A 278,382-nucleotide genomic window follows, 5' to 3' on the forward strand; every position below is an offset into this window, starting at 1 on the left:
ACTCTTGCATGATTAATACTGTTCACACTGGACCAGTTGCGGTAAACGTAGCTTGTTGATAGTTATAAGGATGAGAGTATTTTTGTACGTAATTTATCATCTCCGAAGATATTTGTGTGTTATTTTTGCAATGAGTCGGAGAAGTGCAAAATCCCCCCCCCCAAAAAAAAAAAGGTCCAGGATGCGGCAAATTGTTTCACGTTTACACTGACATGAGGTAATATTTAGGACCCAGCTTCACGATAATAACAGCAGGGATGAAACATGTTAATAAGAACATACCCACGTGTAGTGTTTTGTAATGACATTAGTGCTACATGTATAACCGATGCAAATCGTGACCTAGAGTGAATGTATCTGTATCAAGTTTTGCGACATAAAGGGTTACTCCCATTCCTTTCAGAATTCCTGCTCAAAATATATATTTTCCTTCATTCATGTACATTACCTATGTATACCACTAGTACATTTGCAAGACCTATCTTCGCGTAATTAAATGCAATGTGTACTCCAAGACAGTGGGGGACCAAGGATGTGTACCGTATGTAAAGCCTGATAGTTTTGTATGCAAGATCATGATATCATATTTATATGTGTAAACCTGTGCAGATGTGTGATGTGTATTAACTACGAGCATTCATGTCGAGATGAAGATTTGTCGCGCGGGTTTCCCGCCGTCGAATCGACGCGAGGAAGAGTTGCGAGTTTGCGACACGATGGGCAGTATTAGCGACGATTCTTGCAGGCTCTCCGCCAAGGCTGTTTACATGTATGGGGGGAAAACAGCCAATCAGCAGGCATACATTAGTGACGTTTGACAGCTCACGCAGTCATGATTGATTGTCCGTTGGCAGATTGGAGAATAACTCTCGTGAATTTATTATCTTATTTCCTTATTCATTGACATTCCTGTAAAATTACAGCACACTGTTTTCTTTTTTACTCAGTATGTTTTAGCGAGGTTTCTTTTTTCTTTTTTTTTTGTCTGAAGAAAAAACTGTCGCAAGATAAGAACATAAATAAAGCTGCATCCGATTACGACTGTCCTTAATACACGGGAAGATTGAATATATCATGCCTCGTGGTGATTTCTTTTTTTCTTTGCTGCTCCTTGAAGTCTTTTTATAATCACTATACATCAATCAAACATAGCTACTTCTCTCGTCTCTCTCTCTCTCTCTTATACTCACAAAATATTGAGGAAGACTTTTCTATTGCAGAGAGAATGAGGATTGAGATATGATTCGCTTTGATAGGATGAAGGATCATGCTTCATAAAATGGTGTAATTGTTTGGAAGTTTTCCTAGCGCCGGCAATATGTACTTAAAAACTTTTTGTGTTGGCAAAATACCAAAGCAAAGAAATTACAATACCTACCTGTGAAAGACATTCATAAAGACTTTGTTTGCATTTGAGTAGAGCCATGGTGGTTGTTAAACTGTAATTAAACACTGACATATCAACTGTACTTGTAGCGTCCTCGCCAGTAAGGTAGAATTATTTTCCAGAAGTAGATTTCTGACGTAGGTATTGTTGTGAAATATTCCACCGTAGAAAGGAAACCGTCTAATGCACTGTTCGCTCTTTCTTTTTCTTTTTCTTTTTATATTAATTTTTAACGTTTTGTGAGGACCGTCAGGGATTACTACGGATGGGGGGATTTGCCTTTTAAACTTTAACCTTTGACCTCTGTGACATCTTTTTTGAGAAATGCCGCGCCTGGACTGGGGCTGAGTTGAGACTCACTGTTTGGGTCCAGCTAGCTCACCACTTAACCTGGATTTCTTCAGTGTAGTTTAAAGTGACCAGCCGTTTTGTGGATTATTTGGTTTGATGTCAGTGCCTTACTTAACTTTAATGAGTTCAAGCTGGATGAGTAGTTCAGTCAGACACGGTACCATTTGGGTTACTTTCATTTTGTTAAAGATTTGCGAGTATCCCAAATTGGTGGAAATCATGCATTTTTTAATACAAGAAGGTGTCAGTATGACAAGTATTGTGTACAGATGGGCAGTACAAAGTGGTAAAGTTTAAGAGCCGAATGAATTGATAAAACTCTGCACTATGGCAGGCTCGCAATAGTGGACGACCCAAGTGTCTGCTTTATGTGGAAGCGTTAATTCGGCGAGGAGGGGTATTTAGTTGTCCTTATGCTAGAGTGATTTACATTCGCAGCAAGAGCTTTCGGACCAAAGGAACACAAGTCATACAAGAATGTGATGTAGTATGTACATACACCATACGCAGTTCATGTACCACAGTGTTGAAAAAAACACATCGTATTAAAGAGTGTTGAGCGAAGTCAGTTCTTTAGTAATAACTGACAGAAATGCTATATAACTTGGGGAAAAACTCATATTCCTCAATATGAAGCATTTAAGAAAAGACAATGTTTAAGCACATTGAGTGTCTTAATAATGATCACACTTTAGTAGGGGATAGATCACAGAGTCCCAGCCCTCATTGATATAATGTCAGGAAAATTCTCAGAATGTGAAAATAATTACAATATTTGCTGTTGACACAGTTCTACTTACTGTGAAATTTTCCTGATGAAAGTAGCTATTGCATATCCAGGTGACCATCAAAAGATATTACAAGGATTGAAAAAAAGAAAATTCATAGTGCTTCTCAAAGACTAGAACTGTTTGGTCTGAAAAACCTGAAAATTAGAAGGGTTCATGGCGACAAGTCATCAGGGCGTGAATTCATGAAGTGACCAAGGTGTTGTTTTGTTCAAGTTCTGCTGGCACTGTTGCATTAATTCCCTTGGCATACGTTTCAGTGGATGCTATATTTCTCTCTCTCTTTTCTAGTTGGCATACGCAGCACAGAATACTTTTCCATTACAGTTCAGCTTTTTGTTGTTGTTGTTGCTCTGTTGCTCCTTATCCTTATGTTCACTTCAAGGTATATGGTCTATAACTCGTGTTTGATTGCATTAAAAATGCATGCGTACAGAATGATGGAGATGCGTGCAAGAAGTTCTAGAACTCACAAAGTATATTATAGAATGTCACAATCTTGCCAATATAGTCAAAACTCCATGAAGTCGGAACAGATTCGGCATGCATCAACAGAGGAGCCACATTTACCCTAGTTTTCAGATGATGTATATCCAGTGCAAATATATTCTGTGTGAGGTGTGCACTATAAACCTGTGTTTAAAACACCACACGTTGTGAAACTTCCTCTTGAAATAAAGAAAGGCTAAATTTCTAATACAGAGGCATTTGACAGAGTGCTACATCCTTGAAAACAAACCTTTTATACTAAAAGTGATAACAGAATTTTAGTGGTTTTGTTGGTATTTTGACCTCCACCAGCACACATAATTGACTAGGTGACTTTTAAAGGGGAGTTATCTTCATGTTGTTGGGCTGTCTTTTTATTTGATTAAAATGAGTGGATTATCTTGAGTTACACAAATCTTTTCTTCGTTGTCTGTGAGCAGAAATTGTATATCAACTCTCACATCAATTCTTGATTTTTTTTTTTAATTTATTTATTTTTTTTTGGTGGTGGTCATAGAACATACTAGTATCTATATCAGGTGGCCCTTTCTTGAATTTATCGCAGGGCTTGACACTCACTTTTTTCTCCGATGGCACGTTTGGGTCACTAGACTCTGTATATCTGAAATCTTGGTGGCCTAGAATGAAAGCAAGCGAAAAAAATGTAACAAGTGTGACGGTCCATTTTGAATCTTAGTTGCCCAATCGGGCCACCAACAGATAACTGTTTTCAGAATGTGGTGGCCTGACATCCATTTTTAAGTGACCCTGGGCCACCAGGCCACTGCTAATGTCGAACCCTGTTTATCGGATGTGTTTTGAAAAGTGACTGTTTTAGGACACATGTAATGCAAAAGCAGAAGATGAAAGTTGGGCATTAGTTAGCATAGCGGCAGGCTAGCCATGGATATGGTACTTCATATTATTATTATTATTATTATTATCAGTGATTTCTTTACTGACCTGGTTAAGTTGGCAGAGAAATTGTCACAACAGTGGATTTGCTACTACGTTTGATTTTCTTTTCCAAGAACAAGAGTGAGCATGAATTCAGGTGCATGTACAAAAAAAGTATAATAATACCGGTTCTGTAGAGGGAAACCCTGTTAAAATGAGATCGCTGGTACAGCTGATTTTTACCTCTTTATAAATGGTACCTTGTTGTAAAGGTACTTAAACAGCAACCAGCTGAATACGGTAATTGAAAATCAGGACCGCCAAATTCACCTCGATAAAAGCGGAGCAGAATTGTAAGTGAGCTCGATAAAACTGGGTTTCCCTGGACAAAATGTATTTTCAACCCATGGTTGTGCAAGGGTCTGATTAGATTTGAAAAATATTGCCGTGCCTCCAGGAGTGAAGATGGACCATTGTGACAGTGCAATGCGCTGTACTGTATAACAAATTTGTTCAAAGCTATTTTTTTATTTGGTGATCACTTGAATTACTAGTAGATTTTGTATTTTTGTTATGAAAGTGCTTTAGTACAAAGCCTTGATATTTTATATCAGCTCTAGAATCTGCCTCTATCTTTTTCTACATTTTTTTGCAAATACAGCGATACTTTAATTTGATATGAATTACTTTGCTTGTTTTTTTTTTTTGTTGTTGTACATGTGATTATTACCATATAGAGCTCTGCTTTGAATTTCTTTTATTTTGTATACTTAAAGAAATTGTGTAAATGTATACCTTGATTCAAAACTCTAGCCAGTTCATGATAGCACATATGATATGCAGTATATTTCTGGACGGCATGACAATGCCTCTAGCTCTCATCATGGACGAAATTTGCCGAGGAATCCACAAATATGTGCCGACAATTTCACTTCAGCACATGTTCAGCAAAAGAAAACAGACAAATCTGTAAAATTTCGAATCAGGTTTAAGATGTCCTCAGTTTTATGATATCACAAGAAGATGATGGCCTCCAAGTTTGTGCTGAAGCTTGTGAACTCAAGTAAACAAGATATTTTTGTGAATTATCTTGTTTGCGGAATGAGATACAGTGGAACCTTGTGATACAGAGGTTGGATGTAACAAAGCCCTCTTGTAACAAGGTGGCTTTCGCAGGTCCAAACTCTTTATATTGCTTTATTTTTGTACCCTGTTAGAGTGAGAAACCTGTTGATTTCAATCAGTGAGACAGATCCGGATTTATTTCTCAGTTTATGTAGACTACGGTAGTCGGGATTTGTGTGGGTGCCTTACTTTAGTTTTTATTGGTATTGTGTATCCCGTTTATATGTATCTGTGTACCACCTGACGCATTTCCAATAGGCTGTCATTATCAGTCAGAAATGTGTAGTAAATGCAAGTGACCATCCTTTGTTATCAATCTTGTGTAAGATTTTGAAGATGGAGAAATTCAAAGACTTTTGAAGTTGTGTGCTCCTCTTTTTTCTGTTCTTGTTACAATGTTTCTGTCTTCTGTGCTTGAAATTGTACAACTCAACCAAAGTCATGTTCTTTATTCTTTATTTTTTAATAACAAAAACTTACTAGAGGAGAAAAAGGGTTAAAAAAACAACAACAAACAAACAAGAATTTGTAGTGCAAAGACTAGAGAAATATATTCGATTTTCATACGCGTCGTATTTGTGATAGTGGTGGCATTATTTACTCAGTGCTTGGATCAAAGTTTGTGTATTATCGTTTCATCTGATTTTCTTGAAATAATCATAATTTTTACTGGAGAAAAGTGATTAGTGTGGCAGACAGAGATGACACTATAAGCCCTGGCGGGTAGAATGTGTGTAGGGCGAGGCTTCGGAATCGGCTTCAAAAAAGCCATGCGAGAGGCGATTCAACTTGGATAATCGGACTCGAGCTGTGCATTTTCGCAGTCTAGAGGGTGACTCGACTGTCGTACAGTGGAATTACCTTCCTTTATAAATCTTTCCTCTGTATCTTGTCTTCTAATGACTTCCTTTTTTTAGTCACATGGATGGTGTCATATCAAGTGTTGCTTTGTATTTAGGGAAGAAAAAAAAAACAAACATATCATACACGTGTATAATCCAAAGATACTTAAATTTCTTTTCATCATTTTTTCTTGTTGGCATTTGCCAAATGAAGTGCGTTGAATGGACATAAACAAAATTATGGAACGATGAAGAATGACTAGTAGCTTTATTCATTCTCATAGTTTTCTCATCTTATTCTGTGTGACAGTAAACATTCTTGTAAAGAGTTATGTTGCTGTATTTACTCAACATATGACAAGTGATACCATGTAAACGTGATTGTGGGAAATGAAACGTATGAGAAATAAAAATGATCTTGCGCTACAGCAGTCAAAACGTTGTGTGTAGTGATTTTTTTTCTTCAGTGTGTCACTTGAAACATCACAAACAAATCCAAGGTACATGTATGTAGTTTTTGTGCACATCATTTAAACTACAGTCAACCTCACCATAGTCAAATCTATTGGGACTGACAAAAACACTTTTGACGTGTGCAAAATTCGACATCTGCAGATGTTGATTTTTAACTTAAATTTCCTGACGAATTTTTATTATGCAATGTCTTTTCTTTTTTCCAAACCCCGCTGCACCGCCCACACGTAGCTCGCCTCTACCCTGGTGGTACATGTAATTTATGTTCTGCTCTGCTGGACATCAAGCATAGAGGAGAAATTAGTATTTTTTTCTTCATCTATTTATGAAAGAATGTAAGAATGCTTTACTTCCATATTTGAAGGGAGTACAGGGAAAATAACATGTATTCAAAAAATCTGCATTTGAAATTATCTTTGACATAGCCGATATTCAAATTGTAAATTTTGACTTACTGTAAAAGTGTAAACTTTCGCAGTGTTGACATTTTTGCACGTTTTGCTCCAACCAGAAACTTGGCACGAAAAATTAAAGCATGTGAATATTTTTGCATGCCAAATGTTTCTGTAGTTGACGGCTTGATTCTGTGGAATTAAAAACATGTGAAATTCATCTTGCCCAGCCATGCATGAAAAATTACTCTCACAAAAATATCCACTTTTACAATAGCTTAAGATTATTTGAAGAAATATGAAAGTACATGTACAGAGCAAATTGGGACTTTTCTGGAACTGCGACTTGGCCGAGTTTTTGACTTGGGCAAAGGTTGACTTAGGCAAGGTTGACTGTACCTCTTTTCTATCATTTCCTTGAAAATAAAGATTTTCTTCCAGTACTGTTCAGTACCAGTCCTTCATTGTTCAATTCTTCCTATCGCATATAGCTCTCTGAATCTGAACGTGTGTGGCGCTCTTAATTTTTTTACCTTTAATTCTTGGGATATAAACTTCCCGTTATGAACGCATGATGTGTAAATGTACGCTTTCATGTACATTGAACACCAAAGTACACTTGTACTAGTATTCACAGATCATAATCAAATTCTGTCATATAATCTGTCGAGTTTTTTTCTAATCTGTAACTTTACATTTGATGAATGGGATTCTTCTGTGAAGCAGCCCAATGCTGGGCCGATGATGCAAAACAATGAATTTATGGAAAATATCCATAGATGAAAGACGTGAGGTGGGTAAACCGCAAAACCGGAAGTGTACGTCCCAAGAGCGATCGATCAGATATCGGTATCGCAAGGTGATTATCGCTTGATATCAGCTAAATGCGACAGGGAGAATTGTATACTTATAAGATTTTGTCTACTGTGATGGTCTCTGGTCGTCAGTTTTTATGTCCTCTCAGTAAATTGAAAAAGAAAAAAAGATGTACACCATATAGAGAAACATAGGGGTCTTTATCTTCATTATGGAAAATGTTAGATGTCTTTCAGTGTTCCGCTTCATTTTCTGCTTGTTTTCCAGTGAGATTGAGTACAGACTGAACTGACTCTGTAAATGTTTTGGGTTTTTTTACCATGGGAATTATACCATCTACAGTCAGACTGATTCAATGCACAGACCAAAGGACACTATCTGCATGTAGTGTATAGAACAAATTTATTTTCTTACGGAACAATATCAATAATTTCCAAAACGTCTGCTGATACAAAAACTTGCAGCTATGATCAAGTGTGAACAACTTTTCCATCATTATCCAACAAACACATAAAAATACCAGTAACGCAAAGTCAAGAACAAATGCACGCACCTTTACTAATATCTTGGCAAGATAATTTGCAAGGCACAGAAAGATTTACAGTATCAGATACTACCCGAGGGAAAGGAGATGGTAGCAGTACATCTCCCCCCTGAGTACAAGGTATTGTTCTCTCTTCAGAACAAGGTTAAATATGTGACTGCCCAGCTCAAAACCTACAAAAAAAGAAGCAGGTTAAGATTCTCTAGAATGGACCAAAACATGTCCTTTGGGTTGACAGCTGAAATGTATAGTCTTACCTGATAGATTAATCTTTTTTTCTACCAGCTATCAAACTTTGGCAGCTTAAAACAAAGCTGAAATAGAGAAAACAGCATATTTTTTTTTTTCTGGACCACTTTCTTTTTCATTGATATTTTTGCGCACCATGCCAGAGTGACCCCAAACTTTAAATCCTCTTTTCTCCCTTTTCTATGAAACTGAACTTTATCAATCTGTTTGTGAATGGGTTATAATGGTACAATTTTAACGGGTTTTGTATGATTGTAAAGTGTAGAGCTTACTTGTTTTTAAACTACATGTATCTAGAAAAACAGAAATTCATTTCAGCCTACTTTTTGTAGGTTCTGAGCTGGGCGGTCACATATGGTGTTCTGGAGGCCATTGAAAGACAACTGTCTCACTACAGAAACAATGAATGATTTTTCTTCTTTGATTTGAATAGATTCTTTTTAACACATGATAAACTCAATCCTCTCCACAATCTGTCTTCATAACTTACGTACTCTTTTGGCACAAGGAATGCCGAGGTGTACCTCAACGATCCCTGTGAAAAGTTTATATTGAAACAACTACACTGCATTTGTATTCAGTGTGGTTGGGGATAAAATAGATACATATCATAAGAGGGCTACCCAAGGGTCATACTATCTTCATAGTGGCAGGGTATTCATCATATTATTGCCACTGTTAACAGATTCACTGAATGAGGACAGTATTACTACAAGGCCTCTGGAGATTGTGAAAGTTGGCAAGACGATTGTATTTGAGCCATGAGTTGTCAGCTATAACGTCTTGAGTACTCTGAGTTGACTTGGCTCTAATGACAGAGTTGATGATAAATGGGTCACAGGAACAAGTCAGTGACAGCTTGCACGAGAGGGGGAAAGTTGCAGCAGATTGAAAGTCAGAAAGTCATTTGATTGGACAGCCAGTAGTAAGTTTTAAAAACAAACAAACAAACACACTTTAATACTGTCGTGGTCTCATAATCATTGCATTGTTTGCAGGAATATAGTCTTGGGTTTGAATGCAAGAATACTACAATTATTGTGGTTGCTAAATTCACCTACTTGGTCTTATATTCATAACATTGCTTGCAGGTAAATGTCTCGGGGTTTGAATGCAAGAATAACACAATTACAGTTGCTAAAATTTATCTACCTGGTCTTGGTCTCAGAATCATAACATTGCTTGCAGGTATATCATCTCAGGTCTGAATGCAAGAATACTACAATTATGGTTGCAACTGACTTACAGCACAAATGTGTGTCGTAAGAGGATGTGTGAGAATATATCATTCCTGATATTCTTATGAAGAGCTTTCCTTGCGTAGCAGAGTCATCCAAAAACAAAAAACAAACAAACAAACAAACAAAAAACCTGTTGGACCTAGTGCTCACAGGAACAGGCTTTTTTTTTTTCATATTACGGATACAAAGCAACGCACAAGTACTGTACTTAACATATTTTTGTTTTCCACAAGTATACACTTTCCTGTCAGATGACGTGCTACGTCAGGATACAAGTCAGGTACGCATCTAGGCAGTAGTAGGCAAGAAGTCCAGAAAAAAAAAAAAAAACCATTTACCTGAGCGGCTAATGTTTATGTAAGTTTACGAAATTTTAGCAAATATTAGGTGTCGTCAGGGTTCGGTAATTACAGTGGCAATCAAACTTGAAAACAGTTTTCATTGTTTCAACCAGTTTTTCTTATTTCAAAAAAATATTGAACATGTTAAAAATTTCTGACAATTTGCTACATTTGCAAAAAAATTGATGCTGTCGGCCCTCAGAAAGAGACGTAAGGAACTTCCAGCGCGTGCTCCTTAATTGCGTTGTTTGGCTCTGGCAGTGGTTTGTACCTGCCTGCATGCAACAATAATTTCAGACAATTACATGGAGAACTAACCTTTTCTGGTTTTAAAACATTGCATGATTTTGCCCGCCATATCCGCACGAATTCACCTTCGTTTTTCTTTGTTTTTAGGCCCGAAAACTATCCCGCAATGAACGAAACTTCGAATTCCCATAGGTTAACACACAAATTTAGTTGGGACCGGACAATTTATCTCGTTATAAGTGGATTCTCTTCGTATACGATCTCGTTAGAACGGGATTCCCCTGTACATCTCTGCATGTTCTTCTCTGACAGGTAGACATTTGAAGCTGTACCACATCTAGTACCTGAGTGCTGGTGGGTTGGGGTTGTAGGCAGGCCTATCCCCTTGCCAGACACGGCTATTTCCAAACAGTGAGGCCAGTCTGGGTGACCGTCTCAGATGGGTTAGGGGCCAGGGCTGTAGACAGCTTGACCGTTGTCCTGGAAAGGGTTCTGTCGGACCCTTTGGACTGGTCATCTCAGACCAAGCACTGTCTCGAAAATGTGGAGGATGAGGAAAACGGTCATTACTAGACACAGGCCGGTTTCTAGGCTCACCCCCTTGCCAGACACGGCTGTTTCCGAACAGCCTGGCCAGTCTGGGTGACCGTCTCAGATGGGTAAGGGGCCAGGATTGGAGACATCTTGACCGATGGGCTGGAAGGGGTTCCGTCGGACCCTTTGGACTGGTCATTTGAGACCAGGCACTGTTCCTGATATATGGAGGATGAGGAAAACGGTCATTATTATATGCCTACAGTCATCCCGTCACTGCATTACAACAAACATTCTGTTCTAATTTCTTGATTACAGAATACACATCCCGAATGAAACATTTATTCTATTTTCATGTTGCCGACTATTGACATTTACGAGCCATGTAATTATTTACGTCGGGAAACCTTGTATAGAAAATCTCAGCATGCTTACATATAAGCACTGGCATTACATCACATAATATTGTTGGGTGAGAATAAGAAGGGTGTTTTAAAGTTGCCATTAAACCCATAGAGTCCGAGATGACTTAACAACCTTCTCATTCTCAACCGACGATACTTGCACGGTCTGTGTGCGATGAATTACTGCACCTTTATGGAAACTCTGATTGTATGGTAGCACCATATTGCTCGCAGGAATGCAAAAAAAAAGAAAAGAAAAAAGAAAGAAACACACAACATAAACAGCAAGGGGATACTCGACAAATTTCAGTCTTTGTGAATGAGTTTTGATGTCGCACACAGCCACAGTCACTCTCTTACCGTCTCAAGACATCGTCCAGCCGGGGACCATAGCGACCGTGAGGATCCTCGGGAACCATAAAATTGTCCCGAGCGAACACGTACATTAGCAACCTGACACAGAATGAACAAAATACATGTATTTATTAATCATTTATACATGTGGGACAAAGCAATGGTGGGGGGAGGGGACATTTCATGAAGTATTTTGTCCAGCAAATTTATTGACAAATGTGCTCTCAACCAATCAGATGTAAGGATTTCAGTAGCTTAAAGGGTGTGTACAGTTCTGGTCGAGGTGAGGAATTAGCTTTTAACGTTTTGCGAGATATTCAGAAACCACTCAATGAGATGTCAAAGAGCATGCGATTCTAAGGGCTATCAAAAGTTTACGGTATTTGATGAAAATCCGTTTTGAAATGGCTGAGATAACCAAAAACAAGGTTAAACAAAGAGATCCTAATAAAAGATGTGGCCTGTCGCCTTTTATTATTATCACTTTTTTGGATATCTCAGCCATTTGAAAACCAATTTTCATCAAATAAACAATGGATCCTTCTTAAAATTACATGCTCTTTCATATTTCATAAGAGGTTCTCATTATCTCACCTAGGAATGTTCAAAACATGAATCCCCACCTCAACCAGTACTGTACAGTCCCTTTAAAGCAGTTTATCAGAAAAAATATCAGACATGACAATTCATGAAATGCCCCCTAGATGTGATATATAATTATTCTACTTTTCTGACTGTAACCTGAAAAACTTTGAAAACTACCCCACATCTCAAATCTAACACATCAAAGATAAATCATGTTGACAGCATTAAAAATTATCATGTGGGTAGAAAAGAGACTAGCATCACGGTGCCACATAAGCACTCGCCCTATTGCCCGGGGCAAGTGCAAATCAAAGTCAGGCAAGTGTTTTGGAACAATGAGAAGAAATGCTTGTCTAAATTGGGCAAGCAAAGAGTTTTGAAGCCGTCTTTTTTTATGCCTCTGCCCGGAGGGTGCTGGAGGCATTATGTTTTGGGTTGTTCCTCCGTCCGTCCGTACGTCCGTCCCCATTTGTTTACACGATGACTTACATATCATTGAGTGGAATTTTACCAAACTTGGTCCAAGTATAAAGTATGATAGGGCAATTACTTGATTAGATTTTGGGTGAAATCGGCCAGAGGTCAAAGGCCAAAGTTCAAGGTCAGATCTAAAACTGTATGTGTTTACGCGATAACTAATTCTGTGAAGAAACCTCAATGCAATGAAGCACCAACACTTGATCAAACCAAGTTTGTTATTCCAATGTACAAATGTACTGTGAATCAATGTGTGCTGTATATTCAAATGGTTGCATTTAATTATGGCCTTGCATCACTAAAAGGTGATTTTTCATACAATTTTCCTCTATCTTTTTACTTTTTTTTTGGGGGGGGGGGCAAGAAAATTCATATTCAGGTAAGTGTTCAGCAACAATATGAAAATCTGCTTGCCTGAGCTTGCAAGTGGTAAAAAAGAAAAGTTAGCAGCACCCTGTTAGCATACTGGCTATCTCAATGCTATGTGTACATACCTGTTCTCTATGACTCGCTTGAATTGTGGGGATTCCCCCATGAGGTCTCGGTAGTTGTCATTGGAGACAATAACACCACCGTTGTCACACGCAAGCTGGATGATGAACCTGCATGGTGTCCGTAGGACAAAATGCAACATAGAGGTGATTATAAGACTATAGAAAAGCTGCAAACTCTTGAGATATTGAAATACAGATACAGCTAGTTAACACAGTGCAACTTCTGTATGAGAAACTTGCTGAAATATTTGGAAATTGTATCAGGCATTCACTATATATAATTTCATTGTATATGGGTATGGACTATGGTCTCAGTGTCAAAGTATTCTTTCAATATCCCTTCACATCTTTTTTTTTTTCCTTGAGACAGCTTCCAACTGTTCTGGAAAAAAAAAGAACAAGAACAGGCTACTGGCCATCTAGATGTTACACTTATAAGGAGATGAAAGAATGCCTGAAATGTCCAATATTTGGGTTTTCACGTTACATCATGACACAACTCATCTTGTCCAAGATCTTCTGAGATATTTCCTCACCAATGGAGGTCTCTACTGAAGAGAATCTAGGAAGAAGAATATATATTGCTTTGGAACAACAAGGGCACTATGTCCACAGACTTTGTACAATATAAAAGGCCTTGTGGTTCTGAGCTAAAACAGATTGTTCCCTAGCCCTTTAAGGACAATCATCATTTTTGTCTTTTTCATTTATATTGACATACAGAGAAATACCCTGGTAGCTTCATCCAAGAACCAGTTAGTCTGCCAGTGTGATGTTGTTTGTACTCACACCATCCCACTAAACCAACCGGAAAATACTCTGCCCCTTGGAATTCGTAAAAGACATGACATACAAAAAAAAACAACAACAACAACCCAGAGTTCCAGAGTGTAAGAAAGTCCCAACTCATGCTACATAAGAGATTCAAACTTCTTAAAATGACGTAGGGTGCTCACCCAATGAAGCGGACCATCACACAGACACACACTAGACTAGCGAGAGATGCCCTACCCTCCCCCCCCCCCCCCCCCCCCACCAATGATTCGTCGCAGGTGGCTAGCAACAGTCAGCAACCAGTATACTGGTATCCGACCAGTGCACAGTGCTTTCCAGAAGGATGCTTCCCAGTGGCTATACGAACCTGTCATCGTAGGGCGTGACCCTCCGCCCCCTCAGTTCCCTGGATGGGGTGAATGAGAGGAGCCCCTTGGACTCCAAGTCATCCAGGATGTGTCGGTCCTTGATGGGGCAGCTCCTGGCCGCCTCGCTGGTCTTCCTGTGCAGGGGCACCAGCACCGTGATGTTCTTGTGGCCTCGCTTCTGGAAGAACTGCACGCACAGGGCGATGCCCTTGCAGGAAAATACCTTGTGGTTGCCGTGACTGCAAAGGGATATGCCACAAATAATGACTATGAGATACATATTTCTAATACATTTTTATTCTTTTGATTATGAAATCTGAAGATCAATCCTGAGGAAGGCATTAGTTCCATTCCTCATCCAAACTCAGAAGGGATAAACAAATTCTGAAACCCATTCTCCCTTTAAAAATAAAATATATCTAAAAGATGATGATACTAAACTAAATACATAGAATAAAAGTGGAAAGGTGAATGACACCATGATTTTAAATATTAATATGGGTTGAGCAGTTTGGGGAGCAGCCACACCAAAAATTGCAGTCATATTTAAATTCAACATTTGCCACATGACACGAAACACGTACAATCAATCCATGTCAAGTTACTGCATGAGACAATATCCGACAGTCCAGTCTAGCACCGCATTCAAACTGTGAATTTTCCCCCATGGACTATAAACACAGGATATATCTTGGCCTTCTGAAACTACAATGTAAACCAGTTTGCCAATGTGTTCTTCATAAAGTCTTGGACGCCTATTTCCCGGACACAGTGTTTGGCCATTTATTAGAAGTGCTTCTTTACACTCTTTTCTTGCTGTTCGAATTGATTTTTCATATATACATTGTATATACGGCAATTGATGCTGGATAGGAAAAGCTAAGGCGGTAAATAACCAGCATGCTGGGCATTCAAATTGAGAACACGTTACTACGCTTGTCTGAAGTCCTGAACCTAGTAATGACCTTTCGGCTTTATAGTCCACCGGGTCCACTCTCATCTAACATGGAACCACATTATAATGATTTCAGATATATAGCTAGATACTTAATATACAGCTAGGCTATTTTGCAGGTCCTATCCCTTTTGTATTCTCTTGCTTTCATCTCTGACATAACGAGATGCCAGATATATTGAGGAAATTTCAGTGGTTCTATGCAGCATGGTTCCCGACCACTGAACATCAGTTTTTAGCACAATGCCGCATGAAATATCATATAGGAGCTGATCTTTTGAGCGAGGCTTGCGGTCTCACCTCATGGCGACATTACTGCCATCGATGACCACAGGCCGGAGGATGCCGTCCTCCTTGGTCTTGACATCGACCAGGACGGAGGAGGTAGCCTCTTCTTCCTTCTTCTTACTGAACTCCTGCCTGAACTTGGCAAGTTCCTCCTGTAACTCCTGTTTAAAGTAAACAAAATAACAAACAGCATCACTTCACACAAGTGCTGTTATCACCAACTTGCAGACCATGTGTGGTTATTACCTCTGCCAAGGGAGGTTATGTTTCCATTACCGTTTTTACTGTTACTGTGGAAGAAAGAGAACATTAGTGAAAATCAGCTGCTTGGTGGAGGTCTGCACTCTCAGAGTGCTTCTCTAGTTTTGAGTACTTCACAGTTTGATAAACTACAGAAGTATAAAGCATCACCACCATCTTCAAAAATAATCTTTACTTTCAAAGAATAATGAAAGATTCTAAACAGACACAAACTCATTGCAAATCATGCTGCTGAAGTATGTAAGGTGGATAAGGTTGGACATAATGTCAAAATAAAATGAAAATTATTTTGATCAGAACCATTCAACATTAAAGGTCCTGTTTACCTTTGGGAACAGTGATTTTTAACAATTTCAAGATTTGACATTTAATGCATATGTGTAGGTCTGTTGTACCACAAAACATCCTATCATATAAAATTTTCGCGTTAAAGCCTAAAATATAACGAGGTATCTGTATTTTCCTTAATAAACCGTAACTGTAGACGGTTTAGTCTGGAAACATTTTTATTATACAGTTCGACCTCGATTATCCGGCCATGTCGGGACCGGCGCTCATTCGGATAAGCGAATTGGCCGGATATGGGAGACACAATGTTAATGTATAGCTGCCGTCCAAGTGCACTGGCAGCTAGGCAGGTAGTGTATCCCGCAACAGTGGTGTAATCTATGCCAGCCTGCGCAAAATTGTAGTCCCTTCTTCACAAAAATAAAGTAGAACTCTATAATTATTATCTTTATGTGAAAATCATACATGTTTTACCTCATTAGATATTGAGAAACCTATCATGCACATCTTGTGTAATTAGTGAAATAGATCCATGAAAAGATATTAAAGTCACTGTTTTTTCTCAATTTTTAGATGAAAAAAAAAAAGTCCTTCACTTCGTGAACGCGTCCGGATAATAGAGATTTCCGGATAAAAGGAGGACGGATAATCGAGGTCCAACTGTAACTATTGTTTACATTTTGTATATTTAACAATAAATTAACACCAAATTTACCTTTTCAAATTTTTACAGTGGTTGCTTCTACCCCTAACACACATTTTACAACTATTTTTAAAGCACTAATGCTGGGTTTTTGTTTCATCTGCAAATGGTCAATTATGCCTTTACACAGGAGGAAGTAGAGGGATTGCTGTCAAGGTAATAATTCTGTGTTACTTTTAATAATCCTATATGGAAGGATACTTTGGCCTCAGTTTCAATCTATCATGAAAAGAAAAGTACAGACAGATATGCTTATGAAACAATTCGCCTCATCATAGCAGCGATGAGGCATTTGCGACACACACACAGGCAGTTCAACGGAAGCTCACCACTGTTTCTTTTGATGTACATTGTATATGTAGGCCTGTACGGTCATTTAATGGCAACTAATCAACTCGGCATCATCCAGATAATCATACATGTCTTTGCAGACAAGTTAGCGTGGCCTTATCAGTCGTCATCTTCCTCGGCTTTCACTTAACTGACTCTCTTTCTATTCAAATTGAGTTTACATCATTGTGAATTGTTTTTGCATCTCGCTAGAAACGCAATATTTTGCGCAACATCACAAGTCATGTTAAAGGGATTGTATAGTTTTGGTTGAGACCTAATTTCAGGTTTCAAACATTTTTTGATGAGATAATGAGAAACCTCTTATGAAATATGAAAGAGCATGTGATTCCATGAGGAATTCAACATTTATTTGATGAAAATTGGTTTTGAAATGGCTGAGATAGCCAAAACAGAGCGATTCTAATAAAGTGTGGGACCCACACTTTTTTACGATCGCTTTGTTTTACTTTGTTTTTGGATGTTTCAGTCATACCAAACCCGATTTTCATCAAATAAACTTTGAATTTCTCTTAGAATAGTATGTTCTGTACTATTTCATAAGTGTTTTCTTGGTATCTCGCAAAAAGTTAAAAGCCCAATTCTCATCTTCACCAATACTGTATCATCCCTTTAATGTTAGCACTGAACAGTACAAACTAGGCGCTTCTACATCACAATTCGACATACTTCCCACCTCCCCGCTCCTACATGATAAAAGTAGTAGGCCTATAGACAATTTTCATGTGAAACATCTATGTTCATGGCATAATGATAAAAAAGCAGTTTGTTCATTTCTGTTATATAATACGACAACTTCTGCAATTTGGAAAAAGACATTGCAATAAATGTGCATGCATACACACGCATTTCTTTGAGACATGGACACTTGGATGTTTTTATGTAGAAAACAAATACTGTAGGCCTATACGCCGAATATTTCACGAGGTTTTTATTTTTGCGAATTTCGTCAGTCAGGTGCTATTTGCAAATTTAAAGACATGCGAAAATCATCAAGAGGTCCCTATTAGCGAAACAGAAATAGACTCATAGTGCACTGCATTCAGCTTGCACAGTTACAGCAGGGAGATGGAGTCTCCCTTCCACCTCCCTGACTACAGTATGCAAAGAAATTCTGCAAGGTTACCTTAACCCATTGAAGATAGGTTCCCCCTCCAAGGGGGGAGGGGGGAAGGGGGGGAGGGGGAGGGGGAGGGGGGAGGGGGGGGAGGGGGGGCAAATGCGAGTTATGGCAGAAATCAGTCCATCCTTGACGGGATAATCAATTCAGGCTGGGGGGGGGGGGGGGGGAGGAGGGATTGGAATGTTGTAACACAAGCAGGGACAAATAAGAACCCTCTTTTTTTTTTTTTTACTGGAGCCAGTGGAGGAGGGAGAGATGAGGGCTTTGAGAGCAAGGACAGGACCAGAAGTGGAACTTTTAGTCTTGAGATTCAGACCCAAATATCGGTAAGTAGCAGAAGGATGAGCATCTAACACAATACAAATCCAAAGTGAAAGATATCTAGGCTTACCTCTTGCACCGAGAGTAATTTCTGCTGCTGCTTCTTCGTTGCGCTGAGTTCGCAGCGAATGCGGTCGTAGCGCACAGCGATGGGAGTGACAGTAGGCATGTCGGGAGCGTTGGCACTGCCTGAAATGGGTGTGCTACACATGGAGGGAGGCTCTGGGAGATCGAGAGATGAAGATAAATGGAGGTGTTTTGGTGTCAAGTTTTGCAAAGGGAATATACACTGTAACACATGCTACACTTCGGTCAAATGGATTACAAGCACGGCAAATTATGAAGCATGACTACCGACAGTATTTTCCTGTTTCTGTGAAATATTCACGAGAAGGATAATAATAATTATAAAGTTTTATTCTGCAGTTTCTGTAAGAATATACTCAACTTCGCATAGCAATATAATTAAATCGGACAATGGGAGAGACAAATTACAGATAATAAAAACCATTCTGCAAATATTATATGTCATGGTGTTCTTTTCTACTTGCATGTTATCCTATCAATTCGCTGGCAGAGAAAATACAATAATATCTACTGCAATAGTATTATTGTCTGGCTTTAATTATTAATGTATTTGCCTTGATTTGCCTCAACTCCAGTAGCTCCCACTTGTTCTTAGACTGTGTGTCTGTGTGTGTGTGTTTTTTTTTTTTCATTTCCTTTAAATATTTTCATGAAAAGTGCTGACTAAAGAGAAAGTAGAGGAAGCACAGAAGTGTCCATTAGACAAAATGTTTTTTGAAAAAAAAGAGTGGAGAACAAGGGCTTTTTGCAAGTGATTGACAGAACAGAAACTCTTTTTTTTTCTTTAATAATGAAGGCCATCAAGCACTTCTTTTCAGAGACTGATGGTACTGTTTTTTTTTTTCATTTTGCATGCAAATACAGATACAGGTATGGAGGACTGAACATTTTCTTTCTTTCAAAAACAATCAAACAACATAGCCATAATTAGCAATCTAAAACATGTTGATCCTGATTAATTCATTGGAGTTATATCCTTTCTGAAAAGACAGTCCTAGTCCTGAGTACCAACTACCATATTGATTTAACCACACTTTTCTGAAAATCTAATAATGTACTTCTGTAAAAACTCATCTGCTGTACGAGCTACATGTGTTATTACCGTTCACTTTTTGTCGCTTTCTGCATGCTTGGATGGGTGTCGTGGTGGCACAGGCTGGTCTCTTCAGGGACAATTTCAGCTGGTTCTCTGTCTTCTTTTCTGGGGAAGGGGTGCTGACATCATTTTTCCCATCCTTACATTTCTCTGTGCTCTCCTTGACATGTGCTCTACTCCTCAGTGTCATTTTGGTAGTGTTCCTAGACTCTGACTCAGAGGTTTTCGTGTTTCTGGCTTCAGAAGCCTCCCCTTGACAAGTGGCATCTTCGCTCTTCTGTTCATTACTATCACTTCTCGGAGCAGTGCAGCTTTCTTCTGATGATGAATCTAGGATAACGATGGGAGAGTTCACACAAGTTGGCAACTCGGTAGGGACAGTGGTATCTCCTGTTACCTCTTTCTTGGGCTGGTTCTTGCTCGGGTGAGGAGGTGGGTTGGGATGGTCCGACTCCTTGTCCAGACAAACCACGGAGGACGACAGGTCACTGCCACTGGTGGTTGAGTCTATCACAATGTATGACCCATCCATCACTACTATTAAACAACAAGAGATAGAATTGTTTAAACACGCTTGTAGGCCACATTTGGTTTTGAAAAGAAAAAAAAAAGACACTCCCTTAGTGGAACTCCACTTTTTATCAACATGCCATGCAGTGCACCAGGACATGAAGAAGGAAAAAACATTTGTTGACTTTAGTGTTCACAGTCTGTTTCGATCTCAAACCAGACTGAAAGCTAGATTGTTGTGTTAGAACATTATAGAGATTTCTATAGTGGTCAATTCTTCTGATCTGAGGAAGAGCACATGTAATTGTTGTATAGTGGACACAATATGTCACACTGAACTATAAAATACCTTGATTCAAGTCAAATTTAACAGGTCTGAATACAGAACTAGGTCTGGTTTAGACTGTCAATAATTCTGCCTCTTGTTTGGTGGCCTCTTGCTAACTGCATGGTCTGTCATACAAAGTATATGGTCCTACCCTCACAACAGACAGATATATCTTCCATTCACTCTGCTGTGAGGACTTATTATTACAATATTGTACACACCCAATGACAGAAAGTACAAAACTTGGTAGAACAAGGAAAAGTAGAAATTACGCGGTGCGTAATATATGTCCCCGCCGGAAGTAGCATTTTGTAACAAAATGTACAATACAGGTCAAAAAATCAAGGTCAAAGGTCAAAGAAGTCAAAGGTCAAAATTCTGTGTAGAAGTGTTGAAGCCCTCACCTAGTGCCATCACATAAAGCAAACGGAATCGAAATCGGGTTAGAAATGGCGAAGGAGTAGCATTTTGTAGCAAAATGTACAATACAGGTCAAAAAATCAAGGTCAAAGGTCAAAGAAGTCAAAGGTCAAAATTCTGTGTAGAAGTGTTGAAGCCCTCACCTAGTGCCATCACATAAAGCAAACGGAATCGAAATCGGGTTAGAAATGGCGAAGGAGTAGCATTTTGTAGCAAAATGTACAATATAGGTCAAAAAATCAAGGTCAAAGGTCAAAGTCAAAGGTCAAAATTCTGTGAAGAAGTTTTGAAGCCCTCACCTAGTGCCATCACATAAAGCAAACGGAATCGAAATTGGGTTAGAAATGGCGAAGGAGTAGCATTTTGTAGCCAAATGTACAATACAGGTCAAAAATCAAGGTCAAAGGTCAAAGAAGTCAAAGGTCACAATTCTGTGTAGAAGTTTTGAAGCCCTCACCTAGTGCCATCACATAAAGCAAACGGAATCGAAATCGGGTTAGAAATGGCGAAGGAGTAGCATTTTGTAGCAAAATGTACAATATAGGTCAAAGGTCAAGGTCAAAGGTCACGACTGAAATTCTGTGTAGAAGTTTCAAAGCTCCCATGTAGTGCTATCATATAAAGCAAACAGAATCAAAATTGGCTCATAAATGACAGAGAAGTAGCAAATTGAAGATTTTGATCACACACGGACGCACTCACGGACGCACACACGGACACACGGACGGACGGACGGACACACGGACACACACACGTACGGAGCCCGTTTCATAGTCCCCTGCTCAAACTCGTTCGGCGGGGACAATTACCCTTTTTCCATTATAAGAGATCACAAAACTTGGCATATAGATGCAGGCAACATACCTTTATTTACAGGTACTCAAGGAACGAGTCAAGCTCTTTAATTTAATGATTCATTCCTCTCGAATTCTGCTCGCAGCAGCCTGGTTCAGTTCAAACCACTGATCTCGCATGTGCGTAAATAGATCCAAGTCTGCACAGCAGAGTGAATGGTATGCCAAACAGAAGTTGTCTCTTTTCAGTTTTAACTAAATTATATGCTAAAAATCCGCTTAGTATCAAAATCCCCCCCTCCCCCCAGGTGGTTATCTGTAGGCCTACCACATGAGCAAATCACAACCGTGAACTCGTGTACACCGTATAGCAGACGATGCTTATATAGGAGCTTCGGCACATACTTCAATAAGGGGGTAATTTTGTTAACTTCCCTTCCAAAAACATGTGAAAGGGGCTGGGCAATTCCACAGCTTCCCTTCCAAAACCTTGAAATAGGGGGGTAATATTGATTGCTCCCCTTCCAAAAGCCTGTGAGAGGGGGTCAAAATCCTAACCCATTCCCCTCCGTAAAGGAGTCACAATCTCTAGGAATTTGGAACAAGCATTATTTTTATGTGTATGGTTGACAATCTGAGTGGGGGGGGGGGGGGGGGGGGGGGGAGAGCAAAAAAAATTACAGATATTGTGTTTATACAGTTTGTTACACGTCCTTCGCTAGATCTCATTCATCTCTCAGCTGCTATGTAGTTAGCCTTGTGCTGTCACTTCAGGGCCATTCAGAAATCCATGCCTATATACATACTAGCAGACCATGTACCCCTCCCCCCACACCGGGCAATATTTCACTCCACATCAGCATTTTAGATGTCCTCCCTTGTCACCTCATGAATGATCGAACCCCATTGTTAAGAAACAGTCCCATCTGTGAATGGATGTCTAATATCACTTGCCATCAAGACAGAGTGAGAACAAGTGAAGTTGTGCATTTTGTACATGCAATGAATGATAAAAACAGAAAAAAAAGTCTTTTTATCAATTTCATTTTTTTTTTCAATTAATGCCTAGGTACAAAAGAGTCTCTAAAATACACTGTATTCATTCTAGTTTTTATATGAAAGTTAGAATCCATATCATTAAGACACACATCGCCTACCATCAAGTAAGTATACATTGTATGAAAGTTTGGTTAGCCCAACCAGACGCTGTATTAAGCAGCTTAAGCTTAAGCATGGCATCCCTGAACAGCGACAGGGCTGTGTATTGTTAATGAAAGTTAGAATATCATTGAAGACACACATGGTATATCACCTGCAATAACTTAGTTTACATTGATCTATCAGTATCGTATCTAGAGACTGTGCTTTCGCACCTTTGCATTCTGACAATAATATAATTCTAGTATTTTCTATAACTCTACTTTAGTAACATTCAGTGACCAGAGTTTCTCAGCCAATTTAATACCAAGGTCAAAGAATTTCACTGAAATTGTCCGACCGACTCAGTCAGAGATACTACAGAAAGATCCGTCTGTTCGGGGCCGGAGGAGTCTTCTATTTTGTTGACGCTATCGCGCTCTCCTCCGGAGACCGGGACCCATGAAGCCAGACACAGTCTCCGCGGAACCATCCCCGACAACCAGATGCAGACCGATCTTTACAGTCAAAGTCAGAGACTGACAACTTGTCAGGGCAGGCAACCTAGCTTCGGCAAGCACAGTTGTCCAACCTTCTGTTCTGTGTACAAGAAGGAGTGCCCCCCCCCCCCCCCTCCCCCGTTAGCAACCTTCATGAAATGGTGCCTGTGACAGTGTTGTAAAACTTGTATGAATATTAAATGAATTAAATTGTTGCATGGTTTGCAGTTTATGATATGACATAGCAACAGAACTATAACGTAGAAACCCTAGACTTTGCTACGACATATGCCATCGTCATGACAATCGTACATCAAGAGACATTAAATCCCGACCAACATGCAGACGTCGTGTTGGCGCTACTTCTGTAGACCCTACAATCAAAACTAAAGTAGATTCTACATACTAGTACCGCACCGGTATGGTAAAGGCTGTGACTTGACTGCGATGTGTAATTTACATTGACTGATTGACATTGTCTACCATATGCACGACCAACATTACGAGTGAATAAAAGCTAGTGTCATGTGATCAACGTTCAGACAGACAGAAACAATACCAAATTTACCTTGTCTTCTTCCTTTCAGATACTCTATACTTCTTCTTGTGAGTTTGAGCTGCTGTGGCTAGGGTTGCTTGGGCGATCATCAGCGAGCTCGCAAATGGGGTACCGCACCGAGTCTCCTGGTAGACCATGTACAGTATAGTACCACCGCGCACCCGACACTCTGGATCGCACGCACGCCCTCCTTGCTTACCTCCGATCCGATGTACCGCAGTTCGAGGTCTGCATTGTGATGATGTGTACAAATTTAAATTGCCGCCGCTGATTTTTCAGTATGACGTCACATATAAACACCTGTTACGGCAAAGCGGTTCATCGAGCTGGGGGCAACAACTACAAGTTTGTGAGAAATTCGAAGCTTGTTGACGATTGATGAGCTCTTTTATTGAGCTGGCAGCCTTTGGTGTTTGCATGTTGAAGGGTGAAAAGAAAAACAACAACGACAGCAGCAACAACACAAAACAAAAGCTAACAAAGTTTTCAATTCAATTCAATTCAATTTGTTTATTCATCTCATTTTCTGATAAAACAATACATTATTGATTTTTTCAATACAGAACAAAAAAGATAATCAATCATTTATATATATCTGTGAAAATGGAAAAAGAGAACTTGAATAAAGCCAAAAAAAAGGCCTTGTGAAGTAACTTCCTTTATGTACGAGTATGCACAAAATAATTGATTTTTGAAGTACAAAGTGTAGATATTGACAGAAAACCAACAAATACAACAAAACATAACAAAACAAAACAAAACTTAAGACTAATGATATGATAGATTGACTATGTGTGATTTGCTAGAAGGTATATTTTCAAAAAATGTCTTAGATGAGGACAGGCTATTGCGTGAACAAATATCTCTAGGAATCGAATACCATATCAATGGAAATTGGTGACGTACGGAGTTTGAAACTAGATTTGTTTTTACTACCCACATCAGGGGCGGCGCAGCCGTGGGGGCCGTGGGGGCTCGGGCCCCCACACTTTTTGTGCACCATACAAAGGAATACATAAGGTGTCATCACTTTGGGCCCCCACACTTTTTTCAACCCGGAAGTATGTAAGAGGCACTACAATGGGAGGGGAGAGAATGAGCTCAGGACCTTTTTTTTTGTTTGTTTGTCAGCTGAAGAAACCCGGAAGTGGACGGGTAGAGATGAGCTGAGGACCCTTTTTTTTTTTTTTTTGCTTGTTAGCTCATGAAACCCGGAAGTGGGCCCCCACACTTTTGAAAACAGTGCGCCGGTCCTGCACATATGAAATCTATTGCAATTTCGTGTGTTATATTTAAGAATTTCATTATTGGTGTAAAACATACGTGAAATATTAAGAGGTAACATATCTTGGAAATAATAAAATCCCAAAATAACGGTATTATAAGTATATACAAATCAAATTTTGCTTTGCAAAAAAAAAAAAATTGCTTTGCTTTGTTTGGGTTTGGGTTTTTATTTTTCGTAGGTTAGGCAAAATTTGACTCGTACACGTAATTTTAAGTGGCAGAGTTTTATGCAGTGTTGTTTGTTTTTAAGGAAAAATATTTAAAAGCAATTGAAAAAAAAAGGCCCGATAGGGGATAGGAACGATAGGGGGATCGAGGGGTTGCAGGCCCGTTTATGGGGTCAAGGGTCATTGGTATAGCCCCCATCCCCCGTTCTGCGCGGCCTTTGGAGAGTGAGTAAAAGTAATATGGTGTGTGGGGGGGGGGGGGGTTACGTGGTGAGAGAGATGTATGTGAAACCGGCAATCATCAACAATAATTACAAATCACCCCCTCCCCACTTCGAGGTTGGAGGGACCGCATACTCGTTCCTTGATCTCCCAAGTAAAGTGAAATCCAATTGCAAAAAACAATATGAGACGCATTTACTTTTCAACCTGAGGTTCCAAAAGGAGATGATTACTTTATTCTCTTTCGTTTTTGACTCCAGAGAAATTCAAAAGGGGGTTATGTAATCTTGAAAATGAGAAAGATTGATAAAAATCCAGGAATCAAGTTTTTTTACCATAACATTGTGTTTTTATTTGAGTTCTTATGAGCTCTGCATGTAGTATCCCACATTGGACACAAACAAACACAAAAAACCACACACACACACACACACACAAATGATATTTTCCTATATATGAACATGTATTGTGAGGACAGTTTAACACCAGAGATGAGGAGAGGGCTAGGTACGTGTCTATATTGAGACAAGCCCCTGGGAGCCGGGGGTGCTGGGGGTGCTGCAGCACCCCTGACTTTTTTTGGCACATGGGGGCATACATAGCACCCCTGCGAAAAATACAAGTTGGGGTTGGCTTTTCGCACCCCAAAGTCTTATCTACAGGGAAAATTGCTTGTTTTTCGATAGAAATTTGTCCAAATATCCCACCCAAAGTGTGCATCAGATTGCTGAATTTCACTTCTGAAAATGCGAAATCTCCATATAGCGTGAGAGGGGTGTCCCCCTCCCACACATAACAAGCTTATAAGTGCAGACAGCACTATTAAAGCATTCCCATTGTCCCTGGATGTTTTACTTTGTCTACTTTTCTATTATTTTTTGAAACATGCTGCCTGAAGAGCTCACTAGATTGCTGAATTTCAATTCTAAAACTGAAGAAGTTCCCTCATTTAGGGTTTGGGTACCCCTCCAGGGGAATGTCGATTGAGTTGGGGGGGGGGGGGGGGGGCAGCATATCATTTGCCCCCCCCCCCCCCCATTAGCAATTTCCAGGAAGTGGATGATTTTTTATTCGAAACTGTCCCGATCTTTCACTCAAAGTGTGCACCAGTCAATTCCTGACAATGTTCCCCCACAACATTTGGCAGGATTATGCTTCTTTGTTTGACGGTTTTTTTTTTTTCAAATATTCCGTCATAAATGATTATAATTGTGTAGAGACAATATGTTTTCATTCTCTCGAATGGGAGGGGTTAGGGGACACTCCCTTCTAAACCCTCCCCATGCCCTTGCTATATTAGCCTGCCTCCATCCCATGCATTGATTATGGCTAAATTATGTTACATATTATTAAATCAAAAGTGTGCGCCAAAAATTCCACATCACTGAATTGCAATCATAAAGATGAAAAAGCTCTCTCATGGAGGAGGGGATACATCCTCCCACATCTTTCCCCCGCTTGGTCTCCCCTATAGATGACTTGCTACACTCGTCTTGTCTGATACAAATTCCAGGATATTCCACCAAAAGTGTGCATCAGATTGTTGTACATTGTATTAAAAGCAAAAGCTCTGTCGTGTGGGAGGGGCTACCACTCCCATCCCCGCCTCATCAACTTCCATACAGCATGGCTCGACACTAACTTTTTTGTTTCAAAAATTTCAAATTTTTGGTGGCCCGAGAGAAAAATTTGGTGTCCCGAAGAAAAAACAATAAAAAATGTTAAAAGTCCTTTTTTTTTAATGAGTCAAATACTTAAGTTTTATGATAGTGAGAATTAGAATTTGGACATATCTACTCATAAATAAACTTCAACAAACTTGCAACACTCACTCTCGGGCACTCATTCAGTCCTTTTCATCCATCCTTTAAACAAACTGTTAATTTCCGGCGCAAAAAGTTACGAATTTATTGACATACTTTTCAAAAAAATTTGGTGGCCCGAGGCGGGCCACCAAATTTGTCCTTTTTTGAAATTTGGTGGCCCGACTTTCACTTTTGGTGGCCCCGGGCCACCGGGCCACCGTTAGTGTCGAGCCCTGCATACAGTTATTACACAGTGATGATGCACACTATAGAACAAGAGCTGATTATACCACGATTTAATAGTCATTCACATTTCTGTGAACATTTATTTTTCATACTTTTTTTTAAATTTCACCCAAAGTGTGTACCAAATCGCTGAATTTCAGGTCTGAAATTTCAAAACTCACTCGTGTGGGAGGGGGATACCCCCTCTCATTCCCTCCCCCTTTAGGTCCCCTTTTATGAGCTTACACAAAGTGAAGACCCACACACACGAACTCTGCAAAAAAAAAAAAATCCATGATATTCCACCAAAGGTGTGCACCAGATCGCTGAATTTCAGGTCTGAAATTTCAAAATCTCCCTTGTGTGTGTGTGTGTGTGGGGGTGAATACCCCCTCCCACACCCTCCCCCTTTAGGTCCCCTTTCATGGACTTCAAAGTGGAAGACCCACACACATTTCTCTGATACAAATATGGCCATATTCCACCAAGAGTATACATCAAATCGTAATTAAATTCTCAAAATGCAAAAGCTCCGTCGTATGGAAGCCCCCTCCCAGGCTCCCATCCCCGCCTCATCAACTTCCATACAGTTATTACACAGTGATGATGCACACTAAGAACAAGAGCTGATTATACCCCGATTTAATGGTCATTCACCGTTCTGTGAATATTTTTTAATACTTTTTTTTTTAAATTTCACCCAAAGTGTGCACCAGACCGCTGAATTTCAGGACTGAAAACTCAAAATCTCCCTCGTGAGGGAGGGGGACCCCCTCCCACACCCTCCCCCTGTATGTCCCCTTCCATGGACTTATACAAAGTGAAAAGATCCAAACACAGATCAAGAGAGAGAGCAGATACCACGTTCAACAACATTTCATCCATGAACATAGTCCATGAGTATTCACTTTTCTTTCTGTTTTGATTGAAGAAATTCCAAATTTACCACATGAAGTGTGTTGAATTTCACCAAAAATTCAAAAGTTTCCTTGTGTGTTAGAGGACTGTCTCACCCTCGTTTCAATGTCCCCATCCCCTCCCTTCACCTCCCCCTGCCCCCCCCCCCCCGAAATTGTCGACAGTGCTTGTAGGGCCGATGCATCCCCCACCCCCCAAATACTGAAACGCTGCTATGGTCTGGCAACCGAACGGGTGGGTCAGGGGTTCGGCACCCCTGTGAAAAAAGTTGCTCCCAGGGGCCCGCGATACAGGTGTTCAAAGAGAGCTCCTTAATTGAGATGGAGGGGCGGGGTGTATTGAGGATCGATGTTCATTTCGGATTTATGGGGTCTCCAAGGTAGGAAAAGCCTGCGAAAAGCCCGGGGGAGGGGTTCAGAAATGTCGGCAGCCCGCCGTGCATTCCATGAAAGGGAAAGAACAATGTGCCTTTTCTGAATAGGGTCTATGGGGGGGGGGGGGTGTATTAATATTTATTTCAGAAGCCATAATACCTATTACAGGCACACTGCGATTGATTGAGACGTCTGGGTGGAACTATGGGCGGGATGGGGATGCATCAGCCTCCACCCCCCCCCCCCCCCGCTCTTGGAGGAGGGGCCACGGGTGGCGATGGCCTGTACATACATCCCCCGTATATATTTCTTTGAATATAGGCCTAAATATTTTTCTTACTTTCTTGATAGAAAAAAAAAAGAAAAAATGAAGAATCGAATATCTGAAAGAAAGGGGTGCACCAGATAACTCTAAATTTCAAGTCTGCAAATGCAAAAATCGCCTTCGTGTGGGAGGGAGGGTAGTAGGGCCTATACCCTGATCTCTCCACCCGTTTTTCTGAATACTACTTTATACGTTTCCTTACTCTTTTGGCAGAAACAAATACCTAATATTTCTCAAAAAGAGTGCACCAGATCTCTGAATTTTATAGGTCTGTATGTAAAAAATTACCTTCGTGTCTGAGGAGGGGGCGCGCCTCCCCCGCCCCCGATCCTCCCCCCCCCCGCACATTTCCCTGAATATGAATGTTTCTTACAGTTTTGACGGAAATTAAAATCAAATACTTCACCCAAATTGTACTCTAGATCTCTGAATTTCAAGTCTGAAAATGCGAAAATCTCCCTCGTCTGCCCATACCCTCCCCGCACATTTCCCTGAATCTATATCTGTCTTACTTTCTTGACAGAAACAAATTTCGAATATTTTACAAAAAGTGTGTCAGATCTCTGAATTTCAGGTCTGAGTATGTAAAATCTCCCTCGTATAGGAGGGGCCTAGCCCCGGCCTTCCATATACTCTCCCCCACACTCTCAAGTTCCCTGAATGTTTTTTACATTTTGTTTCATAGGTTACTTTTTTTTTTGGCGGAAACAAAAATCGAATCTTTCACTAAAATTGTACATGCGCTAGATCGCTGAATTAAAGGTCTGAAAATGCAAAATCTCCCTCGTGTGAAAGGGGCAGCCTATTCCTCCAACATCCTCCCCCGCTCGGTCGCTCTGCTCACTCGCAACGTACACCTTATAAGTTTAATGCTCCCTCCCTATCATAATTCGACGCCCCTTGGGACGATTAATTTAATTGTCTGAATTCAAGAAAACCAATTCAATTCAATTCAAATCAAATGATTTTATTTCCATATAAAGTAATTCAAAGTAATATACATAACAGATACTTACGCCCGTGTCTGCAGTAACAATGCTTGTTCAAATGCAAACATTTAGAGGAGTAAAGTGAAGAACCAATCTTGATTTTCCTCCCACTTTTTCTCTACTCCTGTTATACTTTTAACCTACTAGATGGAGCAGTCAAATCAGTTATATACATGTCTGTAATTTTCTGTAATTATTCACATTGGAATATGCTATCCTGAACTATAGACTAAGTGTGATTAATACAATGTATTCTAAAGAGAATGGAAAACACCACTAAACACAAAACAACAACATGTCTTTTTGACTGGTTCCCTACACCCCCCCCCCCCCCCCCCACCATCGTCTTACGAAGTCGGTGGCAGATCCAAGGGGAGCGCAACGGGAGCCCCACCCCCACCTTTATTTCTTATTAAAACAAAAGAAATACAAAGAAAAAGGGGGAGTGCGCCCCTTTTCATTTTATAAAGGCATCCTCCCCTCCCCTCCCCCTTCCCTTTACGGAATTCCTGGATCGCCCCCTGGTACTAGTATTGTTTTTGCTGAACCCATATCTCCGCGCTAGTATACACAAGTGCAGTGTGTAGACCTCACTTCGATCTTTATGCATTTATTATGTTTTTAAAGCCACCGTACTCCCTACATTCCTCATAGCACGGAGCATGCATAGCATCGCTCGCGCGCTGATGCTAGTTTGCAGGCACAAACCCTTGTTGGTCGTATAGGAGTCTGCATGTGCCAAGACTAATACACGCAACACTGCACTGCTACAACACAGGGCCTATGGGACAGTGCCGAAGTGGTGCATATAGTAGTCTTGGTGCAGACTCCTTTACGACCAACAAGGGTTTGTGCCTGCAAACTACGCTGATGCCTACGCTCTCGACTAACCTCAACTCAAGCTCCAGCCCCACTACCTGCTAGCTTCAGTGCATATACGACAAAACGGTTCCTTTCTACCCGACTATGGCAGAGTGAGTTCCTCTACTTCTGATTTTAGTATTGGCAAAGTAAACAGTGAACGATAAAACGTTAGTTCTAATTCATCGGTTTCCTCAGTCTGTATGAACTAAGTCCAAGAAAGAGACGCGACATCCGAAAGGGTCACGGGTACATGCATTGTGACCTGTGTCTGTGGCACAGTTTGTGTGAAACTGCTCTGGCGCCGAACATACCCGTACTTGTGCGGCCGTAACCCTGGGGCGCTAGTACCTAAACGTGTCGTGTTGGGGTCGCCGTAACTGTGCGACCAGCCCCAACGCTACGCGTTTGTGTACAAGGGGCGCTCCGGGGTTTAATAGGATCGCCGGTGTTGCCACTTGTCATTTAATCATCATCTTCTTCTTCTTCTGATTAAGTCTACCTGGTCTACCTCCTTCAACAGGCTGTTGTCTACAGATTCTAACTAGTGCAGTGGTCATTTTGGCTACACTTTCTACACTTTTTACTGTACATTCGATCTTGTCTAGACTAGACCTAGTATTAAATTTACAGACCATGCAGACAGGGATTGTACAGTTTCAGTTGAAATGGGGCATCAGGTTTCCAACGTTTTTGATGACGATCTTAGGTCTGCCTATAAATAATCATGATAAACATTTTATAAGATATGAAAGGGCATAAAAAGTAATTCAAAGTTGATTTGGCCTGGGTGGAATTGGGGCATACTTGTGAAATAGGCCCCACCACCATGACCACTGGCACTGCTGCCTGTCCGTTTGTGGCGGCTTGCCTGTTTAACTCATGAATTCAGCCCCACCATCCATGTGGCATTCAGCGGTACAGTGAAACCCCGTTATAACGAGGTCCGTGGGACCGGCGATATTACCTCGTTATAACCGATACCTCGTTATAACCGTATGCATCAAAAACAAAGAAAAACATAAGCTTGACGTCATATGCCCATCAATCAAACATAAGAACGTCCTTCGCGTTGTGGAATACACAATTATGGATCGTTATTATTAAGAGAATTTAAGGGAAATTATTGAATTGATACACACACAAAAAAAGACGAACAAAGTAGGGGTTGAAATGCGTTAATTCTTTATTTTTCTTCCAAATGTCTCATCGCATAATAGTTGTTCATACGTTCTTGAGAAGTAGGCCTACTCGACAGGATCATATTCGTGATTCTTTCTACACCTATCTCTTCCTCTTGTATTGAACCATTCTGAAAGAATGATGTTTTTTTGTTTGTGAAATGCAGTATAAAATGACAATGAACAAAAAATCAGATTGTATAAAATGCACTTGTTAAGTTTTTTCAAGCGCAAAAAGAGTAGAAACTCACATACGTTGTCTACGGTAACTTGCGACGTATTTTACGCTGTTGGTGCCCAACGGGAATGCGATGATTTCATGAATCATTTCGGCTGTAATAATATACAATGTATGATCGTTGCGCCCGAAGGGATCAAAAATGTGTTCTTTATTTTCTTCCGAAAATCTTTTCGCGTTTTGTACTTCCGTTCATGAAAAATATGCGGAGCGATTGAATTTGGAATTGATTCTTTTTTTAACGCAAAGCTGTACCTGTTGGTGCCCAGCGGAAATGCGATTATTTCATGCATTATTTTGGCTGTAACTATGTGATCGTTGCGCCCGAAGGGATTAAAATACGTTCTTTATTTTCTTCCGAAAATCTTTTCGCGTTTTGTACTTCTGTTCTTGAAAAATATGCGGCGGGATTGAATTTGGAATTGATCCTTCGTTCTACGCAAAGCTGTACCTGTTGGTGCCCAGCGGGAATGCGATGATTTAATGAATCATTTTGGCTGTATGATCGTTGCGCCCGAAGGGATTAAAAAATATGCGTTCTTTGTTTTCTTCCGAAAATCTCTTCGCGTTTTGTACATCCGTTCTTGAAAAATGTGGGCCAGGATTAAATGTGGAAGGTTGTGATCCTTTCTACGCAAATCTGTACCAGTTGGTGCCCAGCAGGAATGCGATGATTTCATGAATCATTTCGGCTGTAAACCTAAGGTAGTATGATCGTTGCGCCCGAACCTTTTTTACTTCCTTCCGAGAATCTGTTCGCGTTTTGTACATCCATTTTGGAAAATATTTGACAGGATTGAATTTGAAAGGTTTTGTGATCCTTTTTACACAAATCTGTACCTGTTGGTGCCCAGCGGGAATGCGATGATTTCATGAATCATTTCGGCCGTCATGGCTGTAGTCTTATACAATATAATAATGATCGTTGCGCCCGAAGGGATTTAAAATGCGTTCTTTATTTTCTTCCGAATATCTCTTCGCGTTTTGTACATCCGTTCTTGAAAAATATGCAACAGGATTGAATTTGGAAGGTCGTGATCTTTTTTACACAAATCTGTACCTCATAGACCATTCTGAAAGAAAGAAAAATCTTCATAGTGAATTGCAGTGTTACTAGAGTTATCGATAATGAACAAACCCAGAGCTATTCAAACTGTTAAATGCGTTTTTTCTTTTCTGAGCACCGACGCAATTGAAAGTAACAAGCGTTATCCAACTATTTTACGCTACTGCCACCGGACGCATATCTCGCGAAAAAGGAAATCGAATGATTTTATTCAATAACTTAGTATGATAGGAACATCGGAAGGTATTTCTGTGTTTTATTGCGTGGTTTAGAAGAAAACACGGACGGAACGGTACTCTGCAAAACGGGAAAGAGACTTTGATAGCGTGAATTTGGTTTTCAATGTTTCGTTTGTCGTGTGTTTGAAAGTGGCAAGTCAAGAAAATGGAACCTCGTTATATCCGATCAAATTGCTTATGTTTTTCTTTATCATGATGCACCGAAATTGTCCTCGTTATAACCGGAATCTCGTTATAACCGAACTCGTTATAACCGATTAGTTCCGCCATAGGTTTACACGCGAAGGAAAACTGGACCAATGCCGTCACCTCGTTATAAGCGGTTCCTCGTTATAACCGAACTCGTTATAACGGGGTTTCACTGTACCTGTAACTGCGACAAGTCCCGCCGCAAAGCGGCGGGTCTCTGGGGCTACGGTACCTGTAGTGCTGTACGTGACTTGAGCATGGCGGTGGGGCTTTCTTCCACAGTATACTTGTGAATGCGGCACCACTAAACGGTGATTAATGCGCGAGATTGATGGGGTGGGGCCGATTTCGACAACATTACATAGCATCTTTCGTCCTTCCTTTCTCCTTTTTTTTCCTTTGTTCTTTCTTTTCTTTCTCCCTTTTATTCTTGGAAAGACTTCCTAGACTAATTTAACCAGAAATACAACCCTAACCTATCCCTAAACCTAAACCTAAACCTAAACCTAAACCTAAACCTAACCCTAACCCTCAATGGCCTAAACCTAACCTAACCTTGCTTGCTATTAAACGCATGGATGCACGCGCACTGTGGTGGGGCCGATTACACAATTTTGACAAAATTTGTTTTGAAATGGCTGAGATATTCAAAACAAAGCAATCCTAATATATCAGTAATAAAAGGTGGGACCCACCTTTTATTAGTTATTGCTGGCTTTGTTTTACTTTTTAGATATCTCGTCCATTTCATAACCAATTTTCCTCAAATAAACTATGGTAGTATTAATTCCTATTCCATAGTATTCAAATGGTAAGCTCTATAATAAACATTTCATCCAGTGGTTTCTAAGTATCTCACAAACACTTAAAAGCAGAATTCTAATCTCAACCAATATGATCCCTTTAAAACTTATCGTTCATTAGTAGAAATCTATTAGTATCGTGGCGCCTTGTAAATTTACTTTCGTATCCATGCAATACTATCTTGAATTCTACTCAACCAAATTGCACCAAAATCAGAAAAAAAAAACTTAACTTATTGCAATTACTCCCTTAAATTTGAACCAAATCAGTTCCCAGGAAGTGCTGATCTTGACGTCAGCTTTCATGTTGACATAAATTTTTCTCACTCATAAAGATGACCAAACTCTTCAGGAGCAATCGTCTGCATGGACAATTCGCAGCTGAGGTAAAATGTAGAAATATTTCATGTTTTGTAACTCACCTGCTGTTTCAGTTTATGAGGAGCATCACTATGAAAGTAAAAGGAGTCCATCGTACATTACTTCTCAGGGCAAAGCACAGCATCTGGCTATGACGACCATTACCAGAAGGTTATGTGCCCAAGCATGGCCAAAAATCAAAAATCATTAAACAAAGTTAAAGGGGCAATTAAATTTCACATTTGATGACATTTTATTCCTTTATTTTCCGTAGCTATGGTGACCGGAAGCTCAAAGATGCTCAGATGAGAGCCAACATCAACCAGAAACTCGTTGAGTCAGGAGAGAAAGAAAGGTAAAAAGATATTTGCTAACAGACTGGCAGTCATGGAGATAATCCATTTTCAGGTACATGTGCTGTCATATTTATAAACGTGCTATGATTGATCATGATGATGATCGACAGCATTTGTATGGCGCCATATATCTGTTAAAGAAACATTCAAAGGCACCCAAAAATGTTAGCTGGGAAACCTTGTGAAGGCTAGGTATTGAATGTTAATACATTTCGAAGGTTGTCCCAATTCCAGAGAGCGTCCTTGGTGGAGAAATACAATGTATGTAGTGGTGGGCCCTAGATTGAGCTAAAGCTTGCCATTTAAAAAAAAAAGAAAAAAAAAAGTATATATATATATATATATATATATATATACACATACTTTATGAAATGCCTATGAATGGAAGCTCTCATCCATGTTCACGTAGGCTGATACTTAGTAGAACATGAAATGGAATGAACTGAAATAAAACTAATGTAAAAATATTAAGATGAAAAAATTGCGTAATGAGTGTATGTTGTGCGCCATCTCTTGTCAGTTGACCTTTTCAGTATTATGGCATGTTCGGTAAAGCTTCTTTCCCATGGTTCTTGAATATCTTGCAGGTTAAAGGAGCTGCTAAGAAACAAACTGATTGAATGTGGCTGGAGAGATGAGCTCAAAGCACATTGTAAAGGTGGGTGATATGTCATAGTATCCCAACACTTGTCAGGAGCCAGTTACCCTGTAATAGGTAACTTTAATTTAACTTGCGCTTGCCAAGCTTCTATTCATTGGCAGTACTTTTCTAGACATCCGCGCCAACTGGCTAAGAAAGCATTCCAGTGCCTCTACCTATCGCTGAAGAAAGCAAAGTACCACCAAAGGGTAAACTGTAACTGAATTGGTTGTACATAACATTACAAATTGATACCTCTAGTGCATACAGCACTTATCAGGGGTAGATCCAAGAATTCTGTAAAGGGGGAGAGGGCGCCAAAGATGGCTTCTTTAAAAGATTAAAAAAGGGCTGCCCGCGCCCCTTTCATTTTTTTCTATTTACAACTTTTGTTTTAACAAAAAAATAAGGGGGGCATACGCTCCCCCCCCCCCCCCAGATCCGCCACTACTTATTGGTGTAGATCTTGTTACTCGGTATTCACAATGTCGTGCAGGTTTCATCATTTGAAGTACCCTTGAGTGTGCTGCATCTCCACTTATGATCTCTTCCTTTGTATTTGTATACTAATCTCTCCTCCTCTCCTGTTCACAGAGGTTGTGAGGAGGAAAGGCTTAGAGCATGTAACAGTTGACGACTTGGTTGCAGAGATCACTCCAAAAGGGAGAGGTAAGCCGACTCGCAGTGTAGACATCACATACGGCAGCCATATATGTTTTGGCATTGGGCACTTTTCCGACAATTTCTACACATAATCTCACCATTTCTGTATTTCCTGGAAGTCATTGAAGTCTGGTACTCATTTTAGGCGTACGATGTGTTAATAATACAGCTCAAATGTTTTCATGTAAAATTGTACAATTTTGATAATTTCCATATGTGGAAATCAGCTTTCTGAAAAATATATTTCTAACAAGCTTCCTGTGGAAAAAAAAAAAATTATTTGACTTTAGATTTACACTACACATCAAATCTCGTTACATCCTTTGAAATGTTATCATGTGAACAGCAGCAATGCTGGATGGTAGATACGGGCAATAATATGTTGTTGTATTTACTTAGTATAGTGGATTCCCGTTATGGCGAAGACCTACGGATCTGCAGTTTGTTTGTTTTTTGTTACATCGAAATATCGTTATTACTGAACAAATAAACAGTTAAAAACAAAAAGCTGATGATGTTGCGACCTGAAGTTTTATTTCGTTGTAGCCAAATTATCATTATAACCATGTTCGTTATAACAGGAGTGCACTGTATCATGAAAACCGAGATTTCCCTCCTTTTCTGCCCATATCTCACCTCAGAGCTGGTGCCAGATGAGGTCAAGCGGGAGCTGCTCCATCGCATCCGCGCATTCCTCACCCAGCAGGCAAACATTTGATGCCGGTATGCGGTGCTGGCCACTAATCAAAGGACTCTGGACTAGCCCCCATGGGCTTAGCAGGAAGATGCGCTCGTCTATCTCGGATATGACTGACAAGCTTGATATGAACCATGGGGACCACAGGATACCAGAGTGAAGTTTAAAAGTGAATTGAATTCACAACCTACACTAGTTTTGAATTCATGGTCCTTTCATCCCTTTTAATTTGTCGTGTGCAAATATTGCTCTTCATTGGGAGACAAAATCAGAAGATTAAAATGGAATGCTCCAATTTGGTGTAGAAGCTATCCATAGACATAGCTCACAATGAATAAAGAAATGTCTTTGTGTGGAGTGACAAAAATGCCATTTGAATGCTGTAACTGTGCATTTTCTATGGTGCTTTCTATGTTTAATACGGACACAGAGGATTGGACTGTATGGTTGAGCACATCATTATTCAAGAGCCAAAGGCTTTTCAGATTACCATTGGAGATCGCACTCCACCTGTTTATGTTTGGAGCAAACAATCGCTGCTTGGAGCCCCCGACTGTCCACAGAATGATTTTAAATACTCTGTGTACAGTGGATTCCCGTTATAACGAAGTCCTTGGGACCAGCAGTTTTCTTTTGTTATAGCGAAATTTTGTTATAACCGAACAAATAAACAAAAGTACATAGAGCCGATAATGTTGTGGCTTGAATTTTTATTTTGTTGTAACCGGAATTTTGTTATAACTGTTTTCGCTATAACGGGAGTGCACTGTGCTGGGTACTTCCTTTTATATTCCCTGGAAATAGTTTATGCTTCTAAAACTCCAGGCAGATAATGGCTCAATTTCACAGAAAGCTGCTATGATAGCAACTCTTTCTGCACTGGCAAGTGTCCTGGTAATGATACAGAATCCCGCTTCCTCTGGTGGCTGTTGCTACAAGCAGTTGTCATTCTAGCCAGAGTTGCTGTCATGTCATCTTGGAGATTTTGTGTATGGATAGGGGGCTAGAATTTGTGCAGAAATATATTGATAGCAACTCTGGCATAAGTGAGCATTCGTATCACCTTGATGTGAAGGACATTCAAGCGAAGAGGTACTCTGGAGAGATAAGTAAAAGTGAACAGATTTCAGGTATAAGTATAATGGTAGATAAATCATGTTCCTTGCTAACTCACAAGATTGATACATGTATCATAATTATAGCTTTTAATAGAGATTGAGTCCGATTCCATCTGTAGTTTATGTAAATTAGAGACAAGCCCTGTTAAAACAAACACCGAGCTGATGCAATCAGATTTCATTATGGCGAGAAGATTTTTTTTTTTTTTCTGGTAGAGATTCACAAGTTTATCTATGGCACAACTCACGTTATATATTGAGGTAATGTAGGTAACACATAAGATTATTATAGTATAAGAAGATTTCATAACTACAATTTAATAATTATGATGGTTGTCATTTCCCTCATTTGCATTGTGTTTTGCAAGAATGAAGGAAAGGGGGTGGGGGAGATCTACATTCCAAATCATTCTACGAAACAACAAGGATCCAAAACCAAGTGCACGTCATGTACACATTACACACAGCAATCATCTAGCAAATGCCACATGCTTATCACTCATGAATCTAGAGAGGTATTTTTATAATACTTGTGGTCTGGAGAAAAAACAAAAACATTGTGTGCTAAAATTCTTTGACTTTGCTCACTTTTGTTCAATTTTCCCTCAATTTTGAATGTGTGCATAGAGTACATTTTTTTTTTTTCTTCTTCACTGCGTCTGAAGAGGCTATACTCTGTGTATTGAGCTTTCTTGCTGGTTGAGATGGCCTCGTATCAACTGTCTATGGAGTTCATTCCATTTTACGAATTAAGCTTGACCATACTTTCATATGACTCAAGAATTGCCTATGCAGTGGTAAGTGAAGACAAATATATTGCAATCCATCATAGACATCAATTTGGAAACACAAATTTGGTTTGTTAATTTGTCTACCATTGGGACCAGTAATTAAAAAAGAAAATGTTAGAGTTGTCACATTTGATGCAAATGTATAGCTCAGTTGTATCATAAAACTTCCTACCATTTTAAAATTTTGCAATAAATCCAGATATCACTGTTGTTGTTTTTTAAAATAAACCTTAACTGTAGATCCAGTAGTTTATTCTAGAAATAATTTTTGTAAAACTATTGTTCACATTTTGTATATTAATAATACTTAATATTGATTAAACTGATTAACATTTCTAAATTGGTTGTTTCTAACTCTTACACGCATTTTAGAACTATTTTGAAGCACAACCTTAATAGTGGCTTGAAGTCATTTAATGCAAATTTTGACACCCAGAAACCCAGCTGTAATTGAAATGTCATGACTTCATTAAATTCTGCATGCAGGAGTTCATGGAACAAAACCAAAAATGATATTTCTTCGTTTTTAAGAAATTCCTGATAAATAACCGAGCTGGCGTGGCACTTGCTGTGTGGAAGTTCAGAAGGTGGTAGATTTCTTTTGTATCCAAGTCCGGGGATTTCACTCTCGGCATAGCAGATTGGATTACCTCATGATAGCAACCCTGTGTATTGATTATAGTTCATACGTGATTAAGAGGAAGAGAATGATTCAATAGAAAGGTTGAAGTAGGAGGTATGTGCTAACACTTGATTATCGTACTTGACAAAAGATCTTTGTAAGAGCTGTAGTTAAGCATTGGTGAAACTGTGAGCTAAAAAGGATGAAAATTAGATATGTAAAATGACCTTTGTGTGGATTTATGCCACTTAATATCTGTTTCCGTTTTAATGGCATGATATTCTTTCATTACCCGATACCTGTGGTTGAATACCGTGCAAGTGTTGACTTTGACTTGATGCGAGACTCCTTCATGGAATCTGATTCTTAGCCTTTTGACAAGGCCTCTTGGCTGAAGATTGAGACTAACTCACCACAACGAGCACTGCGAGAAACGGGTGAACGCGAGACCGAGTGGCACAGCCGCGAGGCCTTTTGAAACCTAGGTTTTTTTCCTTAACGCCTCCCGACGAAGGCGAATACATTCATGAGTCGAATCACAGTTGGTATGCTAATAAGGACGTGTCAACGCTGCGCTGGCAATGCAGGCAGCTACGAATGAGCGAGCCGCCAACATGCATACTTATGCGTATTCATTAGATGCGACGGCGTGGTGAGCAATGCGGTCGCTGACTGGCTGCTACCCTTTTTGGTAGGAGAATCGGCGAGAAACAAAGGTCAAGTTAAGAAATTCATGTCAGGTTTCAAAAGGCCTCACGGCTGTGCCACTCTGTCTCGCATTCACCCGTTCTCTCGCAGTTAGTCTCTTTTTCAGCCACGAGGCCTCGCCAAAAGGCTATCTGATTCTCAGCTCAATGTGTTTTTGGCTTCCTTTCTTTTTCTCATGTCAATATAATCAAGTGATTTTTTTTCTCCATCGTTCATTACTTTTGGCCAATTTGATATCAGTGGTGAATGTAAATGTGATCTGCATGTTTCTGTCAGTGCAATTACCCTTCATTGACTTGACAAACTTTCTTACCAAGTTTGACCTTCAACAGAGGCATTACAGACTAAGTAAGGACTTCACTGATGAAATACTTTTGTTATTGTATGCTGTTTTCCCACTACCTGTTTTGTTGATAATGTACATTTGTAAATTTTGTGTTAATAAATTGGTCTTGATATGACAATTCATTTTTGCATGAAAACATTTTTTTTTCAAAATATTTTACTTGTGCATGTATACTGTCTGCAAATCTTTGAGTCTCAGCCTCATGTTTTGTCATGATTCAGTCTACATCATTGATAAACTCACAGACATCAGGACTAAAAAAACAAACAAACAAACTTTTAACTCACAAGGAAAAATGAGAGGACAAAATGACCCCTGAAATCAACCAAGAGCACTTAAATTGGATTGTTATGGAGTTTCATTTAGCTGAGCACTTCACTTTGTTGAAGGGTGAAGTTTGCCTGTAGCTGAGAAGTGCCCAAGCCTGCGCTTCACTCCCTGCAATATATTGTATACACTAGTTTGGCATACAGTAACATGTACACACAAACAAATGCACACACACACATACATGTACATACATACACATACATATATACAACATACATACATACAACATACATACATACATACATACATACTGAACTGAAAATTGAATCTCATGTACATGTACAAGTTGTAGGTGGTGGTGATGGTCAAAATGGAATGTACAAAAACAACTGTAGATGACTATGAAAAGATGGCATTGTTGCCAGCATTCGTATCATGTTGCACCTCTGGTACACACAAAAGGAGCTGTTGTAGCTCATAATCAGTAGGTAAGACCTTGGATTATCAATCACAAGGTCCCTGGTGCAAGTCGCCTGGCAGCAGCAGTTGTCTGCCCCAAGGCAAGGCTTTTTATGCTCATTGAAAAGTCATTTGGCGAAAACTCCAAGCCATCATTACCATGGTTGCTCACTTGTATGGCATTCAATGCTTCCTTGGCAGTCATGTATAAAGCATTTTAAAAATCAATTCTTATGTAGTTGAAATATCAAATATATTATTGTTTCTTTGACAGCTGCATAACAACTATAACCCCTCCCTCTTGCAATTACCAGAAGTATGCACTTACAATACATGTACAATGTACCAAAATAATTTGAGAAATGATGTTGTCAAAGCCTGCAAGAAAACCTGCAGACCTGCAACTGAAATCCCCAAAATACAATACGTATGTTGATTTTGAGGTACAATATCACGTATCAAAATGACACAGAGTCTCTAACACTTGAGATCCAAACCCCGAGGGACACACCAAATTGCACAAGAGCGGCACACACTCAAAATCAAGCATCATTACAAACATGTTAAGTGTTAGAAGAGGAATAATATATTTGCTTATAGCATCTATTCATGTGACCCTCATACTCATTAATGGAATGCCATCTAAACCATTTATAATTCTGCAAAGTAAAAACTGATACATTAAATTGGAATTTAACAAACAAACAGCATTAAGTAAATCTCAATTTTACAATGAAGAACACTAAAAACCGTTGGTGAAAAGAAATTATACACGTACAATGTAGCACAATCACAAGCATATGGGAGATGTTGCTGTAACCATTTACACAATGTGTACATTACTGTATCTTCTCATTGAGAATCAACCACTCATTGCACATTCTGAAATCTTTCACCCACTGTGACCAAAAGCAAAAAAGAAAGAAAAAAAAAAAGAAAAGAAAACAGAAAACGGGAAGTCGAATCATATTTGCGTAGTAGACAAGTACACAAATTTGCATAGGTAATTTATAGAGTAGAATTTCATAGCAGGGACATGGTCAACCAAGCATAACATAAGTGTGCCATTGGTCCCTTGAGAGTACACGTTGTACAATTTGTACAAATACGGTGTATGCTGATTTCGCATCTAACACTTTCACGTGCACTTGTTTTGCCTCCAGGCTGACAATTCTGATAATTGTTTGTCCTTTATTTTTTTTTTTTAATTTATTATTATTATTATTATTTTTTTTTTTTTGGGGGGGGGTTCACCATTTTGGTGTAGTGGCATAGTGCAAACAAAACATGTAAAATAAACTGTATTACTGGCACTCTGTACATGACCATGTACCTCTGTACAGAACCATTCCCCTATGCAATCAGGATTTGTTGTGATTGTCTTTCACTATATCAGCTGCTCTGAGAATTAAACACTTAAGAAGGGGGCGTCTTTGCCTCTTGTTCGTCCTGCACATCATTTGTAAGAATATTCTGCAGAGAGGACTGGGAAAGTATGACTGCGAGGTGCAAACTACAGTACGGCTATCAATACCAATGATGAGTTGTTTCTCACATAACTGTGTGTCTACAATCTTCCCATATATGTAATCATCTACTGTACGAGCTGAAATTTTCGTGGTGGTTTTATTTTCGCAAATTTTGCAAATCGCCTTTGAACCGCGAAAATAACAACATGCGAAAATAACAACGCACAAATAGCTAAGTTCAGTTAGACCCTCACAACTGCGAAATTAACAACACGCGAAAATGTCCTCCATGTAGCAATTCGCGAAAATATCTGTACGCGAAAATTTCAGCTCGTACAGTATGACAAATGGTTATCTTAACTCCGCATGAATCTACAAATTTGCATTTCAGCTACATCAAGGTGAACATTATTCTTGGTTTCCTCTATGTTTTCTCTGCTTTGGCATGTCAGAACTAGGGAAAGGTGAAGGGTATGAAGTATTTTCCCCCAGCACCCCTCATACTTGGAGAGTTGGTCATTCTCTGCTAAAAGCTCATTGATTAGTTGATATATCACCAACTCTCATGCAAAACATGCCTGCACATTTTTCCCCCACTACATTTGTTCAAGTTTGCTTCTTTGGAGCAAACCATTGATCAACATGGCTAGAAAAAAAAAAAAGATCAAGGTATTTTCAACATAATTCAAATCAATAGTGGCACACTGTGGATGGATTAGTCATAAATGAAATACCACATGGGTAGTCTCCTCAACTTCTTCTAGATTTAAGCTACGTGTTATATAGGGTAAAGTGATACATTACACCACCACGTATGCATCTTTAATGTTATTTGACATTGTCATAATCTTTACCAGCAAATGACTTTGGCTGTCTTTTGATTAATTTCTGTTTCCCTGAATAATATACATCTACATGACAAACCAGAGCACCATAAATGATTCTTGAAAGTTGTATACAGTTATATGCACAAGTATATGCCAAGTTTTCAAAAATATAAAGGAAAACTAAAAAAGAACATAACAGAGATATATTGGACAAACAGTCAAAAGAAAGAAACTTAAACATTTACAGAATTACTGCAACTTGATAAACATAATTAATCCATAATACACAAACACATACAGATGTGATACAATAATCACACTAAGAAAGGGGGAAAACAGCTTCTGCACTATTGCACTGTGTTTGTACCTAGATTAGGTCCCCAAATGCTACTTGATATTGCCCCCATCTAGGAGCTTGTTTTCTACAAACATAAAAGTGTATCCAAAGATATTTTCAAATGATTTAAAGCTCCCCCCCCCCAAAAAAAAAAAAAATGCAACCAAACATCCAAGAATATGGGAACCTAATGTGAGAATGGTGAGTTCTACCATGCTTCTATTTACTGTAAAACATGAAATATTCGCGGCATGTATTTTTCGCGAATTGGAGCCGACAGCCTTTTACGTGGCATGAAATTTTCGCGAAGTACCACTGGCGTTCAATGCATATAATGTAAACATGGACTTTCGCGTGCATTTTAATTTCGCGAATCTTGGCGCTCGCGAAATTCGCGAAATTAAAGTGCACGCGAAAATTCCTTGTTTTACAGTATCCATTTTGAAAGCGTATTATACAATCTTGTTAGGAACACACATAACTCAATCTTTAATAAATAATCCATACATGCTACCTAGATCTGCAAAATAAACAACCACCAAAGAAAAAAAATCCCAAAAGCACCAGGGAGTTCTGCCCCATATGCCCATGTAAATCATTGGATACCACCATTAAAAATATTGCAGTAATTCAAATATATACATACAATCATCAAACTCCGCATGAGTGAAAGTGGGATATGCTCAATTTTATCAAAGTCAAACCACACTGTGCAAAATGTGACATTTCCTACTAAAATTTAGAAATAAAAGTCAAACTCTATTTTTTATTGGTCCACACAGATTCAACTTAAGAAGAGTTACCTGTATAATCTAGTAAGCACAAGAGTGGCAGTAATTCCATTGGAAGTGGAACAGCAGAATCTGGCTAAGAAAAAAATGCAAGAAATTTGTAATGCATCATCCAAAAGGCAAGGGAAAAAATGATAAAGAGATCACTTCATCAAGACATGCTGGTAAGCCTGGCTGACGTTGACATTGGTAAGAAGTATTTCTGACAAGATTTAAGGCGCAACACCTACACATATGTATCTCTGAAGGCTTTTGGCAAGTATGACCTCTTAGTTTATATGAAAAATGTGTGAGATGCATCCATGAGATTTGTTTTTCTTGTGTCCACTTCAGTCAAGATATATATGAGAATATAATTATTAGGCAGAGAGAGTGAGAGAGGAATAAATAGTGAGATACAAATTAAAACTAATTAGATAATATGTTTGTAAAGAAAGAATCACATACATTTGTATACTTCATTATGTAGGAGTAGCATGATGAACAAACCAACACCTAAACCCTTGTATCACAATACCTTCCTTCACCTATTCAAATTTTTGACACCTTGATGTGAATACCACACAAACATGCAGATAAACAGTCAAAGAGATCCAGCAACCTGTTATGATATTGATTGTTCACAGCATTTGGAACTTTGTAGTAATGATTTATGATAACAACACGTTTGTTGACCTTGTGTCTCATTTAAAAAAAAAAAAATTAAGAGTTAAAAAATCCAGCCTTAACATTTTCTATGCAGCTTACAAATAAGATCTTTGTAATATAAAGTAATATGACAGTTAACATGAATAATAACTTGAAAGGGTTAAATGTGCTACCACTGCAGCAGGATTTTGGCTACAAAACTTGTTACCCATCCATGCAATATAACACCCATCCCTGCAATATATAGTAATCAACTGTGGACCTTGCAATTCCTTGTCCATGCATCCGATGTCTAGGATCGCACTACTCCATGACACAGCCCACTGATCAGTACGACGGTCATTAACCCATTCGGACTGTACACAGGCATGCTTGACTTAAGCCTGACCAAGACGCTGTGTGCCACGCAACACTTGTGTACAGCGACAGAGTAGTGTATAGTTAGCTTGACTTGCACACTCAAACCACAAAATGTACAATTACACACCATATGTTTAACAAATAGAGTGAAATCAGACAAACAGACTGATGAAGATGTCATCAAAATCAGACCCACAAACAAAGCTGCAGAATTTGTACAAAGCTGCACAAATATCAGTGATATTAGTCACACCTGCATGTCCATACTCAAGTCAGCAAAAGTGATGATGTAATCTTCTCACAGGTCCCACACTGAAACTGTACCCAAACCTTCACTAAATTTCTCCCTCTGATCGACATGAAAAACCAACACATATAACATGTATCCTCTGCACCAAACTATGGGCTGCAGTCGCTAAATCCCTGACCAAAATAATGATTCCAAAGATATCTTTGCATGCAAACTAATTGAAAAGTTACAAGGTGATCAGTGAAAATATGTGACATCCTGTAACATTCTCACTTTAAGTTCAAATTTAATGAAACTTCAATTACTGTGTTCATCTGACTTTACTCTATTCATACAGTTAACTTGAGCATGGAGTGAAATTGCATATTAAAAGAAATTGACAAAATGAACTCTATCATAGTGCTTCTGCTTTGTCTACGATGCAACAGTGTTGGCCACTAACTCTTTACTACACAAGCAACTAAGAAGCTTTTGTAACAAAATCATTACTCATTTCAGAGTTGTCTGCCACACTTGTTGAAAACATCCCTGAGTTGATTCGAGCTCTCTTTAAAGATGTTTGGCATCACTGTCAACGAGCAGTCAACAGACCTTGACACATGTGGACCTTGTACGGCTATACACCTGCTGGAATACGTCACTTCTAATCATCACAAGAGAGCAAGAAGGGCATTACTGAGACTGTGTAATATCTATGGAACTGATGCCCTCTTGCTTGTCAAATGACAATATGCAAATGTCTAAGTGTGACCATCAATTCTGCCACTGTGGTCTCATTTCATGGCTTGAGATGAGACAGGCGCAATCAACTAAATAAACATACAACCTATACAATATACAATATATAACATATCTTGATAAAAAACTTCACCAAACCAGCAATAAAGAAGTCAATTGGAGAACAAAATGCAAATGAGTGTCACAGGAGAAATGTTTTTGGTTTTTTGTTTCTATTTTATTAGAATCTATACCAGTGAATAGAGTAGGAACAGTTGCCATTGCTGGTGTAGTATAAGTGCGTTGAAATGTGATGAAGCGCGATTTGTGTTGTAACAAAATAACGAGTGTGTTTTCTATAACCCACTGCAGAAAGCTGTGTGGGGAATGCGATGAGACAAAAGCGATGCGACAAAAGGGTGGAATTTCCACAGGTGCCAGATTCCGCGGGCGAGCCGTCCAGGGTTTCTATGTAGTACATTGTGTAGTTTTGTACATGATAGGGTAAGAATATTTTAAGTGTGTGACAGACTGAGCAGGGATGTGGTCGAAGGAGGAGTCGTAGCAGAACCTCGCCAGTTATTAATCCTTTTAAGCCAGTCTGGACCACTTGAAGCCAGGGTTCTTTTTCCTCTCCACGGAGAAGAATACTATCCATACAACCAGCAATGGCAACTGGGTTTCGGGACTTCGCCCCAAAGTCGGCAATGCCATTCAAGATGCGGTGAAGGCTGCTGTCAACTACGATACCGGCCAGTGGAAAACCAGTTCACTGGATGTGCTGAACGTTGGCAAAACTACGCTCTTCAATCCGCCTGTCGACACTTCTGTATGCTTTTTCGCGTCCAGCAACATTGGTGATGTACACTGACAATTGAACACTGGATATTTCATGTACGGTACTAGGAACAGTGGCCAAACAAGTTAACTGGCGATGTTATACGCCCGATTATATTTGAGTTGGCTCATCACTTTGCAATTTGGAGAGGAGTGAGATGTTCATTAGTGCCTATGATACACGTCAACAATATTTTTTTTTTCATCATATATGGTGCGACCGTGAGGTGTTCTTTTTTTGTGGGTGTGCATGACTGACAAGATAAAGGGATAAGAAGCCCGAATGATTATTAGCTCAGCAAGAGCTTGTTGAGTTTATGTCCCTTTCATGTACACGCCTTCCTATGGCGAATTGTGAGTGATGTACCTGGAAGTTTGTTTGAGGAACCGTGTATAGTGAGCTCGAGCATTTGATGCTCCATTGTGATGCTCTTTTCGTAGCATTTGGAGAAGGTTGAGTGAATATATATATTTTTTGTTGTTCGATAACATAGATAACTTAGAAGTTAAACACTTAATGATATATCAGTAGGAGGATATTTAGTCGCTTCATGTGTACCTCTAGGACCATATAAGTGGGGGTGGTATATAGATGTTAATGGAGTAACGATTACCCGCGTGTATAGTTACAATTATAATTTCTACACCCCCCTTTTTTTGAGGAAGTGTTACAAGTGTTATCGAATATGAGTATACTAGCCCATGTTACTTAGCTAGGTCCCATACTCGCCCTAAGTGAAAGGTGAGTTGCAGAAGTGGTGTAACAACGTACTGCAACAGTTGTAACAGTAGTAAGGGCGACGGAGTGGTTATTGATGTAAAGATATCACGGCAGGTTCATATCAGGAACCTGAGATATCCCATAAGGTACTTGTGTATGGATTTGAGAATCAAAATTCGTGTACACGAATGTGCAACTCAGTTGATGAGATATAAGTTAACGATATTTTGAAGTTGTGAAGTCCTGAGGGTTGTTGTGTTCGAATAAACACTACAGATTGGTTGAGATACTAGATCAGTAAGTGGCATGTGTGATTATATCCGACTCTGGTTTAACCCATGCAAATGTCTAAGTGTGACCATCAATTCTGCCACTGTGGTCTCATTTCATGGCTTGAGATGAGACAGGCGCAATCAACTAAATAAACATACAACCTATACAATATACAATATACAATATATAACATATCTTGATAAAAAACTTCACCAAACCAGCAATAAAGAAGTCAATTGGAGAACAAAATGCAAATGAGCCATGCCCATTATAAGGCTACACATGGTTACAATAGCATAAATTGTCTTGTCGAACTTAACCAAAATGCACCACCACAGAAATTTCACTTTCTTCGCATTATTTGAGTCTGTAAATCAACTCATTTATATGCACCTATCTTTCTCTCTTTTGCCTCCTATTGATCTGTTCATTCTTCTCATGACACGAACACATCATCACATCACAAAAACTACTACTAAAGCAAAGACAAGCACACAGTGCTTGCTGGCTGCATGTGACCCTCCGTTGTCAAGGTGACTTCTCTGTTGCCATGGTGAGGCAATGGGGAGAGCATGGCTCAGGGCAGCATCCGGGCGTCGTTAATCATCGCGGGGGAGCGGTCATCATGAACTCTTCCAGACGATGATTTTGGCATCCTCCCCGGCAGTGATCACAAGGGAGCCATCAGACGATGCCTGGATGCAGTTCACGGCACCTGAGATAGAACAGGTTGAATTTTAATATGTCACTTGTTCCCCTGTCTCTGCACTGCCAAAAATTCTTGGTGTCGCCAACACCTAGGTGCCATGCGCAGAGCAGCGTTTTAGATGTATTATGGGATAGCTCAGGGGACAAACTTGCCCCAGTTTGGGCTGCATATGCACTCCGGTCACTTTCTGTCTTTATCCAGGGGTATTTTTTGTTGAAGATTTCTTTGCTTTCCATCATGTGACCAGCACATTGAAGCCTTGCAGTTGTGAACCATGACTCTTGTGACCGCAAATCAGTAAAATTTAGAAACTTTCAACTCTTTAAAGGCTGAATTATAGCCAAGGAAAAAGGAGTGACAACAGAAAAACAGACAAATAAGTCCATTGAATGGTATGGAAACTGTGACACGCGAGACAACCGGAAGCAACAATGGCACCGAGGAATCCCATAGTGCATCTGTGACAGGGATCTTCAGCATGCGCAGAAGTTTTCTGCACATTGGTGATACCGAGAATTGTTACATTTTCATGCTTCGTAGGTAATGGACCTCCATTCGAATTTCTCCCACCATGTTGACCACAGTTCACCCACAGAGGACATGTCTTCTAATTCTTAAGGAGAGGCAACATTTGTTCGCTGCACTTTTCTCTGTATCATTGAGTGCTTCAATGACAAATTAAGCAGTGTAACCTTCCATCCTTAACTCTAAGAACTAAATGGCATGTGCTAATAAATAAGATGCATAATGATGTTTCTCATTAAAAGCCATGCTAACACTTTGAGAAGTTAAGGTTATTACCTCAAGAACATCAGTTATCAAACTACTGTAAAACGAGGAATTTTCACGTGCACTTTAATTTCGCGAATTTCGCGAGCGCCAAGATTCGCGAAATTAAAATGCACGCGAAAGTCCTTGTTTACACTATATGCATTGAACGCCAGTGGCACTTCACGAAAATTTCATGCCACGAAAAAGGCTGTCGGTTCCAATTCGCGAAAAATTCATGCCGTGAATATATCATGTTTTACAGTATGTCAATCTATAGCCAAACACACTCCTGATTCTCTTCAAATCATTAAAACCACACACCAGCCTCTCATTACAGGCCATTAGTGTCTGTTCATACCTTATCTTGCTTTATCTACTATACAAAAGATTACAAAACTTTTTGCCTGTGATCCAGCGAAGGCAGATTATAGAATTAGAAAGGGAAATATGCAAATTTCACAAACCCTTTTACAGTATTGGTATATTATGTAATCTTTGGAAAAAGAGAAATGAGAATATCAAGATGAACAATTTATACTCTGTCAACTGCAGTGTAAGTGTTTGCTACTGAAGGTAGCACACATCCGCACACATAGCGATACTGACAATGATCACGAAAAATTTTGTACAACGCTGTCAGCGACTGCCAGAGAGTTTGCTTAGCTCTTGACTGAATCCCAACAAGGATATTTTCCAACAGGTAAAGTAACACTGATGTAGCCCAAAAACAGGATACAACAAATACGTGGCTTGTTTGATCGAGTCCCAACAAATATCACACACTGAATTAACACACAACATAACTGCAAGGAGAAAGAAACTGCAGACACAGATTATTATGAGAAAAGAATTTCTCTTGTCTTATTAAAAACAACAACAACAACAAAAATAACAATCCATCCCTCGCTCTCCCCATGTATTGAAATTGTGACAAAAGACTATCCCCTCAACTCTCTAAACTAATCCAACCCCCCAAAGGGAGAGATTTCCCATGTTGGCAGACAACAATTATATCATATTGGATGGCTATATGAATGGGATACCAGGGAATATTGCATGGGTCAGGGCCAATATTGCACGAAATATTGCACGAATAGAAGATGAGCGCAGTATTGGCCCTTACAAGTGCAATATTCCCTGGTATTCCATGAATTAATGCCATCCAATATAATTATCATCATCCATACTCATCATGTAGAGAAAGCATAAACTGCACAAAAGTATCATACTTCTACTCATCGTTGAAGTCGACTCAGCACTGAAAAAGAAATAGCCCCTAAGCAAGTAACTACATATGTAACAAGTGACTAGCAAGATGTTTGTGCGCTTGTGAATTGTGACAAGATTTTGCACACTCAGCAAGCGCTTGCACAACAGACGAGACAAAATACGGTGTATTATTGAACAGCCAGTAACTATGGTAGCCTATGGGCAATTAATACATTGGTCTATGCATTTCCAATATGCTCTCATATTGAACGGTAAAAAGTGAGCAGACAACATCACGTGTTTTAATGCGCTGCTAAAACGTCCTATATAGATGATGAACATGAATGTTACCTGAGTGATGGTTGAAGGACGCCACCAGCTGCGCCTTGGCCATGTCCCACGCCAGGAGGTGACCCGACGAGTCTCCAGCCAGCAGTATGTTGTCATGCCAACACAGGCATCTGTGATTGATCCAATCAAAAAGGACGCATAAACTGTGTTAAGAGTATGACTCCACTTCATGACACAACAGAATTCTATTATCAACCCTTTCTCCATCAGGGACTTTGGACGTTATGTACAAGGCTATGGGGTTTCCTGTGCCAATCAGCGCTCAGTGCACACATAGGGTTAAGATATACTGTATGTGTCATAACAGCATAATGTCATTCTTGTTGCTATCATTACATACTGGTACAGTGTAAGTCACTCCAGTGCCTTATATCCCCATTTTTTTAAAATATATATAGCGGGTATATATATTTCTATCTCTTCCTTGTTCTTCAACTTTCATGTGTACAACTACACAATACAGTTAAACTCGCATAAGTCGATCTTCTCGGGACTGAGCAAAACACATCGACTTAGGCGATTTTCGACTTGTGCGTAAGTCGAAAAAAATCGACTTAATGACAGTTACACCACACGTACATTATGTATAAATGTACATGTATGTTGTCTACTCTGGAGCCGAGAGCTGGAGAGGCGTGCCGCAGCACAGGTCGCCCGGCAGGGCCGCGGCTAACTTTGCATGGACAGTGTATTATTAGTATTGGCACAGGTCCGATTACTTTACACCCTTGTTAAACCTTGGGGAAGTGAATATGAACGATATTTGAGCAGTGATTGATTCCAGTTTACCATACCGTGGCTTGAAATGCGTGTAGAGATGTAATTCTGATTTACCTGTGCCCGTTACTTTCCCCCTTCTTTCCGCTTTGAAAACTCAGCAGCTTCATCCATCCACTGCACAGCGCAGACTGCAAACATACACAGACTATACAGCCCAGTCACTGTACGTACGTAGCGCGACAGGGCTGTACCAGCGGACCTCCAAACACGAAGAGAGTTCAACAATCGCATGTGATCGCTTTGAATTTTGATAGTTTAGATCATTTTTTGTCGCCTGTCTGGTCGGGCTAGGTCTTATGTAAACAAAAACTGGTGTCTCGTGATTTTGACAGTGATTTATTGCACAATAAAATCTTATTCGACTTAGGCACAGTGAATTTAATGGTTTTTCCGTGAAAGTGTTCTTGGAATTTCATCGACTTAGGCGAGTATTCGACTTACAAAATTTGACTTGTGAGTGAATTAATACATGTAAGTCAATGGGGAAAAATCGGGACTTTTTAAAATCATCGACTTGCGCGATTATTCGACATATGCGATGTCGACTTAGGCGAGTTTAACTGTATATGTTATTCTCTTTATATGTCCCTCTTCACCTCAGAATAGGCTACTAGATCGATGACGCATTACAAACGCTGTACTTATTATTATCTTATTATTTTTTACATTCTACCATTCCCCTTGCTGTTTTGGGTAATCTTCTCCACATTCCTATAACCTATATCTTTTCACTTCACATCAGCCTTGTCACTGTCTGTCTGTCTGTCTATTTGTCTGTTTAGTACTTCCCCAAAACACTTTGGCAGTTTTCCATAGAGACAGACTGTGAGCACCATTTTTATGAAGTTAACACAGCAGGAGTGTGTCATCTATGATTGTCATATAATACTCTTAATGACTAATGGTGGTCTTCCCTCCTCTCCCATCTCAAACAAAATCGAAACAATCAACGAAAATGAAACTTGCAGTATTCTTGCTCTAAGTTGTTGCAATAAAGGAAATTGAGCCCTCGGACAGACAACTCTGAACTTAAGATCTAAAAGAAACAACAGACAAACAAAAACAAAATAAAAACTATGCCCTTCACACGTATGTCCGATAACTGTCAATAAAATTTATTGACAGTTAGTAACCTAATTCCCCTAAGCCCTGTTTTATCACCATACCTTCCTATTGGACTGAGATACAATCCTACGTCTGGGTGTGCTTTCTAACTTTACAACTAGGTCAGGTTTGGATGGATTACAAAATGGTGATGAAAAAAAAAAAAAAAAAAAATTGCCAGTCAAGCTAAGTTAAGGTACACATAGATGGTAAAATCATTTCTATTTACATGTTTCATTTTGTGTTAATCATGGAAGTTATCATTATTTCTTCTTTTTCTTTTTCTTGTTTTTGGTGGCGGTGGCAGTTAGGGGTAGGGGAGGTGAGAGGAGGAACATATTTTTATACATTATCCCATTAGTTGGTCCTAACCTGACATCGTGCTCCCCATCCTTGGCGAAGACTTCCGTCCCTGTGTTGACGTCAACCACCCTGATGTAGCAGTCCTGGCCGGCCGAAGCCATCTGCTGCCCGTCTGTCGTACCAAGAAAAGAATCAAAAGCTCATGATGTTACGGATAAGGGCTGTTTTGTGTATATTTGAACAGTTGGTGCGGTTATGGTGTACTGACAGCTGAATTATAAGGATGACAAGTAAAATGGGAGTAGGCAATATCATATTCATCAAAGTGCATATCAACATTGGTTAACTTTAATACCTAGAATGTAAAACCATTATCCTACAATGTACACATTTTGTTAGTGTAATGATGACATGGATATCAGAATTTCACATTAAATTGAAAAAGAAAATATTTCATTCAACAGCCATGTTTTATGAGATAATGGTAGACATTTCAAACATTTTGCTCTGTTTCTTTCCGTAAGAAATCTCCAGATAATGTAAGTAATTAGAATATCATGATGTCAACTCTGCCTTATTAATGAACAATCCCCTGAGTATGCTATTTCACGACATTATCCTCATTCACACGGGTATGAATAAATTCTAAATGAAGGCAACTCCTCTTCAAATCAATCATTCTACCTGAAAATAACATAAATGCTTTTCTGATTTACTCCAACTAGTATTAGATTCTGAGAGAGAGAGAGAGAGATACAAAATGTATCAAGTAATGCTTAAAGGTATGGAATCCCATTTGCTCGCCTTAAATGAAGAGTTGTATAAATACAGTGGTATGTTGAAGAGAATATCATTTTAGAAACTCCCATAAAGTATTGAAAGTGGAAGGTAAAATTTAGTACATTTTTTTGACGGTTAGATTTTGAATTGAATTGTTTTCGGGGCTCACCGTAAATTCCAGTACATTACTAGGCTACCTTTGCAGACCCATGTACTGCATGTGTGTCCATCATGTATATTTTGTGAAGAAAGTTCATCAACACTTACAAACATTTCTATATACATTCTTACCACACACTCTATATGTTATTACATCAGCTCTTGTACTTTTAGATTTGTGTTTATAGATCACAAATACAGAAGAATGCAACAAAAAGGCTTAAGTGTGGCTGACACACAGAACTACTGAGTAGTTGAGTTTTGTGCATTATTCAAATTTTAGATAACTGTTGACTTCCAAGTTTCTAAGCAGTGGCCTAAGCAAGTCCCCTGAGGTTCATATTTAATGTTTTGCTGCATTTTGGGAGGTCTGTAAAAGGTATCCCCTACCTTTAACAGATAGCGCTCGCTTCTAACATGCTCGGTATAATTTATTACACACACATGGATGCCAACCCTGTAAACAGCATTGCAATATTCTGACGGCTGAAGAGACACATATTTGGTGGGGAAAAAACAGTATTTTTCATGAAACCTGCATTACTTTGGGGAAAAAAAAACTGTAAAAAAATGCTGCAAAAGACTAACAGTGGCATCTAGGCACACACCTTCAGCTCCAATGGCAAACGATTCCTTGCGAGACTTATTTACTACAAGATTTCACATTAGTTCCTACTCTAAGTTCCAGAAAACATAGGAAGGTAGCACTTCTGTTGAGGTCTCCCCCACCCCCCCCCCCCAAAAAAAAAAAAAAAACTCTCAAAAGGCCTTGAGGAAGACTACACACCAGGGCTAAAGGTTACAGCGTTGACGGCCCCCGAGTGACTCTGAATGTGCCTCATCACCATCTGGTGCTCCACGCTCCACAGGTTAACGTCGCCCTCTTTAGTCCCCGACAGGAGCAGGGTGCCATCCTGACTCAAGACTGCGCATGTCACCTGTCAGAGAACCATCAACATATTGGAGGAGAAAAAAAAAGAAAAATGGATTTGACATAACGTGTTTGCAACAGAAATGACTATTTACATGTAGATCACACAAGATCTCCCTGTGATACCTATGGATTCAAGATTGGAAGCACAATCAACAACCAAAGTCAGGGAAGTTCTGGGAAGGAAAAAAAAAGGACTTTAAAGGATTTTACAATATCAAGTAAGAATCATCATCTACAATTTGTATTTGAAGCATGCATGCTACTTTACTCTCAACACCTCCAATCTATCTCTCTCCAACTCCAAAAATTCTTTCAAACCAAAACCTCGAAATACGTCAACAAAATATCACAATTCCAGTAATAGTGACAAAACATGGGGAAGGGATCATAGGCACTCAGACAATTCAAAGATGCCAGCAGGTCGTCGTGGGTAACTGGACTGCTTACACCAGTATCATGGTCCAGTTCCGCCAGGAGCTCCGCCTCGATCCTCTGGCCCCCGTTGGCCAGACCCTGGCAGGACCACATCTTGACCGTCGAGTCCCAGGAGGCGGAGGCGATGATTGGCGTGTTGTGTTGCCAGCAGAGGGCGGAGACTGCGTCGTCGTGGGCGGGAATGACCTCCAGGACACGCCCATAATCCACAGAGTACACATAGCTAACAGGAAATGAAGACAGTGTAACATTGAAATAAGTGAGAGGATTTTGACCTATCCTATATTGCATATTAAATTTTGAAACACTCTTTACAGAGAGGAAACGTTAGTAATGAATACCTTAAAGCTTTTGCAAGGTCATGAGAAATGGCTTAATGCAATATTATTAAATTTTTCACTAACACCATTAGAAACCTTGTACAAAATCTTGATATCTGAACTTGATTAATTGTATAGAAAATATAGAATTGTATATTCAAAATCATTTTGAATTTAAATTGAATTGAATTGAGTACCGATTGTATCTTTACTGTACGAGTGCGGCCATGGTGAATGAGTGGGTAACATTCGTTGAAAAAGACAAAGCCCTCAGTCACACAAGACTTGTATCTTAAATTTGACAGTTGTCTTTGCATGTTATTCATTTTCATCATTGTTTGGGAAGTACCAGTGCGAAGTTAAAACTCTGCATTTTCATCATATTCCAGTGTCACATGAAACCATCACCACTGAAATCTACAGACAATGCTACAGAGCAAGAATGACAGAATGTCCTTTGGCCTAACCGTTACACTTGTCACTGAACATTTCTTCCCTCCTTCTACCTCAACACCAGTCAATGAAACATTCAGGGATAACTTAGCAGGGATATCCATAGTTTGTTTTAAGTCTACAGACTATACACACACACACCAAACAACAACAACAAAAATAGTCCCTCTTGCTCTACGAGTTGAACATTTCAAGCATACATAATCGCACACTATAATTCCCGCATGAAGTGATAATTACATTGAGTTATCCCAGGAAGCGATTACTGCATTCTTGTCGTCGGGGGTAACCAGTACGGCGGACAAGGACATATTTGACAGGCTGACACTGCGCAGCTGCCGCTGGTCTTCCAAGGAGTACATTTTCAGCTGCGTGTCTGAACAGGTCGGAGAAAAGAGAACAAGATTTGGATTGAAACGAAATGTGAGATACGAGAAACTTGTACCCAAGGAGAGAACACAACATGCTGGTACTAAAAATAAAAAGAAAGGGAAAAAATTGTGATTTCATAGGGATATTCCCTATTATATTCCACATACTAAGAATGTTGCAATAGGATTGGTCCAGAGCTGATCACGTGATGAAGCGTAGTTTTGCCCATCACATCACCTGAGAAGAAAAGTTCGTTACACTCTATGTTGATAGTCCCTTATGTTTCGCTGCTCTCCACACAGTCCACACAGTCCTAACGGAAGTCTGAGTACGCGCGAAATAAAAGTGCGTTGCACTGTGGACTATCATGTGACCTAGGTCACTTGATAGTACACAGTGCAACGCACTTTCACTTCGGTGCTGCGCGGTGCATGCAGCAAATACATTGTTTTGTCATCTACGCGCACACGTAGCCTAAGCTCTAAGGATACCTAAAGACAGCTAAAACGGTTTCAGATGTGGAATAAAATGGGACTTTCTAGGACCCTAAATGTGGAATATAAAGCAAATAATCAACTTTTAGTTTCAGGCAATGAGACAAACTATCACTTCCTCGGCGATCTGAATGTGTACGCTATCTTTCCTCAGCTGCGCTTCGGAAAGATAGCTACATCCAGATCGCCTCGGAAGTGATAGTTTGTCCCATCACCTTCACCAACGTTGATTATTTGCTTAACGGCTCCTGTGCATGATAAGTTTTCTTTCACTCTCTTTAATTTTCTGTCAGTTCTTCTCCTCTGTTCCAATGGAGATTATGTATAAACCATATACTCTTGAGACCTCTCCTGTCATAATGGGATGCCAGATATCACCAATGCTGAAAACTCGTACCACTGCTACTTCCGAATGCACCATAGTTTGGATGACTTCATCCTAATTTGGGCAGAAATTTTCCTTGCAAAAATATCTAAATTGTATTTTATTAATCATTTGCATCACATTGTATTACACTTCTTTCCTGCAGGGCTGCACGACCTTCAAGAAATGTCTCCTTTTGGTGACTAGAGAAGATGCATGACTGAAAAGAGCTTCTTTCTTTGTGAAACACGTTTTACTTCCCAGTTCTGTCACAGCTGAAATTACACGGTTTGATTTCAATCCCTATAAAAGTTGCTCAGCGACCTAGATCATGCATCCATATCTAATACATTTCCAAAGATAACACAAATGAGACTGACTTGAATGTAATAATGATAATGATAATAATAATAATAATAATAATAATAATAATAATAATAATAATAATAATGATAATAATAATGATGATAATAATAATAATAATAATAATAATAATAATAATAATAATAATAATAATAATAATAATAACAATAACAATAATAAAAGTACATTCATAATGCACCACATCTATCATAACTGACATTCTCGGCGCATGAGATCCTGTAAGATTCAACACATGACATATATTTATACATGTATGACAATATTTATAGGTGTATGAATACCTTTTGACACAGAGAAGACTGTTTTATTGTCACTGGAGAGTTTCAAGTCACATACTGAACTGTAAAGAAAAACAGAGAAACAGGGAAGAAAAGGGTCAAAATATAAACACTTGTACAACACATTTCTTTTATGCTTTGCTTTTATGCACCTCTACACACACTCACACACACGCACAGACACACAAACACACACACACACACACACACATACAGGTGTACAAACACACACACCATTAGTTATCCCAATATGATCAACTTCTGGAAAATGAGAGCTACAGGTTGTAGCTTGATCATTGCTTTAATACCTGGTATATTTCCCAAGCATGGATGTCACAAATCTACCAACAGTACACCTGTTTTTATCATATAGAGCATACCACTGTATGTAATTCTTAAAGATATAGAGACAGCAACATACAAGTGTACGAACACATGATTTTTTTTTCATCAAAACATACTTATGGTTAATGAAAATATCCAGTTATGCCTGTTTAATCTATACATGTATCACATGTGCTTTGACACTTTCACTTTTCTATATCTTTTTCTTTTTTTATATTGGTCAAATGTCTTTATATCATGCAAAAATTCTTGTCTCGTTATAAAAAGACAAACATTACTAAGTAGATTGATTCTGCCTTGGCAAAACTCACTCTTTGTGAAGCTTGTAGTGAAAGCTGGGCTGTAGATGTGTTATCCGTTCCCATGGAGACCGGGGACTCTTCTTTCCTATTTGATTGGAAGACGATTCAGGATCCTGAAGTTGGTCTACAACAGGGTGTAAATCAGTTTCAAAGAATATGAAATATGTTGTATACCTTTAACAGAAGAAAAAAAAAGAGTTATGCAATTTCCTTTTATACCTCCAGTGGGGGTGAGAGGGGAGTGAAGGGGAGTTATCAAACAGTTCATGCATGCTCATGTAATTTAATAGCTGCAATATGTAACTACATACCAGAAAGTTTTGTCAAAATTTCCTGGCTTACAGATATACCAGCAAATACAATGTACGTCACTTATAATTGAGCTCAGTCTAGCATCTTTCTTCGTATAAATCATGTCCTCTTGAATTTAACGACCCATCAAAACAAAACAAAACAAAACAAAACAAAAACCCCAACACCAACAAAGAAATGGGCGCCTTTTGCCTGCCATCAGATTTTCATGATCGAATTGATGTGACATCGTACTTGGTTTTTTTTTTTTTGTTTTTGTTTTTAAATTGATACTGTCATAATTATACTGAAATACTACCTAGATACTGAATTCATCATGGTATCCTCATGACTTTGCATTGGCCAACATTCATTTGGAGCATGACTAGGCAGTTTGTGAATATTATTAGAACTGCTGGCATCTCTATAGTGGCAGTCACACCTCGATGGATAGCGTTACCAGCCACCCGATGGACGGAAAGCAGAATATTAAATCTGACCATCTCCTTTCTCGTCAGTTTGGTGACCTTTGGTGAATGTGTTCCTTGGTCAGGGAAGCTCAATTCAGTTGGGTAGAAAAATTGCATGCAGCCATAAAACTTGAAACGGATTCTGTACTATAGACAAATGCCTCTTTTGGCTGTAATGGTTGTTGTATTCCACGCATGAGAGCACTGGTTAGGAGTGCAGACAACTTTCACCGGCACACAATTTTCTTTCACAAAGTCATTACTAGACGGATGTCCGCTAACGCTATCTGGCAACGCCTGAATACTACTTTAACTTATTAATGCCCTCGCAATCATGAAATAGATGAGAGATGGAGTAATACATATGTAAGTCAGAAACATAACTCTTTTCTGTCTCATCAAAGTGACGGAGCTGATTGTGAGCTTTGGAGTTAATAAATGATAATAGAAGACATAAACAATGCTGTTCACACTATGACACCAATACGTACATTAAAGGGTATTCATATTCATATATACTGGTAGGCCCCACACAGTGATATCAATGGAAGAACCAAATGCACTTTGTAAACGCTCTTTGGCCCCACAGTGATATCAATCGAAGAACCAAATGCACTTTGTAAACGCTCTTTGGCCCCACAGTGATATCAATGGAAGAACCAAATGCACTTTGTAAACAAGCGTGTGCATAACTATGCATACTATTGCTTCAGAGTAAGTAATATTATCTGTATTTTATTCTGTATTTCATTCTGTATCTTATTTAGCAACATTTGATTTGATCTTGTTCGTTTTAATCGGATCCCCCAGTTATAGTATGGTCTAAAAATATCTGTACTTATGCTTCCCCTAATATGATTTTACCACGGGACCTGCGGCTCTATACAAGCTTGCTTTTACGCAGGCCCCATCATATTTTTCGCATCATGATCTCAGTTTAACTCGCATGTATACAGACCTTGTGTATACCAAGTCAAACTTTTGAACATTCCGGTGAAGTTCTATTTTGAATTATGTTCTGTATAGATTTCGTATCAATTTACTTTATATTGTGATATATGTGAGAAATATGAAAATAAATTGAAATTGAAATTGAAATTAAGAAAAAAAAAAGAAGGCAGGCAAGCAAGTAGTAATGATTTGTATCAGAGTGAATATTCTGGTTTACAAATGCAAGCATTTTCTTTGACCCTTCATGTTTCATTGTGAGAAGCAAAGTATAGCGAAACTAAAATAAATGCTTAAGTTCTTGTCTACACTATATGCATTGAATGCCAGTAGCAATTTGCGAAAATTTCATGCCACCAAAATATCTTGCTGTACAGTACATGTATGTCTTGAACTTGCCATGCTTTTTAATTGGTGTTCATTTCACTTCCCACACTTCATCAAGACAAAGGTTTAATAGAAATACACGCTCAGCAGGAAACAATTTGACAATACAGCAGGAAGTCCATTGTGATGTCATAAAGGATGATCAGGATTGCATAATCCCTCTACAATCTTGGTTGTTTTCCAGACATCCATGTCAAAAAGGTAGAGAAAGCACACTACTACTACACATACAAATCAGCAAACAACGAGCACTGATACATTATAAGCATGACACATGAATGACTGGGCACGGTATGTACAATGTATTGCCTACCGTCCGCTGGATGGGACTCAAATGACATTCCTTGACTATCATTTGTCCTGCTCTCGCTCGACCCTTCCAACGGTGACCTCGATGACTCCGTGCAAGCGTCCAGACTGGACAGAGGGGGGCCTGCTGATGGGTGACCGCTAGCAGCTTGTGGCTCCTCCTCCTGGGCACCCCTGTGGCCGCCGTCGCCGCCGTCCCGGTGCTGGACGCTGGGGTGGAAAACCTGGCTGGATGGGGTTTAGTGAACAGCTGCTTGGGTGTCTGACCAAATTCCATGATCTGGGCCTGAAGCGAAGCTTTCTCATTCGGATCTGATATACTGGACATACAAAAGTCAGGACAACCCATCAACAGAAATGAATTTTACCACCTCAACACAGCATGAACTGCTATCTGGCATGAATAAAGGTGCCTTATTTTAAAAACTACTGACTCCTTTCATCAAAGACATACTTGAATTTAGATTAAAACAAAACAAAACAAAACAAACAAGAAAGAAAAAAACCTCTATGTCATCCATGACACACATAAATTGTATATTACAAAACGCATTTTGGAATATCATATGCACAAAAGCACACATGCACACACACTCAAACTCACATATACAATATTTTGGTGATATGGATTTAACACCATTGGTCAAACAATCAGGAAAATTTTGTGAGTTTTCCCGAAAGAATAACGAAGTTAGTTTCACAGCTCTCAATTTATACTGAACACAAGGATTTGATGGACTAAATTGTAGCTCTCCTCAAAGAATTGGGACAAGAATACCAATCAAAATGGCCCTTACCTGTCAAGATCAATTGCTCCTTCATACGTCAAGTAGTAGAACACTGAAACAAAGTACAGAGAGGAAATTAAACTTGGTTAATATCTAAAAAGAACAAATGGACAGTCATAATTGCAGACAAGATAAGACTTTACCTGTTCAATCCCCACAACTGAATAACATTACTAATTAGTGTATGATTATCAAACTATATTATCAAATGTACTATGCCTTGCACTGTACTGTAGGAGTTGAAAGAAAGACACATGGTACATCTGGGCAGGAAGCAATCAGAATTTTTTGGGGTCATGTAGCCAATACACATCCTCTACAATAATGCATCAATGTTACTTCAATTCAAGAAAAAAAAAATAGAGAAAAATATGGTGAAACACTTTTCTTCACAATGATATATAAAGTGCATGACACGATGAATACATGTAAAGTACACTTATTGTGCATAATATGTTTAAGTGCTACTCATCCCATAACTTTTTTTTTTTAAAATTCTGTTGTCACAAAAGTTCCTTGCATCAAAGCAATGCCATACCTCTGAAACTTAAACCACTGAATTACTTTGCACATTTGAATTCAACAATTACATACTATTCTTTTCACATTAACTGATGTAGGGAAGATGGCATAAAGTGCTCAACATGTTGATGGATTTGTTTTGTCAGGAACAGTGGTCACACATTCAATATCATTTCCTTTCACTTTTCGCGATCTTGTGATTCCTTTCTGATTTTGTTTCACTTTTTTTTGGGGGGGGGGGTGTGCTGGTGTTTCTGGAGCAAGTTAACTTTCACTACACTTAAAGGACAAGTTCACCTTCATTTACACGTGGATTGAGTGAAATAATGCAGTAATACTAAGTAGAACACATCAGTGAAAGTTTGGAGAATATCAGACAATCCATTCAAAAGTTAAGAATTTTTGAAGTTTCAGTGCTGCCATCACTAGATGAGAAGACTACTAATCTCTATAGTTTGTGATGTCACTTGTGTAGAATGATTCAAGAAAATATAAAGAGAATTCCTCCAAATTTCCTATTCTTAAAAAAAAAAAGCACACATCCCCTTGACTTATTACTGACTTATGGTAAGGGTAATATTGTTCCCCCTGCCTCATGAAAGGGGCAAGTCAAGAGCACTTTTATCATGCAAGAAAAGTGAAAAATATGCTAAATTTTCTTCATATGTTCTTTATAATGCTGATACTGCATAAGGATGATTTGGTTAACTGAACAGACCACCCCCTCATAGAGTTAATGACTAACTGAGTAATCAACGACAGCCAAGTAAATTTCCTGGAAACTCTTCATTCTAGAAGACTAAATGTACATTCTGGGAACAAAAACACTTGTTTCAGAAAATGGCTGTAATATTCACATGCTGGTATGTCCTCTCAGGCTTACAGTAAAAGTTTACATCAGTAATAAACATAATGACTTTTTAATGCACTTGTGCTGTCTGGCATGCAATGGCTTAGGAGAGTTTCATTTCATTTCATTCTGTTTGTACACAGCATGTATGATTTTGGCCCAGCTTCATCATCCATGCGTGGCCTCGAAGGGAGGCGTGCTGTGTGATTAGTCACTTCCAGGAAGGTCACCATGGCGACACTACTGAATGTGCAACATTTTGTGAGAAGCGCTCTCCAACACACAGACTGGGCAGCTTTGACGCAACATGCGCTGAATCAAAAGAACAAACAGGTGTGGATGAAACCTACATGACTTGTGGTTAACTGAATGGAGCTCTGCAAATGAGTCTATATGAGACACGAATCAATTATTTTTTTGAAATATGCATACTTCCTGGTTAGTTCAAAATGAAAAGAGAAAGACAGATTTGAAATAGCCAAATGATGACAGCCCTTGGACAGCAAGCAAGAGGAAATGGAGAATTAAATTACCTAATTCTCATGGCTTTTGTCCCCCAATGTACAGAGTGAGGGATGTGTATGAGAGGGGAGAAATTGGCTGTAACCTGTGTCTTTGGAGTTCTCACTCGCCTCAAATTAGAAAGAGGAAGTGAAACTTGAGGAGAGTAACGAAGGATAAGAGACTACGCTGTGAGCCAATGGGGACTAATCTAATGTAATATTCCTGTTGAGAGTCGGCTTAGCGAGCTGCGGCATGCTCTGCCTTCACTGCACTTGCTCACTCAGAGTTCACGCACGATACCGAGAGCCGACATTCTGCTGGTGGGAAGGGGCTGGGCAGGAGGATCGCTTGCAGGATTGCTCGTGGCTTAATGCTTGCTGAAACAGAAAACGGACTGGCCTGCTGCGGCAAGTTTGCGACTCTCGACTCGTCTGTCACTCAAGACTGCCAGTCAGGGCACGGTGCTCATGAAAGAGGGATATGCCTGCGAAGGACAGCTCTCAGCCCTTCTTCCGCTAAATCCCCCCCGGCACATGTACGGAGCATTGCACATGCCTGTACCTGCAGATTTTTCAGTGCTTGCTGGATAGACGCCTGCACAGGGAGTGGCAGGCAGGCAGGCAGGCAGCAGAGAGGGTTGCTAAGCACACGTGTGATCGGTGAAGCTGTGGGACTGTGGGAGAGACTTACTCCAAGCCTTCTCTCTCTCAAGGAAATAGTACTAATATGGAAGCGTTCACTTTCTTCTTGGCCATTTGTAGCATTTACGCAAATATTGGACATGCTGCCGGTGCCAAAATACTCATGAACGCCATTTTGGGGAAGGGGAGCCACTACTACATCACCACTGCTATAGGCGAGCAGCTTGTGCACAGGGGTCACAATGTCACCCACTTTGTGAGCGATGCGTACTACGAGCAGGCACGAAGCGGGCCGAATGCTGACCTGTTCAGCTTTGAAGTGTTCAACACGGCCATGCCCAAGAAGGTGGTTTACCAGCTCTACGCCAACTTGAGCAAGGTTGCCTTCCTGTCCTCCCTCAACAGCCAGAACATGGATATCGAGAGCAAGCCTCCGCGGCACCGCTTCATGGATTGTCAGGCTATTCTCGCAGACAAAGAGCTCCTGGAGAGGATACGCAGCGCAAACTATTCGCTCATCATCTATGATATGCTGTGGCCTTGCCTGCCGATCGTCGCTCAAATGCTGGACATTCCACTCGTGGGTATCATATCATTTCCAAATCCCTGCATGGAGACAGAGATAGCGGGATCCAATTTCAATCCATCCTACTTGCCCTGCACGGGTATAGGATTTACGAACAAGATGAATTTTATGCAGCGTTTTTTCAACACCTTCCTCTACGCATTCGTCCCCTGGCTGACGACAGACAAGTACGTATGGTATAATGAGCTTCTGCACACACACAACAGCTCTGTTGAACTGATAGACATTGTGAAAAAAACCCAGCTCTACCTCGCTAACAGTGACTTTGTGGCTGACTATCCATGTGCTCTGACACCGAATGTGGTTCTGGTTGGAGGGCTAACCACCAAGCCTCCAAAGAAACTCTCGCCATCTCTGGAAGACTTCGTGGAGAGTTCTGGGGAGCATGGCGTCATCATCTGCACCTTTGGTTCCTTCCTGTCTTCAGAAGAACTCTTTGCTGCAAACAGTAAGCTCAGCATATTCATCTCCGCTTTCGCAAGGCTTCCTCAAAATGTGATCCTCCAGCTAAGCCACACCCCTCCGTTCCCGTTGCCCGGAAACGTGAAAGTCCTCCCTTGGCTGCCGCAGAACGACCTGCTGGGCCACCCGAAGACCAAGGCCTTTGTGTTCCCCGGAGGAAATAATGGATTCTACGAGGCCATCTACCACGGGGTACCGACCGTGGTCATGCCCCTCCGCGGAGACCAGTTCGACGTCGCCGCCAGGGTCACCTCATCCGGCATTGGAGTTGTGGTCAACAAGCTGACCGTGACGGAGGAGAGCCTGCATCAGGCCATCCGCCAGGTCACCACCACCTCCAGCTTTGCAAACAAGGCCAAGAAGCTCTCTTCAATCTTCAGGGATCGGCCCATGCCCCCTGCCCAGCGGGCCGCCTTCTGGGTGGAGCATGTCATCAAGCACGGGGGCCAGTACCTGCAGTCGACAGCAACCGAACTGAGTCGTATGCAACATATACTCTTGGATGTCATTGCTGTCATGTTTGTCATTTTCATTGTGCTCGGACTTTCACTCTACAAGTGCAGCTCCAAACTCCTGTGGTTCATCTACCGGGTAGTTACCAGAAAACATCTCAAGAACAGCTGATGAGGAAACACTGCTAGGAGTCTTGGTTCACCCACCCAAAAGTATTATTATCCCATTTTTCAGAGCATGGCACTCGCCGATATCTTTGAATCTAGTAACGGAGATTTGGCTGACAAATGTTAAACCATGATTCACTCTTGACAGGTGATGAGCTATCTATGATGCAAAGATAACAAATGCCCAAAAAAATAAACAAAAAACTACACGTAACCGTAAATTAATGTATTGTACTCTTGCCAGTTTTTGATCGTAACTGTCGGGAACCTTTCTTCAAACTTTCACTCACTAAATTTTGCAGCTCTCTGTATTAATGAAACTAGTTTGGAACTATCATGCAGTCGACAAGAAATTGTTGGGCAATGTTTTGCATACAATCCAAACTTAAACTCAGGCATGAAAAACTGCAACCAGAAAAGGAATCATTTCTGCCAAACAAGTGCCTTTAGCATCATTAGTGTGCAAGTAGGGGAAAGAAAAGCCTTGAACTATTTCATTTGAAGATGACACGTAGAATGATGGTATAAGTATCATTATGCTGTAATGTTTCCATCTTATGTTGTTTGGGGCTTTATGACTTCTTACCATATCTACTAACTGTGTCGCTGTGGTAAGTGACAAATGAAGAAATTTACCATCTTGTTAAATGTTGTGGAGTATAACAATGAAGCATTTTGGCGACCAGAATTCTGTGGCTCAACACTTTCTGCAAGATATAGATATTATTGACAAAAGTGTGTGCTAAATGTGCAGACTTCAATACATGCCTTGATTCATGTGTATGTGGATTCCATGTGGAAACAATTTTGCAATTATTTGTATATTTATGTTCGGTATTCATTTCCATTCACATGGATTCAGGGCGATGAAAAGAATAATGAGCATGCTCTCTACCAAGCATTCTTGAATAGGAATGATGTAACACTACACACTGTAAGATGATAATGTAAGGTTGGTGAACAAAGAGACATCCAAATTTGCTATGGTATGCGTACATCCTTCACTGCTTAATCTGCACTGATATCTGAGATTGTCAACTCAAAGATGAGAAAATCTTTCCACTCAGTTTATACCAAATAAGCTCCTGTATTCAGGGCATGTCTGAAATACTGCTCCTGGCCCTTTACTGTGGCAAACTGAAATCATAACGAGTTTTATCCCGTAACAAATTTAACTTATTGTTCTCAAGATGGTATACAATAGTCATTCTTGCAGATCAGTAACATGTGGCATGTCCCATTACTGTTATCAAGTGGGAACCCTTCAAAGTTTAAGGACCCATTGTCAATTTCAGGGGCCTTGGAGTGCAATATTTGTAAGAGTATGTGAGGTATTATTATAGCCATACCCGTGCAACCTCATTCCAATCAGGAACAGCCATTTTGTGTTAACCCGATGAGGACTAGTCCCGTATATACTCGGGTAGGTGTCTATGGGAAACGTGTAATAACAAAAGCAGCTAATCTTCGACGGGTTAATAATACATTGCACTACACTACTACTGGTATACCTGACCTAGAAGTTGATATCATGTCATTTAAATGCAGGTGTTTTATGCAGTGTTCACAGGATTCATACAATCTGATTTTAAAAAACAAACAAACATAATTTACTTTTCAACAGACTGTAACAAATTGTTCCAGTGATCTGGAGGTGAACACACTTATAGATGGGATGTGTATGCACCTTTCATGAACATGGGCCAAAGTGTGTATTGCACTCCATATATATGCAATATTTTGACTTGCGCTACATACCTTTGTAATGATAAACAAACTGATCGATCTATAGATTCATATTTCCAGGATGCTCGTTCCTTTTATTGTTATTACAAGAAGGAATAAGATACATTCTTCTGGGCTCATGTCCTTTATATGAGAAATATCTGGCAAAAATTTGAGATGAATAATTGCTTGTTCTTTTTTAACATTTACTTCAACTCTAATTTCAACAGATCTATTACTTTTCATTGCACTGATTTTATTCAAGGGGATTTTTCTCTTCACTACAAAACGCTTTATTCATATGAAATCTGTAGTTACCTGGCACTCTGCACAGAGCCAAAAACCTTTGACACAAAGCAAAATATACCTTCTTTATACAGGTTCATTGTGCTTTCTACACATAAACTCTGTTCATACTGTACGTTCATAGTGAGGGAAATGAAGGTAGTTCCTCAAGTGCATAACTTTAGCTGCATGACTCATCCAGACGCTAATGACGCACAGCTGTAGAGCGACAGATAGTTAACCAAGATCCCATCATAGCAGCCTACATGACGAGTGAAGTGTATTGCTAGCCATAGTGGCAATCAGGGGCATAGGAGTACAGATCGTCTGAACTAATCAATCCTTCTTTGCTATTCATACTGGGGCATCAATATTTCACATTAGCATTTATATCACATATTGAAGTTCAAACACAATCATGATGCTATATTCACTGTTCTAGCAACATCATCTTTCCTTGCAGAACAATGTACTGAATTGGCATCTTATATCAAGAACACATTGTCCGCCATCTCAAGTGTGCCTGGCGGAAGAGTGATCGACATTGATATTGACATGTCGGGATGACCTGTTTTTTAGGCTGCTGTGACCACAAAACTGTGCAATAATGCCTCGAATCCCATGGAGGTACATGTAAACTGTGTAGATTTGCGGCATGGTCTGAGCAATAATGCTAGTCAATTTGCACACAGTACAGTGTGTACATACAGTAGATACCTGGGTATACAAAATACTACATGTACATACTGTATGATGGCTGATTTGAATTGCTCAGAGGTGAATAAATGGCTTATCTTCTCACAGAGGCACAATTTATTACATTTTTAAATACAAATAGCTGTATTGGATGGACTTATTCAATGGAATACTGGAAGATATTATCCTTGGGTCTAAATATTATCTGGTGCTCCCTTCACTACCACCCACTACAAGAAAAATGCTTTGAAACTAGAAAATTCCACCAGATTTAGGTGGCTTTGTGTAAAAACAAGAAAAAGCATTACCGGTACTGCATACATGTATATTGAATTCAGGTCCTATATAGTTTACTGTTTGATAGTCTTTGTGCACTAATCTTTATAGCTGATGAGAAAGATAACCACTGTATTGTGCATATTGTGGTTGCTTCTTTGTATGTCTATTCTTTTAACAATAAGTATGAGCCCATTTATGAAACTTTTTGAAACAATTTGTAACAAGTTTCTATGGCCTGCAATCAGGTATCATATTTAATCAAGACTGTGACATTATCATGGCACAACGTGACTCCGGATGATCCAGAATGGGATCACGAAGGGAGTTGCGAGGCATTGTTCCCTGATAAATTTGATATAAATAATGGTGAATGTTGAGAAATATTTGTGTGTGCAAGACATAAAATGCTTATAGACTGCTTATGTGCCAATGACAGTTGCTTACATTTGTAGTTCACATGAATTCATGACAAAAATTGTTGTTCTTCTTCAATGATTCAGTAGAAGCTTTTGTGATATGGAATTTTGACGTTTGCTCCTGGTAGCTTTGATATAGAAACATGCGATTCTAATGACAGAGGTTTATTTTTTATGTGTACCCATACATCTGTGTCTTGATGCTGGCAAAGTTGAACACAGAAGTATGAGTCCAAAATGTGAGTAAACTTCTTGAATGGATGACTATGATGGCTATGGACCAGGAATAAAACTTAAAGTTGTCTGACACAAAGGATCAGTAGCGTCAACGTAAATGTATCTTTGACAGTCGCTAAAAGGGTGTTCCTCAGCACATATTTATCTCCCGAGTACAGACAACTTTAAACTGCAGACTGTACCGCATAGGCAAGGTGTAATGTCTGGAGAATTAGTGAAGATAAAAACTATCTTTGTACAAAAATGCCAGCAACTGATTTTTATGTGGAGATTCTGTTCATTACGAGGTATATTTCGCTGTGTTTTTATTTTCACAAATATTGCGAGTCAGCCGATGTTCATGACATCAGCAACTTGCACAGTACATCGGGATATTACCTCCAGTAACAAAAACGTGTTGTACACATTGTCACCAAGGTGGAAAATTAACTCTCCTTTTGAAATGAAAAAAAAAAAACTTTTTCATTATTCCATGACATTGACAGATCCCAAATTGCAAAATATCAAACTCGCAGAATACATGGCATCCACAGTTGTAATAGTTTGGGCAATGATTATGTAGTCAGATAATGTATGCTGCAAAAGCATCATCGGGGAAATTCAGGGGTGGTATTCTGAGGTCGTAATTAAGTCTGTAATTAACTTCGTGATTAAGTCGTGAAGTTAATAGGCCCTTAATCATAGCCAAAATCGGTATTCCGAGGACGTAATTAAGGTATGATTAAGTCCCCTGTAATTATCTTAGGTCCCTCCCATCTAATTGTTATTCCATCCAATCAGACGCGTTGTTAGAAGCCAAAATGATGATTACACGCGCAAATATGCCCTCAATGTGCGCTCCTCCATGCCCCCTGTAATTACAACCCAAGAGCTCCGTGCGCACACTCCGGTATTGACTACAACCCCTCACCTACGCACGCGAAGATCTCAACCTCTTTGCTCACATAAAAGACAAAATTACTCAAAGATCGGCTATATATCTTTTTTTCTCTGAATTCTACGGATACTATGATAACAAAATTCAACCGCTCCTCGGTTACCGAAGACGGTAAGCATTGTTTTGGCAGAGAAAACACGATGTAATGCGTGATATCGGAGTAGTTAATGACACTCTTAGGTATCATTAAGTTTTCCATTAACTTTCATACTTAATTACACCCTCAGAATACCGATTCGTAATTAACTCTGTGATTAAGTCCTCTCAGAGGTGCACGCGCATTGATACGCGCAAACGCGTAGGTCCTTCCCGCCAAAACGCTTGTTGCTATGGTAGTTAATATACCCCCTACTTAATCATGCTCTCAGAATACCAATTCGGTAATTAAGTGCTAATCAGACACTTAATAAGCTCTCAGAATACGGCCCCAGTATTTTGTAGGCCCCTCTCTCTCCCACGTTTCTTTTAAGCATGAGAAAGTGCTTATCTCTCTTACCCACACAATATGCATAAACCTACCACAGAGACCTTTCCAAAGTGTTAGAAGAGAGGTCAACAAACTTTCCCTGTGGGTAGATCTCTACATAATTATCCCAAGAAACTGTCCCAAGACCATCCGGCCCCATGGCAACAAGACGTGCTTGGCACTTGGCTCGGGGTGCGAGGCAGCAGATCCGAAGGTCATACATAGACCTATCCACTGTGAAGTGATTACATGTGACGATGTGTTGCCTGTACGTGTGCGTGGAGACGATTCTGTGTACAAATGTAGTTATGTGGGAATCGCAGCTTGTCTGTTCTTAAGAATTCATGTACGGCTTTCTTGAATACTAGTAGTGAACATCGCTGTGTGGAGTCCAGAGGGGCATTTCATGAAGCGTTTTGGTCGGATATTTTTCTGACAAACTGTTACAAGCTTCTGAAATCCTTTGTCCAACAACTTTGTCAGACAAAATGCTTCATGAAATGCCTCTCAGGGCTGACCATGGTGTTTTTATGTCGGTCATTGTCCTTCCACAGAAAGCTGAGTACTGGCACATGACAAAACATGAGCCTATGTTAATAATGATATAGATTCATAAGTCATTCGATGATGATGATGATGATGATGGTAGGTACATATGAGTAATGATCTGTGTTACATATGAGCTGTTTGTTTCATCTGACATTGTTTGTGTTTATCAAAGCATATCTCCGTAGAAATTGTGCTTGAAAATTTCATGCCAATTGTTATAAACAAAAATCCAAATACTATAAAACCAGAAATCTTTGCATGCATGAAACCATCACAAATTTTCACGACAGTAAAATGCACATGACAGTTTTTGGGTGTTTTTTTTTAATGCCAGTGGCAATATGGAACAGTTTTGTACCACGAAAATGGCCGTCAGCTCCAATTTTTAAAAGTTTAATACTGCAAATATTTCTGGTTTTACAGTATTCAATAAGGCTGAAAACCGATTTGATCTAAATAAAGATTGCGGAGTGGTACTATCCGTGAAAAACGAATAACATCGCTCCTGTGTTTAGTTCACTTTTTATGCTGTCTGTCATATTGTTTGATGAGGGTGTTAAATACTGAATTCATTGCAAGTTGCCTTAAAGATAATAAAAAGTTTTGGTACCTCAAAAGCTTCCCTGAATTTCCTTGTCTTGGTTTGTGTTTCAGGTTAAAGTACGTTGTCTGTGAAAATTACTCGCCCCAAAGTGCTCTCATGTCTTAGTAATCATGCAATAATGGTTTCGTACCAGAGCCAACGCTGTACAGCATCGATAAATATTGTACGAAACCACTGACTGCGACCAGCAGCGTGCAGCCCATTGTACGCATAGCTAACTGCGACCAGCAGTCCATACGCATAGCGTAATGGGGCTTCGCATTGTAGCATTCAGGATCATGACAGAATTAGTATCGCGGGTAAATGTCAACTTAAAATCCAAAAATTTCTTCGATTTGAAGACTTACCAATTAAGTTGAAGTATTGAAAACAGGCTTCGAATAACGTTTGGTTCTGCCAATAGCCCCTTTCTGTTCGAATTGATGACTGAATGTGACTCGGTCGAGAGTACCTTGGGAGAGCTACTAGTACATACACTGGATACCATGGCCAGCGCATGCGCACACAAACATCTTATCCGTTCATGGATTTGAAATTTGTGTGCATGTGATGTGTTCGCATGCACTGGCTGTAGTATTCAGTGTACTGTATGTAGCTCTCCTAAGGTCCTGTCGACCGAGTCACATTCAGTCATCAATTCGAACAGAAAGGGACTATAGGCAGAACCAAACGTTGCCCGGAGCCTGTTTTCAATACTTCAGCTTAATTGGTAAGTCTTCATATTGAAGAATTTATGGGATTTTAAGTTGACATTTACCCTGCGATACTAAATCTGTCATGATCCTGAATGCTACAATGCGAAGCCCGATTACGCTATGCGTATGGGACTGCTGGTCGCTATGCGTATGGGGCTGCTGGTCGCAGTTAATTGCATGATTACTAAGACATGAGAGCACTTTGGGGCGAGTAAGTCTCACAGTGTTAGTTATATGAAAGGTACTTTAACCTGAAACACAAACTAAGACAAGGAAATTCAAGGACACTTTTGAGGTACCAAAACTTTTTATTATCTTTAACTTTTGTAAGTTGTACTTTAATATGCCTATCTTACAATTTACTCATAACAAAGAAATTCAAGGACAATCACACAAGGGTTGAATGCCAGAGGATATTCTCAAAATGTAGGTGTGATCTCTCTTGTTGGTCAATATACTCTGGTTGCTGACTGATTGCTATTGAACTGCATGCTGTTTGAAATGTTCCACAGAAGAACTGTGGTGCTATTACAATGAAGGCAGTACCATATGAATGAGATGAACATGAATGAGCAGAAAACTATATTTCTTGAGATTTCCCATTGGAACCAATTATTCTATCGTATTGAGTCTGAAGTCCCCTGAAAATGAAAGTGGCTAGGAAATGTTCCTAACACACAACAGAAATGAGAAATCACAAGTACATACAAGTAACCTCATGGATCAGTAATTGTTGGCAATTAAATGTCATGTGATTTCCTCAAGCATGCGGGATACGTCATGGGTCATTAACATCAGGCATGACAGCGACAAGTACCATAAAAACAAAACAAAAAATCCCACAGGTATTCATTAATTTCTGCAACGACAAAAAACAACAACAACCCAAGAACAGCAGTGTATATTTGGTGGTTTAGTATGCCTAGTGCATGCAACAGATGACATATCACAGTGATAGCTTAGTATAGTCGGTTTTTCGATTGGGTTCCTTTCTACAACATCGCGCTCAATAATACCAGCGCCAGGTACAATTTATATCAGTACATTATTGCGGTCACTAGGAAACTATCCATAATTACACACTTCATCATGCGGTGCAATCACTCAATCCCCTAGGATAGGGTAGCATTACAGCCAGGTTGACATTTTGGAGCTTACATGCTAAATAATCGATGACGCTAATGCTGGACATCCTATAAAGGGGGTACCCATTTCAGTATGTGGGCAGACGAGAACTTTGTACACAAAATGATGTGCTATTACACAAGATACTGTAAACGTCAATATCTTTGCACAATTATTATTATTTTTTTTGTGTGTGCTGAGCGCCTCAAAAACATATTTGTGGGTTCTTGAATTTGTGCTGTGTAATTGTCAACCCATTCATGATGTGCAGAGAAAATTGTGAAGATATTTTTTTTTTGGTTTTAGAATTTGCACTAGCCAAAAGTAGCGCGAAACATGCAAAAATTAATGTACCATGAAAACTTCCCCATTACAGTATATCAAGAAACTAATGTCATTGAGGAGCAGATATGCATCTGTACCAAAAAATTAAAAAACAACAAAGCATGTGACAATTGAATTGAGAAGTAACCTGGGTATTCCCTCACAGTTAATATTTCTATAACCCTTTTTACACTTGTGTTTCTTAACCCCGTACTTTCTCTGACCCAGGACTATCATTAATCCCAAACCAATTTCTTCAGCTTTGCACACTCGCTAATAAATCCCGTACTAAGCTCTTGTCCCAGGCCAAAGAGAAAACCAACCTTTTTACACTCGTATTTCTTAGTCCCGTACTTTCTGATTGGTAATTGGGGTTCGGGCTTCGTCTCCGTCGCTAAACCCCAGATTATTTCTTTGTTCTGTTTACACTCGCTTGCTTGGCACCACAATTGCGGTGCTAACCCTGCTTTTTTGCAGGGCCAGATACACTGTAGTATGGGATTATCAGTGGGGCTAGCCCACTTTGGCAAAAACAAGCGTAAACAGAAAATGGGCTAAGGAAAGTCCAGTACCAACGGTGGGGCTAAGGCCCCCCCCCCCCCTTAGCCCCACCATTGGTATGGGATTAAGCAAAAATTTACAAGTGTAAAAAACGCTTATTATCACTTTTGTAGTTGTGTGCCTCTGATATTTTATACATAAATCATGTGCATGTGCATGATACTGTGTGTATGTGTACGTGTGCATGTGTACGTCCATGAACATCTCGTGCATGTGCAAAACACCATATATCCAAATTGAATCACTAAATGGGACACATGAAAATCAAGCTTGTGTCAATAACTCATTTCCCTCACCACCATGCCCAGTACCAGGGATGCCAAGTTCAAAAATATTTATGAGTGAGATTTTCATGACTCGGCATCTCGGCATGCGAATGTGCAGGCGAGCGAGGGTGTGGGAGGGGTTTTTCCCCCCTGTGGCCTCCCACAGGAGGGAGCTTTTTCAATTTTTAGCTCTTAATGGTGCAATCAGGTGCATTTTTAAGTGACTACTTCTTACTTATTTTGAAAGACAAAAGAGAAATATACCTTCAATTGCAACTATCACTTTAATCTTTTGAGCTATGCTCATTATTATAGGCCCAAGTTGCAGACTTCGCCCGATGCGTGAGAAAAATGGGTGTCATGCGTGAGACTTGGTAGCTCTGCAGTACAATAATGTATAGTTGAAGCTGCAGCAGCAGTTCTCTCAGGGTTCTATACAGTTTGCTGCATGGTACAAATACAAGATACACGTAGAAACAATTTCGCATGTATTTTAAAACAGGAAATAGGTACATGTGTAGAGTTCGCTGATGATGATTAAAGCCTGTGCAATGTAGTTCTGAACCCACCCCATTCCCCCTCACAAAACAGCATGAGTTAATGCATTGATTGTTTTAAAAAAAAAAAAGTGAAAGAAGCTCTTTTCATTGTATCAGCAACACCTTTCACTCACAAGCTCTTAAAAACTACAATGCGCTATAAGACCAAAAGTTGTTACTAAAACCTCACATTTCTATTCAAATCAACTATGCCATGCATTTGTGACAGCCTGCACAAAATTCAGACTGCATGATATAGAATACAATTTCACTGCAATATCTGTGAAAAGTGATCACACATAAAACTATGAACTTAGAATTACTACCAGTAATATTCACCTTTGGTCGAGGATCGAAGTAATTAAAAGACTTTCAGACGTGTCTTTGGTGGAATCAATGCTGGTACCTTTAACTTCTAGTATATTACACTGGAGTGGATAAATTTGTTTAAAAGTTTCCATGCATGCACCGATGACAGTGGAGTTGATGTGACAGATTACTTGGCTGCACACAAATAAACTCAACAAAGACAGAAAAAAGAAGAAGAAGAAGAAGAAGAAATGCATACAGGATAGAGAGTATTAAAGACAGAAAGATAGCTACATTTGAGTTAACACGCTCTCTTACATACAAAATTCTCCAGAACTATTTTTTTGCCATGCACTCTCTGCTATTAGTAATCAGGATGTGAAGCTAAAGGCTCTCCTTGAGTTTGAATTTGTGGGAGCTGAAACATGCACTGAGGCATTACAAAGCTGAATTCAGATTATGCAAAAATGTGGAGCCCCCTGTAATATTTTGCTCCCGAGTTAACATTTATCCCAAGAAAAGGAAAAAATAGAGATATGTGCTGTGACTGTGAAGGCAAGTGCTGACTTGAAGTTTGGCATTGAACTAAAGTTTCAAAGAGTAAGGGCTCATAAAAACATTCATTCACTAAATATCCACCAATTTATGATCTTACTCCTATATATGGCAGGGGAGAAAAATGCTTACTGTAAAACGAGGAATGTTCATGTGCATTTTGATTTCACAAATTTTGCAAGCGACCACGATCCGCGATATTAGAATGCACGTAAAAGTTCTTGTCTACACTATATGCATTGAATGCCAGTGGCAATTCACGAAAATTTCATGCCGCGAAAAAGGCTGTTGGCTCCAATTTGCGAAAATTTCATGCCGCAAATATGTCATGTTTTATAGTATCTTGCATAAAGATAATTGTCATAGAGTAATAGGGTGTTGTTGCTGTGTGCATGTGCAGTGTTTGTGTTCTTGTGACCTTGCTTGCAGTCTTGTCTGCTCTTTCAAGATGCAGACACTCTAGAGAATAAAGCAAAGCTAGCGACGTCACTAGGGGGCTTGCCCCCCCTCCCCCTCACTTTTTGTGCACCATATAAAGGAATACATAAGGTATGCGTCATCACTTTGGGCCCCACCACCCCCCCCCCCCCCCCCCACTTTTTTTAACCAGGAAGTATGTAAGTGGCACTAAAAAAAAAAATAGATCTTGAGGTGTGAGCCGGCCCTGTAGATGCCAGGAAAAGCTCACCATTACTTCTGGAGATAAAGAAAAACAAGTTGCAAATGATGTCTGTTTGAATTCTGCAGACAAAAAAAAAAAAATAATAATAATAATAATTGCATAGGAAATCAGATGAGACAGACTTAGTATCATCACGGCCAAGTCAGACTTGTGCAAGATTGATTCTCAGAGGAAATCAACATCTAGCATTCTAATTGATCTACTTGTAGTTTCAGTCATATTCTTTACAAATATTGTTAAATATCTGTCTGCACAGAACAGAAGTTTACATGTATCTGCTCCCACCAGGGAAACTATATAGGGGAATTGCAACTCAATCCCACAAAGTGTGTTATACTAGTTGTCCTTTGCTGCGGTAATCATTAAGACAGCTATTACATGCCAACTTAATATGGTATTAAAGAAGTAGCAAACTGCAGTTTGGACAAGCAAATAGAAACTGCATAGTATTAACTTGCTAATACGGAAGAGGATCCCAGCCTTATGCATATACAGTGTAAAGCAAGCACAAGCACACGCATGAGCTTGTTGAGAAAAACATCAAGCTCAAGCAATATTGCTTAAAAGTGCATATATGCATTAAGGAACCTTTTGCTCATACTTATAAACCTTTCGCTTGCCCTGCACAAGCAAAAGACCATTTCTGTAATCTATCACAGTTTATGAATATTTCTTTTCCAACAGCCTAGTGTGGAACATTTCATTCATCTGCGCCCGCCCATTTAGTTCGATAGGCATGCAGGTATTCATTTATTGTTGCTAGGTAGGGCAAGCCTCCGGCAAGCTTTGTGGTTGTTGAGGGCAACTTTTGTGAACAAAGCATGCATAGAATAGTGAGTACATTACAGAACCGGTTGATTGCTTACAGTTTCAACAAAAGGGACATCACGCCTGTGTGAACACAAGAAGAAAGGTGGGTTTTATGTATTTGAAAGGACATGTGCATGCAGACACATTTACTGACACAGCAAAAAAAAAAAACAACAACAACTATAAAATGACACTCATAAATGCACACAGGCAGACAGACAGACAGACACACACACACACATGCACATACACTGGCTGATTCCCATCTCTTCCCCAACTGATGCTTACGCTGTAGTAGCCCGGATCTACCAGGTTGTGCGTGGAGAGAGGTTTCTATGCTCTCTATAGATGTCAGACATCCTACCTGTTTCTCATCACATTTTGTGTGCTATTACCACTGGACATTCCCCTTGTTGAAACAAAAAAGTTTTTGATACGTCTCCGGAGAAATTTCTTGCTGATTTATACCACTCCTGCACAACTTTAGCCTTTCTTATTTAATTTTCCTACCATAATGAAAGAGCAATTGACTTACCTATTTCAGAAAGCAGAGGAATAATATCACCCTTAATAAAATACAACAACAGGTTAAAGGACTGTGTACTTCTCATTTTTTTTTTAAATATCAAATTTTGTGAAAAACTCTTTACATCTTCTTTATATCGTTGTTCTGGTGCAATTTCACAAGCTATAGTAGTCTTCTCATCCAGCCATAGCAGCACTAAAACCTTTGCAAATCCTAACTTTTGAAAAAATTATATGATTTTCATCAAACATTCACTGACAGATGTGGTTTATTAATATTGCTGCATTCACTCAATCCACATGTGCATACTTGGGTGAGTTTCCCCTTTAAACCATGATTCAGAGGCATTCATACATGTACAGTGTACGTACCACAGAGATGCCTCTTTTTTTTCTTTCTTTCTTTTGAGGACAGCTTTCATTTACTCACTGACACGACCACTGTCAAGAACAAGTGTCCATCCAAAGTCACTGTTTGGAAGCTAGCCAGATTTGTGTTTATGTGCTCTACGCATGAAAAGTGAGTGCCCTTTAGCGTAAGTACGTATGGGGCACCCAGCGCTATTAAATGCCACTCACAACAAGAAGGCAAGGGAAAGTCTGCCCTGGAGCAAAGCTTGGCACTGTCTAAATGTCACATCCCTCACTAACTAGCAGTTCCTGTATTCTTTTTTCTCTCCTACAGCAAGTGGAAATAGGGTTGGTTTTCAAGGAAAGCTCGAGGAAGGAAAATAGAGCGAGAGACAGACAGACAGACCGACAGACAGACAGACAGAGACAGACAGAAGGTGGTTGTGTGTGTGTGTGTGTGTGTGTGTGTGTGAAGACCGAGAGGTATTATAAAGTGTTTGCGCATGGAAAAAGTATTCAAAAGTATGAGTGCATGTTTGACTGTGTGTGTATATTTTGATCAAGGAAGAGAGATAGAGAGAGAAAAAGAGGGACAGGAAAAAAAAGGAGAGAGAGAGAGAGGGAGGGAGAGGGAAAGGGAGAGGGGAAAAAGAGGGAAGGAGAAAATAGCAAAAAGTTTGGGGTTTGAGGAAATGGGCCAATTGAGTACATGCAATTTATGTTTTATGAAGTGCCTGATTACAGTTAAGTGTTCTATATTGTTGGAAATGAAAAATTAGGAGTATATGAAGTGGCCTATACTGAGCACTCAAATAATTGTGAAACCAACCACATACAGGCTATATTTATGCTAAAATCTACCAATTGAATTTGGTTATATGTTTCCTCATCAACAAAATGACATGGTATTAAAACAGAAGACCACTTTGCTGAATTAGATTCAGCTATTCCTCCTTGGAGAAGACAACACAGACAAGTCTCAATTCTAACAGACTACGTAATTCTCGCTATCGCCAATGACGTAAAAAGTACCCGGATGTGGCTTTTTCGTCAAGATTTAGTGCACTTGGTAGCAAGGGCACTTCCGGCGCGGGGCATAATTTGCACAACGCTAGCGTGCGCGTACGTGTACCTTACCTATAGCGCAGCGCCGACCACGGATACTAGTACAGTAAGCCAATAGGCCGCTGTACCGCCCGAGCTACGAGCCAGCGAGTGTGGCCAGGCCTGTCATACTCGTACACTGTAGTCCCCGCCGGCGGCCGGCCTTGCATTAGCATTCACCATAGACAGATAGACAGAAAGATCCGTCTGTCCGGAGGACTCTTTTATATTTTGCCATTAACGCTGTCCTCCGTAGACGGAGGGGATCGGTGAAGCCAGACTCAGTCTCCGCGGAACATTCCCCGACGGACAGATACAGACCGATCTTTCGGTCAACATGCACCACTGCACGCAGCGCATAAGCTAATTACATAACACATACCGGTACTGCTTGATTATGCGATCGATGAGCACATCACAGATCAGTCATCTCTGCATACGCTGAAAATATGCTGGAAAATATTCACCCACCTGGATATACAGTATATCGTCATGGAATATGCCCATCTTTTCTTTTATTTGTTCTCTGTCCAAATGTCACGAACACAATCGGGAACGAACAGTGATCTCGAACTTATCCTGTCTCCGAAGCAATTTCTTCCAAGTAAGTACGTACAATGTACGTAGGCACGCACTAGGCCTACTACCTAGTGCTACTATCAGTACTACCACTACTAGTAAGTCGCGCGTGCACGTACTGCGCTGTGGAGTCACCCGCAAACTTCACCCACGCGGCCACGTCACGTCTCGCATGCCAGTAAGGGTCCTATTTCTGCAGATTTTTTTCATTTATTGTCGTGCGAACAACACATGGCAGCTTCGCAGCAACAACCAATAGTCGTATTAACAGCAATTTCTTAAGAATGGAGAAATTTCAAATCATATTAAAGCTGTAATTCAAGTCGAGAAAACCGGAAGTACACGTAGAATACAGTCGGTTGTGTGTGTAAATAGCATTAGTCACGTATCACGCGCGTACGAACGGAAGTGACTTTGCTACCGGACTATCCCATAATGCACCGTAAATGACGCTTAAATCAACATCCGGGTACTTTTTACGTCATTGGCGATAGCGAGAATTGCAATGCGGAATTACAATTACGATTAGGATTATCATCCGTACACACGACCGAGGAAGGCTTCGTGGATTCTGCGGTTTTGAATTTCAGAGCGAGGAGAGGACGTGTGGCTTGTTTCTAAGTTCCCATGAAACACTCTCTTGAAAAGCACGTAGCATCACTTTGACAACAGTTTGAGCATTTGAGTGCCGTTTTTCTGCAGAAGTGGTAGGCAGGTCACCATAAGCTCCGCCCCCCTGAACGCAATGTGGAGGTCGATCCATACACAGGACTGTTTTGTTTCGTAATTCTGGAGAATTGTGATTGGAAAACACCTCCATAGTGTCATTTGAATCATGATTGGAATTAAGATTTAAATCACCCTCCGCGATTCCATTTCGCATATACACTCGGGCAAAAAACATCATTTCAATCATGATTTTAATGATGCGTCATTAGAATCGTGATTCAGATTACGCACTCTCAGTACATGTAAAAACAGCCTATGATGGATCAGTACTTTGTAAAAATGTTTTCTCTGAGCAATTTCCTTCTTGGTTATAAACCATACAAATAATGACACTTCCTTCTATTATCATGATAATGTGTCATGACACCTCCCTTTATTTGACCATCACAGGAAAAAAAAAAACTGAAGCTTTACATTCAAAGCATTTTCTCAAAGCTTCTTGAAACCATAATTTGGCTTTCAACTTAAGTATTAAGGCCACTTCTGGGTTATCAAAATAAATCTTGTGATAATATGATGTTGCAAGACACCTGCTTTATTCTATCATGAAAGAAAAAAAAAGCAAGTTTCACTTTCGATATTTTTGTTTTCACAGCTTCTTGAAACTATGTATACTCTGTCTTCCATTGTATGTATCAAGACAATTTCTTGATCATTTAAATAAAACCTAATAATCTATGCTGTTGCAAGACACATGCTTAGATAATTTGGTCTTTAAAGAAGATCAAAGTTTCACTTGCAATATCTTTTTTTCTCACGGATTCTTGAAATCACATTCTGCTTTTCGACCATGAATTAAACGCATGTTGACAGGCTGTTTTATGGCAAATACAATGTAAGCCTACCCTCTCATTTCCTCGTATGAGCTAAGAAAAGATCTGCAACTGATAGTGACAGACGGACTATTCGTTTGTTACATTAATCACAGGACCCCGAAGCTCTGCATTTAAACCAGTCAAGGACGACCTAATCTTTGCTTTAACACACATTTCCCACAAACACCTACCAGAGTGTACTCTGGGCTAGTCTTAAACGGGTAACAGTTCTTGGGGCCTGTTTCACAAAGAGTCACGATTGATCTTATGCTTGATTTATTGAGCATAACTCGTTGAATTGAGCATAAGTACACTATCGAGCATAAGTCCTGTTTCATAAAAACACTTACGCTTGATTTCAAGAAAAATCAAGCATAACTTTCAGTAAATTGAGCGTAACTTGCGATCAAACGCAAAGTTGTTTATGAAATGCAATTTGCGATTGATTGCAACTTAGGCTCAATCTTTATGAAACAGATTCCAGCTGAAGATGATAATAAACATTTATACATCACGAGAGCATTCTAGATGACTGAACTGCAGAAAAACTTGATGAATTTGATTGATTTCATTTAAATTTTTTTTTTTTTGGGGGGGGGGGGGGGGTTGTATCATCTTTCACAGAAGGGGTTAGAAAGCCTGTGGTGGCATGTATGCTCACAGAACCCCAGAGGTGAGAGTGGCTAGGCGTTGAGTCAGACTGAGTCAAACAGACTAGCACTGGTTGTGGGCAGGACCAGCAGGAACAATCCGAGTTTGATTGACGTCGGGATTACTGAGATTATTTACGCATTAAAGCGAACAATCGACAGACGGTTCAAAATCAAGAAAGTTATGATATTTATATCTTGCTTTGAGAACAAAGAGACCCAAAATATTTACGAATACAATATTTGTGAGCCCTATCTTCCTTGGATAATTAGATTTATTTTCAAGAAAAACTATCCACGACTTTGGAAGGCATTAGAAGAAATGACATTAAACATCACTCACGTGATATGAATTGGATTTCCATGAGTAAAACCACATTTTGTCAAGAATTGGAAGCAAAATTGAACATTGCTATATGGTATCAGTGTATATATTTGGTTTATTAAATGTTGATCACATACAATTTTATTTCGTAATTCTCGCTTCGAGAATTCATGTGAGATCCCGCTCATGCGCACGCCCAGATGTCATTACGTTCAGCGCAATGGAACTCGTGTGATACATGAGGAGTTTCAAGTACAGCATGGAGCAACGGAAGTGTCCACTTTCCCAAAGGCTAAAATCCAGATGCATGTACACTTATGGGATCCTTTCGCATGAGCATTTAACCTACACCATGTCTTGGATTCATCATTAGCCACTACACACTGCCACGACACCACATGCACACATGCAGACACAAATGCAACTGTGCCTATACATAGCAGCGATGGTGACTAATTAATCCCCCTCCCCCCCAATAAATAAATAAAATAAATAAATAAACAAGAGGGGAAAAAGGCATTAGAATGCCTCACAACCTTTCAATTGTCATCTGATATACCTTCACATGCTACACTGCACTTCGTGTCTATCCCATCTATATCTCGCAGCTGCTGTACTCATGGTGAAGTGACTTTTATGCTTTTTTGACGTCAACGATTACGAGCGGCCATTTTGGAACCATTATTCATGCATGGGCTGATGACAGTCATCTACACTACTTAGCTGTGTCAATGCAATTACTGATACGTACCCATCCTTTCTATTTTGTCCTCTATTCATTATGTTTCTATGCTGATTGATACCTTCATACAATGTATGCTATCTCATGGATGTGTGCTAAATATCAGAAGTTAACCTTGACCTATGACCTTTGAACTCAGGGCAAACAATCTAATTAATTCATATTTTCTTAATATGACTTGCATGTACTATATCACGATTTGATAAAAACAGGTTTTCTTTTTAAAATATCAGGATGAAAGGATGAAAGGAAAAGATGGTCAAAAGGCAACTTAAAATATATACAGACAAAAACAAAAATCCATTACGGCTTTATAATAAAAAAAAAAAATACAATGGGAAGGTGTCTCCCTTTTATAAGCTGTTTGAGGAATGGATTGATTTTGTGCTTTATCTACCACACTTTCAGATGATGAGAGTGTGGAGGCCAAAGCAAATGATCACATATCTAAATTTCAAATTTTGTTGTGTTTATTCTCTCTGTCTGTTTGCTAAAATCCTGCTCATAAAATTCCTCCAACTCATAGCCATTTCAATACTACTATTTTTCCTCATCTCCCCCCCCCCCCCCTTATATGTGACTGCCCTGTTTGAAACACACAAAAAGTGAGTGACAGATGAGATTCTCTGTAATGGCCCAAAATAGGTTATTTGGGTTGACTGACTCAATTTTTTTTTTTAAGTTTGCCACCCTGAGAGAGTAATCTTTTCTCTACCTATTGTCAAAATTTGGTAGCTTAAAACAAAGCCAAAAAATAAGATTTCAGCATGCATTTTTTTTTCTGGACCATTTTTTTTTCATTGATACTTCTGCACAGCACACCTAAGTGACCCTAATCTTTGAACCCTCTTTTCTCCCTTTTCTATGAAACTTCACCTCCCAACTCTCTCTTATTCCAATCACTTTTTAAATGGGCTAGCATGGTCCAATTTTAACAAGTTACATATCATTTTAAGGAATACAGTAGGAAAGTGGAAATTCATTTTGGCCTATTTTGTGTGTGTGTGTGTGTGTGTATTTGAGCTTGGCGTTCATACACTGTATAATGCACATGTCTAATGCTTGCGTCTACTCCTGATGCAATTGATATACTGACTCAAGTCTACACTCTGGGAAAGTTCTCTGGTGGGATGCAAACAGTGGGTGGAACCTGCAGACAAGTTGTACACTGCTTTGCCAATAGTTATCGTCTGTTCCACCGGGTTAAACTAAGTCTCGCACACCACATCCTGCTAACAATGACATTCCAAATTGGTCTGTCCACCTGTTAATTGCCCCTTCCTCGAAAACACGCAGGAGACTGACAATATTAACTTTGTTCCTCTCCCATCCCGTCTTGTATGCTTGATTTTCTTGTTGACTTTCACAGTCCTATTAATTCTTGCATGTCACAAAGACTATTTTGTACCACAGCCAAAAAACAAACAAACAAACAAACAAAAAAGAGAGAGAACATTCTACTCAAACAATGAATACAATGTACCCACAAAGGACAAATGATTCATGGTTTTTGTTTTTGCTTTTGTTTTTGCAGACACAAATACCAAAGGCTTCTCTTATGAAGAAAAAGAAACAAACAAACAAAGTCACAAAAGACAAAGATTTTACAAGCAAGTGCAAGTACATGGAGTTAGGTTTCTGGTATGTATGTATATTCTGTTCACATAGCATATATTTTCTTTTTTACATAACATGTAATAATTAAGGCTGTGTTATTGGTAAAACAATTGGAACTGTTATCGATGAGTTTCTTACCCTGTTGAATTTTCCTGTTTCATCATATCCTAGTAATAGTATAGAATACCTAGATGCTGTAGCTTGATTATAACTCATGTTACATATATATGTTTATGCAACAATAGTTTTGTAATGAATAAAATGTATGAAAACAGACTGCTCTGAATTAGATTGATGCATCATATCACTGAAGAGTGCCTTGGGATTAAAAAAAAAATGGTACTGGTCCCTTGAGCTTTGAGCCACTAATTAACAGCAGATGAGACAGCAAAACACACCACGCTCTGGTGAAAAGATCGAATTAAAGGAGAGACCGCACTAGCATTAACCCTGCTCCTGTACCTGGTACCAGCTAAAATGAACACTTGCATACATCAGCTGGTATGTCAACTGTATCGACATACACATTACACCGGCAGCTTCTGCAGCAAAGCACTGTACTTGGTGATACAGGGGTATATGCTGCGAGTGTCTTTTTACCATTCCTCTTTTTCATATTCCTCAGTCTATGCCTGAAATATTGGACACATCAATCATATTACAAAATTCTAATGCAGATGGACTTGTGGAATAAAAATGTGTTATTATCACATTTCTACAAACAAGACGGGGAAAATAATTCTACGCATTCTGACCAGTAGTAAATATGCCCTCTCTATCAAAGATATCTTCAATACATTTAAGCCTCACTAAAACATTCTCACAGGCTCACTCAAAAACCGACAGTCCATTTATAAAAGGTGTTATAGAATCAGTGTCTAAAATGCATCAATCCATTTTCGGGGCTAGCAAGCAAGGGGTAAGAGAGGCGGTGCTAACATCACAAGGAACTTCCTTTAAAAACTAAAGTTCATTGAGGTTTGAGATCCTTCCCACAATCCTCAGCTATCAGCATGAGGGTAGTCTAGACATGACATGGATGCAGGAAGCTGTCACCCTTGAAAACTTGACGAGACGGAAACGGCCGGTACCATGTGCAATCATGATGTCTTTCGGTGTGCACATTACCAAATATCACATCAAGGAGGGGAAACAAATTCTTCGGTCTATATTTGACCACCTAACTGGATGGATTCAGCCAATATTCCTTAACAGTCAAGTTTGATAAATGGGAGAAACTGCTCCTCCAACACAAAAATGCAGGGTGACTCAAATAAAAGAGACAAATTTTAATGACAGGAAAGTCTTACTGTATATGCCATATATCGAGTGAGTCTAAATTTTCGCCAATCGGGACTTCCCGACGATTTTGCAAGTGGTTAAATTCGTGATCGTGGAGAACAGTACTGTACAGAGAAATGCATTACGTGTGTGTCACATTCACAACGGAATCAGAGTCATTATTTTCATGTGTCTTTAATTTGTGAATAGCAAAATTCGTGAAAATAAAAACTTTGCGAAATATTCGGTGTATACAGCATTTATGAGGAGCATGCAGACGGCTATTAAAGCTATGATCAAACATTGAGGAAGAGCTGACTTGGCTATAACACACATTTCCCATAGACATCTGCCTGAGTGTACTGGGGACGAGTCTTCAACAGGTTAAGCACTAGTTATCTGAGCAAGCTTAATGCTTACATGAAGATACTGGCATTGCTGCACTAAATTTTTGAAAACGATTTTAAAAAAGAAAGGTTATTTTCTTCTGTAGGCCTATAACTCTTCAGTAATTTCATTTGTATCATGTAATGTAATCACATTTGCAATGGTATATTGGCCTATACGAGCAAATCTTAAGTTCTTCTCAGTGTTTGACTGAAAAGGATATTGAGTGAAAGTGTTTGGCCGATGAGATTACAAGTCAACTGGGAAGAGTGTTCACTATTCACTTTTTGCAATAGGTGAAGCTGTGAGTGTGCTCCCATACCAGACTTCAAAAGCAAATAACTTCATCTGCCTGCAAAACTGCATTCAGAGAAAATTGCTAACATGCATTTACAGAAATTGCCCATATTTCATCATGCAGACTTCCCAACCTTTCTGACTGAAAAACAGAAATGATTTGGCTCAAAAGTACAAAAGAAAGAGCAGTTCCCACAGGAGAGTGTAGTAAAATTATCCAGAAAAATAGGAAACTCCTGTTGAAACAAGAGCTGGGAATGGCCAAAATTCAGATTCTTTCCTCTAAATTCAGAATGGTTGGGAGGTCTGCATCATGTGGTGCCTTCTGCAATTAGGTCACAGTGCTCTGTCCTGGGCCAGGGAATGTAGAGTTGAATGTCACGGAGCACAGTTCAACTCTATCTACAACTGCTCACATCACTGCCAACTTGTAGGACTACGTGTCTTCGAATCCAGTAACTGTAAAAGTTGATATTTCCGCAGGACTAATTTTTCGTGCTCAGCCAGGTAAGATAAGTTTTGCATGTTTTTAATTCCGCGTAATCAAGACATTAACTACTGGAACATATGGCAAGTAAAAATATTTGCGTGCTTTTATTTTCGCACTAGTTTCTGGTTGTGTGAAATGCATGAAAATTTCAACACTGCAAAAATGTCCACGTTTACATTATACAGTAGGTACCATGAACATCACTACAAGAAAAGGTTATATCCTCAACTACACATGCATATATCAAGATATATCTCAACTGGATATGATGATTCGCCTATGCTAAGTTACAAAAAGTTCACAAAACTGTTGCAAAATCAGACATTAAAGGGTTTTTTTTTTTCAAATTATCCCCGAAGAAATATTCATTCAGGGAGAAAAGTCTCGACCTTTAGTTCCTTTATATTTACTTTATGCATGGTAAGATTAGACATATATTGTTCAGTACAGTTGTTTGTATTTGATGTGATTTATTTGGTTAGATGATATAAGTTTTGTGCATTGTGAATAAGGAAGACCAATCTTCATCATCATTATCATCATCATCATCATCACCACTGCAATTGTTGTCATCATCATAAACATCATCACCATCATTATCATCATCACCCATATCAACATTATAACCATCATCACCATCACCAGCATCATCAGCATCACCATCATCACTATCATCACCATCATTACCATTATCACCATCATCACTGCCATCACCACCATCACAACCATCATCACCTATATCAACGTCATCACCACCATCACCATCATCATCATCACCAGCATCACCATCATCACCATCACCATCAACACCATCATCATCACTATCATCACCATCATCGTCATCAGTAGCATCACCATCATCACCATCATCACCATCATCAGCATCATCATCTTCATCATCATCACCATCATCATCACCATCATCCACCATCATCAACCATATCAACACCATTATCACCCATATCAACATCATCATCATCATCATCATCATCATCATCATCATCATCATCACCATCACCATCACCATCATCATCACCATAATCATTACCATCATCACCCATATATACATCATCATTGTCATCATCATCACCAGCATCATCATCACCATCATCAGCGTCATCAGAATCATCAGCATCATTATCATCATCATCATCATTATCATCATCACCATCATCATGTCACTCTACTCATGTGAGTATCTTACCATTGTCTGCCTTCTCTGCCTCGCTGCCTTTCTGCTTGTAGCCAAAGATGAGGTCGATCCACTGGTGGAGGCGATGGGAGACATGCTCACTCTCCAACGCCTGCCGACACTTCCTGCAGAAGTCCACCTCGTCTGGGGCAGAACCATCCAGATACAATGTCAAACTGAGGCACTAATTTGCCAATTCTCTTACCACTCACTTATTGAAGCAAATAGAAATATCACTGATTATACAATTCACGAATTATTTGAACTTTTAATTGCCCTTACATGTGTTTCTCTTGCTAATTGTTACTGTTTATTTGGTGTCAATTTCTTGATATTCATTAAACTGTAAAGCACTTCGAAACATTTTTGTAACAGGTGCTTTACGAATCAATCATATTATCATTATTGTAATTATTTTTAGATCTGGGAAGGATGGACAGATAACTGGAAAACACAATGTTACTGTCATCCTTCAGGAGCAAGGGCATAAAAAAACAACCAAATAAACAAACCAAACCAAACCAAACCAAACGAGGGGGGATCAAGAGCTCACCATCAGCCCAGGGGGGCAGGGCTACGTTGGTTACCGTGGAGCCATCCTGGCACGTGCCAAGCTTCAGGCCTTTCCTGTTGATCAGGAAGTCTGCCATCTCGGGCTGGTAGAACTCCGGGATGACTTCCTTCACGTCTGAGGGCAGCGACTGGACGTTGCTCCACGTCTCGGCGACGCTGTCGAAAATCAAGCATGCACTGGGGAGTTGACTCTACAAACGTGCCATGCTTCCCACCCATTAATGCCACATAACAACTTCCATGGCACAAGTAGCTGAATATCACAAAAAACTTCTGAGAACTATCATATCGACTTGCATACTATTCTCATTATTCTCACGGGTAATGATACCTAATAATGACCAAACATATACCAATTCTCCACGACTATGTATGTAAGCAGCCATTACCTTGTAACAATAACAGAAGGGGTGCAAAGACTGAAATGCAAAAGTCCATGGCATCTAACATTCAGCATGGACTCGAAAGTCCATTCTACAAATGTTAATCTGACACACAGAGTGTGTGCCACACAGATAAATCATTGGGAAGACATGGCACCATCTACGAGTGTAGGAGACTCCTAGAATGCAAAGGCCCCTGGATGATGAAGAAACAATCTCAATGAAGGTTTAGCTGCACCATAATTTGACATTACGGAGTGTCACTCATAGCATCATTGAAAAAAAAAAGAGAGTACAAAAGGGCTACATCGGTTGCTACACACACACAGACACAACATTATCATTCTCCTAGTGGCAGTCCTTATCTTACGTAGCAGTTTACACAAACCTTCCTGGACGACGGCATTGCATCCTGCCGACTGAATCACAGAGTAGAGGAAGGGTAAGGGGGGAAAGAGATAGTGTTACCTCTTGAACAACCTGTCCGGTTGGTCGAACCGACCATTTTGCAGGCAGAGGGCGTGCTCCGGGGCCACCCTGACCAGGTAGTAGAGGACGTAGCCGGGCGTGGAATAGTGCGAACCGTACAGGAATTTGGGCTCCGGCATGTCTTTCCTTCTCTCCTAGATATCCAAATTATAAACAGAATTTACTGAATGGCACCGTCGCTTGTGGGAGCAGCAAACAACATCAGAGTGAGGCGAAGACAGCATAAGACTGGGATATCAAAGAATCAGAAGCTGATAAGACTATCTAACACGACATAACGAGGAATACTTAGGACTGGTTGCAACTAGAAAATCATTTAGATATCCCAAAATGCTTGATTCTGACTTGGATGGTTCTGAGTCTTACTATCTCTTTTCTTCATACCCTTCATCTCTTGCAATAAAACAAACCTCAATTGTAATCATTCTCGACCATGTTCGTATCGCATTATGATATTGATCTCACTGCATTAGCACCACGATTAGATTTTGCATCTACATGTACATTTTTCACCAAGAGAAGTGATGCTCTGTTCTCTTGTAGTATGATTCTAGATTATTTCTTCATTTCTTTTTTTTTCTACGATGGGGGAGGGGCAGCTTCACACAACCAATGAAACAAAGTCTTCACACTGCAGAATAGACTCAATACTAATGGCACACCTTGAAACGTTGAAGTCGTTCGGGGTTAAGGGCACCAATGGGCTTGCTGAGGTCACGGAAGGTCGCAGGGTCGCTGAGGTCAAGTTCAAGGCTGGTGTAGTCCGCTAGGATCCAGGGGAAGACAGGGTACTGGGTGATGTCATTCACGCTGCGGTCTGCTTGACTGATGATGACATCAATGACCAAGGAAAATATGTCAAGTCACGACATACAATCCAACACACTGGAAATCTATTGGTCTTTCACTCCTCACATTTTTATATAACCAGCAGGAGGATTCTACTAATTATTCAGCTAAATAGTATGGCACCAGAAAACCAAATACTTTGGGATTGCTCATTTTTCCTTGAGGATCCTATGGAAGTCATAAACAGTATTCCTGCATTTTCTAATGATATATGTGTATTACAAATGATATTACAAATCATTTTTACCCATATTCAGGATATCGTCGCGCACATGGCAGAATGTTGTTAACGCACTTCCCCGCGCATGGCAGAATGTCGTTAACCCTATGCGCACTCCCACAGCCTAGCAACAATCTGCCATGCGCAGGAGAGAGTGTTAACGACAATCTGCCACGCGCACGTAATCCTCAGAAAGATGATCATAATCAATGAGCCTGTATCATTACTTTCTCTTACTTTTCCTCTGGTATGTAATTTGTTTGTTTCTCTTACATATTAAAACAGTCTGAAGGACCTTTACCAATCTTTGACCCTTCACGCTGTCAAGGGGCTATGAGGATTTCTGACACTTTCTGTTCTTGTTTTTGTTTTTAGTAGAATAAATGGGGAATTGACACTTGCGGTCAGCATGCCAAAGCACTGAATTCTAAATACAAAGCATGCTGTCGTTAAACAGCTCACAATTATTTCTCCAAGAACATAGAGGAACAGAAAGCCACTTGATGCAGCTACATGTACGACACCAGGGCACCGTTTCACGAAAGTTGTCAGCGCTGACAATTACCATAGTAACAGTCAGTGACAAGGGCGTCTCAACCAATCAAACCCAAGGATTTTACTGAAATAGTTAGCGCTGACAATTTGTCAGCGCTGACTATATTGACGAAACACCCCCCAGAGCTGCTATATAACCTCTGCAGATCTTGATGCATACTGATGATACACAGAAAAATCATATTCTACAGGCAAAATAAATCAACAAATGCATAAATATGGCTTGTTTTTTTTCTCTTTTTTTTAAAGACTGAGAAGCTTCACATACTGAATGGGCAAAATCAGGTTTACATAACTTTTTTTTTTCTTTTGATACTTAAATCACACCTTTTTCTTGTGGAAGAAAAAAGAATCATCAACATGGCAAAAAGTTACTGGTTGGCAATCCTGCTGTACAACAAGCTTCATACAGCTGCTGGATATGGGACAAAGCATAAACTCACCTGTTTAAGTACATGAGGTAGTCAAAGTTTGAGATGACCCCGTTCTGCCACAGTAGCATGACATTCTCCCGTCCAGACTCTTGAAGTCTCACGCCTGGTATTCACACGAAGACAAGACACATTACTGAGTTTATATCTCAGTTTTGCTAAGTTTGAGTTTGCGTTCACGACTACATGGCCACTGAGGGAGTGCTTTCATGCATACAAGCAAGCAAACAGGGGAATGCCAACTTTTTTAGCCCGTTGAGGACGGACTGATTTTGCTACAACACGTATTTCCCAAAGACACTTGCCCCAGTATACTCGGGACTCGTCCTCAACGGGTTAAAGTCTCATATGAAGGGCTAAGTGATGAAGATAATACACCTCGACCACAGGTGCTTCTGATGCCGTCTGCAAACAAACTTGAACCAGGGACCTAATGATGCAGAGTCAATGGTCTTGACCACTGAGCCACAATAGCTACACCTCAAAATTTGATCGGCTGCAATGAAATTTTCTCTGAAAATATTTTCCTTCCTTCTCCCATCATGGATGCCCATGCAGCAATCAAAGTTTGGTCACAGAATATTTAACCCAAGCTATCAGTCCTAATATGATGCCATTACCATTACCATTTTTTCCCCCACAGAGATACGTTGGGGAGATTTGATAATAACTTTAAAGTCAGAAGTAATTCTGGGAAAGCTAATATACTGTTTTGATCAATCCCATCACCACAAAATAAAAATTTAATACTAGTACTTCCTAACAGAATTTATAAAATCACCTCTAATCAGAGTGTGTAGGACCCCAAACTTTGGCTTTATGAATTGCAAATGAATGAATCTCTATTCTCAAAATTTTATGTGTTTGAAGTGAAAACAAACGTGTAATGGATCTTCATGTGGTAATTATGCTCAAACAAACTCCTCTGGTTGAATGAAAGAATGACCACTTATTTTCATTATTAGGCCCTATATTGACAAGTTTGTATATCTCAATATGAATACATTGCAAATGTTTGGGTTTTTTTAAAAACTTTTTTGAGGATTCTATCTTCATAGCATGTGTGCTCCCATCACTGACTGCAGGAGACATGTCTATAGAGGGCGCCATGTATGCACAGTGTTTATGTGCAATTGACCGTGCATTGAACTTGCATCTCTTATGTATCCACTGACTAAACTTTTGCGGCCTTAATTACGACGTTTAACTTGTTGTTCAGTTTCTTTTCAAGATATTCGCCAAAGAAAAAAGAACAAAAGGCAAACTCCAGTTGACCATACAGCTAATTTCAAAAGGAAATATGAGCTGCAGGAAAAAAACATGCTTTGTAATGACATATACCCTGTAGCTGTCAATTACATTAATACATTCTGCTTTCCAAAAATGACTTTGTGTCATTAATGCTCATGAGAAACCTCACTGTACAATGTTCTGTCCGTGCTCCAAAGCTCTTAAAACTGGAATTATCAGTAATTAATGTGAACAAACACACACACACATAAAAAATTCAACATTTCAAACTATGCACATATATGTGGTTAAAATCTATTGCATTCATTCATGCCTGCCTTCCACTTTTTGTTAATCAGTTTTCACTTTTATAAGTGAACCCTAAGCAGAACAGAATCACTCACCATTTTGCTCAATAATCTTGCTGTACAGAGCATCCCGTTCCTCTGGCTTGGACAGGACGAGGAACATGTCTGACTGAATCGATGTGTCTGAGCAGAAAATTTCCAGACCCTGCAGCGATAAGAATATGAAAGATATTATCATTATCCTCAATTTCAATACAGCATTCAAACTGAGTAAATTGTCTTGTTTTGTTTTGTTTTTTTCCTCTGGCAGAGAGGAACAGAAAGTTTACCTGCATCATTCAACTGAAAAGCATCCTAAGATTTATTAACATAAATATAGATGCAGATTACCATGATGAGGGTCAAGGGCCGCAGTACACAATTTCAAGTTGACATTTATACATACATGGACTTGAGCAACATAAAGAAGATTCATATCACTAACAGTGACCTTGAGGTGATCAATACAGACAGTGTTTAAGCAACAAATGGTGTCTATGCAATTTCAGGAAAATCTAATTTCTTTATTAGAGCAAGTCTAAATATCATACTAAGTATGCACCAGATTGAACATATTTACAGCTGAAAAATGAAAAAAAAAACAAACTCCTTACTACCTTACTACTGTAGGAGGGGTCACTCCCTCCTACATCCTCCCACCACCCCACCTCTACCTCCCCCCCCCCCCCCCCCCCCACTCTGTTGCTTTGTTTGGCAGTGCTATCACGCCACCAAAAAAAAAAAAAAAAAAAAAAACTCACTCCTAGCTGCTCTCTGCTCTTGGCATTTGTGCAACTCAAAATTTAAGTATTCAATTACAGTCAGTGACAATTGGATACTATGGCATAAACAGCTGTTTACTTTAAATGAAAAAGAGCTCTTCATTCATTCATTGATTTTTTTTTTTTGCATGTCCCACAGAAAGGAGGATGAAGAACTATTGGATAATGCACTGTAGTCAGAGTCCTACAGTTCAGTTTCAGTTTAGCTGAGGAACAAATATCTAATCCTCGCTTTGAAAATGTGGATATCCACATTGGTCTTTCAAGACAACCTCATGTCAAGAGGCAAAGGGAAAAACAGACAAAGAAAAACAATCACAACAAACAACCCTACCAGGAGAAATCATTATTCACTATTCCGTATATGTAAATAGGATTTCAGTGGCATTACAGAAAGTTTTCCAAAAGTATCAGTACAACATTTCCATAGCAATGAAACCACACACCAAACCCAGCAAACTTCCTGGTACATCCCAAAACAAAGAAGATCCTTTGATGATCAGACAGGGGTTCTTGTACTGAATCCCTTATGGTGACTGTGATAGTTTTTATGCTGGAGAGACAGCCAGAAAATTTGAGACCAGGAAGAAGAAGAAAAAAAAAAACACCAGCAGAAAGATGAAGCTATCAGATTATCCTACTTCACAAGATGGAAAAGAAAGGAGTCCACTTCCTACATGCACAAGTCTGCAATCAATCAGCAGCCATGTGGCCAGCCGAAGTCATCACATTAAAGGCATAATTTACCATTTGCAGTTGAAACAAAAATCCAGCATTAGTGCTTCAAAATAGTACTAAAATGTGAGTTAGGGATAGAAACAACCACTGTAAAAATTTGAATCCGTATAATCTATGTAAGTGTCGTTAAATACACAAAATGTGAACAATAGTTATAACAAAAATGTTTCAAGACTAAACCGTGTACAGTTACGCTTTATTGAGAAAAACACTGATATCTCCTTATATTTTAGGCTTTATTGCGAAAATTTTATATGGTAGGATGTTTTGTGATACAACAGACCTACACATATGCATCAAATGTGATATCTTGAACAGTTTTGAAATCACTGCTCCCAAAGGTAAACCGGACCTTTAAAGGGGAAGTCCACACGATTTTCATAATTTCACATCATATAATACATAAATCCATAACACCACGCATAGATTTGTGGAACTTATTGTGGTCCTTGAGCTAAAAAAAACCCCCAAAAAACCCTATACTCTGAACAACCATAAACAAATTATCAGTGAACAAAGATGATGGCATTGGAGGCTCATATATTTCAGAAAAGAATCAATGTAATTCCATTTGCATTACAATACAATTTACGCAGTAAGCCATGTTTTCTACCTTTGTTCTGCTTCTTTGAGCTCCCACTTGTGTTTTCTTATGGCGAAGCTGCTATATCATCCTTGTTCACTGTGATTTGTTATAAATGTTGAAAATATCCTTCTTCCTCATCCCAATCAATACAAATACTGAAACTCTGTGCCCAGTATAATCAATATACAGTTGTTCAAAGAAATATAAAAGTCTGAGGTCTCGTTTAACTGAAAAAGAGCTCCATCCTAGCAGATGACTCAACCAAACCCACAGGAGGGATAAGGGAGGCCTTCTACATTTGTAAGGAAAAAGGGAAAGCAATGAACTGTGACCTCGAACAATACACATTCTCTTCGATATACAATCCCACTCCCATAAATTCTCATTGAGTGCTATGTATGTCGTCTAGCGGGAGAACTTTGTTCCAACAGTAAGATCTGATGAAGTTTGCAGGTCTCACAAAAAGTATTCTTATACTAATAACTGATTGTGCAAAAATAAACTTTCAAACACCATTTACAATTGCATCTCTCTCTGCAAAAAGGGGGTGAAGAGAAAAACAATGGCTAAAAAAAAGAGAAATCATACCACATGTTTGAGGAGAAATCTTCGTTTGACAAGTCTCTTGATGTCTGACAGTTTGATCTTCATCACTGGCACCTAAGATATGAATGGGGAAAACAAACAAAGGCATCAATGTGTGAGGATCTCCATTAAACACTGAATGTTACACTGTGATACAAATCTCTAATTATGACGTACTGAAAGATCTTACCAGAGATAAATCTCTCTCTTTCTATCTCTGCCTCTAACCTCTCTAACAAAATTTGAACCATCAGCAAAAAAAGAATGATCCTATACAAGTGGCTGCCAAACACTAATTATCTTCTGCACATATACGGATCCATAGACATTTGAAACATGGATGTGTTTCCATGGACATTTTATTCAATGACTAAATAGGAAATCCCTGTCCCCGAATAATTACTTTGAATATTAAAAATTTAGCTTCATGACATAGGCAATTTTCTTTCATTGCTACTCTTTGACTGAAATTCCTGCCTATTTAAGAATCATTTGTTGCATCACATTTGCCACATGCTAATTGTACAAAAGTACTATTTGAAATGCTAACATTCACATGGCTCCAAATATTTGACACTTACTGAGGAGCCTGTGCCTCTATCAAAACTGTTGACTGCGCAATGCAAACCATACATTGAAATCATAATGAATCAACGTGAAACAACTTGATATCTGATTTCTCTCGTTTGTTGCTTCTGATTAGCTAATGTCAACAGTGGGTACTATTTTTCTTTTCTTCTTTTGTTTTATTTTTTTTCAAATGAATGTAGCATAGAAAGCAGGTTGTTCAATTATGTATCAACTAGAGCCACTGAATTGTAGAGTTCTGAAGACCATTCTCCTCTGACTACAGTGCACTATCCAATAATTCTTCATCCTCCTCAAGAAAAGGCACTACACATGTACATTACCTCCTGCACAAAAATTTTCTTGACACATAGTTTGATGATGCATCATAATTTTTTTTGTTTGCATAAATTATCAACATTAACAGGCATACAAGTATTTATAGAAATAGCACTGAATAAGCAAAAAAAAAAGAAAAAAAAAATCATATGACTCAGTCCGATAAATAATTCAACTTATTACTTAAAGCATAGTACAGTTCGACCTCGATTATCCGGCTTCCTTTTATCCAGAAATCTCTATTATCCGGACGCGTTCACGCAGTGAACAACTTTTTTTTTTTCATCCAAAAATTGAGAAAAAACAGTGATTTTAAACTCAATTGAAATTTCTACAAAACTCACACGATTTACCTACAATATTCCCAACAGAACTAATACAAATTCACACCGCATTATCATCGTAATAGTAAGCAGTCATCACCACCGTTGTGGGGTACGCTACCTGCCGAGCTGCCAGTGCACTGGGACGGCAGCTTGGACGGCAGCTATACATTAACATTGTGTCTCCCATATCCGGCCAATTCGCTTGATCCAGATGAGCGCTGGTCCCGACATGGCCAGATAATCGAGGTCGAACTGTTCTATCAACTCCGTGTGGCCAATTTGGTCATATTCTAATCTTTGTAAGCCACCCCCACTGATGCTAGGTAAGAAATCAGTGCCCATCCAAGAAGAAAAAAAAAAAAGACAAGAAAAGTAACACTCACTGGTTCTACATTGTTAAATGGCTGGAAATAGAGTCTATCTGAGGTCACCATGATGCGACCCGGATTCACGACGAGTGGAGTGATGCGTTCCCCCACCATCTCCATGGCGATGGTCTCGTACAGGCTGTCCAGGCGGCTGGTGTCGAAGCTCACACGCTTCTGGCGCGAGAAGACTATTGTTGCAATCTGATTTAAAGAAAACATCCACAAAAATGTGTAAACCTCAACAAGCACATGAGATGACTGACATGCAAAGGTAAGATGGAGCAGTTAGCACAAGCAAATAATTACAGAATTATGTATCTTTTAGTAAATCTTAAAGGGGAACAAAAGGAACATGCAATGATCTTGTTCAGAAATTAAAAGGAATGAAATATCCTTTTCAGTACCAAAAATGTGAGAGATGTTTGAGTAGGTAGTGAAAATTAGAATGTCACATAGTCAACTGGCATCCTTTCATTAATTCATTCACTATTTCTTTGAGCATACATATATATTATAAGTCGTACTGATATTGCTTCAATGTGGTCCACACACTCTCTAACGAGCACTAATTCAAAGGGACCATTTAAAGGAATGAAGCTTCTGATGAATTATTCTTTTTGACACAAATTCTGCCTCACAGGCACTACCTTATTCAGCAATTTGTCACTCTGTCAGCCGCTTTTATCACAGTTTTGAAAGGCTGAACAACTTAAGCAAATAATATTAACTTTATATGTCCAAAATCTATTGCCATGATTACCTAGTGCAAAGGGCAGACAATGCCCTTTACGGTAAACTTACCATAGCATCTTGATCTGCCATAGGGAGAGTGGCTGCTCTGGCCAGCTGGTTTGCGGGGTGCACTACATCCTCAGCAGTGCCAAAGTTGAGGGTGAAATAATGCCAAGTCTCACCCTGGTGAGAAATATTTGGTGGATTGAAGTTTAAACCTTACGACACAGGGCTAAAGCAATGTCAGACAGATGGTGTGATGGAAATATGCATAAATCTCTCTGAATTTAATTTTAATTCCTTTGTGCTACAGTACAAAAATGTCTGTGAAGTTACATCTAAACTTTTCATCCTCTTGCCTGACAGTGTGAGAAAAATGATGCAATACGTGTATGTTTGCTCCGCTTTTATCTCTTAAGACAACATCTGATAGAATTCCATATACTAATGGTAAAAAGCTATTACAAGTAGATTTTCTTTTTCTCAATAACATGGTATATCTTCTTCAAAAGAAGTTCCTGCAATACAAGAATAAGGTAACCTACACAAATACTGCTCTGCATAGCAAGAGCTCTGCTGTGGTTGAAGTCATATAGTATGATACTTGATACCATAAATTTCAGGGCCATTCACACAAAGGTTTGGCGCATTTAATGGAGGACAAGTCATGATGTAAACATGCGACCTTTACTGTTCAAATCTTCAAATCATCCATGCTTTACACAGGATGAACGCAACTTTCCAGGAGGCTTACTGAAGAGTAAGTTGCTTTTATGCTAAGCATTTACGCACCTTTTTGAAGTGGTAGGGTCCAATCTCATTCCCAGCTTTCATCTCAATCGTCTGCTTTGTGTGGATAACCAGTGTATCCCGCTTGGAACCAATTCTGACAAAGAATAAGATGTAAGAACATTATCATTCGCACGTTGCTCAATACTTTTTCAGAGTACAAGATGTAATCCATTATTGATCGTTTGAAGGACACATGCTGTGCCAAGTTGATTCTCTGCAGAAAATGTGATGTTTTTAAAGCAGGATGCAAATACACATTCATATCTAGCAAGTTAGTCTTGCAAGTAGTCTTTTCAAAGGTATTCAACATACATTCAATGTTGTTGGTGTAACTTTTAGGGAAAGATTAGACCAAAACTCCTTGTTTCACAACACACTATTGCAGCAGACTATTTGCACAGCAAGACAATGGTATAGTGTAAATGATTCATGTCTATGATTGCCTTTACTAATTTATATATTTTATATATAGATTTTACACTGAGGAGATTTATACAAAATAATATTGGTTGCCGATTATGCCTCCTACTTGCGACACTCAGACCCTGTATAGACAAAAACAACTCTGTCCACCTTACAAAAGGCTAACTGTTATCATCTCAATTCCTTTACAATTCACCAATATGAAGAACAAGGAGTACTACAGTCTGGTACTGTGCATATTTCATTTACTAGTAACCCATTGAAGACGAGTCTTGTAGCGAAATCAGATTGTCCTTTACAGGTTAAAAGTACTTTTCATATCTGCCTTTGACAGCACATTCCTACTATTGTCACTAAATGTTATCATTTTAATATGGTCAGTTTCACGGTAAAGGGTGTAACTTTCAATTTTTAGCCTTTTGGCCCACCCTGAACACGTAGATTTACAGATCTCAAAGATTTTTTCCCATGTGAGTCACCTTATGAGTAGCCACCTTGGGTAGCATAATCAGGTCCAGGTATTGATGCGTTTTGTTTTGACAGTCACATATGTCCCCTAAAAATGACTATTTTGTAGCATTGAAATTTATATAACATTTTTGAAATGTCAATAATTTTCTACAGCAACTGCAGAGATCTAATTTTTTATGTTAAAAGCATAGTTGTATAGTCAATTGAAATGACCAAATTAGTTTGGTTTGTATCTGGCCCTTTGTTTTAGAATGCTATGACATCAAATTTGAGGTTTCGGAGGCTTCATTTTCCGTTAACATTTGTTTACAAACTTTGATGGACAGTAATGATCAGTGGATGTGTTTTGGTGGTATTACTTTCTTTTATGCTGAAAATAGTAAGGTACAGCTAAACTTTAGACTTACATCAAAGTTTACTTGATTCTAGGGCTATTTGAAATTTTGTGATAATTTTATTCCATCAAGTGAAATTTCCGTTAGCAGTTTTGAAGCCTCCGAAACAAAGTGTTCAGTCAAATAATATGAATATAGATAAGAGAAGCGACCTAATCTATATGTCAAAATGTAGGATATGGGGCCCTAACCTAATAGACCAAAAATAGTTAAGATCCGCCAAACTCTTTGAAAATAGGAGACAATACAAATTTTCCATTAACACGTGAAGCCTCCGAGACGCATTGAAGCCTCCCAAACAGCAAAAACATCTTATTTGACATTTCTGATAAATTCTTTGAGTGTCTGCCCCAAATTATGCCATGAAATAACCAACAGACATGGACAGACAACAAAAATAATAAAAACATTATGATACTGCAATAATTTTTTGAGCTAATACACTTTATAGAGAAAAAGTGGTTTCGGAGGCTTCAAAAGGATGTTAACACTGCATTTTGTGATTTTCTCTGGACAAAATCAAATTAGATTTATTGTTCACCCACGCAATGATCGCTTATGACATATCTAAAGATATTTAATCACATTCTGTTTTCTGGCGGCTTTGTTTACTCACCAATATAGATTTACTATACGATTTACCTATTTTTCTTAAACAGTGCAGACGTGTCACACATAACTCACCTTTTCATTCAGCAATAAAATACTGGCAGATGAGGATGTTGCCCCACAAATATGTTTAAACAGTGTATATCAACCAAAAAAGACACAATTTACCCATCACTTTCTACATAACATACATGATTTTCATAAAAACATATGGCATACCAAATTAATTTTCCAGATGTTTCGGAGGCTTCATTTTATGTTAACAGCATGTAAATGGAATGTTTTGATTACAATTTTGTAATTCTAAGTCTATCAAATAACTGTTTGGACTGAATGAGACTTAATGATTCCCCAAGCAAGGTGTAGATAGTTGTTTAAATGTATGAAAAGCATTTATTTTGTAGGTTTCCTTTTGAAACAATGGAACAGGCTAGATATTGTGAGTAATGAAAGTGACTTCCAGCTCGCGTGCATGCCCACATCATGCAACAGTAGTGCAACAAAGCAAGTAGTTGTGGATACATCAATGTTCTTAAGTTGGATAACTCATTTTTACTCTTGAGAGAAGTTGAAGTGTTGTGACCATATTTGTATCACTCTTTTGACTGGTTAGACTTTGTTAATGAAGATCAAACAATTACTTGATTATTTAGTGTTAAATACACTTTTTTTTAAAGAACTGAACACTATTCCTGTCCTGAAGATTCCAGGACTTTAATAGATGGTTATTCAAGAGGGAAGCATACACTTAACTAAGAAATATATTACTTTTGAATTTAAGGTTGTATCTTTTATGCATGATCAAGAGCAAATGGTGGAATATACTTTTTGGATTTTTACACTTTCGACTCACTATCATCTGAGTGTAATACATTGTAGTTTCGAAACACAATCTTTTACATTAGTGTCCATTTGTAACCCATTGACAAATCCATTCCATTGTTACTCACATGGCATTTGTTTTTGTCATACTAAAATCTTGACTTTTTCAGCTTTCCATTTCTTAACAAGTTCTTTGGCTTTCATTTCCAATACTTATTTGGAGGAAAGTAATTAATCAATAAATTTGTGATTGGATTTGAAAATAGCTAACATCTTGCAGATTATCATTTCTGTGGTGTGACTTGGATCACAGGGTACTGTTTTGGAATTTTGAAATTTGATTACTTCATTCAGACAGGTTTTCATGTCAATCTGTATGTCAGATATGATGCATGCTAGGTGCAACACAATCTTGATACTATACCCTATTTTCCATACTTTATTATGCTGGCAGTGACCACTTGACTATTTTTGATTAAACAAAATGTAACTTGTGTTACAAAACATCTCTTCGCAAACATGTGTGAGACTCTATGACATGTTTGCGGATGTAGTTCTCAGTGCAGTAAATGGACAGTAATGGTTGGGATAGGATTGTTTATAAATGACATATAGACCTCTACTTATAAATAGCCTGTTGCCATGGGGTACATGTAGTTTACATGGGTGGGTGACTGGAGAAGTTATGTTCATGAAGAACAATATTGAAATGATTGAAATCTTTATAATCTGTTTAGTCCTGGCTTTTCTGGAAAAAGTTACAAGCCCCTAACTATTTTGAAATTCAAAGGGTTAAAACTGTAGTCTGTGGGTTTATATACAATTTAAAACAAACTTGTGGGTTTCTAACAAACCCATATATAATCAAACACATTTGCTGCTTTTTAATTTTTTGCTAAAAAGGTTGTCATTTTTAGAAACAGTAAAAGTTCTGTTAGCAATTTCTCAATGCGTACCTTCAAAAACAGGCGTCCTAGCTGTCACAGGAGTCACACAAACTGGAATTTTATAAAATAACTATAAAAAAAGAAGCCTTTGAAGAATTAAAAAAAAATGATATGAAACAGGGGTGACTTGTATACCACAGAAAAAGAAAGTAAAATTCTAACTATCATATATTATAGGGAACTACACATTTGGGGAACATTTTTTTAAATTCAAATTCATACACAGTCATGGGTAGGGTATGTACATTTATCTTTTCAACAGGTGATTCAAAAAGATGAATGGGATCTTGACCATTTCAATTTCTATTGAGCTCCATGATAATATCACCAATATATTGATTATTCCAACTCCATTTTGATGATGACAGTTTGATGATGACCCTTACATGGAATGGCTGATCAGTGTTCAAGATTGCTGTTCAATGACCATGATCACTGCATTTGATAGCTATACATTTAGTAGGGGATATCAGGCATGGTCCATATGCAAAAGAATGTTTATAAGCCTTTTTTCCCCTTTCTATCATTCTACAATGCTATGTTGTAATCTAACCGTCATGCCATCACATAGTCTATTTTCTATCCCTTTCTCATCAACAGTTGAAATTGATTTCACATGTATATAAAACAATTATGATGGGTGGTTTATGTCAATATACATCCCACAAACTGCACTTATAAAGCAAGCAAACATAATCTTTGCATTAAGTCTATAGCTACAGTTCTAACTCATTGAAAGTAATTCTTACTGCATTATGATGAAAAGTTTGACAAATGCATACAGCTGTACAAAAATTTTGTACATGTGTGTAGCCTAATCATGTTCTGCATTGCCAAAGTCATGTATATGCAAATACAGTGTATGTATACAACTGAGCATAAAGATTTAAATATTTTCTTTGTCTCTTAACATATATGTTGGAAAGTCTTTTTTCTGCATACAAATAAATACTATTTTACGTGTTACAACATTGTTAGTTATTTGGAAACAATCAGCTGCATTAATGTACTTCATATCACCTTAAAATGGACCATTTTTGCATGTTAACAGTCATGATGAAGCCTCCGAAACATGCGTTGCTGCTAACTTTAAGCCACAAAAAAAAAAGATGTTCCTCATCAGTGTACTTTTATTGCTACTGTTGCAGTTTCCTTTAGAATCATATTGCCTCATGTAATGTCATAAATTCGAACTGAACATTGCTCAAAGTGTACACAGTTTGTTATTCACTTTTGTGGAGGCCAATTTCCTTACAATGATACAGTGTCATGTTAAGTACCATTTGTATGAAGAGTAAACATTATGCACTGCCATAAAATGTACATCTGTATACTGTTATTCACATTTTATTGATGCCCTGTTGTTATTCTAGCATGTAGTGATAGTTGCTTACTGTAGTTTTATTATTTTAAGTGAATACAGGACTAGAACTTTGTGTTAGCAGTTTTGAAGCCTCCGAAACACACTAGTTTGTTAACTGAAGCCTCCGAAACGCACAAGTCTGAAAATTTCAACTTTGTCAAAAATAATCCAATTTCTTTGGGATTTGGGTTGATAAATGTTTGTTACTAAGAGATAATTTAGGGCTATGTTTAGAGTGGCTCTTGCTTCTAGAACATTCTTTTAACTTAAAAATAGTTTGTCAGGTACCATTTTTACCTTGGAATTTGAAGTTCACATCCAAATAATTGCAAGAGCGAATATCTGTTGGGGGAAAAGTGTTTTGATATTTCAAATATATGTTCACAGCAAATGAAAAGTTGCATTACATCCACCATTTATCTTCATTTGGTTGCTGTGGGTGACCTAAACATTCTTGTTGTTTTTACCTAAATTTATCTAAAATTCTATAATAGTCACTTCATTTTTCATATTTAGCCTAAGAATTAAGCTCTGGAACGACAAAATATTGAAAATATAGACATTCCTATATAAAATAAAGGCAAAGATAGAAATGGAAACTCAACTTTAATTTTTGACCCTTGCCACATAAAAGTTACACCCTTTACTGTGAAACTGACCATATACAATTCATAACATTAAATGTCATGTTCTAAAACATCTAGAGTACATATTTCAAAGTCATTCCATACCATGATGCTACAGAAATTACTTACTTGAATATAAGGGGTGGGGTCCACTCTTCTACCTTGACACAACTTCTCAGGGGAAACTTGATGATGGGATAGGAAACATCTTGAGGGTCAAAGACAATTGACTTGGAACATATCTTCAGTCGTCCTCTGCAACGTCTGGAATTAATGTGGCATCAGAAGAGTTGCGTTTTACCGAACGATTCTAAGTTCTTACAGTAGAAACAAAGATATATATCACCACTGTTTGTTTTTCTTTAAACAATGATAATGATGATAATAACAATCATCATAGACACCACTATCATCACCTTTTCATTCTCCAATGCTTTAAACGCTTTGAACATCTCCGGAATGATCTCTAGGAGATGTATCCAAATTACATATCATACAATGATTTCTTAAGATAGTCATAACAAATTACACTGCTGGGTAACAGGACAGAGAACAAGCGTTTTATCAAAAGTTTCTTCAATGTACAATTTGACACGATCAATATCAAACATGACTCTAAAGTATTTTAAGGGTCATCTTGGCCTTTAAATAGATATTTTGAAATATGAACTATGACCATGTACATAGCTGTAAAATGTATACTATCTTTTACATTTTTTTTTTCAAATTCCATGAATTTGAGGTAGATCATGCAAATGCCTAATTATCACTCTGTTAGAGTTTTCACCCTACAAGTTATCACTCAGAGACTCTGCAAGGTTTGTACGAGTTCCTGTAAATGTGAGGGCTTAAAGGTCATAGACAATAAAATACAAGCTGCAACTTCAGAGGACTTTATTGGCAATGACTGCCATTAACAACTTAATGGAGAGCAAAACTTTTGATCAAGGACACAACATTTGCTCCTGTGACTATTGCTCTGGTCTATTTTTCTGCGAGGACTAAGCGTTACATGCAGGGTGGTGATAGGGTTTTAATTAGGTTTAGTTTGATGTGAGGATTAGGATTAGGTTTGATTTATGTTTGAGGGTAGAGTTTATGTTTGGCCAAGCATGCAAATATTTCATGGGAGCAACTGTCAGAGGGAGCAAATGTCATGGAACCCTTTTAAACATACACTTTTTGCTTGGACATCCAGGTATTGTATAAATCAAAAGAATCTTAGTAAGCATCTTCTCGACAAACATGTGCACCAAACCTCCAATCTGACCTTTGCATCGCTTCCTCTTCAGACACATCCTTGAGTCCAGTTAGATAGTAGTATACACTGAAGTCTTCAAAATAAATCTCGCCTGGATCCAATAGCAGCAGTGAAAATCTAGAGAGAAATAGGGCCAAGATTCATTTCAATAAAATCATCAGACAAAGGAATGTTCATCATCTTCTGTACACCAGTACCATGTGCAGACATCTGCGATGAATAGTAGGTCTATCATTAGGGAAATGTAATGTACAAATTAAATTTTTCATTTGTACAGAGGGCACACAAATTGAAGAAAACTCATACTGTACCTCATATCTTCATCATTTTGTTTAATAATCTCTTGCTTTCATTTGATATGCCTTGTCTACCTTGGATGACGTAACATAACAATGTCAGAATTTTTTAGCTTGGGTATTTGTTTTAAGTTCATTGTGTCACTGCTGGCAACCAGGGATAGTCTGGTGGTAGTGTTACTGCCCGGAAAGCAGTAGATGACAGGTTTGATTTCCACTAGTTCCTTCTTCCTCTTTTTTTTTCATGTTTGTTCAAATTGTAGATCAGCAGTTGCAATCTTACAAATTTCATTTTTACAAAATTTATTTGCTAACCTTTGGCCAGTTTTGGCGGTTTCCTGGAATCATCCCGCGGTGCAACGTCACATCACATCACGCATCCAGCACATCAGACAGCGCGCAAGCTGAGAGATTATCAGAGCGAGCTTGTGCACACACCGGGGGATGCAGTATCCTTTGGTGCATGCGCAAGCTTGTTCTGAAAATCTCACAGCTTGCGCGCTGTCTGTATGTGCTAATGGGGATGCGTGATGTGATGTGACGTCTCATCGCGGGATTCCAGAAAAAACGCCCAAAGTTTAGCGGACGGCGGAATTGACGAAGAAAGTGAACCCATCATACTTACAAAGTGATTAGTTTGCTAAGAAACTGAAGTACCCACCTACTCTATCAGTGTGGAATAGTAATTTGGAATATATGCACAAGATCAGGTTAGTACTGATTTTATTTTTCTCGTTCCAAATTTGTGTAAAAAGATGTCAGACTTCAGCTTCACGAGGCTGATTCGCGCGCGGAGAGGTGAGAGCCGCAGAAAAAAGCACCGAAAATATTTAGTCGGATCAGGCCGCTAGGTGCAGCAGTCGTGCATTATGCTAACATGCTGGCACCCATGTTTTAATGGGCGCTCTGCATCGGTTGAATAAAACTCGATTTTTGAAGAAAAAAACAGACAGGATTTTTTCTTCTTTTCATCACGGATAGTGGACATGTGTGTGTAACAAAAAATCACCGTGCAAAGTTGCGACAATTTATACGTCAGATGTGAGATGAATAAGAAGTGAATAGGGGTCCTCTTGAGGCATTCCCCCAGGGGCCTCATGAGGCGTGCGGGCGGTCCTCATGAGGCGGGGCAGTCCTCGTACGGGGGAGCGGTCCTCATGAGCGGGTTTCCCGGACTGATATTGAAACTTTCTGCTACCGTAATAAATGCTATGCTACTTAAGTTGTGGTTCATGACTTTTTGTGATGGCACTGAATGTCAAAGCGGCATTATAACAAGCGTTGGAGTATACTCTTGGGAGGTTCTGCACAGCACAGGAAGAAGAAGAAGAAGATAAGTTACCGGGACCTTCCAATCTCTTCGATTCCATACGCTACATTAAAAGACTTACATATAAAGAAGTATGTGGGACTATACGGTCAATTATAGGACTGTTTAGCCTTTACTTCACGAATCGTCATGCACCTTCGTATTTGGTATTTACCTCTCTTTTATGCTGAAGTCCTCATCAACAAATGCCATCGTAGCTGTGGAAGCAGAGGCTGTTTGATTCTTGAAAAATAAAGAAGTTGGTGGTAGGTCCAGGTGGGACGAGCTGTTCACCGATATGTGTAATGTGATGATGGTAGACTTCCTACGCTGCATGCACATACTAGTATCCGTAACGCGTACAAAATGGGTGATTTCAAGTTCGGTGCTAGTGCTAGTGCTAGTGCTATCTCAGCACTAGCACCGGCAATAAAACCGAACTTGAAATCACGTCGGTGTTGGGAGTTGACCTCAAAATTATGACGTATTTCCGGTTGCTGGTGCTGGGCTCGGTGTTGAATGTCGTCTGCTGAACCGAGCTCCGCCGTTTGTGTTAGCGATTTACGTGCTTTTTCGCCATTGACTAACACTAGCCCTTAGGGATTAACATTTTTGTCATTTCAAGTTCGGTGCTGGTGTTAGCGTTGCCGTGCGAGACTCATATTCACGTCCATAATAGATGCACGTTTTATGTGCAAAGTCTATGCTAATGCAGTGGTCGCCCACGTAACGTACACGAACACTCTCGACATGGCTTTATAAATCCGAGCCTGGGAGCAAATTTAAGATAGTTGTATTTAGGGGAGTGGATGAAATTTGTGGCATTTTAATCTGTCTTCCTCACTATGTCTCTAAAACTAAGCAATTTTGTCTACATCTTTTAATATTTTACTGTAATCACGCACAATCACTTTTTTCGTCGCGCAATTCCCGCGGAGCTCGCGGTGCTGCGATTCCAACACCTAGTGCTGGTGATCGATAATTTTGATCGGTATCGCCTCGTTAATCTGACCGTCGGTGTTGGAGCTCGATTTAACGCTGTTATTCGGGGGCTAGCACTAGCACTAGCACTAGCACCGAACTTGAAATCACTCAATGAATAGGGATGTGGGGTCTCCGTCGTCCTGCTTCCGGCAACCAGTGGGTAAGGTGCCCAGGGGCGGGCACGGGGGGGGGGGGGGGGGGGGGGGGGGTACTACCTTACCAAGGGATTCATGAGCGTGTGTGTGTGTGTGTGTTGGGGGGAGGGGGAGGTGGGGGAGGGGTGAACCAGGGATATCGCGATTGACAATCCTTAAACTTTAGTATCCATTTGAGCACTCTGAATCACAACAGCTCTATTGCTCTCACTCAGGAGCGTCGACCCACTTTGAAAATAAGAAAACGAAAGATTTTTTTTTTTTTTCGCTGAAAAATTCTCATCATCTACTAGATCTATCTGATGAGATGTGGAATATCATAAAAACAGTGTTGCCGAAAGATGTTTCGGACATGAGTTAAGAATCACTTACAGGGAGACCCGGAGTAGAGATGAAGATGAATCTGCTGAATTTAATACATTTTCGCCAATGTTGGTAGAGATTTGGCTGGAAATATTCCGAATGTTCATGAACATTTACAAGATTCGGACAATGTGTATGTACTGGTTGATTCGTTCTCATTGCAACTTGTCACTTAAACTGAATGAAGAGATGCTTAATTCGAGGAATGAAAAATGAAAAAAATGAAAAATAAGAAATCATCAGGACTTGATGGTATTTCTATGTGGTATTTTCTATGTTCAAAATAGCTGCTATTCCCTAACTCATCTGATAAATAGGTAATTGTCCGAAGGCATTATTCCGTTACGATGAAAACTGGCAAAGATCATACCACTAGGCCTATTCAAATCTGTATCTATAATCATTGAAAAAGTCGTTCATAAGCAACTATCCCGTTATATAAAGTTGAATGGTTTATTTTCACCAAACCAGTCGATTTGTTGGGACCTACACTCAACAAGCTTTGCTTTTTAGTAGGTTCCATCGTATTTCTCTTTGATTGAAAATGACACATCGACCGTTATGTATTACTTTTGTATTCCTATTTCTTCATGTATATATCCAAGCTGGACATTCTGTGTTATATTTTTGTTATATACCATGTATTTTCCATCGAGAAATACGAAAATAAATTGAAATTGAAATTGAAAAAAAAATTACCACTTCATTTGTTAAAAGTGACGGATAACTGGTTACTGTACACGCCACACTCTAAAAAATGCGGGGTTAAAAATGACCCCGAACGGGGTTGAAAATGACCCCGCATACTTGGTCAACTATGCACTAACCCCGTGCGGGGTCACTTTAACCCCGCATTGCGGGGTCACCCAAACTGACCCTGCAGCGGGGTTAAAATTTAACCCCGGCGGGGTTGAAATTCAACGCCGTTGCGGGGTCATTTCTAGATGACCACGAACGATTTCGGGGTTATTTCAAAATAACCCCGCATGATTGCGGGGTCATTTAAAAAATAACCCCGCATGACTTGCGGGGTCATTAAGCCGACCTTTTATGGGCAGCCAAAAATAACGAATCATTTTCACAAATGTGTATGGTATAGGTCTAACGTTTAATAGGACTCCAAATCAGAATAGGAGCCCAATAGTTCCGTAAAACCAAAGTTGAGTTATCTGCACTTTGTAAACAGAGCTGTGTCATGATTTTCCAGATCTAAAAAGATCTAATGTTAGAACTCTAATTTTTTTAAGCACCAATTTTCATTCACGCATTCCAGCACTGGAACTATAATGTTAACGTTAGAATTAGAAATGCGCAATGGTGTACAGCGCAATGCGAATATAGAGGGATATTTTGCTACGTTGCGTATATAGCCATAGGCCTACCTTACAGTTAGAGAGTTTCTAGAATTTCTTTTCTTCGTGGGCCTAGTTATCTAGGCTCTAACGTTAGATATATTCTACATCTGAACTTTTGCAGTGTTGGTCTGCCTGGCTAGGCCAAAAAGAATACCTGCAAACAGAATAAAGAAAGCACCAATTTCTGCTTATTTGCCGGGGCATAGATCTTCCAAGTCATTTATGTAGGCCGGCTACATTGAACAAATAACAAAAGTCATGTAGGCCTATTAGTACATGTACTAGTATCTCAAACTCAGGTTCTCTAACAAGTTAGAGTCAGTCACGTTACGGGGGTAACGTTAAAACCCCCCAGTATTACTATTCGGTCATTTAAGCTTTTCTGCAATATTTTATAAACTAAAATAATACATACATACATCATATCTACAGCAACGTATGTGAAATATATCAAATTTTTAATCTCAATTTTCATTTTTTAAATATCTCACAAAATTTCACAAAATCCCATAAGATATCACCTTGAAAATCCCCCAGAATACGGTCATCGCGATCAGAATTCGGTCACGCGATATGCTATAGAAACGTGTTACCACTAGTATATAGCTATATAGGCCCTAGCTACCATTACAGTTTCATACATAGCCTAAAAACCCTAACACCAACGCTGCAAAATAAATAATATAGACAAGGGGTCTAGGCATTATACGCCAGTTAATGTGAATGAAAAACATAGAAAGAGATATAAGAGGAAAATAGTACCGATAATTACTTTTCTAAACACATAGTAGTCATTAAAAAACTAAAAGATTCACTCCAGATCCAGGCTTACCTTTCGCTTTGCTCTTCTTATCACACGATCCTCATCCCCAAACCATGCCCAACCGGCCGGCCCACTCGGCCGGCCAATACAGTACATCAACTGCAATGTACTGCGCGAGGCGCGTCGCGTCGCGGCCCCTCATCTTTTTCCGTGCAGCACACATACATTATGTATCACTGCGCGCTGCATATAGAATTCCATGACTGACGCGAAATTAAATAGTCCCAAGAAAAATCATAATTTTGACATATTGCTTCTTTGAATTACTGAATGAAACAACCGCTTTATTTTGTACTTGTTACTTCCTAACTGCAATTAGATTCGCAAGCATTGTGACCCTGTTTATCAATATCCGAATATTCGACCAGAGATTTTGCGGGGTCGCAATAACCCCGTTTTTTCTGGTCACTAGTGAATCGATCGAAAATTTATCAGACGAAACAACCCCGAACGGGGTCAAATTACTTTGACCCCGCAAAATCCAACCCCGCAATTTTTAGAGTGTTATTGACAGAGGCAAGTTCACTGGGGCGGTTTTCAATGACATGAAAAAAAAAATGCGTTTGACATCGTGGAGCATTGCACTATGATAAAGAAACTACACTCAATTGGTGTTTCCGATGAAAGCCTTCGCTGGTTTGAGAAGTACTAGTACTTGTCTGGTAGACAAATACGAACACACTTTTGCAGTGGCGGATCCAGAGGGGGCGCACCGGGAGCGCGCGCCCTCTTTATTTTTTGTTAAGACAAAATAAAGAAAAAGAAAAAAATGGAGGGGCGCGTCCGCCCCCATTGAATTTTGTAAAGGCGCCTCCCTTTACGGAATACCTGGATCTGCCCCTGCTTTTGCAATGCAATGTCGGATCCCCAGGAAGTGTGTTACGGAGTATACCACAAGGTTCCATTTTGGGGCACTACATCGATGACATTGTCAGACAGATTGAAATGTGCAGTATTCATCTAATATGCAGATGACACTATTCTATGTTTTTCTAATTCTGACATTAATCAAATTGAACGGGCCATCGACATTGACTTATCAGTAGATTGATGTGTTTAAATAAGTTGCAATGTTGATAAAACTGAATGTTTGTTGATATACAGGATCACCCGCAGTGTTAAAAAGATGTAATGTGATAAAATGGTAAGCGTTCTCAGTCCAAACAAACAGTGAAATATCTCGGAGTTTTATGTCATGTGTACATGACATGCATGTAGTATGCGCATATCATATAAATACACAAACATTTATGATGTAAACATAAAACTATCGTGTACACATGCACATCCACACACACACTCACGTATAAATAATACACTCACAGCATGATTATAAACACGATATTTGTATGCAAACAAATCCACACAGAATCCTCTAAAAACAACAACGACGACAACAAAACACTATCTCCCCCACACGCATAACTCACCCTTGAACTAATGCATTTTCTACTATCCCCATGCAACCTGTAATAAGATTCAGTACGTATGAAATGAATTGTAACGACAAGCAAACTACTGATATACGTATCTCAGAGACCATCATCGCAAGCTTCCACTTAAGATGTTATGGCAGTCTCCTACATTTTACTCCTTAGACAGTAATTAGATGGAATAATAATTTCCACTTCGTGGACTACAATATTTAGGCCTAAAGTATACACATAATATAGTTTATTATTAGTTTATCGGTGCGTATATGTTTATGCATAATTATATATATATATATATATATATATATATATATATATATATTTTTTTTTTTTTTTGTCCAATGTATGATTTTTGGAATCCTGTTTATTACGTTTTATTTTACTCTGTGACAAAATTACAATGCAGATATGAGATCAACTCAAATATGCGATTACATCCAATTTTGTGATTGAAGCCTTTGGAGTATTCTGTTGATTTCATCGATTCGAGTTTTTTTATTGTTCAAATAAAAAGATATATATATATACTGACATTTTCATGATAATGTTCACTCCTGTTTAATTCTGGGCATGATAATGCTCTTTATTATTCCATGATTTTGTATCATTCAATAAATGCCGTAATATAGGTGTGATGTTCATTATTCCGAAGGTTCCGTTAATCCGAAAATGAAATACTGTATAAAGGTTCGTTATTCCGAAGGTTTGGTATTCCGAAACGCACATATTCTCTATAAACCTTTAGGGGTTTTCGTTAATCAGACAATGAAAAAAAAAAGTTTCGTCTAAACTTCCGGAGGTTCGGAATAAGGCCCAATATAGGAGACCTCTGGATGATTTTCAGATGTTAACATACTTTTTGAACAACTATATTATAACAATACTGAGTATAGAGTTTCCGAATTTATGATGATTAGGATGAAGAATAAGAATGTTTTCAAAATCTATAACAAATTGCAACGAACAAGGATTCAATTCAATTCAATTCATTTTATTTTCATACTTCTCATTTATGAACATTACAACAGAAACCAGACAAGTTCTTTTACCTTGTGAACAATGTGCAGAAAACAAACAATATACATGGTGATAACACAGTAATTACATGTAATGATAACTGGTCAAAATCGAAATCGAAATGGGGTTGATCAAAGAGAAGTATGACGGGACCTACATGAAAGCTAGCTTGTTTGGCTGTAAGCCCCGAGTAATCAGTGTTTGTGAAAAAGAAACGGAGAACGGATAGAAGATAAGACCAGAATGATGATGTAAGGTTGCCAAATTTTATGTAATAAAAAAGAAGAAGAAAAAGAAGAAGAAGAAAAACAAACAAACTATACATTAATATGAACTTACTGTGACCGAGCCATCATTATTATACAGCCTACTTTGGTATATATACTATAAACTATTGTTGCATTAAAACTTTCACCAGGATATGATCAGTAAGACACAAAAAGTAACATGTACAACTATTAAGCCATTTGGTGCCTGCCGTCAAGCTCTGCATAGAAGGTTAAAGAGGGGCAGAGGGAAAGAGGAAGAGAGGGAAACGAAGTAGAATGTGGAATTGCTAATGATGAATTCAGAGAGCCCGATGGCAAGACCCTAAATGGAATCTGCAACGTGTTGACAAAATGTTTGATTGGACAATAACATACCACAGTATTACATAAGACATTACGACTGTTCAGTGTCTGCAAAATATGCACTCAATAAAAACTCTTTTAATTTACGTTTAAAGGAATATAAAGACGAGCAGCTTGTTATTTTGGGGGAGAGGTCATTCCAGTATCTAGGGCCCGTATACATTATCGTTTTTTTAGCGAAAATTGTTCGAGTACGTGGAAGGTGAAATGCGTCACTTTGGCGGGTAGGATAATAATTATGAATCAAATAGTTTTTTCTGAACATGCTAGTAAAAAATATCCGGTAACTCGTTGGCAGAAAATTTGTACATAAATATGCCGACGTTGTAACTGAACAGATCTGATATTTTCTGTATCTTATTTTTCAAAAATAAATCATTCGTGTGGGACATGGTTGATATTTCTGATGGCACGTATTTGAATACGGAACAGTATATCAAGAAGATTTCTAGTTGCATTCCCCCACACAAGAATACCATAATTAAGGTACGGAGTAATCAAAGTAGAATAAAGATTAAGCAGAATTTGACTTGGAAAAACACTCTTAAGTTTATTAAGAACACCCGTATTTTTAGAAAGAATATTACTTAAATAACTAACGTGGGATTTCCAAGATAAATCACTATCAATAAAAAGCCCTAAAAATTTTATACTATACTGACTTGATTTAATTCAGTTTCATTAAACTTAATATGAAAAGGAAGGGTTTTAAGACTATTGCTAAAAAGCATACAATGAGTTTTATCAATATTAAGTGACAATTTGTTGGCGTATATCCAAGATTGCACAGATTTAAGTTCTTTATTCACTGTGTTAACAAGAGTATAAGGATCTCTGTGTGTAAAAAACAGATTGTAGTCGTCATCAAAACATATAAAGGAAAGAATTGGCGAGGAACTAGGAAGATAGTTAATGTACAAAATGAACAATAGTGGGCCTAGTAAGGAGCCCTGTGGAACACCACATGAAATTAACTTTAACTGAGAATCACGGCCATTTATACTCACAAATTGTTTTCTGTTTGATAAATAATCTCGAAACCAGTCCAAAGCCTTCCCACGTATACCATAATGTCGTAGCTTGTAAATCAAAATATCGTGGTCAATTGTGTCGAAGGCCTTCGAAAAATCAAGAAAAACTCCAATAATGTGGGAGACATCATCTATAGCATGAGCAACTTTATGGATAAAAGTGAGTAAGGCATGGGTCGTACTGTGGTTTTTCCTAAAACCAAACTGGGAGTTACAAAAAACTTCACACTTTCGAGAAATTTGTGTGTGCGCGTATATACCAACCTTTCAAGAAGTTTTGAAAATGAAGTTAACAAAGATATAGGGCGATAATTTGTCACAGATTCTTTTTGTCCTTTTTTAAAAATTGGTACTACTTTAGCTATTTTCATTTTTTGTGGAACTATGCCAGTAGATAACGATGAATTAAAAATGTGTGTTAATGGTATAACTATTTCATTAATGATGTTTTTAAGGAGAAAATTGGTGATTCCATCACATCCAGAGCTTTTCTTAGTGTTCAAGTTTTGCACGATATCTTTGATTTCTTCTTCAATGACAGGTTCACAAAAAAAAGAGACTGCTGATTCTGGTCTTTTAGAAAGTAATAAAAATCAGTATTTGAATGCGGAATACTGCTGGCAAGATTAGGTCCTATGCTTACAAAGTATTCATTGAATATACTTCTGCCACGAAGATGACACGTCAGCCTCACCACAAGAATGCATGAGTTAGGGCTCAAGCAGGGAGGTCCCACCTCCCTGGCTCAAGGAAGCAGAGCAAAAGAAGAAGGCATGCATATATTATACACAGGTGAAATTGCAAGCAAGTACGTGTAGTATTGTATAATGGAAATACACTGCTATAGGACATTTCTGAAATATGTGAGCCTCCTATGTCATCATCATTGTTGAGTGTAATTTGTTTAAGGTTTTACAAAGTATTGTTTCTCTGCTCGAGGACCACAATGAATTCCACAAATCTACACATGGAGCTGTCGATTTTATGTATAGGGCCTACTACATGATGTGAAATTATGAAAATCGTCTGGAATGCCCCTTTAATGAAAATGGAATATAAGATTGTTATTCCGAAGGTTTGTTTATCCGACAAAGATGACAAGGTTCGTTAATCCGAAAGTGTAAAGACGGTGCGTGCCATGACACGAACCTCCGGAATAACAGACCTTTCTTTTTTCTTGGATCATTCTTTTACGAACTTTTGGAATAACGAAACTTATTTCATTTTCATATTAACGAACCGATCGGAGTAAAGAAGTGTAGCCTCGCACTAAACATTTGCTTGATGTAATCCTTTTTTTTTCTTAATCTGTGAGGGGGGGGGGGACTGACTGATCCAAGTACGGAGTCCAGGACCCGTCTTACATTTATTTTGACGGGGGGGGGGGGGGGGGGTCGTTCTGTGGTCGAAGTCCGGAAAGTTATATTTTTACAAATGCATATTGTGTAAACTTGTTATTAGAGATATGTGTTAGTTTCTTTTTTTTTTGGGGGGGGGGGGTGTTGCTGTTCGATGGGTGCACCCCATTTTCGGTTACAGTAATTTCTTCATTCACTTCGGTTCAGTTCAGTTCAAATTTATTTCGTGTTTTTTTTTCACAATAAAATTATATATAAACATAAATCTCACTTTCTCCAGTCACAAAAATGATGCATGTATAACATTTATATAAAGAAAACAATTATTAAAAACTTACAGTAAGGATATGTTGGGTAGTGGGTACAATAGTTGGTAAAGTAACGCCGGAAAGTGAAATAATTGTCAATATGCATTGTGTGAAAAAACGGAGGGACCCACTAAAAGACAGAGCTTGTAGAATGTGGGCCCCTCTTAGGTAAAAAGATTTGGTGCAAAGATTGATTAAGAACAGCAATTTGATAAGGGGCACAGAAGATTCTGGAGCTTTGCTAATCCGAAAATGAAATAAGGCTCGTTATTCCGAAGGTTTGTTGACCCCAAAAAGAAAGAAAAGTTCGATATTGATACATTGCACTCCAAACGTTCGTCGGTTCGTCATTTCAAAAGTTCGTTACTTCGAAGGTTCGTATAATTGAGATAATAAAATAAGGTTCGTTATTCCGAACTTATGGTTTATTCATTCGAAAAGGAAATAAGGTTCCTAAGTCTGAAAACTCCTTAATATACACACCTTCTTTGCATTTCTGGATTAACGAACCTTCGGAGTAAAAACCAATGAATGTTCGGATTAACGAACCTTTTTTCATAAAGACTGCACGGAATTTGTGCATGTTTCGGAAGAACGACCCTTCGGAATACGTACTGACGAACCTTATTTCATTTTCGGATTAACAAAACTCTGGAATAACGAACATCACCACGGTATTTTCATGCCCATTGATTTGTTGCACCTCTAAGGACGCCACTTGAAAGCAGCTCATGCAAACTCGATAGTTATCGAGTAAAAAAAAGTAAAAATACGAAACATGTAAAGAATTAACGTATTACCATAAGGGTAAATTGGATATAATGAATAATGAATGAATAGATGAATGGATGCATGAGTGAGTGAGTGAGTGAGTGAGTGAGTGAGTGACTGACTGACTGAATGAATGAATGAATGAATGACGCGACATTATTTTGCTCATGCGACAATATTGCTCCGGTCTTATTTTTTGCCACGGACTACGGGCGTAGGGCTAGATCAGAGTATAGTGTAAGCCTAGTGTAGGGTTTTATGTTTAGTTTGATGTGAGGATTTTGTTTGTGGGTATTTAGAATTTATGTTTGGTTTCGTGTGCAGATATTTCATGGGAGCTAATCAATTAATTGTCGCAGGAGCACGGAGCGCTCCACCCATTTTTGACATCTTACGATGTCAACGGTAGGCAAGGGTGTTCCTTGACGTCACTACTTTGATCGTTGCGATACTAGTACACCAAGTACCTTGAACTACTAGTATCGATCAACAGTGTAATGTAGGAGATAGCGCGTCACGTTGTTGTTGTTTTTTTCGATTACGTAAAACGCCAACCGTAACCGTAACCATCCCCAACCTTCATACACATCCCATGATACACGCACTCTCACTTCATACATCGTGCGTGGGAGCATGGTGGGAGACACACGGTGTATGGCACCATATCACCGCAGTAGTACTGTACCAGTACGTACCAGTACGGCGTGCGTGTGTGCATGGACCTAACATGTGTGTAAGCGTCGCGCGGCATTGAGTACGGATCTAGCTCGGAACACGAAGTTGAGTCGAGTTGTCACGGCGGCAGCTGCAGTGACAAGCAAGGAAAGGAAACGCTCAGGAAATCTACTGGAAAGCTCAACGACGGTAAGTAACCGGAGTACCGTGCAGAGTTGCAATTTCGTTAGAATTGTGTTGACATGTACCTATTCATCTATCTATATTATTACCTGTACAAATACGAATGTTTGACTTGAGCAGCTAGAGGCCGGACACGACGGAACCAAGCGCTGCAGGGAAGGCCGGGGCAGCCGGGCTGGGGAAGACCGCTTCAACTAGAGATTGTGCCGTGCTGTCGCGTGCAGTCAAAAATTACGTTTCTATCTACCTACGATACCCTACATTGCTGATACAAACCCACAAACATTTTAGTCTAAAGGGGAAAAGGTTGTTCTTTTAATAATTACATATTTCGGTCATTCTATCACCAGTTCTCGCGCGATAGTTCAGTCAATCACTCTAACTTGTATAGAGTGGTCTAAGCCCCTTGTTAAAGTAGGAAATCTATCTGAAAACTGATTGATTTAGAAAATTTAGGATCTAAATTGACATTGTCATTGAAAAAAAAATGTATTAGAATCTACTACTAACGTTAGTGTTTTGTATTTTTATACATATTCAATACTGAGTAGTAGATCCCTAAATCCTTTAGTATAGTCCACACTGGACTCATGTAAAGAATCAGAGTTTTCACTGTGTTTGTAACAATTTTTTTCTCCTGACAGACACAGTTGTACAGCGTCTGTAAGAAAGACAACAAGCCCTCAGTTTTAAACATCATCTGGCTTCCTTGAACTTCAAAGTGAACAATGCAATGAGCCGCTACATCTACACGGTCCACAGTACTCCAGCAGTGCCCAACACTTGACATCAAATTTTTGTGGATTCATAGTGAACAGACATCAGAAAAGAACCATGGGAAGGAGACTGAACCAGTTTTTTCTTCTTATGTGGAAGAATTTTCTTCTCCAGGTAAGTTTGTAAACAAACGTTTACAATCTACTTTCTTTTCCAATTTGATTTCAAACTGTCGAACTGCAACAATCTACTCAATCAAGGTAGAAACGCAGCAACTTTTAAAGAAAGAAATACAATCTATGTTATAATTAGTATCACATGTCATGTACTCTACATGACCACAGAATGACCTTCTTAAAAGGGATATCATTACAAATACCAAATTCTCTTGAGATGCTACAGTGCCACAGTATAATCAAAGTATTTCACTTGACCATACAGTGTGCATGTGAGTGCTACAATTGTATGGTGCTACATCTACCTTGCACCCACACAGGAACTCAGAGTCAAACTACAAAGCTCCATTTTTTCCCTTTAGTACAACCCAAAGTACTATATTTACACTTGCATTTAAATTGAAATTTGTGTAGATATGGAAAAAGCTTTGACATATTATAGTGCATACCTTTGTCATGTCATGCATGTATGATGTAACCTCATTGAATGATTTAGATCAGAGTCATTTCTCTTCATTTCACTGTATTGAGGTGATAAATTACAGCATTTGCAATTTAAAGAATGTCATGTGACACAGAATTACACTTTGAAGGAACTGCCGAGTTTTTGTTGATTCGATTGGTTTTATGTGGTCATTGATGCATTTGCCGATTAAAATGGTTAGCTAGCATTATAATTTTAATGATTTATTTTTGGTTGTTCTTTACTATGCTTACACATACTTTTGACAAGATTTGTTAACAACATCACAATTAGCTTGATGAACAATTCCTTTTACACCAGACAAGAGGTGTCCGTTCAAGGATTTATTAAAGTCTTCAAGGATGCAAATTTGTGACACCAACAAATCATGAGTTGCAACAAATTTTGTTTCATTTTGATACTCTTTGTTTGTTTGCTTGCTGTTTGATTTTTGCTCAATGCAGTTGTTCGCTTGCTGTTTGATTTTTAATCAATGCAGACATAACGTGAATGAGATACAATGATAACAAATATCTATTACAGTCAGGTAAAGAAATAAGAACCATTGAGCGAAAACCTACATTTGGAAGGAACAATATCAAAATAAAATCATGTACGTTGTCCCATCTTTGTTTGCCCCAGTTTCGGAGACCTATTGGAACTACGTTTGAAATCTTAGTACCAGTAGCATGTGCCGCACTTCTCCTCATGGCAAGGTAAGAAAGAGATCAAGTGATTGTAATGGAAGTTTTTATTACATTCCCCCCCCCCCCCCCCCCCCACTCATACGTGACTGTTAGGATAAATGATGTTTCTGCAACACTAAAATGAGGATGCTAATAGATGCTACAGTATTTCCATGTCTTTATTTTTTTATGTATGGTGCCATACTTGATGTTCTCATCTTGGCAGAAGCTGTTTTGTAAAGCTCTTATAGTGTCGGCAAAATTCTATCTTCAGGTGTCATTTAGTGCCAGAGAAGCGTACAAGCATATATATTTCATTTGCTCGTTTGGAGCTTATTCGTTTGTCGTAAAATATTCACAGTTGAAAACATTAAATGATGAAGGATTACACGTACTAAGTTATGAGATATGCTGAAAATATGATGCACTGGCCACATCACTGGTCACAGAGAGCAATAGTTCATTTGTAAATTTCTTTCCATTTCGTTACTATAGTAATGTCTGCAATGGACAATGTATGACAGAAATGACATGTAAAAAAGGCAGAATGTCAGTCTCCGTATCTGATGTTGGAGCATGTTAGCGTTTCATATATCTGAAGCTCCTTGCAGCAAAAATTTTTTCTGGCTATTGCAAAAGATATATTGTTAAAAAAACAAAAAACAAACAAACATACAAACAGAAGTTTCAAGATAAAGAATTGCGAAGAGTATCCTTCATTTCATACATGTACATGTATTCTTGCAAACCGAACACTTTCAAGAAATGCTAGAAACTCTATTATGCCAGTCTTGTTTTCATGGCAAGACTTATAAAAGCTTAATTGATCATGGCATATTTTTTTATATTTAGTTGCAAGAAGGGGAAAGAGTGGAACTGTATGTGATTTGTGTACTCTTTGCGGGCTCAGATTTGTTTGTGACACATGTAGGCAGGTGCTGGTCCAAAACTCATACACAAGTATCTGGTACAGTATGCATGCTTTTTATCAATGTAAATTTTCTCTTTGGCTTGACTTGTTAGTGGTATATTTGTATAAAAACATTGTATCATTCAAATGTGCTGGAAGTGTATGAAACTGTCCAATTAACAATTGCATTGAATTTACACTCATTACAGTCCATAATGGACCATGCCACTCATTTGAAGAAAACTCTTCAGTTTTAAGGAAAGTATTTGAACATAAACCTTTTTGCTTGTCAACAACGAATATCTATTCCACAAACTGCATTAGACCATCAAAATAATACTATTAAAAGCCTAGAGTGCTTGAATTCATAGATAGTGGTTACTGAGGGTACAGTTATTGGTGTGAGGGATTACATGGTACTGTACAGATAACTATGTGTATGCCCTATATTTTGTGAGAATAATATTTGTGAATTATTACTTTTAAAGGCAATTCTACAAGTGGTGGAATTTTTTTATGTATATAGCAGACTATGTATTTGAACTATTGTAATAGAATGAAAGAAGTTGAAAGCTTTTCAAGAGAGAAAAAATGAGCAATTATTAGCCATTTTAAGAAAAATATAGAACTCGTTGGTGTGCTTAGTATTTGTGTTATGGTTAGCAACATTTTTGCAAGTTGTTTATTTTGTGAATTTCAGTGAACACATAATAGTAATTCACATAATTATACAGTATTTCTATACAATGTTACTTGATTAATCTCTATTCCCTCTCAGTTTATAAATTTTATTCTGTTTTGTGTTACTTCCACGGATGCATTATATAACAACATATAAAGGTTTGTACTATTGTTGTACTAACCGGCAACTGTCGAACATTTAATCTCCTTCTCTATATGTACAATCAGTAATTAGCATTTAAAGTTGTATCAAGAATTCGTTTGTGATACCAAAAATGCGACATAACAAAAACCCATCTTCTAATGCTGCTTAAGGAAGAGGGGTTTTTCTGTGTCTTTGATGTCAATTTTCATGTGTTTAAAGTTTGCTGAAGTGTTTAAATTAATGCTAGTCAGTGCCTACGAATCAGCAGCATGACTATCTACAAATACAACTTGTACCACTACTGTATAATGAGCGTTTTGTAACAGTGACATTACAGATTTAATGCAAACTCCACAGTCCACTGCTCACGAATGATATAATTTGTATGTATTTCTAATAAGGATCAATCAATCGCACCAGACATGCTCAGGCTACAACTGACTAGATAATAGATGATATTTAAAGAAAGAAAGAGAGAGAGAAAAAACTTGCATCATAAATGAAAAATTTAATGCTGTATTAAGGAATGATGCTTTATGATGCATATGCATATGAACCGATAAAACCAGGTGTTATTGATATGCCGGTATTGTACAGAAGGGTACACATACTTTGACCTAGATTTAGGGTCGCCAGCCATATTTTGCGGTAACGTGTTACGAGAGCACGCCAGAGTAGATAGGGGATAGAGACACAAGCAATCCCCCCCCCCCCCCCCATACAGTTGGAAATGAATTGTCTCTGCAGGGTTGGATGACTATTTGTGAATGGGATATTTATAGGCATTGTGTCATGGAATTTATTAAGAGGCTGTCTCCTTTCAGTTAAGCCTGCCGTGCCGTTTCACAGTGTACCAGTACATGGGCATTTCCACGGTAACTCACGTTACATTTTGAACTCAAAATTAGGTTGTTAAGATCAATATCCTTAAAACCTAATTAGTGATATGAGTTACTATATGTGAATGAGTATCATGCACCTCCATCCTACCTCACAGTAACATTACATCCACAGACTCTTATGAGAACTATGAGAAAAAACCCTACAAATGTCGGTAACTCACGTTACATAATTTGGACATGCGAAAATTTGGCATGTCTTATATTCAAAAGTTTCCTCAAACAAGAAACAGAGAGACTTTAAAGTCTATTGTGTCAAAGTCATGGACTAACAACATACATCACTGAGTATGGTAAAAATTCAAATTGTCTTACATTCTCCAGGTATCGTCATGTGAAGCGGTAACTCACGTTACGGTAACTCACGTTACAGTTTGTCCACATGATCACAAGACGATTTTTTGTCTTAATAATCCAAAGAAAACTTACCAAGACAACTTTTTTTTCACAAACAAACTCCATGAATAAAGAATCTAAATTGATTTGAACATTGATCTGACAGCAATTAATCCCATTTTATCCATGAGATTACCAAAAGGCAGGAAACTTTACATTTAGAATACCAACTTGAAGATAAATTTCATTTTTAATTGAGTCGTTTTCCAAGCTTTCATTTGTACTGAGACAAAAATTATATTCAACAAAATGATATGAAACAGAGTCTATTTCATTAAATTACACTCTTTTCCAGTTAACAAATGCATCAGAAATTGAGGATTTAATTGAGAATTTGATTTGATTGTTTTTTTATTTTACTAGATTTAAATGGATTTCAGGCTATCTAGATAAAACAAGTCATCCATAAACTATTCCATTTAATACACTGAGTCACGAGACTAGAGACCTGTACCTGTAGTCTGTGGAGAGTTTAAAGGTTCAGAAATGAAATATTTCAATAAATCTTTTAACTTTTAAACAATGCAATTTATATTCCAATTATTTGATAATTGTTTGAATTACTCAATAATCAATTGTTTGTATGTTTGATTTGTTTACAAATTCTTATACGAAACTGGTACAGAAATTAGACTTGAATTACAGAAACTGCAGATAAATTTTAGTTATCTGCTACCAGTATTGATCAGTTTAATAAAACATGTTCATAAATGTTTTAGCCTTAAAAAACAATGGCTTTGCTCTATGAAATGCCAAGTAGCCATTATTTAAATTGTACATACAAGTACATGTAAAAAGTATATACCAGTATTTTCTAGAGTAATCAAGCAGACTGAAGCAGTAAATCCCAATGAAAAACATGAATAGTAAATATTTTGTGATCAGGAGGCCAACTATTAATATCACAAAATGTTGATAGTTTGCTTTAAGGTACATGACTGTCCAGCTCTTAAAAAATGTCTGATAATGAGGTTCACATTCAACAAGTTTTTGGTAATAGATCAGCATGTAAAGTAAATTATAGTAAACATGGAAAAGTTTCATTGTAGGATTTTGCAACAATACAGTATGTCCCAAAAAAAATTACAATGGGGCCCTCCGCAATGATATCTTTAAAAATAGTGAATCAATCTAAATACAAATTCAGGGTATGAAACTATAAGTCATTGCCCACATCTTACAGAAAACCCCATTCGATTTGCTTCAGTGGTCAAAGAGAAATACAGAATTTTGTAGAGGATGTCGGGAATCTCTTCTGTCCAAGTTCTGTCTATTGTTCACACACAAGATCATCGAAATGCTAAACTCAGAAGAATCTGATTCATGACATGCTTTACAACAATCCACATTTCTCTGTGACCGCTTAACCAAATCGAATGGGGATTTCTGCAAAATAGAGCTAAAATGTTATATTTCAAGACTCTGAAGTAGCATTTGAAAAATTTAATCATATTGGGCGTTATCAATGCGAAAATCTTATTGTAATTTTTTGGGGGACATACTGCAGTAAGTCGCCCCAAAAATTAAAATCAGATTTTCGAATTGATAACACCTATTATGATCAACCTGTGTACGTGCTACTTCAGACTCTTAAGGTATAACATCTTAGCTCTATTTTGCAGAAAACCCCATTCAATTTGGTTAAGCGGTCACAGAGAAATGTGGATTGTTGTAAAGCATGTCATGAATCGGATTCTTCCGAGTTTAGCATTTCGATGATCTTGTGTGTGAACAATAGACAGAACTTGGACAGAAGAGATTCCCGATATCCTCTACAAAATTCCGTATTTCTCTTTGACCACTGAAGCAAATCGAATGGGGTTTTCTGTAAGATGTGGGCAATGAGTTATAGTCTCATACCCTGAATTTTTATTAAGATTCATTCACTATTTTTAAAGATATCATTGCGGAAGGCCGCGTTGTAATTTTTTTCGGGACATACTGTATAGCTAAAACCTCAGAGTAGAATAGTATAAAACACGTAAGCGTGTCAAATTCACAATGTTCAGTTCTCAAAAATCTCAGAAAAAACAGCAGGAAGCGAGCTCCAATCTTAAAATTCTGTTCATACATGTAAATGTTTCAGCCTCATAAACAATGGCTTTGGTCTATACAGGTAGGTATAAACTACGAAATGTCAAATAGTAATCACTTGAATTACAAAAACAAGAACTTTTCAAGAGTAATCATGCAGTGATTATCCCAATCAGGAGGCTATTAATAGTTATCACAAAATTTTGATAATTTGCTGGAACAAGGTCCATGCAGCTTTAGAAGAAATGTCTTTTAACAACTTTCGTAACAGATCAGTATACATGCACTGTAATATTTAATAGTACATAATTTCACGGAACAGTTTCTTTCAGAAGTTAACATGTGATGAACATGTGTAATTAATACATTGTGCATGTAGACCAGTTGGTTTGGTGATAGACAGAGACCAAGAGAATAACAATCTACTGGAAATAGAATCTTAATACAAGAGTTCAGTAATCATGTACTCATTGGTTACTTACAATCACAACCTTCATTATCATTTCTTGGTATTAAAGAAAAATCATGTCGGTAACTCACGTTACATTATGGTAACTCACGTTACATGGTAACTCACGTTACAATTTTAAGACCTCTGTTATGAGAATTTGAAGCAAAGACTATAAGTCCCATCACATTTCTTGGATGTGTGCTGCATAGTTATTTGATAATCCAAAATACCATGTCTCAGTTGGGCATAGTAAAATTGCTAGGTTAAAAAGTTCATGTTTCGGTAACTCACGTTACAGCAGCTTCTCGAGCTATGTAAGAGCATGCTGGTGTCCGAAGTACATATCTTATATCGAGGTCTCCACTTTATTTTCTGCTAGATTAATATATTTTTGGTTTGTAAAACCAAACAAAGTTTGATTTGAGCCTCAAATATAAAAAATAATCACAAAGAGCATCAAAAATGCATTTTTAGGAATTTTTAGGTCAAAAAATGCTTTCTGGCTTCAAAAGGTATAAAAATGCACAAAAGGGAACTTTTCTTAAAGGTAAAGTTGGTTTCACACACTTCAAACTATGGCTAACAAAGTAAGATTATCAGTTGTCCTGAAATATGCGGGTAAAATTTTGGTGGTCATGTCGCACAACTCACGGAAATGCCCACATGTACTTAAAAGTCTGATGTACCGATGTACATAAAGCTCCATTACACCTGTGCTGCTTTGCCATTTTGGAAACTGGCAACAAGTCCTTTCATTACCCATTCCCCATCATGATGCTTTTAAGAGCTTTAACCTTGGAACCTCGAGTAGGAAAGATACTTGTGTTGTGTCATTTAGGACAGTGATGAATGGAATTGCTATTTGCACTCATAAACACAGTGTGTGACTGCGACACAGACTGAATTGTTTCACAGTGAATGTGGTTGCAGTTGAATTTTCTCTGCTTGATACTAATAGATATCTGCATTAAATATATGACCCAGATGAATGCAGTTATGCATATATGCTGCTATTAATTAAATTTGATGCATGAATGACATTGCACATCTCCTCTGTGTAGAACAGCCACAGTCTCTTCTGCCATACTTTCATCAGTGTTGGTCGAAATTGTGATGCTGCAAACTTCCATCACTCTCCACCATTGGGTGTGATGTACCGCACACCAGACATATATTAGCATCGCAAATATTGACTAAATGACACTACAAACAAATTTTATGCATGGTACGTCGACTGGAGTAAAGTAAATGTACATTTTGTCACCCAGACGGCTGTGGTATGAAATAATGGCTAGGCAGTTCTTCCCCTGTTTGGTGACAGTACAGACCATTGAATTTATTGTGTTGAAACTATCATAATTGCTGGGATTGTTTGCAGAAAGCCGTCACTGGAAGTGTCTTATGAAACTTGGCTTATTATATTTATTGTACAGTCTTTCTCTGCCAGTGCTTGTAAAAAGAGTAGAAACTGAAAATGTCAAGTGGATCATGCTTGTTCAGAAGCTACAGTCTGTAGTCCGACCATGAAAGCGGGGCTTGGGTAGGGAACAAACCCACTGAAATCATGTCCTGGATATGAATGACACTGTAAATGTTGTGTGGGGGAACAGATCTACAAAGCATATTGTCTCATAAATGTTAGTGCACCTGCCGATAGATTGAAATTTATCCACTGTTGCAGTACATGTGTAATTGTACTGTTCAATGTTTTTAGAGTAATTTTCATAAATTGACAGACATGAAATTTATGTGCAGTACTTATTAACAACTTACAACTTAATTGCATCCCATAAACAGGAATGCACTGTACATTGTCTGAAAGGGGGAAAAATCCCTAATGTTTGTCCAGGAAAGAGATTTAGACTTTCTTTTTGTCAAGTATGATTCTCTGTAGCATTCATCCACTCGTGATATTTTGTTATAAGTCCCAATTTGATGCCATATTCGGTACCCTGGGATACCAAATGAAAATTTACCGTTTTGTTGAATTATTTTTTTTTCAGTGCTGTATCCTAGGCTAGGTACCAAAAATGTGTAAAAATGATCTTTAGCTTTGATATATGCACAAAAATGTTCTCTTATTTGTGATTATGCAGCAATTAATCATTAGCAGATCCAGCCGCAGCACATCCCCCCTTTTTTGTTTTTTGTTTTACAAGAGAAATAAAGAGAAAAAATTTGGGGCGCATTTGACCTCCTTTAATTTTGTAAAGGCACCCACTCTTAATGGAATTCCTTGATCTGCCCATGTTAATGCATGCAAATTCTAACTTCTTTACATGCTCTGTTGTAATCTTTACTGTTTAAACATATGTTATTGTAAGTGATTTCAGTAATTTCTATGATGCTGACTTTGAATGAGATTTGAAATCAAATTTTGTGTATCATCAAAGACAGTGTTAGTTTCTTTTGCTAGTTGACATGGAAGGAAAATCGGAATTGGAATTGTTATAGCCGTGCCCATTATGCTGGTGCTGATGATGAGAAAATAGTGGCCATGACAAATTGCACAACTGTATGATAATGGACACGAGATGGCACTACCCAACACGGTACCCAGGGTTACGACAGTACACACGGGTACGGCATGCTGAATCATTTGCAAAGTATACACAATGTTTACAGAATTTGTCATTGGTACTGTACATCATCAAATTTTGTCATCACAAATATTAATGGATTTATACAATGCATGGTATGTAATGGCTGCTCATTGTTTTAAACTAGATCTAACCTGCTGTTACTTACATTATCACTGCAACAGAGGCAGGTGGATTGTACTGAGAGTATCCATGACTGAAAATGCTAGTCCACCAATGGGTCAGGCTACTTGGTTGTTTAACATGATTTATTTTGGTTTCTTGTTTTCCTCTCTGGACAAGTTATTGTTCAGTAAAGTTGCTGTCTTTAATTTGTATTTATTTCTTTTTTTTTCTGAGTAGTAGCATGCACAGTTTTCATGTATCCAAGAAATGTAAAAAAAAAAAGAAGAGCATGTAATATAACTAGGGCTTTCATCAGTTTTCAACCTTCTGTGGAGCTTTGAACTGAAAATGTCAAATAGACTCGGAAATAATGGCCAGTAGTACAATGTAAATGATAGAGATAATGATGTAGTTAAGAATCCTGTAAAATTGTGCATGGTTGAACACAGTGGTATATTTCATTAACTGCTGAATATTCTGTCTTTTCCCTTCAAGGTTTGCTATAGGTTGTATAAAGTGACCACTGGTACAGCATTTTCTCCCTATGAAACTCAAGACTGTAGACCTACATTAAATGTGACAACTCTCAGCTTGATATCAATATGAATTGCTTAAAGGGAAGGTAAACCCCATAAGAGCAATGTGGATTGAGTGAAAGCAGCAACATTAGTAGAACACATCAGTGAAAATTTGAGGAAAATCGGACAATCGATGCAAAAGTTATGAATTTTTAAAGTTTTGGTGTTGGAACCGCTGGATGAGGAGACTACTAGAGGATATGACGTATGAGTGGACAACAATACAAAGAAAATATAAAGGAAATTTAACAAAAATTCACTTTTCTAGAATTATGAAAGAGCAATGGACCAACCGCTTTCAGAAAGCAGGGGGAATAATTGCTGCCCTTAACATATGTCAATATCAAGTTGGTGGAATTTGTAATTTTCATGAAAAATGGATTTTTGTAGTATTTTCTTTATATTTTCTTGGTATTGTTGTCCACTCATACGTCATAACCTCTAGTAGTCTCCTCATCCAGCCGTTCCAACACCAAAACTTTAAAAATTCATAACTTTTGCATCGATTGTCTGATTTTCTTCAAACTTTCACTGATGTGTTCTGCTAATGTTGCCGCTTTCACTCAATCCACATTGCTCTTGGGGTTTATCTTCCCTTTAAGTCTGACAGCACAACTTTTTGTGTGTGCATGAAAACACTTTACCATTAGACTGTTAAAATGTTGTGCATGGAGAAAAGATGGCTTTATGATTGGAATACCACTGGCATGTCTCGCAGCGTGCCGCACCATCGTCAGTGTAATTGTAACCCCACTGCGCTTCCACTGAAAGACTGTTGTGTGGGGGTGTGCAATTTACACAATTGCTCCTCTTATGCAAGCTTTTTAGGTTGTTGCCCATGGTAATGACAAAGTTCAGCAGTGTGTCGTGAAGAAATCATATTCTGGGGTATACAATTGTGTACATCATGTGAACTTCTATAGAATGCTGATGAGATGAAATATTTTAGCATTATTATTGTTATTTTTTTTTTATTTCATTCATTCCTCGTACACACGAATGTGACCCTGTAGCACAAAACTAACAAAAAGGTCGCCAGACATGGACTAGTTAGGAGCATCTGAAATAGCAGACTCTAAGCTTTAAAATGATGTATTGTATCAACTCAATTCAGATATGGACTCTCCTAACTTATCTAAATATTGGAAAGAAAGCACATGCTCTGGAAAAGTGTGAACTGAGAAAAGAGGCTCTGCAGTACAGGATCTATTCAAGCACTTAATCTTTTCCAAGCCATGCTAGCTGTGTAATTACTAGGACAAAAAAGAAAAAAGAAAAAAAAAGGAGGTAAACCACTGGAGTAACAACAATGAAGGGATTATCAGATTAAGCTGAAATGGAAAATGCTTTATCAACACATTCTGTCCATGATCAATGACAACTTTCAAAGCAGTAGCACCATCCTTTCTGAAATTATTGGAGTTGAAAGTGAAGAGTGTGTAGGCCTACAAGGTTTTTAAGAAATAAAAAGGGGACTCTAAGACACACCTAATCACACCATTCTCTCTTTTTTTTAAATGTTTAAGAAAAACTGCTAAAAAACACACTTTCCTATTTGTTTCATGATTCCAAATTTCAGCATAACGTAGAAAAGGACTTGCTCTTTCAGAAATTATGAAAAAGTCAAGATTGAATATGGGTTGACCCATTTCACTTCTGTTCAGTCTTCACACAAAATCAGTGCATGTTGACTTTTTGTTTAATACTGTCACGCTCTTTCTTAAATCTGTGCCATTATACAGGAACTTGATCAGCATCACAGAGGAATGTTTCCGTAAGTACACATGACTTTGCTGTCTCCTCTTCTTGCCACTAAATGCTAAATAATGTATGAATTGTTCTGTTTTTCAGGTAATGTCTTTAAGTATAAATGTCTGCATTATTAGCATGCTGTACCTTTAATTGGGAAGATACAGTGTATTGTTGTATACACTGTACCCAAACTGAGATATTATTTTATGTTGTGCTGCTGTAGTTTCAGTGGAGTTTTGAAAGGCTGGATGTATTTCTGTAATTGATCTTGTTTGTGTGTTTCTGTCTGTTATTCTGTTTCATTACCTTGCTGTTATTCAAACGTTGACATTGAGGAATCATAAAATCTTGCTTTCCCAAGATATGAGAATATGTGTTTTATTGAAAACACAATCTTATCATTGCTCTATGCTTTGAGTTCTCTGTAAACTAATTTGTCCTTGTTGTGATATCTTGTGCTGTTTAAAACTTATAGGCAGTAGATATCCCTCATTATATATCTTTGAATCCTTTAGTTTTAGCATCTGAGAATTTTTAGTTATTAGCTGTTGGCATTGATCTGATTGGGACTTCAATTGGAATGAGACTGCCCATTTCAGCTGGCCCCAGGCACACAACTTTGTGTTTGATAGTGTTACAAAAAGGTAGACAATAAATTCCATATATTATTCCATAGAATTAGGTTGATGACATTTATATTCTTGAACTCCTACATGGCTTGTGTAAAATCTATTGCGTCACTTGACATTTTATACGATTTGCAGAGACTTACGAGGAAGGCTTAGTGGACTTCTCAGGATCTGAGGCCGCAGTCTATGGCTGCTTTTTCAGCGGGTCATGCCACTCCATTGCCTTCTATCCCAACAATACTGTCAGTAAGTTGTGCTGTTCATCTATTGATACATCTACATTTATAACCACGTCAGTTCAGGCTGTATCAGATTGTGATTGTTGTGTTTTATTCTTTATTCTCTTTAATGCAGCAGACTTAACGGCACAGAAGTACAGTAATGTGACAGTGTTGTCAGTTAACATCTTAAATCAGACAATTTCTGTTTATGGTACTCATAGCAGAGGGGGAAAAATAATTTTAATAATAAGGCCTGTCGTTCGTTAGGTGCGACTTACAAATACATATGGTGTAAAAAAGAAATGAACTTTGCTTGAATTAGAATGCATTTGAGTACAATTTAATGAGATATTGAAAGCACTGCAAAATCAGTTTGTAGTATTTGCATTTGTCCAGATCTTACACTCCTATGATGTAGAGCATACATTATCATGAACATAACTTGTTTAAAAAAAAAAAAATCAGTTGAATTTAAGTCTGCAGTTCCTGTATTGCATGTAAAATCCAATTTGCATAAAATCCTCATCATGTTTCCTCTGATGAAGGATGATATTTCATTACAGTTCTATATTTCCAGTTGCACTCTCCAAGAACTTATGGTTACTATGAACTGTCACCAACTTTTATCACTCGTTAATCTATGGGTTGGTCGGGCTAGAATTATCACTTTGTGAACTGTACCATCTGAACTGTGTCAGCAACTTCTTTTTTGTTTTCATTCTTTAGCATCCTGCCAAAGCCCCTAGTCCCTTTGGCGGGCAGTGAGCTGTTTGAAGCGCTCGCTCGATTCTCGTGACTATTTGGGAAATTAAAAACCTTCAAAATTCATCTTACCCAGCCAAGCGAAAAAAAATTACTTGCACCCGAAATCGAGTTCTGCTTTTCTAGCACCTACCAGTGCATGTCTGGTTCTCAGCTAAACGTTATCAGCTGAGCTCACTTTGCAACTTCCTATGCAGACCGTTGTTTGATGACCACTTCTCCTATGACAGCTATTTGTGAGCGTAGATGTCGTGACAGCCCAGTAGCTGTTGCCATAGCAGTTGCGAGTGTGTGCTCGTCCCTGTGTGTGGTGATCCTTTTGTAACGGATGCCAAGAAAGCCGTGCAATTGTTTTAGCGCACTTTTCCAGTTGCGGCGGACAAACTCCATTATGTACATTGCTATGTCAAAAAGTACTCAGTATTTATACACGAAACTATTTATTTGCTTCGTGGGAGTCATCTTAGCAAATCAAGGGTATTAAACATATTCCACAATCCTAGGTGGATTAAGAGGCAATAATCATCTAGTTGATTTATTTCAGTTCATGATTATGACAACTATCAAATTTTTGCAATGAGTGGTTCAACTTTGTATATTCTAATTAATTTTGTTTTATACATTTTTTGAAGCAATACTTATACACTACTTAGTTGAGGGAAATATTACTTATTGTTTGCAAGTGCTTTCTGAATTTAAGACCATCAGGGCAAAGAATAGTATTTGACAACATGCATGCATGGATACTATTCCGATGAGGTATTATGAGCAGTTGCCTTGCCGTCTTGCTCACTGTTATTTTTCTTTGTCCGTCATTTAGTTGTCATGGTAACTCTGCTCCTAGATTACGCATTCACAATAGAAAATAATCAACAAGATTGAAATCGCCTCACTTCACTAGTCATGTACATGTACCAGACAGGCACAGGTTTGCTTCAAAGCACAACACACAACAAACAATGCTCGAATACTTGTGCATTATCTGTACATTCGCTGCATCTTTTATGAGTCCAAAGTGTACTGCATCCAAGAGTTGTGAAGTGTTTGTGCTCTATCCGCTGTAGCCTCCATCTCATGTAGAAAGTTGCTTTCATGATTTCAAGGCTTGCAGATACCATGATAAAAGCTTACCATTCTTACCATTAATGTTACCATAGAAACAGTAGAGCCTAATGGGCATTCTGCGATAATGTTGATATGAATGCTTTGTGAAATTGGACATTCTGTTTTTTTTTTTAAAATCAAACTTGTGTCTTGTTCTTCAGAAGTCTTGTTCTTCAGAAGTTTATTTGATATAGGTACATCTGTTCTGAAATTTATGACAGGTCTAGGTGTGTCTTTGCTGTGCATAAATTGCTCTGTTGCTAACCTCACGGAGCTCTAAGCTTACAAACGTTAGCTCTAATTTTGATCAGCAGTTGTACAGAGAATTGAAGGCTATTGTACAGTATTTTATCATTTTTTTTTTTACTGTAACTCCATTAGAGGGTAATGGTGTTGTGTTCCATAGCTTGTGGTTTGATTTGTTTGTGTAAGAGAGCTGACTTTTCTGAATTTGAAGCTGAATTTTGGCAAATTTGGGGAATCACTTTTGGACCGCATAAAGACATTTAGTGCACTTACGATAGTGTCGGTGTAAAAATTGCAAGAAGAACATCTCGCGGAAATGTCCATGACCTTATTCACAAAAACATCTGTACACAAAAATAACAGCTTATACAGTAGACCTACAATACTTTTATGAATGTTGATGAAATGACAGCGAAGGCAACAGCAATATAATTGGCTAACATACATCTGTATCTATTCCAGTACCAATAAATATCGATAGAATGATACACTAAAGTCCATGAACAGTATAATTGGCCATTGTACATGTACAATGTAGTCTGTGAGTTCTATTGAATGTGATTTAATAAGTGAATCAGAATGTACATACATACTCATTAGCTCTACCTTCACACACACACACACACACACACACACACACACACACACACACACACATATTCACATTTATTATTATTATTATTATTGTTATTCATTCAACCAGGTAAAGATTATAGGATACATATTACAGGCATTACAAACATGAAACAAGCAAAAATGTATTTGTATTTGTATGTTTGTCTGTGTGTTTTTTTTTTATTCAGAGAGTTTCATGTGACTTCTTTTGTAACCTTTAGTCATGAAAGGAAAATATTCACAAGTAGTTCCTGATGATTCCCAAGAACAAACAGGACCCTATAATTGCCTACTGAAATTTAGTGCTTGCAGGATGCAGAAAATTCATAAGTAATGAAGGAACTTCAGCCGCAGGAAAGTTGTGCTTACTCAGAGTAAGCTCCTGTGTTTGCTTTTGCTGGGTGGTTCGGCCTGATGCATTTCTGAAATGATTTTGCGTCGCTGTGTCGCCATGGCAACCTGTATTTGCCAACCACAGTGGGATATCTCAGCAGACATGTTGTGCAGTAGAGGTTTTCTCCTTTGCAACCCATCACTTGGGATTACTTGCTTTTACCAGAATATTTTGTTTTGATCTTCCAAGTCAGTTTCCATTTGTTTGCATTTATGATATCTTTTTTGTTGTCGTTGTAATTTCTAGAGTGAGTGAGTACATATTATAATCAGCAACATGATTATGCTTGCAGTTCAATCAGACAAGGATTGATAATGTCATTTTTTTTTAGAATGTCGATCACTCATATAGAACATCTAGATAAATACTGATCAAGTACATCTTTCCAAAGTACAGCTGTACATGATGCACATTGTCAGAAGAGCATATCTGTCTTCATATGACAGAAGTAACCACAAATATTTTATACTCAAACACAGCTATTTACACAGTTGATAGATTGACATATGGGGGTTTTAGTTCAACTGTTCCTTTTTTTCAAGCTGTTGTTTATAAATGTCATATAACTTGCCTTTGAAAATGATGGTTCTTTATTTCACTTATTGCACACCTGGGTTCAGTCTCATAAAACTTGTTATCAGTAACATCTGCCCCCTTTCTATGACAAATTCGCTCTCAGCAAGGATTTCAGTAGCTTGTGACAATTATCATAGAATGTTATTAATAACAAGTTTTAGGAAATGGGGCCATGAACATGGAAGGAACATTTTTAGTGTGATTCAGTCGTGGTTTAAGTGGAAAGCTTGATGCAATACATTTTGAAATCAAATGGTATAATCCCCACTTAATTTACAAATCTGTGTACTCTGAAAGCTGAAAAGTTTCCCTGAACATGTGAAAACAAGTCTTCCATGTACTGGTACGGTAGATGATAAATAAGGTGTCTGTTTTCAATTGTCTACAACACTGTATAATTGTGCACTGTGTGAGAACTTTTACACAGTACGCAGTTTTTCTTTGTGTCTTCATTTTTGTTGTTTCAAGTGCTTGTTTGTTTTACTTTTGTAAATGAAATACTACTACGATTACTTAAAGTCATATTTGCTAGCTTTTGGGAAGGACCTATAATCCAAACTCTGCTGCTCTACAAAGAATATCATGAAAATGTTACATGTTTACAAAGTCTAGTAGTGACAGATACATTATAGTTTGTTTGTTTTTTCATTGCTCTCTTTCTCCTTCTTTCATGCATTCAGTGTGAAGTAAAAGTTTTACTTCCTTTTTATCAGAATGACCCCCCCCCCCACCCAAGTTATAAAACTGCACTTCATCATTCAGAAAGAGTGAAAAGAGTGAAAACTGTAAATGCAGAAATGTCTGCAATAAATTGTTTTCCTGAATTTCGCGAATAGGCTCATGATTTGCAAAACTATTGACAAAAGTGGAAATAAAGCCTTTGTCCTGCATGAAAGTGACGCTGGCCATATCAAGTCCATATACGTTGTAGCCTGGCACTGGCATATAGGATGTTGTATGCTCATGCTGAAGCTGAGTGCTGCTTGCTATCAGACCCCAGTCCTACTCAAATTGTTTGTTGTTGTTGTTGTTGTTGTTGTTGTTGTTTAAGAAATTCAACAACTTGTGAACATGTCTGACCAACTGCCATACACAAACATATTCAAATGATTGAAAGAATGAATTGTTTATTTGGTAAAAACCTGCAAACTCATAGCCGAAGGCTAAAATACATTGCAATGACATTGTACCTCCAAATTAAATAGAACACATTTAGCTGTCGTACATGTACCATCCACATCAGAAATCACAATATCAGCATTTCAAGTATGTAATGATTTTACAACTGCCATTTAAAGTGAGGAGATTGACTGTCCACAGTACACGTAGATCTCTACAAAGATGCACTGAACCTCACATCGTCTTAATGCATCCATTCAGGTGTGATAGTCATTATTATCCAATTTCTTTTCAGCTGCTGGTATCATGGATGCTATCTCCATGGCGACAAACCTGCCCATCTCCACATCCAGCTTTTCCTCTGAGAGCGAGATGGCCAGCATTGTGTCTGAAGGAGATGATGAATACTATGCAGGTACATGTAAACCATGTGTTTAATTGGTATTTGTATATGGGTATTGGTATTGGTATGGAATTAGTGTTGGTATTGATATTGGTATTGGTATTTCTTGTTGGTATTTATATTGCTTGGATTATGCATTGGTATCGGTATTGGTATTGGTATTGATTTTCCATTGGTTTGGAATTGATATTGATATTGCTATTTGGATATTAGTATTGATATTGGTACTGGTATGATATTTGTGTTGGTATTGGTATGGGTATCAATTGGTTTTGGTATTGGTATTGGTATTGGTATTGGTGTTGGTATTGGTATTGGTATTGGTATTAGTATTAGTATTAGTATTAGTACTGGTATTAGTATGAGAATATTGGTATACCACATAGTAATTGGTATGCATGTATTGGTATGGTATGTATGTCTAATCTACATTTGCATAGAACCTCTCACAATGTGAAATGGCTATCTAATTTGTGCCAGCGGTGTAAAATTTGCAACTTTCGAATAGATCAACTTTCAAACAGATGACATCTTTCATAGGACAGCAAAGTGTATTGTCTGACATTATGTTGTTTTATTTTCTACTAATGTTCACCCATGTGACACACAGCGATTGCATTTGACATGGCCGAAGATGCGACAGACATACCAACTGTGCTGAAGTATTCCATCCGCTTGCCGCACAGCCTTGCTGATTTTGACAGCTGGTACACCAACTTCAACATCTTTCCCTTCCTTCCAAGAGGGCCATCAGATTTCTAGTAAGTCAAATGTTAGTAGTTTGGAGAGCATAGAGTTATGTTGCTGGCGGTAGGTGCGTTTGTGTGTGTGTGTGTATGTTCGTGTGTATGTTGCCAATTGATTCTTGCAGTCAGTCAAGTATTTTTGTGTTGGAGGTCACCTGAAATTATTTTTGGAAAAGAGAGTTTTTAGATCAAATGTTGGCGAGGGGAGTTCCACACCAGGGGAAAAGTTAGTCTGGAAAGAAAGAGTAAAATTTTAATGAGCACAACAGCAAAAATTCTGATCAAAATCAGTTAAGAATTACAGAAGTCATGAAACTGTGAAGTTTAAAGGACAAGTTCACCTTCATAAACATAAGGATTGAGAGAATGCAGCAATATGAGTAGAACACATCAGTGAAAGTTTGAGGAAAATTGGACAATCGATGCAAAAGTTATGAATTTTTTAAAATTTTTTGTGTTGGAGCCGCTGGGTGAGGAGACTACTACAGCTTGTAATGTCATATGCGTACAACCGTATAAAGAAAATGTAAAGAAAATTCAACATATTTTCACTTTTTTCGCATAATAAAAGAGCACTTGACTTGCCGCTTTCTAAAGGCAGGGGGAATAATATTACTCATAACATATGTCGGTAACGAGTCAAGGGAATGTGTACTTTTTTCAAAAGATGATATTTTGTGAAATTCTCTTTATATTGTCCTTATATTGTTGTACGCATGTGACATTACACACTGCAGTAGTCTTCTCATCCAGCGGTTACTGCACAAAAAACTTCAAAAATTCATAACTTTTGAACGGATTGTCCGATTTTTCCTCAAACTTTCAATGATGTGTTCTACTAATATTGCCTACATTCTCTCAATCCTTGTGTTTATGAAGGTGAACTTGTCCTTTAAGTAATTTTTTGCAAAAGGGTTGTGGAACAGTTGATATGAATATGCACCTGAGTAAATCGATGATATCACTTCAAAATTTTCAGCACACAGTAACTGGCAAATTTAGATTTTTTTTTTTTTTTTTTTTTTTTTTTGCTTTGAAAGTGTAAGACATGATATAACCCTTGGCTGACTAACTTTGAAATTATAATCAGTTCATTTATTTTTTTTTGAGACTGGGAAACAATTGCTTTGGGGGGAAAAATAAATCTGGAAATTCCAAGATTTTGTGTTCAAACTATATATGGTAAAGCTGTCAGGCAAGGACATCATCAACCAACTCATTTATATTCCTGTTGACTGTTCAAAAAGTGTTGAAATCATTGGAGAATCTTCATAGTTTTATAATGTACTTATAAAATATTCATCTGATTTTTTATCAAAGTTCCACTGCTGTGCTCTATTTCTCTTATCAGAGTGAAATTGAATAGGTTACATACTTTGCAATTCCCCTCCCTCCCCCCCCAAAAAAAGAATATTAGTTGGTTTCAAATCATTTAATTGATGAATTAATCTTTAACATACATGTAAATCATCTTTTAGATTAATCTTACGTTAATGACAGAAGCCTTCAGTGTGTTGATTGTAATTCCTACAACTCACAAAATCCCCTTTGTAATCTGCTGCATAATCTGCTTGTTGCTGTTTTTTTTTATTTAGTGTTTATGGGTCAAAGATAAATGTCATTTACAGCAAAGAATAAACATCAAGTGAATTACAGAATCAAAAAAATAAAGGAATTGGGGTGCAAAACAAAAATTAGTACAGAAAATATTACATGTCAAATGTGACAAAAATACCCTGAAAGTTAATTATGCAGTTTCAATTTAAATTTCAAACCTCCATTTTTGAAAATGAGTGGCAAGTTTACCTTTCTTTTTGGAAATTCTATATTCTGTTTCTTTATTATTTCTTAAGTAAACCTGTTTTTTGTCAATTTCATCCAGCAATTACAAGAAGCGGTTTCTTCTGCTGCAAAAGAGTATTGATGCAGCCGTTGTCATCAGCCAAACACAGAGATACGACCCCTCCAAGGTTCTCCTGGCCTCATCCATTGCGACGCAAGTCCAGGTAAGGAGCTCTGTCCCCCAGGTGCAATAGCCCTGCCGCACATCCACTTACACATGCAGATCGACTGATGGTAGTTGCCATAGTAACAGTGATGATAATGATACATTAATGACAATTATTGCTGCCATTACTGCTGCCTGTTCTTTTGTGATAATACTCATGCTAATGACACCATTATTTCAATGGCTCGTCAAAGTGCCTATTAGGATGAAGGTGATGTGTCACAGATAATCATGTCTTGTCCTTGATTTATCATTTCTAGATTCAAGGTCATGTTACACCGAAACTTGAGGATTATAAAAAAAAGGGGGGGGGGGGAAATCACATGTCTTGTGTTAATGTACTGTGAAACAGATATTTTCGCAACATGAAATTTTCGCAAATTGGAGCCAACACCCTTTTTTGCAGCATGAAATTTTTGCAAGTTGCCACTGGCCTTCAATGCATATTGTGTAGACAAGAATTTTTGCATGCATTTCTGGTTTTGCAGTTACTCTAGAGGATTGTGATGTGCATAAATTAATCAAATCTTCAGTTTTCAGTCTTCTTTTTTTAACACTTCAAAGTCAAGACTCAGATTGCAAATGCTAATGGAGCAGAATGAAGTGTGACATAAGTATGTGATGCTTGCCATTGTGTTGAATGAAATAAGAAGAATGCAATGAAATGATGGAATGAAGGGGACATTAGCCAAACATTTTGCAACATTTTTGACACAATCCTGTACTGCATTCTTCCTCCTACAGTTGCAGCAATTCCCGTATCCGGCCTACACCATGGACCCCTTCATCAGCACCATCGAGGCCATGATGCCCCTCCTACTCTTTCTCAGCTTCATATACTCCGCTGGCTCCATCACACGGGTGAGAGAAATTTATATGTATGAGAAGTTGAGTCCACCTTTTCTTCAAATAAAATAAGGTCATAGAACAGAATGATGATGTCTCGTAATTGGAGTATGTAGTGGTGATGGCACAGAAAATTCTTGTGATGATGATGATGATTGTAATGTTGGTGGTGTGGTGAAGGAGATAATTCAGATGATTAGCAAAAAAAAACCCAAAAACCATAAGTGTATTCGTGTGGAGCCGAGAAGTATTTTGCCACATTTAGACATCAAAGGAATATAACTTTGTCACTTAGAGTTTTTGCCATCTTTTTTACTTTTTTTTTTTTTTTTGCAATCCAGGAGATCACCCTGGAGAAGGAGTGTCGTTTGAAGGAGAGCATGCGCATGATGGGTCTGGCTAACTGGATGCACTGGCTGGCTTGGTTCACCAAGTACTTCATCTACCTCCTCATCCCGATGATTCTCATCCTCGTCATTCTGCAGGTGGGTTGCCACGATAACCAGACAAAACTAAGCACTGGCATGACTACTCATCCACGTACAATGTAGAAATCACTGCAGTGCGCTGTGCCTGTACATTTGAATTTTTTATGTGACATGAAGACAGATGTGGGAGGCAGGTTTGGTATTCTCGATTTGGATTTTTAGTATAGATATGTGATTTCCCCCTTTTTTTTCTGAATATGTGGAGATGGTTACCCTTACAGCTGAGTCTTACTGTCATAAATATGCATACATGCAAATTAGATATATTCATAAATTAATTTGAGGTATTAACCCACATGGAGGATAAGCTTCTGGAGGGAAGGAAATCACACACATAGTGCTTGAGAAATAAAACTGGTTTTTCAGTTCCTCCTGACTGTCCTGTCCAATGATGATGCAGCAGTATTATTGCTCACGTTTTGCAGAAATGATGCTTGTGCTGTTGATTACCACCATGCATCTTTTCCTTGAGGTCACAACACGTACCGCCAATGATTGTTTTTCCTTCATCTTGCCTTGACATCGGTAGGTTGGAAGGGTCTTTCCCAACACGAACACCGGTGTGCTGTTCATCTACCTCCTCCTGTGGATGATCGCGACCATCTCGTGGAGTTTCCTCGTCTCCTGCTTCTTCTCCCGCGCCCGTCTGGGTCTCATCTTTGGCATGGTGCTTTGGTTCATCAGCTACTTGCCCATGTTCTTCCTCGACTATGACACCTCCTCCAGGTGAGCACGCTCTAACTTCCATCAGCAAAAACCTAGTATACAAAGGTCACCTGCCATCAATCGGTGTGTTTCCACAGAGAATCTGATAGACCCGGAATTTTGTAAACCCGGAATTAAATACTGCCCTAACGCAGACGCAGCTTGTTTTCTCTGAAAGCGTATGTATAATCAGTTAGTATCCGATTCTACGCCTGTATGCAGTTGTGACCAGTGTTTGGACAGTTGGCTTAGGGCATTGTGGGTAAAAACTGTCTGATGTACGTACGATCATGTCACTGGTGATTGACTTTAGATAATACTCTCTGGTCATACCGCCACCTCACATCAGCTGTATCTGCAATGATTATTGAATCTGGCATGTTTCCACAGTGCTGAAACAGAGAACCAAGCCGGAAAGAACTACCTCAAGAGACAGTTACGATATTTATAATCAGATATTTTGTGGCTATCGGATTCTGAAAAATCTGATACTGGTGCGTTTCCACGGGCTCTTCTATTGGATAGATACCGATAAACCCAGAATTTGGGGTTCTGTAGAAACACGCTGACTGATATTCCTTCATTTTATTACCTCAGTGGTGATTGCATTATACAGTAGCTACATAATTATCTGAATGCTGTATCTTTGTTTCAGAGTCACAATACAGTGGAGGCCGGTATATCTCAATATGAAGAGGTCGGATATGACGAAACCCTCTTATATCAAAATGATTTTTCAGGTTGCAATCTACGTCTTTTTATTCCTGTACCCTGATATTTAGAGAATCCTGATATAACATAATTGTTGTAGTGTTGTGGTCCTTGTTAATATTAAATGAGGCTCTCCTGTATTATTTTGCCTTCAGAGCAGAGTTGGTAAAGACCACATCTTCACTAGAGGAAGTCTTAAAAGAAACCTGTACTGACATTTTTTAAATGTCTGATAATTATAATCTACTTGTTTTGATGCCTACACCTGGAAAGAGAGGATTCTAAAACCCAGGATAAGCCTGTAATGATTTTTTGAAAAAAATGAAAACGAGCAAGCCAAGGAACGATCCACACAATTTGGCATACGTCACAGGTGCCAACCTCCGACTTTAGCAAAACGAACTAGAAAGGTTCTACACATGTCAATTTACTGATGAAATCTCACACGAAGTACTGCAAAAACTGTTATTTAGTAAAATTGCAATATGAGCTGAAATAAACATGTTAAACAATATTTATTAATTTTTTAAAGGAATCTCTTCAAAAGCTTTTTATTTAGATCAAATTTGTGGGGAATATTCCAGATATGCAAAATGAAATTGGCATCATTGTCCGAACGTGCTGCCCATAGAAAACCGTGTGTAAGTAACGTTGCACTAACTATGCATTGATGATGAGCGATAATGGTTCGACATCACAGTTCAAACTACTATATCTAACGAAGATGAGGACTAAGTGATTCTTAAAATCTAAATCCAAATAATAGTCAACGGCAATCACGGTTTACGCCTAATTAGAAGAAAACGGCACTCAGTACATATAGAATATCTAGACTCTAGACTAGAACTAGGACTAGGACTAGTGAGCAGTCAAGGACCGAGAAGATTCTACTCGCCGCTCCGTCGACAGCTGTACGTGCACAGCGTTCAATAGGCACAGCGTAAACGTTTAGCATGCAATACATACCCGTGCTGCCAGAACTTGAAGAAAGTCCAGACGAAAGTCCAGACTCCAAGGTCTAGCGTTGCAGCTAGAGGCCCTTGTGCTGCAGGCCCTGTTGTTTCTGTGCTGAATTTTGCAGGTAAGGTATCTGCTTTATGGATTTTCAATGTTTTTGTGGTCGAGATAAATCTCATGGTGGTCGCATTAACACCAAGGACTAACTTATCTAGTTTTAGTAGGACCCATACCTCGGAAGAGTAGCCCGACCACGTAGATACAAACAGTGCCACCGTTTCGCGATCCAAGCGCTGGTGTAGGCATAGTGCTAGAGTACTTCCGTATCCATGTAGATATCTCAAAATTCACCCGACCAAATTGCACCAAAATCACAAGAAGTATTTTATAACTCATGTCCACTTCCTCACGCTAATTGGAACCAAATCGCAAGTTGAGAAGCCTAAGTGAAGTCGTCGACTTTCCTGTCGCTAAAAACAATCTGCTCTGTACGACTAAACAAGAGTGATCGCGGCGTAGTAGCCCTACTTGCCTGCGCACGCACAGACGGAAGTTAGCCATCTAATATCATGACACAAATCTTTCAAGTAATCGGGAGCAAAAAATCAATTTATAAATTATTTGAGCTAAGTTGAATGAAAAATAAAGTTCGTAAATCACACAAATCGCTAAAATCATGACATTTTTTAATTTAGTTCCCGCGTAAATTCCCCGTTCGCACAGAACTAGTCGGCTAACTTCAGTTCTAGATTGTGCATATCGCTTTTACCAAGATCTCTCGCGAAGAGTGATTTTTTGTTTAGTGACAACTTGAAATTCGGCGTCAATATTGATACTTCTCGATTACCGATTTCGTTCAAATATAATACGGTATTTTGAAATATGCTTAGAAGTATATCCTGTAATTTTGGTGCGATTTGGTGCAGCGAAATTTGAGACAGCTGCATGGATAGGACAGTACACAAGTGCCGCCTGCTAGCTAAATTGGGCCTAAGCGTCGTCTGCTACTCGGCACGATTTAACGCACGTGTATGCGAGGGCTTGTAATCAGTGAAACATTTGGCACCTGTGACATCACGACATCCGGGCTCGTCAGCTCATTAGCATAATTCTCGCCCAAAAATTTCCATTTTCAACATGAAATTACGGGCTAAATCGTAATGAAATTTTGATTCTGTTTTCACCGCTGGGTCTTTTAGAATTAAAAGAACAACATATAAAAAGATAAAAAACCGGTACAATGCCCTTTTAAGGGCCATATATCCCTTTGGAAACATCACAAAATTTTGCATGTTTGGAAGAAAAAAAAATGGGGTGGTCCAAATGAATTCACTGGAGATCTGTAGTATTTATTTCCCCTACATCATAAAGAAGTTTCAAGTTGTATTATTGTGACGAAAGGTCTGAATTATCTACCTCTATGATATACCAGCTTATGAGAGGAATCTTATTTTCAGGGTTGTAGAAAGGGCGACACACAAACTTTTAATAATCAAACAGACTTATTTACAAGTGGCCTTACATTTCATCACCTTATGCTTTTAAAAGAAAACAACTACTGTCATGTATAGGTTTTGTATGAGAATATCAGTGATGAAGGTGCATGTGAAGGGGAGATCAAACATGCAACAAAATGCCAACAAATTAAAACATGATTATGACTGTAAACCATCTAGTTTATATGTTCTGTAGACAAATATTTTGAAAATTGACATATGATTTTTCCAGTGGTTGAGAGATGTATGTTTTAATTGCATTATGAGGATTAGCACTTTAAAAAAAAGATAGACAGTGATTGATATCTCTTGTTTTGAGTTTGTTTGTTTGTTTTTTCATGTGTGCAGCACCACCAAGACAGCGGTGTGCCTGCTTTCCAACACGTGCATGGGCCAGGGCGTGGCAGTCCTGGGCCGCTTCGAGGTCAAAGGTGAAGGGATCACGTTTGCCACTCTCACGGAGAGCCCCACAGAGGGCAGCACATTCAGCATGGCGACCGTCTACGGCATGCTCGTCCTGGATACGGTCGTCTATCTCCTCCTCACATGGTGAGTTACGAGCTGGGATTCTTTTTGCACCTCAAGCCCAGCTTACAATGCCTTTAAAGGTCCTGTTTACCTTTGGGAGCAGTGATTCAAAGAATAGTCAAGATATCACTTTTGATGCATATGTGTAGGTCAGTTGTATCACCAAACATCCTACCACATAAAATTTTTGCAATAAAGCCTAAGGAGATATCACAATTTTTCTCAATAAACCATAGACGGTTTAGTCTGGAAACATTTTGTTATAGCTATTGTTTACATTTTGTATATTTAACAGTACATTGATTATACTGATTCAAATTTTCACATCGGTTGTTTTTTTTAAAACTATTTTGATGTAATAATGCTGGGTTTTTGTTTCATCTGTAAATGGTAAATTATGCCTTTAACTGAAGTATCTTGATTTAAGGTTTATATCTTGCTGTCTGTAAGTGTATACTTTAGGTCAAACTACAAAGTGTCAATGCAGATTGTGTACAATGAAGGCATTCATAGATAGATGTCAATGAAATAAAAATCTAATTTTCATTTCAAATATCACATTTTTGTCCCCGCCGAACGAGTTCGAGCAGGGGACTATGAAACGGGCTCCGTACGTGTGTGTGTCCGTGTGTCCGTCCGTCCGTCCGTCCGTGTGTCCGTCCGTCCGTCCGTGTGTCCGTGTGTGCGTCCGTGTGTGATCAAAATCTTCAATTTGCTACTTCTCTGTCATTTATGAGCCAATTTTGATTCTGTTTACTTTATATGATAGCACTACATGGGAGCTTTGAAACTTCTACACAGAATTTCAGTCGTGACCTTTGACCTTGACCTTTGACCTATATTGTACATTTTGCTACAAAATGCTACTCCTTCGCCATTTCTAACCCGATTTCGATTCCGTTTGCTTTATGTGATGGCACTAGGTGAGGGCTTCAAAACTTTTACACAGAATTTTGACCTTTGACTTCTTTGACCTTTGACCTTGATTTTTGACCTGTATTGTACATTTTGCTACAAAATGCTACTCCTTCGCCATTTCTAACCCGATTTCGATTCCGTTTGCTTTATGTGATGGCACTAGGTGAGGGCTTCAAAACTTCTACACAGAATTTTGACCTTTGACTTCTTTGACCTTTGACCTTGATTTTTGACCTATATTGTACATTTTGCTACGAAATGCTACTCCTTCGCCATTTTTAACCCGATTTCGATTCCGTTTGCTATATATGATGGCACTAGTTGAGGGCTTCAAAACTTCTACACAGAATTTTGACCTTTGACTTCTTTGACCTTTGACCTTGATTTTTGACCTATATTGTGCATTTTGCTACAGAATGCTACTCCTTCGCCATTTCTAACCCGATTTCGATTCCGTTTGCTTTATGTGATAGCACTAGGTGAGGGCTTCAAAACTTCTACACAGAATTTTGACCTTTGTCTTCTTTGACCTTTGACCTTGATTTTTGACCTATATTGTACATTGGCTACAAAATGCTACTCCTTCGCCATTTCTAACCCAATTTCGATTCCATTTGCTTTATGTGATGGCACTAGGTGAGGGCTTCAAAACTTCTACACAGAATTTTGACCTTTGACTTCTTTGACCTTTGACCTTGATTTTTTACCTATATTGCACATTTTGTTACAAAATGCTACTTCCGGCGGGGACATATGTTACGCACCGCGTAATTTCTACTTTTCCTTGTTGTTTTTGATACAATTACAAAAATATCAAACAAAGTGAATATAACAATGTATAAAAATACTTGTCAAAATCATTGTATTGTTGGAAAAGAGACACCCATGTAAAAGACAAGCTCATAGAGATGTGGGCCACTCAATAATTAAACGTACACATAAAAAGAAAAAGAAAAGTGAAGTGCACACACAGGCACACAGACTCTTCGGAACAAACAAGGCACAGACAGGACACACAACAAGAGACAATGTGACGATTTGTATGAGGTCATGATGTATCAATCTCTCTCATTATTCCTCTTGTGGTTTCTGTCAGGTACATTGAGGCGGTTTTCCCCGGCACCTACGGCATCCCCAGGCCATTCTACTTCCCCTTCCAGCTCTCCTACTGGTGTGGCCACACCTCCGCCTCTGTCAGCGCCGACCCGGATGAGGAGAGGAATGTTGGTGTAAGTATGAAGACCTGCTCCGATTTGACAGCTGATGAAGACTACGTTGTCTCGAAGGAGATCATCTATTACTTTATCTGATGACTTAATCATAAAAACGCCCTTTGACATCACATGTTTTCTTCTCTAACAGACCTTGATATCGGAGGAATTCCTGTAAGGCATGTACCTCATGATGGAAAGCCAAAATGAAACCGAGAAAAACAAACAAACATCCCTTTCACCTCTTTCTCCATACTCCTTTGCCATCACAGGAAGCTGGGCAGGCCAACCCGGCGCACTCAGACCACGAGAACGAACCCACCAATCTGGAAGCCGGTATAACGATTTCCAATCTCACAAAGATATATAAGGTAAGATGGCGCTTTTCCATATAACTCTCACTTTCTGCCGTAGTCTTCTCAGTTACCGCCAACAACAGTCCAATTTTGTAACAAAAAAAAAATTGAATGTTGTGCATACCTTCCAAACGAACGCTTGTTGTGTTCACCCACAAACTTTCCTGAGCCCTGTACTTGACCAATACAGCGATGTCCAAAATTCACCATGGAAAGTGCTTTCCCCAACATATATTAAAGTATTCATAGCTGTCTTTTTATGTATTCACTTTCTTTTTATCAAACTATTCTCTACAATCCCTCTCCTCAATGCTTTGCAAAGTGGATAACTACTACTATCACGATTACTACTACTACTACTACTACTACTACTACTACTACAACTTTAACTACTAGTACTACTACTTTTACCACTCTATATTTCTACACATGTATGTGAATGTCACTTATGCAACTTTCCATATGTCACACACAGAGTGCAGTGGGCAGCAAACTAGCTGTGGACAACCTCTCCGTCTCCATGTTCAAGGGTCAAATCACGGCCCTCCTTGGCCACAACGGCGCCGGCAAGACCACCACCATGTCCATCCTGACCGGTCTCTTCCCGCCGACGTCTGGCAAGGCCGTGGTCAATGGCCACAGCATACTGAACGACATGGACGGCGTCCGCCAGAGCCTGGGGCTGTGTCCGCAGCACAACGTCCTCTTTGACCGCCTCACTGTCAGGGAGCATCTCAAATTTTTCATCCGACTCAAAGTGAGTCTATGGTCCCCATATCTACAGATACAGATAAAGATGTTCTCTCTTAATCTTTCTTACAACAACAACAACAACAACAAATGATGATAATGATTGGCATCCAGGTGAAAGTATAAAATAAACAAGCAAGTCATTATAGGTTGGGCAAATGTGTTCAGACAAATCCAAATTTGTCAAAAGGTTTTCCAGCTTGATTCATTACATCTTCCAATTCTTTTAAATTTGCAAGTTTTTGTTTCAGCTATGCCGTCTGGATAAATGTCATTGTATTTTCCTCTCTCTGGCTAAAATAAACAAAAGGAAAAAAAAACCAAGATGATCAAATATCAGACAAATTATTTAACTTTTTTATAATAAGTGATGAAGTGAAAGTTGAAAATTCTTGAAGAAATTTTGTAACGCCCAACTTTTTCCCCTTTTAGAAAAAGTGAGACAGTTGTATTTTATATTGCTATGCACACCTCTCGTGTTTGCTTTCTGACCAACAGCAATTCTATGCATGTGCTACTTTGCCTCACCGTATATTTCTTCTGTCTCCCTTTTTTTCCTATCACAGAATGTAGAAGTTGCTTCATTTAGCAAAATTCAGTCATTAAAGTCTTAGGACTTTGCATGTCAAAGTTTGCTATGTACTGTATATGCCATATATTTTGCGCGTCTTTTTTTTTGCGAATCGGGACTTCCTGACAATTTCACGAGTGGTTAAATTCGCAATCGTGGAGCTGAACGGAGGTATTGTATATGTGTGCGCCACATTCATATTGGTATCGGAGTCATTATTTTCGCGTGTCTTTAATTTCGCGAACAGTATCTGACTCGCAAAATGCGCTAAATAAAAACCTCGCGAAATATTCAGCATGTACAGTAGCAGAGCACAGATGTAATGTTTCATGTGGAACTCTGCTAGATTTGTACTTTGTGTGCTCTGGGAAGCTTGAGTTGGTGATTGTTAATATTTTCATGCAACTATGTATGCTTGTTGCCAAGTGTTTGACATTGCTGTGTATACCATATGATCTTCCAGGGAAAGTTTGGGCGTGAGGCTGATGAGGAAATCGAGCAAATGTTGAAAGATCTGCAGCTGGAGGATAAAGCTAAGACCATGTCAACCAAGCTGTCTGGAGGAATGAAACGCAAATTGAGGTAGGATATATCGAAACAAACTAGATTGGTATTCTGCCTACAGTTTGGAAGTACAGTGTAGCATGTCAACTCTTCCAACAACAACCCAACAAAACATTATCTTATCTTTACCATATCCTGAAGTTAGATCCACGTCTACAACATGTTGATCATCCACAACGGCACAACATGCATGCTACAGTGCTAGTACTCGAGAAATACACCTGTACTAACTTGCACACTGAAGTACAGTGCACTTTTCCTTCATCCAACCTAGTGAGGACCAGATGTCCAAGAATATCGTACCCAAATAAAGTATATTTTCATCTATAACATTCCTTAAATTACTGGAGATAAAATCCTGCTTATAGCTAATGCACAAGATCTACATACTACTTCTCGAATTTCAGATTAAATGATGTTAGTAAATAATTCTTTTCTTTATGCTATGGTCACATACAATTATACAAGTGATTTTGTTTTTGTTTGTTTGTTTTCAATATGACTTTGCTACATTTCACTTTTCCAAATGTGAGTTACTTTTGAATGACGGACTTCGCATCTCATAATTAATACGTCATTTGTCACATGATAAATCAAAATGTTTCATGCAGCTGTGCAGTGGCCCTGATTGGTGGCTCGGAGATTGTCATCCTGGACGAGCCGACCTCGGGGATGGATCCGTACGCCCGGCGAGCCACTTGGGATCTCCTGCTGAAATACAAGGCTGGCCGCACCATGGTCCTTACCACCCACTTCATGTGAGTCTTTGCTTGTCGCTTCTCCCTTTGGAAAAAAAAAGCACCTGATAGCCATCTTATTAATCATAAAGATTGCCCATGACTTTCTCTTTTAGACCACAGGGCCACTTCCAACATGCCAGCAGGCTAATAACTTCAATTGGTAGAATGTATTCTCCCGCTGTTATGGAACCATGTTAACTTAATTAAAGGCATTATTTACCATTTGCAGATGAAAACAAAAACCCAGCTTAAGTGCTTCAAGATAATTCTAAAATGTGAGTTAGGGATAGAAACAACCGATGTACAAATGTATCAGTATAATCAATGTTAAGTATTATTCAATATACAAAATGTGAACAATAGTTATAATAAGATTGGTTCTAGAATAGACCGTTTGCAGTTATGGTTTAGTGAGAAAAGTAGTGATATCTCCTTATATTTTAGGCTTTATTGCAAAACTTTTGTATGGTCGGATGCTTTATGATACAACTGACCCACACATATGCATCAAATGTGATAACTCAAAGATTTTTTAAATCACTGCTCCCAATGGTAGACAGTATCTTTAAAATAATAGCTCGAGAGTTATGTGAAAGGAGCTTTTTCTCAATATTACTCCAGCTGATATGGCAAAAAGACAGATAGCTTTTCAGTCACATACTGAGTTTATTTCCCCTTCAGTGCCTGCTACAGTAAGGTTTTGGGTATGCTCAGTGAACGCATCTTCCAAAAATACTCCTTGTTATTCAGGGATGAAGCTGATCTCCTTGGGGACCGCATCGCCATCATGGCCGACGGACAGCTACGGGCAAGTGGCAGCTCCCTTTTCCTCAAAAACAGGTAGCCTTTTCTAATTCTTTTGCTTTGATTTGTAGAGGAAAAGAAAAGGAATGATCAAACATTTTTCAAAATGTTGTTAGCTATGTTGATTAAATTTAACAGCATATCTGTCAATTGATTGTGACCTTTAACATATTATTCACAATGTTTGAATGTGATTGACTTTTCTAACTCATTGCAATATCCCATAAACTCAAGATTTTGTCTTCGATATCCAAAACTCTGTACTCTTTAATCATAGGTGAAATTTCCTTTTTGATTGGTTTGGCTATATTTACCGTGTTATATGCTTGACTCCGTAAACGGTTTAATTTGCTCTTGTCTTTACTTATGAATTTGTCATATTTTCCATGTCTCATGTGTTGGTATTGTATTATTACGTACTAGTAATAGCACTGAGGTGTGCGTGATGTATTCCAGTTGGCACAGATGAAATCCTATGTGTATTTTTCTGCTTTATTGAATAACAATTCACATACTGACAGACTTCCACAATTTGATCTATTTAAATGGAAATAAGGAGAGAGTATTTGCGCTAGATCCTATCATGCGTATTGTATAGATACTTGTACGTGGGTGGTGCCTGAATTATGCTTTGCACCTCGTTGTGTTCGATTCCTCTTGATTTCCTTGACGATCAGAATATTTGTACATTATGCGTATACATGTACACATGTACGTAGGATATGTACATGTATATGTATGTAAGTACATTGTAGTACGTATGATATTTGAATTTTGATTCATGTGCATTTTTGTATTAACCTCATTTTATTATATCCATATGCCTTTTCACTAGCTTATATACCTTATACACTGTACTTGTGATTGTTGTTGCTTTGTATTGTAATTTTGTATTGTTGTAGCTGTGGAAAATTAATGGAGTGAAATGAAATCAAAATGAAATATAAATCTTTCCAGGTTTGGCGTTGGCTACCACCTGACCCTCGTCCAGAACGACAAAGTGGACATGGCAGGCATCGACCATCTGATCAAGGCGAAGATCCCTTATGCATCGTTGGAGAGCAGGGTGGGGTCAGAGATTGACTACATCCTCCCCAGGGATAGCACTACTGTCTTCAAGGAACTCTTTCACAAGCTTGAAAGTGAGGATGATTCAATCTCTCATTCTGCATTTCTTATTCTTTTGAATTTAGAAGTCTTTAGACACCAGCATTTTAAGGCAATTAATATGCTTAAAGATATTGTTTGTAAGTGTGTTGAAGCTTGGTGACTTTTTAGCAAGTTTCTGAAATACACAAATTATGGTAGTTTTTCTCTAAAAATGAAAAGAGTGAAATCAAACAATGGCTTGGACATATTGTGTGTTATTTCCCTTGTGCAACATAACAGAATATGTCATATATGACTCTCGTGTATTTATTTAAAGCCTGATAGCTTGCTATAGACTTGTGGTCCCCAGCATGACTATGTAATGTGTTTGATGTGACAAACGTGGCTACCATGATAGTTTGAAAGTTAGAATGCATGGTTTATGAAGGACAGAACTGACTTGCTGAGCACATCAATATTAATCTCTTAATATCTAGCCGTGATAATTCTGCGCTTCAAGTACCCGTAAGTCCCACTGATGTATTTAGAGTTCCTGGGCACTTTGCAATTCATTCCTTACTAATCATTCATTCTTCAGGTGACAGAGGGCCTCTTGGCATCGACAGCTTCGGCGTTTCTGTGACAACCATGGAGGAGGTGTTCATGAAGGTCGGTGAGATGGTGGAGAACGAGGACGGGATCGCCAACCGTCCCTCCAGCCCCCTCGCTCCCCCAGTGGCTAACGGACACGACAACAAAGACCATGTCGTGTACACTAGTGGTCAACCGGGGGTCAGAGAGCCTGGCGTGAAAGTCAGCGTGTTTGGTGTGAACAACAATGAACAAGGTAATTACATTGTGCTCTCCTGATCAACCTGCTTTCCAGATCAATCTTATCCTGTAAATTCAATTCAGTTCAGTTCAATTCATTTCATTTATTCATCTCATTTTCTAATAAACAATACAACAGTATTGAATTTTATAATACAGTACCAAAAAAAAGATAATCATGCAGTCATTAACATATATCTGTGAAAGTGAAAAAAGAGAAGTTGAATAAAGCCAAAAAGCCTTGTAAAGTTAGTTCCCTTCTATATGTGTATGCACAAAATAATTTATTCAAGTACAAAGTGTAGATATGGACGGAAAACAAACAAAAAAATTCCTTTTTCTGCTCTATGAACACAAGGCATGATGGATATATTTGACAATTACCAAAAAAAGAAAAAGAATCAGTGAACAGATTTTTAGATAATCTGATAAGATTCATTGAACTCGATCTCCTGTATTCTGCAGTCAATTTCGTTTGAGCTCTTGACAAGCCCATGTATAATTTTCCCCACTGTCAAATGTTTTGTGTGCTATTGATACATATTGAAATACTGTAAAACATGATATATTCGCAGCATGAAATTTTCGCGAATTGGAGCCGACAGCCTTTTTCGTAGCATGAAATTTTTGCCAATTGCCACTGGCGTTCAATGCATATAGTGTAGACGAGAAATTTTGCGTGCATTTTAATTTCGTGAATCTTGGTGCTCACGAAATTCGCGAAATTAAAATGCACGCGAATATTCCTCGTTTTACAGTAACCAATCATGAATGCGTATCAAGTTAGGTTACATCAAATTAAGCTGAGTCAGGTGGTATATCCAATCCCACCACATCCCTTACAAAAACTGACTACAAATGTATGTCTGATTATCACATGATTGCAAACATTTTTCTTTCTGTGATATAAATGTTGAACCTGCTTTGATTGTAGTATTGTATGGCTTTGAGCTGTAAGAGTTTTGTTTGTTTTTTTCTCCTAAGAAGTTACAAAACATTCTGCTACTCTAATGGATATCTCTCACTTCCTGTACCACCCCCTACCCCCAACCCCCAGCTCTAGTCTCTGGCTTTGGCCTGAAGCTTTACCAGTTCAAGGCCATTTTCATCAAGCGGTTCCTCTGCGCCCTCCGAGACAAGAAGTCCGTCATCACCCAGTTCCTGCTGCCCATCGTCTTCGTCATCCTCGGCCTGGTCCTCATGGTGACGTCGGACCCGCAGGAGGACGACAAGCCCCGCCTACTCAATCTCCAGAACATCACGGAGTACAACTCGCCTTACCCGACGGTGGTCCACTTTGCAGATCTGCGGTCTGGCGGAGCAAACGACTTCTTTCAGGTGGGAGGTTATGACCGACTGCGACTTTACATCCACTGAAAGATTTTTGATATTCATTCAAGTTTGTTTGATTGCTGACTACACACTGCAGTAAATGAAACACTATTATGGATATCAGATTTGTAGGGTTATGTTTCAAACATCAGATGTCCTGCAGTATTTTGTGTCAAAAATTTGTTTGTACATTTTACCAGCTATCGTTTAATGAGTTTTGATTGGATTAAATCTCTTTCTTCTAAAGTAAATTCCTCTGAGTCTTTTCTGTGTTTGTAAATAATGAAGTAACTCTGTCAGTAAGTAAGTAACCACAGTCACAATCTTGGGTTTGTTTGTTTTTTTTAATCTCTCTAGTACTTGGTGCCACACCTGGAGTCTCTCGGCGTTTCGCCCACCAATGCGACGACCACCGTCGAAAACCTGCAGGCGGACAACAGCGGGAACCTTATACGTGGAGTTGCGCGCACCAATGACGGACAGTGCTGCAACTACAACAACCTCATCTTGAATGAGTACTGCGCTGACTTGGTGAGCTGATTTTCCCCATCCATCACACAGTCATTGAGAATGCATTTGTCAGCAAGTTATTGTGTTTTCTAGTCTTCTTGTATGAATATCACCAGTGTGCTTAGAAACACCCGTACAAAGCCCCATATAAATGCAATTGTTATTGTTGTTATAATTGTTAGTATTATTATTATTGTTATTATTATTATTATTATTATTATTATTATTATTATTATTATTATTATTATTATTATCATTATTATTATTATTATTATTATCATTAGTATTATTATTATTATTATTATATTATTATTATTATTTATTATTATTATTATTATATGATATTAGTGGATATAATGCAATGTGAGTAAATATGATATGATATGATACGATATGGACAGATATGAAGATATTTGGAATGAACATATCATGATATATTAGAGGTGTATGATGATATCATTTTTTTGTTTTTTTGCCTTAATCACCCTCATGCAACACAGTTGTTCTTGTAGAGATGAACATTCAGATATTCATCCTGTTCAGATCTTCCTTTTATCTGTGGTGAACTATATATTAAGATTGCCTCACACACAGTATTGACACTGTGAAAGCTGTTATTGTACGTACATATATTTTCGCGAATGAGGGGGTCACAGACATTTTCCTGTGATGCTGTTTTCGCAAACTGACTTCAAGGCTTATCGTAAGTGCACTTATACCCTAGCATGTGGCAATATTTCCATGTATTGTCAAATTTACGACCCAACAGTGATTTGTGAAATGGCGAATATTAAACCCTTCCAAAAATAAAAGGACAGCTGTTACAGTATCAAAATTTCGACAATGAGTATCTCATCCAGAGAGAAAGTGAGATACACATGTTTGAGTGCAAAAAATTGTATGTAAAGGAGGATTTGTTGTTGGCATATTTTTCATTATTTCTTGGTGATTCTTTGTTCATGGCACAGTAAGTAATATATGTATCACTGTTCTCAATTCTCTACTTTTTGTTCTGTCAATATATCTATAGTGGTCATAAAACTGCTGTATCTTAATTCCCTATGTTCATAATGTTGCCTTGAGTTAATTGTCATGACACATTTCTTTATGTTCCAGGCCGATGTCTCAAAAGGGGATGATAGATGTACATTGTATTTCATTTTTATCTTCTTTTTCTGTATTCACCTTCTGCCAGTTGTACAATGGCGGTGAAGGCTCCGACAGTTGTTCGGATGTCCCGACCTTCAGCTACGCCAACTGCCCATCATGTTTGACAAACTATGAGTGAGTATACACCGGTTTTCCATCTTTGTTACTCAATGGTAACGAGTTCTCCCTGTGGCCGTAATCTGATTCTCCGTCCCCGAGAGTATGTGATATGTCTGTGGCTTTGTTGCTTCAGAGACTTTACTGTGATGGCAAGTTACAATGATTGAACTGGATGTAGTGGGCTTTAGGTTATTCTGTAGTTTGCCACGAGTATTTCAGTTATTGTCATTAACTCTCAATAAAAGTCGTGTATGAAACATTGCTCAAATGGATGGCCTACGGGTCGCCAGAGACATAATGTAAAATCATGGAGGTGTGAAAATGACTTATACTTCCTTTACATACCGGTATTGCATCATGCCATACAAATGTTCATCTCAAACTCAGGGTTACAGCAATGGTACCATTTGTATTTGTTGTGACATCGAAATTGATTTTGTCGTTTATTGATTAATTTGACTTCATTTGAACTTCGCTGCTGTTACAAATACAGCAAGTGAAAACAAAGACGGAAAATCAACACGACACAATTGACATGATGCACAGATGTGGAAGATGAACCCAGCAAAGAAAACATTAATAACTGGCAGATACAGATGGCCCTACTCAGCTTTACTTTTCATCTCAGCTGTTATCTACAGGGCTTCTAATGCCAGATGGCTGGTTCCAGAGACATATCGTCGCTGGGGTGACAAGACCCTGTATCTCAAATTCTGATGAAAATCTCTGTTTTGGATTAATTGTTAGATAATCAGTTCAATGATGTCTTGTGAGAATCCTAGCTGTCTTGCCCCCCAAAATAAAGCCACCAAACTGGGCATGCCAAAGGAAAGGCAACCCATTTAGTATACCGCTTTGGCTCCTATGTTTTTATGTTCCCCTGAATCAGTGTTTTGAGCATTGAAAGTCTTGTTTACCTTTGGGAGCAGTGATTTTAAAAAATTTCAAGATATCACATTTGATGCATATGTGTAGGTCAGTTGGAATGCAAAACATCCTACCATATAAAGTTTTTCCTTTAAAACCTAAAATATAAGGAAATATTGCTATTTTTCTCAGTAAATCATTTAACTATTGACAGATTAGTCTGGAAACATTTTTATTATAACTATTGTTCACATTTTGTACATTCAACCTTACTTAACATCGATTATACTGGTTCAAATTATCACATTGGTTGTTTCTCCTCACAACTCTCTTCAAATTCATGATACGTTCTACAGCATCTCCAGTGACACCTGTCCCATTGGAGCCAACAGCAGCATCCTCCTCTTACCGGACACCTACTTCGCGGATTACATCCTCAACATCTCCGACAGCTTCGAGTTCTTCGAGCAGAATGTGGCGGGATTTACTCTCACCGAAGAGGGTGGCATGCCGCAGCTTCGTGTGTGGTACAGCAATCAGGTCAGTGTGCCCTCCAATCTCGCTGCCATGGAAACACGAGTGGGGTAGATGCAAGTGTAGGATTATATAGGGCAGCTTGCTGACTTTTGTGTCAATTTTCTGTGGAAAATAAACAGATAGATAGATAAATAGATAGATAGATATTTGTAGATAGATAGATAGATAGATAGATAGATAGATAGATAGATAGATAGAAATTCAGAAAGTTTAAGATAGAATGACAATAAAATGGATGATAGATAGATAGGTAAGATGGATTGATAGATAGGTGGAAGGTAGTGAAATAGACCCAAGAAAATACAGATTAGTTGAATAGATTATCGGATAGAAAAGGCAAAAGAAGTGCAAAGGTTTATTTGTTGATACCACATGCATTGCAACCTTGGATTCCATTGTGCATGGCTAACAGAAAAGTTTGCATTCATCTTTATCAAGGTTGAAAAGGAAACACAGAAGACTTAAGACTGCACTATACCTACATGATTTAATGTATGTTGTGAATATGAGCATGAACTGTATCATGTCCTTCGACATAATTAAGAAGAACTGAATCAATTGATTCAACCACCAACTGTCAATTAAGTATTTCCTTTGAATGTCTGTACACTGAAGAGTGATGAGTTGGTAGGAAATAGACTACCATAAAAAAAAAGGAATATTTCATTGTGTAGAAATGTTTGCATGTCTCATGTTATTTGATACTGGTGTGAAAATATCTTGTTCGCTACATCTCATACACAGGAGTGTACAGGAGTGACTGTTAGCAAATTGAAAATATGCAAATATATTTCCTTGCCGAGTATGAAGACGAAGAGGGTGTTGCAAGAAAGTTGAGTTGCAATTAATTGCAACTTTCTTGCAACACCCCTTAAGTCTTGCAAAATGTTCACAGTAATACTTGAATTTAGATAATTCTCCATTTCAAGGTGTTATTAGATTAACATGGTGAGAGAAAGATTTCACCACTGCTGTTTACTGAAGCAAAGTCAGCCATAATCCATCATGAGATGTACCCAGTGTTCACTCTATGACACCTCATCTCCGTGACTGCAGGGATTGCACTTTTCGGCCGAAGCTTTGAATGCCGCCTCCAATGTGCTGCTGAAGTACTTCACCAACAGCAGCTTTGCCATCGAGACCACCAATTATCCGCTGCCGAGGAATGCACAGAGCCAGGTATGGGTGCTGGGAGATTTGATTTTAGAATAATTTGATTGGGGTTGGTAGAGTGCTATGATTGCTATTTTTTTTTCTCCAATTTTCTTTAACTGCATGATCTGTGACAATGAAGAGGCCATATGTTTCCTCCTTATCTCATTTCCATTCCCTAAAAAATATTTTCTTCTTATTGTTTTTGTGTTATTTTTGGATGGGAACCCAGCATTTTTGCAAAAGTTGTTCACTGCCCCTGTATGTGATGTATTAAATGTTATCAAAGGCACACAACTGATAACATTGCCATTCATCACTGATACTATACACACAGCAGAGGTGAAGCATACTGCCAATAATCACAGAAACATAGATATACTGTATGAATATCATAGGAAATATTGAATGGATTAATAAGACATGCTCTCATTATGACTCCCACATCCCTGATATTCTTTTGTCCTTTAACATGAAGTACACGTAAGAGATAGAAAAGCCAACTAGATAATGTAATGTATCACTAATGTATAGTTATTGATATGTATATTGTGCTTTTGTGTATCACACCTTTTCAAGTTAATGTTTATATCGGCATAGCTTTCCTTTCTACCTTTCCAGTGGCAATGACCAGATGGAGTGATGCTGTAGGAAAGTTGTTTCTGTGACTTGCATAGTCACAAAACACTGTCTATACTTATTCTAACTGGCTCTAGGGCACATCCCTGGGCAATTACCCCTGACCCTGTAACCCTAATCCTAATCCTGAACCTAATATTTACACTAACCCAAACTCTAACCCTAACCATAACCCTAACCCTAAATTTTTACTCTAACCTTATCACTGACCAGGAATGTAGCCAGGGGGTAATTCTCCTTGGGGGGTAATTGCCCTGATACGATTCTAATCAACATGAATTGTTGAATGGTTATAAGTAAGATTTTATCGCTTCACCTTTTGTTTTGTGTTGGAATCCATCATTGTAGGAAGCCAATGCTGCAGGCGCTACTGAGTCTTTCTACTTTGCTCTCCTGGTTCTCTTCGGCATGGCCTTCCTCACCGCCAGCTTTATTCACTTCATCGTCAGCGAGAAGCAGAACAAGGTAGGTTCTCCCGTCGACTGCCATTTCTTGCTCTCTCCAGTGGACCGCTGTGTTTAGCTCTTGTCTGTGGTCAATTCATCCTATATAAAGTGCTGTATCTCTTGCGAGTAAGGGCATGTTTATGCTAAGCACAGTAACAGCAACGGTCATGTCTTTTGCTATGGTACACCAAAAGGAATCATATCAGGTTCTGTTATAGGAAAACAGTAATTTGGTACAAAATCACCCAAAATTTAATTCTTATGTAAAAAATCAAGAGCAACAAAATCAACCAGTTGAAGATTAATTTTGTAACAAAATTATAAGTGGGGAAGTGATATTCTAACAGAACTAGACATGGTTCCTTTTGGTGCACCATAGCAAAAAAAAAACAGACCGTTGCTGTTACTGTGCTCGGTGTAAACAGGCCTTAAATCTCTCAAATTTCGTCAGTGAGTGTTGCTTTGTTAAAGACGACCATGGCCGGACAGCCAGAGAACTTGGTTTGTTCCCTCTTCAAGATTATTATGCTTCCAGTAATGTTGTTGAGAGCATGTATTTGAAGAATAATGGGCAGAATCTTTCCTGCGATACAATGTCAGCGATGATCGACCTTTGTATCATGTGTTTTCATTCATGTAATGTTTTGTGATGGAAAACTTTGCATTTCCAGACGTATAATATCTATTGAGTTCTAGGCATGTTCAAGTTGCTCTCCTAATTTACAATACTATATCTTGGAAGAGTGAATGGCTTGTCAGTGTGAGGGCAAGGTGCCGAAGCAGTATTGTGATATGTCATGGTAACTTTAGTAGTCAAGGAGTTATTAATTACACTGCTATTCGTTTTGGCCCTCAATTTGCAATAAATCAAAGAACTAGATAATTGGTATAAAATATAACATGATGGACAGCTCTGTTTGGAGTATGATTGGCCTCACACATATACCTCTTTCGTACAAGAGCTTCATGAACAACGCATGTTTATCTCTTGCCTTAGATGGAAGTGTAAAAATGGGTACACTTTGCAGAATTCTTCAATGAGCATTGTAGCTTAATCTAGAGCTGTGAAAGCATTTACATGAGGCTGATGATACAGTCATCCCATCATATGGATGTACTGTATGCTTGTACATGTAGCAACAGCATGTAACATATGAACAGTGAAATGAATGCATGATTGATATGCAAGGAAGTCAGTTCAATATTCAAAAACCTTTTTTCATCAGCACACCCGAAATGATATTAACAGCCCCGCTCTGTACCCTTGTTTCAATACACACATCCAGGCCAAACACATCCAGTTTGTGAGCGGCTTGGACACGGTCACCTACTGGCTCTCCAACTACTGCTGGGACGTCGTTAACTTCCTCGTCATCTGGGTGATCGTCATCGTGCTCATCGCCGCCTTCCAGGTCGAGTCCTACACCGGCCAGAACTTCGGCAGTGTTGTCCTGCTGCTGGTGAGTGGGGCTTTGTCTCACCTCTGTCCTTACCATACCGTGCAGCCAAGACTTAAAGGCGCATAGACCCAGTGGTTGCGGGGGCGCTGTTGGATGATACTGCCGATCACTGTTAGCATTGATACGAAGATTGCCGAGGTTGAGCTGTCATCAAGAGTACAGTGCGTAGGTGATGTTGCTAGGTAACGTTGCCTGAATTTGTTGTCTTCTGCGCGTCATGCAGTCTGTAGTGATGCCAGGGTGCGCGCTTCTTAGTATGACATCACTTAAGTATGCTAAAGCTGTCATCATCAGCCGAATCATGAACCAAACTGTGATCGGACCACTGACTACAGTGGATTGGACTTCTTTGGACTTTGGACTTTGGACTAAAGAGGAGTCAATAGCGTAGCGTACAGTAGCGTAGGAAACTTGTGCCACGTGCACCTGTGTATGCATTCGACAAAACCACCAGGTCTATGTGCCTTTAAGTTATGCAACAGAAAAGCAGGAGCATAGCTGCCAACTATTAGTAAAATTCAGTAATCATCAGTAATTTCAGCAGTTATAACTACTGTCTAATTGTTACTGTTGAAATTCTGTATGCTAGTATTTTATTTTTAATGATTATAATGGTAATTATATTTCAAAACAGATTTTCATCAGATAAACTTTCAATTTTCCATAGAATTCTATGCTCTTTTTAACATTTCATAAAGTGGTTTCTAAATATCTCACGAAACGTTAAAAGCTGAATCCTTACCTCAACCAATACTATACCATCCTTTTAAGCTAGTCATTTACTTGCTAATGGGAGCACAATTGTGTGGCCACAGCAAATTCGCATTGCAGCCACTGCCATCCGAGCTTAGAAGGTGTCCGTGCTTATGTCAACTTGTAAGTGCTGCACATTACATGCATGACTTGTCACTACTGCTACTACTGTGGAGGTTGCCATGGTTACTTGATCTTTTGTGATGTGCAAATTCTCTCTTCTCCCAAATGCAGTTCTTGTTCGGACTGGCGGCGATATCGTTCGTCTACCTCTTCTCGCTCTTCTTCAACTCGCCGGTCATCGCCTACGCCCTCATGTCGTTCCTCCTCTCGCTCGTTGGCATGGTAACGTCGTGACCTCGAGTCACCTCTCTGACATTATACAATTGGCATCGATATCTCTCTCATTTTGTTGTGTGTCTTTCGTGCACTTTCGATGTGATGGATACGCATGCATTGTACTCCTCTCATCCAAACACTAGCAAAGTTCATGCACATATTAGCTCAAACATTTGATTTAATTTTATTGCATTTATTTCCACATCTGAATTCAAACAAACATTCATTTGATATGCGTGGATAATACATAAACTAAATACAAACATATTTTGGCTGCCATGAAATAAGACAAAATAAGTTTATTTTATCTTAATAGGAAGGATGAGTGTAAGAATCTACTAGTTTTCCCTGCAGTGTGCCATACTAATGATGTATAAACTAATCTATAATTAAAACAACAACAACAGGCTGGTGGTATTCAAATTTGATGTACAAGGCTAATTCTGTACAATGAGTGTGTCACATTTTGGCATTTTGCAAAATGGGGATATTGGGTACAGTTTAGAGCAATTCTATGATTTTCCTCGGCCTTGCATTACACTGTCCATTATATGTAGCTAAGAGGGAGTCTTCTATGTATGTCATTGTTGGATAATTTGTCAGCCCAACCTCATTTCTGTCCACATTGACATGGATTAATTGATATTCAAACTTTCAATTATCATACGGTTGTTGCCATAATGTCTCTTGAAAGGGCTGCTAGCTTTGTCCAAATCTAAAAGAATTATCTTAAGTGAAAATCTGAAATTACAAATTAATGCTATTTAAAAAAAAAGAAGAAGAAAGGATTGAACACCAATGAATAATATTTTTGAGGATGGCACGAAAAGTATGGCGAGGAACCTCCCTCTGCTATTGTTCCTACAAGTCATATCTCAATGTTATCCATTTTCCATGAAATGTGTCATAGTGGATCAATTTGCAACTACGCATCAGAAGCTGAATTTAACAGTAAAGTATAGCCAGTGATTCAGATATTTTACAAAGTTGCCATTGCGGATTTATTCAAAATGACTCCAAGCTTTCTTTTATTCACTCTTACACCCTACCACACAGGGGTCTGTGATAGCTGTCGCAGAGAATTTCTAAGATTTCATTTATTTGCTCTTCCACCCTACCATAGGACTCTCTGATAACTGTCTTCAATGAATTTCTAAGCTTTCTTTTATTTGCTCTTCCACCCTACCACAGGACTCTCTGATAACTGTCTTCAATGAATTTCTAAGCTTTCATTTATTTGCTCTTCCACCCTACCATAGGACTCTCTGACAACTGTCTTCAATGAATTTCTAAGCTTTCTTTTATTTGCTCTTCCACCGTACCATAGGGCTCTCTGATAGCTGTCTTCATCCTAGATATCTTGGAGCACACGAAGGAGGCGGACATCACAGACTACGTCTTCAACCTCCTTCCGACTCACTGCCTGGCCAGGGCTCTCATGGCGATCTTTCAGAACGACTTCGTCAGGACGCAGTGCATGGAGTCGGAGCTGTGAGTATATCCACAGAAGAGATACACAAGCAGGGAATTGCTGGTATAGATACATAATATTATAATTCTTGCATACCATCATTGTTACTTGCAAAGTGCTGTATATTAAGATATGGTATGGGAATCGTTGGTACGTTAAAAGGAGAATTATTTAAGAGAATACCTCCATATGAATGCTGCAGAATTTATGATAATCTTGTATCGTTGTATTTTTTCTTTTTTTTTAGTGAGACAATCAATGAAAGTTTAAAGTCATGCAGTCAAACAAAATTATACCATTTTGACATTACATATTACTGTTGAGTTCCCATCTGAAGAAAGAAGCATGTTGAATAACCCAAAGTGTCACAATTCAAAAATTTTGAATGGATTGTCAAATTTATCCTGAAGCTTTTGCTTGGTGTTACACTAACCTGCCTGCATTTGCAGGCAGATTAATATGTTTGGGAAAGTTTTCCTTGAAGAAGGCATCAGCACCGGTAAGTGTGGCATTTTTGCAGCCAAGTATGAGAAGTCAAAAGAGCAGAGATGGTAGGGGTAGAGATATCTTTGCATAGAGACATATGTCACTCTGATTTGAAAGCAAAAGGTCATATTTGCATGGTCTGTGAAACAGAAGTAGTCACATAATACCCTGAAATTCATATTTAGGTAATTATATAATGCAGAAACAAATAAAATTCAATACAGTCCTACTCACAGTGCAACAGTCACAAAAGAAACTGAATTGCTATCTCATATTAAAGTGTTGGATACTTAAAGTATAGATAGAGAAACCAAAAGAATGTTCTAGACATATTTATTCTTTGCCAAACAAGAATTTAGAGATCTGTATTCTAATTGTACTCATCTTACGCCAATTCTTATATACACGTGGAATGTGATTCAGGGCATAAAAGTTTGTTTCGATGTTTGTATGTTTTTTTTTCTTTTTATTGCGATGGAGAGACCATGATGCATGAGTATTGATCCTTCATTATTAATTTTTCATCTCTCGTAAAGCGCCACCCTGCAGTGTAAGTATGCCAATGTGAGCTTCGTCAATAACAACCTCGAGTGGCCTGAGCCCGGCATTGGGATGTTTTGCACCTACCTGGGTGTGGAGGCCGTGGTCTACCTCCTACTGACCATCATCTTTGAGGTAAGGAAATCGTCACTTGATGTGGCAAGCCTTGCATGTAACATTCTCTGTGGTCCTGTGGTAAAGAATTTGGCGTTAGATCATAGAGTCAGGGGTTCTTTTACCACTCTTGGTCCACACAGCACTGATATGTTTGGGCAAAGATATTTGTACAACCTGCATTTTCCCCTCTCTATTAAAGGACAAGTTCACCTTCATAGACATGTGGGTTGAGTGAATGCAGCAATATTAGTAGAACACATCAGTGAGAGTTTGAGCAAAATCGAACAATCCGTTAAAAAGTTATGAATTTTTGAAGTTTCTGCTCAGTCACGGCTGGATGAAAAGACTACTATAGCTTGTGATGTCACATGAGTACAACGATATAAAGAAAGAATAAAGAAAATTCAACATATTTCCATTTTTCTCGCATAACAAAAGAACACTGGACTTCTCTCTTTCAGAAGGCAGGGGGGAATAATATTACCCTTAACATACGTCAGTAGCAAGTGGAAGAACCGTGCACTTTATTCAAAAAGTAAAGTTTTGTGAAATTCTCTTTTTATTTTCCTTATATAGTTGTACGCATGTGACATCATACACTGTAGTAGTCTTCTCTTCCAGCAGTGACTGCGCAGATACTTAAAATATTCGTAACTTTTGAACGGATTGTCCAATTTTCCTCAAACTTTCACTGATGTGTTCTACTAATATTGCTGCATTCTCTCAATCCTTATGTATATGAAGGTGGACTTGTCCTTTAAAGAACAATATTGTAGAGTCAGCAGAATCTTAGCTCATCCAGTGACTCCCATGAGTATCTGAGTTGCCCATACAGTGTCTGTCATAGCCCCATTGGGCATTTAAATATGTGCAGCCTAAAGTTAGGTAAGAAATTTACTTTGAACAGTGCATTTGTGTAAAGTACCATATGAATATATTACTATGTATTGATAAGTGACAATATGATATTTGTGTGGGGTTTTTTTTACTAGAAATGATTTGCAATGTTATATTAGTGTTGTTCTTCCTACTAAGCTATATTCAATGAAGTTGCACAACTAATGTAACTCAATATAATTTGGTTATACCTGCACAAAGCCAGTAGGTCTGGATTTAAAATATACTACTAACATACACTGTATGATTTCAGTTAGATAAATCTGAACCCATGAATGCATAACTTAAATGGTGGAAGTGAAATCTTACAGCTTTTAGACTGAAGTTTATTTAAGTCATATGATAATTTCTTTCTTTCTTCCAGCTCTTCTTTGGCTTTTCCTGCTGTGTCTCCAGTCACTTCAGGGACTCTGGAATCCCTCTGGTAAGATACCTTGGAAATCAATAGTAAACATGCCGTCAATCCCTCGTTTGAGGCGAGACCCCACTTCCACGAAGCTGATGGGGTGCTATACCTCGCTAAAGATTTTTCGTTTGGGAGTTGGGAGTCGAAGTATTTGTCCATTGCAAATTAACTTTCTGCTCAGGCGTGACAAACCTGGAGGCCAAGCCAGGGTTTAATGACTCCAGCAGCTGTCGTATTACGTAAGAGCATGATAAGAATATCTGCCTGTGGCAGACCATTCAAAGTGAACTCAATTTTCTCTATCCTTTCTAAAATTTTCAATTTTATATTCTATTGAGAAATTCTATGGTCATCCATTTTACATTTCGAACGAAAAAAATTGACTCGTAAATAACGAAAATACAGGAATAAGAAGGAGAGCATTGCCAGTTTGCCGGTGCTGACAATGTGTAATGCACACGTACACACACGTACACACACACGCACCATGGAGCTACATAGCCCATGCCAAAACCAAAACAATCTCCTCCTCTCGCGGTCGGTGCCCCCCCCCCCCCCCCACCTGTGGCGCTGTGGCGATGACTGATGCTTAGATTAGGCCAGGGTCAAGAAACAGGTGTTTTATATCTTTGGTTTTTAAGTCATTGATTGCCAAGATATACACTGGCATTATTTATGGGGGTGTAGCCTCTTCAAACGAGAGATTTGCGTCATGGACAGTTTCTCACACCCAGATTTACAATGAGTTACAGGAGTAATTATACATGTTTATCAAATGGTGTACAAAAGCGCTGATCATTGATAAGTCATAATGCAATTATGTGACTATGAATGCAGTGAGGACCCAAATTGTTAATGATGATAATATAATTCCAGAATTGTAATATAATTCCAAAATTTTACTGGGTGCCAATATGGCTGGAATAAAATGATGTGTATTCATGGAGACAATTCGCTACTAGTATGACATAAATTGCCCCATCTATCGTTGAGCTTGACTGTCCCTTGAAAGTTATATTTTCCCCTAGAGAAAATATTTACCCTCATCGAGCAAAATACAATCTCTTTTTCTTTCTTTCTTTTTTTTCAATGGGGGGGGGGGGGGGGGAGGGGGAGGGGGGAGGGGGAGGGGGGGGAGGGGATATAATTCCTGGGAATGTCAAATGTTATATTACACATCTAAAAAGGCTATAAAGATCTGTATAATATAAATCTACAACAGCAGTAAGTCAGTGCAATTTGTTGAGAGCTGTCACAAGTTGTTGATTTGAGCTATATGTCCCATGTATTGTGTATAATCCATTCTTCATCTTGCCATGAAGGTGGAGTCACTTGTTACCAGAATGATTTCACCCTACAATACTTTTTTCAGTATAGAGTACCAAAGTGTGATGTCATAGCCATTCATTGCCATGGAAATCGGTTCCAAACAACCTCACGTAACCAGAATATCTGTGAACACAACGGTTGCTAACCGTGCTCACACTCGGTTCCAACCCCCTACCCAAAGCCTTGTGCAAGGATTTCTTGTTTGGAACCAACACTGATAGCTATAACGACTGTGACATCATCACTTCGGTATTCTACTTTGACTCTTGTACACCGTTGTAAAGGCAAGGCATCCCAACAGAGTGATGACTTTAATAATCCAGGAGTTCACTTGAGATTTTCACCTTATCTATGACTTTAGGACGAGGATGTGGCTGCTGAGAAGATGCTGGTAGAACAGGGAATCAACCACAAGGATGGCTCCCATGCCGTCATCATCAAGAACCTGGCTAAGGTCAGTCCCAGATTCCTGTCATATCAGGGGAAGAAACAAGAACCAAATGCAAATGATTAAATCAATAAATTAATTGCTGATTGAGATAGAGTTCAGAACTCTGCTTTAGTGCATCAATAAACTTGATTTGACAATGCACAGATTCTTCTTGTGCATCAAAGGAAAAGTTTTTGCCAATTGCTTCATTCAAGTAGGTATCAAGATTATACTGTCAAATATTTGTTTAGAAGAAATTGGGCTTCTAACATGACAATAATTGTTAATAAATGGATTTAGATTAGAAAGTTATGGGTATTAGAAAAGTTAAAGTTTCAGTAAGGCTTACTTTTCTATAGTTTCATTTGAAGAGGGTTCTTTATCTCAGTGTTGATTATTTCCTCGACAGGTTTTCCGTGGCAAGGCCACTCCTGCCGTGGACAAGCTGAATCTGGCCATCCCAAAGGGGCAGTGTTTTGGACTCCTTGGAGTCAATGGTGAGACTTGGAAACTTGAATGTATGGTAGTCTGTGATGTCCGTATGTAAGCTTTAAAATCGCTTTTAATAATTTATGAAAAGACATTCCTGGTGCAAGATTTCATTTGTCCATTGTTTATGTTGCAGATGTCTTTCATCTTGCCGTGTGTGCATAATGAAAGTTATGACTCTGTATGATTAGGGATGCAAAGGTTTCCTTGTCAAAGGCAGTAAGTCAAGAAGCAAAGTTCTGTGTTTATAGCTTCACAATGTCTCTCTTCACTCTGTCACTAGTGATCTGCGGAGTTTTCTCTATCTCAACAGTGCTAGTTCTTTCTCCATCCGGTAACTTGAGTACAGACTTCTTTGTTGCGTACATGCTTAATTGTTAAGACATTTTCAATATGTCCTCAAGATTTGGTTCTCTTTTTATGTGACCTTGAAAGCTTTTTCAATTTGCTTAATGAACTGCATGAGGACAGCAATGCTAGATAGACAGGCAGGGAGGTACAACTACTTTTATGGAACCATAGATGGCGTAGGCATTACATGCCCTCAAATACGGAGTAGTAGTAGGTAGTAGTTTGTGGAAACACCTATGAGATATTTTGTCCATCCATATGCAACTTGACGGTGTCTAATTTTAAAAGAGGATGCAGCTCAATATAATGTGTGCGTTGCCATGGTTACTGTCACATGTCATGCCTCCAGGTGCTGGGAAGACGACTACATTTGGAATGCTGACGGGGGACATAAGAATGTCTGCAGGGACGGCCTACATCCAGGGCTTTGATATTCAGACAGAGAGAAGGAAGGTGAGTTTAGTGGTGGTGGTGGTCAAACCATCCACCCGTGAAATTTCATCAATACATTATGCATGGTTTGAAGCAAATTTTGAGTATGTGTTGTGTCTTACATAAGACTATGCCCTCATTGTCTCAAAGCTGCTTGGAGCATTACTTCAACTACTGTAAAAGTGGAAATTTTCATGTATTTTGCGCAACATGAAGCTAGCACAAAAATATAAAGTGGTGAATTTTTCTTGCTTGTTGTATGTAATATTAATTTATATCTTTGATTTCAGGATAGGTATATTGTTGGGACACATTTGCTTGGTTATTTGTAGCTTTCTTCATGTTCGCTAGTCCTGTAGTGTGAGTGAATTTGCTCTCATAATACGTATCAGTTTCCTTTACTATAGTATGTACTGCCAAAACCCTAAGCCGCTATGGCAGTGGTGAGCTGTTTGAAATGCTTGCTCAGTTGTTGTGACCGTGGGCGAAATCCATCGTACCCGGCCAATTAAGAATGAAAAATTACTTGTGCAAAAGTCTCCACTTTAACCGCAATCTTGGGAAGAAAATTAAAATTCAACAGTCGATCAGCACCAATTGCTTTCTGTGACTTTCCAAGATATGGGCCTGTTTCTGTCCTTTTCCTGTGATTATGTGCTTTTGAGGGCAAGACCCTGTTGGTGGAGGTGTGGGTTGCACTGTGTTTTGTCTGTTGGCACAATGTAAAAGGACTTCTGCTACTTCAATGAGAAAGCAAAAGTAACAGAAACAGAGCCAGAGACCAACAGTCAGAACCCTGTGTTTTAAATACTGGTACATGTGCTACTATGTGACAACCAAAGGGATATAGTTTTCTGTTTGAATTAACCATTCCATGGCCGGAGAATGTGGAAGAGTGTTTCCATCATGCACCATTGCCTGTCTGGTCATTTCTAACCCAGGGTATATTTTCTTTTGTCTCTACCAGGTGCAGCAACGTATCGGCTACTGCCCACAGGTGAGCCTCATTCAGGTTTATGTACAGCATATTAATGTCTCTGTATCAATCAAAAAAAGACAAAAAACTAATGTCTCGGCACTTCACATGTTATACAAGGGAGAAAATGTTCATGATGTGGCACATATGATTGTAAGTGCCAGCACTTTCTGGCTCGGTCAAACTATTGATCCGTCCTTTGATAATAATTTCAGTCTATATAGCTGCTGATTGTGTAGCATATAAACAGTATGTACATGCAATGCTGTGATATGCCCTGTATGGCCAAGATGCTCTAGATGTGACAGTCTATTCCCACACCCCGTATCCTTCCTGCAGTTTGACGCTCTCGTCGAACGCCTGACGGGGCGGGAAGTCCTGACGCTGTTTGCCCGCCTGAGAGGTATCCCAGGCAAACACATAGTCTCCATTGTGGATCAGACGATCAAACACATGAACCTCACCAAGTGGCAGGACAAGCTTTGTGGGACATACAGGTGACCCATCGTGACCATTAGCTTCAAGTTTCACTTTGTGTCAATAGCAGCCATATTTTCAGAGAAATTGTTACTTGTCAGATACTTGTCATACGTTCAGTGCATGAATGTAATACTTAGGGTTACCAAACACTTGCCTCTTTTCATGGGAGCATTGCAATTATGGCAGCTCCTGCTATTATCATCATTATTGTCACTCTGCAGCTCTTACATATTTATGATTGTCGTGAGTGAAGCTGATTGGTAAGTTCACTAAGGGCTGCCATGTAAAAATACACCGCAATCATTTTTTGCTCAAGTCGTGATTGTTGAGTGTTTTGTTGAATAGTCACCAGATACAAGTGAATGAAAAACAAAAAGAACAGAAATCTAGGTATTGCTGTTTCATTCTGATGTGTGTAAGCCATATACTAAGTACAAGTGTATAGCTAAGACTGAGCATCCATCCCATTTAGCGTTTTGATTGATGATTGTGATGTCATATGTGATTGTGATGTCATTCCCTTTTTGCAGTGGTGGCAACAAAAGGAAGCTGAGCACAGCAGTAGCCCTGGTGGGAAACCCACCTATAGTTCTCCTGGTAAGCAATATGGCCTGTCTGTCCTCTCGTTGTGGTCTCTGTTTCTGTTCCTGTTTACCTCTACAAGTGCTTGCTCTTTCTTTCTCCACATCTCCAATATGATGGGGGGGGGGGGGGGGATCATGGCATACAATGAACTTGATGCATGGATGAATGCTTTTCCTGACTGTACTTTGGTTTTGAAGGTTTCTGCCATGGTGTGAATTATTTAGAGTGAATTCAAGGCTGTATTGGCTCACATATGTTACACAATTGTGATTGTCTGAGAGTCATATGTCCAGTAAGAGAGAAAGATTCACTGACTGAATCTGTTCTCTTTCTTGATACAAGAAGAGGAAGTAAATTTTCTTGTTATAAATAAAGAAGTAAATACTGTTCATACGTGGTATTGTTGCAAATCAAGTACATTTATCCCTCCTTTGGCACATGTGCTTGCATGCAGTAGAGATCGAGCCACATTCGCGCAAACTCACAGTCATTTCGCACTTGTTCTAGGACGTGCCCGTTTCTTCATGCAGAATAAACGTACATCGTCACATGACATAACCTGTCATTCATACACTCACTTCTTGTTCACTTTGATGAATAAAAGTTGTGAGGACTTTCAATGCTAGCATTTACACACATATCTGTCTTTTGCTCCAGTATAAACTCCAATTGCTGCCATCTTGTAATACAAAATCTCTTTGCCTAGGGTATAATAAGGAGATGATGGAACTGGGAATATTGTGGTCAGTTTTACAAAGAGATTTTTTATATCTTTTGTAAATCTTTGTTTGGTGCACAAGTAATGTGTTCAAAATGTATGATTTCACAAGAAAAGCAAAGAAGTATTATATACTATATTTTCATTATTGTAATCTGTATAGGACGAGCCGACGTCAGGCATGGATCCCAAGGCTCGACGCTACCTGTGGGATGCCCTCACCTCCATCATGGAAGGTGGACGCTCCATCATACTCACTTCTCACAGGTACTGCAGAATTAGCTCTGTTATGTGACCTACCGGGGGAAGGGGGATTCCTACATTTTGTTTGATCTGATGACATTGTTCATAAAAGTGAATGCATTCTGTGAAACTCACATGACACTTCTCTCAAACATGTGCTCGTTAAAGTAGTGTGTTATCAAATGGACGATTAGGTCGTCATAATTCTGATTTAACTGCTATAGCTATTGTATTATAATGAGGGGTAATTGCCATGTCATGACTGTTATTCATGTTACGTATTACTGTATGTGCCATATATTTAGCGAGTCTAAATTTTTTGCGAATCAGGACTTTCCGGCAATCTCGCGAGTGGTTAAATTTGCAATAGTGGAGTACAGTACTGAAAAGAGAAATGTATGCATGGATGTCACATTTGAGTCAGGATCAGAGTCAAAGGGGCTGTACAGTACTGGTTGAGATGGGGATTCATGTTTTGAACATTCCTAAGTGAGATAATGAAAAGCCTCTTATGAAATATGAAAGAGCATGTAATTTTAAGAAGGATTCAACGTTTATTTGATGAAAATTGATTTTCAAATGGCTGAGATATCCAAAAAAGTGCTAATAATAAAAGGCGACATGCCACAACTTTATTAGGATCTCTTTGTTTCACCTTGTTTTGGGATATCTCAGCCATTTCAAAACCGATTTTCATCGAATAAACTTTTGATACCCCTTAGAACTGCATGCTCTTTGACATCTCATAGAGTGGTTTCTGAATATCTTGCAAAACATTAAAAGCTAAATCATCACCTCGACCAGAACTGTACACACCCTTTAATATTTGTGCATGTTTTTAAATATGCGAATAGCGTCTGACCTGTGAAATTCGCAAAATACTTGGCATATACAGTATACTGCTATAACTGAACATTATCATCACTATCACTGGCCACATTTGTGTCTCTGTATGATACATGCTATATGTTAGAGTTATGAATATTTTGTCAAATGGCTGTCTTCTCTCATCTGTATCTTTTTATGCCTCCGCCACGAAGTGGTGCCGGAGGCATTATGTTTTCGGGTTGTCCGTCCGTCCGTACGTCCGTCCGTCCGTACGTACGTCCGTCCGTCCGTCCACTTTCGTTTACGCGATAACTTAAGTAATATTAATTGGAATTTTACCAAACTTGATCCAAGTATGAAGTACATTGTATGATGGGGCAATTATTTGATTAGATTTTGGGTGAAATCGGCTGAAGGTCAAAGGTCAAAGGTCAAGGTCAAATCATGAAATTGTATCCGTTTACGCAATAACTCAAGACTGGATGGAGCAAATTTCACCAAACTTTGTAGGAGGATGATGTTTGATGGGACAATTACTTGATTAGTTTTTCAGTGAAATCGGACAGAGGTCAAAGGTCAAAGATCAAGGTCAAATCCTAAAATTTATCTGTTTACGTGATAACTCAAAACTGGATGAAGCAGCTTTCACCAAACTTGGTCCAAGGATGATGAATGATGGGCCAATTAGTTGAGTAGATTTTAGTGACATTGGCAAGAGGTCAAAGGTCAAAAGGTCAAGGTCAAATGCTACAAATGTTGCAATTTCCGCCATATCTATGCAATGCCCGAAGGTATTTTCTTGAAATTTGGTGTGAACATGTACTGCTGCGTAAAGATTCTCCAGAGAGAGTTTCATGTCATAAGGTCAAAGGTCAAAAGGTCAAAGGTTAGGTGAAAATGTTGCAATATCACTTTTCTCGCAAATGGTTCAATGTATCTTCGTGGAACTTGGTACACACGCATGTACTGACTGGCAGGGATTATCTAGGGAATTTAGGGGTCATGGGTCAATAGTCAGGGGTCAAGGTCAAGGTCAACTCTCAAAATGTTACTATTTCCCTCATATACTAGTATATGCAATGCTTGCTTTATTAGTTTCAAAACTTAATACATGCATTACCTATGGAGATTCTCTAGGAAATTTCCAGCCAGAAGGTCAAAGGTCAAAGGTTAAGGGTCAAAGGCCAGGTTTCAATGCCCCCCCCCAAAAAAAAAATAAATAAAAAAATAATAATAATAAAAATAAAAAATCTATTTTGTACCGTCATTACACTCTTTCTTCATATACCTTGGAAATTAATCAATGCATAAACTTATAAAAAGGTGTGTCAGAATTCAAGTAAAAATTCTCAATTCCCCAAATATGTGTACCTGCACTCTTAGAAAATTATAGCAAACCCAGTTCAAGACATTTCTGACAAACCTGTCATTTCAGTAATTTGCCAGTTATGTGAAACTGTCATGGATCACACATTGTGAAGACATTGTACTATACGCCTATTGGGAGAATCATGCATTATGGCGGAGGCATCAGTCGCCATAGCGACATTTCTAGTTTTTAATCTATGGAGATGACTTCTCATTTCTGTTCTTGTCTGACACACAGCATGGAAGAATGCGAGGCCTTGTGCACTCGGCTGGCCATCATGGTCAACGGTCAGTTCAAGTGTCTGGGGAGCACCCAACATCTTAAGAGCAGGTGGGAATTGAAAGTACAGTTCAGTATGGGTCATTAGCTCGATCCTCACCTAAATTCCTGTCAGTGTACATCAGTTTGTTGTCTCTTCTTGACTCTTGTGTATGTGTGAGTGTTTGTGTGTGTGTGTGTGTGTTTGTATGTGTATGTATGTATTTTGATAACAAATTTAATGTCTGCATGTCAATCCTTGTGGATACTTTTCGGTTTTCTACATATGCTTGATTTCATGTGATAATCTTCTTTCTTTCTTTTTTTCATTCTCACTGACTGTGATGTACCTGGTAATTAACATTCATACAGAAATTATGCCATTTGAATTTTGTTTTTTTCCCTTTTTTGCACAACTCTTTTCATGAAGAATGATTTTGCTAGCTAATGAATATAAAATGTATGTGCTTGTTGTCCTGAAAAAACTATCCATTTGAACAAAAATAAAAATTCCAGAGGATTGAAATAAATCAACTAATGTCTGAGACAGGAAGCAGACATGCATCCACCATTCACTGATTGTTTTTATTTTTATTTTATTTATTTATATAAATATGAATATTTTTATTTTTATTTTTATTTATTTATATAAATATATATATATTTTTATTTTGCTATGTGTGCTAGGTTTGGTACGGGCTACACTCTGATCATCAAGACAAGCACCCCACAGCTGATAGCAGCCACCCAGGACTTTGTGGCCCGCAACTTCCCTGGGGCGGTGCTGATGGAGCAGCACCAGGTAAGGATACATAGCCTTATACAACCTCAGGACTGTGTACAGGGGAAACTCATTGTAAGGAGCTGCTTGAGACTGCCAAAAATGTCTCTTTACATAGGTTATCTTGTTATATGAGGGATACAAAATAAGTATTGGAAATATATGGAATATGAAATCAGTGGAAAGGAACCTGCAAACTTACCTCGGTGTATTGGGTATCTCGCTACATCTGAACTTGTCATAACGAGGTACCTCTGTATCATAAGAAGCTGTGCTACTACTGTAAATCATGATTTATGATTCATGCTGCTATGGTAATTGCGTAAATTTTCACAGAGCTCATTGGCTGTTTTCCGACTCCTGCCTTTGTGAGAGTGCTCAAAAGAAGTTGCAATATTGTTCATTGCTCTGTGAGATAGACCACTGGTTTCACATCTGCTATGTAGCAACGGACCTTTCTGGACAGGCATGAAACTGTATTGTAGATTCTGAATCAGAGATAAAAATTGGAGAAAAGAAATTGGCAATTCTGGCATTTTTCATCCCTGTCTGATGTACAGCATACTGTAAAACATGATATATTCGCGGCACGAAATTTTCGCAAATTGGAGCCGACGGCCTTTATCGTGGCATGAAATTTTTGCGAATTGCCACTGGCGTTCAATGCATATAGTGTAGACAAGAAATTTTGTGTGCATTTTAATTTCTGAATCTTGGTGCTCATGAAATTCGTGAAATTAAAATGCATGCAAACATTCCTTGTTTTACAGTATCTGATGTTTTTACTTTTTATCATGTTTTTTTTGTGTGTGTGAATGCATGGTAAAAAGAGAAATGAACAAATGTATTTAAATGTTGATCACTGTTTTGCAATCCAGAATAAGGAATTATTTAGGCCTTCTTGTGGAATCATTGTAGAGGTAATCCAGGTTCAAACTGATGATCATGTCCTACTGAATGTATATCATATTTGAGACAATTCAAACCATGAAATTTTTATATTTGTGGATGATTTTATGCCCTGTCTTCTCTGCTAGAAGTTTAAACCAAAGTGTGTGGCACATGGCTGGTGGACCAGATTATGTTACGTCATCTGCCAAGCCAAAACCTGACCAGCTGTTGGAGGCTTTAATATGCATCAATCTTGTGATGTTGTAATCTAAAATGTCCCTTTAAAGATGAAAAAAGTCTGCCGTATTGCAAAATGTAACTGACTCATATTTCCCATCCATCTTTTCTGACCAGCAAATGGTCCACTACCAGGTGGACAGTGGGACGGCCAACTGGGCCTACATCTTTGGTACCCTGGAGGACAATAGGGAACAGCTGGGCATCGTCGATTACAGCGTCAGCCAGACCTCTTTAGAACAGGTATAGTTTGAAGAAACTCTTATTGTGATTGTCTCATATATCTGCCTATCATGCCTATACCTTGACCCCCCTACCCCTAACCTGTTCCTTTGTGACCCTTGACCTTTCATACAAGACTGCTACCAATAACATCATCCAATGTCGTTTTTGACAATGTACATATTGTATTCAACCCCTACAGGATAACACAGACCCAGTGGACAACACCAGAACCAGTACATTGATTGCTGCATAAATGCAATTTCAAGAATATAGTTTCAAGTCAGGAAGAAGGCTTCATGTACTGTAAAAGTGGAAATTTTCGTGCAACTAAAAGCTAGTGTAAAAATAAAGACATGTGAATATTTTTGCGTGCCATACATTTCAATAGTTTATATCCTGATTCCGCGAAATTAAAAACATGCGAAATCCAGCTTACCCGGCAGAGCGCGCAAATATCCACTTTTACAGCTGTTTCAGCTGTACAGTCAGTGGAATTGATAATAGGTGGTATAATGAAGAAGTATGCACTATCTTTAGACATTAGAGCATGGCATGAATTTTTGGAATTTAGTGGAAATGTTGATGTTGTGCAGATTTCCTATTAGGAAGATTATCAGACATAACCCTGTCCCTTTGAAAAGTCCAGCAACGGCAGTTTGGAGTCCCTGGAAACTCTGCCTCTGTCAAATAAAGTGTCAGTTGCCTTTTCATGGTGATCTCTCACATTCAGAGAGAACCACTGGAACCTTGAGGAAAGTCCAAACGTTTTTCATATGTAGTGGTTTCTGCACTTTGAAGAGATGGTATAGTTTTGGTTGAGACCTAACTTCAGGTTTCTAACATTTTTTGGTGAGATAATGAGAAACCTCTTATGAAATGTGAAAGAGTGTGTAATTCCAAGAGAAATTCAATGTTTATTAGATGAAGTTGGTTTTGAAATGGCTGAGATATCCAAAACAGAGTCATCCTAATAAAAGGTGGGACCCACCTTTTATGACAATCTCTTTGTTTTACTTGTTTTTTTGGATGTCTCAGCCATTCCAAAATTGATTTTAATCAAACAAACTTTGAATTCCCCTTGGAATGATATAAGTGGTTTGTTGGTAGTATCTCCCAAAAGTTAAAAGCCCAATCCTCATCTCCACCAATGCTACACCATTCCTTTAAAGAACACTGACAGATTGACATAATCACAAGGTTTTGTTTTGTTTTGTTTTGTTTTGACTTGTGTTGTTTTGAAGGCATTTTTTACTGCATTGAACATATGCAGCAGTGATATATTTGTGTCATTACGTCATTCTCATGTTCGATGGGTGTTACCTGTTTTCATTTTTAGTTAGAGGCACAAACTTTTCAGAGTAGGAAATATGATTTCTTAAATTGCGCTAAAGTTGTCTAACTTTAGTTGTTGTATTTTCTTTGTTTAACCTCTTCCTTCAGGTCTTCATCAACTTTGCCAAGCACCAGCACGTCGATCCGCGAGCAAAGTCTAATTGAGCGAGGGCGCACTCCAAACACTTCGCGTACAGCTAGGCATCACAACCAAAACACATCAATCAGGATCAGTGTGTCGCTAACACAGACTGTAAATATAGTTACATTAGTAGCCATACATTTGAAGAAAAAAAAAAGAAACACAGAAACGGTGTGTTCATGTTAATTGCTCTAATCCTCATAAAGTGCTGAAGTGCCTGCTGAAACAGAGATGAAACTTTTTATTCAAAGTAAGCTGAAAAAAAAAGAGGCTCTCTTGTCAGATATATATTATTGTCATGTTCAGAAAAAGATGAGATTTCCAGAATTCAGAGAGTATGCAATGAAGCAGTAATTAAACCAGTATCAAATGATCACCATGGTATGCATGTAGTGTATGTTAGATGAAATAAAATATGTATGTTATTGGTCTAACAAGACTTATTTGTGCAAAAAGAAAAATTGATATTGATAAGTCAACATAGAATCCATAGAAAATTTTTTGTGTGTTTGTCATTTGAAACGTTAGTGTTGTGCCAAGATCTGCTGTCGACGTTGTAGTAGGTTGAAGTCAGGTTGTAGGTCGAAGTCAAGTTGTATAGATTTATATGAGTATATCGATAATTCCTGTGAAATACGCTTGTGGTTCAACTATAAAACCCTGAGTAGTTTTGTCTTCACAAAGCTTTTATGTGTTCGACAGATGACATGAATGCCTTAGTACAAAAGTTTGCCTCTCTGTCTAAGTCACATTGCAAGATTAGTGCCCTTGTTTCACACATGGTACAAGGTTCCTGTGTGAAATGCATGTATGGTTCCTTGTTTATAATGTGATACACGTGTACGTCAAGTGTACTGTGCATTATGCAATGAAAGCTCTGTGGTATGTTACCCATTTATGACACCCTGGCATTCCAAACAAAGTTTGAAGGGGATACATAGGGGTCATGTGTGCGGTCATCAGGGCATTTGGTCTGTCAGTCCATCCATTACCAAACCTTATAGAGTTCATAAACTTTACATCCACTCTTTTCAAGATGAATATGTTATTTTGGGGACATACTATCGCCTGAAAGTATAGATGTGCAAGGCATGTTTGTGTGTGTGTTTGTTTGTATGTATGTTTTGTGTGTTTCTGTATGTGTGTGTGTATGTGATATGTGTGTTTGTGTACAAGTGTATCTGTAATATGCATTTATGGTTGTTTGTATGTGTATATATGTGTGTTTGCATATGTGTGTGATTGTTACCAAGCATTGCCATGCTATCATCACTTTAATTTTTGTATTCATTTTTTAAAAGAGTTCTCTTCCCCTACCGCCTCCATATAGTCATAGAATTAAACACATGAAGACCTCCAGATAATTTAATTGAAGGATGTATTTTTGAAGTGTATCCTATGATCCACCGCCATTGTACAATGGAAATGTATTTATTGGCAAGAAAAACACCCATTTTGTTGAGGGGTTTACTTCCACATTTTCAAGGAAATTAACTTAAGTAATTTTTGATACACTTGAAAACCTTGAGGTATAGATCCTGTTTTATATTTATTGAACCAATTGCAAGTAGCAACAGTTCTGTAAAAACAAATAATGACTCTATAAGTAAATATATTTCACTTTTATGGCTGCAGTAGCGCCCTTGTCACGTAAGTTTTTGTTTCCCCTTTTGAAAGTGGATACAACCAGGGTATTCATCATACTTAGTGATAACTGTAGAGTTTAGGGGTACATTTATTATTATCACGAAGCACTAGGAATTCCCACAATTCATTTAATGCCCTGCTATACCACTGGAGAAAATGTGTATTGTCCCTCAGAAACTTTGTAGTGCCGGCAGTTTGGGTTTCATGCGGGGTGATCAGATCTTTCCTAGAGACCTTCACAAACATTCCTTGAGGGAGATGTATTTTCATTGAAAGGAGTCTGACTGCATTGTCAGATTATCATACCCATGGTGGATCATTACAGTACTAAAAGTTATATGATGAGGAGATTTGTGTTTTCCCCATGAGCTTTCTTCAATATACTTTAAGCAAAATATTTATTCAAGATGTGTACCTACCCTACCACATTTACCTAAGAAAATTTCTGTTGAAATAAGCTTTGTGTGTGTATGTATGATTATATTCAATGTGTTATGATATAATGAGGTGACCATGCTTTTCCTTTTCGAGCATCACGAATAAAATTAATTGTGAATGTATTCGTAATTTCATGCACTGATGACTGGTGAATGGGATGATTAAACCTTTGTACGTAAAGAACAAAATTGTGAATAATTGACATAAGGAAAAACACTCAATTGTTGAGCGTTGTATATTAAACCTCTGCGATGATGGAAGGCAATATCTCGTGAGTTTGCACTTCATTTGAAAGAGAAGAGTTCTGTAGAATGATTTGCTAGTATTGCGATGACTTCTGTGCTCGTCGAGAAATCTTCAACAGCCAATCTTCATTTGTTTCACAGAGCTATGTTTGATGCAGAACTGATTTGCAAACTCAGTCACATTAACTGCTGTCATACGTGTGCCACATAACCAGTTTAGCAACATAGTACTCCCAAATGTTGTCTGGTCTTGTAGCACAACCTGCAATTTTTCCCCCATTTGCATCATTTAACTCTCATTCTGCTGTGAAGAAAATATATAAATATTTATATGTACATTTAGAGAGAAATATCTTGGAAGAGGTTACAGATTAGTGTAGTGTGATTTTTATATTTTATATGGGTGAAATATGTGCAATTTATGTGCCACGTCTTTGGTGTGTGTTTGTATTAAACATGCAAATGGTAGCTTTGAAGCAGCTAGTGAAATATACCTGTACACGGTCTGATGTATTATTGAAAATGCCAAAAGAGGCTGCAAATATAGTTAAAAAGAGGTTTTCTGCTGTAGTATGGGAATAGCTGAATTGGAAGTGTGGTTTCAACTTAGCACTTTCCATTGTTATTCTGGTTGGCATATGTCTGTATATCAGCACAAATCCACATTTTCTCGCTCTCTATATTGTCAGTGTGCATCATGTTTTCAGATTGATGTTTTTTCAGCATTTATTCAGTGCAATTCACTTTGTAAATCAAAATGTGTTTCCTTGGTGACAGAGCATTCCCTCTCTACTAATATGGTTTCCACCGGATGAATTTGTGAAAGAGATATTCTTAAAATCTTTACTGTTCACATAGAAGTTTCAAGTATGCTGCACATTTGTGTAATAACTGTCATATTTAGTACTATGTCGTGCCTTGTCTGTGTGCCTGTATTAACTTCACATTCGTAGTGCACAAGTGCAGGGAACTAAACTCCATGTCTTTCTCTTTAGCTGAAAAATTCACTTGCTATGATGATTAATTTATATTTATATATTTATATACATGCCACAGGTGTATAACACAAAGATTAAGTCAAGACAGTGTGAAAGCAGTGTGAATGTATATATTGTGTGACTATAGTGTATAGATCAGTCTGAAGCTGTGATATGCAGTCGATGTTGGCTTGTCTTTCAAATTTCTCACTATTACTTCTCACCTGCCTACAGCTTGGCTTTGGTAAATCAAGAGTAATCGCACATTAAAGATATATATCATCATGTACTGTTTGTGGAAAAAAAAGGAATAATTTTTTTTTTTTTTTTTTGGATTATCTGCCCATCAATTCGTGTGTAATTCCTGTAACTAGCATTACTGGGAATTAGTTGGATGCTGATCAGACCTGGCAACCGTTTTGAATTTGGAAGAGAGAGCTCTTGTTTCAGTAGAAATGTCCTGCTTTTTTGTTGATAATATTACTACACTGTACATGCTCTAGAAGGAACTGCTCTTTCTTTCCTACTTTTGAGCTAAATCATCCCTATTTTGGGGGCAGAAAGGTCAGAAGGTCTGCAGATGTCAAAAAAAGGTTATAGTGCCTCCCAAGGGAATCTTTCAAGGTTGATATAAGGGTTCACTTTATTCCACGAAAGTTTAGTCTTGTTTGAAGAAAAAAAAAAGATGCAAGCAACAAAACTATAATATGGGGCACGGATACCAAACATTTGCAGACATACATGTGCAGATTTTGGGTCATGATTACTACATCTCATCAAGCTGGAAAACTTAGTTTGCACATTTCAACACATGGTTATATACTAGTAGAGTACCAGCTCCTTCACATATACTAAGATAAACAGATATCCATAAGGTAATTGTGGTGTAAGGGTATACACAGTATGATAGTGCGTTTATGATACAGTACTTAGAGTATTGGAGTGTGTGTAGTACTTTTTTTTTCTCAGTGCTTTGTCTTCAACCAGTGACAAAACATGAATGTTTGTTTGTTCATTTTTTAATCACAATTTAAGGAATCAACATAGTATGTGAAAGCCTAACCTGCTACCATTCTACCGATTAAAAGTTACTGTAGTTTTATACAAAATGCAACATATTTTTAATACCATGGTGTAAATTTCCTTACCCAGATGATAAAGGACAATTTGTCCTAATATTTTTTCTTATGTATAATAAAATTAAATACATATTGGCTTTTGCTATGGTGTATCATTGGCTTGTCATTAGAAGAACCATGTTATGACACATAAATTCGAGTATAATTGCAAAGTGATGATACCTTTTTGTTTTGCACTTTTCTTGTAACAAGTGAAGGGTTTTTTGGCTGTTTTACCAATAAAGTGTCTGCCTTGTTTATTTGATATGATATCATACATAGTTTGTTTTTTTTGTTTTTGTTGAATGGTATTATTCTATATCGAGGAAAGAGTGTCTGTGAAGAATTAATCCATTGGGTAATGTAGGGCATTATATATGTTGTGCATTCAATGTCTGTGTGTTGTGTCAGGAATTCAATTTTCTTGTTGCTGTGGTAACTGGAGGACAATTAATTTGCAGCATCATCAAAGGAAACCAAGAACATGAATGACAGTACCACGTAGAGATTGTATTTTTTGAGACACAGGTTAAAAGTCAGGTCACAGTCAATTAAATTTCTTATTGCAAGCAACAGTGGAATTTATGCTTCCTGAATCACATTCCCAACTAATATATGTATATATATATATATATATATATATATATATATATATATATATATATATACACACACATTCATACACACACACACACACACACACACACACACACATATATATACATATGAAGTTGGAATCATAGAGGAATGCATTAAATGCCAATTGCCTTGATTTCAATTCAAAATATGAGTGTTTTAGGGCCTCCCCCTTTGCCAGGGATAAAAGTGCTAATGAATTCATCAGCACTTTCATCCCTGATGAAGGGGGAGGCCCCCAAAAATTCAGATTTTGAATTAAAATCAAGGCAATTGGCATTTAATGCATTCCTCTATTGTGACATCATTATTAATATATATATATATATATATATATATATATATATATATATATATGCCTATACACACAGGGGTATAAACAGAAGAAGACATTTGTGCTGCATAAGCCTACTTCTGTCTTTTTCACAAATTGTGTGCAAAAAGTTATAAACATATGATATATACACACACATATATTATAACAAATGGTTTTAAATCCAATTATGTGGGGAGGATGATGATGTACACCATAGATATACTATGTATATAATAAACAAACCCAAACAAACACTGCTTTGTCACTGGTCAGTCAGTAATGGGAGTCATATTTTTCTCTAAAGACATTTTCTGTCAGCACTGGGAAAATAGAATCTCTAAAAATATATCTCCTGTGGGGATATTGTCTTTCATCTAAACAGGCAATATCCGAATATTGTTACAATAATGATTGAGGATGAAAATATATGATTAAAACAATTATGTGAATGATTATAATGTGTAATAATAATAATAATAATAATAATAATAACAATAATAATAATAGTAATAATGATAATAATAATAGTTAATAGTAATATTGTTTTACTAGTATATGGACTAGATTTACGAATAAAAGTAAACAACTGACCCAATGACACAATATATTTTGAACGAGGACAAAGACGGATTTTCCCGGGACAATTGGATTGAACAACTGCAACGCACGTAAATGCTCGCGGAAAGGAGTGACAGAAGATTTGCACGTAAGTAGCTTCAGCAGGGGTAATTTGACTTCTTTGTGGCATAAAAATCATACTTTGTATATAAGCAAAGACTGGTCACAGTTTTTGGAAGTGAAATCCTAAGGGAAAGCTCTGTATGCTGCAGTTACGAATGACGACTAGGAGGGTCTACTGTACTGCGTGTAGATACTCGGTGGCGGTAAATTTACTTCAGTCCTGGCGAGCGCACAACACGTACACGATTGCTACTCATCATACATAAACATGCAACAAATCTGCGCTATTAAACGGTAGGGCAGCTGGATCAAGGGCGGGCGAGCGGCGGTTCGCTACCGCTCAGCAGCTGCTGGGCGCAAAATGCAGCTGCAAAATGCAGTTGGGACTGGTGATATATAGTAGTCCCATGCCATAGTGCGGAATCGAATCCTATGACAATCTGGCGCTGCGCTGTTCATATAGAATCATACAACAATTACCAAGTAGGCTAACTAACACAGCCAAGTTGCTGTAAAAATGCGACAGGGCCGGGCCGGGCTGTCTGTCATAGTCTGTACCACTTAAAGTGCCAGTTTACCTTTTTTGGTAGCAGTGATTTCATCAGTGTTTGAATTACGACATTTGATGTGTATGTATGGTTTCATTGTATCACAAAACACACTCATGCCACAATTGCGCCGTAAAACGCTCAATATATACATAAGGATTGAGAGAATGCAGCAATATTAGTAGAACACATCGGTGAAAGTTTGAGGAAAATTGGACAATATGTTCAAAAGATACGAATATTTTAAGTATCTGCGCAGTAACTGCTGGAAGAGAAGAGAAGACTACTACAGTGTATGATGTCACATGCGTACAACTATAAGGAAAATAAAAAGAGAATTTCACAAAACTTTACCTTTTGAATAAAATGCACATTTCTTTGACTTGCTACTGACGTATTTTAAGGGTAATATTATTTCCCCTGCCTTCTGAAAGAGAAGTCGACTGTTCTTTTGTTATGCGAGAAAAATGGAAATACGTTAAATGTTAAATGTTAATGTTAAATTTTCTTTATTCTTTCTATATCGTTGTACTCATGTGACATCACAAGCTATAGTAGTCTTTTCATCCAGCCGTGACTGAGCAGAAACTTCAAAAATTCATAACTTTTTCACGGATTGTCCGATTTTGCTCAAACTCTCACTGATGTGTTCTATTAATATCGCTGAATTCACTCAACCCACATGTCTATTAAGGTGAACTTGTCCTTAAACCGCAGCAGCGACCCCATACGGACAGCGCCCCACGACGGGGTTATGTACCACTATACTACCCACTACCAGGATGGCACAACACAAAGTCAAAGCGAACACAAAGCGAACATGTCGATCACGTTGAGTTTTGATACTTGACATCATTTTTGTCACCTCAAACTCATTAGAGACAATCTTCATTAATTAGACTTCATGTCTGTTATCGATATTGACATACACAATTCACAACTAACCGAAAACGGTTGGCCCCTACTAAGGGGTGTTGGACAGTAAACAAGAAGTGGAAGAAGAAGAATATTATAATATATGCAGCGTATGCGAACTGTAGGGCTACATCATCTTTCACTGATGGCCATTTTGAATGATCGGGAGTTCACACGATCGGAGCTGCACTGTAAAGTGCTGCTCTGATCTTAATCGTACCAAATGATGCCTGGCCAACCAGCCAGCTTCTCAACCAGTCTAGCAAATGTTTAGTATAACAATTAGACCGGGTACAAACTGCTGAAGCCTACACTGAAGGGACTATTTTGTAAGGAGTATTGCCATTGCCAGCACCACCCACCGTTTATATTGGAGCCATCATTTTTCTTTCTTTCTTTTTTAATTGCACCTTTAATAAAGTCAAGTAGTTCTGTTAACTAATTGCTGTAATATTCGATGTAGTTCAGCTGTGCATGTTTCCTATGAGATGACTGAGAGTACCCTTCCACACTGTCATGTATACTCTGCAGAGACAAGTAGTAGGAGCCTCGGCCTAAGTAAACAAGTACTTCAGAAGAGAAGCATTCTAGCTCAATGACGAGCCATTGTCAGATTTTGTGTGTACTTTGTGTATGTTTACATTCCCATATTTTAAACATTTGGTAAATCAGGGATGACATTGAAAGGTACTTTTACAAATGTGAAGTGGCTTCAAAAGCACAAAATTACCAAATTACATTGCGAAAACAGAAGACTCAAAAGAGAGTTTGGCAATTTTTATAATATATTGCTCTTAACTCTTTATGTGCCATGGTGGAACCCCCCCCCCCCCCCCCCCCCCCCCCCCCCCCCGTGTGCCACATTATTCTGAGATACCAACGTAGTCATGCGTTGAGAAAACATTCTGTTTTTCTAATCTGTATAACTTTTAAAGATTTATGTTAAATAGCAGAGGAAGTGAGCAAATTTGTAGAGAAAATGTCATGCTTTGCATCGATGTAAATTCTATGACAAATCTATGATTGCTTTTCTTTCAAATGCCCAGTAACTACATTACCTTAAATATATGACTTTGGCACACAAAGCAGTAACAGAAACTAAGAATTTGCACGCATATCCAGTATGAAACACTGCTTGTTAGTCAATCGCCACATAAAATGCAAGCTATAGACGAGAGAAACGGAATCGCGAGAAACGCTTTCATTGTACTGTGGCATTTGGCGATTTATCGATTGGTTTGAGCGGGTTTGTGCGTTTGAGCAGAATATGCGAAGTTGGCACGCCGTCGTCTGAGTCAGACGTGCGAACATGGCACATAAAGAGTTAACAGATAACATCTATTTGATTTTTATGTGGTCACATACAATTGTCCTGTTTCTTATACTCCTGTGCCCTGGCCAGAAGGTTCACAATGTTGGCACGACTGTAAGGAGATCTGCAATGGATGATTGTAGTAAGGAACTCCTGAACCTTCGGAAGGAGCTGAAAGTGTGGGAAGCTCATTTCAAGCAAGATCACGACAGAAAGCCTACCAAGGATGACATAGCAAAAGCGCCTCTCAGTATTCAAGGTATTGTAAAGCTTTAAATATTTACACAACTAAGTTTTCATGTTCAACTGAGTGATCAACGTAGCTTTAATACCCATGTGTTTGATTTCTCTGACTGTCAGTTATGTTTATGTTGTCAAAGGTATCTGACTACTCTTTATACAATATCAGTGCAGCCAGACAATATGATAACAAAATATTGCATGTTTGTTACTTTTTTTTTCTGAATTAGTTATATCATGCAAAATTTATGAAAAGTGCCATTTAATTCTTTATGATCACCCTGATCCTGCGTGCAGGATCGATTTTGGGTGCATTTCAAACTATTAGCACATTGCTGTCTTTTTGTCACTGGTTTACGTTGTACTTGCATATCCACTATTAAAAATGATGTATCCCATGTGTGTGTGTGTGTGTGTGTGTACTAGCTGATACTTTCAATGACAATTCCTCTTTGACCAGCAGGCTTAAATAACAACACAGTCTACTATGGTACTGTATAAATGCTTTGTCTTGCCTTAACCCGTTGAGGATGGTTTGATTTTGCTACAACACACATTTCCCATAGACGCTTGCCCGAGTATACTCGGGACTCATCCTCAATGGGTTAATTGGTGGGTCCACTGCTTTATACAAGTGAAGACTCATCGAAGACCTGTTAAGATTGAGTGCAGTGGATGCTACAGAGATAATGATGAAATGTCAGCTGCTTCTTGAATGGTAGATAATCAAGAACACATCTTATTTTTGCCAACAGACTCTTACTCAAAATACAACAAACTCAAAAGGGGCCAGAGACGGTCAGCAGAGAGTGCAGCAAGTCAACACGGTGACCATCCTGCCAATCATGATAGTGATCCTCCAGCGAGTCGCCATGGCAACCCTCCAAGCAATCAAGCTGATGCCACCGTGCCACCAGCCACAGACTGCTCCAAACCCCAAGACAACCCTAGCCAAGACATCTGGGGTGCGCACCTGAACAAGGATTGTAGGAAGAGTCCAGCGGGGAAGAAACAGACTTTAGTGAGGAATGCAGAGAGGAAGGAGTCAGTCATGAAGTTGTACAGCAAGAAACTCCACTCCAATACAGAGAAGAAATATTCAGTGAGCTTTTCGACTTATTCCCCGCTTATCAATCATTGTTTTGTTGTTTCATGTGTTGATGTGTGCCATCATTTTTTTAGCAGAATGCAAGATTTATGATGTGTCTTTGATAAAATGCGATAAACTGTCAGTTGCAAAAATTGGATCATGAGAAAATTCAAGACTAGATGTAAACCAAACTTACATGCTCTCACTGAGACATCTACAATTTTTTATTTATTTATTATTATTTTTGTTTTTTGGTATTGATGATTCAAATTAATTTGCTGTAGCTTTGTGGTTGGCAAGACTGCTCTTTTGATAAAGTCACTGGTTGCTGAATGTGTTGCGAATGATGTACATAATGCAAGAATATGGCATGCAACATGACATTTCAAAAGACCCCAGTTGCTCACACACATGAACTGTCATAGTAGGATACAGTAAGAGAGTGTTAAATGTGTTTCATGCACTTCTCTGGGTCTTGCTGTGTGTATAATGTTGTATCCTTGAACTGCCATTCAGACTTGCAAGGCATATGTTATCGGGGCACCATTTCATGAAAGTTTTCAGCCCTGACAAATTGTCAGTCTCTAACAGTTACCATAGTAACAGTCAGGGACGAGAGCTTCTCAGCCAATCAAAGCCAAGAAAAAAGGATTTGACTGAAATGGTCAAGAGACTGACAACTTGTCAGGGCTAACAACTTTCATGAAATGGTGCCCTGCACATTGTAGAGATTGGTCGAAGTATCAATGTACAACCTATTATTTGTATGCCTATCTGTTTTGAGAAACAGCTTGATGAGAAGACTAGGATCTAAAGCTCACTATTTGTTTGTTTGTTTCATTGTTTGTTTGTGTGTTTGTCTTGTGCAGACATGGAAGAGCCCTAAAATGGTCCAACCGTTTTCGAGCAGACAAAGCTTTTGGTCAAAAGATGAATCCTGCAAAGCGTCAGAGACAGAGAGATCTGACATAGCTTCAGTTGATAAGGAGACGGAAGAAACTCCTCCAGCAGTTCAAGATATCTTTGGCCCCAGAGTAGGCACAGGGACCATCAAGTTTGGGTCCAGAACCAAGGAGAGGACAAACCCCGATATCGGTGGAATTTTTTCTCCCGGCCTGCAGAAAGTTCGGAGACACTCCTGGCAGAAAGACTGGCTGGGAAGGTGTGAGAAAGAAAATGAGCTAAAGGAGAGAATTGAAACATCGAGTGATAGGAGTAGAAAACCTTCTCAAACTGATTCTCATGACATTCCTAATTATTCAGGTCAATCTAAAGACAGTGTTGTCTTGGATGATTCTCAGGATAGTTGCAGCTTTGCAGAGAAACAGCCTGCCAGAAAATGTCCCACACCGCAGAGCAAGACACTGGGTAGAAAGGAGTCAGGTTATTCCCCAAATTCAAAGCATGGACAAGCAGAAATGCACGAAGTGAATGGCCCATCCTCACAGGATAGTGATCTGAGCAGTCAAAGTTGCTCTCTTCGAGCAGGTGGAGGGATGCATGAAAGAAATTCAAAAGTACAAGAAGTTCAAGCCATGGTTTTGAGCACTAGTGAAAACAGAGATTCCTTGCCATCAGATGTAAAGTCCCATTGTGAGGAGACGATTTCTGAACAGAAAACATCGAAAACTCCCTCGCTGAAGGACGATTCAACTGCAAATGCCAGTAAGAAGAGGCCGGGTCCGTCACCTGGAGCCTCGCGTCCGGCTAAGAAGAGAAGGGCAGATGTGCATGTGGCGGAATGTGGTGAGGTGGGGGAGGACTCCGAACTGAGAGGGAAGGAAAGCAGCGATGCTAGTGAAGATGGTTCTCCTGTGCCAGTCAAGAAGAAAAAGACTGCATCTGCTTCAGGGTTTGTACTTGTTTTGCATAGTCTTTGGTGCTAATACTTGACAGGAGTGTTCAAGATTACATTCAGTTGAATTTTAGATTTTATGTTGATGATAGTGAATTATCCAATGTATCTATCACTATGTGCTATTTTTTTTTTTAATTCTTGTCCTTATGTTGAACTAGGCAAAGAATGCCACACACCTATTCTCATTGTTCCATTCTGTTAGATACTTCCATGTACATGTGCTTGTAATGATTTTTTTTTAATTTCATAATTCACTATTTCCCACTACACCTTGAGCACATTAGTCATGTGGACTTGGCGCATGATAAGTACCCTGCAAAATTCCTGTTCCATTTGTCCAAATTCGATATACAATTCACTTTTGTTTAGTTTAGATTTTCTGGCAGTTTTCATGCATCCTTGGATGCATGACCATGAATAGCAGGAGATGAATTTTGTTTTGTCCTGGAGGGTACCTTTGATGACATCTTGTCCCTAATATTCACTTTTCTACTCCCAGAAAAGCGTCGGCACCCAACCCAAGACTCAATGAAAATTATGTGCGGCTGGACATGCTGACCAAGAGTTACAGGAGGAAGGGGCGGGGCATGAGGGGCGAGGCCTATAAGAGGATGCAGTGGAAGAAGAAGACCGGAGGTGGCAACTTGAGAAGAGGAGGAGGAGGAGGAGGAGGAGGGAGGAGAATGGGAGGAACAAGGAAAGATACAGACAAGTGCTTCAAATGTGGTGGTACCGGACACTGGGCCAATAAATGTACAGGTACTACCTACCAAAACTATCCACATGATATCTGTGATATAGTTATCTTGAATGCCAAGAATACAGCAGGTCAATGAGGATCTTGTTTTATACAGATATTCATGTTTCTATCATACCAATGCTTATGTTATTGTTGAATATTCCATTCACCTGTTGGACTGGGCTGATTTTGCTACAACACACATTTCCCATAGACACCTGCCCAAGCATTCTCGTGACTCGTCATCAACGGGTTAAAGGAACTATGCAAATGAAGAGTTTTGGGAATTGAAAAATATGGAGTACAAATTTGCTTGTAACAGATCAACATGAGTGTGATTTATCATTGACATTACTGTGGAAAGGCTAACAGGAAGACATGTGTGATGATGTGTGTTGAAACCCAGATGGCTTTGAACTGTCCAGAAATCACATGGACGGACTATTACCTCTGGTTTATTATACTGCAATATTGAACTGTGCTGTGTTGAATGTGTATGGCAGAACTTTGACATTATAATGTCTGTTGTGGGGTTGGCATTTTCATATCAGAGGTGTGTTGTGGAGTTGGCATTTTCATTAGAGGTGTGTTGTTTGTATCTTCCCTAAACAGACTGCACCAGAGAAAAATGTCAGTTTGCTGTGGGTATATACATTGCCTCCTTCCTTGCATACCAAGTTATTCTTAATCGCATAATCAATGTGTTTCTCACAATAGAAAAAAACATGCTCTTTCTATGAAATAAGATTAAACAGAAAGAATTACAGCAATCAATATTCTATTTTCAAAGTACAGTTCACACATTTTCTGCAAACCTATGATGGTGCACTGGCCTTATCAGATGACAGTCCTTGCTGATCTTGTAATTCTTTGCCAAACTTCTCTCCTCTTTGATCGTTGCCGTGCAGGGGCGGGACCAGCCAGGAAGCAGTATGAGGAGGAGCCAGAGGATGCTGAGAGTGTGATGGGACCGCTGCCCACTCTGGAGGAGGCAGCTCTCTCTGCCATCGGTGCCAAACCGCAGCCAGGTGGAGTGAACATGTATCTCTCTCTTTCTTCTTCTTTCTTTTCTTATCTCTGTTCTTTTCTTTTCTCCATTTCTCTTTTTTCTCCTTTTCTTTTTCTTTTCGTATCGTTTTTCTCTCTCTTCTTCCAGTCACGTCTTTAACCAGAAATTTTCACATGCACAAAACGTTCAAAAATTTTGTGAGGAGCCAAGATTTGTGAAAGTGAGATGCACGCGAAAGTTTTTGTCTTCTCAATGCATTTAATGCTAGTAGAAATGTGAGAAAGTTTCATATTGCGAATGTTTCTGGTTTTACAGGATCTTCCCATGACATTGCCAAATTTGGAATGGAACTCTCCATGTGCGTGTTAGGAGATGTTGGTTCCAAATCTGGACTTGTTTGCATAACTTAATTCATTTCAACATTGGGACATCTTTTACAAAGATTCAGTTTGGGTATAACATGGGGTTGGGTGGAAAGCTTTCACACAAAAAGCTCTCCTTTGATGAAGGATAGATCGTAGAATGTGCTTGTTGTGCAAGCATTGGGATATTTGATCAAACTAGAATACTGATACAATTTACTTGAGCAGCTAGAATGATTTCCTGTTAATACCAATGTAAAATGTGATCACCATAAAATGCAGATATCCTAGTGGACATATTTGCTCTATATGCCTTATTTTCTTGCAAAAGATTATACCATAAAAACTCATGTGCCTGACCTAGCAGCACAATACATGTATGCAATGTGTTTAATGAGAGGTTTTGACCAAAGAAAGAAAGAACAAAATTTGATACTCTGCAACAGGAGCACAAAAGATTGCAGGCTGTATTTGCAAGGACAGGGCATATGTAGACTTTAATTCATTATGCTGCCTTCATTATGCAACTCTTTACCACAATTTTCTTGTTGCATCACATAACCTGCGTAAGGCACAGATTTTGGCGTTTATTCTCAGAAAAGAATCTTATCTTCACAAATGCATTGTTCTGATCATTGGAGATCCAGTACCCTCAAGTTGTCATAATTTCTGCAGTTTGGCAGAACTCAGGAACTTGTGAAATCAAGTGTGGTGTGTCCCCATCCTCATACTCGCAGGAAACCTCAGTGACGAGGGGCGTGGTGACAAGTTTGAGCCACTGAGTGTCGCCACGCCAGTCTTTGAGCATTCTGCTCCGCCCCCATCCATCGAGCCTCTCTTTGAGCCAACCCCAGAGGGCGTACCAGATAGTAAGTGTAATGCTCCTTCCCAAACGTTACAAGTTTTTTAGTTCCTATCAAGCTGAGATAAAAAGTGAGATTGAATAGGAGAGAAGCATGATTCCCTATTCAAACTAGCAAGTCCTCGAAGACCACAAAGTCACGTTCACTAGTAGCTCACCAGTATCTATGCAAATTCAGTTTAATTTTTTTTTTTTATTTGAAATTGAATGTCACTGTCATTTGATCTTGATGTGAAGAAAACATCAGTTTTCATTATAATCGTAGCAGAACATATTTTAACACTTTGTTACACTTACCTGGTGCGAAGAACTTAACTACATGAGGTATGTTTTCACTCCTTTATTATGCTCCGCACCTGCCGTCTCAGCCACACCCAAGTCTGTATACACTGCTTTGAAGACAATGGGCTATGAGTCCTTCAGACCAGGCCAGGAGCAAGCCGTAATGAGAATCCTGTCAGGTGAGGAGGATGCCCTGCTGGTTGCCATAGCAACACTCAATTTTATTCATTTATTCTTTATCAAGGCCAGAATTTCTCAGTCAACAGGTGGTATTGACTAGTGTAAGCTGTGCCCACTAGGCCAAAAAAAAAAAAATTGTTGCATTGGCGTAACCCGCCCGACCCTAAAAATTCCGCCGACCCCATGTTTTTTTATTATTTTTTTTTTGCTATCGATATCAAATATCTTGTTGATTGCGATCGCACAAACCCGGAAGTGGAAACGGCTCTGGGGATACAGTATCGGATGTACGAGGGAGAGATCTAGCGCCTCGCATAAGCCTTCCTTGATCAGTACGTCATCTGTTTCCAACACGGACACGTACACGTACTCTAACAAGATTTATTCAGTGTATACGTAGCATTCAGACTGCGATGTATTGTGCACAGTTTTGCCATAGGTTTCTTGTGTGGAGAACTTACACGAATCTGTATATGTGGGACTGTAATAGAGATCGCCGTGTGCGATGAAAAGATCGTACATATGGGTCAATTTGCATCTATCTTATCTAAGTCAAAATAGTAAAATATGAAGTGAAAACATTCAGGATAGGGATTTCAACATCTTTAAATTCTGTGAAGGGGTATAATTCCAGTAATATCGGCCTCATAAATGATTTGTAGAATAGATGAACACAGCACATTCGGTGCAGCAGTTGTAACTGTTTACTGAGCTGAGCACGAGTTTTACACGTAAAATGCAGGTAGCAAAAAAAAAAAAAAAAAAAAAAAAAAATCCGCCCGACCGACCCTATTTGAAAATCTCATGTTACGCCAATGCAACAATTTTTTTTTTTTCGCCCTATGCCTGAATGTTGTTCCTCAGTAAGATACAAGAACTCTCACTTTCTCCAATTAAAGGAAAGGGGTATTAAACCTCTTGGGTATCAAAGTGATGATGCTTGGAAATGTGTTTTCAGCCACAATATTTTTCAGATTTAAATATGCTTATGATATATATTTGATGCACATATATCTAGAAGTGAATGCACATTAAACAATAAATGTATTGTGGTGGTCATAACTTCATGTCTCTATTTGGGTGCACTGTCATTGATCAGTGTTTCAGAGCACGCATTGTGCATCACACGTTTAGCCACATTCTTTTATGGCTTACGACTGTGGGTTTGATGGTAAATCTCTGCCAAGACTGTGTAATTCTTGGCAAAAACTGATTAACTTTTCGGTGCCCTCTGAATCCCTAAACCAGTCAATTCAAATGTCTAATCCTAGCTGCTTCTATGTTTATGAATTACTGGTACATTCTTTTGAGAAACATCTGATAAAGGTGGGCTAGTAATTAGGAGCCGATGCATGTCTCTTTCCAGGTCTCTCAACTCTGGTCGTGCTGTCGACCGGAGCGGGCAAATCCCTGTGCTACCAGCTGCCGGCCCACATGTACAGCAAGCGTAGCCCGGCCATCACGCTCGTCATTTCGCCCCTTGTTTCCCTCATGGAGGATCAGGTTATAGGGCTCCCTCGCTGTCTCAAGGGGGCCAGGCTGCACAGTCACATGACCAAAGTTCAGAGGGAAAAGGTTAGCACATGTCATGGCAATTTTGACATTTTCCCCCTGTTTGAAACTAATTCCCTTGTCTCTCTTTTCTTTACAGAAGTCACAAATGAAAATCAATATGAAGTCATATGCATACCTTCCCCTCCCCCCCCCCCCAAAAAAAAAGGGCAAGAAAGAAGAAATGATGGTGGCTATTGATAGTATTCTTCCTGTTGTCTTTAAACACAGATTGGAAGCATCTTATAGGAATAAAGTTATGTACAAAATGTAGCAATATTTGGGACCCTGGTATATCTGACAAGCAAAACTTTTATCATGTTGTGCTTGAATAGATCATTGACGACTGAGTTTTTCCTGTGATGCTTTATTGTGTGTGTGTGTGTGTGTGTGCATGTGTGTGTGTGTGTCAGGCATAGTGACTCAAATTATGAAGGTCCTGATGTTGAGGGAATTTATGCAGCATGCTAATACACCAAGCTAAGGTTAAAACAGTAACATGCTTGTAAAAAGAAAGATGCTGCTGCCTGACAATCAGACCAAGCTATTGTGCAAGACATGTAAAAAAATATATGTCGCCATATCTGTCGTGAAATTCATTTTCAACATCGGAGTAGTGCCAATTTCCTTTACTAGTTAACAAGCTACACACTAATACCTCATTCACTGTATCATCTTCCCTTGATAATAATGGAAGGTTCTGGCAGAGATCCAAGCAGGGAAGGTCCAAGTTCTGCTGGTCTCCCCCGAGGCGGTGGTGGGAGGGGGCGCAAACTGCCTGCCACACCCTTCCAAGATGCCCCCCATTGCTTTCGCCTGCGTGGACGAGGCCCACTGCATCTCCGAGTGGAGCCACAACTTCCGGCCTTCCTACCTCATGCTGTGCAAGGTGTGTTTCCTGCTGACTTCTGAATGTCAAATAATAAAGATAAAAAGCTTGTGGTTTCTGCACAGGAAGATTATGTAATATCAATTTGCATATTGTTGACGACAGAATGGGTCTTATATTTCATACTCCATACACATTGCAAAATGGAACTTATTATATATTTGATACTCCATATATGTTGCAAAATGGGACTTGAGAAATAATTTTGGGAGTTTTTGAGATCAAGAACCAAATTGACATAATGAGACAGAAATATCACTTTAGAACTGAAAAAGTAGTGATTTCACACCTTGGGTACATCATACAAAGCATTTGTTTTACAGAAGGCAATATTTTCATTAGTTCTTGTTTTCAAAAATATTAGTCAACTTGTGAAAGTCGTGAAAATAGAAACACCGCAAAATACACTGAACATACAGTAAGCACCACAAAATGCAACGGACATAAGGAAATCTATGCAGTTGTACCTTTTGGAGAGGACTGTTGTGTAATTTTCTAAAAACCTCTGTGTAGATTTTTTTGTGTGTGCAATATTGATGGATTAAAAAGATTGGTATGCTGGGAATCTAAAAGGTTGAGTAATAACACTTGATTAAGCATTAGAAATAAACCAGACATTTAAGGTTTGTTTCGGTTTTGTTTTGTTTTTTGTTGTTGTTGTTTTTTTTTCAACATGCTAAGGATGCAGTTCCCAGGGCATAGACTATCAAAATACAAAAAGTGCTTTATAACGTGGCATTTAGACCATCACTTTGTAGTTTAGGAACATTTGTCATTGTGGTTTTCATGTCAAAGAAAATATTGCTCACTATGCAATAATTATACATTTTGGGACAGGGTACTTACAAGGTAGACTCCACACCACTTTTTCTATCTTTGGGAATACTTTGAGTGCAGGTAGTGAAGGAAAGACTAGGTGTCCGATGTATATTAGCCCTGACCGCTACAGCAACCAGGACCACTTCGGACAGTGTGGCCCATCATCTGGGCATTGCTGACCAGCCTGGGGCGGTCATACGGGGATGCTCAGTGCCTAGCAACCTCCATTTGTCCGTCTCCAAGGACTTAGACCGAGAGAGGGTGAGGAAGCAGAGGATATACGTTTCATGATTTTCCATACAACATCATACAACATCATGACACACGCGTCATGATGACCTGTGTGATTAGCATTGTACAGCACGATCAGTCGTGACTTTATGTCTACCGAAAATGATAAAGAAATGACATTTAGATATGAAGTTATGATCGATCAAATGACATTGTCTGAAAATCACAAAATGGCGCCGAGATGACGGCATAGATATAAAGTTATTGTCATGAAAATTTTATCGTCATTAGATATTGTTTATAAGATATGTTGACTGAAAATGTCATGTTATTCCGTTATGTCATTGTTGAGATATACAGTCCACAAAATATGGCAGAATGAAAGAAAGATTTTGACAAACATAATAGGTGATACGCTGATAGCGTATCACCTAATTACCCATGGTAGTAACTTTTGACATGTACGGTTTGTTCTCCCATCTGGCAGGCATTGATTGAGCTGCTTAAGGGGGAGCGGTTCAGGCGGCTGAGGTCCATCATCATCTACTGTATCAGGCGGGAGGAGACAGAGAGAGTGTCATCCCTCATCCGAACCTGTCTCCAGAGCGACCCAACCCAGTATCCGGAAGAAGAGGATGAGGCCAATGGGGCAGCTCTGGATGAGGCAGGAAAGCAGGAGGAGAAAGAGACCAGTCAAAAGGCCAAAAAGAAGACTTATCGGAAGAGATCTAGAGCCAAGAAGTCTACCGCATCTGGTAAGTTTATTTTGTGTTTGTTATCAAACCCTTTAAGCCCCCCCCCCCCCCCCATTCCTTTTTTTTTTTTTAATCATTATCGGTCATTACTACAGATGTAGATTCTGAAAGCTGGTTGTTGGTACAATAATATTATGTATATCCTCAGAACCCACACTGTAATGACAGTTTATGGCCATATATTGTGATAGACATCACACTGGGTTATAGAGGCAGGCAGACATATGAAGAGAGATTTGGATGTGGTTGATTCTTTTGAAGAAATGCTGCAGTGAGATTATTTTGTTGATATGCTGTCTATGATAACAGCTGCAAAAAAAACAACAATTTCTTCTCAGCTCAACACTATGTTTATGAGAAAGAACGATTTCATGAAAGTCTTATGTTTTCTCTGCCTAGGTCTAGACACCCTTTTGCACAGGCTTTTTAGGATTTTCTTGTCAAGAGAAACAAATATGAGAGGAAAATACGTTTAGTGGGGGGTCATCAGTTAGGTCATGAATGGAATGCCAAATGACAGTGAGTGATGGTGATTGCTTACTTCAGAAAACAATCATGATCATTATTATTTTGTGCCTGTTTGCCAGCCAAGGTTGAGGCCAACAGCTGTGAGGCGTACCACGCTGGCATGTCGGCAGCAGAGCGGAGGAGAGTACAGAACGGGTTCATGTCGGGCTCACTGCGCATTGTGGTTGCCACGGTAGCCTTCGGGATGGGACTGGACAAGGCGGATGTGAGAGCGGTTATCCACTTCAACCTCCCACGAAACTTTGAGAGCTTCGTGCAGGAGATAGGGCGGGCCGGCAGGGACGGCCTACCAGCCCACTGTCACATCTTTCTGGACGGAACGGTCAGTTAACAGAAAGCGTGATGTAATCAAGTGTTTAGATGTTAAAACCTCCTATTGTATCCTTCACCAATCAAAGAATTGTTTGAGACACGTCACTCATATTCTCAGGCTTATTAAGTTGTAGGTTTAGTAATAAATAAGTTAAAGGCATAATTTACCATTTGCAGGTGAAACAAAAAACCAGCATTAGTGCTTCAAAATAGTTCAAAAATTTGAGTTAGGGCTAGAAACAACCAATGTAAAAATTTTAATCAGTATATTCGATTTTAAGTATTGTTAAACATACAAAATGTGAACAATAGTTATAATAAGAATGTTTCCAGACTAAACCGTCTGCAATTATGATTTATCGGGAAAAATAGTGATATCTCCTTATATTTTAGGCTTTATTGCAAAAATTTTATATGGCAGGATGTTTCGTGATACAACTAACCTACACTTATGCATCAAATGTGATATCTTGAACATTTTTAAAATCACTGCTCCCTAAGGTAAACAGGACCTTTAAATCATAAGTGTACTCTCTGTCGTAAGCTATCAAAAGAAATGTCAATTAGACTACTGTCTAAGCATTTACTTTTGCTGCAAGACAATGCTTTGAACATACATCTGATTGGTCCTTGTGTTGCCAGGGGAGTGACATTTGGGAGCTGCGAAGACACACCCATGGCAACTCCGTGGACCGCTACACCATCAAGAAGCTAGTCAAGAGGATCTTCAGACCCTGCAAGTGTGATCAGATTCGAAGGCTTGGCGAGGTAAGTGAGAGGGCTTTGTTTCATCTCCATGGAGACCACACAGATACTAAGTATCATCACAATGTTATCTTCCTGGTGTATTACCTTGTCCTTCAGTGAATATGCATAGTATATAGAGCTAGATTGCCACCCTGACATATATACTTAATCATCGGCAATTTTATTGGCAAATAACACTTTTAACACTCTGACAGACATCCAGTTTTAGTTTCCTGGTAGTGTCTGTTTCTTGATGGAGCAACAATAATGAAAGTCATCTCTGGATTTTCTTGTCAGTTTTACCACGTTTCTTCCAGATGAATCTTTAGATGCTTCATTAGTCTATTGCCTTCTGAGCAAATTTTGAACTCAGTTGCAAGCATGCTTGCAAAATCATTTATGGTTACAAGGGTCTAAAGTCACAAAGGTAGATTAAATCCAATCAATGGTTTGACTTAAAACCATGGACTAAAAACAAGTGTGAAATAGATGTACCTTGGACACACGCATGTTACCTTAGAGTGCATTTATTATCGGATGTGTGTTGGTGTATGTGCTGTGTCAAGGGACCACCAGCCTCAGATCCTATGGACATTGCATTTAAACATGTAACCGACAGGACTGGCAGAGGTAAGCCAGTTTGATGCCCCATTTATACTAGGAGTTTAAGTCTGCAATGATGCTTCTGAAGCACTCTTCCTGCCAGTGTGAAAGGTGGAGAAGGCAAACAAGTCTTATCATTCATAAAAATGCATTTCTCTTGGAGATGACTTATCATAAGTATTCTGGTTTAAAGATTGACACAATAAAGTGTAACATATTTTGGAACCAATCTTGCTAGATGTGGTGACATATACTTAATTGTTTACTGTGGCTTCCGGTCATTGCTTTGCGACATATTTTACTTACAATGGTCCATTGGTTCATCTCCTTGTCAGGCTGATCACCTAGACCAAGAAGATGAGAGACAAGGGGCGTGTCCAGGCCACGCCATCGCGATTCCAGTGGACGCCACCGTACAGGAACTGGACATCAAGGAGGAAGGTATGGTCAACATGATTGCCGATTTCCAACTCATCGTCAGTCTTGTATATCTCACAAATGGATGGATATGCAAGTGCTTCCAACATTATAAACAGCATCTTGACCAATGTGTAATAGCATCACCAAGTTTTGGTCCGGGTTTGTCCCTGATGAACGGGAATGGCAAGATTTACCTCTCTCTAACAGCAACCGCTCTCAGACCTCCTTGACGGGTTTAGGGCAATTACCCCAGCCTTCCCCTTACCCTAACCCTAATCCTAATCTTGAACCTAATTTTAACCCTAACCAAAACTCTCACCCTAAACATAACCCTAACCCTAATCTTTACTCTAACCTTATCACTAACCAGTATCTAGCTGGATAGTAATTACCCTTGCTTCTTCTTGGCATCTCGCCTCATTTCGGGCATCCTCCTGTCTCAAGTCAACTTTCCAGAGCTCTTCCTCTACCAGTCTCTTCCACATCTTCCTTGTCGGTCGTCCTCCCTTTCTTGGTTCATTCACTATGAACTCTAGCAATTTCCTCATAACATTAACAGTATGGATGGCAATCCAGTTCCTTCAGAAGGAACTGGATATACTGTACATTAACCCATTGAGGACAAGTCCCAAGTATTCTCAGGCAGGGGTCTATAGGAAATGCTTGTTGTAGCAATATCAGCCCGTCCTCAACGAGTGAAAAGATTTGGGAATTAGTATATCTTAGAGATGACAGGTCAGAGGTATAGAACTTGAGGGTGTGATAGGAACACTGCTGATGATTTGTAGAATAACTGACTACCAGGAGTAGCAAGTCCTTTTAATGTTGACCTCTAATCCATGTGCAGGTTGACATTAACTTGAAGAATAAAAATCAAACAAATGGATTCAATAAAAGCTTCACTAAACTGGGACATGAAATAAGAAAGTTATGGAATTTTAGGATTTCATGTGTCTGCCTGAAACGGTGATGCCCAGGCATCATTGCTCTGTTATTAACACTGCAATATTTTGATGTCAAGAATAGAGTTCATTGAGTTTTATTTCAATACTAGAAAGGAAATGCAGTGAAGATTACTTAAAGGGTCAGATGGAGACTTATGAGTTGATATCTTTGCGAGCACGCAAGTTGTTGCGTGGAGCGAGTTCCTGGTTGTCTGATCAGACAATCTTCTGCCAAATCGCCTAGCAAATCTGTCTCGCAGACTTCTCTCGGATAGCCTTTGTTCCTTAATGCAGACAGTGTGATATACCGTTCTTCTTGCGGGGTTGTTTTGGGGGGACGTCTACTCCTTGGTCTGTTTGTAACTTCCCTGATTTCAAGAAATTTCACCCACAGTCTTGATGTGGTGCTTGCGCTCACCCCAAACCAGGTGGCAACATCCTTTTGGGGTACACCTGCTTGTAGTTGCTTGGGCCTTTAGGAGATTTGATAAGCATGGCATTTTTTTAAAATCTCACAAACGACCACTCAGTAAACTGCAGCACTGGCACACATTCATGCAAGACATGCACTGTCATCTGGGCACTTTTCAAAACACATTGCATCTTCACAAGATGCTTTTTACAACATTTCAATGCAGACTCTGCCCTATATTCAAGAGTACTGCACATGCCATGATTACATAATCACAGCAGATGGCACATCATTGTAAAGAGGAATAATCAAGCTTTCTAATGATACCACATTTACGTATGATCATGAAGCAACAAGAGATATATTACCCCACAAACTTGAATTGCAGAACTTTTTTTGAGGAGTTTATCTTTCTTCATATGTGACATCACAAACTTATGAATGCATTGTCTAATTTTCCTTAAACTTTAACCAATGTGTTCTGCTAATATTGCTGCATTCACTACATCCGCACATATATCAGGGAGAGCTTGTTTTTTAATCTTTCCACTGTTATGATGATCTTTAAATGCGTTTCAATCAGGTATTGCCACTCTGATGTGTTATCTTGAGCTACATCCGGCTGGCTGGTTGGTCACTTCGCCCCACACCTATGCCACGTGCACCCTCAACTTCTACGGGGGTCCACGTCAGCTGCGGGAAACCGCCCTCAAGAGCCCCGCAGTGGCGGCGGCGTTGGCCAGGGAGCGCATCAACGGCAAGAGGAAGGCCGACAAGGACGATGGCCGGACTTCGCTGACCTTCGATGTGGTGGATCTGGCCAGTGCCATGGGCTGGGACGTCCAGCCGGTCAAGCGAGAACTCAGGCAGCTCCAATGGAAGCATGACAAGTTAAGAGGTAAAGCAGTCGTGTAAACTATATAGTCAGGCTTTCAACGGTGTCAAGTACTGTAAAACCAGAAATTTTCGCATGCATGAAACTTTCATGAATTTCGCGAGGAGCTGAGATTGGCAAAAGTAAAATGCTAAAGGATTTTTTTTTACACAGTGGATTGAATGCCACTGGCAATTTATGGAAGTTTAATGCTGCAAAAATTTATGTTTTTACAATTATTAATATTGCCAACAATATGCAGGGAGTTTCAAGAAAGGACACCATTTTGACTTTAATATTTTGTCAATTAGCTTTCAAGACAAATCTTTGTTACTTAATGGTGCCGGTAGCAGTGCCACATACACTAGTCTGTCTATGATTTTATGTTTTTTTATATGTGTGCGTGTATGTGTTTTTTATTATATTGTATTGATTGATTGTTTTTCATTTGATTAGTCATTGTTGATTGAATATGGTTGCATACATTCAAGATGAATGTTTTGTTATGTAAATTTATAGAAATCAAATAAAGATTACTGAAAAACAAAGCCTAAAAAAAAATTGCACACATGGTCTCCAGAGGAAAGAAGAAATTTGCCTTATCCATTGTTCAAAACAAACTTTGCCAACTTTCACCCTCAAATATGTTTTGTTCAAAATTATACAAGAGTTATATGCCACCTCCTGCAGTACTTGAGGGAGAGATAAATTCAAACAACTGTATTCAGTTTTCGTTCTCTCCACGTATTCGTCGCCATCAGGATGGGTGAAGACCGGGGTGATGGTGGAGTTCTCCGACTTGGCCTTCTCCTTCCGTTGCCAAGGCAACCTGACCGATGTCCAGCTGGATGGAGTGGTTGACTTCCTCCATGGCAGGGTGGAGGACCTCGAGAGGCGAGAGTTGGGTCAGCTTGATGCTATATATTCCACACTCAAGAGGTGAGTTTAGTTTAAAAAACAAAACAAAACAAAATAAACTTGTAGATGAATGATACCCCAAAAATAAATGTGGATTGAGTGAATGCAGCAATATTAGTAGAACATATTAATGAAGTTTGTGGAAAATTAAGCAATCTGTTCAAAAGTTATGTTGGTGCCACCATTATTGGATGAGAAGACTACAACAGTTCTTGATGTCAATGCAGGACAAATATATAAACAAGATATAAAGAGATCTCAACATATTCTCATTATTCTAGCATAATGAAAGAGCGCTTGACTGACCTCTGTCAGAAAGCAGAAGGAATGATATTACCCTTAATATATGTCAGTAACAGGTCGTGGGAATGTGTATTCTTCATAGAAAATGAAACTGTATAAAAATGTCGAAAAAAAAAGAAGATCAAAAAGTAGTATCTGCTGATGTACTTTAAAATCACATGGTATAGTGGTCTATAGGGACCACCAGATGAAATCAAAGCCATGGAACAGAACATTCACCTTTACACCTGTCACCACTCTACAATGTGAATTCTCCAAAGGAGTATGCTCACTATGCCCACCATATGAAACCTTACTCTATTTTCTTCTTCCAGTTTCTGAGTTGAGATTAGCAAGGAGGCACTAGAGGGTTTCAGTACTGCCCCATACACCAACCATTTTTGTTAGTTTGCCCAATCAGATGTACATCAATTTTGAGAGAAAACTCATTTCTGTAATTTTAGCATGAGAGTTTAGAGATGCAATACCCAGTGAACATGACCTTTGCAAATGTCAGTGTAGCCTCATTCCGTCTTGCTGCCTCACACTGCTTCTCCTCCTCCAGTGTATCCAAGGAGACCTACATGGAGTGCTGCGATGAAGTGGATGCCGAGCTGAGTGACCATCTTAGGGGTCAGCTGGTCAAGTACTTTGTGGACGAGCTGGACGTGACCAAGGCCAAGAACCCTCGGGTGGAGAAGGTGAGGAATATTCTATCAAGTGCCGTTAACCCTTTATGTACTTTGAGTGCAAATTCTCACAGAAGAACTCCATAACATTGTTCACACTGTCCAAAGTCCCTAGTACCGAAAGGGTTAACCCTGTGTTGATGCATTTCAGCGGCAGTCCAGCACTGTTTAAAGTGAAAGCAGTTGCAGGTGATTTTCCACTTTAGAGCATTGTGGTACATTCATTTGGGAAGTGTCCCCAAACATTCACAAAAAATAACAGAAATTAAAAGTATTCTAGATCTCCAAAATAGAAAGCTTTTCTCCCAGCTTCTGTGCTAGGGAATTTCTTATGTATTTCATTGTTTTCGACTCTTTTCTAAATCTTTTTTATGGAAATCATTGGCGACACTATTCCAATCATAAAGAACATGAAATTAATTGATTTTAATCAGGAAAAGTAAAGATAATGATACATGTATGAATTTTGGCTAGAAACAGAATTTGGATTGGATTCGTACATGAAATCACATTATTGAGCAATTTTGGGTCTGACATGCACTTACAAAATATTGCGTGAATTCGGAGCCGCGTACCCTTGCGTCGCGAATTTGGTCTCAAAAGTTGTGCAAAACTTAAAAGAAAGAAGTCATGAAACGTTGCGCCCCGAGATTTTTACATTACAGATTTATTATGAAAAATGTCGAAGGGGGGAGGCTCAATCTGCCCCCCCCCCAGTCTTTTTAGGTTTAAGCCACTTGTCAACTAGGCTCAGTTCAAGCCAGAACTTTACATACACCCTGACTACCAAACAGTTTGAAAGGGGTACAAGAGTTAATGGTACTTGTTGTGGTGCTAGTCTTGACTTTCCAGTCTCTCATCTGTCAGCCCTGTTTCTTGTTCTCTCAACAGGATGGTGTTGCCGATGAAAGCCGCGTCCGCATGACCATTCGGCAGTTCATCAGCCTGAACCACGACCGGACGTTCAGCGGCCGCGCAGTGGCCCGCATTCTCCAGGGCATTCCGAGCCCGTGCTACCCGGCCCAGGTGTGGGACGGGATCGTCGTTTCTGGAGGAGCCACATTGAGATCGATTTCAGAACCCTGGTCAAGATTGCCAATGAAGAGGTGCTTCGGATGAGATGACGGACGTTCGCTAACATCTGAGACACTGGTGCTGTGATTGCATTGATAATAATGCCTGGTACATAGCTAACCTTGAGTAATCAAAAACTGTTGGACTGTAAGGCATGGCTGGGATACATGTGATGATTGATTCACAACTGACTTTGAAATATTCTCAGGGCTTCCATGTGAAATTGAGTTACAAGAGGCTGTCTGTGATGATTCATTTTTTCATTTCAGATTTTGAATGTCCTCCAACTCTTGTAAAGTAACATCCTGCTTCAGTCAGATAGTCTGTCAGTCAATCAATCATCATTTGATTATTGATGGATTCATTCATTGATATTTTCTGTCATTTCTCCACACAATCATGAATTAAATGATCCTTGTTACAGAAGTCATTACTCATTGAAGTTTTCCAACTACATAAGCAGTCTCAAAGAAGGGAATAAGTAAAGAACATGTTGGAAAACAGTGGCTTCATGACTAAGACATAATTTAGGGACAAACAGTATAATACAGGGTGATGGAAAGGAAAAGAAATTGTCAAATATTTACTGATGTATTTTCAAAGTGAACAGTACTCCTTTTTCCTTCAAGTATGGAATTTTCTGAACCATATGAGGGCAGTATGAATTATAGCAACCAGTGACTGAACACAGTTAAAATACATCACAATACAGACTACGACTTCCGGTAATATCTATAAGTATGATATGTTTGAAATGACCAGAATTCTGTAATAAGGTGAGGTAGTGATTTTCTTTTTGTTTGATCCCACTTGTGCCACAACCGATTTCTCTTCCGATTTTAACGCAACTGATCAACAGGCATCAAAACAAATTCCCTCTGATACTCTCATATTCATTTAATAAAATCCCCCAAACACTGAGTACTTGTATTCACATTTTTATTATTATTATTTTTTCTTAGTGGTCGGCAATTCTCAAAAGTTTCATGTCAATGAAAAAGCTGTTGGCTCTAATTCGCAAAAGTTTCATGGCACAAATATATCTAGTTTTGCAGTAAATGGTAGGGGATACATACCTGTTTTTGATTTTCATCATTAAAGGACAAGTTCACCTTCATGGACATGTAGGTTCAGTGAATGCAGCAATATAAGTAGAACACATCAGTGAGAGTTTGAGGAAAATTGGACAATCCGTTCAAAAGTTATGAATTTTTGAAGTTTCTGCTCAGCCACGGCTGGATGAAAAGACTACGATAACTTGTGATGTCACATGTGTACAACGGTATAATGAAAGAATAAAGAAAATTCAACATATTCCCATTTTTCTCGCATAGCACAAGAACACTCAACTTCTCTCTTTCAGAAGACAGGGGGAATAATATTACCCTTAACTCTTTATGTGCCGTAGTGGAAACCCCCTGTGTGCCACGTTATTCTGGGACACGAAGGTAGACATACTTTGAGAAAGAATTCTGTTTTTCCAATTTGTATAACTTCTACAAATTTCTGTTAAGCTGGACATAATAGTGAGCAAAGTTTAGAGGAATGCCAAACTTTGCTTCGATATAAATTGTATGACAAATCTATTTTCAATTTTTCTTTTGAATGACCAGTTTGCTACATTACTGTAAAGGCATGACTTTTGCTTATAAAACCGTGAGAGAAACTTAGAATGTACATGCAGATCTGGTTAGGAACACCGCTTGATAGTCAATCACCACATAGAATGCAAGCCGTATGTGAGAGGAACAAAAGCGCGTGAAACGCTTTGATTGTACCGCAGGATTAGCGATTTATCAATTCGGTTTTGGCGGCTTTATTTGTTGAGCAGAATATGCGAAGTTGGCACGCCGTCGACTGAGTCGGACGTGCGAACGTGGCACATAAAGAGTTAACATACTTCAGTAACAAGTTGAAGAAATTTGCACTTTATTCAAAAAGTTAAATTTTGTGAAATTCTCTTTGTTATTTTCCTTATATCGTTGTACGCATGTGACATCATACACTGTAGTAGTCTTCTCATCCAGCAGTGACTGCGCAGATACTTAAAGAATTTAATAACTTTTGAACGGATTGTCTGATTGTCCTCAAACTTTCACTGATGTGTTCTACTGATATTGCTGCATTCTCTCAATCCTTATGTACATGAAGGTGGACTTGTCCTTTAAGTGTTAACCAACTGTCTTTCTCTCCCAATATTGTCACAAGTTTTAACACCTAGGTTATAAGTTCTTGAGTATTCGAGAGAATTTGAATTTTATATATGAATATCTTTATTTGCAAATAAAAAGATTAACAATGCATTTGCATACACTACAGTATGTAATCCTGACTTCAGTTTTGAGTAATGGCATGCTCAGCAGTGCAAACATTTCGATTCAAGATGATTGAGATAGGATTGTTTGCTCTCGCTGTTATAATGCCCCCTCCACCTTTGTCCATACTTTTAGTGGATGAATCCACGTGTTGTCTGCTTCAATACATTGAAATGTGCATCATTGGAAGGAGGGATGGACTGAGGGGGTCTAAATAAACCAGTGTATGCCCCGTAGTTGACATAAATCACCACCTTCTCATATTGTGTTGTCTTATTTCTTAATCAAGACCAAAGTTGAAATGTGTAGAGTTATACATGCACATGAAGTCTGTTCACAGGCTATTCAGTAATGTAGTCTTGCCACGGTAGGGTTGTAAGTTAAATATACAAAATACAATATCACACGCACACACATGCAGACACACATGCAGAGCAGTACCCTCAATGATCTGTGGGGTAAAACTTTGTTTGTTCTCATTGTTCGGTGTATCCTAATAGTTGGTTTGGGTTCTTTCTTTTTTTTTTTGACCCTGTTTGATGTAGTAAAGCCATCCACTGTAATGTATATTCCTCCCATTGTCTACAAGGTAGCCTTCATAAGCACACAAACACACACACACACACACACATGCACGCATTTACATCTATTAGCAATGTTACTGTTTTCTCAGTCGTGTAGTGCCTAAAGAAAAACGCCTCAATGTCATGTTTTAATTTCATTTCATATTTTTTACAGGATACTTCATGAGGTGATCCATTAATTATTTTACTTCAAATTAAGAAACATGACCAAAAGAAGTAAAAGTGTTTCTGGAAAATCTCACAATTTTCGATATGTTGGGAGATTTCTTGCTCACAACGGCTAGATTCAGGACATTCAGCTATGTCTACTGGTCCACAAACTTTGAAGGTCACGAAAGGCTTCATGCACACCGGGAGATTTTATCTTCATTTCTGTTTGCTTTGGTTATGGTGTATGTTGAAATGATAGCAGTAAAAAGCACTCCAGTTAAAGCCTGCCTTGTATCAGCTGATAAGCTTGCTCATTCTTGGTATCAGGGTAAATAACTTCGGGGTATGTGCTGGCATCTTTTGAAATAAAGGAATCCATAGAGCACGATGGGTATGCATTGTTATTTGGACGTGAGTCACAGGGGGTAAATAAGTGGAGACAAATTACACCCAGATATATTTAACTCTCTTGTCTTATTAAGATCAAGTGATTTATTTGCTGCTCTGAAGAATGAGTTCAAATAGGAAGATATTTCCTCAAAATATTTTGTGTTGCTCCATGGGAACATGTTTATGGTGCAGATAGAGAACAGTGAATGCAATAAAGACTTCCAACAGTTCTCGCGTGCTACTTCTGACGAAAATGAAGCTGATCTTTTCTGCATTGTTGCTGATTTGAGGCATTCATACACTTCAAATGATTCTTGGCATACCTTATTATTTATTGACGACATCATCTGTAAGCATGCTGCCCTAAGAAAAATAGGCCAATTTTTACCCTCGATCACAGTCAAATGCATATTCTGAGATTTACCGAGGCTCACATGGATTTTGCATGACCTGGTAGCCTACGTCAATTTATGCAAATGTTAGCATGGTGTAGTTATCATTTGTTTAAAAGGAAGTGATACTTAAATATCAGTTATCATTTGGACTGAGTGAATGTAGAGATGTTAGCAGAACACATCAGTGAAGGTTGAGGAAAACTGGACATTCTGTTCCAAAGTTATGAATTTTTAAAGTTTCAGTACCACCGCCAATAGATAAGATGACCACAACTATTTGTGATGTCACACTATGACAATGTTGTAAAAGAAATTATAAAGAGTTTTGACGTAGTTTAATTTATCCAGCATATAAAAGAGCGCTTGGCTCACCTGTTTCAGTGGGCAGGGGGAATGAATACAGCATATTATGATAGTGACAGTTATCGAATTTTCTTTTAATATACATATATATTTGGATTTCTTTGCCCTTTATGATATTGAATATGTTGATCTTTTAAAACAATGTGGTACAAGCTTGAAGAACAACCCAAAAACTGCTTCATCAGAAGCCTGTTGTCATTGAGAATACAAATGGCTCAGCTTTTAAAGAAACTCAGCTTTTAAAGAAAGCAGTCGTCTCAAAGGGTTACCAGGGTCAGTTTGCTCTGAAGGCAATGCTTCTGACGGACCATCATCAAACCACAAACCACAAAGAATAGAGTCAAACCATAATAGGCCCGTTCACACACAACGGAAATCGAAATTACAATCGCGATCCAAATTTCGATTTTTTTTTTCGACCGTTCATACACAGGGTAAAATCGCACTTCGCAGCAAGGAAAGAATGATCAGTGGCCAAATCGCGCATGCGCGAAACTCGCATGACCGAAGACTCACCCCGCAGTCCCAATAGCGTTTCGTGCGCGCGCGATTCAAAGAGACTCGATTTTGTAAACAAGCAAAATAATCGCGATTATTCTGAAAAATCGCACTAATAGTGCGAGTTGGATCGCGATAAGGATCGCGGTAATTAGTGAGATTTTTCTGTCCACACACGAAAAAATTTCGAAAATTTGATCGCGATAAGAAAATCGATTTTTAAATCGCACTTTTTCCCTTGTGTGTGAACGGGCCTATTATCTTCATTTCTGGACTATTAAATGCTTATTTCACACAAAGGTATATTGTTTCAACTCTTCGTGGTACTGTGTTATTCAGTGAATATCAAGAGATTTTTTTTCTTTTTGGTGGGTTTATTGTGTGATTTTTGCCTCACATGTTTTGGTCAAGATGCTTCAGTTGTATTATCAAATGTCAAGAACCAATAATTCTATGATTGGTATTTTGCTGCTGCTGTTGTTGGAAATTACTTCTCTAAGTTTTTTTTTTTAAAGAATATCAATTAGACAGAAATGAACAAACATTTAATTTGGAAAGCACCCAGCTGAGATAATCTTGTGAAATACAGAATGAGCTGGAGAAATGCAAGAAGAAGATGAGCTTCGTTGGAACTCAGCTTTTGCTCCTTCTGGCTTCTGAGGTGACATGATAGCGTGCAGAGTGTGTTGACACAGACCTAGGCCTAATCTCAGCAAAGAGATAGAGCAAAGATAAAATATCCAGGAGGTCTCTATGTGTGTTTGCGGGGTACATCGTAAACCCTCCGATACGTGTATTTGCAGAACCATTACCTGCCTTTTTTTTTTTCTTTCTTCTTTTTTTGCTGTGCCATGGTGCATCATTAGCCCCGATGTGGACGAGTCTTCTTTGGGATAATATAGCCCGGAATTGAAATGTTCAGTTGTCTTATCCAGTGCCTATGTTAAGGTTAAGTTGTGTGCAACCTTTGGTTGTGGATTCAGACAGTTTGGAGATGTATGATTATGTATTAACTCTGACTTGCTGTGTATGTCAATCAGTGGAATCAAATACTCTGAGCTGACTTTTACAAACTCCTTGTAAAGCGATTTATCTATTATTGGTTCTTCAGAGAATTAAGCTCTTGGGGATGATGATTATAAACCATACTTCCAAATCAAAGTACATGTGACTCCGTAAGAAACCATGCGAAGGAAATCTGGAGTGTATGTACCCTATCATCCACAGAATTCTGCCTGGCGTGCAGGGAATTTTACACTTTCCTAGCATTCCATATGCTTATCTGAAAAATGCTAACATCTACCTTCCTCAGTTTGTTTCACTTTGTTGGAATGTGACAATTTGAAAACGAGTTGGCTTGGAGGTGGTTAAGCATGGTTGATTTTTAAGTGGGGGAAAACGAAATGACATCATTAATTCAAACTGAAAAGAGGAGTTTTCCAGGAGCAAAAATTCATCTTCGCCTGATTGTATCATGATTTTGAATTAATTTGAAAGGTTGCTTTCGTTTTAGCATCAAAAGGATTTTTTCGGTTACCAAGAAGCCAGACCATGTTGTGCAAGCAAACTTATGAAATGAAACGGGAAGTCGGGCTTCTTGAATGTGACCTACAGAATGGATACATCACGCAGATTCTGAGCGTACGTATAACAGATGCATGACGTCTCGGATCATCGCACTTAGGGGTGATGTATCCATACTGTAGACCATTTTCGGGAACCAAGGGGTTAAGCAGTGCTCACTGGTGGCTGGTGATAAATCAACAGCCATTATCATAACACTGTTTGCACTGCAACCGTCTTAGGTACCCCTTCAAAAATGGGCAAAAACTGCAGTATGTTTGCACTTGAGATATTAGTCTGTTTAATGATTAATTGGTGCCTCGGCGAGGAAGGTTAATATTTCAAATGACTGATGGCGGGTGATGGAAAATATTACTTTGATATTCAAGAATTAATTTTTGTGGAGCGAATACCTGGTGTAACAAGCAATTCAATTCAAAGATGGTCTTTTATGGACTGTTGGTGCGTCACTTATGAGAGGAGAGAGAGAGTGAAGTGGTAATCTTGCTTGAGTATATCAGGATATAATATACACTGTACAGAATATGGACACCATTTAACATTACCCCTGTAAAGTGGATTTTTGAAGAAATCCCATAATTTCAACAAGATGGACCAACCCAAAGTGTTTTCGATGGAAATCGCTTGCAGAAACTGGCACACAGTGTCGCAAGACAGAAGTTACATCTAAAATGAGAAATATGCCAGAAGAAACCCATGCTTATTAATGTACTTTCCCATGCCTCAGACGGCATGAGCCTCATCAAACTCCAATTTCTCCGTAATGTTCATAATGGTCTTACAACAGTGAATGTATTGATATGAATTGAACTGAATTAAATTGTGCATATATTATTCACATGGAAATTTGGCTCCTCTCCTGTTTATCTTTTCTTTTCTTTTCTTTTTTACAAGGCCTCGAAAATAATACATTAGTAAATGGCAGGTAATCATTATAATGTACAAAAATACACACACATGTTCATGAAAATGTGTGACATACTTCTATATAATGTTCTGAAGGTACACATATAAATGTGTTAATTGTGAAGCAACGTCGATCAGCAGTCAATGAGATAATGAACGCCCTGTAGATCAGAAAACAGACCTTTGATTATTAAATTGTAAGTTATCATGTGTGTTCAAAAAGGGGAATGGTAACTGTTTCTGTGATTTGAGGTTGCTTGATGATTGACTGTGCTTGTGTTTGATTGATGGAAAAACCTTCATATTTCTCATTCCTCATGTGCAGGATGAAATTTAACCCTTTTGTCCTGAACATCCAACAGCCATTCCTTTTGATTCACCAAACCACTTGCAACCATTAATAAATGCATGTGTGTGTGTGTGTGTGTGTGTGTGTGTGTGTGTGTGTGTGTGTGTGTGTGGAAATAGGTTGGATTTAGATATAATGTACAGGAGGGTATGGATAGTTTTTGTCCCCGCCGAACGAGTTCGAGCAGGGGACTATGAAACGGGCTCCGTACGTGTGTGTGTCCGTGTGTCCGTCCGTCCGTCCGTGTGTGCGTCCGTGTGTGATCAAAATGTTCAAAATGCTACTCCTTCGCCATTTCTAACCCGATTTTGATTTTGTTTGCTTTATATGATAGCACTACATGGGAGCTTTGAAACGTCTATACAGAATTTCAGTCGTGACCTTTGACCTTGACCTTTGACCTATATTGTACATTTTGCTTCAAAATGCTACTCCTTCGCCATTTCTTACCCGATTTTGATTCCGTTTGCTTTATATGATGGCACTAGGTGAGGGCTTCAAAACTTCTACACAGAATTTTGACCTTTGACTTCTTTGACCTTTGACCTTGATTTTGACCTATATTGTACATTGCCTACAAACATTTCTAACCCGATTTTGATTCCGTTTGCTTTATGTGATGGCACTAGGTGAGGGCTTCAAAACTTCTACACAGAATTTTGACCTTTGACTTCTTTGACCTTTGACCTTGATTTTTGACCTATATTGTACATTTTGCTACAAAATGCTACTCCTTCGCCATTTGTAACCCGATTTCAATTCCGTTTGCTTGAAGTGATGGCACTAGGTGAGGGCTTCAAAACTTCTACACAGAATTTTGACCTTTGACTTCTTTGACCTTTGACCTTGATTTTTGACCTGTATTGTACATTTTGCTACCAAATGCTACTCCTTCGCCATTCTAACCCGATTTTGATTCCGTTTGCTTTATGTGGTGGCACTAGGTGAGGGCTTCAAAACTTCTACACAGAATTTTGACCTTTGACTTCTTTGACCTTTGACCTTGATTTTTTTACCTATATTGTACATTGGCTACAAAATGCTACTCCTTCGCCATTTCTAACCCGATTTCGATTCCGTTTGCTTTATGTGATGGCACTAGGTGAGGGCTTCAAAACTTCTACATAGAATTTTGACCTTTGACTTCTTTGACCTTTGACCTTCATCTTTTTACCTATATTGTACATTTTGCTACTAAATGCTACTTCCGGCGGGGACATATATTACGCACCGCGTAATTTCTACTTTTCCTTGTTTTCTATTTGTTTTACCTAATTGGTTTTGCAAAATTAGGTGTTCACTTTGTTTGATTTTACATCATTACCTGATCATGGTATTATGGTATTAACATCATGAAACGTTTTTTTAACAAGTTGATAAGCACAAAAAAAAAGTCCAGAGTTGATTCGTGTATTTTGTTAATACATTCAAAGCAACTGTATAAGATTAATTTTTAAAGCAATTTCGTGAATTTCATTTTGATCATATGGAATCAGAAAACAAAAATTACTGAGAAGAAAAAAAAAATATATGTGTGTGTGCATGCATGTAATTACGTTTGCGTCCATGTCTGTGTTTATGTCTTTGCCTGGTTTCAGATTGTCTCTACGTCAATCTAATCTGGGAAATTAATTTCAATCCATTTGTCTAAAATAATCCATTAAAAATTCAGGGAAAATTAATTCTACTGCTGCATTCTGTGAGGAGAGGTTGACAGTGCAAGAAACCTCAATGTGCTAATGGGATGATCCCTCACAGACTATGTGAGTTAGTTGTCAGTTTGCATCATAAGTACATGCACATGTAAATGCAATATGCAATATGCAATAGGTTTGAATATGTCTCATTATCGCAATTCAGCCGGTCAGGTTGTGAAAACGAATAAACTTTTGAATTGAACTGAAGTAAACTATATGTGTGCTTTTATTTATTATATTAAGTTGTTTATTTTATCATCTGTTTCATGAATACTACAACAGAATTTGACATTACTGAAAAGGGATATAACATCTAAAAAGTAAAACAATTATAGCAGAAAATATTGTTCAAGCTTTGTTTTCTATCATTGTATGTAACAAAGTCATAAATATATCGAAGGTTTTTTTTTTTGAAAGCCAATACATTATGAAAATATCTAATTGGTCTTGTTGGTGGTATCCAGGCTGTTCTTATTTGTTGTTAAGTATTGCCATGTGTGAAAGTGAAGAGTGAATGGTACCTCAGCCTATTCCACTAGAAAAGTATTTGATGTACTTTGCTGGTAGTTTATGTCAATTTCTGGCAAATATATTCAGCATATGGCTGAAAATGTATAAAATACATGTATTCTGCAAATAGAAAGAAGGAGTTTTTGATGGACACTTCATCTTTCAGCAGTTATATTTGATAATAATTACAATTGTGTGTTTCCCATGAACCCATATGATTTTATTACAGCGTATTGATAATTTTATGATAGTGTTTTTGGAGAGTTTGTAGGACATAGAAAACTGCCTAGACAGATGAACTACCAGTTGGTTGTGAGAACATACTTTCTTTATATGGGTTTCATAATTGACAATGCAGAACTTGAGCTCTACAAAGACTCAGAAGAGATGTGGAAATAGTGTGTATGGAGCAAAGTTGCTTCTAAGCCAGACCAGCTGTTAGTCATATATTGAACATTGTCACTTCTCTGTTAGTTGTCTGGTTTCACTTTCATGCTCTACATATCCTTTCATCAGTGACATGAAAAGTTTGGTCTGCAAATCTTGCATCCCATCATTTCAGAGTGTACTGAAATCAAACAAGCATCAAAACAAATCACAAGGTTGATTGAACTTTAATATCTTCATTTGTTTCCATAAAAGACCTATTAAAAAGTGACATAGCACAGGAGGTTGAAGTTGGGGTTTAAACAGAGCAGAATCAAACAAACAAACAAAACAGTCATAATTTCAATAAAAGCAGAAAAAAGGTAGATAGTTTTAACAAGTTTAAAATCTCACTGTTTTTTTGAAAATTGATAACCATCACAGTCATGATTATGCAAATTAGGTGAAGTAATGTTGTCATGACTTCTCAAGTCTCCTATTGGCTGTCACACATGATTTGCATTAAATTCTCTTTGTATTTGATTTGATTGAAATAGGTAAAAACAGCATCAATCCCGATGTAGACTTGTAACAGTCTAGCATTGTTGATATATATGAGGGAAAAGAGCCATTTGCTGAACTATTGACAGAAGAATGATAATAATTATGCAAATTAGGCAAAGTAATAATGTCACGACCTTTCAAGTCTCCTATTGGCTGACACACTTTGCACTAAATTCTCTTAGTTACATGATTTACTTTAAACAAAAAATAGAAAAACAGCATCAATCCTGTTCTAGAGTTGTAACAATTAGCAACGATGACTATGTAAAGAGGAGAAAAGTTATGTACTTGCTAAATCATTGATAGAAAGCATATTTTATATTCATCACATTTTTGTGTACAAACCAGTGTGAGAGTTGTGAGGTGATAACGTAATCACCATTGCTTGCCTTCAATGTCATGTGACTGTTACTGGTACAGTGGACTCTCGTTATAACATAGTCCTCGAAAAAGACAGTTTTCTTTCAGTATATCAGGAATTCTTTATAACCGAACAGTAAGGTATAGAAAGAAATATACATTTTAATTTCTGGACCTGAATTTTTCCTCTGTTGTAACAAGAATTTTCGTTATAAATGTATTCGTAACATAGGAAGTACACTGTATCACAAGAACCATATTAAATCATAAGAATTCCATAATCTTCTCGCCTTTTTTTCAATCCTAGTGAAGACAATCAACTTTTTGTCTGTTTGTCTTTAATCTTATTGAAGTCCACTTTGACAAAGAGTCGAGTTCCCAGAAAGGTCATAGGAATCAAAAGCACTTGAGTATAAAGAAAGCACTTGTTAATAAATTTCTGCCATGTGCAAGGTGTCTATTCTTTTTTTTTAACACGTGTCCTATGTAGCTACTCAGCTAAATTTAGAACCAACATTCAAATCAGCTTTGGGTGTATTTACAGATGATAATGTGGGGAATTCTGAGACAAATTTCTCTGAATTTGTGTCTTTGTTGACCAATACTTGGGTTAAAGTACACATTGATGGAGGAGATAAAGGTTTTGAGTCCCCACCATGCACATGTGCAAAGATCAATTGTTTTAGCAAAGTGAAACTAATGCATAGAGGATTTCAGAATATAGTTTGCTCTGACTTCAAGCCAAACAGCTTTTAGAAGGGCTAAAAATTCTTGTTCCACCATTTGGAATTAGCTTCCAATATGTACATTGTAGGAGACTACTAAAAAAAAAAAGCCTGGCTGATGTTATCTGCCAGGCATAGGCGCCGGAAGTGGGGGGGGGGGGGGGGGGGCAGCCGCCCCCAATCCAAAAAGTGCGCATTTTGCCCCCCCCCAAAAAAAAAAAAGCCCCCCCCAAAAAAAAAAAAATGATAATAAATGATAATAAAAATAAATGAATAAACAAAGAAAATAAAATAAATATGTAAATATATGAATAAAAGGGAAAAAATATGGCTACAAACAGCAGCTTTTGGACTGTAAAATGTCAAATTTTCAAGCTCCCTTGCTTCGCTCGCTTGCATCCAGCAGTTGAGCCCGGTGCGCCTCCCCCTTAATTTCTAAAGCGAAAAACATAGCTACGACGGCAGTTGTTGGACTCTAGAATGTCAAAATGTTCAAGCTCGCTCGCTTCGCTCGCTCGCATTGAATCGTTATGCCATTTGATTTGATTTGATTTGATTTATTCATTCTCTGTATGCCATTTTTTTTTCAAATACATCAACTTTCTGCAATTTCATTAACAAAGTACAAAATACCGGTAGTATACTTTATACAATTTTCATCATTTTCATCAATTATGCAATACATCTGTAGTATAATTACATGAGTAACATGTTAATAATCTGCATACAGAACGATTGCCAATAATAAGCACAACGCTTGACTGTTTGGCAACCGATAACAAATAACATTATCATGATTATAGTGAAGAAAAACAAGAGGGTCCAACATGATGTTCGTGGAATAAGGGTTAGGGAGAGAGAGTCCATTCTCCTAATGTTGCTGACAGTAATTGCCAGTAGTTGCGTCCGATGCCCCCACCCTTACTTTCCAAAGCGAAAGGTAAATATAGCTGCAAACGAGAGTTTTGGGACTGTAAAATGTCAAAATTTTCAAGCTCGCTCGCATTGAATCATTATGCCACCCTCCTAATGTTGCTGCCAGTAATTGCCAGCAGTTGCGTCCGATACCCCCCCCCCCCTTAATTTCCAAAGCGAAAGATAAAGCTAAAAAACGGGAGTTTTGGGACTGTAAAATGTCAAAATTCTCAAGCTCGCTCGCTTTGCTCGCTCGCATTGAATCGTTATGCCATTCTCCTAATGTTGCTGCCAGTAATTGCCAGCAGTTGCGCCCGATGCGCCCCTCCATTAATTTCCAAAGTGAAAGATGTAGCTACAATTAAAACCCCAGTTTTGGAACTGTAGAATGTCAAAATTTTCAAGCTTGCTCGCTTCGCTCGCTCGCATTGAATCGTTATGCCATTCTCCTAGTGTTGCTGCCAATAATTATTGCCAGCAGTTGCGCCCGATGCGCCCCCATTTATTTCAAAGCGAAATATGTAGCTACAATTAAAACTCCAGTTTTGGAACTGTAGAATATCAAAATTTTCAAGCTCGCTCGCTTTGCTCGCTCGCATTTTATTGTTATGCCATTCACCTTATGTTGCTGACAGTATATAATTTGTCGATCGTTTCACACCGTCATTCCATAATCCATGTAAGGAAAACTTACAATGTTCCTCAATGACTGCGTTGTTGAATGTATCACATTCCGTAATGTATTGTAGTCCCATTATTGCTCACGCACACACGCACAAGCATACAGACCGTCAAAATTACTTGATGGTTCCCCCTATGTTTCGACCCACCGTACGCCACTTTACACACATAAATATATATATATATATATATATATATATATATATATATATATATATATATATATATATATATATATATATATATATATATATATATATATAAATAATAGATGTGTGTGCATGTGTGTGTGTGTGTGTATGTGTATGTATTGTGTATTACATAGGCATGGTCTAATCTTGAGCCCCTCCAATGTTTGCCCCCCAATCCAAAACTGCTTCCGGCGCGCCTGCTGCCAGGATATTGAGTTGTTTTGGAATCCATGGAGATCAAAGTGTAGAATATTGTAGTTTCAATCATAGTACACAACATTTATTCCTGAAGTGCTCTTCCAAGTCAGTGGTAGGTAGGTAGAACATTTTACGCGATGAGTCGATCGTGCCCTAGCAATCATATTTTCCAACAAGTTGCATGCGATTCGCTGTAGCACTGAGGATTGGTGGATACTAATGTAGCTCGATTTGTCTCTTATCAATGATTGAGAACAAAAATAAATGTAGTAGCCACAATATTGGGTAAGCTCTGAGATTGTATTACTTCCAGCAAACCCTTTGGGCCAATATTTAACATTTTCATTATTACCCCAATTGAAAAATTGTGTTACAAATGTATAGATTACGGTATTATTTCACACATTTCTCATGCACATGAGTACATTTAAGAGCAAAATTGACAGTTGTGAAGGCATGAAAAAAATATGTTTTCACTTTAATGCACTGGCACAGAGCGAGATCTTTGGGAAACGTCAACAACTTGGACCTTCAGAGCTTTAGACTCATTTGCACCAGTCTTTTCAAGTGTATGTGACACTTTACTTTTGAGATGTTTGTAGCTACTTACACCTGTCTTTTTTCAAACCATTTCTTTTCTTTTTCTTTTTTCTCTCATCAACCCAACTTCTCTGTCTAAACTCAATTACATTTTTCTTGGTTTATATGCTAAGTGCCAAAATAACTTTTAATCTTTTCATGCAGTAACAAATTAGTAATGTATGATGTAGATCTAACAAGAGACTTTCAATATTGTCTATTCTGCATAAAATGTTGTAAACATCTTTGTTGGAAAATGTATTAGTTTGTCATATTTTGTTTGTTTATGTCTGGTGCTAAATCTTTCATTGGCACCATTCACATACTATCTTTGCCTATTCTTTTTAAAGGTCAGTTTACCTTTGGGAACAGTCATTTGAAAAATGTTCAAGATATCGCCTCTCATGCATATGTGTAGGTCTGTTGTACCACAAAACACCCTCCCATATAAAAGTTTTGCAATAAAGCCTAAGATATACGGAGATGCTAGTATTTTTCTCAATAAACTGTAACGGTATACGGTTTAGTCTGGAAACATTTTTATTATAACTATTGTTCACATTTTCAATATTTGACAATACTTAGCATCGATTTTACTGATTCAAATTTTCATAGTGGTTGTTTCTCTCCCTAACTCACATTTTAGAACTGTTTTAAAGGGTGTGTACAGTTCTGATCGAGGTGAGGATTTAGCTTTTAACATTTGCGAGATATTCAGAAACCACTCTATGAGATGTCAAAGAGCATGCAATTCTAAGGAGTATCAAAAGTTTATGTAGATGAAAATCGGTTTTGGAATGGCTGAGATATCCAAAAACAAGGTAAAACAAAGAGATCCTGATAAAAGGGATGGCCTGTCGCCTTTTATTATTATCACTTTTTGGGATATCTCAGCCATTTGAAAACCAATTTTCATCAAATAAATGTTGAATCCTTCTTGAAACAACATGCTCTTTCATATTTCATAAGAGGTTTCTCATTATCTCACTTATGAATGTTCAAAACATGAATCCCAGCCTCAACCAGTACTGCACAGTCCCTTTAAAGCACTAATGCTTGGGTTTTGTTTCATCTGCAAATTGTAAATTATGCCTTTAAGATCGTTTGAACAATTCATAAGTTGAATGACATTTTTTGTGTCATACAACATGTCTGATCTAAACCCATCTCAGTGATATGAATGTTCAATCACTTCAGATTGCAGTAGCTATATCATTAACTAATTTTGATACTCATGCCACCCAAAATGAAAATGAAATCGCTGAGGAAAATCTAAAACTGTTGTGATGGCAGTATACCTGATATGTGTTGAAAGAAAGATCCATTTTGATCGTTCGGCATTTACAACTGCTTCGATTACGTAATGACGTATCTCAGCAGCTCGAAAAAAAAAAGTCGATGCTCCAGGACGCGTAGTGAAAGTTGATTGGTCAAAACTCTCGTAGGTAGCGCGAAACTTAAGCCGACTACTCGACTTTCAAATAGGGGGCGGGCAACATCAGTGACGAGGATATCTGTGGGGGATTTCCAATGCGGAAGTACGATCGCAGAAAAAAAGAGAAGAGGTAAAATAAAAACGAAAGGTGTCCCTACACATCTATGTGTACGCACACACACACATCACTCAAGTGGAGTGTGTGCGTGCAACGCGATGAATGCTCAGCTAGCTGAGCTGAGGTCATACATCGAGTCATGTGAACGACATTCTGCGGACGGTCCTATAAATTTAATTGCTCATATATTGACTTTTTAGATCAACGTCCGATATAGAATTGCACAGCGTGACCATGCACAACGTGAAGCGATAATCTACGAACGCAAGACTTGCAACATGACCGGTGAGAGCTCCTACTACCAACGTTTTTAGTAGACGAACACGAGACACGACTGGAGAACATAATTCCCCGCGCATCGATCGAAGTCCAGATTCAGCTACGACACGACGGTAGCCAAACGGCATCTCCTCCGCGCCGAAGTCCACTCTAAAGTCCAAAGATTCGTGCCATCTTTGACCCCAGCAGTTCATCTGCCAGGACAAGAGTTGCTTATTACTTCAATCCAGAGTGCATGAGGAAGTCGTCGGCATGAGTATGAATAAGAGTGAACCTCCAGAAGGTATTCTATCATTTCAAGACATTTTGGTGAATTGGTCGTTTTCTCTAGTCTGCCATTTTCGGGTGTAATAACTGGTAGAGAATAGCCAGAGCTACCAGGGCGAAGCGCTAAAGAGCATGCTATATCGTACGTAAAACACACACAGACACACAAGAGCAGCACACATTATGGGAACGGTACGATCCGGGGGCGGATCCGCAGTATTTTTGGTATCTCACTTTGCTATTCCTCAGGTGGCCAGCCAGCGCCAGTTTGGCTATCGGACACGACTATTTGAAGTGCCATGTGTCAAATACTAACAATAGTCAATGGACACAGTTGAATGTTCAATGTATGGAGAACATAAGTTATATTTTGGTTTGCTCGTGAGGTTGTGGGGTGTTATTTATCCACACCTTTTAGTTTACAGTGTATTTCAATACCAGGCCCTATGCTGAATTTTGAATAACATATTAATACCTTGTATCATAGTCGTGCAAGAATGGTTCTCAACAGCTTACAAGTGCACCAATAACCCTAGACAGATTCAAAGTCTGCTAATGTGTATATTGCTGTGATTTATTTCATCTAATTCTTGGTGGAGTCGGCTCCATGGCTTCAATTGTACACCAAAGAAGGAAATGAGAATTAGATTAGGGGAATATGATTTGAGTCATAATATTTAGATACATCACAGATTATTAATGAATGAAGTTGCAGCACAATTTGGAACAGAATACATGGGAGTGGTATAGGTAAAATTTAATTGGGTACCAGAGGGGCATATACTGTTTTTGCTAGCATAATATTTCATTTAATAAAGGGAGCATTCATACCAAAGTGGAATAAAAACATCTGACATAGTGTTACTTTTACATAATTTTGCATTAGGAACCTTTAAATTGGAATTTGTGAAGTAATCGGGGACTTTTTTCCTCGAATTCTCAGTACCTTTTTTTTTTCCTTTAATATTGTTGACTGTAGTGGTTAGTCCTTCATATTTGACTTCAGAATCATATTTTTAAAGATTTATAATTGATTACTCGTGGCATACTGGTAGTAAAATAAGTAGTCAATGCTGCACTGCACACTGGCAGTGATTGACGGTCCAGGACCAGTAAAAATCACTGTCGGACCAGTAACTTTTTCAGGAATGGACCGGTATAAAAGGGAAAAATTAGGTACCTACTAGTCTGACAGACAGGTAGACCAGTAGTAAAAATGGGTAAGTGTGCAGCCCTGAAGTAGTAATAGTAGCCGTAGCAAAAGTACAAATTTTAGTACAATAGTTGTGACAATAATAACGATTCGATGCAACACGTGTCTGAAATTCAAAGGAATATCATCATTTTCATTGTTACATTATTATGTCAACTATGAATATATGAACTTTCACTTCAGCAAGTTAGATTTTTATGATTATTGGTATTATAATCAAATATTAGGAATACAGTCAAACTCGGATACCTCGAAGTCGTCGGGACTGAAGAAATTGGTTCGAGGTACGCGAATTTCGAGGTACGCGTACGTCGAATTTTCTTCGACTTATCCGATTTTGTCGATGTTCAACATGGTATCTGTTACAGTGCCTACCGATTGTTTGTATGCTTGTCAATTGGATTTGAATCGACTTTAATATGAATGAATTGAATGAAAATCGATGTTCTTCTTTCATCAGTGTTTTCTGGTGAACAAAGGAAATGACTTATCACCATAAAAACAAAAAGAAAATACCGGTAGTTATACGTAATCGAGTGCAAGACAGGGTTGCAGAACATGCGTGCTGAATGTACATTGTCGTGTCGGCGTAGGTACCCCCTCGATCACTATTCGTTTTTCCTCCTTTTCTCTCTCTAAGTCATCATCTCTTACACAATATCCAACACAAGAATCAGTCTTAGCTTTGCAAACTATTAAAATTTCGCACAACTATGGGTGTACATGTAGCTCACCAAGACTGTTTAGAGCTACAGGGAGCGACGGCAAAGTCGCACCGCTACGCACCGGTCTTCCATGTGTCTACCAGCGGCACTCACAGTCAGCAGACGATACCGTTTATCATTTCCAAATGTAAAAGCAACAATCAGTTATTTATTTTAGTATCATACGGAGCAGAATATTACTGTTATTCATTTCTAAATTTCCAAGCAAACATCCGACATTCGTTTTACTACCATACGGAGCCCAATATTACTGCTGTCCACTTCCAAAAGTGAAATGAATTATCTGACAATCATTTTATCATCGAATGGAGCTGAATGTTACTGTTATTAATTTCGAAATGTATAATAGCAAATATCCGACATTTATTTTAGCATCGTATGGAGCAGAATGTTACTGCTATTCACTTCCAAATGTAAAAGCAATCATGACTGTGATATTTATTTTGGAATCTTCCGGAGCCGAATGTTCTTGCTATTTACTTTCGAAAGTAAAAGCAAACATCCGACATTTATTTAATCATCGTACGGAGTTGAATGTTATTGTTATTCATTTCCGAACATAAAAGGGATCATTCGACATTCATTTTAGCCTATTCCGGAGCTCAATGTTATCGCTATGTTCTTTTGAACGTAAAAGCAAACATCCGGCATTCATATTATCATCGTACGGAGTTGAATATTATTATTTATTTCCGAACGTCAAAGCAAACATTCGAAATTTATTTTAGCATCTTCCGGAGCCGAATGTTATTGCTATTTACTTTCGAATATAAAAGCAAACATCATACGGAGTTGACTACTATTGTTATTCATTTCCGAACGTCTAAGGGATCGTTCGGCATTTATTTTTTTATCTTTCGGAGTCGAATGTTATCCTTGTTTATTTCCAAACGCAAAATCAAATATCTGACATTAATTTAAGCACCGTACAGAGCTGAATCTTACCGTTATTCATTTCCAAAAGTATAAGCAAACATCCGACATTTATTTTAGTATCGTATGGAGTCAAATATTACTGTTATTCATTTCCAAAATCAAAAGCAATCATCCGACATTCATTGTAGCAACTTTCGGGGCCGATTGTTACCGCTGTTCATCTCCAAAAGTAAAGGCAAACATCCGACTTTTGTTGGTGGCCCGACGTGCGTTTTGGTGGCCTCGGGCCACTGTAAGTGTCGAGCCCTGAATAAGTGCAGCACAGTACATTAAGGATGGGCTACTTGAGAAGTGAGTAATATCGCAAGATCAGATTCCGGCTATGGCTTCTGAGGACAGTGCTATTGCTGTAATCATAAACATTTATCGAAGAGGATTGTCCGCATTAAAAAAAAAAAAAAGCGAAACAATCTTAGGGGGCCTTGACGATTGTGCTAGAAAAGAAAAGAAAAAAAGTACCGAAAACTCAAAAAAGATTCAAGTCAAAACAGGGGTAAAATACATGATGATTTCTTTCTTTTTTTTGGTCTGAAAATCGTAAAGCGTATTATTCCGTTACTTCGAAATTTATCAGAATAAATTGTTGTTAAATCATATCTATACTATTCTTTATTATGCTAGGCCTATACTTCCAGATCATATACCACACTATGCTTCATAGTCGCATTGCTGGAAAAAAAAATATTCAGAGCTTGCGTTCTCGGGGAGAATTAATGAAACAAACTTCGTGAAAGGAAAAAAGTAAAAAAAAAACACTAGCGGGAGATTGATGTTTGGACAGTGGACCTTGATTAATGCCAAAGATATAACTGTCAACACCTAAGCAGGTGCGCCACGACGGTTAAGAAATGTACGCGCACGGCATGACTATCACGATCGCAAATCAAAACAGAGTGGTCAAAGAAAGATGATGGGCAGAGCGTAGTGCTATTGTAAGCACTCCATTTGCACGGCTGCTATATGCATAAACCGTGTACGTGTGTAGGTACAGTAGGTGTTGGGGATGCTATATGCATACCGTGTACGTGTTTAGGTACAGTAGGTGTTGGGGATTTTCCTTGTCAGCTGTGTACCGGGTATTTCTTTGAGCGCGCGATCGTTCAGGGGCTCAGAATATTTACAATCGAGTGTGAAAAGATTTGTGACATGTCTTCGCTGTCCACGCGCGCTTCATCGGAAATGCTGAGTGATGTTTGCAATTTCAATTCGAGCAACATGCTGGGAAAAACAATAAGTTAATTAAGATCGGGACATGAGATTTCCCTTCGAGGTAACCGAATTTCGAGTTATTTTTTTCGAGCTACGCGAATTTTAACACACGAAAACTCCATAGGAACAATCGGGACTTTCATTTTGCACCCGAGGTAAGTGATATTCGGCTTATCCGAGTTCGAGGTATCCGAGGTTGACTGTAGTTTCAATTATGCATGTGGGTTATTTTTTTCCGTAATGAACCAATGAATTTTAGGGTGAAATAGCAATTCAATTCATGTGTTGCTGAAAACTGAAATGATATGATAATATAAAAAAATACGAGTTTTATTAGAATTGGAGATATTGTAAGGAAGTCTTTGGGTGAACTACCAATTCAAATTCACATTTGCTGAAAACTAAAATAATGATGATATCAAACAAAAGTAGGAGTTTTATTGAAATTGGATGTATTGTAAGGAAGCCCTGACTCTTGTATGTAATATTGAAATGAACATCTTCGCAAACACATTAATATTTATGGGAATCACATGATTCCTTAGGTTGCTGGTGTCATGGCTGCAAAAATTCCTTCTTGGTTCATACATGGTGCATAAAAGATTGTTAAATAAGGATTTTTGGCAGTAATTCATGACCACTATATAATGCTAATCCAATCAGAAATGTAATTGCCAAGATATTGAACTTTTTACAAATTATTTCATTTGGTCAATATTATATAGTTATGGTAAATTTGATTTCGAGAAGCCAGAAAAAAAATGATGATAATTTTCATATATCTACTGTATATCACACAATAGTGATTGTTACTAATTCTGAGAAAAAGATGAAACCTAAGTTCTGTAAGTTTAATTCATATTTGATACTGGTTAGACATGGGATTACTATTGTGTTTATTTGATTCTAATATTTTTGTGAAAGTCAGCCTATAAAATTGTCATATCTACTGCATTTCACTTTTGTCATATCTAATGCATTTCACTTTGAGATATATGTATAGGGAGTAGATGGATCCATGATATGTTCGTGACCGGTTTGATACATGTATAATATGGTAATTCTTCTTAGTACAATGTTCTGCCTTTCTCTAATCTCCACCGATCCGCATACTACCTAGATGGCATTGACACACTTTCTCATGCAATGAAACCTCTAAGTAGGAAGGAAGAGGGAGAAATGATTGCTCTAGGGTAACAGGATTTGGGTTCACGCTTCTAATAAACTTTAAAGGTCCTGTTTACCCTTGGGAACAGTGATTTGAAAATGTTCAAGATATCACATTTGTGTAGGTCTGTTGTATCACAAAACATCCTACCATATAAAATGTTTGCAATAAAGCCTAAAATAAAGGGAGATATCAGTATTTTTCTCATTGAACCATATAAGCTGTAGACGGTTTAGTCTGGCAACATTTTTATTATAACTATTGTTCACATTTTGTGTATTTAACAATAACATTGATTATTCGAATTCAAATTTTTACAGTGATTGTTTCTATCCCAAACTCACATTTTGGAACTATTTTAAAGCACTAATGCTGGGTTTTTGTTTCATCTGCAATTGGTAGATTATGCCTTTAAAGGGCCCATGGGACAGGGTAACCATCTGAACAGAAGATCTAAAATATGTAGGCAAAGGTCAGGTTCCAATCAAGTTTCACAGAATTTTGAATTGCCTAAAAATAGGCTTAGGCTTGTACATATATTATGATGTGGTGACTATTGCACCAAATGCCAATGTGACCCTGAGAACTACGCATAAATAGAGCACAGTTTAAAGGCACACTTAAACGACTTTTTCCAGTCTGAAAAATCTTAGCTGCATACTCCTATTTTGCTACCAGAGTCCTTGTTGTAGAAACAAACTCTGTGAAAAAAAGAAAATAAAGGAAATTAAGGCTGGAAATAAAGTAAAGCCCTGATGCTTGAAAGGGGGGGGGGGGGGAGGAAAAAATGTAAAAAAAATCTGCTGAAAACTGTTATCTAATGGTAGCGAGCCAAAGCAGCTGAGTAAAACGGAGTCTAAAGGGGCTTAGCTTTGAAAAAAAGGGTAATAATTAACAAATATAATGTAACAAAATAATGGTATATTGGCATGGTAATATTTGTTGCTAGATCCCTTCGTAGTGACAGCATAATTCTCAAAACTTTTGTATGTACTGGAGGTTTGTTTTTATTTTATGCATTTAAAAGCACAGGCAGTATTAGTATTATACATGTAGATTGAGTGACTGTAGTGTTCACCAGTGCATGTTGCAGTCTTTGTCTGAAGGAATGAAAGAAATATGATCCAGTGGATTGTTCATCAGCCTCAGTTCGAGGTCCAGAGTGAGCTGTGGTCAGGAGGGGGAATTCCCTGCGGTGACCATATGTTTTGTCCACCTGCACTATACAGTACAAACAACTGACACTGACCATGGGAATCTTACTATCATTGTTTTAGTAAAGTGAATGTGAGCTACTGTAAAAGTGGATATTTTCACGCAAGTAATTTTTCGCGCCCGGCCGGGGTAAATGAATTTCACATGTTCTTAATTCTGCGGGATCAAGACATTTATTACAGGAACGTATGGCATGCAAAAATATTTGCCTGCTTTTATTTTCACGTTAGCTTCTGGTTGCACAAAATAAGGAAAAATTTCTACACTGGCCCCACGAAAATGTCCACTCTCCTTAGTTCTAACAGTATTTGAAAGGCCCTCATGTCTGATTTCAAGCTCAATTCACAGTATGAATAAAGTACAGTCAGACAAACAGGGTTGTAAGGTTTCATGAGAATAAGACCTAAAGTGAGAAAGTTTTTTGGAATCTTAAATTTTCCCACAATTTCCATAATTAGTAGTATTAGCCAACGTGTCACGCTCAAATCGGCAGAGGTGATGTTGTTGCATCATAAATTCCTATTAAAAAATGTACACTCATTTCTTTAGATTTCTTTCTTCGACAGGAAATCAACAAGAATAACATGTATCCTCTGCATTTATATATATATATATATATATATTTTTTTTTTTTTTTTTTTTTTTGTAATAACCTACTAGGGCTGAATTTTAGGGGGAAGAAGTTGCTAAGTCAATGACAAGAAATATGCTTACTCTTGGTATTCCTACTAGACAAAAAAAAAGGTGGAATTGTGGAATAATGACATTATGGGATAATGACATTATCGCCTCATTCAGTTTTCGTGTGAAGCTGAGAATTCGCATATTCTGGGCCTTCACGTACCGGTACTGGTTTCATGTCGGATTTTGATTCTGGCAGAATGTGTTTTGATCTGTTTGTGGAGGAGACATCTTGAACATGGACTGGATTTTGCACTATAAGGGCCAGGTCAGGTCAGAGGCAAATAGCCACGAGGGAAGCACTGCATTTTAGACCACACATGGTTCCCTTTAGCTCACAGTGCTGGTGCCACTTTAAAGTTGATTTTGAGAAGTAGAGTAAAATCAAGTCAAGTGATGTCTAGATGTCCTGATTTTTTTTTTCATATTTGTTTGAGTAGGCCATCTGTTGCTTTTCCACACTATCGAAAATAAAAGTGAATGTCAGGAACTATTTGAAGGCTCAATCACATGATTGAGTGTGCTCGCCAACAGTAGTGTAAATTTTGCTGTAGCCAAGATGCATCTTGAAGTTGTAGGGGGAAAAAAATGTTAGAAACCAGTAGCCCTTCAACGACAACAGCAACAACAAATTTGTGCACAGTGCAAATCTTTACAAGCACAGGCCTGTACAAATTATTAAGTTTGGCAACATTTTTTTTTTCTTCTGCTTTCTCTGAACTGGCACAAATGTATGCTCAAACATTAATTGTCAGTGATGGGGGTGTCGAGGACAGCCCAGATTGGATGGAGAGGAGCGCTCAGAGCAGGTTGCCATGGTAGTTTAAGATTGCAAACAAGAAGAGGAGTTTATGAAGATGAAGCCATCACTGAACTGAGTGGGACCGCTTTAGTAAATCTCGTAGTACTATCTGGAATGCACGTAACATGCTAACTCTGCTAGCTCTTCGAACCCATTCATCTTATGGTATACCTGTGGTTTAATAATAAAGGATAGTTTCACTTCTCTATGTGTTCACTGTGAAATAAGTTTTCCCCCCCCCCCCCCACCTCATTCAGGGAAGGACATTGCCTCAGGAACTGGTTTGAAATATTGCTTCCACGTGACCTCTTGGTGGGATTCCAGCAAAACAAAACATGGTTCCTGTGGATCTGTTCCCATACATGTATTATACCTACCCAGGCATCGTGTCAGCTTAAAGAGCATGTCACCATCAGTGTCTTATGGGGTGGCACTGTTGAGAAGATCGTCAGTCTTGATTGCAAGTGACTGAAATGTCTCGGCTGAGAGAAGTCTGTCTCAGTGACATGTGCCATATTTTATGCAAAGAGAACACTTTTGTATTTCAGCAAGATCCTCTCAATGTCAGAAAGCCCATTCTCATTAAGAATATGTTATGTGGCCACGTGGAGTTATCTTATCCGAGATCCTAGTTCATGTGACAAATATTGTCATCTGGTGACATCTTGAGCGACTTATTGTGCCATTGCTTCAGAGAATTGTAGAATATACTGACCATTACAAGTGCTGATTGAATTGGCTCTTTTTAGGAATGTACTCATCCAGGAAAGAATCTATGTGTTGCACAGCAAACCAATAGAACTTCACTGCTCTCAACATGTAAATTTACAGTGTACCTGGAACAAAATGTATTTGGTGACTGTCAAGTACCCGGTAAACGAAAACTGGTCGACAAGTTCAATTATCTTGCATTTAGGAGAAATGCCATGATTTCAAAAGTTTGGACCTCTTAGCAGTTTTTGCTACATACTAATCTACATGACTGTAGACTTCAGAACAAAAATTGAATATTTAGACCATTTTAAAAAAAATCAACCTTTTAGGTATTGAATCAATAGTGCAGTACATTTTAGTTATGTTTATGAAGGAAAAAAGAAAACAAAAACAAAGTTTGGTCACATTTTGTCACCAAAATCAGTGGTACATAATGTCTTCAGAGGAATAAGTGAAAAGTACATGGCCTTTAAGAAATGTCAATTTAACGAAGAAAATTGAGACACTCAATTTATGTGTTCATTGTTTGATGCCAGGTAATTATGGTGGGAATGAGATGACCATGTTGACTTACTTTCATAGCTCGTATCTCCTGTTAAACATGTTGATATATATATTCGCTCATTAAAGACCTCCCGTTGTGGTATCAAAACTTCCATGGAGGAAATTGATGATTTCGGTTTGAGCATCATCACACGAGTATGGCACGTGATTGTCAAACTTAAAGGTCTTCTCCACCGGAAGTTTTCATTTTTATTTTTTATTGTTTATGTTGACTTATGAATAGTTGCATGACAAGGCCTTGAGATGAGAATCCATTCTTTGATGTCGTTTAATATTGTGGCTAAAAATAAATCAAATATGATTAGTGACCGTGAATTGCTAAAATTGAGGTGAAGTTGCTTTGGACATTTGATAAAACAAATATCAGGCTAAACAGACATTTCATCTTAACAGTGCTTAAAGTGGAGAAGACTGTAAAGTACAGATTATGCTGTAGTCATAGAATGAGTTCAACAAAAAATCAAAATAAGAAAATAGATGAATCGAAAAATAAATACTGAAACATTAAAAAAAGATCTATCCACTGGTTTCCTATTATGAATGCGTTTAAGTCACACTCCTTTTATGTGTTTCTGAAAGAAAATATTCTAAATGCTCACCTTCATTCAATCTCCAGTGGCTTGTGTTATCCAGTGTGTATAAACCAAGGTATCTCTGACCCTTTTTTTTTTCTTTGTTTTTTTTTTGTTTTTTTTTGTTTGTTTTTTTTTTGTTTTTTTTTTTTTTTGGGGGGGGGGATGTTCTATGGCCCCAGCTATTATAGCACTTGCTCATAATAGAACAAGCAGACGTGTCCTGTAATGATCTCATATCATGCAAATACATAATCTTCCCCATTCACGCCACCTGACTATAATCTGTCAAAGGCCTTTTTGGAGCCAGGTCACTTTTACCATTCTTGTGTATTTATACCAATGCTCCTCATGCACTATGTTTGCCAGGTATTTGCCATTATATTCATTGCTTATTCTTGAATATGATAGCAAATAGTCTGTGGATTGAGATACAGTTGGATATTTCATGTCATTATTTGTATGGTCAGTTCTGTTATGATTGTTATAGTTGTGACTGCTATTACAGTTTTGTTATCATCATCGTCATTATTATTTTTATTATTAATGTTAGAAGTAGTAGTAGTTGTTGTTGTAGTACATGTAGTTAGTAGTAGTAGTAGTAGTAGTAGTAGTAGTAGTAGTAGTAGTATGAGAACTATTATTGATATAATTGATCATCATCATTTTGATTAAAAAATAACTTAACGCAACAAGGCCATTGTTTCATCCTTGCAGTGAAGGTTTTTATCGGGATAGGCCCTACATGTAATTTTCAGTTTTAGTTTCAGTTTGTTACATTTTAATAGTCTTTGTAATCATCAAGAGGTTAATTAATAGGGGAGTCAGGTGTTTTGTGTGGGCTACTCAAATGCTAGGAGGCATACATAGAATAATAGAATGGTATATACTGTATTGCATACAACAAAGTGGTTGTTGTCACCGGTTCAAAGCGACATGGCAGTAGATTGAAGTTGGGGTGAGATTTCCAGCAGATACAAGAGTTTGCTTCCTGACAGGCAGTTGTATTTTGACGGTTAAGGGTTCACGACTCACTTTATATTGACTATACTGGAGCTACTGGTAAGGTCAGGTTTACAATCGGTACAAATGTATCATACAATGTGTATTGCAAGTTATGTGCATTAAGGTATGTGTGTGTGTGTGTGTATAAATTCTGTGTGGAAATGTGTAAATTTGTATTGTACTCGTTTACTACCAGGCTCAGTGCAATAGATATGCACAGCGCACACACTATATCTCCTCAGATTAACTCACTCGATGTTAAAAGCAACTTGCTTGTATGCATAGTCTATGGCATTTAGAGACAGCAATCCTGACATACTTAATCACAGACCAATGGCCCCTATCATACTGCCAACACTACTACACATTGTCCAGCTGATCTGTACCAGGAGAGGAAAGATTGATATTCCATGAAGTCATCAAAACAAGACCTCAACTTAAGTAGTAGAAGTACTTACCAAGTGAAAGTTTCCATGAAATCCAAAGGACTAATAGAGAATGTTACTGAACTATTGTGTGTATGTATGTATATGCAAATGTATTGAGCAGAATGCAGCATGAACACACATCAGTGAAAGATTGAGGAAAATCTGACAATCCATTCAGGAGTTATATTTTTGAAGTTTTGGTGCTGACATCACCGAAGGAAAAGTATTTTTGTGTATAAAATGACAATGATTCATCATCTCTATTGCTGAAGGTGTATTGGGGATATTCAGTGAACACTTCCTTTTAGAAAAAGGAAGAATATTCGTGCAAACAACTTGAGAGAAATTATATCGCCATCTTTGCCTTTGATTACGTGCTAAAGGTGTAGTGATGCAAAAACTGTTAAGATCATGTTACCAGGTTAGGAAGTTTGTGGTTCCTTTATGGAATGTGATATTGATTGACACGGCAATAATCAGACACTGTTGTTATTTTAGTTTCTTGCTTGTTCATCATCATACAAACCTTTAGCAGATCTGTTTGAACTTTGGTTTTATCAGTTTCATTCAAAGCATTATTCCCTTGAGGACCAAGTTCCTCTGATGTGCCTCAAAGATACAAGAAATACTTTATTTACTGTAGAACATGTATATAATAAATCTAGCATAGTACATATATTTCTGTATGATGTTGCAGTGAAGATAGGCCCCACAGTGTGCATGCCCATATGAGCGATCACCCCAGCACCATTATGCATTTTTATATAGGACTCATATATAATGACAGATGTTCAGATGTTATAAATCACTGTTACAAAGCAGAGAAGCCAGCAACCCTCACCTCGATTTAGTGCAATGTTACTGACTTGTTTCTTTGTTTTTCATTGTAATGCCTCTATCCCCCCATCCCCCCCCCCCCCCCAATGTGCCAGATTTGGGGGGTTTTCTGTTTTTAAGGTAAACTGTCGAGATCATAGCCCATTAAACTCCTGCAAGCAATTTCATTTTCAAGCCATAACATCAACTATTAATGCCCAATAGTAATGAACCAGTAATCCATGATCATGAAGGGAAAGAACAGAAACACAAAATGGATATATTGCTTGGTGGAAAAAGGTCAAGTTTAAAAGTTTAGTACTGCATTTTGGCTCTGAACTTGTCAATTTGAGCCTTTAAAATGTGTGCAGCCAGAAAAGTAAAATAGGAATGTTATGTGATGAGGTCAGTAGAAGTGAATTATTTGAGAAATATTTCCCCTGATGCAGGATGGGATACAGGGAATAATTTTCTTGGTATCGCATCGTAATTTGCTATGCATTTTTACACCACTGCTACACAAACTAACTTTTGTGTAGCAGTTTTCTTACATAGAAGTGTACAAGATATCATTGAAGATATTTTTCATCAGCTGAAATTGTTAATCAAATTTAAGTTTGAAAATCATTCCCTGGGATGAAAGGTCAATCCTGTGGGTCAAAGGTCAAATCAAGGAAGAAGTGTCATTCTTGTGACATGATTGTGTGAGGAGTTGAAGTCAACAAACTTCTTCCTTAGACCCATATATACAAATCATGTCCTTGTACCAACTTCGACAACTGCAAATCTTCATGAAGTAGACCTATTTATCAATTATGCCATGAACATATTGGCACATATTCACAAATATACATGTAGTTCAAATTAAGTCCATGCATTGGGATAAGCATTTTTGTGTGTGTGCATACAATGTAAGTCAGCAAGCATTCATTATTGGATGGCTGCTGGTATATGCAATATGTCATGCGCGTCAACTCGTACGTACATTGATATAGATTTGCATAGTCCCTGAACTAATTCTTAACTGGTTACCGTGGTGAATTCAGATATGTCTTTGAATACTGAAATCGAGATGCGAAAAGTGACACGTCTCTGCTCAGTGACAATTACCATAGGTCTGGTGATTGAAGACTAGCCCAGAATTAGTGAACCTTCATTAGTAACGTACAGTAACCTGGCATTGCATGTATACAAATGATAAATGAGTAACCAGTAAGCATACAGCCATTAAGACCACTCAAATTGCTGTATCTCCAATTGATACCGTGAAGACGGAATAACAATCGTGAGATAATAGCCGACTATCATAAGCCGAGGGCGGAAAATGATTAACTTTGGGGTTATCTAGCTGAGACCAGACGTGATCTTCAAGTACAAACAAGATGGAAATACAGGACACAGATTTTTAAGAAAAAGAATTGACCCAAAAAAAAAAGGAAAAAGAAAAAAGAGAGGAACTGTGAGAAGCCCTCTCTGCTATCTCATAAAGTGGGAGAAGATTCCCCAATTCAAGTGATGGAAATGAAGAGAACCATTAAGGGATAAAATGCCCGGGAGGGGGTTATTGTTTAGATCTTTGGGTTGTTGGTTGTGGTCAAGGTGGTCAGTTCCCTTTCAGGCGGTCAGTTGAAGAATTTTGGGGAATGACCATCAGCTTTATCTCCATGAATTCTTCTTTGGATGGATACAAGGCCATAGTAACTCCTTAAAAATCATATGCAGTATGAAGGTTCTCTCCAGTTGAGTAGGCCCTTGTGAGCTGGTCTATTTGCTGTTAAATATATTGATTCACAATTTGTGGCTTAGCATGTTGAGTGTAGCCCTTTCTCTTACAAAATTACTCAATGTTTCACATTTCATATTCATGTATCATGTTAATTAATATTATCAAGGTTGTGATCAATGGTGGAATTGTATAAACCACATGAGAACAGTCAGGGGGCTTAATCCTCTGTATGCTGTGACTGCTGATTGTGTTGCACACACTGTCTAAAGTTTGAGGCACGACAAGGGTTAACCCGTTGAGGATGGGCTGATTTTGCCACAACGTGCATTTTGCATATAGACACTTGCCTGAGTATACTCAGGACTCACCTTCAACGGGTTAAAGGAGTAATTCTTATTTCTTGTTTATGCAAATAACCAAAGCATTAATAATGTCCTGTATGTACACGCTATCTGAAAATTATATGTCTCTAATCTGATCGAGATCAAGCAAGAATTATATGACAGTGGTTTGAAAAATGACACATTTTGTTCAAGTAAAAGCAAAGTCATCTCCTCCTCAGAAGCGACAATATTAGTTATACTTTCATATTATGTCAACTGGATGATGCAGTTATAGCATAGGCTCACAATCCTTCCATCGCTTTGTAATTAGAAAGATTATACAGTACTAATTCTTTCTTGTGTATTGCAATAATAAAGCTTGAAGAGCTGTTGTGATGTAAACAGGAGAGGAAAACTATATTGTAGGGTGATTTTATACATGTAGACCCTGTTTATAATGGAGTCTATAGGGGAGGTGAATATCAGGTGTGCCTTTTAGCAGTAATTAGAGCAGTCATGATAATGGTCAGACAGCAGCCTATCAAACTTGATTGGCTGCTTATGTGGTGGTAGCAGATAAATATGTACTGGAGTGAGAGCAAGAACATGAGTGTAGGGGGCAGGGGAGGGGAGGGGGATGAGAAAGAAGGTAAATCAGGACTCCACTTGAGTAGAGCAAATTAACTGGAAGAACCAGTTTACATCTGATGTAGGGGCCTACAGAGTGACACATTTACAAATGCATGTGGGACTACCATAACATGTCATAATACTGATGTTGCACCGTGCATAGAAATAACTCTCAGCATGGATGGTTATACAAATTATTCAAAGGGAAGCAGTATACTGAAATATTGTGATAATATCTGTTAATGAAAATTTTGATGTAGAAAGAATTCCTGAGGTAAGCCTCTTGCTTTAACCCATTGGAGACTAGTCCCAAGTATACTCTGCCAGGGGTATATGGGAAATGCGTGCTTTACATTGTAGCAATATCAGCTCATCCTCAATGGGTTAATAAGAGCATACTATAGGTGGTGTTTATTAAAGTGTTTAACGCTTTTTGCCTGCAGAGGAACATGATCTCTTGACAAGAGTTAATGTTGTGGCTCGTAATCTCAGTATTACACTCTTCTACTAGCTCCGATTACATTTTTCGCGTGAACAGAGTTGACCTGCAACCCCTGCAACATGTTCTCTTCTGAGATGATCCCTTACGAGGTCTCTTTATACTTGCTTTTAATTCTCTCTACCAGTAGAGCTGATAAGCACTCAAAGTGTCTGTCTAATCTTTTTTCATACCGGTGTGGATATGAAAAAGAAAAAGAGCAGGCATTTATCACTTGTTTGCTCATTTTCCATAAATTGCAAGTCTGTGGGTCAGCAGGCTTCTGCTTATCGCGCTGAACAGCTGAATAGCGGGTCATGTGACACCCGACGTCACCGTGTCGGAACCGAGCAAGTTCTGAGCAGAGCGTCGGAAGCTACGAGACTCACCGGGTGGAATTTGCTACCTGTAAAAATTCTTCAGACATTGGACATCTGCCTCCTTTTGCGGGTCTGAAGTTCCAGTTCCACGGACCCACTTATCGTGTCTCTCAAAAGATATTGGTCCAAATTCCTCTCCAATTTCCGTCTGTTTATGAATCGAGAAGCACCGGCGTAGGACCTTCATCCCCAGACTTTCACCCTGTGTCGTCTCATTTATGTTTTCCGAAATAGATATGGCCGAGCCTTTTCCGTTTCCAGACGCGGTAAATCAGAAGCCCGTGCCGGCCGCCCTGCTCTGGCAGAACAAGATTATCAACCCACAAGGTAACTATGGAGGACGCTTTTTCATCACCAACACCTCCATCATCTCTCGTCTCCGTCATGGCATCTCCATCTCAGACTTAGCATCAGATTTTCCGTCAACCATCCTCGCATCTCTCTCTTTTCCCTATAAACCGCATCTGCCACAAACTACCATGTCTCCACTTCACTCCACACGCTCTTTCTCTCTCGTTCATCTAGGATGAAATTCTCAAGAAACTTTCATGAAACTGTCAAGAAACTTTCATGAAACTGCAGCCATTTCATGTGAGGTGCATGTGATGAGCATTTTGCTTTGAAGTCCCAAATGCCATGCAGAGGTTGTGTGGAAATGTTTTGCTGCTGTTTCAGGAACTGATGACCATGTCATTACTCAGAGACATGGACCATGTCCATATTGTTGCTGTTGAGGTGTGTCTCTACTGAGAGTTTGTTGTTTCTTTCAAGCTGTAGTCATCATTTCCATGCCAGTATCATCAGATTCGCATAAAAATTATGTGAGAGCTCAAATTTTTGTTAAAATGTTCAATTTGTATTTAATGTAAAAGGTATACTTGCCCTATTTAAGAAATGGAGTAGTCTGTACTCATATTATCATTGATACCCCTAAAGAAAATTATTTGCTAAGGTTTGCCTGCAGTTAAATTCCCTTTTTGTATGAGATGGAGGCTTTCAGAGAAGTATCAATACATGTAGGAAAAGGTACACATTTCATGTGTGAAAATGCTTTGCGAAGATGCATGACTTTCTGCTACCATTTTGTTCAGAATATTTTCGGAGAAACTGACACAGATGAGCTCTAACTGCAGCGAACAGATTCAATGTGACTTTCAAAAGACTTGATATCAAAAGATTTGGGTCTTGTGTATAAGAATGATTTATTCAACAAATAATGTGCCTAAAGTACTGCAGCCACATTTTAGGTATATTGTGATTTTATGATTCCTCAGCCTTGCCAAGAACCACTGATTGTATAGGAACATCCCATAAAGGTTAACTATTTCTTCATCTTGACAACTTCAGCAGTTGAACAAAAGCCGCCATAATATTACGGCCTGTTGTAATGTGTGTGGCACACAAGTACTATAATGGTATTTCCCTGACAGCTATTTGAAATTTCCCCAACTTTAGATGTGCGTATGTTGACACCCATGCATTATTTCACACCTGATTAATGTTCACTTTAATTCTAATTCTGTTGTACCAGTTTTCTGCTCATCAAAGTGACATCTTCAAAGAAGCCCAGACTCTGCATTAACCATGTTTATACTACTGGAAACTATATTGCATACCAGTTACCATCATTAATGTTAATGTATTAGAGTAGCAGGCATAAGAGGGATTAAGGTGTGTAGACTGAATTGAGCCTCTGTACCTTTGACATACTGGTAGTACAGGTGTCAAGGTACGTACAGCATCCTGAGGTTTGTTTGGGTTCAGAGCGTGGTAATAATGTGTACTCTGGTGCAACGGTGACAAAAACAGAATGTGCCACGTCTGGGTCCAGGCAGTTGATTTTTGTACATTCTCCTCTAGTTCTTTTTCTTTTTCCTTCTTTTGAACGAGCTCAAAGGTTAATTACTACCACAATAACAACAATACAAAGGTCAGCTGACTTCCGACATGACACAAGCCCCTTGACTTGCTATTATATGCCTCCCCCGTCTGCGGCAGCGATGTGGACGTTGAACAATGCACCCGATCCTGGGACATTGACCAGTCTCTAATACCACATGGGTACAAAAGTGCACCCGACTTCAAAGGGCAAAAATCCTCTTCTTGATAGAGTAGAAAGAGACATATAAATGTATTGTTTACTGTTCGTGGATCTGTACTTCATCAATCTCAAAGCTGTGGATCTGTACTTCATCAATCTAAAACCCAGGCTGGGCCTAAAACTCTTTGCAGTTAAGGCCCAGCATCAATATTGAAACTGTTACACCATTTCATATCATATTTCCTCTAGATGTCTATCTGTATAAATGGAAAGCTGTTGAGAATGATTTCATCAGATACTAGTCCTGAGCAATCGACAAATACACAATAAACAAGCTGAATGATCTAGCTGTCAAGCATGTTTTAAGTGGTCTATGTATTGGACATTTGTGTTCCATGTATCACTTTTGTGTTTTAAAAGAAAATTTCCATGACAATGGACTTTCTTATAAGAAATTCTTAGAATATTGAACTTATACTGCATATTTCTCTCCCTCCAAGTTACATCTTGCAGTAGTTACTGTCAGATCTTCATTGAAAGTGGAAACTAAAAAGCATAAGTCTGCAATAGCAAGAATAATTGCCACAATGTACTGGAAAAGAATTAATGAATCACATTTCCATTGGCAACAGGTGTTTTAAACAGAGATGGCATTATGTAGCGAAATGGTGTGTATGTATATGTAACACAGTCATTGCTGTGAGTGCCGAAGACTGTCAATCTGGACATATACAATAGGCAAAACCCTGTAAGTCCCAGACACACAATCAATTTGTAATGTAACTGTTGCATTCATATGAAACATCCTTTTCCTTGGTGCTACCATTGTAATTAAGAAAAAACAAACAAAAGGATTATAAATATAGGAAAAGATATTGGACAGTTTGTATCCAGGATACCAGATACTTAGTATAACCCTAGATCATAAAGTCTAGAGGAAAAATTAAGTGCACCTTTCAATGACTTCTTTGATAGGCATATCACAAAAATGTCATGCACAATTCTCTTCTTTTTTTTCACAAAAAGGAATACAGAAAATAATATACAAGGTCTTTGTGGTATATTTTTCAAACAAGATGCAGTGTGTTTTCACTGGTAGTTTGAAGTTCATGGGTAGCTTTCATTTTATGGTGACTGATATTTGGTGCAATCTGGAAGGTGGGGAGGGGGGGGGGGAGGGGTTGTGTGTAAATGATTTTGCCTGGTTGCAAAACCTATCTCCTCTGCACAGCAGTGCTTCTCAATCACATGGTTAACTTCTTCTTTAATATGTGGTTAACTTGATGAAGACTCACCATACTCTACTTTCACGTGCTATGATTACTGTTTCAGGCATATGACAAGATACCATTTAGAAACACACATTTATTTTCTCTGACAGCCTTTTGCACTTCAGTGCTCTGTATTGACTGTGCTCATGTATGTTACCAGTATCGGTATACAATTGTGTCCTTGTAAGCTATAATATATATGGGAGGATAATGCAAATTGTTATGATATAAGTTACCATGGAGACAGTTTTTATTTTCCCCTTTTGGGTACCATATTATAGCTGTATTCCCACTTACAAGCCCCATTATGTGTGTCCTTATGTTCCATAGTTTGAAATAACAACCAGTTCTTCTCGGGATTGTATGTGGACAATACACAATTTCAATGCACCATGAGGCTTGTGCTCTGATGCATGTATAAGGCACACACACACACACATGCAGGCACTTTTCCATCTGAGGTGCTGTGTTAATTCTGAGCAGCATTTGTAGTGATTAATCGCATTTGTGTCAACTGGTTGGCTGTTGGACTGAAACACCCCCTAGCACACATCCTGGCTGTTTTCCCCTTGGCCCGGCTGAGAGCCACGCCATGTTTACACACCCTGTTCACCCTAGTTAGTCTTTAACTATTTACGATTGTTCCCCACACTGTAGGAGGATCACCCGCAGTTCAAATATTCATAATTTGCCCCCCCCCCCCCCCAAAAAAAAAAAAAAAAAAAAAAAGAGGGTAGGGGGAAAAAAACCCTCCAGATTATTACTCCTGCAGTAGAAAAATCTGCAGGAAGTTCAATGAGAAGATGGAATGAGAATGAACTATAGTCCTACTTCTGTCTGTGTTCGTCACCATCTTCAGACAACACCTTTGACCTCAAAACAAACTCTGTTCCATGCTCTGATATACCTGTGATAGTTGTGAATGCATTTCTCTTTGTCACTAATCTGTCCCTGTTTATAGTGTAACTAAAAGAAATCAAGAAAGTACAAGACAAAAAAAAGTAAAAGACCACCTGCAAAATTTAACTTTCTTATTAGCAAAGAAACTACAGTGGGTAGGTAGCTAGCCTGGCGTGAATTTTGTGTGCTGCTTTCATGGCAAAATTTCTGAATTCCAACCTGATATGTCACTCACTGTGTTTTGTCCAATTAGGTTGCCTTACTGCTTTAGCAAAGTAAATCAGCAAGTAGAAAACAAGGCAGGTGGGTTGATTCACATTAAACTGTTTTGCTCAGGCGAGACAAAACATGCTGTAAGTGGGTACAATTGTTTATGCAAACCTTGGTGTATGGTGGCTGTCCCATGGCATACAATCTTTATTTTTTTTTCTATACTGGCTAGGGTAGCAAAAATGTTATGACCAGTCAGAGCAGTTTTGAAGTCTGTATTGTTATTCATCCATGTATTCCGAATTATGATTAATCACTATTTGAGTTTTGAAAGTCCACACATTTCTCTCAGGTAGAAAACAACGCGTACACACAGATATCTACACACATGGGACTACAACTTGAATAATATCAAACACCTTGACACTGAAGAGGCAAAAACTACAGTGCTTTCAGCAACATTTTGTGAGATACTTTTGTCCATATTACTTCAGATTTCAACAAAGTTATGAGACAGTGGAAACAACAAAACCTGCAAGTTTTTTGTCTCTACTGTTTCATCACAACAAATCATTACTTGTATTTAAAACCCGTTTTAGCAGAGAATGTACTCGTATATTTTGGCACCGACTCTTTGCGCATGAGCATGAGCATGAGCATGAGTGATTTGACAGATTCTTGCTTGATTGATTAATTTTTCTACAGAGAGGATGAGAAATATGTGGTGTTTCATACATTAATCATCAGTGATGAGTTTCCCTGTACCATCACAGGCACATAATGTAGAAGATAGTGAGACATATCTTTCAAAGCCCCTTTGATGCTGTGTTTGACAACTTACCAACATTCAGCAGTCTTACATTTCATAATATTTGTTGAGGTTTACTGACCCTTCAGGAAGAAAATCATTTGGAAAGGGAATTCCTGTGAGTGACAGTTGTCATGATAACACTTTTCCTTTCTTTCTCTACACAGGAACACACACATGGGTATGTGTGTGCATGTAAGGTTGTATTTGTGTTTGTACATATGTACATAAATGGATAGAAGGAGAAAAAGATTGATATATCTAACCATTAAAGACTATAATGATATTCCCACTCAACCATGAAAGACTTATCCCTCCCCCCCCCCCATGTTTTGGTGAATCATTACTTAGCCATAAAAATAATGTGGAATAGAATCAGTGATAAAAAGTACTATTTGATAGTGGAAACACTGAGGAGGCTACTCTGGATAAATAAGACATTAGTGACTTAGTGATATTATCATCAACATGATCATTATCATTATTATTATTATTATTATTATTATTATTATTATTATTATTATTATTATTATTATTATTATTATCATTATTATTATCATCATCATAATCATCATCATCATTAACATCATTAACAATTTGGCACGTCTGCTCTGTAAGCGCCAGTACTGATTTGTCCGCGTTCTAGCTGTACGCATACGTTCTTGCAAATAATATCAGATTCCATGTCGATCGGTTAGCTGATTGCCCACACGCATTGCATGTAGTGTATATACACTGTATCACTATTGTTCAAGACGTATTTGGAAAAAAAAATTGATAGTGCGATTATTTCATTGTAAGGTTCGGGTGATCAACTCTTCATTTTTGCTTTTGTATGCTCTTTAAAATCTACATTTAAATCCCATGAAATGAAAATCAAGAGTGACAAAAAATTCAAATATTTTGCAGAGGGCATGTCTCAAGTATATTCTACAAACATAACAAACATAATACTCGGGGTATTGGTACACTTAAAGTTCCTGTTTACCTTTGGGAGCAGTGATTTAAAAAATGTTCGAGATATTACATTTGATGCATATGTATAGGTCAGTAGTATCACAAAACATTCTACCATACAAAATTTTTGCAATAAAGCCTAAAATATAATGAGCTATCACTTTTTCTCATTAAGCCATAACTGTAGATAGTTTAATCTGGAAAGATTTTTATTATAACTATTGTTCACATTTTGTGTAATTAACAATAATTAATATTGATTATACTGGTTCAAATTTTTACATTGGTTGTTTCTATCCCTCACATTTAAGAACTATTTTGAAGCACTAATGCCGTTTGTTTTTTTATCTGCAAATGGTAAATTATGCCTTTAAAGGGGCATTCCGGACGATTTTCATAATTTCACATCATGTAGTACATAAATCGACAGTTCCATGTATAGATTCGTGGAATTTATTGTGGTCCTTGAGCAGAGAAATCCATAAAATGAAAATCTTAAACAAATTACACTGAACAGTGTTGACAACATCAGAGCCTCACATATTTCGGAAATGTAGCAGTGTGATTCCATTACAATATCGCTTGCTCAACAAGTTCACCTGTGAAGAATCAATGCATTCCTTCTTCTTTTGTTCTGCTTCCTTGAGCCCCAACTCATGCATTCTTATGGTGAGGCTGCCATGTCATCATGCAATTTGTTATAAATTTTGAAAACATTCTCATTCCTCATCCCAATCACTGTATATTCTGAAACTCTGTACTCAGTTTAACTAATTTATAGTTGTTCAAATGTAAAAGTCTGAAAATCATCCGGAGGTCCCCTTTAAGGTGAACTTGATCTTTAAAGCTGTCGGTCCCGTGCTTCCTTAACGACAGTGTAAAACAAATCGTTGCAATTCAGTTTTGTTGCTCTCTATTAAATCGGCTTTAGCATCATTTTTTGAACCGGTGCAGTATTGTTTTATACTAGGTTCCACATCCTCGGTGAGATTGGAAACCCTCACTGATGTCTCCTGGTTGAAGTCCACATACTGTACATTCTTCCCAGCTTTGTCAAATTCCAGAGTCCATGAACACAAAACAAAACAAAAAACTCTGGGTGTGATGATCAGACGAGAGAATAAGCCCATATGGAGATTCATACAAACACTGTGTTTTGTTCTGTTTTACTTAAGTGTCTGCCCTCATTGTGTGTATGTATGCCTTTTGGATTTCATGCATCAGCTGTGGTCGCTCAGAGAGCACCTTTCCGGTTGAAGTCCGGAACGTGGAGCTCCCGTCTTTGGAAGAGCGTTTCAGTTCCCTCTGACACTATCATATAGCTAACCCCACAGGTGTCATAGTCCAATTTTTGACAGGAAAACCAAAAACCACCGAAGGAATGAACCTATCAACTGACAGAATATTTGTTGTTGTGGAAGGGGGGGGGGGGGGGGGGGGGGGACAGTGTCGGAATGATGATACTCATCTGAATTAGCATCACCAGAAATTACTGTTGTTTGCCTTATTCTCGGCATATCCAGGAATTGTTAAGGTGTCTAATTGTCACCCAACAGGCTGATTTCCCCCGGTGAAAGTCCAATGTGACTGCCAGAAGTCCATGTGGTGTACGTAGGGAGCACTGGAGCATTTGCAGTGTGCTTTTCATTGACGCCCCACATTCACAGGTCTATGCCTCTCATTAGGCCCAATATGAATCTGCTTTGCGGGGGGAAAATAGTGAATTACTGAAAAGAAACCACATGGAAGATGGCCCTATAACTTCATAAGCCAGTTTGCAGTTCCACTTTGAGCTTGAGCAGGAAAAAAGGGTCATTCATACCAACAGGCATGTTAGTTTTTTAAATTCACTGGGATGAGCATCTGTGATGTATAATGATTATTGATGTAATCATTATAAATGCTGCTTGCCAGGACATCCACCTGACTGCAAAAGTGTTACTTGGCAATATCAATAGAAAAAGATTGTTAATACATTCATTGCAAAATAATGAAATGCATACTTTCCCAAGTGTTAATGAACAGATCATTCTAGTCGTCTGGTCTATACAAGTTCATTCTTTGTTTGAACAGGATTGATGAATCCCATAAATTGTTACGTAAAGCTTGTGCATTGTGTCGTTTGGAAAATGAGTGAAGTGCCCCTAACCAACTGAGAAAAAAGAAAGTTCATTCAGACCAATGTGCCCATGAGCCAAATCCGAGCTGGCTTATTCTGCGCCTCCCTCCAAATGCAAATATAACTGGCTTTTCCTTTTCATTTTTGTCATTTTTGCATACCAGATTTGCAAAGATTCTGAATGCTGTAAACTATTGTCAATGACACGTATAATGGTGCTAACATTTCTGACTGCCTGTGAGAAATCAAAGTTAAAGTGTAAATCAATTTTAAGGGTCCTGTTTACTACATTATGTCATAATGGCCATCTAAAGAGCATCCCTAACTATGTTAGATGCTTTGGGCAATGTACACTTTGAGGGTTCTTTTTTCAATGTTTGTCACTTGTGTTTTCAAGTCATAGAATGGATGGAGTGGCAAGTGTATATCTCATTTTGATCATGGGGACGTGCAGAAATGAAGCAAAATGACCACGACTGATGGTTTTTTTCATTCGAAGCAAATCACACAAATACGGGTTGGTGACATTTGAAATGATATGTGCAATTAATCAGTTGTACCCAAAAAATTATCACCTAGTGAGGGATCATCATAATTTTGTTAATGTATTTTGAGGGGGAACCACTTGTGCACAGGAACATGTGTATTCTAATGTTCTCTGAAACACTGTCATTTTGTACAAATGTCACAAATTTTTCCTCTTTGGTTTCTTAAAGGACAAGTTCACCTTCATAAACATAAGGATTGAGAGAATGCAGCAATATTAGTAGAACACATCAGTGAAAGTTTGAGGAAAATTGGACAATCGATGCAAAAGTTATGAATTTTTAAAATTTTTGTGTTGGAACTGCTGGACGAGGAGACTACTACAGCTTGTGATGTCATATGAGTACAACAGTATAAAAAAAATGTAAAGAAAATTCAACAAATTTTCATTTTTTTCACATAACAAAAGAGCATTTGACTTGCCTCTTTCTAAAGGCAGGGGGAATAATATTACCCATAACGTACAGTAACGAGTCAAGGGAATGTGTACTTTTTTCAAAAGATGAAATTTTGTGAAATTCTCTTTATATTTTCCTTATATTGTTGTACGCATGTGACATCGTACACTGCAGTAGTCTTCTCATCCAGCGGTTACTGCACAAAAACTTCAAAAAATCATAACTTTTGAACGGATTGTCCGATTTTCCTCAAACTTTCACTGATGTGTTCTAGTAATATTGCTACATTTTCTCAATCCTTATGTTTATGAAAGGTGAACTTGTCCTTTAAAAGTATACTGGAGCCTGAAGAATATGAATTACCTTTAGAATGTCAGTTTGCTATTTTGGCAATATTTTTCATCATTGTTGATCTATATTGTTTGCCCATTGATACAGATTTTGTTGTTGTTGTTAATAAGTTATCATGTGTGTATGATACCTGCGCAGTATGCACAAGCAAGAGCAATGTCTGAAGTAGAATGGGATATTTTCAACCTCTGCCACTGTGACCTACTTGTAGATCCATGCAAAACGTCATTAAAAATAGAACTCTAGTGTGAACTCTTACTTGCATTGTCTGCTTCCATCAAATTTTGTGCAGTTAAAGGGATAGTACAGTATTGGTGGAGATGAGAATTGGGCTTTTAACTTTTTGCGAGATACCTAGAAAACACTTTTGAAATAGTACAGAGCACACCATTTTAAGAGGAATTCACAGTTTATTTGATGAAAATCGGGTTTGGAATTACTGAAACATCCAAAAACAAAGTAAAACAAAACAATCATAATAAAGTATGGGTCCCACACTTATTAGAATCGCTCTGTTTTGGATATCTCATCCATTTCAAAACCAATTTTCATCAAATAAACGTTGAATTCCTCATGGAATTACATGCTCTTTCATATTTCATAAGAGGTTTCTCATTATTTCATCAAAAAATGTTAGAAACCTGAAATAAGGTCTCAACCAAAACTATACGATCCCTTTAACATGATTTTTTTTTTTGCCCATTAACTTCCCTGAAGACTTTTTTTTTTTACATTATGCATTGTATTTTTTCCATCCGTACGTCTTGATTGATTATGTTGGGAATTTGTCCTTACTTAGTTTAGTCATCTGACTTACTGAGGATTTATAAACAAGCCCGACCTTTAAAGATTTAAGTAGTCATAACATTGAACATGAGGACATTTGTAAAGAAAGCACTCATCACTTCTGAAGTAGGCCTTGGAGCAGGACGGGGCAAAATAGCGTGTGTTTTACTTTTTGCGTATTATTGAGAGCACAGTTTCTGAAAATCATGTGAGGAAATCATTCAGCTGCAGCCTCTTAATCGCAGGCTTCAGAAGTTTCTATTGCATTTCTCTTTTAGTCTTAGTTTTAGAGCTGCCTGTGTTTGTCAGTGTATAAAGTATATCTGACATACTGTAAAGCAAGGATTGGTCACATTCATTGTGATTTTACGAGAGCCAAGATTCGCGAAATTAAAATGCATGTGAAAGTTCTTGTCTGCACAATATGCATTGAATGCCAGTGACAATTTTGCGAAAATTTCTTGCCAGGAAAAGGGCTGTTGACTCCAGTTCACGAAAATTTCATGCCGCGTTAATATCTTGATTTACAGGATGTAAAATTGTGTACCTGTTACCACCTGTGATAATATTGCATTGTAGGTTTAACACCCCTCAGTCTATAGGATTGTTTTTCATTTATTACTTACATCAATTTCATGTGTTGGTTGTATATGGAGGCAAATTAGGGTTGAAAGGAGCAAAAGCTGTAATATCATATGAAACAAGTTGAAAGATGTAGGCTTCGTCCTTGCGGTTTTACTCTTTGTAATGTAAATCTTCTCGCAGTCAAAGGATGTATGAAAAAAAAAAAATGCCCCCATAGAAATAGTATGGTATTCTCCGAGGAAGGATTCTAGTATATGAGTCTTTTTTTTCCCCCTTCTGTTGAACTGGAGAGATTGATGTATAGCTGAATGCATTCGAGTCATGTTTATTCAGTCTGTCATGCTCTGTTTGGTTGTGCATTGATTCTCAGTCCCACATCTATGTATAACCTCCTCATCGCTTGCTTTACTGTCAGAGGCAGTAGAGTAGAACCATAAGTGTGGAACAGGTTTTGATGAGTCTATCATAATATCATCAGCAAAAGGCCCCTCAAAAAATATATACATACGTGTATGTATTACAATATAACAAAATATATTAAAATATTATATTAGTAAGTATTACTATATATGTAGATCTTTGATCTTTAGGAGGACTGAGAAAGACGTATTGTACCTGAAGTTTTAATAGCATACATGTATGATGTCATTTTATAACATTTGGCCATAAAGACAGATGTCTCTGGTATTATTTTTTGTAGAAGCCTTCCTGGTTTAATCTGGAATCCAAACAATAGTGGACTGCCACTATTTCATTTTTTGTATGAGATTTGTGGTGCATTATAGTGTAATATATGATATTTGATCCGTTCTCACTTAAACTTGATTTGCTGCCGGAAATATTGATAACCTCAGAGGCTTTTTTTTTTTTTAGAATTGTAAATGGACAGCCATTTCATCTTACAGCAGTTTCTGTAGAGAAACTGTTTCCACAAAGTGTGACTTCAAAATTTCCCTTTACTCTTTAATGTCTTGTCATTTCGTAATGAATAGGTTATTGTTCTATTGTGACATTACCAACATGTCTTCATGGTTTCAAAAGAAAGCGTTATCATGTGCTTTACTTAATATGTTGTGATAGTCGTTCCTCTTTCAAATTAAGTGTCAATATATCTTATAGGGAAAACTCTTTACTAGATTGCAAGTTCTATAAAAAAATAATTGTAGAAATAACTAGGAGATCCAAAGGAAGTGGCCTGCATTTAAAAAAAAAAAAAAATCCCTTCATAAAGACACTGAATGGAGTCGTATTGTACTGACACATGTTTGTGTGTGTAGATGTGCTTCCATGTGGAACTCTACACATGCAACTTGCTGTATTGCTTTCACATACTAGTCTTGGTCCCAGACTTTTTCTTGAGTTGCTACAGTATCTTGCGAGAAAGATTCAATGGGAGTGCTTACAAAAATCCACGTTCATGCACACACGCATACTACCTCTCTTTTCTCTCTGAAATAAAGTCCCAAATTCTGTCTAGATGCAGCTCAGCAAGACATGAGAGATGTTCACAAGGTAGTTTGATTATCAATACAGTGAGAAAGCAGCATTGTAATGTGGATTTCGAAAAAAAAGAAAGAAAAGTAGAATGTCCAGGCTCCAAGTCCAAGCTAATATTTCCAGTGCTTCAATTTTTGTACCTTGTGCTTCCCAAATTCAGAGTTTAGATGTACATAGTCGTGTATCAGGGCTCAACATTAGGGGTGGCTAGGGAGCTCGGTGGCTTGGTGGCCCAGGGCCACTTATATCGACGTTGGGCCACCAAACTTTCAAAAAGCATATCTTTTGGTGGCCTGGTCTGGTAACTGAGATTCAAAAATAGATTACTATGTTTCCTTTTGGATTGCCACAACACTTCTTTTTTGAGAGTCCAACATTTCAGATTCAGTGATTTTAGTGGCCAGAATGGGCCACTAGAGAAAATAAAGATATCGAGTCCTGTATTTATGCTCTATGACATTATTGTCATTCACAGTAACAGCGCTACTACACACAACGTTATGGCCATGTTTGTCTAACTAAAGGAGGTATAGCAGCATAAAACATATATGCATAAGTGATATGATTTTACAAGAAATCTATGTTTTATCTGTAATATTGCTGGGTAAATCATTTATCTCATGATATAATGTTAATTTTGACAAATAAGAAAACGTCTTTGTCAATGTAGATTTGCAGAGGGGGGGGGGGAGGGGAAATGAAAGTTGAAATTTTGAAAAGTTGACATGCTCATTGAGCTTGGAATAAATTAAAACAAATTTTAATCACTTCCCTCCCCCTTCTCCATGGCAACAGTGAGTGTCCCCAGCCTCGCAGGAGATGCCCGGTATTGGTTTGCGACCATGACGTGGAGTAAAGATGAAAAGGCGGGAAATAGAAGTATGATTGATGAATGGCTTTTATGTGAAGAAGAGGGGCGTAGGCAGTGTTTACTCAGCGTCTGTTTGACCCGATATTATGCCTTCAGCTACGAAATCTTAACCCTTTTTTCACCAAGCAATGTTGACTATTCAAGTCACTGGATGTACAGTGAACCGGAAGATAGTGTAAAGTAGTACAATTGTGATTATGTATCATAGCAATCATGTGGTAGCTATGTAGAGATTTTGTATTTGTGAAGCAAACCCTCATCACTTTCAGTTTCAGTTTCTTTATTTCACCAAAGCAAGAAACATTTTTACATAGTGGTGTAATAAGCATTCATGAACACATACAATTGCAAACATATCAGGCAAACAGGAAAAAACAGACCATTATTTCCTTTGCAAAGTCAGATAACTGCAAGATGAATGCTTTAAAGGTTAAGGAAGCCCATTTGTTCACCCGGCTCTAATTGCAGCATCTAACCCTGTGAATACCATTCAGCAACCGGTCTGCATGTAATGTGAATGGTGCTATGAGGTAGTGGGTGTGAGAGGGGTAATGAGGCATGAGCCAATTAAAGCTGTGTTGGCAACAGGTGACTCAGCAGCCCCCATATTGCCATGATTGACTTTAAGCACACATTGTAAAATGTACATTACAACCCAGGAAAAGGGAGGGGGAGGGGAGGTGGAGAGGAGAAGTGATGCAGTGACTTTAAGGCGGAAGGAGGTCAGTGAACCTTAAATAACTATCATGTAAAAATACTGATAAATACTCCATAAAATGATATACAGTGTACTTCTCTGGTATCACAGCTATTCCTGTGCCATCCCTAGATTTTACATTCTAATGCAGTACGTGCAGTATCTCTGTTTGTGTGATTCCTCCTTTGCAAGTCTGTCAGTTCGATTTCCTATGAGGAAAGCTTGTCGGTGCACATAGCTGCACGATGTGAATAATGAAGAATATATGTCATGTCATGTCACGTCATGTGATTAATTTGTATGCTCAGAGCCCCTATCTCTACCAAGGGCCTGTAGCGCTGCCAATTCTTCAAGGGGACGAAACGAAAGCGGCATGCTGGCAGGAGATGATATGAGTTCATGCTAATGCCAGCTAATTGCCCTGATAAATTGTGGGGGAATATTCAATCATTTACAGAAGCACAAACAGATTTTCAGACATGTCTCCGGGCATCATTTCTAGTTTCCCCTGGCGTTATTATAACGTGCTGTGGTAGTTAAGCACCGGGCGTAGATTACCTAGCAGTGCATGATCTTCAAGCTAAGGCAGAACTATACCTGCCTGGAATGTTCTTTGTGAAAAAACACTCTTACCTGTAAAAAAAGAAAAAGAAAAAAGAAAAAGGAAGAGCACTTTTGGGAGAAAAGTTATGGACATCTTTAAGAACATATCAAGCACCAGAAATATCCCCCGTAGTAACATTAGGAACATCTGAATTTGTGTCTTGTGTTTTCTGCTAGTCAACTTTTAATAGATTTTCATTATTCATTTCATAATATGGTTAATTTATACATAATATTCTGTGACTTTTTTTAATGTGATACTTTTGGCCAATTTATTTTCTACCATGACATACTAATATTTGTTCCATACATACCAGGTACTAGAGGCTGTTGACATCTTATTTAGCAGATGACAGTGGACTCACTGCATGTCATCAACTATTGAATATGTAGAATATAGTGCACTGCTTGTTGGGCGATATATGTGCCCTGTCATGTGTTGGCTCTCAGCCAATCATATGGCTGTTAAGATCCGTGTCTTCATATTGTCAGATTGCACTAATATAATGTAATGCAAGTACAAAAGCGGTCTTCACCATCATCTGCACTTGTATTGACTGGAAGAGGCACACATTCTTTCACGGTGTGCCACAAAACGTGTTTGTCAGTGGATTTGAGCAGTGGTGCCCGTTCCACAAAAAGATATTTTCCTCATGATCCTCGGACGGGTTGTGCATGTGTCATTCGTGGATTACACTTGCGCACAATACATGACGAGATTGAATGAGGGTTGATGGAGCAAAACATGCGAGGGGAAGATTGAAAAGACAATTGCATCATGGGTAATTTAGGTGGGTAGGATGTTTCAGAGGGAATTACACAAAAGAGGAATTCTTGTCAATATTTTGCTGCTTGCACAATGTGTAAAGTGATACCACTTTCAGATGCAGTTTTACTCTATGTTCAAGTCTCCAAATGACACAGTGCAAATCTTCACAAAACTTATCATTTGTGTCAATTTTTTTTTTTTCAACCTAATCCAGTTCTTAGTGTAAAACTTCTCCTCAGGAAGGTCATGCATACAGCAAGTCATTACAAGAATGTATAAATGGTAATTGTAGCAAGAGTTCATCTGTTTTACCTGCCAAAAGTTGAGTTCCCCATAGGACAGGCAGGGAAGTGAGTTTGAAGCACCCTGCCAGGACGATCTCACCCCCACTGTTGTCAGGGGCAAACTTTTCTTTCTTTCTTTCTTTTTTTTTAAAAATCTGTGGGAGTCTCTTGGGAATACCAGGTAATGAGGATTACATGTAGGTGTTACCTGGGATGCCAGGGTTTAGCGGTTTCAGTGGTTGCTTGATGTACATAGGAAGGTCAAGGGTTCAAACCTACATATGAAACTGATGTTATTCCCTCCCCCCCCCCCCCCCCCCCCCCCCAATACATCTTGATTGATTGCTCGTGAGAACAGATGTGGCTTTAGGTACTGTAGATTTGTAAGCTCATGGCCCTCCAGTAGGGAGAATGTTCAGTATAGGTCCACTGCTGCCCCAGGAAGAATATCAGAGGACAAGATACCCATTTTGACCTAATGTGACCCCAAAGGCTTTAATAGAGAGCAAATGGTATGAAATGGGTGCTGAGTGCCAAGACAAGAGCACCGATGTATACAAATTTAGATGAGCTGGAAGCGATACTTGACTGCCCTTTAGTAAGATTGGCGCTCTTGAAGTAAAAATTAATCTAAGAGTATTACAGCTGGTGAGGATCTGTTACACACTTGTAATATCTCATTAGCTTGGAACAAGCCAAAATGAAAGTTAAGCTGTTTCCTTTAGCAAACAGGAAAATGGTGGCCATTGTTTTGGGGGTGATCAGGTTGATAGCGGATGGGGAAACGAAAGCTAGAGCGCTTGGCATGGGCTGATTGCTGCAAGATTTATGTTTCACAGGCTCGTCTTTATGTCAGGTTAATATCGATTAAAGGAACAATGGCAATCCTCTGGTTTGAGGAGGTGGTGGGAGGTGTTTTTGTGTAACACAAGACAGCCAGCAGTCAGTCAGAGAAGCTTAGAATATTTTATGAGTCAGTGCATTAAAAGAAAATGGTTATTTCAGTCCCAGTGATAAAGAAGAATCTTGAAAGCACACTATGCTTACAGCTGTTTTATGCCCAGAGAGGCTGAAATATCCTGCAATTTATCTCATTCCCATCATGTGACTTCCTCCATACAATGTTCTCATTTTATATGAAACTATGGTAGGTTGTAAACAGGATTGTGATGAGAGTTATCCTTTTCTTTAAAGGATCCCTTTAGTCTTTTTGCCAAATTAGCATTTTTGGTTTGGCAACAAAATGTTTTCCCATACCTTTTTTTTTTTGTTGCACATAGCCCCAGTTTATGTTATTATTTGCAACATTTTTGATAAGTATCTCATAATTTTTAACAAATGTTTTGTACGCATCACAAACTGTGGAGAGTAGTGTCTTTTCTCTACCAGTGTCTAGCAGATTTCGTACATAAGTTGCCAATCATTAGACCTACATTTATCAAAATTTACACTCAATGTTTATTTAATGCTTTCTTTTCAAAATCGGATGTGATTAGAATTTAATCCAGTTGTATTTGTTGGTCATTCAGCTTTAAATGATTACTGTCAATCTTTTATCAGCTGTTAACTTTTCTCACTACTGCTGTGAAAGATGTCAACCATTCCTATGGAGAAAACAGCAACAAACAAACAAACAAAACTGAATTAATGTGACGTAATCAGGACTTACGAACTTTGACCCTGCATTCATGCAATGTTTTTAAATGTTTCATTTCATTGTCCTTGCTTTCTATGTATGTGGTTCCTGACAGTATAAACTTGTTTCATAACATAAAATGCATTCAAGTTATTTTTTAACAGTTTTTATTAAATATTTGCAATGCACCACTTTTCAAATGTGAGTTGAAAAAAAAAAACACTGAACATCATGCATCATATATTCAGATGTTCATGTGTATGTGGAGAAACACACCAAATATAATTTATTATTGAAATGCCCCAACACAATCTTGACAAACTGGTTACTAAAGCATTTACCCAGTTATGATAAAAAAAATATTGTTTAATTTTCCCCCAACATACAGTATGTAATTTTGACATTATTAAGCTTTTGCTCTACAAAAGTTGAGAGGGGCTAGGATTTCGTGTGTGAAATAGCTCATGATAAACTTTGATGGCGATATTTGCCGCTGAACTGCAATGCTTGTGGAAGCATAAATTGTAGCATTTGCAAAACTTTTGTGCTATGAAATACCAATGACTCATCAATTATCACAACCACTGAATTTACAAAACTCTATTCACACCTCAGGAAGTCCAGTACCTTAATGGTACTTTAATTGGACGCACGAGAATTCATAACCCAGCTTTGATAGAAATGAAGCAAGTCCGGTATAGCCATCGAAGCCATCCCGATCATATCTCTGGCATGTCATTACTAGGTCCTCAATGCTTGCATTGAAACTACTGGGACTGATTGCACGAGATGTATAGAATACCTTGAATCCAAGTAGGTCACCATTTGCGTGATTTGTCACCCTGCAATATTTTTCCTCTTTCTCTTCCCTCACTTGATATTTTTGTTCCGCTAAGTTTAGGAAAAAAAAAAAATGATATTCTGATACGACTGTTATTACTGCAAGTATGATGTCTATTGTTCGCGAACGTCGAATGAATGACTGCGTACGATGTTTGTCCGTATACGAAGCTCTCCCGGTTTCTTTTACCTCAGAGTTTCCTCCCGGTTGCAGAATTTCCCCGTACTTTCATGGAGCCTTGGCCCCGAATGAATATGTGGCAATGCAGCCCTATCTGGTATAAAGGCAAAAGAAAAGACTGTCTGGCTCCCATAGCTGTCTCATGCACGTATGGGTAACACTGGTGATGACAATGACGATCCTGCAGCCTTCGGGCATTTGGTTCACATGAGGGTACAATGGAGGGATCTTGTCGGGATGTATACGGCAGACAAGCCGCAAGTCTTCCCCTGCGGTTTCTGAGGTCGCAGCGCCATCAGAAAGTCTTCACAGAGAGGCCATTTTTGTATGTGTCTGTGTGTATGTGCGAATGTTTGTTTGTTTGTTGTTGTTGTTTTTTCCTCAGAGGGCAGGGCTAATAATAAGGGTAGCATGCAAAAAAAAAAGCAAATAAACTTTAATAAGATCTTAACGAATGACCAAAGTAGATTTATCTTCCTATTCCAATCATCTTTTGTTTAGAATGATGAATAATCAAATACGTCATTGAAATCCTCTGAATCTGCAGCAAAAGGAGGTAAAGTGCTACCTAAAAAAAAAAAAAATGTTGTGTACTTTACCACAGACTACCTGTGATGAAATATATACACACACACCTTGAACATACGCATATTTATGTGTGGCTGGCGATATGACTACCATCCATTTCTACCAATCATATTTCATATTAATTTGATTTTTTTTGGTAAAAATTCTTTACTCTTTTTTTTTAGTGTGAAATAGTCATGTATGAAAAGGAAATCCATATATGTTAATAATTTTTGTAAGAATTTTCCATTGCTTAGTTTTTTTGAGGTTCTGAAAGTACTCTGAATTTATCTCCACAAAGTCGACCTAATTTTCTTGAATGCCCCCCCCCCCCCCCCCATACACACACACACACACACACACATATATATAACACTTTCCCAATCTGTATGCACAGTCCGGTGAAAAGAAGACATGACAAACAGTGGTAGCCTGATCCAGGAACAGCGACCTAACTCGATTGACACGACCTGATGACTTGCCCTCCTTTCCCCTCTGTGAAAACAATGCCTGCATACTTAGAAATCAAATAGCGCAGTTGTATTTCGGAACAGAATGCACTGGCATAGATCTCCCAAAATCTGCTTTGCTCGAGCCTTGGAATGGAGTCATTCATTTGGCACAGAATGGTATCAGGACTGCGACCCGTTTCAGGTCATTGCTCAGAGACCAAAACGATGTGATGGCGTGGCGGGAAGTTGTCGCTACATTAGACAATATCAATGACATAGCATATTGTATGCCTTTCTTGATGGTGCACAGTTATGGATTGAAGATTTCTGTAATGTATTCAGTTATTTTGCCTTGTGGATGTGAAATGCTGGGGAGGGGTCGGAGTAGATATAGGCCTACTGCATGGTGGGCTCTACATGGACGTTCTTATGCTTGTAGCTTTATAGTATCCTTTGCTAAGAGTATTATTGTTGAAGTAGCAAAGCAAGATTTGAGAAGTCTGCCGGATTTTCCTACGGCAAACCCAAGGCTTCAGAGACATATGACATCATACACTGATATATATATTGCATACTCTTTTCAAATCCTGTGTAATCATAGGGATGGAAGGAAAAATCTCATTTCACTTTGGTCTTGGGAGATAAAAGTATTATTTTGCGTGTGAGGGCAAACAGTGAGCAAGATTTGGTTTGGGTTGAGTAAATTTAGCTAGCTGTGTTTACTCTCCTTACTCTAAGCTCAGCCATTCTCTCCCTGTATCGCCGTTGATCAAGCCAGACAGGGGCAATGGGAATCATTCACTGAAGTAAAAATAACCAGTACCTCAAGAGGAGGAGTTGAGGGGTCTTTGATAGGGACAGGTCAGTGTTTGGATTTGCGGTTTGCATATCACTTGTTCCTGCTCCTCCGAAATTCATTCCCATCCAACAGCTCAACAAGTTCATTTAACATTTCCTATTACCCCCCCCCCCCCCTTTTTTTTTCTTTGCAGGTACATCGTGCAGCTATGTATAGTGATTTACCTTTTCCTTTCTTTCATTTTTGACCCCAGCAGCTTAAACCAGGGTCAGAGTATTATAGAGGCAGTAGTCACCATCAGTTTTACAGATGACGATTACACCAACTTGTACAGGAGGCTACTGTAAATATGAATATTCCCCGCTGCTCAAGTAGGTCACCAGGTGTGTTAGACTCCAATGCAGTCTTGCTCAAAACAGCTAGGGTAATATGATCCGATGCAGATGGTTGCAAACATGATTGAAATCATGCATATTTTTGATCTGCACATCACTTTTGTTATTAATCCGGGTATACATGCAGTCAGGAAGGTAAACAAATAGTGTTTGCTGCCATTTCTTGTTCCCATTTTTTGAGAATATAGAAGCAATTTTCTTCCATGCAGAGCTGGAGCAACATTTACAGAAAAGATTTGGATAAAGGGTATTCATAATCATATATTTAGAGGGGCATCTCACATACAAAAAGGATTCATATATCAAATCCTTTCAGAACACACTTCACTTGAGTTAATTTCGTAATTCTTAAAGCAAACTTGAATTTTGATTCTCTCCGAAATGACTCTCCGATGACATCTACCCAGTCATGGTCTGGTTGTATTTTCCAATTGAGTTTTGCTTTAGAAATTCTGAGCCTGTGTATGTAGTCTGATTGGTTTCACACCTAAGAGAAGGTGGAGCTTAGCTAAACAACATACATTCACACCCTCATATTCTGTGTGTACATATGAAGAGTTGCATGTGATTGAAAGATGGTGGAGTTTGTGAGCTGCTGTTATGTTGAAAGTCCGTAGGAGTTGACAAAGAGTCTCATTCCAGTGTCTCTACATTCCGCAACATGTTTAGAGCCATGTTCCAGATACGGGGATTACATACAATGACTTGTTACAGTCTGAAACACCTCCTATGGTTTAACGACTATAAGGTTTCTTACTCGCCGTTGCCAGGAAAACCTGAGGATTGGAAATACCCTGTAGGGGCCACTATTTGCAGAGATTAATTCCTCGCAAATATGCCCCCAACCTCTGACTTATGTCTTTCTCATTGGATAGTCAACAGTCATCGTGTTGACTGTCATGAACATTCTGTCGTCTGCTTCGTGTTCAAAGATGTTGAACATGGAGACATGAGGGAGACAACAAATTTGATTTCAATATGCACCTGATTTTGAACCCTGCATCAAGTTTTTTGAAAGGAGACCTGCCTTCAATATTGAATTGTCACCGGGAGAAAATCTAGATGAGATATTTTCCATTTGAAGGTACAAATTATTATCCCCCCCCCCCAAAAAAAAACAACAACAACACACACACACATATATACCATTACACCTTCCGATCTTAATTTTCTTTTTTTAGTGGTCATGTAAACGACAGCATGGTGCAGCTGCATATTGATTTCATATTCTACCTCATTTGACAGAACAGTCAAACTCTGCTTGGAGACATTAGATTCCTAGGGAAGCGCTGTCGGGTATAGGAAGACTGTTGAGAAAAAAATACAGCAAAACTGGTCGTGCCACATCTCAGTACCACATTTAGCGTCATCACACCTGACCATTTACTAAGTATCTACCAGTAAAGTAAAAAATCATGCTGTCCTGTTTTCCATCTCTCATGTTATAACTAATGTATTCATGTGATAATGATATGCGTATACGCCATCCCTCATTTTTTATCTTGAATTCATTTGCATCATTGTAAGAAAAATGATCACAGAGTCACAATGCCGTATTTATGTTATAATATGCTTAATGCACAGAGTTTCAGGCTCTGATGCACGAACATGAGATGCCTGGGTATGGGAAAGGCTAAGTTATACTGTCAAACCAGACATTTTCACTTGCATTTTAATTTTACGCATTTTAGTTTCGTGAATTTTGCAAGAGCCAAGAATCACAAAATCAAAATATATGCGAAAGTTCTTGTCTATGTTGTATGCATTAGATGCCAGTGGAATCTGCAAACATTTCATATCGTTAAAAGGGCCACCGTTTCCAATTCTTGAAAATGTCACGCCGCTAAAATACACTGCTTTACGGTTTGTGCTCTTGCTGGCCTTTTTGTTTTGTTGCACCATTATTTTTCCAAAATATTTTTTTTTCACAACACTTTGGATTTGCAAAGGAAGTGTTTTTTTAAATATAGTTTTATGGAGTAGTTTATTCTATGAGGTGTAGAAGTCAAAACTCTTTAGTATGACAAGAAAAATGTCACATATTCGTTCATGAGTTCTAAGCAGAACCCAAAACGCGACTCATATTTTGAGAATTTGTCTTCAGAACTACAATCTCTGGGTTACTTTTTGCCTTGCGTTGTAAAATTGGATGAATCAAATGTTATATTTCCTCTATTTTTTCCTCTTTTTTTGGCATTCTACCGTCAGTGGAACACGACCTGAGTGGAACTGCATCCCAGTGCTCCATCTGTGGAGACCGAGCCACAGGGAAGCACTACGGGGCGGCCAGCTGCGATGGCTGCAAGGGCTTCTTCCGGCGGAGCGTCCGCAAGAGCCACCAGTACACCTGCCGCTTCCAGCGCAACTGCGTGGTGGACAAGGACAAGCGGAACCAGTGCCGCTACTGCCGCCTCAAGAAGTGCTTCCGGGCCGGTATGAAGAAAGAAGGTAAGAGGCCGTTGGAAATTCACACACACACATGGCATGGTAATACCAAACACAGGCCCAGACATAAACAACATCTCATTCCTTTGATAGCATCAATAAACACCCCCAACACTCGCCCAATACCCCACCTCCCACCCAGCATCGACCTCAACCTCCAAGATCTACTCCACCACAATACTGCGATCACCTTGACAACAGCTCCAGCGTCTTACCGGCTTGCCAGCAGAGGGCGCTCCACCACTAACAGCAGGCAGGCTCCTTCCAGGTCGACACCATTGACATTACCCCCCCCCCCCCCCCCCGCTTCATTTGTTTTATTTGCTTTGTCCTGATGACAGATGGTCTATCAGCTCTGAAACATTGTCCCCCTCTGCCCTATTAGTACTGGAAATTACAATACTGTTATACAGTGTATTTAGTCTCCTTTTTTCGGGGGGGGGGGGGGGGGGGGGAGGGAGGGTTGGTAAATGTATGTGTGTCAAAAACCACTCAATATATAGCTTAAAGAGAGTAATATAGGAAGTTGAGATTGTAGTTCACACTTGTATTTAGCAAACAAAAAAAAAAAAAAAGAAACTAGAGATTGTAATTTGTCATCACTGACAAATTAAGGTGATCCGATCTTTTTTTTAATCAATGATTCAAGTCCTGATCGCAATAGGCATGACCATGCAGGTTTCATCTGTGGTCAGAGACATTGGCCGTGTGATGTTTGGATTCTCATTTAGAAAAGGGAGTCATATCTGCTATCTTTGGTACCAAATCTGTATACACTATAACGAAGATACAACAAGTACATATGACCTTTGACCCCACTTTGCACAACCTAGATGGCATCTGAGCAAAAAGTGGCTATTTTGTGAAATGATTCTTGTAACATGATCTTTGCGTGTGCAAAATATGGGAAAGATAAGACATGTATTCACCAAGATACAGGATGAAACATTTGTGACCTTTGACCCTAATTTACATACCCAAGATGTTGTCCGATCAAGTAGTTGTTATTTTATGAAATAATGTACGTGACATGAACTAAGCATGTGCAAAATATGGGAGTGATAGGGGCTATTTTTCTTGAGTTATTGCAAAGAAAGTTGCAGAAACATAGAAATATCTCAATACATCGAAGATAAGCTTTAATTTCAACCAAGTTTTTTAACATGATTCCAACATTGTATGAAGAAAGGAAGGCACACATTCGATAGCGCACAGTCTCAGCTACAACATATTAAAATCGAGGAGAAATTCACCGAAGCATAAGTGAGCTAGTGCTCGATAAAGATAGTAATGTCAATTTTCATTTCCAGAAAAACTGCACTGCCATAGAGATTACACGTAAACTGGTCAAATTTGACAAGGTTACTTTCAATCCATTTTTACGAGGTGATGCCGTCATTAAATCAAAATTGTGTTTTTACATTTATGAAAGAACATTTCATAAGCTTCAACATATTGAAATTTGGGTGAAAAATGGCAAAGGATAAGTGAGATACGCTCGAGTAAACTTGGAATTTGATGACGTCATTTTGAAAATTTACTTTTTTGACTTTATTAAGAAATTTGATATCTTTTAATCATTTTGTCAGCATAGCCAACCCATGAAATAACATGTACAACTCATCAGCTTTCAGAATATGTCAAGAAAATGGGGGGTCACCGTCCATCCTGACGAGTAAAATCCGATTTAAAATTGGCGGTTGTTTGGCATAGTTGCACTGTGTATCCCCATTGACGCACGCGCGGAATTTTGAGTTTGACGGGCCTGTATGACGTCATATTGAGTCGGATTGACTTGAAACTTGGTAGAAATATTCCTTGACATTTTGGACATCCCATCCGTGTAAAAAAACTGAAAATTTCTATTGCATACTAGCTGTGCGTGCGAATATGTGCGCGCGCGTACGCGTCCGTCCAATTTTTTCAATTTTTCAAAAAATGCTCCAAATGATCTGAAACGTGTGCAAAAAAATTTTGAGCTCGATTTGAGCATACAAATATTTCAACGCGCGCGTACGCGCGCGTTTTAAGATAAATATGAATTTTTGAGAAAATGAGTAGAACCCGCTTGACTTGAAATATATGTGACGTAATTTACATTAAAAAATTCCATTCCATTTATGAGATATGCATGAAAATGTGTTTTCATATAATGACGTCATAGTGACGTCACGGTCGACTGATCACTATGATTTTACTTGCGCTGTCGTCTTTGCGACATGATACATATATGGTATAAGTTTGACATTGATAGGCAATGCACTTTCTGAGCTAACTCTTGCACAACTTTTGCGGAGAAATAAAGAAACTAGAGATTGTAATTTGTCATCACTGACAAATTAAGGTGATCCGATCTTTTTTTTAATCAATGATTCGAGTCCTGATACTGCAAAGTCTCAGCTACAACATATTAAAATCTGAGAGAAATTCACCGAAGCATAAGTAAGATAGTGCTCGATAAAGAGAGTCATGTCAATCTTCACATCTAAAAAATTCCCTCCCATAGAGATAACACGTCATAGCGAAGATAGAAAAAGAAGTAACGTCTGTTGCCACTTGCACATGGCTTTCCCTGCCGGTGGATTTCGAGTTGATACATGCATCACCGCGTGTTGCAATATCATTGAGTTATCGTGGTCAAATTATATCATTCCGCATCCGTATCTTCTTTCCTTTAACAGGTGCGAATTATTCTGCAGTGGCTTAAATAATTTGCTGAGAAGAAATGCACCCGGCAGATAAGGTCTTAACTTTCGTTGGTATATCGTAAGACCCTGGATGGTTGGATAATGTTTCAGAGTAACCACAAGCTTCTGGCATATAGCATCAAGTCACTGTTTGTCTACCTTGGTATAAAATCGCTATGGGCGCCATGGAATCCTATGTCTCACATGCACGATGCCGAACCTTTCAAATTCAAACGTTTGATAAGCTTCCTTATTCACAGTCTGTACACTTCCGTTTAGTCCTGCAACCATGCTAATTCATTTCATTAAGATATTGTATAGCTACATCAACAAATGAGATTATAGAGAGAAGAGATAACGCTGGTGGTTCAGAAATGCGAGGGACAGAAGGAAAATACTCAAAAATCAAATCGGGTCATCTCTGTAGTTGATCTGCCGTAAAAAACGTAAACTAAGAAACCAAAAATATTCATCATAATATGAAATAAAAATAATAGTAAAAGTTATAGAAGTCGTGATGATAATGATAATAGTAATAGTAATAATGAAAATAATGATAATGATAACAACAACAACAACAGTAATAATAATAATAATGATAATAATAATCAATATCATTATAAAACAAATAATAATACAAATTCATAAAATTCTTGTGTCGAGTTGATTTATTGCAACTGATTGACAATTTGCCCTACATCTGCGTTGAAATAGGCAGAGAATTAATTAGTGTTAATGTGTGTATGTTATACACACAGCAAAAAAGAAAGTAAACACTTTTTCAAGTTTATATTTCTTATAGAATATTTGGATAAGAGTTATGTATCATATACATGAAAGGTAATGTAATTGGCTATCAACATGGTGGGTCATTTAAAATGGAAACTTTACGCATGAGTGAACACCTTCGTTTTCCTCTTCCACGGCACAAGAGTAAAAATTGAAAAAAAATGAACAAGTTGTCATTCATGAGTAAGTGTTCTTCCAAGAAACAATAAGAACAAAAACAAAATCAACACAATAAAAACATGAATTAAGCTGCAAAAATAAACCTATGATATTTATGATATCTTTGAAGAGCAAACGATTAAAAGAGGCTAAAAATAATGGAAGAAAATGAAGAATCTTCTGTCAAACCCAAATTGAAATAAAATGAGAGAAGAAGCAATATAAAAAAAAATGGTATAAGAATTTGAATTGATTTTTCAAATTAGGAAAATTTTAAGTAATATTTGGTTCTTGAATTTGTCTCCAGAATTCTTAAATTACTAAATTAAAGGATTAAAAGAAAGATTATTCATTTAATCATCTTTGTTCCCTTACTCCTATGTCATGTGAAATTTGAGTTGATATAAAATATTTTCTCCCTTAAGTTTCCCGCTTTGATTTTGTTCGAGGTTATCAAGAGATAAAGAGAAGGGAAACTTATATTTGCTATTTCATTCATGTGTTAAACTGGTCTTTTGTTATTATCCTTATCTTAAAGGGCATTTGTAAATGAAAAAGAACATGTTAATGTTTGCAATTTTTACTTTTGTACCTTGGAGGACAAAAACGAACGAGTCCACTCATGCGTAAAATTCCCCCTTATATTAAAGGACAAGTCCACCTTCATATACATAAGGATTAGAGAATGCAGCAATATTAGTAGAACACATCAGTGAAAGTTTGAGGAAAATTGGACAATCCGTTCAAAAGTTACGAATATTTTAAGTATCTGCGCAGTCACCGCTGGAAGAGAAGACTACTACAGTGTATGATGTCACATGCGTACAACTATATAAGAAAAATAAAAAGAGAATTTCACAAAACTTTACTTTTTGAATAAAGTGCACGTTTCTTCGACTCGCTACTGACGTATGTTAAGGGTAATATTATTCCCCCTGCCCTCTGAAAGAGAGAAGTCGAGTGCTCTTTTGTTATGCGAGAAAAGTGGAAATATGTTGAATTTTCTTTATTCTTTCTTTATATCGTTGTACTCATGTGACATCACAAGCTATAGTAGTCTTTTCATCCAGCCGTGACTGAGCAGGAACTTTAAAAATTCATAACTTTTTAACGGATTGTCCAATTTTGCTCAAACTCTTACCGATGTGTTCTACTAGGGATTGCTGCATTCACTCAACCCACATGTCTATGAAGGTGAACTTGTCCTTTAGTAGGTTGATAGAAGATTAGATTATCTTTAATATGGTATATAATACAATGATTTTCATCATAATCTTCTATGAAAAATAAGAACTCGAAAGAGTGTTTACTTTCTTTTATTTTCTTTTTTTTTTTTGCTGAGTGTATTAGTGTTTGTTAGTATAATTACGAACTTTATTTCCATTTCGGACTAACAAACCTTCGGAATAACGAACTCTTTTATATTTCCGGATTAAAAAGAAACAAACAAAAAATATTCTTCATCGAACATCTTGTCACGTATAACTTAAAACACGGTTTGATGCGTACTACAACAATATAAGCACTAACCGATTATACTCGTCATAGTTCGGAAGCTGCTTCAAACATGGAGATACTTGGACAATTTTTTTACGGTTTTACCCTGCTGAAGCCGTATCTGGATGATGCCACTCTTGCATCCTTGAGGGTTTTGAGCCGATAATCAAAATTGTCGCTAATTATGGTCTACAAAACCTGAAATTCCGATTTATATTTCCTTATTAATGGTGAAAACTGAAGAGAAAAAAAGATATGGTTTTACTCTATTGCGAGGTTGTTGCATATAAGCCTCATGGATGTAAGAGTTTCATCATCCTGATTCGAATTCAACATCCTCGAATTGAGGGAAAACCTCCGTTTTCGTTTCCAAGTTTTCACCATTCATAAGGAAATACATAGGACCTTAGGGTTTTGGCGACCATTTTGAATATCTCGAAATCTTATATCGATTCAGCACTCTCGAAGAAAGGTAAAAGCATCAGAAACATTGGGTGAAACTGTGAAAGGTAAGCCTCTTACACCCAGTGAGTATTGGCCATGAAGGGGAGTCAGTCTCGTTCCACACAGAAGTTCCTCTTCATATCAAGGTCAATTGGGAAATCAGACAGACAGACAGACAGACAAACAGATAACACACACACACACACACACACGCACACACACACACACACACACACACACACACACACACACACACACACACACGAAGTCAGAGAATAATAGAAATTTCATTAAAAAAAAATTCCATCAGCAAAGCTTATGAAAAGTACGTTTGCGTCTTCAAGTGCTACCAAAGGAAAGACTTATCTCTACAGACGACGTGATTCCGGACTTAAACCTGTGTGTGTGTGTGTAAATGGTTATGTCCGACCTTCTGCTGGCGTATGTTGACATTCGCTGGTTCAGTGTAAATAGATTCGAAAGGAGGCGACGTGCCGTTATCACTCGGATCATAAATCATCTATGAATAAATCTCCCTCCCTGTGATCTGCAAGTTATTAAAAAGAGACAAATAACAACCCCCCCCCCCCCCTCAAAAAAAAAAAAAGTCATGGCAATAAAGAAGTCGAAGGAATTGTCTATGTCAGAGCCACGAGAGATAAAGAGAAAGAAAGTAGCAGTCATAGGTCTTTCTTTGCACAGGATATTATGATAATTCCAGACTGAGTATCACTAGGTAATAGTTGACAGCACCACTACAGTCCCGAGGATCGCCAGTTGAGCAGTGTGACAGTGGAGGTGTGAGAGAATCACTTCCTTGGCATGTCTGATGAAATTTCACTTTCACTTTATGCTTGGTTCTTTAGCACAATAAAAAATGTAATGACGGTAATGTATCCACGTAACAGGCTTAATCAAGGATGGTTGTTCTATATGATCAGTGCACCAATACACCTGTTTGCGTCTAAGAAGTTGCACGAGTCAAGAAGCAGAATTACGTTCACATTATACAGAAAATCAGGAGGGGAGATTTGGGTTACATCACGGGTGATAGTGATGATTGTGGCACTTGTGTTGATTATGACGACAGAGGTGATGATATTGGGAGTGATGACGATGATGGCAGTGATTATGATTATGGTGATGATGATGATGATAATGATCACGATGGTGATGGTGATGGTGATGGTGATGGTGATGGTGATGGTGATGGTGATGGTGATGGTGATGGTGATGGTGATGGTGATGGTGATGGCGATGGCGATGGTGATGGTGATGGTGATGGTGATGGTGATAGTGATGGTGATGGTGGTGATGATGATGGTGGTGGTGATTACATGACTATATTGGCAGTGCTTACAATGGTGATGGTGGTAGTAATAACAATGCATGATGATGATGATGATATGCATTATAATCCTGATCATGATGATGGAGCGATTGTAATGTTGACAATGCTGATAGAAGTACTTCTGACAGTTCTAGCCAAACTGGTGAAGGACTCAGTAACGAAAGGCTCAGGGGCAATTGTGGTAGTAATGATATGAAACGAAATAACTGATGCTGATCATGGTAGTAGTGATGATGATGATGATGATGATGATGATGATAATGATGATGAGGAGGATGATGATGATGAGGATTAGAAGGAGGAAGGGGATGAGGTGGTGGTGGAGGAGGAGGAGGAGGAGGAGGAGGAGGAGGAGGAGGAGAAGGATAATGATGATTAGTTGTGGTACTGGTGCAAATATAACTGGTACAAACTTGCACAAATTAAAGTAGAATCGAATTACACGTATGTTGCCGACACAGGATGATGTTTGAAATTGTGTGAGACACGTCAATACCTTTGTTACCGAAGCCAGTAGCAGGATCAAGTGCCAAGACGAAGACCTTGACTGGGATATATCTGACTTGGTCCAGGATCGAGTGAAGGCGACTCGATGGTCCAAAAACGCAGAGGAAGTTTCGAGACTTTTCGGACTGACTACGGCGCTCGAAGGGAGGAAAAAAGTTCGGTTGCTGTTAGTCCAAGAAAGTTTGGTGGTGATTTGTTTGGTATCACTGGGGATATGTGTGACGTGTTGTTGAGTTGCCATCATCTTTTTTAATACTAGAGATAGTCAAGCAGCGTCACGCAACGTCTTGGAGACATCGAGACGATGTCGCGGTGTCGTCCGTCCAGTCGAGGACAGAATTAAAACTCAACCGCAACTAATGACGACATTGCGGGAGCATAGGGAGATAATTATCTCCAAGACTTGCTGGACAAAGACTGGACAAGGTCTCTGCAAAAACCCAACATGTTTTAATTTTCCAAACTCCCCCGAGAACTGGCGAGTCTCCGACATTTTTACCTCTGACATTTTTACTTCTGACATTTTAACCTTTGACATTGTTACCACTGACATTTTTACCTCTGACATTTTTATCTGGCACCGGCCATCCAACGGATGCTGAGCGGACAAAGCGAATGACCAGCGAATGATCAACATATGCAAAGCGATACTGCAGCAATCATGTGACGGATCTCGGCTGACACACACTTCACCAAATCCTCTTGAGCAGTCGACAGTCTCAAGTAATGTTCTGGCTATGAAAATGTCCCCAAAGAGAAGAAAGCAACATGCCAAGCACTCCTGATGTCGCTATCCTCAGTCCCCAAGATTCCCCTAAAACTGCAATCCCTCCATTTTCTTCTGATGATCATGTTGGTAGTCCAACATTCTCCATTGCGTCTGGTGCCTCCAACTGGTCCTAGCCCGGACCTTCAGTGAAAAAAAAAACAACAACAAACAAAAAAACAAACAAACAGAAGCGAACGTCGGGATTTTCACATCCCGGAGGCACAAGAGGATGCTTGTTCAGGTCATACTCAAATTGATGACCAGCTGATAAATGCTACCTGTAGTTGTCCAGATTTGCTGGGTGAATTTGGACGAATGGTGGAGGAATAAGAAACGGACGCAGAGCGAGCAAAACGTTCGAACAGTGGGTGTTAAACGAACACTTAGCGGATGGTCATTCGCTTTGTGATCCGCTCAAGATTTTGGACATGTCCAAAATCAAAATTTGGCTCCGGCGGAACTTTGCGAATCTCTACGAACAGCTAGCGGATACAGCGAACATCAAAACAGGTCATGAACGACGAGCAACGGATGTGAGCGTATCTCCAAATTTTCGAATTCGTTGGGCATTCGTTAGCTCGATCCGCTAGTGTGACGGGGGCTTAAGCGAGATAGTGAATACTAGATGAGTATATAACAAGCCCGGTTGATATACTGCATAACCCTCTGTGGCAAACCATTCTCAACAAATGAAAAGTGCGCCAAAGTATGTTGAAGTATAGCAAAATCCCCGGCAGCAAGTGAAATGACAGTGTATGTGATTAGATTACTTTAGGGCATTAATCTCCAAGCGCGACTCATGGCATAACATAATTATGATGGAAGTACAATGCACGCAGTGCCTTTACACTCACTCATCCATGTCTAATGCAAAAATGTATAAAGAATCCTGGTTCACTGATGATAGGAAAAGATTCTGCAATTCACTATTAGTACGTAGGAGGCCTAACTACGATTATTTAAGTTTCCACCAATGAAATTATTGATAGGAATATTAAAATCTAAGATGTTCTATCTCACCATTAGTTCGCATTGAAGTGAGGTAACAAAGTCATCATTTCGCTTTAGCATAAATCATCAAGAAGTGATTGGACATTGGCGCATCACAATGATCAATGTCGAGTTAGGACATCAGAGTCTGATTGACTTTTAACGACCTGGGACCATAGATGGCGCCCTGCTGGTAATCACAAGGGTTTTACTATAATACTGCCGCAGTCCGTGAAAAGACTCTGGAAGTCTCTAAAACCTACTGTATCCTCACTATCCTGCAGTAGCTCGAAATCGACGTGTTTTTTCTTGACTTCAGTCTGTAAAAGTCCATTGTACTCGTACAATTTCAATTATGGTCGGATGTACAGATTGTACGCCTCATTGTGTTCGAAAAAAATGGCTGCATTTCATGTATACAATTATGCAATGCAGGAAATGCTGGAAACTAATGAACTGAATTGAGCTGATTTTTTTAAGTGGATCAAAATAATTTCCAAGAAGGGTCGGTCTGCGAAAGCGAATGATTCACCAAAGATTTCAAATACTTTTCAAAAAGCTTGACAGAATGTAGCATCTTCAAAATAAGTGAACACGATGGCAATATTCTGTGAAGTGCGCTGATGGAAATGAGGTCGATTACAAAAGCAGCGGAGAGCTAACAAGACGCCACCGGTGACCCCACCCTATAAATAAGAGATATACGCCATTACGAAGAATAAATCAGACTATTGCAGACAACGATGAAAGGGACGTGGTGGCTTTAATCGGCCATGAAGGTGAAAAAGCCCTGGCCAACACTTGGCACAAGAGGGCGACAATTCACATAATTCACAATCATGAACTCACACGCTGTATACAACCAATACATACTGGCGATATATGTTTTTCCTCAGACGAGTATGCCAATAATTAGAGTGTGACATGAAAAGACCATTGGTGGGAAGACAGAATTTAACTTTATTTATAACGCCTATGTGTTTTGAGAAAGTACGACATCTAAATTCTATAAGGTAAGTCATTTATTAAATAATACATTTTCCCGCCCAATTTTATCAGATTTGCATTCGACTTAAACGATCCGATCATTCAAGTTTGAGTGAACTTGAATGATCACCGAGATCGACATTAAAAATGTAACTAGTTAATTTGATGTAATTTCATCAGCATGCGATTTCATGACTTTCTCACATAAAGGTGCAAAAAAGGGCATTCAAATTAGAAATGCAGGTGCAACGCATTCAAATTCCCATCAGCAATGCCGTGGAGAGCGTTAAGGTATTCAAATTCACGATTATAAGGCAAACAATTGCAAAGTATGGGCAGTCTTTTTCGTTGTTACTTTCATTCTTTGTAGTTACCCAGCTATTGTGGCTGTTTGAATATGCAGTCTTTACATACCTTGAAATGTGATTTTTTTTTTAAACTTTTACTACCTAATAACTCGTATAACCCCAGCACTTTCAAACACATACATCAATTTTACACTTTATTCATATACGATTTTAGCCTCTGCTACAGAGTATGCCTGAACATCTCGAATACGGACAAAATTAGTGGATGAAGTATGACCTCGACAACCAGCAAAACTGTTGATATAACCCTTTGGTGAAATAGGTCTATACAGCTGAGCCGAATGCGGCAACTTATGATATGGACACGGGGAACTATGGAATCGAATCAAAGTGGATCAATATGGATTTGGACGTATAGGACCCATATGGGATATGGCTATTTCCTAAATGTTGCCAATACATCAATACTGTTAGAGATGAAATGAAAGTGACAGGAAGGTCAACAGGAAAGAAAATACACCCAATACAATTAAGATAATTAAATGAGACTCTGAAATGAAAATGAAATTGTATCATCCAATCGTATAACAGTGAAAAAAAGGCCCGTAGAAGTTGTGTATGTTAAATTGAATTCGAACGTTCAAAGTGTGAAGTTGTCTTCCTATAAATGAAACTAAAACTGGTATTTGGCACGAATTTGAACGTCTATCCAGCTGGCACGAAATTGAATGTCAACTTTCAGTCGTTAAATTGAATGAATTTCTCTCTAAATTGAATGAAATAAAATCTAAAAGGAATAACAAGAAATGAAATTGAATACGCAAAGAATGAAAGTGAATCGTGAGAGTGGAGCAGTGACCAAAATCGCTTTAATTTGAACGCCTTTTCATTAACTCAAATGCAAATCTGATGAAATTGGGCGGGGAAAACCTAAATTAAAACCAAGGAATATGATTGAAGAGACTTCTTCCTTAACTGAGTCGACCGAGAGAATATTCGTTAGTAGAATTTCCAGGGTATTACTAAAGAACATGCATTTTTTTCGGGGAGGGGGGGGGGGGGATTTATCGACAATTCATTTGCTCTTATTCACTAAATGAATCTCATCAATTCAATATTTAAAGTATTAATCAATACATCAGGATTAGAGTTACATAAAAACACATTAGTGTCGTCAGCGAAGAATAAAAAAGAAAGTACATTTTGACGAATTCGATATGTCGTTAATGTAAAGAAGAATTAGGAGGGGTCCAAGTAGGATTCCTTAAGGAAGACCACAACTAACGCTTTGCATAATGTCCCAGTGCGTATCAAAGAAGGTAATGTAACTTTGGGTGGCTACTATATATTTGTTAATTATCAAGGAGAACTCAGTGTTGGTTGTGAGGAAAGGGGAACTCTTTTTCTTTCCATTGATACGTAATTATGATGACAAATATCATGCATGACTGAGCACATGAACTTTAAAGACAACAATGACTTATTGCACCTTTTCCAAGTTTGAGTGTTATAGTGTGAAGGAACAATGAATGTCTCACTGGATGGATGAGATCTGTCAATAAAAGTGGTTAATTTAACAGACCAGCGTGCATGACCATGATGACTGCAGATTTAGTTTAGCGTTTCTTCTAACCTTCTATGAGCCATAACCTTCAACAGCCACATTCTCGATAAACTTGGTCTCTCCCACACAGCGTAAGCGGTTATTCATTTTTCTCTCTTCATATTCAAGACCTGGTTTGTCGCTGCGAGTTATGTGTTGAATATGAACAGAGAAATATGGCTGCGTGGGTTAACCTTGGAGGGAGTGACCAAGTTATCGTACGGATGGCCATGTTAAAAGTTATGGACCATAAAATGTAAGAAGAAACAATATCCAAACCCAAAACACAAACCTGCATTCATACAGAGGTGTACAGGCTGGCCTATTTATTCGGCCACTTTCATTGACAGATCTCATCTATTCAATGAGACATTCACTGTTCTTTCATGTCACACGCAAACTCGGAGAGAGCGCAATTTATCATTTAAAGACATATGTCTTTAAAGTTCATGTGCTCAGTCATGCATGATATTCATCCACGTAAGTAGGTCCCAATGGAAAGAGGAGGAATCTTTCTTTCCTCACATACAATATTGTTCTCTCCACAGCTGACAATTATGAAATTGCAGCTCACCAAAATTAGATTAACCTTTTTTTTTTTTATTCGCACTGTATAACCATGGAGCTACCAAAACAAATAACCATTTAAATCATTGGTTTTTTTTTACTGCGATTAGTAACGTATCTCCCGAACTACTCCGAGGCCTTTCCTCTGATAGCATGATAAGATAATTCATTGAGAAGTATGTCATGGTCGATGGTATCAAAGGGCCTTGGAGAAGTCTCGGAAACTTCAGTTGTATTAGAGTATGATGGAATTTATCGATGGCTTTTGAAACTTTGTCAAGGAAGGTATAGTAAGCATTTCATGGGGTGTATTTTGTTTTTGCCGAAAACCAAAATTGTTTTACGAGTGTCTACAAACTTCTAAGGCCTTGAATAAACAACTTGTTCTAATAATTCCGAATAAGAGGTAAGTAAGGATATAGACCTATACAAATTTCTTTTCTTTTCTTATGTTCTGAGATTGATTTCGTTATGTATAGTAAGCATCTTGTTTTTGTTTGTTTTTCATTCGCTATTTCATATGTAAGAGCGCCATGAGCATCATCATTGATGGACTTTCAGCGCTTTATAAGAGGCCACTATTACTATTATTATTAAAAATCTTCCCTATGCCCTTTCTTAATGACCGGAAATACTTGGAAACGTTCATATCCATCTGGAAAATACCATTACTCAGATGACAAGTTCACCTTCATAGCCATGTGGGTTGAGTGAATGCAGCAATATTAGTAGAACAATTCAATGAGAGTTTGAGGAAAATCGGAAAATCCGTTCAAAAGTTATGATTTTTTTAACTTTCTGCTCAGTCACGGCTGGATGAGAAGACTACTATAGCTTGTGATGTCACATGTGTACATGTGTATATTGAACAACAAGACAAGAGAAACAACAATCAAATTAATAAACAAAATCAATATATAGACAAAGTGATGATCATGCATATACCGTATTCCGATTGAACTCTGGACACCTACTCAACTTCTTAACTATCCAATTCATTTGTGTACACAGTTATCGCCAACCTACTTAAATCTTGGCATCAGTAATTGTACATTGTTATCCACTACATTACGTTATAATCATTATGTCGCAGTCATGACAGCGTAAAACGACAGTATGCCTAGTTATGTTGAGAATACAATGCATGAGAGATGGGGGGAATCTGATTCAAAGCGACTCTGGTACAAAACTTTTCATTCACGATAATTGACAAAGAAAGTATAGAGAAGATTCAACATATTTTCATTTTTCTCGCATAACAAAAGAACACTCGACTTCTCCCTTTCAGAACGCAGGGGGAATGATATTACCCTTAACATGTATACGACTTCTCCCTTTCAGAACGCAGGGGGAATTATATTACCCTTAACATACATGTACATCAGTGACAAGTCGAAGCAATGTGCACTTTCTTCAAAAAGTAAAGTTTTGTGAAATTCTCTTTTATTTTCCTTACATCATAGTACGCATGTGACATCAAACACTGTAAATATAGTAGTCTTCTCATCCAGAAGCGGTCACAGCAAATCAGTTTATGATAGTGTGAACCCGGACGATTTCTGACAAAACCAAAGGTCATGAACAAGTGATGAATGTAGTTTGCCATATTGGTACCGAGGTATACGATAAACATGCGTTTACTATGAGCTTGAATATCTCACCTCACTTTTAGAGACGTGCCTATAGCTTTGACAGACAACTAACCAGTTATCAACGACAGATAAACTTCCAAATTCAGTTGAAAAAAAAATCGCAAACTGCTGGTTCAGCACAATGTTTTGTATCTGAAGAGTGCAGGACTGGTTGTTTTCTTAGTCTTATTCATCAAAATGCCATTTCTTTATTTGCATTTGATAATAGTCAATAGAGGTTATCATTAATGTTTGGCTTAGGACCTACCTGAAAACTGAAAGCAAATGCAAGCCTGTAATCTACGCCCTCTTAGCAAAACGGGTAGAGAAGAAGCCGGCCAAGAACGAAATGACTTAAAGATTA

The 278,382-nt window shown here is 38.4% G+C and overlaps 7 protein-coding genes across 7 annotated transcripts; 5 read left to right on the forward strand and 2 right to left on the reverse strand.

The window, feature by feature from the left end:
- Positions 1 to 10,357: 10,357 nt before the first annotated feature.
- Positions 10,358 to 24,004, reverse strand: LOC139736259 (uncharacterized). The gene is made up of 8 exons (XM_071646993.1): positions 23,906 to 24,004; positions 19,655 to 20,185; positions 18,536 to 18,687; positions 15,431 to 15,579; positions 14,175 to 14,414; positions 13,034 to 13,141; positions 11,484 to 11,576; positions 10,358 to 10,937 (listed from the first exon to the last, which is right to left on the reverse strand). Exons 2-8 carry the CDS (start codon positions 20,178 to 20,180, stop codon positions 10,523 to 10,525), a joined length of 1,683 nt encoding a protein of 560 aa, XP_071503094.1. The 5' UTR covers positions 20,181 to 20,185; positions 23,906 to 24,004; the 3' UTR covers positions 10,358 to 10,522.
- A 7,095-nt stretch (positions 24,005 to 31,099) lies between these two features.
- On the forward strand, positions 31,100 to 38,817 carry LOC139737014 (transcription and mRNA export factor ENY2-like). Its single transcript, XM_071647693.1, has 5 exons — positions 31,100 to 31,182; positions 35,420 to 35,500; positions 36,089 to 36,159; positions 36,736 to 36,810; positions 37,446 to 38,817. The coding sequence occupies exons 1-5, from the start codon at positions 31,175 to 31,177 to the stop codon at positions 37,520 to 37,522; spliced, it is 312 nt and encodes a 103-aa protein (XP_071503794.1). The 5' UTR covers positions 31,100 to 31,174; the 3' UTR covers positions 37,523 to 38,817.
- A 10,635-nt stretch (positions 38,818 to 49,452) lies between these two features.
- Positions 49,453 to 110,125, reverse strand: LOC139736269 (protein FAN-like). Its single transcript, XM_071647002.1, has 24 exons — positions 110,004 to 110,125; positions 108,233 to 108,340; positions 107,092 to 107,226; positions 101,307 to 101,400; positions 100,584 to 100,697; positions 99,798 to 99,983; positions 98,186 to 98,257; positions 95,549 to 95,657; positions 93,927 to 94,020; positions 92,522 to 92,684; positions 91,839 to 91,993; positions 90,968 to 91,143; positions 90,427 to 90,558; positions 63,095 to 63,137; positions 62,507 to 62,617; positions 62,302 to 62,471; positions 59,902 to 60,016; positions 59,249 to 59,307; positions 57,594 to 57,729; positions 56,593 to 56,803; positions 55,999 to 56,149; positions 54,342 to 54,444; positions 52,086 to 52,195; positions 49,453 to 49,760 (listed from the first exon to the last, which is right to left on the reverse strand). Exons 1-24 carry the CDS (start codon positions 110,039 to 110,041, stop codon positions 49,669 to 49,671), a joined length of 2,877 nt encoding a protein of 958 aa, XP_071503103.1. The 5' UTR covers positions 110,042 to 110,125; the 3' UTR covers positions 49,453 to 49,668.
- Positions 65,696 to 67,433, forward strand: LOC139737323 (UDP-glucuronosyltransferase 2B33-like). The gene has a single exon (XM_071647999.1). The coding sequence runs from the start codon at positions 65,766 to 65,768 to the stop codon at positions 67,272 to 67,274; it is 1,509 nt and encodes a 502-aa protein (XP_071504100.1). The 5' UTR covers positions 65,696 to 65,765; the 3' UTR covers positions 67,275 to 67,433.
- Positions 110,126 to 120,837: 10,712 nt separating the features above from the next.
- LOC139737022 (phospholipid-transporting ATPase ABCA3-like) lies at positions 120,838 to 181,352 on the forward strand. Its single transcript, XM_071647705.1, has 42 exons — positions 120,838 to 120,922; positions 121,561 to 121,807; positions 122,915 to 122,988; positions 133,500 to 133,531; positions 134,274 to 134,384; positions 139,471 to 139,590; positions 140,189 to 140,339; positions 142,207 to 142,330; positions 143,077 to 143,193; positions 143,520 to 143,663; positions 144,196 to 144,392; positions 147,884 to 148,084; positions 150,078 to 150,210; positions 150,465 to 150,563; positions 151,024 to 151,305; positions 152,333 to 152,451; positions 153,045 to 153,191; positions 153,924 to 154,013; positions 154,935 to 155,119; positions 155,665 to 155,913; positions 156,955 to 157,235; positions 157,587 to 157,760; positions 158,935 to 159,023; positions 160,232 to 160,415; positions 161,469 to 161,591; positions 162,552 to 162,668; positions 163,936 to 164,109; positions 165,097 to 165,207; positions 166,529 to 166,692; positions 167,695 to 167,833; positions 169,077 to 169,136; positions 170,809 to 170,901; positions 171,287 to 171,374; positions 172,067 to 172,170; positions 173,117 to 173,146; positions 173,465 to 173,622; positions 174,136 to 174,202; positions 175,072 to 175,175; positions 177,586 to 177,678; positions 178,294 to 178,408; positions 179,633 to 179,758; positions 181,181 to 181,352. The coding sequence occupies exons 2-42, from the start codon at positions 121,751 to 121,753 to the stop codon at positions 181,235 to 181,237; spliced, it is 5,283 nt and encodes a 1,760-aa protein (XP_071503806.1). The 5' UTR covers positions 120,838 to 120,922; positions 121,561 to 121,750; the 3' UTR covers positions 181,238 to 181,352.
- An 8,824-nt stretch (positions 181,353 to 190,176) lies between these two features.
- LOC139736280 (ATP-dependent DNA helicase Q4-like) lies at positions 190,177 to 208,767 on the forward strand. Its single transcript, XM_071647013.1, is given in 20 exon segments — positions 190,177 to 190,306; positions 191,043 to 191,389; positions 192,247 to 193,229; positions 193,735 to 193,994; positions 194,883 to 195,002; positions 196,083 to 196,214; positions 196,576 to 196,668; positions 198,036 to 198,244; positions 198,918 to 199,113; positions 200,011 to 200,189; positions 200,647 to 200,777; positions 200,824 to 200,851; positions 201,513 to 201,764; positions 202,397 to 202,534; positions 203,440 to 203,545; positions 205,464 to 205,778; positions 206,516 to 206,693; positions 207,520 to 207,655; positions 208,535 to 208,684; positions 208,687 to 208,767. Coding segments are annotated over 20 exon segments (4,164 nt in total).
- A 15,910-nt stretch (positions 208,768 to 224,677) lies between these two features.
- On the forward strand, positions 224,678 to 272,066 carry LOC139736289 (uncharacterized). The gene is made up of 4 exons (XM_071647022.1): positions 224,678 to 225,152; positions 240,956 to 241,048; positions 263,493 to 263,997; positions 271,919 to 272,066. Exons 1-4 carry the CDS (start codon positions 225,122 to 225,124, stop codon positions 272,064 to 272,066), a joined length of 777 nt encoding a protein of 258 aa, XP_071503123.1. The 5' UTR covers positions 224,678 to 225,121.
- The last annotated feature ends 6,316 nt before the right edge of the window (positions 272,067 to 278,382 follow it).

The sequence above is a fragment of the Diadema antillarum genome, unplaced genomic scaffold, assembly GCF_040938485.1.
Source record: "Diadema antillarum isolate AM-2024a unplaced genomic scaffold, OU_Dant_1.0 scf00000028, whole genome shotgun sequence".
Lineage (NCBI taxonomy): Eukaryota > Metazoa > Echinodermata > Echinoidea > Diadematoida > Diadematidae > Diadema > Diadema antillarum.

Bases quoted from the DNA above. Each gene is read 5' to 3' on its own strand.
- LOC139736289 (XM_071647022.1), top strand. From the start codon at position 225,122: ATGAGTATGAATAAGAGTGAACCTCCAGAAG. The intron at 225,153-240,955 runs GTATTCTATCAT...TTTCCGAAATAG, and splicing joins TAAGAGTGAACCTCCAGAAG to ATATGGCCGAGCCTTTTCCG. The intron at 241,049-263,492 runs GTAACTATGGAG...TTCTACCGTCAG, and splicing joins CAAGATTATCAACCCACAAG to TGGAACACGACCTGAGTGGA.
- LOC139737022 (XM_071647705.1), top strand. From the start codon at position 121,751: ATGGGAAGGAGACTGAACCAGTTTTTTCTTCTTATGTGGAAGAATTTT. The intron at 167,834-169,076 runs GTAAGGAAATCG...TCTTTCTTCCAG, and splicing joins TACTGACCATCATCTTTGAG to CTCTTCTTTGGCTTTTCCTG. The intron at 174,203-175,071 runs GTAAGCAATATG...TAATCTGTATAG, and splicing joins ACCCACCTATAGTTCTCCTG to GACGAGCCGACGTCAGGCAT.
- LOC139737323 (XM_071647999.1), top strand. From the start codon at position 65,766: ATGAACGCCATTTTGGGGAAGGGGAGCCACTACTACATCACCACTGCT.
- LOC139736259 (XM_071646993.1), bottom strand. From the start codon at position 20,180: ATGGATGGGTCATACATTGTGATAGACTCAACCACCAGTGGCAGTGAC. The intron at 14,415-15,430 runs GTGAGACCGCAA...ATCCCTTTGCAG, and splicing joins GGCAGTAATGTCGCCATGAG to TCACGGCAACCACAAGGTAT. The intron at 13,142-14,174 runs GTTCGTATAGCC...GACACCATGCAG, and splicing joins GTCACGCCCTACGATGACAG to GTTCATCATCCAGCTTGCGT.
- LOC139736269 (XM_071647002.1), bottom strand. From the start codon at position 110,041: ATGGCATTTGTTGATGAGGACTTCAGCATAAAAGAGAG. The intron at 101,401-107,091 runs GTAAGTAATTTC...ATTCTTTGTCAG, and splicing joins ACCCCACCCCTTATATTCAA to AATTGGTTCCAAGCGGGATA. The intron at 91,144-91,838 runs GTAACACTATCT...GATTTTCGACAG, and splicing joins CCGGACAGGTTGTTCAAGAG to CGTCGCCGAGACGTGGAGCA.
- LOC139737014 (XM_071647693.1), top strand. The intron at 35,501-36,088 runs GTAAAAAGATAT...AATATCTTGCAG, and splicing joins GAGTCAGGAGAGAAAGAAAG to GTTAAAGGAGCTGCTAAGAA. The intron at 36,811-37,445 runs GTAAGCCGACTC...ATCTCACCTCAG, and splicing joins GATCACTCCAAAAGGGAGAG to AGCTGGTGCCAGATGAGGTC.